This window comes from Muscardinus avellanarius, assembly GCF_963383645.1.
Source record: "Muscardinus avellanarius genome assembly, chromosome: 17".
NCBI classification, from domain to species: domain Eukaryota; kingdom Metazoa; phylum Chordata; class Mammalia; order Rodentia; family Gliridae; genus Muscardinus; species Muscardinus avellanarius.
The window spans coordinates 54,195,532-54,483,889 of NC_137803.1; the positions used below are offsets into that span (position 1 = coordinate 54,195,532).

At 42.3% G+C, this 288,358-nt stretch overlaps 3 protein-coding genes across 4 annotated transcripts; 2 read left to right on the forward strand and 1 right to left on the reverse strand.

Annotated features, from left to right (window-relative positions):
• Positions 1–12,198: 12,198 nt before the first annotated feature.
• Positions 12,199–158,202, forward strand: ROCK1 (Rho associated coiled-coil containing protein kinase 1; the record flags this gene model as incomplete). Its single annotated transcript, XM_080714719.1, has 33 exons — positions 12,199–12,291; positions 50,767–50,848; positions 61,623–61,723; positions 62,182–62,319; positions 64,617–64,792; positions 65,991–66,075; positions 67,751–67,895; positions 69,250–69,388; positions 71,894–71,985; positions 77,868–78,027; positions 82,143–82,203; positions 86,774–86,862; positions 91,909–91,957; positions 95,874–96,009; positions 97,283–97,374; positions 97,469–97,715; positions 101,549–101,655; positions 102,674–102,824; positions 107,750–107,910; positions 109,307–109,491; positions 110,615–110,684; positions 113,372–113,466; positions 118,992–119,157; positions 122,180–122,273; positions 122,485–122,573; positions 124,591–124,779; positions 126,842–127,001; positions 132,182–132,252; positions 132,442–132,530; positions 133,128–133,206; positions 133,370–133,631; positions 134,227–134,434; positions 157,752–158,202. 33 exons carry the CDS (start codon positions 12,199–12,201, stop codon positions 158,200–158,202), a joined length of 4,512 nt encoding a protein of 1,503 aa, XP_080570845.1.
• Positions 158,203–195,521, forward strand: USP14 (ubiquitin specific peptidase 14; the record flags this gene model as incomplete). The annotated part of the gene is given in 17 exon segments (XM_080714284.1): positions 158,203–158,283; positions 158,285–158,366; positions 163,538–163,683; positions 168,458–168,490; positions 170,201–170,305; positions 171,992–172,095; positions 174,952–175,010; positions 177,861–177,991; positions 179,279–179,359; positions 180,693–180,778; positions 182,643–182,757; positions 186,101–186,166; positions 186,312–186,404; positions 188,111–188,239; positions 193,491–193,551; positions 194,269–194,376; positions 195,370–195,521. Coding segments are annotated over 17 exon segments (1,632 nt in total).
• Positions 195,522–198,051: 2,530 nt separating this feature from the next.
• Positions 198,052–238,884, reverse strand: THOC1 (THO complex subunit 1; the record flags this gene model as incomplete). 2 transcript variants are annotated; one of them, XM_080714538.1, is made up of 21 exons in its annotated part: positions 198,052–198,347; positions 198,941–199,016; positions 199,840–199,987; positions 202,468–202,551; positions 206,558–206,623; positions 207,162–207,257; positions 208,215–208,285; positions 208,377–208,427; positions 208,623–208,689; positions 209,924–210,024; positions 221,623–221,754; positions 224,082–224,190; positions 225,733–225,806; positions 227,302–227,384; positions 230,161–230,256; positions 231,578–231,626; positions 232,499–232,617; positions 234,675–234,741; positions 235,694–235,754; positions 235,861–235,934; positions 238,831–238,884. In XM_080714538.1, the coding sequence occupies 21 exons, from the start codon at positions 238,882–238,884 to the stop codon at positions 198,052–198,054; spliced, it is 1,974 nt and encodes a 657-aa protein (XP_080570664.1). The 2 variants fall into 2 exon arrangements, with proteins under 2 accessions (XP_080570664.1, XP_080570665.1); XM_080714539.1 differs by lacking the exon at positions 208,377–208,427.
• Between the last annotated feature and the right edge of the window lie 49,474 nt (positions 238,885–288,358).

Genomic DNA, 288,358 nt, shown 5'->3' on the forward strand with positions numbered 1-288,358 from the left:
GCACAGCAGTACTGGAGACACTGAGATGGGAGGATTGCAGGTTTGAGGCCAGCCTCAGCGACTTCATGAGCCTCTTAGCAACTTAGCAGGACCCTGTTTCAAAATAAAAAATAAAAAGGTCTTGGGGTGGAGCTCAGAGGTAGAATGCCCCTGGGTTCAATCCCCAGTACCATAAACATGTAAGTAAATAAAGTGCATTAACAGAATTGTTTTGCAATTTGCAAAAGTACAGCTAGGTTCTCATCTTATTCAATGTATCAAAATATGCTCCAATTAGAATTGAAAAAAATATGATGTGACAGGAGGGTAGGGGACAAAATATATATCAGGCTTTTGGAAGATGATGAGCTTGATGGTACATGCCTGTAACCCCACCCCAGCTACTTGGGAGGCTGAGGCGTGAGGATTTCAAGTTTGAGGCCAGCCTGCGCAGCTTAGCAAGATCCTGTCTCAAAACAAAAATAAAAAGGGCTGGGGATATAGCTCAATGGCAAAGTACCACTAGGTTCAAGGTTCAATCGCCGTTACTGCAAAAAAAAACAAAACAAAACAAAACAAAACCCAGAACAACAACAAAAACTGGAGGGGCTGGAGGAGATGTTGGAATTTTCTAAACATAAAAATAGCAGAAAATGTAAAAGACTTTAAAAAGTCAGATCTGACAGAAATTTTAAAAGTAATATTTTGTCACACATATATGTACACACACAGAGATTAATAAGAATACTTAAGAACCAAGTGATGGGCTGGGCACAGTGGCACACACCTGTAATCCCAGTGCCTGGAGGCTGAGACAGGAGAGCAGGAGATCGGCAAGTTGGACGCCAGCTTCAGCAATTTAATGACACCATCAGCAAGTCAGTGAGACCTTGTTTCAAAATAAAGAATAAAGTAGAGCCAACCGTGGTGGCATATGCCTGTGATCTCAGTATTTGGGAGGTTGAGACAGGAGGATTTCAGGTTTGAGGACAGTCTTAGCAAGTAGTAAGGCTCTCATTAACCTCCTGAGACCCTGTTTTATAAAAATAAAATAGGGCTGGGGTGTAGCTCAGAGGTAGAATGCCCCTGGGTTCAATCCTCAGTGCCACAAAATAAATAAATAACCAAACAAACAAATAAATAAATAAATAAATAAAAATAGGGCTAAGGGGTATAGCTCAGAAGTAGAATAACCCTGGGTTCAATCCCTAGTACCACACACAAAAAGAATCAATTGATTAATAGGCATAGGCACAGAATATAAGAAAATTAATGCACAGAAAAAGAAAAACAGCCGGGCGTGGTGGCGCACACTTGTAATCCCAGCATTTGGGAGGCTGAGACAGGAGAATCTTGGTTCGAGGACAGCCTCAGCTAATTAGTGAGGTTCTCTGCAACTCAGTGAGACCATGTTTTCAAAATAAAGAATAAAAAATAGGAGCCGGGTGTGGTGGTGCACGCTTGTAATCCCAGCATTCGGGAGGCTGAGACCCGAGGATCACAGTTCGCGGACAGCCTCAGCTATATAGTGAGGCCCTCTGCAACTAGTGAGACCCGGTTTCAAAATAAAGAATAAAAAATTGTGCAGGGGTGTAGCTCAGAGGTCAAATGCCTCTGGGTTCCATCCCCAAACCTGCCAAAAAAAAAAAAAAAGAAATTTACATTTACGGAAAATATACTTGTAAGATTATATAAGATAAAAACTAGTATAAAAAATTATACATATAAAGCCCGGGCAGGGTGACACACACTTGTAATCCCGGTACTTGGGAGGATCACAGGTTTTCGGCCAGCCTCTGCTACTTAGTGAGGCCCTACGAAACTTAGTGAGGCCCTAAGCAACTTAGTGAGACTCTGTTTCAAAATAAAGAATTAAAAAAAAATAGGGCTGGGGGTATAGCTCAGAGGTCAAATACCCGTGTTCAATCCTCAATAACACACACACACACACACACACAGAGTTATACATATAGCATGTAAAACAAATGTTTGTTGAGGGACAAAATTATTAAACCACTTGGGTGTGGTGGTACACTCCTGAAATCCCTGTGCTTGGGAGACTGAGACAGGAGGATTGCAGATTCAAGGCCAGCCTCAGCGAGTGATTAGTGAGACTCTCAACAACCTAGCAAGCCCTGTTTCAAAACAAAAAGGAAAAAGGGCTGGGGGTGCAGTTTGGAGGTCAAATGCCACTGTTCAATCCCAGTACCATATATACACAAAAGAAAAGATTAAATAAAAAACTCTAACAACATCAATAGCGACTGGAATCGGATGGTGAGAAGAAGAATGATTTTGTTCTCTGCTTACGTTTCCATCTTTTTCCAAAAATTTAAAAATAAGCCTGCACTGTTTTTATAAGGAAAAGCAAAACATGATTATTGCTTTTAAAGTTGTAGCCTATGCTCTAGGGGATATGTAAAGCAACAAAGACAAGAACACAGAAAGTCAGGTTACAAATTCAGCAGAGCCTTTAGACTACATGCAAAGAAAGAGAAGTCACGTGCATTAGAAGAATATGTAAACCAGGCGCATGGTGCACGCCTGCAATCCCAGCACTTCGGAGGCTGAGACCGGAGGGTCACAGGTTCAAGGACAGCCTCCAGCAACTTAGAGAGATGCTGTTTCAAAGTAAACACTAAAAAGGTCTTGGGATGTAGCTCAGGGGTAGAGGGGAATAGAATGCCCTGAGTTCATCTCTCAGCGTGCGTGCGCACACACACACACACACCCCTACCATCCTCCCCAAATAAACCCAACCAAGAATATACCAAGTCCACATGGGTAGTGTTTATATACTGACGGTTGGGTTTGTGGAGAGAGTCTTGCAGGTGCGATGATTGTAGGGCAGGTGTTATAATTTTGGAATTACTTGAATGATGGAAGGAAGGGAACAGTGGTAAGATGTGAGAAACAAACATTTTTCTGTTCCTTCATGTTTGGTATGAAGGTCTTAAAGTTGGGATTGAGATGAATGATCAAGTTACGATGAGCCGAGGGTGGGGTGCACACCTGTCCTTGAGAGGCTGAGGAAAGAGGCTTGCAGGTTCAAGGCCAGCCTGTGCAGCTTGGTGAGGCTCTCCACAACTTAGACCCTGTTTCAAATAAAAAATTAAATAGGAGCCAGGCGTGGTGGCGCACGCTTGTGATCCCCACGCTTGGGAGGCTGAGACAGGAGGATCGTGCAGGTTCGAAGCCACCCTCAGCTACTTAGTGAGGCTCTCAGCAACTTAGTGAGACCCTGTTTCCAAATAAAATACAAAAATAGGTCTGGGAGTAATAGCCTGGAGGTAAAAAGCCTCTGGGTTCCACCCCCCAGTACCAACACACACACACACACACACACACAAAAATTAAATAGGGCTGGGGGCGTAGCTTGGAGGTAGAATGCCCCTGCCCCTGGGTTCCAGTACCGCAGAATCCTCAGTACCACACACACACACACACACACACACACACACACACACACACACACGTTATGTTATGGTGAATTAAAAAGGGGAAGTAAATAATGGGCGAAGAGCCTGTCACTGCCCCAAAGGGCCACTCATCAATGGAAGGGCCTTAAAGAGGAAGATGTAAAAAAAATAAAATAAAATAAAAACAAACCTAAAAAGCAATGAATCAGAAAGCACATTGGCCTTAGGACCCAGCAGAGTGGTGCTAGGTAGGAGGAAAAATGTGGCTCAGAGCCCATTGTTAAACCAGAAAGTATAGGCTGCCAGCTATGTCTCTTTATTATTATCGCCTTGACCTGGTATTCTCTCTCTTATTATGGTGACGCATCTATTATCCCGGGGCTCCACCCACATTCCAGCCCCCACCCTGGGAATAAACAGCAGTATCAGCCCTTTGCAAGTGTGGGCTCGGGAGTGTGCTGACAGTAGGGTCCTCAGGAGGGCAATGGCAGAAAGCAGAGGAGTAACTCTGTTATAGAACTCTTTCCCTCTATGGCTCCATTCTATTTCTAGGGTCAATGCAAGTATTTTTGCAGTTGAATGGAATAGCAGCTTCTAAGAAATAAGAACCAGATGTTAGAGGAAGACTTTCCAGGGTGAGTCAGGAGAAGCCTGAAGGGCGCTGAGCTCACAGCCGGCTTCACACTTTCCCCGTGTCCCCAGCTTTTCCCAGGCAGCACCAAGGCCGTAGTAGACCTAAAAATGTCAAAATGCATTCACTCCCGAACTTGAATGTTCTGTGAAAAGAAAAAAAAAAAATCCTTGGCTGATCTCAAGAGAAATGCTCTTAAGAAAAGGAACATATTCTTCCTGATTCACTTCTCAGATCTAGAAAAACATGTAAAAGTAAACTCCTTTTGGGTAAATATTAATCATATAAAACCAACCTCTTGAGACAGAACTGAACCTAAATTCTCACAACCTTCTGTTTACTGAAGTTGTTCAGAATCGAGTGAAATTGTTCGACCTTCAAAAAATTTTAATGCCCTATGGAAAGTTTTATTAACCATAATAAGTATACTTTCTTGGAAATGTTAGCTAAAGTTTCTATAGGAATTTAGCCACATCACATTCTTAACACATTTGTGGTATGCATATTTGGAATAACATGAGATTTATGGCACTGAAGTACAATTGATGTACAATTTATAGTTGGTACCTGTATTTTTATGTGTTTTTGAGACCACATAGAAATGATTATGAACTAAATTGAGGAAACAAATATATATAGATAAAATATATTTTTATGGGAATATGGTAACTTTTTTATGGTGCTGAGGATGAAACCCAGTGACATTCTACCTCTGAGCTACACCCCCAGCCTGATTTTATTATTTGAAACAGGGTCTCACTAAGTTGTGGAGGGCCTCACTAAGTAGCCGAGGCTGGCTGTGAACTAATGATCTTCCTGTCTCAGACCCCCAAGTACTGGGATTGCATGCCCAGCTGATAACTTCTTAATTATTAAAAATAATATGGAATCATTATTTGTTTTAAAAAGCCTTACTTTTTTTTAAATTGAGGGTTTTTTTTTTTTTTTTGGTGGTACTAGGGGTGGAACCCAGAGGCTTTCTACCTGGCTATACTCCCAGACCTATTTTATATTTTATTTGGAAACAGGGTCTAAGTTGCTGAGAGCCTCACTCAGTAGCTGAGGCTGGCTTCGAACCTGTGCGATCCTCCTGTCTCAGCCTCTCATGCGCTGGGATTACAAGAGTGAGCCACCACGCCTGGATGAGGCTCTTTTTTTTTTTTTTAATTAAAAACATTAATAGAAGCTGGGCATGGCGATGTATGCTTGCAATCCCAGCATTTGGGAGGCTGAGACAGGAGGTTCGCACAGGTTCAAAGCCAGCCTCAGCTACTTAGTGAGGCCCTTTGCAACTCAGTGAGACACTGTTTCAAAATAAAGAATAAAAAATAGGGTTCGGTGTGTAGCTCAGAGGTAGAATGCTTCTGAGTTCCATCCCCAGTACTGAAAAAACAAAAACAAAACAAAACACACACACACACACACACACACACACACACACACACACACCTTAACATGAGCTGGCCATGGTGGCACACACCTGTAATCCCAGTTCTTGGGAGGCTGAGAAAGGAGGATCAGAGGTTTGAGACAGCCTCAGCAATTTAGCAAGGCTCTCAACAACCCAAGAAGGGCCGGGGGTGTAGCTCTCACACGTATAAGACACTGCCACGAATGGATTAGTCATTCCCTTACAGCGTGATATTGCCAAAGCTTCCCTTTACAGCGGACAATCGTAAAACAGTGCAAACGGTGTTCCCAATATTTCTCTTTCCATATTGACGTGTGAATGGTTCTCTTTCTGAAATTCAACCGCTTTGTGTCCCATTGCTAAGAAACTACCTCAAAGCTTAGTAGCTCAAAGCAACAACCATTTTATTAGCGCTCGTAATAGAGCTTTGTGGGCAGTGTGGGGAGGGGTCAGCTGTCTCCTATCCCGCGCGCCATCAAAGGCAGGGGCTGCGAAACGGCTCTGCGCCTGGGATACCTCTTCCCAATCTGCTCGGCCTCTCACTTGTCCTCCACGTGATCTCGTCACATGGCTACTTCACTAGGGTTTCTTCAACGATGGTGTTCTCAGTTTCGTCCGATTTTCCAGACTATAAAACTGTAGGTTGCCAGACACCCTCAAAGCTTAGGCCTCACAGGGGCACAGAGCCCCTTCTGCAGGTCACGGGCCTCGCCTAGGTCCAGTGTGGGAGGGAAGTCCACCACCACGGTGTGAATATGGAGCCCTGGTTCCTGGGGGCCCACCTCTGGAAACCAGCTCCCACAGCAGTGTTTATGAAAGAAATTCCATAAACATTAAACGGCGTCTATTTTCTACCAAATAACCAAAGCAAAGGAATGCTCTACTTGTCTTTCGCTATACAAAAGTGTACACCCAGAGCTATTTTTTCCATCATCTCCCCCAAATATGCCTCCTGTCGTCTATTCTTAGGTCCTAGCGTGAGTCCCATCTAAACTAAATGTTTCCAGGTAGCTGAATCCCCAAATCCAGAAAATTTAAAATGTAAATGATTTTTCTATACATTTGCATAAAGTCGCCAACTTTTCAACTTTTTAATTGTCAACTAAGAACATTAAAGACTGTAGCAGGGGCCGGGCGTGGAGGCGCACGCTTGTCATCCCCGCGCTTGGGAGGCGGAGACGGGAGGATCGCGCAGGTTCGAAGCCAGCCGCGCTGGCGTAAGAGACCCTGTTTCAAAAATATAAAAATAGGTCTGGGAGTGTAGCCCGGAGGTAGAAGGGCTTCCAGGAACCCCAGTACCACCAAAACAAAACAAAACAAAAAAACTGTAGCAGGAGCCGGGCGTGGTGGTGCACGCTTGTAATCCCAGTATTTGGGAGGCCGAGACAGGAGGATCACGGTTCACAGCCAGCCTTAGCTACTACTTAGTGAGGCCCTTTGCAACTCAGTGAGACCTTGTTTCAAAATAAAGACTAAGAAATAGGGCTGGGGGTGTAGCTCGGAGGTAGAATGCCCTTGGGTTCCATTTCTAGTACCGCAAAAAAAAAAAAAAAAAGTAGTAAAGAAAACTTTTAAGACTAAAGGATGGTCTTAAATTAGATCAGATTATTTTATGAAAATTTACTGCATCTTTTTGTTGTTGAACAACCACCATGCCTTCTGCAAAACAGAGAACACTTGGTGAATTTGCCTTCCGTACTCGATCCACAGCCACGCTCATCTTTCTGCACCTCTGCGCTGTGGGTTGTATGCGCCACTACAGCAAGCATTCCAAGGCCTTGTTTTTCTCATATACTTGCAGTCATGAAAGTCCCACCAAGGGTTGCCACTGGATTCGGGATCTAGAAATCGCTCAATTCAGTCTTTTTCTTTTTTTTTTTTTTTGGTGGTACTGGGGTTCCTGGGAATGCTTCTACCTCCAGGCTACACTCCCAGACACCTATTTTTTATATTTTTATTTGGAAACAGGGTCTCTTAAGCCAGCAAGGCTGGCTTCGAACCAGTGCGATCCTCCTGTCTCGGCCTCCCAAGCGTGCACCACCACGCCCAGCTTCAATTCAGTGTTATGGAACACTGCCACAGATGTTTTACTCTGAACCTATTAAGATCATTTTACATCTTTTTCTAGGAATTAAAATCATATCGATCACATTGCAAATGCTAGAACTTACTCTTGTTTTTTTACTTAATTTTATTTATTTATTTTGTGGTCCTGAAGATTGAACCCAGGGGCATTCTACCTCCAAGTTATACCCCCAACCCTATTTTTTATTCTTCATTTTGAAACAAGGTCTCACTAGGTTGCAGAGGCCTTCACTACATAACTGTGGTAAGCTGAGAACATGTAATCCTCCTGTCTCAGCCTCCCAAGTACTGGGATTAAAAGTATGTGCCACCATGCCCAGCAAACTCCTTATCTTATTTTTATTTATTTTTTCTTGCAGTACTGGGGATTGAATCCAGGGGCATTCTACCTCTGAGCTACATCCCCAGTCTTAGTTTTCATTTTTTACTTTGAAACAGGGTCTCACTAAATTGCGGAGTGTCTCACTAAGTAGCTGAGCCTGGCTGCGAACCTGCGATCCTCCTGTCTCAGCCTCCCAAGTACTAGGATTACAAGGGTGTGCCACCATGCTCAGCTTTTATTTTTTGTTTTCATACAGGGTCTTGGTAGGTTGCTGGACATCTTGAACCTACGATGTTCCTGTCTCAGTCTCTCAATCCTATGCCTGGGATTATAGGCATATGCTACCATACCCACTAAGTATAAAATATATGTAGTGCCTAGCACATGATAATCATTCAATATGTATAATAATATATTCATATATTAATATAATACAATCTATTATTACCCTCTTGATGATTAAAAAAGAAGTTATATTTAACATTTTTAAAATAATTTTTTGAGGGGCAATACTGGGGAATGGACCCAGGGGCAAACTACCTCTGAGCTACACTCCCAGCCCTATTTTTTATTCTTTATTTTGAAACAGGATCTCACTAAGTTGTGGAGGGCCTCACTAAGTAGCTGAGGCTGACCATGAACCTGCAATTCTCCTGTCTCAGCTTCCCAAGTACTAGGATTACAAGCGTGCACCACCACGCTCAGCTTAACGTGTGTGTGTGTGTGTGTGTGTGTGTGTGTGTGTGTGTGTATGTGTTAATAGGGATGGAACCCAAGGGTCTTCTACCTTTGGGCTATACTTTCAGCCCTGTTTTTATTTCATTTGGAAACAGGGTTTTGCTAAATCCTGAGGCTGGCTTTGAACCTGTGATTCTACTGTCTCATCGTCTAAAGTACTAGAAGCTCAGGTATGCACAAGCAGCCTGGCTTATTATATTTATATTATGTTCCTTTTTTGTGGTACTGGGGATGAAACCCAGGGCATTGTCTTTCCGAGCTACATCCCCAGCCCTATTTTTTATTCTTAATTTTGAAATAAGGTCTCACTAAATTGCAGAGGGCCTCACCAAGTAGCTGAGGCTGGCCGCAAACCCACGCTCTCCTCCCGTCTCAGCCTCCCAAGTACTGGGATTACAAGTGTGTGCCACCATGCCTGGTTCTATATTACTTTTTTTGTGTGTGTGTGGTGCTGGGGATTGAAGTCAAGGCCTCATTCATGATAGGAAAGTGCTTTACACTGAGGTACACCCCCATCCCATAATAATATATTTGTTAATATTAGTAACATAATACCATCAATTATTACTCTTGCTCCTTAAAAGGAAAATAATGTTTAATATTATATTCTTATAATATTTATCCACTAAGAGTAGTGGAGAATATACATGGCAATTGCTCTTTAGGGTCTTAACATACTTTAAGGATGATCTCAAATATCTACAGGGTTTTTTTTGTGTGTGTGTGTGGTACTGGGGGTGGAACCTAGAAACTTTCTACCTCCGGGCTATACTCCCAGACCTTTTTTTTATATATTTTATTTGGAAACAGGGTCTCACTAAGTTGCTGAGAGCCTCACTAAATAGCTGAGGCTGGCTTAGAGCCTGTGCGATCCTCCTGTCTCAGCCTCCCAAGCGCTGGGATTACAAGCGTGCGCCACCACGCCCAGCTAGTTTTTTTTTTTTAATTAGTTACAACTAGACAAAAGCATTTCAAAGAGGAAAGGAACTTTAATGTCCTGTGATTATACCATTATAGGCTAGGACTCTTTGCTTAAAAATAAACGTAGAGGTGGGCATTGTGTCGCATACCTGTAATCCCAGTGCTTGGGAGGCTGAGACAGGAGGATCACCGGTTTAAGGACAGTTTCGGCAACTTAATGAGAACCTGTTTCAAAATACAAAAATAAATAAAAAATGGGCCTGGGAGGTAGCGCAGAGGTAGAATGTCCCTGGGTTTAATTCCCTGTACCCACTCCACACAAATAAATTACTTAAATAAATTTAGCCAGGTGCCCTGGTATACACCTGAAGAGACTGAGAGGAAAGGATAGATTAAGCCCAGGAAGTAGAAGCCAATCCAGGCAACAGTGGGACTCTGGCTCAAAAAACCAAAAATATAAGCATAACTTGGATACAGAGCCCATCTAAGAGTAAAAACCAAGTAGCAGTGCATACAGTGATTAGAATGGGTTGCTCTGCCAGCGGCTTACCTTTATCAATGCCACTCATGCACCAACTTAGCTACCTTTCCCCTGTGTGCCCAAAGGAAAAGCAACACGATGTTCAGTTCTCTGAGAAACAAAATTCCTATGAATACCTAAAAATGGTAATAAAATAAAGGACAAGCAGGGTTTAGGAAATTTATTTGAAGGCAACTGCCAGATTTATTTTAAGCCCTATGCTTAAAAATAAATCTAATTCACATGACTGACTTAAAATACTGGAGCCGGGAAAAGTCACTGCAAAAGCATTTTCACGAGATACCTGATGTCTGTTTCTCGTTTTTGTCTTTGCTATGTTCTTTAATGAAGACTTACTTCTTGATTTATACAGCGGGCTTTATATTTAAGTATTTCTCAGATCTAATAAAATGAAAATAGAAATAAGCATTTTTTGAACATTGTAATATTTTCCTAACCTCTGACTCACATCCTTAACTGGTAGACTGTTGAGATGTTGTATAATGTTTTACATAGAAAAAAAATACTCGGTTCATCGGTAGCATTTTCCAGTATGGGCTACAACATCCACACTTTCTGTTTTTAGCAATCCTTGATTTGGCCTATGAGCAAAAACCCTAGATCGACTAGAAACAAAGGATGGCTTCCTGTGGAAAGCGGCGAACGAGGCTGTCAGCTGGTTGAGTAAGCAGTCGTTCGCCCTCTCCCACCGCAGCCAGTGAGGCAATTGAACTCGGAGGAAATGACCATTATTTTCATGTTCCCCCTGGTTCTGATACAATCACAACTCTAAGGTTCACTCCAAGCTTTGAAGTTGGGCCGGCCGCATCACACACCCGAGAGAGAACTGGCAGGGGGTGTTGATGTGAAAAATCGAATGTGAACGACTCAAAAATACTGGTTTTCTTCTTTGAGATTATTTTGCCCCCCCTTTTTTTTTTAATTAAATGGAGCTTGACTTCTACTGACTGTATCTTCCGGAGTTCAATTTTTAAGGCTCCCCTGACACACCCGCTTGGCTCGGGAGCATCAGTGCCTCCCAGTTTCCCATCGAATCGCAAACAGAACGACCGCGCTGGGGCAAGGGAGGGCCGGCGCTGGGGGCACCCCAAAAAACCCACCCGCCGCTGCAAAACTGAAACGCCCGAACCTGCTGCCCCAAGGGCAGCCTGCCCCAAAGAACGCATCCCCCTAATAACGATAACGGGAATACAAGCACGCTTCCTTTAAGACTCTCCCGACCCGCTGCAGCCCAGAGGGAGCCGAGCCGGGGCCGCGGCCGGGACAGCGCCCCGAAGCTGCGAGACGCCCGCGGCCGCCGGGTCGGAGCCCGCGCCCCGCCCGGCTCCCAGCCCGGGCCGCCGCGCGCGCTCCCGGCCGCCGCGCGCCCCCGCCCCGCCCCGCCCCGCCGCGCGCGCCCCCGCCCCGCCCCGCCCCGCCGCGCGCGCCCCCGCCCCGCCCCGCCCCGCCTCGCCGCGCGCGCGCCCCCGGCCGGCCCCGCCCTGAGAGACGCCGACGTGCGCGCGCGCGCGCCGGCCGGTTCCCCTTCCGAACGCCCGCGTCGCGCATGCGCAGTGCGCGCCGGCCGTCTCCGTTTGTTTGAACAGGAAGGCGGACATATTAGTCCCTCTCGGCCCCCTCGCCCCACCCCCAGCGTCCGCCGCCGCCGCCGCGACTCGCCCTTTTCCCAGCCGGGGCCGCAGCCCCTCCCTGAGCTCCCCTCCAGCCGCCGCCGGGACCCGGCCCTCGTCCTGCTCGCCTCGGCCGCGTCTCCACGGCGCCGACCTCGCCCTGCCCCGCCGGGCCCCGCGCCGCCGCCGGGCAGCGGCCGGACGACATGGGAGAGTGAGCCGGCGCCGACCCGCGCCCGGCCCGAGCGATGCGCCGCTAGAGCCCGGCGTCGCCAGCGGCCGCGGCCCGCGCCCTCCAGGAGCCCGCGCGCCCGACGCCGGCCCGCTAGCCCGCGGGGCGGCGAGCTGCGCCAGGCCGGCGCTGGGATGCGCCCCCGGCCCGGGGTCTGCAGAGCCGAGGCCCGCGCGGCGCCGCGAGGGGCGGCCGGCCGCACCTGGTGACCCCGAGGCCCCGCCGCCCGAGGAAGCCCGTGGCCCGTGCTTTGCGCCGCCGCCGCCGGTACGAGGGTATTGTCGGAGCAGCAGCAGCAGCAGCAGCAACATGTCGACTGGGGACAGTTTTGAGACTCGGTTTGAGAAAATCGACAACCTGCTGCGGGATCCCAAGTCGGAAGTGAACTCGGATTGTTTGCTGGTGAGTGGCACGGTTCCCGCGGGCTCGTCTGGGGGTTGGTGTTGTTTTCATTCTGGTGAGCTGCGAAAGAAAAGGCATGTGTGAGCATCTTGGGAAACGACCAGACGTCTGTTCCCCGAGGAGTTTCGCAGTACCACGACGATCGCGCGGCGCGGCCCTTTTGGCCATTGCACTGGCTCTGAGTTAACTGCAGCGACTGCTGACTGCTCAGAACTTGTAGTTCTGACTCAGTTGTCAGCCCGCAAAGTACACTTGTAAAGTGCTGTTGTTACAGGCACCTCGCTGAAGCTACCAGGTGAGAGTGTGTAGTGTGGAATGGCGATTCAAGAGCATCAGCTTTTCCGACGTGTTTGGCAGTAATTTGGAGAAGACTACGGGTACAGAGATTAAAGTCCTAGGGGTTTAGATTTTAGACTTGGAAGTGACCGTGGAGAATCAATATTGAGGAAGTGATTTTTGAGCTGAAATGTCATTTCAGTCTGAAGAAACTTGGCTGAACTATCAAGTGTAGAAGCGTAGAAGCGCAAGATACCTGGTCATAGGTCGTTACGATGTTACCTTCCTTTACAGTATTGATGATTGCAAAAGTTCCACACGGTGGTGGCGCACTTACCCTTGTCACTTTTAAAATATTCTAAAGAAGCTCTTGTGGCATGAAAAGCCAAAATCCTATTTTAAAAACTGTTTAGTGGTTGATAGCATTCACAGTTTTCTGTAATTGGAGTTTAAGCCTCCTAATTTTTTTTGGCGGTACTTGGGTTTGAACTGAGGGACATTCTACCTCCGAGCTACACACCCAGCCTATTTTTTACGCTTTATTTTGAAACAGAGTCTCATTAAGCTGTGAAGGGCCTCACTAAGTAGCTGAGGCTGGGCCGGAACCGGCTATCCTCCTGTCTCAGCCTCCCAAGTACTGGGATTATAAGCAGGGCGCCACTACTCCCGGCTTTTTTGTGTGTTTGGGGGGGGTAGTGGAGATTGAAACCAGGGGCATTCTAACTCCCAGCAATACCTCCAGCTCTGTTTTGTTCTTTATTTTGAAACGGGGGGTCTCACTAAGTTGCTAAGTTGCGGAGGGCCTAAGTAGCTGAGGTTGGCCATGAACCTGGGATTACTCCTGTCTCAGCCGCCCAAGTACTGGGATTACAAATGTACGCGACTATGCCCAGCTGATCCTCCTAATATTACTAATTGTAAACTCTTTGTGAGTTTTTCCTTTTTCTTTACTAGCATAAGCTATATAATAGTACTATTTTGCTTTATATTTTGTGGTACTGGGGATTGAACCCAGGGGCATTCTACCTCTGAGCTACACCCCAAGCCCTATATTTATTTTTATTTTGAAACAGGGTCTCACTGGGTTGATGAGTCTCACTATTTGGTGAGGCTGTTCTTAACTCCATCCTTCCATTTCAGCCTCCCAAGTACTGGGATTACAGGCATGTGTCACCAGACCCGGTTTCAAGGTACTATTTTAGATCAAAAGAATATATTCCTTGAAAGCTTTATGGAGTATGTATATAGATAGAATTTATGGTGACTGTAGAGAATAAATGTTAGAGATGAACAATTGGAAAGAATAATGCTATTCAGAGAAATGCCATTTAAAAATCTCATTTCGTATAAAAGAGATTATTTGAGATTAACATGCTTCTCAGTTACTCTAAATAACTCTGTGTGATTTCAGTGTGTGAGGTTTCTCCCCAAAGCTTTCACGATGACTCTGAGCATCCTTGACTATGAAGTGAGAGTATTGTGAGTCATGTCTTTGACGTGACCCACCCACATTGTGGAGGCTCTTCATATGGAGAAACAGTAAAGATGGTTGATGCTTCATAAATTCAAAATATTTTATTGAATGAGAGAAATAAAAGGAATTAGGACTCATCCGGACCGTGGTGTACATCTAATTCTTTTAGTATTTATCCAGTTTCTGTGTATTTTAGATTGTTTTGCCTTGCCTCCCCTCCCCCACCCCCAGGGCTGGGGCTTGAACTGGGTCTGGGCCTTGTGCATTCTGGGAGGGAGCGCTGGCACTGCGCTACACCCTCAGCCCTGTGTTGCTTTCTGATCCCCTTGTTCTACGAGGTGGTGTTACAGGGAGGGTTTAGTAGCTTTTCTGTTTTTTCATTAGTTGTCTTTTCTTGTGCTATATCTTCATTTGGTGGGAACTTCAGAGATATTTGAGATGTGGAGGACACAGGTAAAACAAATGTCCCGGACTCTTTGAGAGTCCAGTCTATTTAGAAAAATAAGAATATCATGTGCATACAAAGAAAAAAAACAAGACAGATTGAGAAAATATGTGACAAGTTCCAAGTGACTGTTTAGGTGATATTTACATGCCCTTGGAAATAGAAGGGAAGGAGTCACTGAGTTGGGAGGCAAGGTGTGCTTTGTGATGGGGACAGGATAGAGGTTTTCAAGGGAGCAGAGAGTGACAGAAACAGAGGGTGGAGACGTGACTGGCTGTGGCATGTTTAGAGAAAAAGAAGATAAGATTAGAAGGATAGACTGGGCATAATGGTGAGGCATGAGTGCCAGGCTGAGGAGTTTAGGACCGCTGTGGGATGAATGCAGGAAGGGAATCTGGTAGTTCTGTGTAGAATGGGTTAGTGTGGAGAAGGAAAAAACAAAAACAAAACGTGAGTTTGGGGGAATTTTTAAATGATCACAATCCAGAAATTATTGAAGCATGAAAATGAGGAAGGAGTAACTTAGGGAGACCCTGTTTCAAAATAAAGAATAATAAAAATAGGGCAGGGGGTGTAGCTGGGATGGGTTCCATCACCAGACCCCCAAAAAAAAAAAAAAAAAGAGGAAGGAAAACTTGATGGAATTTGATTGGCGGATTTGAGAAGGAGAAGGGAGAACCAAAGAGAGGCAGTAGTCAGATGGCTCTAAAAGTGTTGCGCCTGGATTATAGGGAGAGTGCTGAAAACAGCAGTCAGGTTTGGAGTTGCTTGGAAAGAACAGCAAGATAGATCATTCAACCTTGGGTGTGTTGGGCGAGGGGATGGCGAGGCAGCCACCAGCAATGCCCTCAGACTGTTAGTGATAAGGAGCCGAGTATGTAGTGAAGATAATTTAGAAATCATTTGCACAAAGGTATGAATTGGAACTGACAGGGTGATAAAGGGAGAAACCTTAGAGAACCAAGAATGAAAGATGAAGGTTGAAAAAAGAGGAGTGAAGGGAGTGAGCAGTGAGGACCTGCCAGGGCACTGGTAGAGCCTGGACTTGTAAGAGAGCAGGGGACAGATCTGACTACTTTTCCTCCCTTGTGATCTTTTTGTTGTTGTTTAGTTTTATAACTTTATTGAAAGCTGTTATTAAAATCTTATTACTAGAATTTGATAAAGATTGGATTTTTTGGAGACAAAATCCTTTCCAGTGTTGTTGTATCTAGCATGAATGTTACTTGCATACTATTTTTGTTTATTGCTGAGCATTCATTCACTTATTTTGCTATTTAGAATGACCTATCAGTCATTTTTTTCAGTGAGTCTGTTTTTGCTCTTCACTACCTGAAATTATCTTGTATTATAGGGATAATCCCCCTTTCACAATGGCTGCTTTCCCTATTATTTTGATTTGTGCTGATTCATTTAACTGATTTTTTCCCCCCCTAGTACTGGGGATGAAACCTAGGGGCATTCTACCTCCAAGCTATACTCCCAGCTCTATGTTTTTATTTGGAAACAGGGTCTAAGTTGCAGAAGTAGCTGAGGCTGTCTGTGAACCGTGATCCTCCTGTCTCAGCCTCCCAAATGTTGGGATTACAAGTGTGTGCCACCACTCCCAGCTTAACTGATGTTTATTGAGTATATATTATGTGCTATGTAGGGTTCTCTAGTTCTTGATTTTTGTGTATGTGCATTTAAAAAAAAAGGTCAAATTATTCGCTCCTAACTAGATCCATTCTTCAGTAATGCAAGTTTCCTAACCATTTGGTTTCAGAACAGTTTGCTGGCAAATGTCGGTTTTCTTTTTTCTTTTTTTTCTTTTTTTTTTTTTTTTTGATACTGGGTATTGAACCATGGACATTCCACCGTCAGCCCCTTTTATTTTTCATGTTGAAACAGAGTCTCACTTAGTTGCTGAGGCCAGCCTTGGACTTGCAATCCTCTTATCTCAGCCTCCCAAGTCCTGGGATTACAGGTGTGCACCACCAGACCCAGGAGAATTCATCCATTCTTACAGCTTCAACTGCCTGTCGTCTGTTTTTGGCAGTCCTAGGACACACATTGGGTTGTTACAAGAGATTTTTGGTAGCATTTGAGATCCTCGATTACTGCTGTCAGCTCTGAATGCCCTGCCAGTCACATTGATCGCATTTGGGATTATTACTCTTCCTATTATTAGTATTACTGTTGGGGGAATGAGAAGACTTGACTTGTTAAATATTTGGCCCTTAAAACTACATCCCACCGTTGTTCATAATTCATGAATTAGTAGATTTTGTCAATGTCGGTTGCACGACTGGTTGGTTTGGACTAGACTTGTTCTCATTATTTTTGTTGTTTTGTTGTTCTTTTTAAGAGGTAGGGTCTTGCTGTAGTGCCCAGGCTGTGACCAGACTTCTGGGCTCACACAGTCCTTTTGCCTTACCCTCCCCAGTAACTGGGACTCCAGGCACGGGCCTGCCCAGTCTAGACTAAGCTATTTTGATGTTAGTGTGTTTCAAGAACATTTAAAAAACAAATTTATTTCCTAATTAATTTATTCTAAATCTTTGTATAGGATCTCAGCTTGGATTCAAATCTAGGCTTTGTCATGTACTTGCTGGAGGAATTTATTTATTTATCTATTTAGTACTGAGGATGGAACCCAGGGGCATTCTACCTCCGAGCTACACGCCCAGCCCTGTTTTTTATTCTTTATTTTGAAACAGGGTCTCACTGAGTTGCAGAGGGCTTCACAGTCCACGAACTGTGATCCTCCTGACTCAGCCTCCGGAATGCTGGGATTACAAGCGTGCCCACCTGGGATTACAAGCGTGCCCACCACGCCCGACTGCTGGAGGATTTTAGATGAATTATTTTAACCTCAAAGCTTGTAATGGGGGCGAGGTTATAGAACTAGGTTGTTGTAAGAATTAAAGAATACAGGCCAAACAGCGCAACATAGGGCATTTGGTGAGCATTTAGTAATTGGTAGCCATTATTATTGTCCTGTTTGGTAGTGTTGCTAGTATATGCCAGTCACTGCACAGAGGTTGGAAACTGATACTGTCTTCTGTAACTACAGAGTGATTTACCTGGCACCTCAAGCAATGCCCCTAAATCCAGACTCCAGCTGTGCTTTATTGAAGTGGCCAATCCAGTTATAATTGAAAATGCAAACATATAGATGGATTCTAGAGAATGGGGAAGAGTTTTTGGAAACTGTTAATTTAGTCATGATTTATAACAGACTGACATTGTACCAAGGGGTTAGATTGATATGAAAGGAAATTGGTGGCTACTTTGTTGAGATTTAGTGGTTCTCCTCTTTGTGTGCCTTTTATACTTTCAGTCTGTGTTCTGTAAATAGGCCTTGCGCTACAAGCATGCTGTGGGTGTGTAGAGAGGTGGCTCACAATAACAGCTGAGATATGAATTGGGTCATTCATTAAGAGAGATGTTTTTAATCTAGAAGAAGGAACCACATATAAGATTTTATAAGGCACAAAAACTTAATCCTCAGTTTAGATTTTGCATAATTTCATGGCTTATTTCATGGTTATTAGTTTCGATGGTATGTATTTATTGTGAAAACTACAGATTATAATATGTTGAATAACAGAATAGTCTCCATATTAGGAAATGCTACATGTGGAGTTCTGTTGCTGAGGTAACCCAGTAGCCTCACTTCTCCACTTCTATCCTTACAAAGCGATATAGCACCACACGCATGTATGTACGAGAAGATGAACAGGGAGTACTGCAGTTCACAATGGGAAATAACTTTTTTTTTTTTTTTTGGTAGTACTGGGGATTGAACCCAGGGGCATTTTACCTCTGAGCTATACCCCTCTAGCCCTATTTTTTTATACTTTATTTTGAAATAAGGTCTTGCTAAGTTGAGAAGGGTCTCACTAAGTAACTGAGGCTGGCTGTGAATCTGTAATCTTCCTGTTTCAGCTTCCTAAGTGCTGGTATTTCAAGCGTCACCACCACATCCGGCTTGGAAATCGTTTATTTATTTATTTATTTATTTATTTATTTTTTTGGTGGTACTGGGGTTCCTGGAAGCCCTTCTACCTCCGGGCTACACTCCCAGACCTATTTTTACATTTTCATTTTGGAAACAGGGTCTCCTAAGCCAGCGCGTGCGGCTGGCTTCGAACCTGCGCGATCCTCCTGTCTCCGCCTCCCAAGCGCGGAGATTACAAGCGTGCGCCACCACGCCCGGCGTGGAAATCGTTTATTTTTTAAAATGTGATTAGCACAGTGTGGTGAAAAGAACATTGGACTGGAAAGTCAAAGCATTGGCGTAGCTTTGTCTTGTTATTAACTTTCTATGCACCCAACTAAATCTTTTTCTTATCTGGACCTCACTTTCCCCATTTGTAGAATGAGGAGTAGATCAGATAGTTACTGATACCTTTTGTGTCTCTAAAAATTCCATAAAAAATTTAAAAAGTTCAACAAATCTCTGTTGATTATACTTTGATAACAAAATTTAAAAATTGTCATTAGTTTATGGTTTAAAAAGTAAAATTGAAGCTGGGCATGTTGGTACATGCTTGTAATCCCAGTACTTGGAAGGTTGAGACAGGAGGATTACAGGTTTGAGGCCAGCATCAGCAACCTTGTGAGGCCCTCTGCAACATAGTGAGACCCTGTTTCAAAATAAAAAAAAATAAAAGTTAAGGGTATAGCCCAGAGGCAGAATGCCTCTGGGTTCAATTCCTAATACAACAACAAAAAAAGAAAAATTAAAAAGTTATATGGTAGCCGGGTGTGGTGGCACATGCTTGTAATCTTAGCATTCGGGAGGCTGAGACCGGAGGATCACGGTTTGGTTCGTGGACAGCCTCAGCTGTTTAGTGAGGACCTCTGTAACTTAGACCCTGTTTCAAAATAAAGAATAAAACCGGGCGCGGTGACGCACACGTAATCCCCGTTTTGGGAGGCGGAGGCAGGAGGATCGCGCTGGTTTGAAGCCAGCCTTGCTGGTTTAAGAAACCCTGTTTCCAAATAAAAATATAGGTCTGGGAGTGTAACCCGGAGGTAGAAGGGTTTCCAGGAACCCCAGTACCACCAAAATAAATAATAAATAAATAAATAAATAAGAATAAAAAATAGGGCGTGGGGTGTAGCTCGGAAGTCGAATGCCCCTAGGTTCCACCCCCATACCCGCAAAAAGAAAAAAAAGTTTTATGATGTTATTTACAGTAGACTACATGATTAGGGAACCATCTTTGATAAGTGCTCTTTTTGGAACTAGTCCCTAAACTAATTGTAATTGTTATATTTGATAGTTATTTTTTGAATTTGTAACTTATATTCATAACCATAGAAAGTGGCAATTAAGACATTAATATATTTATTTATTTATTTACTTTTGGTGGTACTGGGGGTGGAACCCAGAGGCTTTCTACCTCCAGGCTATACTACCAGACCTATTTTCTATTTTATTTGGAAACAGGGTCTCACTAAGTTGCTGAGAGCCTAAGTAGCTGAGGCTGGCTTTGAACCTGTGCGATCCTCCTGTCTCAGCATCCTAAGTGTGGGAATTATAAGCGTGCGCCACCACGCCCGGCTCATTTGTATATTTAAAATGTATGTATGTATGTAGGTTTTTTTTTTGTTGTTGTTGTTGTTTGTTTTTTGTGGTACTGGGAATGGAACCCAGGGGCATTCTATCTCTGAGCTACGCCCCTCCCCCTCCCCCGCCAAGCCCTATTTTTTATAATTTAGTTTGAAGAAAGGTCTCACTAAGTTGCAAGGGCCTCACCAAGTAGCTGAGGCTGGCCACGGGGCTGCAATCCTCCTGTCTCAGCCTCCCAAGTACTGGGATTACAAGTGTACGCCACCACACCCGGCTTGTAGTTTACTTTTCTGATATTCTTGTCCTCCCCATTTAGGTTATGAAATATCGAGTACATTTATATTATACTTCCTAAACAATTAGCAGGAAGCTAGGTATTCAAATTAATGTCTAAAATCCAGTGTCTCAGAGAGGAGAAAGGCAATCTACTTATTATTATTAATTTTTTGTGGCACTGGGGATGGAACCTAGGGGCGTTATACCTCTGAGCTACACCACCAGCCCTATTTCTTATTCTTTGTTTTGAGACAGGGCCTCACGAGTTGCAAAGGGCCTCACTAAGTAGCTGAAGCTGTCTCTGAACCACGATCCTCCTGTCTCAGCCTCCCAAATGCTGGGATTACAAGTGTGTGCCACCATGCCTGGCTTTACTTGTATTATATTTTGAAAGGTAGACCTGCCTTTGCCCCTCTTTATTTATTGTTGTTGTCTTCGTTGTTGTAGTTACTGGGGAATGAACCTAAGGGCATTCTGCCTTGGGGCTACATCCCTCAGCCCCTTTACTTTTTATTCTAAAACAAGGTCTAAGATCCCTAGGGTCTCACTAACTCACTGAGGTCGACTGTGAACCTTCGCTCCTCCTGTCTGAGTGTACCAAGTCCTGGGATACAGGCGTGTGCCACTACTCTTGATGCCCCTCACAATGTATTGATCCATATTGATCAGTCTTTTGGCAAGAAATTGGAATTTCTCTCAGAATGTTGTTGGGAGCTAATTTTAAAACAGTGGACCATATCAACTCTTCTTTTTCCCCTGTGTTGTTATTTACTCATTCAACAAATGTTTAATTGGTATATGCTGTGTACTTGGTATGCTTTTAGGTAAAAGCAAACATAGTAAAAGCAAACCTGGGCAAAATTCCCATAGGAGTTTGTAGTCTGGAGAAAATGATTAATTACGTGTCTATCTCACTAGGGGTGGGATAAGGCTTAAAGAGGAGGTAAAAGATAGGACCATGCCTATCATTTAAAGTTTGGTATTATTTAAAGATTTGTAGTAAAGCAGCCTAAGTGTATACTTTTCAGATATGAGTCTGTACATTGTATCAGATTCAGTTGAGGAATTTTGGGAATCTGAGCCCATCACAGATGAACAAAATCGGAATTTTTTGGTATGAGGACTAGGATTCTGAATGGGATATGAAGTGTGTGTGTGTGTGTGTGTGTGTGTGTGTGTGTGTGTGTGTTATTGGAGACTGAACCCACAGGCATTCTGCCTCCAAGCTCTACTCCTAGCCCAATTTTATTTTTTATTTTGAAACAGGGTTTGCCTAAGTTGGCTAAGGGCCTCGCAGTTACTGAGGCTGGCTTTGAAACCTGGGATCCTTCTGTCTTAGACTCCCAAGTACTGGGATTACAAGCTCGCGCCACAGGCTTTGCTGATAAATGAGTTCTCAGACATACTGAAGTTTGAAGATTGTTATAGTTAAAAGAACATGGATTTGTTTTGTTTGATTTTTTTTTTTTTTTGAGCTGGACATTGACCCCAAGGTCATTCTACCTCTGGAGGTACACCCTGAGCTCTTTTTATTTTGTTTTAGAACAGGGTCTTGTTAGATTGCTGAGGCTGTGATCTTCCTTTCTCAGCCTCCCAAATACTGGGATTGCAGGTGTGTGCTATGCCTGGCTTTGCTTGGTAGTTTGTTTATGTATGTATTTACTTATTTTTGTGGTGCTGGACAAGAGGATCTGCATTTACGGCCAGTCTCAGCTACTTAGTGAGACCCTGTTTCAAAATAAAGAATAAATAAAAAATTGGGTTGGGTGTGTAGCTTGGAGGTAAAATGGTCCTGGGTTCCACCCCCAGCACCACAAGCAAACAAACAAACAAACTAGGATGGGAGTATAGCTTGAAGGTAGGATTGAACCTTGGAATATCCTATCTCTGAGCTGTACCTCCAGCCCTATTTCATTGTTTATTTTGAAATAGGTCTCACTAAGTTGCTGAGGCTGGCTGTGAACCTGTGATTTTTCCTGTCTAAGCCTCCCAAGTACAGGTGTATACCATGCCTGACTGCTTGGTATTTAGGGGTTTTTTTTTGTTTTTTTGCGGTACTGGGGATGGAACCCAGGAGCATTCTACCTCCAAGCTATACCCCCAGCCCTATTTTTTATTCTTTTTTTTTTTTGAAACAGGGTTTCACTGAGTTGTTTAAAGGGCCTAAGTAGCTGAGGCTTGCCCTGAACTGAGATCCTCCTGTCTCAGCCTCAGATGCTGGGATTACAAGCATGTTCCACCATGCCTGGCTGCTTGGTAGTTTTATAATGAAAAAATTCAAACATACACAGAAGTTGAACAGTGAACCTCTTACCAGATTCTGTATTTTTCAAAAAATTTTTTCTTTTTTTTTAGATATTGTCATTTCATCCTTAAATTTTTTCTATAGATATCTCTTTAAAAACAACAATAGAGGCTGGTGTGGTGGTGCACGCTTGTAATCCCCGCGCTTGGGAGGCGGAGACAGGAGGATCGCGCTGGTTCGGAGCCAGCCATGCTGGCTTAAGAGACCCTGTTTCCAAATAAAAAGTTAAAAAATAGGTCTGGGAGTGTAGCCCGTGGGAGTGTATCCCAGAGGTAGAAGGGCTTCCAGGAACCCCAGTACCACCAAAACAACAACAACAACAACAATAGAGCTAGGTGTGGTGGCACATGCTTGTAATCCCAGTACTTGGAAGGCTGAGACAGGAGGATTGTGTAGGTTTGAAGCCAGACCCTGTTGTAAAATATAAAACAGGTTGGGGTGTAGCCTCGAGGTTGAAGGCCCATGGGTTCCATCCCCAGTACCATGCAATACAAAAAAAAGTGGACATTTCCTTATATAACCACAATGGTCATTATGCCCCCCAAAATAAAAACCCCTTGGAATCATTAATTCCTAGTTTATATTTACATTTCCTTGAGTGTCTAAAACAGTGTTTCTTCTTCAGTTACTAATTAAAATCTAATTCTTCCTCCGGGCATGGTGGCGCACACCCGCGCTTGGGAGGCTGAGACAGGAGGATTGCACAGGTTCAAAGCCAGCCTCAGCTACTTAGTGAGGCTCTCAGCAACTTAGTGAGACCCTGTTTCCAAATAAAGTATAAAAAAATAGGTCTGGGAGTATAGCCCGGAGGTAGAAAAGCCCCTGGGTTCCACCCCCAGTACCCCCCCCCAAAAAAAAAAAAAATCTAAGTCTTCACATTCTACGTGTTGCTTTTGCTTGTTGGGCCTTTTTTCTTAAGTCTTCTAAATGTAGACAAGTTTCATTCCCCAGCTTCTCATCTCTTCCCAATGTCTTGTTGAAGAGACCTAGATTAGTGATATTATACCTTGTTTTACTTTCCAAATTTTTCTTTTTGTTTTCTTGATGTAATTTTACTTGTTCCGGTATCTATATTCTCTGTATAAATTGATAGGTCTAAAAACTTAATATTCAAGTTTTTGGTAAAGTACTTCATAGATTGAACCCAGGGGCATTCTACTTGTAAGCTACACCCCCAGCCCTATTTTATTTTTATTTTGAAGCAGGATCTCACTAGTTTATGAGTGTCTCACTACTTGCTGAAACTGTCCTCGAACCTGGGACCCTCCTGTCCCACTCCCAAGTGCTGGGATGCAAACCTTGCCACATGCCTGGCTGGATGTTTTCTTTTGTATCACATCAAGAGGCATGTACTGTCTGGCTGGCCTACCCTTCCTGGTGTCAAGGCTGTAAAATATTTCATTGACATTTCCCCTCATAGTTCTGTCCACTAGTGATTAGTTAAATCAGTTACTTTATTGGGAATAGCAAAATAACGATTTTCTAAATCTGTTATTTCTTTCACATTTATTACCTGTCTTTTTTTTGAAAAAGGAACTTTCACTCACCAACTAGGGCTGTTCAGTTACCTTGAAATCAAATCCTGATACACAGGATGAGTGCTACAGCCTTTCACTAATTGCCTCTTTGCAGAGGAACATACTTTGGAGCCTTGCTGTGATAGGCTTGGCACCGGCCAGCGTGGGTAATTTGAGGGAAGTTTAAGGAAAGGACTACTTACAACGGTATACACAATATTTAAGAAAGCTGGTGGGGATAGTGCAGTACCTCCGGGACTTATAACAGTGGGGAAGAGAGCTGCCACCACCTCTGAGCCTAGAGAGACAAGGGACTGGAGCGGGTGGGGCGTAGGTGTGCGCAAGAGGGCTGACGGGTTTTCAGTAGAAACGGGCGAGTTGGTCTGGCAGTTGGCAGCGAGGAAGCCAGGTGAATGTATCTTCTACTCTGTTCTCAGCCCTGCAGTCTCCTTCGGGGTCTCATTAACTGAAAAACTAGCATGCAAAAGAGCACATACAGCCCATAAGGGATAGCAGACAAGTTATAGCTAGCGTTTATTATTTACTTCCTCCTCTTTGTTATTTTAGGCATCATTATGGAAACATTAAAAATATTTTGGTGTGTTTCAGTCAGTCTTGTCATCATTGCTGGTACTCGTGTGTCCCATCTTTGACTAAGGGCAGCGTCTTCGTGTTAGCTCCCATGTTGTGTGTATATAACCTTAATAATCTTTGATGGGGCTTCCTTGTTCTTGGGACTTAATCTTGCAAGTTTCTTGTTCCAGCTTGGAAATCACCCATTCCTCCAGGAAACTACGCTTCTGGTGGGGCATGATGTCCTGAACACTCATTGCTACGAGGTTCAGATTGCTTCTTGTCCTTGTTCAGTGAATAGAGCTATATTTCATTTTTGAAAAGGGAAAAAAGTACTTTATACAGATTATTTGCCATCAGTTGGGCTATTTAATTTCAGGTTGTTTTCAATATTTAGTAATTGCTTTCCCTTTTTTGGTGGTACTGGGCATTGAACCCAGGGGCATTCTATCTCTGAGCTACATGTTAATTTTTCAATTTGAAACAGCCTCACCAAGTTGCTGAGGGCCTTGCTAAATTGCTGAGGCTGTCCTCCTATCTCAGCATCCCAAATACTAGGATTACAGGTATGGAACCCAGAGGGGCATTGCACCTCCAAGCTACATCCCCAACCGTATTTTTTTTTTTTTTTTTTTTTTTTAGTCTTTTCATTTTTGTACCAGGGTCTTACTGAGCTGCAAAGGGCCTTGCTAAGTAGCTGAGGCTGCCTGCGAACTGTGATCCTCTGGTCTCAGACTCCCGAATGATGGGATTGCAAGCGTGCGCCACCACACCCAGCTCTTTCTTTCCTTTTTAATGTAATTTTGTTTTTGTGTTTGTACAAACACCTACATGGCTTAAAAGTGAAAATTATGGAAAATATTCAATTCTCACTTCCGTCTATGTCTTCTCCATCTTGTTCTTTTCTCTTTCCCATTTTATGCTTTTTTAAAGTAAATGTTCAGTGTTTCTTATAAATAAAAGTAAGCACATGTACGTATATGTATAAGTTCATACTCATATTTCTATGCCTTTCTGACACAAGAAGTAGCATGTCTCGTGCCCTGCCTTTGTACAGAGATGTCCATTCCTTTGGGTGGCTGCGCAGCTGCAGTGTTCCATTCTGTGGCTCTTAACACTGCTCAGTCTCCTATCAGTGGACATTCGTGTTGTTTATAATCTCGGGCTGGTCGGGAGTAATAGTGCACATATGTCAGTTTACATTTTGCCAGGGAATTTTCAGATTCCTATAAGTGAGATTGCAAGGTCAGAGGTGGCACATGCATTTGAGAGTTTGTTCCTTGTTGCAGTATTTGCCATCTTCTAGGAGTCGTTCTATTTCACTTTGTTTTTGTTTTCAGTGTTGGGGATTGAACTCAGGGTCATTCTATCTCTAAGCTACACTCCCAGCCCTATTTTTTAATTCTTTATTTTGAAACAGGGTCTCACTAAGTTGTGGAGTAGCTGGGATTGGCTGGGAACCTGTGGCCCTTCCTGTCTCAGCCTTCCAAGTACTGGAATTACAAGTGTGCCCCACTACGCCCAGTTTAGACATTTGAATGTTAATTGCTGAAAAGTACATTCTCAGTATAATTTTAATTTGTATTTTCTTAAAACAGTAAGCTTTAACATTTTTCATTTGGTTTTTGAACCCCACCTAAGGCCAGCCACTTGTTAGCCTTATGATTTGTGTACAGAAGTTCTTAAGAGTTTTAATATTAAAATAATTTTTTTCAAGATTATACATAGTCTCTCATATGGCTGTTAGGAATACTAAATCCTCTAATGTATGCAAAGTGCCTTTTATAGTTCCTGGTATTCAGTAAATTTTAGCTATCGTTATCACCATCATGTTCATCATTATCTGTTTTCATGATTTTCCTTGGGGAAAGAGGACTTTTGTGTTGACCAAGTGATTATTCCCCCCCCCCCATGCCTCAGGCCAGTTTCTTATTGTGTGATTTTGGAACAAGTTATGTAATTTCTTTGAGCTTGACTTATTTAATCAGCCAAATGAGAATTTCATAGGTTTTAATTATCAGGATTAAATGAAATATTTACTTGTAGTGCCATAGTGACGTGCACTGGTAGTGTGTGAATAGTTACTATCCCCCTGGCTTTTCCTGTACATTATTAGATATAATGAAAGTTCCACTATAGGTAAAGATACTACTGGAAACTTGGGAGGGGAGTAAAATAGGATGTCTTTATTGAATCTGATCTTTGATTTCTATTATTGCTTTTTAAAATCCAAATTTTCAATTTAAAATTATATTATTCAATTTAAAAAATTACATTAAAATATATATAGGTTGTGTGTGGTGTGTGTTTTATTGGGATTGAACTCAGGAGCATTCTACCTCTCGAGCTACACTCCCGGCCCTATTTTTTATTTTGAAATAGGGTCTCACTAAGTTGCTGAGACTGGCTGCCCTAACCTGGGATCTTCCTGTCTCAGTCTTCCAAGTTCTGGATTACAAGTTTGCACCACCACATCTAGGGAAAATCCAAATTTTCAACTTAGCATTCTTGGATTAGTGGGATAGCCTAGCTGTTTCCAATATAACCCATATTCTATCTTCTCTCTCTTTTCTTTCTCTCTTTCTTTCTTTCTCTTTCCTTTATCTCTTTTTTTTTTTTTTTTTTTTTTTTTTTGCGGTACTGGGGATGAAACCCAGGGACATTCTACCTCCAAGCTACACTTCCAGCCCTATTTTTTATTCTTTATTTTGAAACAGGGTCTCAGTGAGTTTCGGGGGGGGGGCCCGCACGAAGTAGCTGAGGCTGCCCTCGAACCTTGATCCTGCCGTCTCAGCCTCCCGAGTGCTGGGCTCACAAGCCTGTGCTTTTTGCCATGAGGACTCGCCTGCCTATTTTCGTAGTCCTAATTCCCACCATTTTCCAAAGCAGACTGTTCTCCAGGTAGATTTTCTTGCTCTCTGAAGTAGCTTACTCTTTCCTACTTTTGCTCTACTATTTCCATAGCCGTCATTCTCCCCTGGAGTTCTCGCCGGTGTTCTGCTTCCTTTTTTCATAGTTGTAGTCTGACATAAAATACAGCTGTGGTACACTGCTATTTCTGTTTTGAAATATTAGTATTTGTAGTCTTAGCTGGGTGTGGTGACACATGCTTGTAATCCCAGCACTTGAGAGGCTGCGGTTCGAGGACAGCCTCAGCTACTACTTAGTGAGGCCCTTTGCAACTCAGTGAGACCCTGTTTCAAAATAAAGAATAAAAAATAGGGCTGGGGGTGTAGCTTGGAGGTAGCATGCCCCTGGGTTCCATCCCTAGTACTGCCCCCCCAAAAAAATAGTATTTGTAATGTTTCATGTAGTTTAGAGCTTAATCATAAGCTGGTTGTGGTGGCACATGCTAGCAGTCTCAGTACATGGGAGGCTGAGACAGGAGGATCACGGGTTCTTGGCCAGCCTCAGCTACTTAGCGAGGCCCTCTGCAGCTTAGTGAGTCCCTTTTTTCAAAATAAAGAATAAAAAATAGTGGCCGGGCGTGTTGGCGCACACTTATAATCCCCGTGCTTGGGAGGCCAAGACAGGAGGATCACGCTGGTTCAAAGCCAGCTGCGTGCTCTGGCTTAAGAGACCCTGTTTTCAAATAAAAAAGTACAAAAATAGGTCTGGGAGTGTAGCCCGGAGGTAGAAGGGTTTCGAGGAACCCCAGTACCACCCCCCCAAAAAAAATAGTGCTAGGGGTGTAGCTTGGAGTTGTACAAAAAAAAAAAAAAAAAAGAAAAGAAAAGAAAAAGAAAAAGAGCCGGGCGTGGTGGCGCAGGCTTGTAATCCCTGGGCTTGGGAGGCTGAGACAGGAGGATCCTGCAGGTTTGAAGCCAGCCTTGGCTGGTTTAAGAGACCCTGTTTCCGGATAAAATATAAAATAGGTCTGGGAGTATAGCCCGGAGGAGGAAGGCCCCTGGGTTTCATCCCTAGTACCAAAAAAAAAAAAAAAAAGAAAAGAAAAAGAATTTAATTATAACTGTTTTGTATGTTAACCACTCTGATTGAAAATTCCTTTAGATCTAGCCATAATTCTGGATGATATTATTCTGTTAATACTTGTTAATTGTTATGATGATTATCTCTCCCATTCTCCCATTCTTTCTTTTTCAATTAGGACTCTTTCAGTTATAAAAAATAAAACTCGCTGGGCGTGGTGGCGCACGCTTGTAATCCCCGCGTTTGGGAGGCAGAGACAGGAGGATCGCGCAGGTTCGAAGCCAGCCGCGTGTGCTGGCTTAGGAGACCCTGTTTCCAAATAAAAATGTAAAAAGAGGTCTGGGAGTGTAGCCCGGAGGTAGAAGGGCTTCCAGGAACCCCAGTACCACCAAATAAATAAATAAATAAATAAATAAATAAATAAATAAATAAAACTCAGCTTGAAATTTGTATGTAAAAAGAATTTATGGATTCAGGGAAACTTGATTCCATTAAAGGTAAAGGTTCAGTTGAATTTAACAAGTACTGGAACTGAAACTTCAAACTTACACAAGCTTTCTTTCTGTATTCTCTAATTCTTTCTTTCCTCCTTTTTCTTCTCTCTCTTTTTTTTTGGTATTGGGATTGAACTCGGGGCATTCTGCTTCCAAGATACACCTCAGCCCTATTTTCTTTCTATTTTTGAAACAGGGCCTTGCCAGGTTGGTGAGTCTCACTACCTGCTGAGGCTGTCCTTGAACCTGTGATTCTCCTGTCTCAGCCTCCCAAGTACTTGGATCACAGGCGTGCCCACATGCCTGCCTTCTCCTATTCTTCTTTATGTTGAGATCATTCTCTCTGGTTGTAGACTGGTGTTATTACATGTGGAGATGTGGCTGCCCCAGCACCAGAGCTGTGTACCTGACAGCTTCAGCTCTGCTCACTCACCGCTCTGTATCCAAGTCTAGACCTCTGCAGGAAGGATCGTTAAGCCGTGGCCGGCCCACTTCTTAACTGAGCACTTGTGCTGGGAGGGTAGTCACACGAGCTATGAGAGCAGGCAGTGTCCAGGAGGATGGGGGCAATGGGGCAGGATACCATAGACAGCCTTTATACTGACGCTTTCTCCTTCCCCCTTTTCTTTGATCTTAAATAAGTCACTTAAACTCTCCCAAACAGCAGTTTCCTCAGTCTATAAAATGAAGTAAAATGAAGTTAACTACTTCATAGGTTGGTGATGACAACAAAATGATACAAGCTCCCCCCCCCTCCTTCTCCCTTGCTCTCTCTCATCTATCTATCTATCTATCTATCTATCTGTCTATCTATCTATTTTTGCGGGTCTGGGGATGGAACCCAGGGCCATTCAACCTCCCAGCTACACCCCCTGCCCTATTTTTTATTCTTTATTTTGAAACAGGGTCTCCCTGAGTTTGCGGAGGGCCTCACTAAGGAGCTGAGGCTGCCTGTCAGCCTCCATCCTCCAGTCTCCGCCTCCTGAATGCTGGGATGACAAGCGTAGACCACCACGCCCGGCTTCTACATTTTTTTCTTATAGCAGTGTTTGAAACTTCACAAAACCAATAGTGAAGTCTGGTTAAGAGTGGCTGCCTTTTGGCCTTGACTCACATCCTGTGTTCACCTGGCTCCGAGGCTCTTCACCTGCAGGAGCTCCTGCCACTCCAGGCGCCAGCTAGCCTCCTGGCATCGCCCGCTTGGTCCCACCCCCACCCAGCATCTGCAGTCTTTTTACGTGGTAGAGGAGGAAGAATCAATGACTTCATATAGCTTTTATAGTTTTAGACCAAGTATCATTATTGTTGTTGTTGTTAAATTATAATTATTATTTGAATAAAAACGGTGGGCTTGTTTTATAATTGTGGCATTCAGCTCTTCTCTCTCTCTCTTTTTTTTGGTGGCACTGGGAATTAAATCTGGAGGGCATTCTACCTCAGCTCTTTTCATTTTTTGTTTTGAAGTAGGGTCTAACTAGGTTACTGAGAGTCTGGACTATGCACTGCTGAGGCTGTCCTCCAACCAGCAGTCCTCCTGCGCAGCCTCCTCAGTCCTGGGGTTACAGGTGTAATCCCATGCCTGGGTTCTCTCTTCCTTATGATAGTTCCAGAGTGACCACAAATCTAGTGAATTGTGGGCTGGGAGTCTATTACAAGCTTCACATCTATGTTAATTAGGAGTCTGGATTATAAGGGATTAAAAGCCCTACTCAAATTGCTTAACCAGTTAAAAAAAAAAAGTTGCCTCTGCATAATTCCTAGCTAGATTCTAGGGTCAGTGGTGTCTTGATTTAGAACTCAAATGATGTGTCTAGAAGCTGAGTTTCCAGATCTGCTTTTTGGTTGTTTCCCTTCTCAGGTAGATAGCTGTGTTTGCATGATGGTTGCCAGTAACTTCTAGGACTTTTTTTTTTTTTTAAGGCACAGCAGAAATAAAAATTCTTTTAAAATATAAAAAGAGTTTCTGATTGACCTAATCAACTCAGATCTTGTACCCATATTTGAGCCAGGCTTAGTGATTTGAAAAATAGTATGCAAATAATTTAAGTCAACTTCAGTCTCAGCACTAGGGAAATTGGAGTTCATTTATCAAAAGAGAAAGAGAAATGAACACAAATAGCATATACCTCTTTAAATGAAGACCCCTCGCCAGGCTTGGTGGCACATGCTTGTTAATCCCAGTTGTTGAGAGGCAGAGACGGGAGGATGCAAGTTCTAGGACAGCCTCAGCCAATAAATAGGTTCTCTTCAACCTAGTGAGACCCTGTTTCAAAAATAAAAATAAAATAGAGATGATGTAGCTCGGAGGTAAAATGTCCCTAGGTTTAATGTCCACACACAAAAAAAGGAAAATTAAATGAAGACTCATCAGTAAGGGAAATCCAAATAGTGAGTTTTTTTTTATTTTTTTGGAAGTGGCTTTAAATAAGTTTATTGTTTTTGTTGTTGTTCTTTTGCAGTACTGAAGGTGGAACCCAGGGGCATTCTACCTCCGAGCTACACCCCTGGTCCTATTTTTTAGTCTATATATTTTTGAAACAGGGTCTCATTGAGTTGTGAAGAGCCTGGTGCACCCGGCTTAAATAAGTTGGTTTTTTTTTTTTTTTTTTTTTTGGTGGTACTGGGGGTGGAACCCAGAGGCTTTCTACCTCGGGGCTACACTCCCAGACCTATTTTATATTTTATTTGGAAACAGGGTCTCACTAAGTTGCTGAGAGCCTCACTCAGTAGCTGAGGCTGGCTTTGAACCTGCGCGATCCTCCTGTCTCAGCCTCTCATGCGCTGGGATTATAAGGGTAACACCACCATGTCCATCTCCTTAAAGACATTAGATTATTGACAGCCAGTTACCAAAGACTGTGAATTTAAGACCACCAACTGAGCCAGGCGTCCTGGGGCATTCTTGTAATCCTAGTACTTGGGAGGCTGAGACAGGAGGATCACAGGTTCAAAGCCAGCCTTGGCAACTTAGATAGGCTCTCAGCAACTTATGGCTCTGTTTTCAAATAAGAAGTAAAATTGGGTGGGGAGTAGCTTGGAGGTGGAAAGCCTCTGGGTTCAATCTTCAGTACTGGGGGCAAAAAAAAAAAAAAAGACCACCAACTGGGATAACATTTGCTTTTTTAAGGGAAGGATGTCTTTTTGCTGCTTTACCTTGGAGATATATATAGTGATTTTTTGATATGTCTGTCGGGTCATATCAGAACCAAATACAGATCCTTTTTTTCTTGGGTGCTGGGAATTGAACCCAGGAGCGTTTTTTCTCTGAGCTGTATCCCAAACCCTTTATAATATTTTTATTTTGAAACGGTCTTGCCCAGTGAGTTGCTGAGGATGTCCCTAAATTGCTGAGGCTGGCCTCAGACTTGTGACCCTCAGCCTTCCAAGTGCTGGGATTGTAGGCGTGCGGTACCATTCCTGGTCAAATGCAGATTCTTGTTCTTTGCGCAGCCTTAACGTAGACACTTGGGAGTGGGAGAGGTCTGCTGGGGTATGTTTTTTAATAGGAGCTGGGTGATCGCATAGCCAGGCTTGGGTAGTTGCCAAGTTGCTAGACATTATGCCTCCTAAGTACCTCTTTGGGGAGCTTCTGTGTGTAAATTGAAGTAGGAGCAGGTGGGAAAAGGCTTGCCTTCCATTTCAGACATTCTTTTCTCTTTTTAAAAGTGTGGTTAAAGGAAACACCATGCTATGTGAAAGAGGATGAACTTCTCACACTTGCTGGGAAAGCTGCCTTTATTTTGTTTGTTCTGATTGTTTTTTAGATGAGGTATCAAATTTGATTTAGAATCCAAATAAGGTGATCCTTACTCGTAGTCATGATTTTAACCTCCCAGTACCTTGTTCCTTTGCCTGCTATATGGAAAGACATTGCTGTTTTGTATAGTAACTTAGGAAGAAATGTTCTAATGTAAAAAAGCTAGAAAAGAATAGTTTATAGACAAACTTTCACAAATTGAAAAGACATTGGAAATTTACTGTTGCTAGGAAATTGAATTTTTTCTACATAAAAACAAATTTTGATTACTAATGGCTGTTAGGTTTCTGAGCTTTAAAATTTTGGGGTTCTGATGCTTTACATGTAAGCTCCATGACGATAGGTATTTGATTGTATTGATTGCTGATGTATCAGTAATTCTTGGGACAGTGCCTGGACCATTGTAAGTTTTCAGTAAACATTAGTTGTCAAGTTACCAGAAATATCTTTTGCTTGTTTGTTTCTGTGACAAAGGTTGTCATGTTAAGAGATAGGGTAAGCCGGGCGTGGTGGCGCACGCTTGTAATCCTGCGCTTGGGAGGCTGAGACAGGAGGATCGCATGGGTTCGAAGCCAGCCTCAGCTACTTAGTGAGGCTCTCAGCAACTTAGTGAGACCCTGTTTCCAAATAAAATATATAAAAGGTCTGGGAGTATAGCCCGGAGGTAGAAAGCCTCTGGGTTCTACCCCTAGTACCACAAAAAAAAAGGTAGAATTGGTAATTTGTTTAAATCTAAACTGTATTTTGGAAGATAAGGTTTTCAGCCTACAAATGTCTAGATGAGATACCTCATAGTTAATACTTCTTGCTATGTCTGTGGACTTAGACTGAGCAACCAGGAGCCAATAATGTCTATTTTTATATTTTTGCATATTTATTATTTAATTTAATCTTTTTTGTGTATGGTACTGGGGATGGATGCTAGGGGCATTCTACCTCCTAGCGGTACCCCCAGCCCTATTTTATTTTTTATTTATTCACTCATTTATTTTTTTGTGGCACTGGTGAGTGAATCCAGGGGCATTTTACTTCCAAGCTTCACCCCCAGTTCTATTTTATTTTTATTTTGCTAGGTTAATGAGAATTTCACTATTTGTTGAGGCTGTCCTTGAACCTGGGATCCTCCTTTCTCAGCCTCCCAAGTACTAGGATTACAAGCTTGTACCACCATATCTAGCTCTTATTCTTTTAAGAAATTTTTATATTTACTTTTTTTGTGGTACTGGAATGGAACTCAGGGGCATTCTACCTCCACACCCGCATTCCTATTTTATTTTTTAGAGTTGCTGAGGCTGGCTGTGAGCTCGTAATCTTCCTGACTTGGCCTCCCAAGTACTGGGATTACAGGCACGTACCAGCAGGCCTGGTTTATTCTTTTTATTTTGAAACAGGGTCTTGCAAAGTTACTGAGAGTCTCACTAAGTTACTGAGGTTGGCTGCTAACTTGCAATCCTCTAGTCTCAGCATCTGAAGTACTGGGATTACAAGGTATGCCACTATGCTAAGCATTTCATTTAATCTTTACAACAACCTCATAGGTCGCATGAGGCAGCTGTTACTGCCACTTTAGAAATGAAATTAAGCCTCAGAAAAGGTAAATGAATCCCCTAAAGGTATATAGCCAGTAAGTGGCAGGCTTGGGAAGAGCATCAAAGTTCAGTATGCCACAAAGAGAAGTGTTTGTGTGTAGGGAGAGCACTTTGTACACAGAATATACTAAACACCTAATTAAATTGCCTGAAAAGTATAGGTGCCAGTAAAGATAGAGTGACAAGATGGGATATATCAAATTGTACAGAAAAATCTCTTTTTTTGTGCTACTGGGGGTTGGACCCAGGACATTCTACCTTTGAGCCACACCCGCCCCCACCCCCAGCCCAGCCTTTTTATTTCTGTGTTTTTTTTTTTTTTTTTTTTTTTGTGGTACTGGGGGTGGAACCCAGAGGCTTTCTACCTCTGGGCTATACTCCCAGACCTTTTTTATATTTTATTTGGAAACAGGGTCTCACTAAGTAGCTGAGGCTGGCCTCGAACCTATGCGATCCTCTTGTCTCAGCCTCCCAAGTGCGGGGATTACAAGCGTGCGCCACCACGCCCGGCTTTTATTTCTGTTTTGAAACAGGGTCTTGCTAGGTTGCTGAGAGCCTCACCAGTTGCTGAGGTTGACCCAGAACTTGTGGTACCCTGTCTCAGCTCTCCAAGTCCTGAGATTACAGGCATGTGCCACCGTGCCTGGCTCAGTATGAATCTTAACAAGGATCTATTGAAGAGGTTGGAGGGGGAAGGTACGTCCTGTGGTACTTTATCTTAGAAGCAGTTGTCTAGAACTTGACAGGGTGAGGTAGGAAAGCCAGCTCTTTGACTTAACCGGTAATGTGTTGTAAAATTAAAATAGCTCCCCCCCAAACCCTGTCTTTGCTGCATTTGACATGTCTGGAAATAAGTGTTGATAGGCCAGCTAAGCTAGTCAGCGTACTGATCTGAAGTACAGTAAGGATGAATAGTTCTGATGGTGGTGATTAATGGCGCCATCATGCAGATCATTAAATAGACAGTAGTCACATTTTACCAAATTGGTGTGAAGTAAAATATGGGGTGGCTTTTGGAAAATGTTAAAAGAATATCTATTTGATGAAGAGTTTATTGTCCCAGGTGAACATTTATCAGGGGCTTGGAATGGGAATTGACCACAAAGAAATATGAGGAAACTTTATAGGGTAATGGAGGTATTAAATTCCTATTTGACGAAGAGATTAATGGTCCTAGAACAGAACTGAAGTTTTTCATTTCTTTTTATTTCCTTCTTTTTTATTTTGTGGTACTGAGAATTGAACTCAAAGGCATTTTTATCTCCCAGCTATACCCCCCGCCTTATTTTGTTTTTTATTTTAAAACAGGGTCTCACCAGTAAGATTGTTGAGAATCTTACTACTCGCCGAGGCCATCCTTGAACCTGCGGTTTTTCTGTCTTTTCCTCCTCAGTACTGGATTACAGGTGTGCGCCACCGCGCCTCGCTCAGCTGAGCGTTTGTTAATATGGCCTTTGAGTGTGAAGAGGTCTATGTGTGGACTCCTCCTGTGGATGTGCCACTTGGGGAGGACCTGTGTTGACTGGGTTTTAAAGGATGATGGCTGGGATTCAACTGGTAATATTTGTAGCAAGTAATAAAATTGGAGCTTTTAGGTAAAAACTAGAATTTTTGAAACCTAGATCTGCCACGATGAGCTCGGCCAGCTTCCTGAGGCTTGAGCACTTCCCTGTGTGTGGTGACGATCAAGGAATCTTCTTGGATCACATGAAGGAATCCATCAGCATTTGAAAGAGCGGCATAACTCAACAGCCAGTATTAAACGGCCAGTATATGATGCTACAAAATCAATTATGAACGAAACATTTAAAGTGCAAGATAGCCGGGCGTGGTGGCGCACGCTTGTAATCCCCGCGCTTGGGAGGCGGAGACAGGAGGATCGCGCAGGTTCGAAGCCAGCCGTGCTGGTGTAAGAGACCCTGTTTCAAAAATATAAAATAGGTCTGGGAGTGTAGCCCGGAGGAAGGAGGGCTTCCAGGAACCCCAGTACCACCAAAAAATAAAAAAATAAAATAAAGTGCAAGATAGACCAGTACATCTTAATGTTGTAAACTGAGTGTGAAAGTTCATTGATAAGGTTTCATACTTTGCTTTGGAACTAACCTTTAGAGCCGGGAGTGGTGGCACGTGCTTGTGATCCCAGTACTTCGGAGACTGAGAGGGGAGGATCGCAGGTTCACGGCCAGCCTCAGCTACTTAGTGAGACCCGCTGCAACTTAGTGGGACCCTGTTTCAAAATAAAGAACAAAAAATGGGGCTGGGGTATAGCTCAGAGGTAGAATGCCCCTGGGTTCAATCCCCAGTACTGCAAAAAAAAAAAAAAAGTTAGTAACATTGTAATGGTAATATAAAAATTCTGGCTTGATCTGTTCATTCTACTATAAGAGAATACCAGAGACTAGTAATTTATAAAGACCAGAATTTTTTTTCACAGTTCTGGAGGCTGGAAAGACCATGGTCAAGGTGCCAGGAGTTTGGTTGTCTGATGAGTGATAGGTTTCAAGTTTTGGTGCCTAGCATGCCACGTCCTACAGGGAGGAACGCTGTGTCCTCACCGTGGCAGAAGGCAGAGCCCTTGTGGCCTAAACACCTGCCACAAGGCCCACTTCCCAACACAGCTGAATTGAGGTAGAGTTCTGAGCACATTAACTGGGCATGGCGACACATGTCTGTGATCCCGTACCTGGGAGGCTGAGACAAGAGGGTCTCAGTTTTGAGGACAGCCTCAGCAGTGAAGTGAGACTCTCAGTAATCTACCCAGACCCTGTTTTAAAACAAAAAATTAGCTGGGCGCGGTGATACACCCTTGTAATACCTGTGCTTGGGAGGCTGAGACAGGAGGATTGCACAGGTTCGAAGCCAGCCTCAGCTACTTAGCAAGGCTCTCAGCAACTTATTGAGACCTTATAGGTGGCTGTCATACTTTTATCTTCATCTCAGAATGTTCTTATTCTTCATTCTTTAAGGATATTTCCAGTAGGCATCAAATCCTGGACTGTCAGTTTGTCCCTTTCAGTGTTTAAAAAAATTGTGTTCCATGGTTTTCAGAAGTTTCACATGATTACTAATGAGAAGTCTGCAATTATTCAGTTGTCTCCCCCACCCCAAGCAATAAATTTCTGTACCACATTTTTCTCTAGGCCTCTGTTTAGAGAGAGTGGGGGAGAAGAGAGAGAGAGGGAGAGGGAGAGGGAGAGTTTTCTCTTTGTTAAGATTGGGTATTTAACGCCCAATGTGGTGGCCCACACTTGTAATCCCTGCGCTTGGGAGGTGGAGACAAGAGGATCGTGCAGGTTCACAGCCAGCCGCGCTGGCTTAAGAGACCCTGTTTTCAAATCAAAATATAAAATATGTCTGGGAGTGTGGCCTGGAAGTAGAAGGGTTTCCAGGAACCCCAGTACCACCAAAAAGAAAAAAAGTTTGGAATTTATATATATATGCTCAAGTATGTACTTCCATGCTGTTAGTTAATCAAATGTGTTTTGTATTTTGTTTATTGTTTTCCTTCTATCTAAATTTTCTACTTGATCTTTCTATTTATTGCTTAGACTGTATTTCCATTTCTTTTAAGAGTGCCTTTTTTGGAACATTTTAATAATAGCTGCTTTAAAATCTCCATCAGAACCAAGTGTGGTGGCCCAAGCTTGTAATCCCAGTACTTGGGAGTCTGAGACAGGAGGATTGCAGGTTTGCAGCCAATTTACCAACGCTCTCCACAGCTTAGACCCTGTTTCAAAATAAAAAAATAAAATAAAATAGGACTGGAGATATAGCTTAGAGGCAGAATGTCCCTGGGTTCAATCCTCAGTACAACAACAACAACAAAAAAAAAAAAAAGAAAAGAAAGAAAAAGAAAAAAAAATCACCATCAGATAATTCCAACTTGTGTCATTTTCACCTTGGCATCTGTTCTTGGTCTGTCTTTTTCAGTTTTTCTTTGGAAGTTGTTCTAGATTCACAGGAAGGTGTAAGCACAGTATAGAGAAGTCCAGGGCACTGTTGATCCAGTCTACCTCAGTGCTTGCATCTTACATAACCGTGGTACAGCACTGAGATCAGAAAATTGCAGCCCATTCAAAGTGTGTGTGTAGTTCTGTGCCAGTTTTTCATGTGTAGTTTCCTGTAACCATCACTAAAACAAAAACATGGAACTATCCCATCACCACAAAGTTCGCCCTGTTTTACTCCTATAGGGTCATATTCCCAGCTTCCACATCCCGACCCCTGGCAACCATTAATCTACTCACATCTCTAAAATTTTATTTGAAGAATGTTACAAAAATAAAACCAGACTGTGGCTTGAAATTTCTCCTTTTCACTCAGCTTAAGACCCCTGAGAGTCGCCCAAGCTGTAGCGTGCGCCGTGGGCTCCTGTTTGCTCCAGAGTGTTATCTCATGGTATGGATGCCCCAGTTTGTTTGGCTATTCGTTACTGATGGTCAGTTCTGCTTTCCCACTTTTGGGCAGTTACAGATAAGGCTTCTGTTAGTGTGCTCGTTTCTCTGGGGTAAATAAATGCTCATGAATGTCGTGCTGGGTTGTGCTTTTCTTGCTGCAGAAGTATTTTCCAGAATGGCCCACTGCTTTATATGCCTGTCTGAGATGTATGAAAGATCGTGTCGCTGTTTTTCATAGTTACTCTAATGGACATGTAATATCTCATAGTGCTTTTAATTTACATTTCTTTAGCAGCTAATGATGTCAAATACCTCTTCATGTATTTATTTGCCATCAGTATGTCCTCTGAAAAATCTGTTCGTGTTTTTTACCCATTTTCTAGGCTGGTTTTATTTTACTGTTAAGTTTGAAAGTTCTTTAACTATTATAGTGAGTGTGATTTGCAAGTACTTTTTCCGTGGTATTTCATCCTCTTAACTGGGTTTATAGCAGGGCAAAAGTTGTTTTGCTGAAGTCCAACTTACTGATGTTTAAAACATATGCTTTTTGTGATAAGTCTAAGAAATCTTCACTGAACTGAGGCTATCAAAAATTTTACCCCCCCCAGCCGGGCGTGGTGGCGCACGCTTGTAATTCCTGCGCTTGGGAGGCAGAGGCAGGAGGATCGAGGCCAGCCGCGCTGGTTTAAGAGACCCTGTTTCAGAAATACAGAAAATAGGTCTGGAAGTGTAGCCCAGAGGTAGAAGGGCTTCTAGGAACCCCAGTACCACAAAAAAAATAAAATAAAAAAATACCCCCCCCCCCTTTTTGGGTGGTACTGGGGTTGGAACCCAGAGGCTTTCTTCCTCTGGGCTATATTCCCAGACTTTTTTTTTATATTTTATTTGGAAACAGGTTCTCACTAAGTTGCTGAGAGCTTCACTAAGTAACTGAGGCTGGCTTCGAACCCGTGTGATCCTCCTGTCTCAGCCTCCCAAGCGCAGGGATTACAAGCGTGCGCCACCACGCCTGGATACCCTATTTTTTTTTTTTTAAGTTTTTTTCTTTTTTTGTGGTACTAGAGATGGAACCCCAGGGTCATTCTACCTCTGAAGCTATACCCCCAGCCCTATATTTTATTCTTTATTTTGAAACAAGGTCTCACTGAGTTGCAGAGGGCCTCACTGAGTAGCTGAGGCTGGCCACGGACCTGCCATCCTCCTGTCTCAATCTCCCAAGTACTGGGATTACAAGCCTGTGCTGGCTGCAGAACCTCCTATCCTCCTGTCTCAGCCTCCTCGGCTTTCCTAAAAATTTTGTGTTTAACATTCAAATCAGCCAGGTGTGGTGGCACACTCTGGACAGAAGGAACACACCAGTTCTCAGCCACTCTCAGCTACTTAGGCCCTCCACAATTTAGTAAGACTTTGTTTTAAAATAAAGAATAAAATTAAGGCTGGGGCTGTAGCTCAGAGGTAGAATGCCCCTGGGTTCAATCCCCAGTGTGGCCAAAAAAAAGCCTCCCCCAAAACAAATTAAATCAATGATCTGTTTTGAGTGTGTTTTGGTATAAGGTGAGGTTTAGGTTGAGATGTGTTCCCTCCACCCCCGCCCTGCGTGAATATCTAATTGGTCCAGAGCCTTTTGTTGGAAAGGCGACCTTTCTCCATAGAATTGCTTTTTTCATTTAGCTAGCCAGGCTTGGTAGCATATGCTTGTAATCTCAGTGCTTGGGAGGTTTGAGACAGGAGGATTGTAGATTTGAGACTAGCCTCAGCACTTTAATGAGACCCCAGCAATTTATTGAGACAATCAGCAACTTATGAAGACCCTGTTTCAAAATAAAGACAAAATAGGGCTTGGGGTATAGCTCAGAAGTAGAGTGACCCTGGTTTCGAACCCAACCACACACAAAATTTTTTTCCACTATACATATGTGTTGGTCTATTTCTGGTTTCTCTATTCTGTTCTGTGTTTCTCCATGAATAGCACACTGTCTTCATTATTATAGCTATATGTCTTAAACTCGGGAAGTTTTCTCCCACATAATTTTTCTTTTTCAAAATTGTTTTTGCTACTTTAGTTTCTGTGCCTTTCCATATGAATTTTAGACTAATCTTGCCCGTATCTACAAAAACTCTTAGTAGAATTTGATATGAATTACACCTGCAGCTCAGTTTTGGGAGTACCGACATCTGTGTTTGTTGTGATTCATGAACACCATATTTATTCATTCTATTTATTTACAAATTGAAAAGTGAATTTTAAATTAATCAGTGCTTTATTTTTTAGCATAAGTCCCATGTATTTTTTTTAGGTTTATACTCAGCTATCTCCTTTTTATTTGAGCAAATGTAATGACGTATTTTAAATGTTCATTTCTTAATATTCATTTTTAATGTTTAGAAGTACAGTTGACTTTGCATATTAATCTTTTATCTTACAATGTTATGATCTTGTGAGTTCACTTGTTCTGGGTGGCTTTTGTTCATTCGTTTTGGGTATTGTTGCTTTGGGATTTTCTGCACAATCATCTGCAAATATGGATGAATTTCTTTCTAATCTGTATGCCTTTTATTTCCTTTAGTTGCTTCACTGAGTTGGCTACAAGTTCCAGTCTAAATTGAGTAAGACTGGTGCCTTGCTTTTTGAGGGAACACATTCAGTCTTTATTGTTAAGTGTGTTAATTGTAGGGTTTTTGTGTTCTTCATCAGCTTGAGAAATTAACTTCTTTCTGATTTTCTAGTTTTTATCATGAATGGGTGTTGGATTTTGCAAATGCATTTTTTTACATCCATCGATATGACCATGTGGGTTTTTTTGTTTGTTTTTGTTTTTGTTTTTTGGTATTGAGGTTTAAATCTGGGTGCATTCTACCACTTAACTATACCCCCAGGTCTTTTTATTTTTATTTTGAAACAGGGTTTTACTAAATTGCTGAAGCTGGCATCCAACCTGCAATCTTCCTGTCTTAACCTTCCAAGTACTGGAATCACAGGCATGTACCATGACACCCAGCTCACTTTAACTGTTTCTCTCTCTCTCTCTCTCTCTCTCTCTCTCTCTCTCTCTCTCTCTCTTTCTCTCTCTCTCTCTTTCTCTCTTTCTCTCTTTCTTGTGGTACTAGGGATGGAACCCTGGGACATTTTATCTTGGAGCTACACCACCAACACTGATTTTTATTCTTTATTTTGGAACAGGGTCTCACTAAGTCCCTGAGGCTGGTTTTAATGCAATCCTCCTGTCTCAGCCTCCCAAGTACTGGGAATACTTTATTTTTAATTATACAACCTAGCAGCATTAAGTATACTTACTGTGTTGTTATTAACCACTATCCATTTCTACATTTTACCATAATTTAAAATGGAAACTCTGTATTCATTAAATACTAACTTTCTACTTCCTATCTCTGTAACCCATGATGTACTTTTATTCTACTTTGTTTCTGTGAATTTGCCATTCCTAGTTTCTGTGTATAAGTGGAAGCAGGTGGTATTTGTTTTTTGGGGGCTGGGCTATTTAATTTTGTATGAAGTTTTCAGGGGCATCTATGTTGTAACAAGCATTAGCATTTCCTTCTTTTTAAGGCTGATTTATCTCTCACTGTGTCTATATACTACCTTTTGTTTCATATTCATTTTTTGATGGATAGTTACATTGTTTCTACTTTTCATTTCTTTTGAATAATGCTACTTGAACAGTGGGATACAGATATCTGTTCCTGTTCAGGCTTCTGCTTTCAGTTCTTCTGAATATATATGCAGAAGTATAATGACTGGATCCTGTAGTAGTTGTTTAAGTTTTTGAGAAATTGATGTATCATTTTCTACAGTGATACATACTGTTTTACATTTCTACCAGCAGTGCACAGGGGCTCTAGTTTTTCCATATTTTCTTTAATACATGTTCATTTCCAATTTCATAATAATAGCTTCCTCATGGGTATGAACTGGGGTTTCATTTTTGTTTTAATTTGCATTTCCCCAATGATTTGTGATGTTGAATATCTTTTCGTGCCATTTTTGGACATTTCTGTGTCTTTTTTGGAGAAATATCTATTCATGTTTTTCTCATTTTAAAATGAATTATTAGCCAGGTGTGGTGGTGCACACTTGTAATCCTCGTACTTAGAAAGCAGAGATAGGAAGATGCCAAGTTCGCAGCCAGCCAGAGCTACTTAGTGAGTGATCTGTAACTTAGTGAGACCTTGTTTCTAAATAAATAAAATTAAAAAATTGAGCCGGGGATGATGTAGCTCAGAGGTAGACTGTCCCTGGGCTCCATCCCCAGAACCCCACCCCTCACAGAATTCTGTATTGTTGAGTTGTAGATACTCCTTTTATATTCTGGTTATTAATCCTTCATTAGATGATTAGTATTATTTTTGTAATACTGGGGATTGAACCCAGGGGAATCCTACCTCCAAACTTTACCCCAGCTCTATTTTTTATTTTGAAACAGTTGCAGAGGCCTCACTAAGTAGTTGAGGATAGCCACAAACCAGCCTTCCCCATGTCTCAGCCTCCCAAATACTGGGATTACAGGCGTGTGCCACCATTCCTGGCTTCTTCATTACATCACTACTGGCAAGTACTTTCTATCATTTTACAGAATGACTTTACTATTAATAGTGTCCTTTGCTTACACCACAAGTTTTACATTGTGCTGAAATCTTGTTGGTTTTTCCTTTTGACCTGTGTTTTTGGTATCATATCAGAGAAATCATTGCCAAATTCAATGTCATGAAGGTTTCCTTTACGTTTTCTTCTGAGCATTTTATAGTTTCAGTTTTTCATTAACTCATTTTAAGTTAAATTTTTAGAACCATGTATATAAGGGTCAACCAACTTTCTTTCTTTCTTTCTTTCTTTCTTTCTTTCTTTCTTTCTTTCTTTCTTTCTTTCTTTCTTTCTTTCTTTCTTTCTGTGGCCCTGGGGTTCCTAGAAACCCTTCTACCTCTGGGCTACACTCCCAGACCATATATATATATTTTTTTTTTATTTTATTTTATTTTATTTTATTTTATTTTATTTGGAAACAGGGTCTCCTAAGCCAGCAAGGCTGGCTTTGAACCCATGCAATCCTCCTGTCGCTGCCTCCCAAGCACGGGGATTACAAGCGTGCGCCACCACACTGGGCTCAACATTTTTTTAAACATGTGGGTATCAAGTTTTCCCAGCACTGTGTGTTGAAAAGATTATCCTTCCATTATCCTTCCCTGGCACCTTTCTTAAAGTCAGTTGATCATATATGTAAGGGCAGATTTGGAGTCTTATTTTTGTTCTACTTGTCTATATATGTGTGTATATCACTACCATGTCATTTGATTACTATATCACTTTGATTACTGTAGTTTTATAGGGAGTTTTGAAATCCAGAAATATGAGTTTTGCAACTTTTTATTTTAAGATTGTTCTGGCTACTTAAGATTCCTTGAGATTTTATATGGAGTTTAGAATGTTGTTTGTTTGTTTGTTTGTTTGTAGTTCTGGGGATGGAACCCAGAGGTTTTCTACCTTCAAGCTGTACTCCCAGACCTATTTTCTATTTTATTTGGAAACAGGGTCTCATCAAGTAGCTGAGGCTGGCTTTGAACCTGCACAGTCCTCCTATCTCAGCCTCCCAAGTACTGGAATTACAAGCATGCACCACCACGCCTGGTTTAGAATGATTTTTTTTTAATTCTGCAGAATTGACCATTAAATTTTTATTTATTTATTTATTTATTTATTTATTTATTTATTTATTTATTTATTATTTGCAGTACTGGGTATGGCCAGGAGCATTCTACCTCTGTGCTATACCCCCCAGCCCCATTTTTTATTCTTTATTTTGAAACAGGATCTCACTGAGTTGCAAAGGGCATCACTAAGTAGATGAGGCTGTCCATGAACCCAGATGCCCCTGTCTCAGCCTCCCAAATGCTTGGATTACAAGCGTGCAACCATTACAATTTATTTTTATTTTTTAATTTTTTTTGGGGGGGTGGTACTGGGGGTGAAACCCAGGGGCTTTTCTACCTCCGGGCTATACTCTCAGACCTATTTTATACTTTATTTGGAAACAGGGTCTCACTAAGTTGCTTAGAGCCTCACTCAGTAGCTGAGGCTGGCTTCGAATCTGTGCGATCCTCCTGTCTCAGCCTCCCAAGCGCGGGGATTACAAGTGTGCGCCGCCATGCCCAGCCAAGACCATTTTTAATGTCTGTTTAGTAAGTCTTATTAATGTCTAGCTTTCTTGGGGGTAGTTTTCTGTCCATTTATTTTATTCCTCTGAGTCTTTTTTTCTTTGTATATCTTGTGGTTTTTAAATAGAAAACTAGCCATTTAACTATAATAGTATGTTAAGGTTGAAAATCAAATTTTCTCTGTTTTCTATAGTGTGTTGGGCGTTTTGTTTTATTGTTGATGCATATAGTAGTCCATTTGTTTTGTAAGTTTTCCGAGTTTTTTTTTGTGAAGACTATTTCTTGGTGATTACTGAAGTCTCCGTTCCTCTAGCTTGGATCCAGCTAATATTTGGATAAAAAATTTCTTCAGTGTCAGATGTGAAAACAAACATCAAAATACAGTACTTGGGAGGTTAAGATAGGAGGATCACAGATTCAAGACCAGCAACTTACGGAGACCGTATTTCCAAATAAAAAATAAAATATAAAATTGGGCTGGGGTGTAGCTCAGAGGTAGATGCCCCTGAGTTCAAGCTCTAATACTACCACCACAACAAAACAAAACAAAACAGTGAGCCAGTTCTCTTAGTGTTTGCAGATTGTGTTGGGTGACCCCTTCACTTAGCTAGGCTTGCTCTGCTTAGGAATGAAGGCTTAGGGTCTTTTCATATATTTTTTTCAACTTGCTTTTTTTTTTTTTTTTGCCTGAGTGTGCAGGTGGCTTTGCAGATTTCCCTGTGTACATGGCTGCTTTTGAATGACTCTCCCAGTCTCACCGCGGCTTCTTTGGACTAGATGGTCTGTGGCGTGTGTTGTTCTGTGGTCCGGCTCCTCCCGCTCCTGTGTTGCCTCAGGCATCAGGGAGTTTGTTTGTAGTGGCCCTGCTTTTAGCTTTTAAGAACAGTAGCTGCTGCTTTCCTGTCTCTCTTGTGCGGCATGAGTCTATTGTAGTCCTTGAGGTATCCCACAGAGGAGTAAAAGTGGATGGACACAGTATACTTTTACTCTGCCCCTTGGTCCAGGCTTGGAGAGTGGGAAGCAGGCAGCTGGCTGCTCAGTGCTGTGACTACCCTTGCCCTATGACAGGTGGGACAAAAGCAAGTAAACCCCCACAACATTTCCCTACCAATTTGTAGATGACTTTACTTGATTGGGCTTCTGCTTGTTGGTTCGGATAGCTTCTGGATTGGTTTGTTGGTCTGCATGTGTTTGTGGGAAAGGAGTCTAGTCCACCAGTATGCTGATATCTGATATTGGTTTAAATATGTATGTAGCAAAGTATACATAACACAAAACCATTTTAACTAATTCTAACAACTGTAGTTTATTGGCACTAAGTCATTGTTGTGTAGCTATCATCAGTGTCATTTTAGTTACAAATGATTTGGCTTCTGCATTCTTCATTCTGTGTGTGTGTGTGTGTGTGTGTGTGTGTGTGTGTGTGTGTGTACACACTGAGGTTTGGACCCAGGGGCATTCTGCCATGGATCTACACCTCTATCCCTATTTTTTTATTCTTTATTTTGAAACAGAGACTCACTAAGTTGCAGAGGGCCTCACCGAGTGGCTGAGGCTGGCCGTGAACTGCTGCAGCCCTCCTGTCTAAGGTCCCAAGTACTAGGATTACAAGCGTGCGCACCTCTTCCAGCCTGCACTCCTCGTCCTGTTCTGCCTGCCTGTTGCATGTGCTGAGGTTCACAGGTGTTTCCGCAGCCTCTGGCGCTCCTGTCTTCCCCTTTCTGTGCTCACTGCGCACTTTGCCCTGTTGACCTCTCAGATGTCGGTGTTCCCCAGAGTTCTAGCCTCCACTTTCTCATCCTCCTTATGTTTGCTCTTGTTGGGCAGCTGCATCTGTTCTCATGGATTAAGTGTACTCTCATGATTCCCAAGTATATATGACAGTCACCGTCTCTCTGTCTAAGTCAAATTCATATTTTCAACTGCATAGTTATCCGTAAAATGATGTCCCTTGGGAATTAAATTTAGTGCATCTAAGCCCAGTGTGGTGGCACGTGCCTGTAACCCCAGTACTTGGGAGGCTGAGACAGGAGGATCACAGGTTTGAGGACAGCCTTAGCAAGCGGTGAGACTCTCATCAACCTAGTGAGACCCTGTTTCAAAATAAAAATGAAGTAGGATTGGGAGTGTAGCTTAGCAGTAGAATGCCCCTGGGTTCCATCCCCAGAACACGCGTAAAAAAATTTAGTATATCTAAAGCACTTATCTTTCCTCCCCAAATTACATTTTTTGCCTTGGTTAATGAAGTAACTGCTCCTATAAACTAGAAGGTACTGAGTAATCATTGTGTATCAGTGTGTGTGTGTGTGTGTGTGTGTGTGTGTGTGTGTGTGTGTGTGTTTTGTGGTGCTGAGGGTTGAACCCAGAGGCATTGTACCTCCAAGTTACACCTTCAGTCCTTTTAGTATTTTTTTAATTTTTTATTTTGAAACAGGGTATCTCTAGGTTGCTAGGGGCCTTCCTAAATTGCTGAGGCTGGCCTTGAACTTGGGATCCTCCTGTCTCAGCTTTCCAAGTACTAGGATTACAAGTGTGCTCCACCAGGCACAGAGTGCTCATATAATCATTTTTAGCCCTTCCTGTCCTTTCAGGTTTTTTATGTTCTTTTGCTTCTAGTGCCCCTGCCTATTTCTCCAATTTAGTTAATTTTTTTTTATCATAACTCTTGCTTAAATTGCCACAATATCCTTCTAATTGCTCCTGTTCGGCCTGTCTTTCTGGATCTAATTTATCAACTTTTTCATAGCCAGACTTTACAAAAATAAAAACAGTCATGTTCTCTTCTTCCTTTCCCCCAAATTCTTCTGGTTCCAGTGACTATCTGAAGATAAATACCCCAATTCTCAGCCTGGTTTGGCACCTCTGACTGTCCCTCGCCGGCTCCCGTGTCTTCTCCTGGCCTTGCTCCTTGTTTGTTACCCTTGTTTGTGTTGTGTTCAGTTCTCTGTCCTGCTCCTGATCGCCTTGCCTCACCAAGTTCTGTTCTTTAAGATGAACCACATGTGGCTCTGATTGATGCTCTGAAGGACGCTGCAGTTCTCTCTGTTTATGTAGCACCTACATATAACGCTTGATAGGCACTCTTCTGCCTACTCTCAACTCCCAGAGGCAGGAAGTGTTTATTTTTTCTGTTTCCCTACAAAGGAGGAGACTGAGTTATAAATAAATAACTGCAGCATAGCACTCAAACACAATGATTCTATCATAGGGAACACAGGAGTTCATTCTGATGTCGTCTCAGGATGTCGGGGAGGCAGCAGAGTGAAGGAAGGCCATTGGAGCAGGCTGAGTGTGAGTGCTCGCTTTCCAGCGGGAGCCTGGGCAGGTGCAGGAGCAGCAGGGCAGGGTGAGCAAGGATGCGGCAGCCCTGCCTGTTGCCGTAGAGAGGAGTGAAGAGCATAGCTGGAGACTGATTAGGAAGGGCCTTGTTTGTTGTTCCAGGTGATTTGAAACACTTTGTTTGTTTGTGTATTTTACTATAATTGCCCTGGGAAGAATTGACCTGAATATAGTAATGTCACACTGGTTAAACATTTTAACTTTATTTAGTATCAAGTTAAGATTCCCTAAAGAAATTGTTTTCATTTTCATATCAGTGCTTAATTTTGAAAACTTCTTATTTCTTATTTATTTATCTGGTGAAAGGATTTATTGAAAACTTTCTACTGTATGTACTAACCATATTTTCTTTAAATGGTATATCCTCTGTCACCAAGGTTTGGTACCTTTTTTTTTTTTTTTTTTTTTTTGCGGTCCTGTTGAGTGGCTGAGGCTGGTTGCTACCTGTGAGCCTCCTGTCTCAGCCTCCAAAGTGTGGCCCAGCAGATATGCTGCACCATGCCTGGCTCGGCAGCCTTCTTTTAGTGCTACTAGTCTGTTTTAGAAGTAATTTGGTTTTCATAAGCCCTGGTTTTGCTGTTATTGTTGTAATCGATATTTGGGGGATAGTCACTCCAAAAAATGTCTGTTAGAAAAAACTGTTAAAACTGTTCTTCAACTATTGAATACTAGTAGCAGAGAATTCAATTATTGAAATTCCTTAGCATTGATTGACTCCTCTCTTATATATATATCTTCTCCAATATCCTCTCCACTACCTTCTTAAATTGATGATTTAGCTAAATTATGAACATGTTGCAAAAGTAGAGCATAGTTTTGCTTCACTCCTAAATCGCAAAATCAAAAAAGGAACAGTAGGATTATATGCGTTGGCTGTCATTCCTTGTGAACTGATCTTATTTGGTGGTACTGGGATGCAACCCAGGTTACACCCCCAGCCCTATTTTTTATTCTTTCTTTTTGAAATGGGGCCTCACACTAAGTAGCTGAGGCTGTCTGTGAACCGCGGTCTTCCTGTCTCAGCCTCCCGGATGCTGGGGTTACAAGGGTGCACCACCACGCTCAGCTTGTCCTGAATCTTTCAGCCCATCATTCTTTTCAACAATGACTCAAAAACAAAACCATTCTCCATAGTACTGTGCAGTAATGCGAACCACATTTACCAGAGTGACACTTGGTGAATAGTTTAGGATTACCCAAATGTTTCTCTTACTCCTGCTGTAAGATGCAGTTTGAATGGCTGCCTTTCCATTCAGCAGTGAGCGGCAGACCTTCACACTACCCAGTGCTTGCTTAGATAATCCTTCAGTAGCCACTTAGAAGCAAAAGCTTCTGTTTATTTTTTTTAACTACTGGTTGCCCTAGAAAGTACTTTAAAGAAAGAGAACTCTGTTAATACCAATACATTTGTCAAATTTAGTATTTATTCAGCTTGCATTTGCGATTAGATACTTTATTTTATAGTAAATCTCATGCTTTATTAGCCATTATTTAGTTGTTATCTTGTAAAGTATTTGCAATCAAAAGTAAAGGTTTTGATGAGTATCTGTAACGAGTATAAATGCAGTAATAAGAAATAAAATGTAAAATTTTATGCCCTTTGAGGAGAAAAGTGTATGGATTGAAACCACTCAGAGCCAATCTGTGGTAATTTTCCTATTCTTGTGCCCAGCAGATTTAGAAGGTGAAGAATTTATATATGAAAAAACTTTAACTTTTTCTTCCTTTCCCAGTGCTCATGTAACCTTGTGAAGGGTATTAATGAATATTAGATACACTGGATAGGGGAAATTAAATGTTAAATATGTTCTCTCTCTCTTTTGGTACTGGGTGTTGAACACAGGGACAGTCTTGTTTGTTGTTGTTTGGTTTTGTTTACAGTACTGAGGATGGAACCCAGGGGCATTCTACCTCCGAGCTACATCCCAGCTCTATTTTTTTTTTTTTTTATTCTGAAACAGGGTTTCACTGAGTTGCAAAGGGCCTCACTGAGTAGCAGAAGCTGGCCACGAAACTGTGATCCTCGTGTTTCAGCCTCTCAGATACTGGGATTGCAATGTCTGCCTCTCAAATGCTAGGGTTCCAAGCCTGTGCCACTGCACCCAGCTGGGACATTGCTTTTTAAAACAGAGGCTCACTGAGTTGCTTGGACTGGTCTTTGACCCGTGATCCTCCTGTCTTAGCCTTCCTTGTATCTGGATTACAGGCATGTATCACCACCTCCAGCTCTGTTCTATTCTTTTTTAAATATGGTTTTATTGGTTTATTGTAATTACACATCATAATTAGGTTCAGAGTCATAGAAATATGCATACAGAGCACTTGGTGTGTTTTCTATTGTCCAAAAAACTAACTGTTGGTTTATTTTTTAGGATGGATTGGATGCTTTGGTATATGATTTGGATTTTCCTGCCTTAAGAAAAAACAAAAATATTGACAACTTCTTAAGCAGATGTAAGTAATTTTTTGTGATGGTTAACAGTAGACTACATCTTAATTTAGATAATCAAGCCTTTCTTTTTTCCCTTATTTCTTTTTGATTATTTCATTAATAATTCCTACATATTAGTAGAAACTGAAAAAAACTTTATTAACCAATTTGAGTGCCTAGAAGAAAAATCTACAAAGTAGTCTTCAGAGAAGGGAATGAAAGAAAAATAGCTAAAACAAACATGTCTTTAAAATGCACGTACAACACGGGCGTGCTGGTGCACACTTGTGATCCCAGCATTCAGGAGGCTGAGACCTGAGGATCACGGTTCACGGACACTCAGCTACTTAGTGAGGCCCTCTGCAACTCTTGAGACCCGGTTTCAAAATAAAGAATAAAAAATTGGGCAGGGAGTGTAGCTCGGAGGTCAAATGCCTCTGGGTTCCATCCCCAGACCCACAAAATAATTAAAATAAAATAAAATGCACATACAAATGTACACATTGAGTTTCAATATATTTGTTTCCTACCTTTAAATTTTTTAAAATTATTTATGTTTTGCAGTACTGGGGATGGAACCCAGGGGCATTCTACCTCATAGCTACACTCCCAGCCCTATTTTTTATTCTTCATTTTGAAACAGGGTCTTGCTGAGTTGCAAAGGGCGTCACTAAGTAGCTGAAGCTGTCTGAGAACCATGATCCTCCTGTCTCAGCCTCCCAAATGGTGGGATTACAAGTGTGCACCACCACACTCGGTCCTACTTTTTTTTTTATATAAGTGAATTAACTATTATATTTGAAAACCCACATGTAAGAATTCATTAAATATGAATAGCCCTCTTAAGGTAAAATAAATTTTGTTCATGAAAGCTATTTTATAAAAGTTCTAAACTACTTTGGATTTTGATAGGATAAAAATGTGGTTGTGCACTAGAAATTTAATATCCAAATGCAGTGGTATTTCTATTTATTAGCAGCAGGCAATCATGAGTTGAAATCATATGGACTATACTACACTTGAGAAAATACTGTGTAAAACCTCATACTGAGAACTATACAGTATTGCAGACAGAAATCAAAGAAGCTAGGTGGTGGTTTCTTGTGACTTTAATCTTAGTCCTTGAGGTTGGGACAGGAGGATCACAGGTTCAAGGCCAGCCCCTGCAACTTAGCAAGACCCTGTTTCAAAATAAATAGAGCTGGGAGTGTAGCTCCCAGGTAGAATGCCCCTCATTCAGTATTGATGTATTGAACAGTTCAGTATGGAAGTGTCAGGAGCACCCACATTCATTAATTTATGGAGTCCTGTATTCTCAGCACCTTAGCAGGCATTTTTGTCTAAAGTGCCCAGCAAATTCATATGGGAGCAGGAAGAGCTTAGGATCACCAGAACAGTCTGAGAAGGAAGCAAAGTTGCAAGACCAAGATTAGATCCAGGTGGAGAAATTAAGCACTTGGGTAAATGAAACAGAAGGAGTCTCCACAGACCCAGAGGTACGTCCAGTTGACTCTTAGCAGATGACGAGGTGATTCCGTGTTCCAGCCTGACTTTGTACCAACTGCAAAAACCTAAGTAAGATTAAAAAAAAAAAGATTTTAGAAGAAAACATGAAAATGTTTGTGACTTTGGGTAAGCCAGAATTCCTTAGATGGATATCAAATATCACAAACTTGTTTTTGTGTGTGTGGTACTATACTGGAGACTGACCCAGGGGCACTCTACCTCCGAGCTGCCCCACCAGCTGGCCCCCCCCCCCCCCCCCGTACTGGAGGTGGAACCCAGGGGCACTCTACCTCTGAGCTATACTCCAGCCCTATTTCTTTTTTCTTTATTTTGAAACAGAGTCTCACTAAGTTGCCAAGGACCTCACTAAGTAGCTGAGGCTGTTCAAGAACCAGTAATCAAGAGAAAACATTGATATAAATTTTCATCGCCTTAGATAAAGTTGTTGTTTCTCCGATACAGTACTAAAAGCAGGAGCAACAAAAGAAAAATAGATAAATGGGACACTGTCAAAAGTAAAAACTTCTGTGCTACAAAGGACACTGTCATATAGAGTGTAAAGACAACCCACAAAATAAGAAAAAATATTAGCAAATCATATACTTGACCAGGGAGGTGTCAAGAACATACAAAGAAGTCTTACAACTCAATAATGAAAAGACAATTTTAAAATGGACAAATAGAGCCAGGTGTGGTGGCACTCTCCTGTAATCCTAGAACTTGGGAAGCTGAGATAGGAGGATCACAGGTTCAAAACTAGGCTCAGCAACTTAACGAGATCATAAAAAAAAGGGCCAGAGATGTAGTTTGGAGGTAGACTGCTAATACTGGGTTCAATCCCCACTCCAAAAAATAAAAAATAGACTTGTTTTCAAAGAATGTACAGAAATGGCCAATAAGCAATGAAAAACTGTCCATTCAACATGGTTAATGAGTAGGAGGTTGCAGTTTATGGCCACAGTAACATGTCATTACACACTTGTTGAGTGACAAAAAATTTTAAAGACTGATAATATCAAATATTTATGAAAAGTTGAAAGTTGGAACTCTGCTGCTTGGCTTGTCAGTGGTAAGGCACTTTGGAAAATAGTTTCTCATAAAGTTATAAGTACTCTTAGCCATATGATCCAGCAGTTCTACTCCTAAGTATTTATTTAAAAGAAACAATATGTCTACATGAAGACATCTTTAAACCACAAAGAATGTTTAAGGGGGCTTTGTTTGTAATTGCTGAAAACTAGAAGCAACTCAAGTGCCCGTCAGCTGGTCACCGAGTGACTCCCTGGTCTAGCCACACAGTAGCCACACTCAGCAACATAAAGAACCAAATCACTGGCATGGACACTGGTCAGTCTCAGAAACATTTTGTTAAGTGAGAAAAGCCAGGCACAGAAGGCTGCCGGGATGCAGCTCTGGTGGGGTGGCTGCCGTGCATGTGTGAGGTGCTGGGTTTAATCCCTCGCGTTGAAGAAAAAAGGAGAAAAACGCTCCTGCCGTATGATTCCACTTACGGAAACCTCAGGAAACATAAAACTTTTGAGATTGAATTTATATGAGAAGTGTCTGATCTAGAGAGGACTCAGAACTGACCAATACTCACATGAAAAACCAGGATATGAAGAAATTTTGGAATTCTTTTAAACTTTGGTGACGATTACACAAGTGTGTGGTGTTCAAAACTTATTGAAATCAACATCTACCAAGGACCATACACTCTCAATTACACATTAATAAACCCAACTTTTAAAGAAACGTGAAGTTTAATGCCTATTTAAGAATAAATTTTAAACCAACATGTTGCTTGAAAAAAATTTTAGGTTAATTTTTTTAAAAAACGACATATGTGGGTACTGTGAAATAATAAGGAAACAGGAACAAAAACAAGGTGAAAAAACACATTGTAAATATAAACACCTTGGGCGCAGTGGCACATGCCCGTAATCCTAGGATTTGGGAGTCTGAGACAGGAGGATCACAGGTTCAAGGCCAGCCTCAGAACTCAGACTCTTTTCAAAATGAATAATAAATAGAGTTGGGTGTATATCTTGGAGGTAGAATGTCCGGAGTTAAGTCCCCTGCACCATGGGGAGAGAGGGCCGTAAGCGCGCATATACACAAACACACACATACACTATATATAGAATCAAACTCATTTTTCAATATACTTATAACATTCTTCAGTTCCTGGCTTTGTGCTTATGTACTATTTCACACCATGTAGTAGATTTTGTAGGATAGTATTTTACATACTGATGAAATCCTTTTTTTTTTTCCCCCCCTCGGTACAGGGGATGAAACCCAGAAGCACTGTATCTCTGAGCTACATCCCCAGCCCTAGTTTTTAGTCTTTTATTTTATTTATTTTTTAAGTTTTTAAAATTTTTTGGTGGTACTGGGGCTGGAACCCTTCTACCTCCGGGCTACACTCCCACACCTATTTTATATTTTTATTTGGAAACAGGGTCTATCAAGGGTCTCTTAAGCCAGCCAGGCTGGCTTCGAACCCGCGCGATCCTCCTGTCTCCACCTCCCAAGCGCAGGGATTACAGGTCCGGCCTCGTCTTTTATTTTTTTTAACAGGATCTCACTGAGTTGCAAAGAGCCTCACTAAGTAGCTGAGGCTGTCAGGGAACCATGATCCCAGTCTCCGCCTCCAGAATGCTGGGATTACAAGCTTGCGCCACCATGCCTGGCTTGTTAAAATCCATTTTGATGGGTCTGTCATTTTCCATCAACGAGTACATCAGAATTATTTGTTAAAGGTCTGTTTTGTTTCTGTTTTTTGCTGACAAGTAGTCGATGTAGTGATCTAAGAGTACACCTGGAATTTGAGATAAAATTGTTCTCTTTAAAATAAAATACCTAGGAATAAAATTAACCCAAAAGATGAAACATCTTCACAATACAAATAATATATCACCTTGGAAGTAAGTGACCTGGGAAAAGATAGAAGACAAGATCATTGGAGGAAAAAGAGGCTGGGTTATTGGAAGCATCATCTATGAGTGTATTAAAACCACTAAGAATTAAATCAGATGCCAGGTGTGGTAGCGCACGCTTGTAATCCCAGTACTTGGGAGGCTGAGACAAGAGGATCATGGATCAACTTAGTGAGACCCTGTTTCAAAATAAAGACTAAACAGTCAGGCTGGAGGTGTAGCTCAGAGGTAGAAGGCCCCTGAGTTCAAACCCCAGTTCTGCTGAATAAATAATTAAAATAAAATATGAGGAGGTCATTGGAGAGTGTCAGTAAACCAGGAACTCAGATTAGCCAACAGTAAGATGTGGTGACCTGAGAGTCAATAGGTTATAGCAGCAACAAGAGCTATAACCTACACAGGGAAAGTCACGGCTCGCAGACTTCGGGGTGACTTGGAGCTGGCCCTGGAGTTCATCTGTTCCTTCTCTGGGTCCAGTAGTCCAGGACACGTGGGAGGGGAAAGTCATCACGAGAGCTTCAGGGGAGCAGTATCTTGAGAGGAGAGCTATTTTCATTCCAGCAGGGTTGGCAGACTGTAAACCCAAGGCCAGATCTCACCTTCCACCTAGTTTGTGTCCATACATACATTTTTAGTGGGCCATTGCCATACTATTTCTGTAATGCATCTTCTCTGGCTGCTTTTGCACTACAATGGCTGGATTGAGTGTTTGCAACAGAGGCCGTACATGGCACTGATTGCACACCGCTACCCACACAGTATAAACCACCGTGATACACTTCAAACCCAGCATTTTGAGTGCAGGGTGTATCACCATACCTTAATGTTGTATTTATTTTTTATTACTAGTGCATACCCATTCTGTCAAAACAAGAAAGTATATTTCAGATGTTCTTTGGAGGCATAGTGAGATGTGGGTTATTTTGTCAAGTTAGATGGCAAAGTATTCTGTTTTTATGCAGTGACATTATAGCTGTGCTAAAAAATAAATACCATGTACAGTGACATGACCAGACTAAGCACTAATAATATTCTCAACTCATGGAGCAACAACAGTTATAAGAAATAGAAAACTTAAAATTGAGTAGCTGTCTCATCGCAGTCGAATTTCTTCACATAGAAAGGAAATGAGTCTACAATCTTATTTACTAGTCACTTTTAGCCAAGCACAGAAATCTATTCACTGATAGTATATGATTATAGAAGCCAAACACAGATAGGAGAGAAAGGCTTGCTGAAGTCCACCAGCCTCGAGGCCAGGCGTATAGCTCAGGTGGAGTGCTTGCCTAGTATGCAGGAGACCATGGTAAGTTTAGTTTTCAGCATGGCTAAAACAACAACAAAATACAGCAAAAGAAGAAGACTTTAGTCTTTGGGAAAGAACAGTTCCTCAACGAATTGAAGACATTAGGAGCAACATCAGTTGTCAGTTAAAAAACAAGACAATTTTGATCATTTTTCTTTGACTTTGTTATTTGAGGAATCAGTGCAGAGTGTGAAGTGATTGAAGAATTAACTTGTGAGTATAGTCTGCCCTTACAGACTCTGGAAAGCTTGCTCTGTTTTCATTATGACACGTAACATATTGTGGAATTGAATTATCTAAATTATTTCTCTTCCCTATAGAATATGATCTCCCTATACCTGGGACCCTATTTGCCCTCTAGTTTTAATATATTGTCTACTATTAATTGGTTCTGAATGAATATCATAAATATGTCATTCTTGGTTTTTATCTCTTCTTCACGTATGCTCAATAAATTTGTCTGTTTTATTTCCAAGATTTTTTTCCTTCAAATTCACCCTCTCCTCTCCATTTTTCTTAGTGCTGCTATGAAATAATCCTGGGGGGGAACATTGTCGCAGTCTTCCAGTCCTTAATATTTTTTTCTTGCTTGATTATTTTTGTTCTTATTTTTTCCCTGGCTTGGTGTTTTGGAACTAGAATTGTAAGAAATTTATGATTTAATTGTAAATCTGAGCCTATGTTGGTTATGAAAAATAAAACAACGAGCAAAATTTGATATCTCAGGATGCCCCGTGCTGGCTCACTATGAATATAAAACTCAGGAGGTTTCTCAGATAAGCTGTGGGCAATTGCTCATAAGGGGCGAGGGAAGAACTGACCAGGCTTGGATTGCCACCAGTCAGTTACGTCTGGAAACAGAATTGAAGTTAGGAAGGCCATGTTCCCAGTGGAGTAAGTGGTACTATGACCAGTGGGTCCTTCCCGCCCACCCTCCCTTCCTTCTTTCTTTTCTTTGTACTGGAGAGTGAACACAGGGACATACTACCTCCTAGCTGTACCCTCAGCCCTATTTTTTTTTTTTTTAATTTTGAAGTAGGGTCTCACTACTTACTGAGGCTGTCCTCCAACCTGTGATCCTCTTATCTCAGCCTCCCAAGTACTAGGATTACAGCTGTTGGCCACATTGCCCAGCCCATTGGATATTTCTTGACTGTCCCAAATTTGTGCTAAAACCCAGCCCAAGTTTCCTTTGTATGGAAAATGGGGATCTGGTTATTTCTAATTATGTAAGATAGGTTTGGTGAGCATCTAGTGTATATAGGTGGTTTTCTGCCTCAAGTGAGCCATCAGCCTATGAAGATAAGGCCATAAATGGTACCACTAGACCCAGGGGTAGGTCTGCTACACGTTACTTTCCAATAAACAGACTTCAGTTTTAAGATCCTGGAATTAGGGAGGATGTGGCTAAAATAATCCTGAGTGTTTGGGAAACTAAAGTCTGTTAGACTTTTCTATTAAATCCTTGATTAGTTCTAGTTGAATCCTTGGTGAGTCGAAGACAGCTAAAATCATCAAGGAGTACTTTCTTTCACTGGCCATTAAATTAGCCTGGATTCGGATAAGCAAAAATGAACGGTAGTAGAAGAGATCTTTTAGCTATCAAGTAACGTGTCTGCAGTCTTAGGACTACAGCCTTTTTATGGCCCTGTCATGCAGCTAGACCCAGGGATCCTACAGGCTGTTCTTTAACACGTTATTTGGGTTCAGGATGTTCTTGTCTTTAGTATTACAGTACTCTTAAAATTCTCCTCACCTCCAGTGTTGCCCCTAGGGTTCATCTTTTACATCTTCCCCAGAGTAGTTTGGCTGTTCTGTGTCCTGGCTCCCCGCACAGTGATGGCTTTTAGATTGTGCTTCTCATTTCCCAGCAAACCCCACAGGATGCTCAAGGACTGCATTATGGGAGACCATGAAGAACATGCAGTTTCAGCCCGACCCAGCACCCCTGACTGCCTAGAGCGCAGCCGTTTCCTTGATCTCCTTATATGTTGAGCTGTTTTAAACTTTAATCTGAGAAAGGCTTTTGATGATTAAATAGTAATTTTGTAACTACTGACCTACAGGTAAAGTTCAAACTCTCTAACCAGAATAGGGCTCACCAACCCTTTTCTGGCCATTACTACCACTTGATACTCCAGCTGCAGAGAGCTTAGGTAGAGTTCCACTGTGCCTTTGGTTGCGTTGCCCATCTGCTCCTAACGGTCCTTCCCGTCGGTCTCTCCCTTGTGGATAACTGCTGCCTTTTAAACAGGCGCCAGGCGTTACCTCAGAAAGCCTCCGAGCCATCTCCTTCCTATGCAGGCTTGAATTAGGTATCTTCTTCAGAACTCTAGAAACTGCTTATAGTGTTGACTACATTTTTTCAATATTTCTGTTTAATTTGCTTGAGCTTAAACTCCTTAAGAGCAGGAACTATGTCTTAAAGTTACCTTTATGTATCTCCAGAAATTAGAGCCTGATAAGTAGTAGACACAGATATTTGTGCAATGAGTTGATGATTGTCTATCTTTTTACTGCATCTTGTGGTAGATTTTTAATCCAGAATTAATTGTACTTGTTATTCCTCTGTGGAAATTTGTTTTCTGTTGTATATGTCTATTGGTCCTAATATAAACAAGTGCTTGAGTTTGAATGTGCATTATTATTTATTTATTTATTTATTTATTTATTTCAGTACTGGGGATGGAACCCAGGGGCATTCGCCCTCCGAGCTATACTCCCTGCCCTACTTTTTATTCTTTATTTTGAAACAGGGCCTCACTGAGTTGCAGAGGGCCTCACTAAGTAGCTGAGGCTGTCCACGAACCGCGATCCTCCAGTCTCAGCCTCCCAAATGCAAGTGTGCGCCACCATGCCCGGCTATTGAGTGTGTATTTTAAAAGAAAGAATAGTATTGCCTCTTTTATTAGAAACTAGAACTTTAGTTTAATAGCTGTCTTTGTATTTTGTGCAACTCTGAAATGTGAAGCTTTTCCATGTAATCTCATGCCAGTGTTGACCCATGTGGATTAAAATAGCCCTATTTTAGTCTATGACCAAATTAGGAATTGAAATATCTGTCCAGTGGGGATTTGTAAATTACTGTAGTTCGTAGCATGACAGGTTTATATAAATAATTGCAGTGATTCCCACTGTGTGTTTTAAGTTAAAATCTAAGTTCAAACACAGAAATGTAATAAGTACCAAAGATTACCATTTGAAAAATGTTTGATTCTTTAGCCTGTATGTCTTTGATATCGTAAGTCTTTTTAAAAGGTGCAACTGACTTAAAAGAATTTTACTTGCCAGGCGTGGTGGCGCACGCTTGTAATCCCCGCGCTTGGGAGGCAGAGACAGGAGGACCGTGCAGGTTCGAAGCCAGCCGCGCGCGCTGGCTTAGGAGACCCTGTTTCCAAATAAAAATGTAAAAATAGGTCTGGGAGTGTAGCCTGGAGGTAGAAGGGCTTCCAGGAACCCCAGTACCACCAAAAATAATAATAATAAAAAAAAGAATTTTACTTAATGAAATTATGTACCCATTTCCATAAATTCAGGTTGATATGTACTTAAAATACCAGGATTAATTAATTATTCTGGTTCTGTTCATAATTTTAATTTTTTAAATTAAAAATAATTTAAATTTTTTTCCAGTGCTGGGGAATTGAACCCAGGGTGCTCTGTCACTGAGCTATACCCTGCCCTTTATATTTCTTATTTTGAGACAGTCTCACTAAGTTGTTTAGGCTGATTTTGAACTTGTGATCTTTCTGGTTTAGCTTCCCAAGTAGCTGGGATTACAGGCATGCACTACCATAAACACTTGGCTTTATTGTGTGTGTGTGTGTATATACACACACACACACACACACACACACACACACACACACTCACACACACACACACTCACACTAACTGGGGATGGAATCCAGGGGCATTCTACCTCTGAGCGACAACCCCAACCTTATTTTTTATTCTTTATTCTTTATTTTGAAACAGGGTCTCATTGAGTTGCAGAAGGCCTCATTAAGTATCTGAGGATGGCCACAGACTGTTATCCTCCTGTTTTAGCCTCCCAAATGCTGGGATTACAGTGTGTGCCATCACACTCGGCTTTTATTGTCAAATTTAATAAAAACTTTTATTTTTTTGTGTGGTACTGGGGATAGAACCCAGGGGTTTCTACCCTCAGTCTACACTCCCATGCCTATTGTATATTTTTTTATTTGGAAACAGGGTTCCACGAAGTTGCTGAGAGCCTCACTAAGTAGCTGAGTCTGGTTTTGAACCTGTGCAATCCTCCTGTCTCAGCCTCCCAAGTGCTGGGATTACAAGCATGCACCACCACGCCTGGCAATAAAAACTTTTAATACTGTAGTGAAGCCATTCCAGAATTTATTTTGAAAAATATTTAGCATGTTGAACTTTTTTTGGTATGTGTGGTAGTTAGGATGAAACCCAGGGGCTTTTCTACCTCTGGGCTATCCTCCCAGACCTATTTTATACTTTATTTCGAAACAGGGTCTCACTATGTCGCTGAGAGCCTCACTAAGCAGTCGAGGCTGGCTTCGAACCCGTGCATTCCTCCTGTCTCAGCCTCCCAAGCCCTGGGATTATAAGCATGCGCCACCATGGCTGGCTTGCATGTTCAACATTTATTTCAAGTTTCACTGTATTGTCAATTTTTTTTCAAAACTGGGGATTGAGCCCAGGGATATTCCACCTCCAAGATATACCCCCAGTCCCATTTTTCATTCTTTATTTTGAAACAGGGTCTCACTAAGTTTCCAAGGGCCTAAGTAGCTTAGGCTGGCTGCAAACCTATGATCCTCCTGTCTCAGCCTCCCAAGTGTTAGGATTACAAGCAAGTAACACTGTCCCAGCTCAGTTGTTCGTTTTTTTAATGGCACTTGGGATTGAACTAGGTGCAGTCTACCTCTGATCTGAACCTCCAGCCCTTTTTTAATTTTCATTGTGAAACAAGGTCTCACTATTTTGCTGAGAGTCAAATGTTTATTAATTATAATGCTTTAGTAACTTAAAATTATAAACTTTTCTTTTATACAGATAAAGACACAATAAATAAAATTCGAGATTTACGAATGAAAGCTGAAGATTATGAAGTAGTGAAGGTGATCGGTAGAGGTGCGTTTGGAGAAGTTCAACTGGTAGGTTGTTGTAATGATGTTCTCTAAAAACTTATAAATTTAAAAAGGCACATAGACTATTTGGGAAAATACTGTTTCTGTAGGATTCTTGGCTTAAATTGTTCTAACCATTCTTGCCCAAATGAAAGCTTTGGGTCAAATCCAATGTTAGTAGGAAATGTTTTCCCTAAGCCTCTTCAGTAGAGAAGAGGTCTTACATATCTGGTAGTAGATTGGCTTCACAAGCAGGAGCCCTACGCATAGCAGATTGGAAGGGGAGCATCTGTAATTTGAGGAATTACGACCTTGATTTAAAGTTAGTGGGGATAATTCAGCAAAAGATATGAAGTCAAAATAGCTAAAATAATAATGCTAAATTACTTATTAAATATTAAAATCATTTAGTAAATTGTTCTGAAAACTTTGAGCTTTAAATATTGACAAAAGGGTCTTTTGTTTGTTTGTTTTCAATTTCAAAGGTAAGGCATAAATCTACCAGGAAGGTATATGCTATGAAGCTTCTCAGCAAATTTGAAATGATTAAGAGATCTGATTCTGCTTTTTTCTGGGAAGAAAGAGACATCATGGCTTTTGCCAATAGTCCTTGGGTTGTTCAGGTATGATTTTGCTATTTTATTATTACCATTCTAGTTTATAATTAAACATATTTGAGAAATTGAGTTTGTTTTTTAGAACAGTAATAATTTATTGGCAGTTACAAACTTGTCTAAAATAATTATTTTTAAATCATGAAAGTTAATTTTGTTAAATCATCTCTAGAAAAACTAAAACAAAATAGTATTGTTTCTGTAGAAATGTATTAAATTATCAGCTTTGAGGAAAGTATACTATACTTTAAATAGATTATTTGAGGGTTTTTTTTGCAAGCGAGAATCTCTCATTTAACTGTTTATATATGTGCCTCTTACCTTGTGGAAAGCAATGAATGGGGGAAATGAAGAGAAAGTGAGAGGGGATTGAGTTAGAGTAGGTCAGTAATAACACTGTGAAGTCAGTAGGTGCAGGTCCTAGCTTTGACTGTCATTGGCTTATGTATTAAGCTATGGTCAAGTTAGTTAATGTCTCTGGGGCATGGTTTCCTTGGACATAAATGATTAAGTTGTCTTTGTTCATCTTAAATTGTGGAGGGAAGTCATGGGGTCAGGCAGGATTTAAGGTAAATTATAATTCTGGGTTTTCTACTCCTGCTTCAACTAGAGCCACTCGTATATCTGCCTTATATGTTGGACTCATTAATGTGAGTTTCATATGTGGGGAGTGAAGTGAGCTAACATGTATTTTGTAATTTATTTACTTGTTGTATATAATGGCGACTATTCTAAATAAGCATACTAGTCATTGAAATGAGATAGAAATGGTGACGATTTACATAATAACACATTTTAAACTTGAAATGGCTACTCTGTTTTTGTCAACTGTAGAAGGGTTTTCAGGCTTAGTACTGTTCACATTTTGAGCCAGATAAGATAATGCATATCCTATGCATTATTTCAATTACAACATCCCTGTCTCCTTGGGAGATACCATTCCACATTTCAATTGTGACAACCAGAATGCGTTCAGATTTGTTGAAGATCCCTCGATGGTAGTGGGTGAGAGGACAGGGAGAGACGTTTTAATTCTGGTTGACAGTCACTGGTAAATGAATGTTTAGGGACTTTCTGTTAGAGTTAAAAGATATGTGACATAATTGTCAAGTTCTAATTTAGCTTTATTTCTCTTAGTACACTGTAAATAGTCTAAGCTGCCATCAGATGAATAATATTTCTTTAGTTATGGGGCCCAAATGACAAGTTATATTATTTATCTGGGATATAGTACATATATTATTTATTCTGGGATAGTCATGAAATTTCACTTAGTTTCTTCTCCAAAAATATGTTTTCAAGCCTAAAATAACGAAGTCTGTAATTAAAAATGATTAGATACTTGAAAATATAAAATAAGAAATAGGTATTCTTTTCTCTAGGGCTTATTTTAGTTTCATCCTAAGCTGCTTGTATTTATGCCTGATACTCTTGCCTATACACACACATATATATATATATGTTGCCAAATATGTGCATTTTTTTTTCTTCCGGTACTGGGGATAGAACCCAGGGGCATTCTGCCTCTGAGCTACATCCCCAGTCCTATTTTTCTAGTCTTTTTATTTTTTGAAACAGGGCCTCACTGAGTTGCAAAGGGCCTCGCTAAATGACTGAGGCTGTCCACGAACCGCGATCCTCTGGTTTCTGCCTCCCGAATGCTGGGATTACGATCGTGTACCACCACGGCTGGCTCTTGCCACTGTTATGAATGGATTACACTATTCCTTTTTTGACTCTAGCTGTTATTACTGCTGCTCCTACTGTTGACTGTCATCTGTTGCATGAAGTGCTTTCTCTATTTAGTAATTTTTTTAAGAATCCATGAAGAGAATTACTATTAGGCACACTCCAAAATTGTAGATTAACTAATTAAACATTTGTTTATGTACTTGCCAAGTGCCAGGCATCCAGATGCAGACTGAGCAGCAGGTATGAAAGTCAAAAAAGGTTTATTTACCTGTTTATAATTTTGTGGAAGGGATAATGGTCATTGAGATTTGGTGAAGTTAAGCAAATTTCTAGAGCCTGATAGCTAATAAGGAATAGCAGAAATTATAGCCCAATTTATTAAAGATTCATTGAGAATTGTGGAAAATACCTCTCTGTAACTCTGTAGAATATCCACTTTATATATTGTTCTTTTGATGTACAAGTGGCTACAAAGCATTATGTTTATCTTTCTTTTTAGACTATACTTGTAGCTGTTCTATAATTTATTTTACTTAAATTTTGCATTAATATTTTGGCCAGTCTTTAAGTGAAACAGTTTTGCTTAATTTTAATAAATTTGCTTTTTTTTATAGCTTTTTTATGCATTCCAAGATGACCGATACCTCTACATGGTGATGGAGTACATGCCTGGTGGAGATCTTGTAAACTTAATGAGCAACTATGATGTGCCAGAAAAATGGGCACGGTTCTACACTGCAGAAGCCGTCCTCGCATTGGATGCAATCCATTCCATGGGCTTTATTCATAGGCAAGGATAAAAATGCTTTTATATGTTTTTGTTTGTTGAAGGAAGTAGCTAAAAAGAATTTAATCTTTACTTGCTAATATTTCTAACTTTAGATGCACATCTTCTTCCATATGTCATGAAGTGACATTTTGGAGTTCTAGTTCTGTCATTTAGTTAATGTTGACATAAACATATTCATCTGACTAAATAGCATGTACGTGTGTGTATGTGTGTGCATGCGCGTTTGACTGAACTCAGGGGCACTCTACTGCTGAGCCACATCCCCAGCCCTTTTGATTTTTGTTTAAGACAGGGTTTCGCTAAGTTATATATAGAAGCCAGCCTCAGACTTGGCAGTCTTCCTGTCTCAGCCTCCCCAGTACTGGAATTAAGGTGTGTGCCAACTTTCTTATCCCAGCATTATTATATAGCTTTTATATAGTATTTTGAAAAAATACTATATAAAAAAAATTAAGATGGCTTTCTAAAGTGTATGCTTACCAGGCGTGGTGGTGCAGGCTTATAATCCCAGTACTTGGGAGGCTAATACATGAAGACCACAGGTGTATGGCCAGCCTCAGCTAGTTAGTGAGGCCTTTTGTAACTTAGTGAGATCCTTTTTCAAAATAAAGAATAAAAATAGGGCTAGGAGTGTAGAATGCCCTTGGATCCAATTCCCCAAAAAATAAAAGAAAAAGGAAAAATAAAATATATGCTTAAGTGTTGCTCACTTTGGTTTTAATCATTTTACATAAAAATTGAGTTTCATTTGACTAGTGAATAGTTTATACTCATTTTAACAGTAATTTCATTTGTTCTTTAGACACTATTTGAATCTCGTGTGAAGTTGCTATGCTGCGTGTCAGAAATCAAAAATGAAAGACTTAGACTCTGTCCCGGAGTTATCTATCTTATATGTTTCAGTTACATTTTATGTCCATGTGTGATATTTTTGATGATTAGTCTTTCAGACTATAGATTTTCTCCAAAAAAAGAGTCAAAACTTTAAGGAAAAGGAAATATATATGTCTTCTTTTGAGACATTAACATAGAAAGGGGTTTCCTTGATGCAGTTGAATTTCTAGGTGTGAGTAGGGAACGCACGAATCAAGGGCGGCCTTGCACGGGCTGAGTGAGGATGCTTACCCGGAAAGAACTGCTTCGTCGTTTTTGTTCGTGTATGATTTGTTTCAGAAATGCTGTCTTCTTCCTCCCTCAGGGATGTGAAGCCTGATAACATGCTGCTGGATAAATCTGGACATTTGAAGTTAGCAGATTTTGGTACTTGTATGAAGATGAATAAGGTTAATTAGATTTTAATTTTATTTTTGCTAATTCAAGATAGGTGCTTCTTCAGACAATGCTTTTAAGAATTGACTAACCATTTCTAGACTTGTCCTGACTTGATGTGACCATATTTGTTGAACTAAATACCATGGTTTCAATGTTGTATTAGTAACTTGTTAGTGATTTATTTTTTCCTTTCTATTTAGGGTAAATGTGGATTGCCAGATTTACTAAATCCTTCATAACAGCTCTATAATATACACTACTGGTAACCAGAAATGGAATTAGCTTAAATGTCACTAAGTACTAACACCACTGTTAAAATTAGACTTTCATAAAAATTAGATATCAGGAATGTGTCTACTTTTTAGTGTTTTATTTGTCTACTAGTAACATGCTGAAATTTTTACTGCTTATTTTAGGAGTCAGTCTTATAAGTTATTTGTGCTCACTCTTTATAAAATAAATTACAGCTGGGTATGGTGCGCATGCTTGTTATCTCAGTACTTGGGAGGCTAAGACAGGAGGATCATAGGTTTAAAGCCAGCCTCCGCAACTTGGTGGGGCTCTCAGCAACCTAGTGAGACCTTGTTTCCCGATAAATATAAGTGGGCTGGTAGTGTAGCTTGGAGGGGGAATGCCTCTGAATTCAATCCCCACAAAATAAATAAATACATAGATAGAAAAATACTTATATATACAGCCAAAAAGTAAATCTGCCATTTTCTTTTCAGTTGAGTTTATATTGTTTTAAATCTACCTTGGGAAGATAATCAGGAAGCTGTGTTTATTATTTTAAAAGGAAATTTACTGGTTAGAAGAAAATAATATGAAATTTTATGTGCACGTTTTGTTATCATTTTTGCATCAACAAAGTGACAACACCATAGTTTTGGTGGTGCTTTCAGATGCGAAGCCCATAGATATTATTTAGCATCCTAACACTGTTGTGCCCTCTTCCCGTACACATGCCATTTTATATCTGTATGGTCAACTTTTATACACTTTCTTCACAGTTTCAAGCATAAACAGCTATTTTAATAAAAAAGGTAAAATTAATATAAGTTACAAGGTACTTCATTTTGTTAGCCTCTCATTCCATTTGTATTGACTTGTTTACTTGTTCTCTACCATTAAGATGCCACCCTTGTGTTGCACAACTCGGGGGATAAGTGGTGGCAGTATGTCTTTGTAGTGTCATTACGTAGAAATTACTGGTATGTGTTTAGATACTATATAGTATATATGGGCATAATAGGAATATATTATATATACAGTATGTATATAATATGGCAAAGCTAGAAACAGGGTCTCACACTTGCTGAGAGCCTCACTAAGTAGCTGAGGCTGACTTCGAACCTATGTAATCCTCCTGTCTCAGCCTCTCAAGCACTAGGATTACAAGCGTGCGCCACCACGCCTGGCTAAGCTATGCATTTTTGTCAGATTTGTATCAGATTTTTTTTGTGTGTATGTGGCACTGGGAATTGAACCCAGGGGCATTCTACCTCCAGGCTATACCCCTAGCTCTATTTTTATTTTTATTTTTTAAATAGGGTCTCCCTAGGTTGATGAGAGTTGATAAAAGATTTTAAGCCCTATGAATAAATTTTATAGTTTACATTAGAAAGAGTCATTTTAAATAATGAGACTCTATTTTCTAATCAGAATGTGGCCTGCCATTCTTTTCAGGAAGGTATGGTGCGATGTGATACAGCAGTTGGAACACCTGATTATATCTCCCCCGAAGTACTGAAATCCCAAGGTGGCGATGGTTATTATGGACGAGAATGTGACTGGTGGTCAGTTGGGGTGTTTTTATATGAAATGCTTGTAGGTGAGTAAAGGAGGGTTTTATGTACCTCTTCTGTATAGTTGTTCATTCCAAAGCTCACACTTGACTTTTTCTAATATCTGTTACATTGAATGTTGATTTTTTTTTGGGGGGGGTCTGGAACCCCAGGACATTGGACCTCTGGCCTACACCCTCTGCCCTATATTTTGAAACTGGGTCTCACTGAGTTGCAGAAGGCATCACTAAGTAGCTGTCCGCGAACCGCGATCCTCCGGTCCAGTCTCCCAAATGCTGGGATTACAAGTGTGCACCACCACGCCCGGCTCTGAGTGTTGATTTTTGTTTGTAAGAAACAAACATGATTCAAATCTGCTTTGTGTTATTTTGTTTTTGGTTTTGATGGTACTGGGGATTGAACCCAGGGGCATTCTACCTCTGAGCTCCACCGCTATTGAATTTGAAGCAGGGCCTTGCCTGATTGATGAGTGTCTTGCTACTCGCTTAGGCTGTCTTCAAACCTGTGATCTTTCGGTCTCAGCCTCCCGAGTACTAGGATTACAAATGTGTCCCACCACTCCCAGCTGCCTTTTTAAGGCAGTTCCATTAAGAGTTTGTTTTTAAACGTTGTTGTTAACCATTCATCCTGTGCAGTGTGCCATGTAGAGTATTTGTCTTAAAATTCAAGTTCACAAGGCTGAGACAGGAAGACAGCAAGTTTGTGGTCAGTCTCAGCTACTTAATGAGGCCCTCTGAAATATAGTGAGACCCTGTTTCCAAATAAAGAATAAAAAATAGGGCTGGGGTATATCTTGAAGGTAGAATGCCTCTGTGTTCAGTCCTCAGTACTGGGAAAAAAATTCAAGGCCACAAAGAAACAAAGTTGAGAGGAAGAAAAAATCATGCCATCAATCATGTCAAGTGCATTGCTTGTCAGGGTGTGTGTGTGTGTGTGTGTGTGTGTGTGTACCTTCTATAAACAGCTTTGTGTGTGTGCATGTATTGGGGATTGAACCCAGAGGCATTTCATCTCCAACCTGCACAGCTGGCCTGATTTTATTTCTTTTTTAGAAACAGAATCTCACTACTTGCTGAGGCTGTCCTCGATCTTGTAATCCTCTTGTCTCAGCCTCCCAAATACTGGGATTACAGGTGTGGGTCAAACACCCAGCAAATAACTTTTTTTGAGAAGGAAATAAAATCAGCTGGACCTTTTAAAAAAAGTTCTTTTTTTAAATTTTGTCTCTATCTGAGAGAAAACATTCAGCTCTTGACTTTCTGAGACTGGCTGATTCAGAAATATAATTCTCAGCATTATATTCTCTTAATTCCATCCACTTTGCGACAATGTCATAGTGTTTTTAACATGTATTTTATTTTTTCCCTGTCAACTTTTCAGGTGATACACCTTTTTATGCAGATTCTCTGGTTGGAACTTATAGTAAGATTATGAACCATAAAAATTCACTTGCCTTTCCTGATGACAATGACATATCAAAAGAAGCAAAAAATCTTATTTGTGCCTTCCTTACTGACAGGTAAATGATCTTATTTGTGCCTTCCTTACTGACAGGTAAACGATCTTAGCATTGAAGTTCTGCTAATTCTGAGGAATTCTCATCTTGTTCAGGGTTTAAGATTCATATCTGAGCTCCTGCATGTAAACTATTAGAATATCAAAGCTAGCATCCCCAAATCCCTACAGTGAAACCCAGCATGATTTTATCATTTTCTTTCCTGGGTCTCAGTTCACTCACTGTGCCCGAGCAGTTGGGATAATTATATCGTCTTGGTTGATGGCTGGAACAGATAATGTGTTGCTGTGAAATTTTTCTTAGTTAATAGAATGCTAAGTATATTCTATTGAGATTTTTTTTTAACATATTAATGTATCATAAATTAGAGTACATCTCATGTTAGTGGTTTATATTAATTTAATTTGGAACATCTCTCCCTCTAGTTATATACAAATGAATATACACCTTCCAATTTATGTCATGTTTATTTGATAATATGTAGTATTGAAATAAAAAGCAGAATATATATTTCCTATCTCCTTTCCTCTAGACATAGTAATTGGTGCTATGTTTTTCAGGTTCTATAAGCATTTGTTTGTTTGTTTATTGTTTTGTGGTACTTTAAATTTAAAAGTGAACCAAATGACTTATTAAAATCACATTTAATGTTGATGACATTGTTAATTAGTAGGGCAGCCTCCTATTTTAAAATATGTTCAAGCCGGGCGTGGTGGCACATGCTTGTAATCCCAGCATTTGGGAGGCTGAGACAGGAGGATCTGGGTACATGGCCAGCCTCAGCTGCTTAGTGAGGCCCTTTGCAACTCAGTGAGACGCTGTTTCAAATAAAGAATAAAAAAATAGGGCTGGGGATATAGCTCAGAGGTAGAATGCCCTGGGTTCCACTCCCAGTACTGCAAAAAAAATTTTTTTAAATCATATATTGTTAATTTAAATAGTAGGGAGGCCTGGTACCTTTAAATATGTTACAATTTGAGATTCACTTTAATTAAAATTATCTTTTTTCAGTATGTCTTTCAGAGCTTTAAAAGAGGTAGAATTTGCTTAAGAGACCCTGTTTCCAAATAAGTATAAAAAAATAGGTCTGGGAGTGTAGCCTGGAAGTAGAAGGGCTTCTAGGAACCCCAGTACTACCAAAAAAAATAAATAAAAGAGGTAGAATTTGCTGGGCATGGTGGCGCACGCTTGTAATCCCCACGCTTGGGAGGCTGAGACAGGAGGATGGTGCAGGTTTGAAGCCAGCCTCAGCTACTTAGTGAGGCTCTCAGCAACTTAGTGAGACCCTGTTTCCAAATAAAATAGGTCTGGGAGTATAGCCTGGAGGTAGAAAGCCTCTGGGTTTCACCCCCAGTACCACCAAAAAAAGAAAAAAGGTAGAATTTTAAATTTTTACATATACTGTGTGTTAGGGGCTCAGTGTGTAGAAGTGAGCAAAACTCCGAGCATTTCTCTTCTAGTCATATGAGGGGAAATGAACACGTCCAGCGTGTATGATACAGAAAGAAAATTATAATGAAAGAAGAACTGCATGTCAGAGGATGAGAGGGAGGTTCTCCAATCCAGTCTCAGAGAAAGTATCATGCGTTAAAAATATTTTATCTTTTCACTCGTGAAAAAAGTTGGAATTTAGAGTATTCTCATTATTTACAGTCACTCTATTAGCAAATAAATGGTGTTGTTGAGTTCCTCTTTCCAGTTCAGCTAAAGGCACTTTTTAAAAAATTTTATGCTTACCAACAAAAGGCCGGTGATTAGTAACTTGTTTAGTTAAAGCTCTCAACTTTATAGTAATGTCAAGAATTAGTTGTCCTTGGTTTTTGATTGGTCAGAAATAATGAATACCTTATAAAATGGAAACTTAAATTTTAAAATATGTTTCCAAGGCTTATGGTAGTATCTGGTATGAAGTAAGGTTGCACAAAAAATGTGTGGCTTCACCACTATAAAAAAAGGTCAAGAAGCCGGGCGTGGTGGCGCACGCTTGTAATCCCAGCATTCGGGAGGCTGAGACAGGAGGATCGCGGTTTGTGAACAGTCTCGGCTAGTGAGGCCCTTTGCAACTCAGTGCCACCGTTTCAAAATAAAGAAAAAAAATAGGGCTGGGGGTGTAGATCGGAGGCATAATGCCCTTGAGTTCCATCCCCAACCCCGGAAAATAAAAAATAAAATAGAAATTAAAAAGGTCAAGAAAATGCATTGGCTCTTCCTCATGACGCTGATGAAGCCGGCGATGGTTCATCTGGACGCTCGTCAGTAGAAAGCCATGGACGTTCACAAATCTGATTTTGTGTGTTTTTTCTAAGTTTTCTTTTATGCCTCCCCCTTTTCCTTTAAGTACTTTCTTGAATGCTCTCAGTCTTCAGATTATTCATATTTGAGATGAAGATTTTACTAGCAGTAGAACTTGAAGGTGATGTAGACTCACTGGCCTACTGTCTGCCTACACACAAACCAAGAGGCCGGAGTGAGAGCTCAGTGATGAGTTACTTTTCTCTCTCTCTCCAGAGAAGTGAGATTAGGACGGAACGGTGTAGACGAAATCAAAAGACATCTCTTCTTCAAAAACGACCAGTGGGCTTGGGAAACACTCCGAGACAGTAAGTTGATTTTTCTTGCACATTACAGTGTGCCTATTTGAAAGTGATTACGGTAAATGATCAGTTGAAACTGCTTTGCATAAATGTTTGTGTACATGTAATGAAAAGAAGTTCGTGAATTTGTGTGGGAATTGTGCTGCCCTACTTAGTGAGAGTATCTGACAGCATTGGGGAAATGGACAGCCATCCCTCTCGTGTTCCTATCAAGGCACCGGGATGAAATCTCATGCAGATGCAGGGATTTGGGCTCCACGGTCATAATGATCTTAGTCCTATAGATGTTTTCCATATGGAAAAGTTAATAAGGAATAATGAAATTAAAATGTTTTCTTGTGGAAAGACAAGTATGGTCTTATTTCTTAAAACATAAGGAAATTTAAAAAGCTAGCATCGTTTAAAATTTCACATTGCTTGCTTGCATATACAAGTAAGGAGTATTGTGGAGGAACAATTCCTCTAAGAGGGTTACTTTTTTAATTTTAGTTTTAGAAATCTAGGCCTAGCCTGTAAAGAACAAAAAGGTGGTTTTAAAATACTGTTTGTGGAATGTATTTAAAGAATTGATTCTAGAATGTTTGTATATTTGATAGTATGTCTTTTTTTTTTTTTTTTTTTTTTGGTGATACTGGGGTGTGGAACCCAGGGGCTTTCTACCTGCAGGCTACACCCCAGCTCTATTTTATACTTTATTTGGAAACAGGGTCTTACTGAGTTGCTGAGAGCCTCACTCAGTAGCTGAGGCTGGCTTCGAACCTGTGTGATCCTCCTGTCTCAGCCTCCCAAGTGCGGAGATTAAAAGCGTGCGCCACCACGCCTGGCTATATTTGATAGTATTTCTTTCATTCCTTTACTGTTTTCAGTTAATGTTCTGCTCTGTAATCATTTATATGCACATTTCTTTAATTTTTGTTAAGAGTTTTCTAGATGTATAGTTTAAACAACAAAAAGCATTGAGAACTGTAGGAGTAGTTTGCAGTTTAGCAAAGAGGAAAGCTGTGGGATTAAACCTTGTATTTTCTAATAGAAGCTTCTAAAAAGGTATTTTTACATGTTCATTTTTAACAAATATTGTGTATAACCTTTAAACTTAATGCTTGGATCAAAACAAGACCCAGCTCATTTTCTGCTTGCTGTAAATTAAGCAAACATGCTCTAAGAGCTGGGCGTGGTGGCACAGGCTTGTAATCCCAGTACTCGGGAGGCTGAGATGGGAGGTCTGGATTCATAGCCAGCCTCAGCTACTTAGTGAGGCCCTCTGCAACTTAGTGAGACCCTGTTTCAAAATAAAAAATAAAAATCGGGCTGAGGTATAGCTCGGAGGTGGAAGTCCTCTGGGTTCAATCCCCAGCACCACCTCTCCCCTAAAAAAATGCTATAACAAAAACAAAATAAAGGGAAAAGAAAGTAAGGAAGTTTATTATTATCTAGTGCCAAAATTTAATTTCAATTATGAGGATATTAGAAATTCTTGTCTACTTGATTCTGTCAGAGTTTTGCAGCTTGCAGTTGAGAAATGAAGATATGTAAGAAATTAATCTTCAATCTAGAACTTTTCCTTACTGTTTTGGTTCTTTCTTGTGTGGCACTAGGAATAAAACCCAGGGGCTTTCTACCCCCAAACTACATCCCCAGTCCTTTTTTTTTATTTTGAAACTGAGTCTTGATGAAAGTCTATTTGCTGAGGCTGTCCTTGAACCTGCGGTCCTCCTATCCCAGCTTACTAAGTACTGGGATTACAAATATGCACCATCACACCCAGTTTTAAGGTGATTGCTAGAAAACTTTATATAAAGTAGCTGAATCAAAATTATTATATAACGGCACCTAAAGTGTTCCCATCATCTTTATGGATTTGGAAGGACAAGATCATTTTTCCTGCTGAGGTCTCAAGAATTTTTTTCCTTTTTATTTATCAGAAAAAGGGTAACACGGCCAGGCATGGTGGCACTCACTTGTATTCCTAGTAATTGGGAGCCTGAGAGAAGATGATTGCAGGTTAGAGGCCAGCCTCAGCAATATAGCAAGACTCTGTCTCAAAATTAAAAATCAGCCGGGCATGGTGGTGCACACTTGTAATCCCAGTATTTTGGAGGCTGAGACAGAAGGATCACAGATTCAAAGCCAGCTTCAGCTACTTAGTGAGGACCTCCGCAACTTAGTGAGACCCAGTTTCAAGATAAACAAATAGGGCTGGAGATGCGGTAAGAGCATCTTGACATTGGGAGAATTTATTAATGGTTGCACCCTGAGAAATAAGGGACTTCCTCCTCCTTGTAAATAAATTTGACGTGATTATTGCTTTCAGGCTACAAGAGCAGTGGTTGAAAGACAAAGATGAACAGGGAATGAAATAAATGGCTACATTGAAAAGCTTTGTTTTTACGTATTATGCTCTTAGTAAATTTTAAGAAGGCTCAAAATATACAAGTATAATTATAAATCTGAAAATAATTTAAAAGGGGACTGAATTAAACTATCTTTTGAATTGTTTTAAATTCCTTTAAAATGTATAAATAAGCTGGGCGTGGTAGTGCACGCTTGTAATCCCAGCATTCGGGAGGCTGAGACTGGAGGATCGCGGTTCGCAGACAGCCCCAGCTATTTAGTGAGGCCCTCTGCAACTCAGTGAGACCTGGTTTCAAAATAAAGAAAAATAGGGCAGGGGGTGTAGCTCGGAGGTAGAATGCCCCTGGATTCCATCCCCAGACCCACCAAAAAATGAATAAATAAATAAATAAATAAATAAATAAATGTATAAATAACTATAGAATGACTAATATACAACAAATCCCTCTGGAAAGCAGGAAGGATATAGATTGAAAAGTCGGGTATTGGCGAGGGGAGGAGGTAATCGAGCAGCAGCCTGTTGAACGCCTGTTACTTGCAGAGCACTATTCTATTTCCAGCACTGGGAAAGCGGCACTGATCAAAGCAGCAGCACTGTTTTCCTTGGGAGCGCATAGGCTTGTGGAATTGAGGAGCCCCAATTACTGGCATTTTGTTATCTTGCTGTAGTATGTCCTTTATTTGACTGATTTCATTTCTGGGAGAAAAAGTGAATTACTTCATTGATTTAAGTCAAGTGAACTTTGAAGAGTCTGAATGATTATTCTTATGTAATGTATTAGTACTTTTGCTATTTCTTTGTTTTTTTAAAGATCTACATTATTATTATGGCTTTGATATAGCATAGTTAGATTTAGCAGACTTATATTTTGATCTCTTTTCCAATCCTAATATGTCCTATTTTGTTGTTATTGAAGAAAAGAATGACAAACTGAAGTCTATAGAACTTATTGTTCTTTTCTTCACTTTCCCACTTCCTTCCCCGTCTTCACTTCCCACCCTGAAAATACCAGGAATACTTCTATTCCAACTGACCTCACTGACCTGCTGAGTTTTTAAAAATTATATAATAGTTATAATTTTTTAAATTCTTTGTAATCTCCAGTTTTATTTGGCAAAATCACTATGTTTTACAACGGATAGTTATTTTGGTAGTTTTGCCACTTATATGTCTCCAAGTTACATGGGCAATTAATCTTCTTCACCTTGTGTTCTGCGGTTGTGTGGGAGCTCAGTACAAAACAGCTTGATTTTTGGCAGGCTTTCTCTGAGTTCTCTGATCACATTCACTCTTAATATAGAGGAACAAAGTATTATGATTGTAGAATTATTTTCCCACTTATTTGAGGTAGAACTGACGAATAAAATTAAAGATAGAAGACAAAAAGAGTGAAAAGACCCAGATAACTTAGTCATTGCCAGCACACTGAGCGAAGGGCAGTGCTGGGCCCCAGGAGTCACTGCCTCCTAGTGTTGGGGCCAGTGCTTTCATGAGCAGTAGTGCACAGATGCCTACATTCCATATCATGATGGATATTTTCTCTCCATGTGAAATTTCTATGGATACTTCAAGAAATATCTCTGTTTTCCATTGATTTGAGTATATACCTCGAAGTAGGATTGCTGGGTCATTTGATAATTTTGTGTTTAATTTTTTGAGAAATCACTGTACTGTTAACCACAGGAGCTGCAACATTGTACAGTCCCATCTGAGCAGAGTACAGAGGTCCAGTTTCTCCACACCTTCACCACTTGTATTTTGGGTTTTGTTGTTGTTTAATAAAGCCATCCTAATGGGAGTGTTGTAGTATCTCATTGTGGGTTTGGTGTGCATTTTCCTAATGTCTAGGGCTTTTGAACATCTTGTCATGTCCTAAATATTTTTCATTGGCATATCTTCTTTTGAGAAATTTCTATTCAAAATTTTTGCCCATTTTTTACTTGAGTTATTGTTTTGTGGTATTGAAAATTGAATCCACAGACATTCTACCTCTGAGTCATACCAATATCCCTATTTTATTTATTTTGAAACAATGTCTTGCTAAATTGCTGCTCCCTGGCCTCAAACCTGTGGGATTACAGGCATGAGCCACCAAGCCTGGCTTCATTCTTGTTGAGTTGTAGGGATTCTTTTATATATTCTGGATATTAATCCCTTATCAGACACGTGGTCTGTAAATATTTTCTCCCATTCTCTGGGTTGCCTTTTTAGTCTCTTGATAGTGCCCACTGACATAAGAAGATCATTCTCTTGTTTTTTGAGACAGAGTTTCACTGTGTTGGCCAGGTTGGCCAGGTGATATTCCCGTCTTAGCCTCCCACATTCTAGGACTATATGCATGCACTATTGTGCCTGGCTGGTACATAGAAATCTTTAATTTGTGTGAATGAAGTACAATTTGTCAATTTTTCTTTTTGTTGACTTTGCTTTTGGTATCATGTTTAAGGCATTATTGACAAATCCATTTTTACGAAGCTTTCCTCTTCTATTTCCTTCCATGAATGGTATGGTTTTAGCTGTAAGTATATAGGTTTAGGTCTTTGATTCATTATGATTTGATTTTTGTACATGGTATATGATAAGGGTTTAACTTACTGTTTTTCGTGTGATTGGCTGGCCTGCCTATTCTCCCTCCCTCCTTTTTTTGTGGTACTAGGAATCTAACCCAGGGGCATTCTACCTCTGAGCTATACCCCCAACCCGTCTTATTTTTTTGTTGCGAAACAGTCTGAATTGCTGAGGCTGGCCCATGACTTGTGATCCTCCTGTCTCAGCCTCCCAAGTACCAGAATTACAGGCATGTACCACCACACCGAGCTTGCTTTTTTATTTCAACACCAGAATTTCTATTTGTTTTTTTTTTCTCTTTCTTGATATTCTGTTTAAGACATCATTCTCTTGGTTCCTGAATAGTTTGTCTGTAGCTTCCTTTAGCTTTTTGTGCACATTTAAGAAAGTTTAAGTTTTATTTGGTGAATCCAATATTTGAGTAAAACTTAGAGTATAGCCGGGCGTGGTGGCGCACGCTTGTAATCCCCGCCCTTGGGAGGCGGAGACAGGAGGATCGTGTAGGTTTGAAGCCAGCCACTCTGGCTTAAGAGACACTGTTTCCAAAAATAAAATAGGTCTGGGAGTGTAGCATGAAGGTAGAAGGGCTTCCAGGAACCCCAGTACCACCAAAAAAAAAGAAAAAAAAAAAAAACTTGGAGTATAGGTGATAATTATAGGTGACTGGGAAGAAAATTTCATAAAATTACATGTTGATAAATCTTAGTATAACATCTCTCTCTCTTCTTCTCTCTCTCTCTTTTATTTTATTTTTATTTTTATTTATTTATTTTTTTTGAGAGGAGATCTCACTGTGTTGCTCAGGCTGGCCCCAGACTCCTGGGATCAAATGATCCTCCTACCTCAGCCTCCTAAGTAGCTGGGACTAATGTCATGTGATATCATGCTGGGCTGGTATGGAATCTTCGTGTCACTTTATTTGTATATTAAATTTGAAATTAACGACTGATTTTCTTTCTGTTACTAGCTGTAGCACCAGTTGTACCTGATTTAAGCAGTGACATTGATACTAGTAATTTTGATGACTTAGAAGAAGATAAAGGAGATGAAGAAACTTTCCCTATTCCTAAAGCTTTTGTTGGCAATCAACTACCTTTTGTAGGATTTACATATTACAGTAATCGTAGGTAAGTAAGCTAAATAGTAATCTGAGGAGTAGGTGCTGATTTTATTACTTAGGGCTATCTAAAGATCAATTTAAAGTATATTATTATGATAAAACATTTATACCAGCTTTCATTGGTTCATGATATTTCTAATATCTCAGAGTTTATTTTTCTGGACTCATTCATGTTCAGAATATTGTTTTTCAGAGCTCTTTATGACAAAGTTGTTTGTCCCCAAGTGGTGACAGTTGGAAGATGTTAATACTGACACCAGTCAGTATTGTGTTTTGTGATTTATAATAACACTTTAGAACAGTAATAGACATTCCTAGCATTATCATTTCTACATTATTGTTATCCAAGACCCATGATTTTTAGCTCTTCAAAAATTATTCCTCCCCAAAACCATTGATTGTTTTCACCAGATAAAGGTGAAGTAAATGGAAACCTAGTAAAGCACCTCCAGCAGGGCCTTGTATGCAGTAGACATGCAGTGCTGGCATTCCCTTTGGTATCTGGTGTTGGTTTTAGTCTTTCAAATGGACTTAATATAAAGTTAATATTATTTCAGTGTGTTGATATTCATTCATTCAACAGATATGTTTAATAACTTACTGCTTGTGAGATATATATTTAATGCCAAGATGCAGGGAGAAGAATGAATAAGATCTGCCTTCTTTTAGGATGCTTACACTAGATAAATACTACTTAACGGAATCTATCCAAAGAGCGGTAGAGTGAACTGTATGGCAGCGCTGGGCTTGTTCAATCTTACTGTTATTTCCTTTACTGCACAGATATGTACATCTAGCCAGGCATGGTGGAACATGCCTGTAATCCCAGCACGTGAGAGGCTGAGACGGGAGGATCGCAGGTTTGAGGACAGCCTTAGGCATCTACTGAGACTCTCAGTAACCTAGCAAGACCCTGTTTTAAATACAGATATAAAAAGGGCTGGGGTGTACCTCAGGTAGAATGCCCCTAGGTGTGATCCCCAGTACCCCTCCCAGAAAAGCCAAAGTATGTCTAATCAAATTATACTGCATTAGAGTCCTTTAGATATTTTATTTCCTTGGAATAATTGTTAAATTAGAATTATTATTGCTAACTATAAGAGGAATTCCGGTCTAGTTTAGAAAACATAACAAATATCGCTTCTCATCCTTCTGGCTAACGTCAAGTGTAGAAAACGTACCAAATACAGCTGGGCGTGGTGGCACACGCTTGTAATCCCTGCGCTTGGGAGGCTGAGACAGGAGGATTGCACAGGTTCGAAGCCAGCCTCAGCTACTTAGTGAGGCTCTCAGCAACCTAGTGAGACCCTGTTTCCAAATAAAATATAAAATAGGTCTGGGAGTATAGCCCGGAGGTAGAAAGCCTCTGGGTTCCACCCTCTGTACCACCAAAAAAAAAAAAGAAAATATACCAAATTCTTTTGTTGCAATAGGTAGCTAGCACTTGAGTTTTTGACCCATAGGATAGCATAATTTAATTTTTTCCCTCAGCACCCATGTACATACTATTGTAGCTATTTTATATCGACATACCTACACAGGAGGGTTCCGAGTTTTGCTGCAGTAGCCTTTTGTATTTTGTGCTTTTTATCAGTTTTTCTTTGGCTTAGTTTCTGAAACACTCAAGATGTTGATGAAAAAACAAACCCCAGGCTTTTTTAATTTTTTGTAATAGAGTCCAGCAGTTAATTACTTTATTTAGGTTTCACTATACTACACAAGTAATCATTAAATAAACATTAAATTATTTGTACTTTATTATCACACACTTTATTATCTTCCCTGCTTTTCTTTAGTATTCATGTTTCATATTCCAAAGTAATTTTTACACTTTTTTTTTGTGTGTGTGTGGTACTGGGGGTTGAACCCAGAGGCTTTCTACCTCCAAGCTATACTCCCAGACCTATTTTTTATACTTTATTTGGAAACAGGGTCTCACTAAGTTGCTGAGAGCCTCACTAAGTAGCTGAGGCTGGCTTCGAACCCATGCGATCTTCCTGTCTCAGCCTCTCAAGCGCGGGGATTACAAGCGTGCGCTACCACGCCCAGCTGTTTTTACTCTTTTTTAAAGTAGAAATTTTACTGTGCTCCATTCCTGAGTGTCATGGCCTAGCCTTATTGATTAATGTAGTTTTTTGTTTCAGTACTGGGAATGGAACTTAGGGGCATTCTACCTCTGAGCTACACCTTAATTTTATTTTTTATTTTTTATTCTTTATTTTAAAACAGGGTCTCACTGAGTTGCAAAGGGCCTCACTAAGCAGCTGAGGCTGTCCGCAAACCGCGATCCTCCTGTCTCAGCCTTCCAAGTACTAGGATTACAAGCGTGAGCCACCATCCCTGGCTTTAATATAGTATTTTAAAGTGATTGTTAAGCTGGGCATAGTGGCGCACGCTTGTAATTCCAGCATTTGGGAAGCTGAGACCAGAGGATTGTGATTTGCAGACAGCCTCAGCTACTTAAAAGTGATTGTTACACAAATGGCTAAAAGTATGGTAACTCTAATAAAATGTTACTAAAGTATTAATGAGCCTTACTAGAATATGTATAATTTTAATATACTGGTATGAAATAGTAAAACATCTGAATTGTTACTCCTGACTCCTGAAGTTCAAACATACCTTTTCTTGTCAGAGGCAGAGGTCTTTATTGTAAAAATATATCTGTTATTTATTATTGACAATACCTGTGTGTTAACAACTGCCCTATAATAGCAGGAAGTTCTACTGTCGCTGGTTGATCTCTTTTTGCGAGAGCCCTGCTGGTTAATCCAAGTGCTGACTGTCGTGACCATGGTGGCAGTAGTCATAGTATAGTAATAATACAGTAGTGTATCCTAATAGAGGTAGTGGTAGCAGCACTATCTTTTTTTTTTTCTTTTTTCTTTTTTTTCTTTGTGTGTGTGTGTGTGTGTGTGTGTGTGTGTGTGTGTGTGTGTGTGTGTGTGTGTTGGTACTGGGGGTGGACCTAGGGGCTTTCTACCTCCAGGCTATACTCCCAGACCTACTTTATACTTTATTTGGAAATAGGGTCTCAACTAAGTTGCTGAGAGCCTAAGTAGCAGAGACTGGCTTTTAACCTGTGTGATCCTTCTCAGTCTCCCAAACACTGGGATTACAAGCGTGCGCCACCATGCCCAGCAGCACTGTCTTTTAAAATAACATTTGGTAGTGTAAAAAATTTTTTACTTATTCAATCTATATGAATCTCTGATAATGTTATAAAACATCTAGAGATCATTAAGGCTCATTAAGCACTTGTATTTTTATATAATACTCTATAAGGCTTCAAGTGTCAAAAATTAGTAGGACGTCACTCAAAGTTTGGTTCTTTTATTTCAACTACTTAGGCAATTCTCTCTCTCTCTCTCTCTCTCTCTCTCTCTCTCTCTCTCTCTCTCTCTCTCTCTCTCTCTCTTTTTTAAATGCAGAAAAGCAATAACATGTTTTACTAAACTGTAGTTAAGGGCAGGGAAGGTCGGTTTTTGCACATATCTTTAGAGGTCAATAGCTCCTTATTCCCAGTTCTTTTTTTTTTTTTTTTCTTTTTGGTGGTACTGGGGTTCCTGGAAGCCCTTCCACCTCCGGGCTACACTCCCAGACCTATTTTTACATTTTTATTTGGAAACAGGGTCTCCTAAGCCAGCGCGCGCAGCTGGCTTCGAACCTGCGCGATCCTCCTGTCTCTGCCTCCCAAGCACGGGGATTACAAGCGTGTGCCACCATGCCCGGCTTATCCCCAGTTCTTAAATTTTAAAAACTAAAAATTGAAAATTGAATGGCTTTGTTATTTGTTTGGAGGCAAACTTGTTACTTACTCCATTCACTCAATTCCATGCTGAACTAATTTGAGACTTTATATGCTTTTTATCCTATTCATGTTCTACTGCAGGAATATTGAGTTGTATAATTCATTATAGGGTGCTGCTTCTGACTTAACTGGAATTTATTTAATGTATGCATTATTCCTGAATTTGTTTTTAAAATAAAAATTATGAACTTAATTTTTTAACATAACTAGTATAATACTGAACATAATACACACATACGGTATTTTTTTACTGGTCATTATTGTCTATCAAAGATTTATTGTTTTGTGTTTAAACCTTCCTTCTCTCTCAGATACTTATCTCCTGCAAATCCTAATGATAACAGAACTAGCTCCAATGTGGATAAAAGCTTGGTAGGTATTTTCTTATTGTTATGGGTAATATATTTTTGTGCATGATAGTAAGTTTATGCATTGCTTATGAACATGCAGTTATTGCACATGGATTCCTGTGGCTGTGTGTGTGTGTGTGTGTGTTTTGCTGGGGACAGAACCCGTGGGCTTCTATCGCTGGGCTACACCCCCAGACCTATTTTACTTTTTATTTGGAAACAAAGTCTCACTAAGTTGCTGAGGCTGGCTTTGAACCTGCCATCCTCCTGTCTCAGCCTTACAAATACTGGGATTGCAAGTATGCACTACCATGCCTGGGTCTGTGGCACAAAATTTACCATCTCCTTTTCAGTCTGATTTCTTGCCTTGAATGTCAAATGAAATAATATATGTAGAAACAGTATACTAAATTGCCACGGTTGTATTTAATCTTTGGGAATAAAAATATACGAAATCTATTTTTATCACCAAGGTTCCTGGTAGGAAAACAGTTGACGTTTTCCTACCAGGAAAAAAAAAGAAGGCGTTCTTTTTTGGTATCAGTAATATATCCATAACATGAAATTTGCCATTTTAACGATGTTTAAGTGTTTACAGTTCAGTGGCATTAGAACTTGTACACAGTTGTGCAACCATCCCTATCCATCTATAGAACATTTCCCTCATTCCAAACTAAAAATCTGTATCCCTAGTAACCACTGTTCTGCTTTCTGTCTCAGTGAATTTGGCCATTCTGCCTAGCTCATGGAATCAGACATTTGTCCATGATTGTCATTTTTTAGTTAGCATACTCTCTTCAGGTAGTACATATCGGAAGTTACTTCTTCCTTTATGTTTCATTAAACTGGAGAGTTTTAATGAAGTGACTGTTAGGCGGTGACCATCAGCATTAGTTAACTAGTGTGGATCCACTTGTTCCTACACTAGAAGGTTAGGAGAGAAAACAGCAGCTCAGAGAAAGCCTCACATCATAGAAGAGGAACATAGAACGTAGAACATAGAACACTTCAGAACCACGTACGCCAGGACGGCGCGCGGGGAGTAGTACTTCCCTTTTTCACACTCTGACTTCTACTTCGTCTCTCTTGTGGTTTGAAACCAACCTGGACATCATAGGACAGCAGAGCCCAGGTGATGCAATTTATAGATTTTTAAGGCAAAGAAGAGTAGTTGGTAGACCTTTAAGATTAGAAGAAAGTTGGGGAAATAGAGAATAATTAGTATAGTCAGCATCATTTAATTTGTCCCCTGAATTAAGAACTCTAGGAAGTCGTGAGCTTTAACTATTGCTTATATGGCTCATGTTCATGAGACAGGTATATATTTTAAAAGTCTTGTTTGGAGTTGTGTGTGATGGCGCACGCTTGTAATCCCAGCATTTGGGAGGCTGAGACAGGAGGATCACAGGTTTTCGGCCAGCACCAACTACTTAGTGAGGTCCTCCAAAACATAGTGAGAGTGTTTCAAAATAAAGATTAAAAAATAGGAGCCGGGCGTGGTGGCACAGGTTTGTAATCCCAGTACTTGAGAGGCTGAGACAGGAGGATTGTGCAGGTTCTAAGCCAACCTCAGCTACTTAGTGAGGCTCTCAGCAACTTAGACCGTGCTTTCAAATAAAATATAAAAAAAAACAGGTCTGGGAGTGTATGCCGAAAGTAGGCCCTAGGTTCCATCCCTAGTACCACATAAATATATATATATATATGGCTAGGGGTATAGCTTAAAGGTAGAATGCTGCTGGCTTCAATCCCCATTGCCACCAAAAAAAAAAAGTCTTATTTGCTTACATTTCTGAAGATCCTCTTGAGTTAACTAGGACTTTTCCAGAGGTGGAGGGAAGTCAGGAATAATTAGGTGGCCATCCTTAGAGTGTTCTTTGAATACTCTTTTGTATGATAGTTAACATACTTTAATGGAGGAGCAGAGGAGTAGCAACTATTTTATTTTTTTATTTTTGTTGTTGTGGGTGGTGGTGGTGGTGGTACTGAGGGTGGAACCCAGAGGCTTCCTACCTCCTGGGCTACACTCCCAGACCTGTCTTATATTTTATTTGGAAACAGGACCTCACTAAGTAGCCGAGGCTGGCTTTGAACCTTTGCGATCCTTGATCCTCCTGTCTCAGCCTCCCAAGCAGGAGGATTACAAGGGTGCCCACCACGCCCGGCTTAGCAACTATTTTAAAAACTGATGATTCTTTTCTTTCTCTTTGGTATGTTTGCTCTTAAATATAAGACAACATTAATAACAAAAGAAAGTGAAAACAAAAAAAGAGGAAAGAGCAGTGTGAGTACCTGTTAGTTGCTGTGGTCATCTTTCTCTTTGAAATATTTATCCCAAATAGCTGTTTAGCGCTTTATAAAGCTAACAGATCTTCAAGGCTCAAAAATCATCAAAATAAAAGTACTTTTGACCTAAGGAAGGTAACATTAAGGCAACGCTATAACCCAGCTCTCGTGTATTGTCAGCAGAATTAAAGGCACACTGAGCCGGGCGTGGTAGTGCACACACAGCATTTGGGAGACTGAGACAGGAGGACAGAGGTTCGCAGCCAGCCTCAGCTACTTAGCGAGGCCCTTTGCAGCTCAGTGAGACCCTGTTTGAAAATAAAGTATAAAAAATAGGGCTGTGGGTGTAGCCCGGAGGTAGAATGCCCCTGGGTTTCATCCCCAGTACCACAGGAAAACAAACAAACAAAAAAAGAATTAAAGGTACATTAAGACTTCAGAATATTCAGAATTTCATATTTTGTTTGAACCGAGTTTGTTCAGCAGTGACCACTATTTCTGTCATTTCTCTTGTTAGCACATAGGAGAAAAATAAAATAGTATTTCTATTAACCTTGAACTCAGTATTTAGTTTTCCACTCTCTTTTGGAAGTCTTTTAGCTAAGAAGCTAGCGAACAGCTTTGCAAATGCCGAGTGTAATGAATAAATTTCTTGGCTGCACTTGATGCTGGCGCCTTCCGTATTTTTTTTCTTTGCTGTACCTGACACTGACTACTGCTTCATCGTTGGAACTTTACGCTTTTATAGCTCTTTTTTGTTCTTATTCTTTTCTTTCTGCATCTTTGGACTTTGTTTTCAGTCCTCTGTTCACTTAGTGTGAGATGCTCCCCACAGTTGAGACCTGGTCCCTGCTTCGTGCGGCGTCCGGCTTGCTCCTCGGCTGCGCCTGACCCGCTCCCTCCCCAGAGAGCCTCGGGCTCTTCCGGCCAGGCTGAAGCCAAGCTTCCTCTCTGCCCTCCCCGCAGCAGATTTGTGTTTGCCTTTCATAGTTATACTATATTTGTTCTTTCTTATTTTTAATCAGTTTCTAGGTCATAAATTTACTTTTTGATTTCTCGTCTTTTTGACAAATGTGACCATTTCCCCGGTTGTTTGTTTGTTTGTTTGTTTTTGTGGGTTTTTTTTGGTGGGTCTGGGGTTGGAACCCAGGGGCATTCATCCTCCAAGCTACACCCTTTGCCCTACTTTTTTTATTCTTTATTTTGAAACAGGGTTTCACTAAGTTGCGGGGGGGGGCCTCACCAAGTAGCTGAGGCTGTCTGCAAACCAGGATCCTCTGGTCTTAGCCTCCTGAATGCTGGGATTACAAGCGTGGGCCACCACACTCAGCTTCCATATCCTTTTATTTGAATTGTTTTAATAGCCTTTTAACTGAAAGTTCCTCCTAGAATTGCACTGCCATTGAATGTCTTCCTCTTATTGGAGTTTGGTTTCTAGAATGTCAATATTATGTCATAAAATTGCTTATAAGTTCCCAACTTTTATTTTTATATACAAGGATCATGGTCCCACTTACCTTTTCAAGTTGGGTGAGAGTTATTTCCCCAATTATACTGTATATTCTGCTATATTTGATTTCTTCTGACTTCTAAAATATATTTTGTTCTGCCTCTACTTGTGAATTATATTCATTCTGGCTAAAATGCCTTCTTTTAAACTATTTTCTCTGCTTAGTAAATTTTTACTCATTCATTCATTCATTCATTCATTCATTCATTCAGTTCTAAGGGGCATTCTACCACTGAGCTATAACTCTAGCCCTTTTTATTTTGAAACAATGTCTCGCTAGTTTACCATGCACTGGTCTCAAACTTGAGATCTTCCTATCTCGCCTCCCAGGTACTGGGATTGCAGCTGCTTCTCATCCTTTAGGTCTTACTTCAAGCGTTGCCTCATCGTCACTTACTATGCTAAGATGTTTTGGATCATTGTAAGTTTTTAATTGATCCATGAAAAAGGAAAGGTTGTTCGTTTTAATAGATACCATGTAATAGTTCAGTACATATATACATTATATAGTGTTTAAATCACCTTCCATTTGTTTATGCACCACTGTTTAAGTATTAGCTTCGTGAGATCAGAGAACAAACCTTATTGGTTTTTGTATTACTAATGCCTAGCAGAGTACTTTGAAATAGTAGTAAATGTTGAGAAAATACTTTTTAAATTAATACTTAGTAGGAAAAGGAATAAAATTAAAGTAATTATTTCCTGAGTAGGTAAAAATAGCATAAACTTGTTATTTTTAATTTCCCTATGGATAGTATTTGTAGAATGATGTGGAGTTTTTTTCTTTCCATTAAAGCAGGAAAATTTGCAGAAAACAATTTACAAACTGGAAGAGCAGCTTCATAATGAGATGCAGCTAAAAGACGAAATGGAGCAGAAGTGCAGGTGAGACCGCCAGTTACGATGCCCTTCTACTTGAGTTGTAGACGGCGGTGCTTGTGTTGCGGCTCGTGCGCTGAGCACCTGAAAGGAGACAGAGAAGATGGGGCTGCGAAGGTGGCCACTGACACACGTCCCCGAAGACTTAGCTAGAATGGAAAAGTAGCATTTATGATAGCATTAGTTATACAGGTCTTTTCTTCAGACCATTTAAAATGCATTTGTTCCTGGCATCTTTTTGTTTGTTTTGGTTTTTTGTGGTTGCTTTTTTGACAGTACTTGAGATTGAACCTAGGGGCATTCTACCTCTGAGCTGCATATCCCAGCCCCCCCCCCTTTTTTTTTTAAGGTGGCACTAAGGATTGAACCCAGGGGCTTTCTACCTCTGAGCTACACCTCCAGCCCTACTTTTATTCTTTATTTTTAAGCAGAGCTTCACTAAGTAGCTGGGGCTAGCTGTGAACTTGCGATCCTCTCGTCTCAGCCTCCCAAGTACTGGGGTTACAAGCTTGCGCCACCACGCCTGGTTTTCTCATTTTTATTAGCTACCTGAAAGAGCAAATAATTAATATTAAATAAGATGCTTTCTGAAATGTAAAATTATATTGGTTATTAAAACTCATTAATTTGCCAGGCGTGGTGCACACGCTTGTAATCCCAGTAGTTGGGATGCTGAGATAGGTCACAGGTTCTCAGCTCGCTGCAGCAGTTAACGAGGCCCGCTGCCACATAGTGAGACCCTGTTCTAATGTAAAAGAAAAAATAAGGTTGGGGTATAGCTGTTAAAGTTATTTTTAAAATAAACTAGCATGATGCTATTACGTGCTTTTAGTGAATGTAGTGAATAAGTGAACTGTAAAGGTAACATGGAGACTAAGTACTCAGCACATGAAATCAGGAAGTCTGCCAATTTTGTGCCAGGACAGGTTTGAGGGTGTAGGAAATAGGCAAAATTCCTGGTAGATTATACAGCTGAGTGTATAATACAAAGTTGAAACAAAAGCACTTGACTATAAGCAAAAAGTTAACTGATCCCAGATTTGAAAGGAGTTTCTAAGTGTACAGTAGAGAAAGTGGGTAGAAACATTGTATAAATACAGATGTTTTTACATCCAAAAAATATTTTAAGTAAAATTAAAGACAAAGGCTGACCAATTATAGTGGGAAATAGTTTGAGGAGGAAATAAGAATGGCCAGAGTGGCTGGTAATCATGTAAAAAAGTGTACCTTCAAGGAAATGGAATTTAAATGAGATGAGGACTCTTTTGGAGGAAGGGGTGGCACTGGAGATTGAACCCAGGAGCATTCTACCTCTGAGCTGTATCCCCAGCCCTGTTGTTTTATTCCTTTTTTGTTTTTGTTTTTGTTTTGGGGGGGTGTGGTACTGGGGTTCCTGGAAGCCCTTCTACCTCCAGGCTACACTCCCAGACCCATTTTTACATCTTTTTTTATTTGGAAGCAGGGTCTCTTAAGCCAGCACGGCTGGCTTCGAACCTGCGCGATCCTCCTGTCTCCGCCTCCCAACCGCGGGGATTACAAGCATGCGCCACCATGCCTGGCATTTTATTCCTTATTTTGAAACAGGATCTCACTAAGATGCAGAAAGCTTCACTAAGTAGCCGAGGCTGTCCATGAACCTGCGATCCTAGTGTCTCAGCCTCCCAAGTATTGGGATTACAAGTATGTGTCACCATGCCTGGCTTTTATATTTTGAAGCAAGGTCTAGCTAAGTTGCCAAGGTTAGCCTCAATTTGGCCTCCCAATTTGCTGGGATTACATGTGTGTGCCACTACACTTAGATAGTTTTTTAAAGTACTAGGGGTTGTAGACTTGCATTTATTTTCTCCTGAGAGATTTTTTTGTTTTTTATTTTGTTTTTGTTTTGTTTTTTTCGGTACTGGGGGTGGAACTCAGAGACATTCTACCTCCAAGCTACACCTCCATCCCTATTTTTTTTAATCCTTTACTTTGAAACAGGGTCTCACTTAGTTGCAAAAGGCCTCACTAAGTAGCTGAGACTGTCTGCGAATCAAGATCCTTCTGTCTTAACCTTCCCAAATGCAGTTGTGAGCCCCATGCCCGGCTTCTTCTGAGAGATTAAATATTTCATATTGTTTATCTTTTATGAAAGGTCTATCTCAAATATCTACTAGAGCTTTGGACCCTTTTTCCCACAAAATTCCTGCTATTTTTTAGATTGTATTTTCCTCTCCTACCTTTAGCCTCTTCCCCACACTGGAACTAGAAGAATTTGATTCATGTAAGTGGGAAAGCTAGGAAGAAATTCTACCTAGAAATTCACTATTACTGCCATATGTAGATTGACACAGGACTGATTCTAGTCTAATTCTCTGCATTCAAACAAGTTTAGTTATATTCATATCAGTTAAGTTACATTCATTCTTCAACAAAAATTTCATTTGTAAAAGCCAGGCATGGTGGTGCATGCTTGTAATCCCAGCATTCGGGAGGCTGAGACCAGAGGATCGTGGTTCGCGGACAGCCTCAGCTACTAAGTGAGGCCCTTTGCAACTCAGTGAGACCCGGTTTCAAATAAAAAAATAAAAAATAGGTCAGGGGGTGTAGCTCTGAGGTCGAATGCCCCTGGGTTCCATCCTAAGACACACACACACACACAAAAAAAAAAATCACTTGTGTAAGATAATGTGCTTGCCAGCAATATAATGCTGAATAAAACAAGAAATAGTCCCTAATTAGATGGAGTTTGTAATTACCAGTGAAGACTAATAATTATAAGAACCTGTGGGCCAGACCTGGCGGCACATGCTTGTAATATCAGTGCTTGGAAGGCTGAGAATGGTGCAGGTTCATAGCCAGCCTCAGCAACTTAGTGAGGCCCTATTTCAAAATTTTAAAAAATGAGGCGGGGGCTGGGGTATAGCTGAGTAGAATATCCCTGGGTTCAATCCCCAGTACCACCACAAATGAAGAAGAAGAAAATGTGGTTTGTGGTAAGGTGGAAAGAGAATAAAATGACACAGGAATATGTGCAGAGGTACTTGTACTATTTTTTGGAAATTACAGAAAGCTAGTAGAAAGCTAGAACCAGAAGGGTCAGTGAGAAGCTCGGGGTGGGGCAGGGCAGGGAGTGGCAGGGCAGGAGTGTACTTACAGAGGCCTTGAGGCCGCAAGTCATTCCCCCAATTCTATACTGAGGCAGCATTCCAGCTAGCAAGCTTTAACTGTGAGTTTTTGCTGTGTTGTTTACCCATAGAAATCACAGATATCTTCCTCTATTTTAGTTTTTATAGTTATCTCTAAATATCATTTATGCTTTATCACTACTTTGAAATTACTGCCACTAGATCTTGCAATTTAATATATTAATGAAGAAGCACAAATACATGGTTTTTAGAATGTATAATTGTATTTCAGTATAATGGGCCTTTTTTTCTTTTGCTTACTTTCCCACTTTATTTTTTATTTTTTTATATTCCAATAAAGCTTTATTTATAGATATTTGAAATTAAGGCTTTCTGTAATTTTCACATACAATGAAATACAATTGTTTTAATTTCTTTTTTTTCTTCTCCGTTCTGGGGATTCAACCCAGGGGGTACCCTCCACTGAGTGAGTGCCCTGGGTTCAATTTATTTTGAAACAGGGTTTTTTAAAAATATATTTTTATTGGTGCATTATAGTCAAACACCTCAGTGGAATACAAGATTTATGAGGATATACAAGCACACATCACCCAATTAGCCTTTATCCAATCCCCATCCCATTCCCTCCCCCTCCCTTGATCCCATGCTTGATTCAGTGATTGACTTTGATATATTTAAGTACATCATGTGCTTTAAAGAGATTCCCTCTTCCCCTCTCCTGTCCCCTCTGATAGGTCACCTTAATTGCTCCTCCATAGGGCCCTTTCTTCAACTAGATTTCCTCCTATTACCCATTTCTTCCTAGTTTTTGCATATTGGGGGAAGCATCTGATTTTTTATTTTCTGTGATATTTCCCAGTGGATGCCACATTGCAAGCTCTGATCCCACTCTCGAATGCCCCGGCACCGGCCTCGCCTCATGGCCAACTCCGATCCCAGCCTCACTGGCCTCTCCGCCTGGCAGGCTCCGGTACCAGCCTCACCACATGGCAGGCTCCAATCCTGTTTTTCGAAGGCCCGAACACTGGCCTTGCCTCATGGCAGGCTCTGATCCCGGCCTCGGAGGCCATAATGGGCTTTTTTAAATCCTATGTATTTGTGTGTGTGCGCACGCAAAGAGCACTCACTATCTGGGAATTGGGCATAGTGGCACATAGTGGCACATACCTGTAATCCCAGTACTTTGAAGGCTGAGACAGGAGGACTGCAGGTTCGAGGACAGCCTCAGCAACTTAGCAAGGCCATTGCAACTTAGACCCTGTTTCAAAATAAAATAGGGCTAGATTTTTGGCTCAGAGGTAGATTTTTGCCCTTAAGTTCTATCCTCAGGAAAACACACACACACACACACACACACACACACACACACACACACTCTGTCTCTCTCTTTTTCTCAGCATGGTGGTATATTGCAGGTTCAAGACCAGCCTCAGTAATTTAGAGATATTATCAGCAACCTAGTGAGACCCTGTTTCCAAACAAAAAATATAAGGGGATAAGGGCATAGCTTGGAGGTAGAATATCTCTGGGTTCAGTCCTTAGTACAAATATATATACTCTTTTGGGGGAGGCGGTACTGGGGATAGAACCCAGGGGCATTCTAACTTCGGGCTACACCCACCAGCCCTATTTTTTTATTCTTAATTTTGAAACAGGGTCTCACCAAGTTGCAAAGAACCTCACTAAGTAGCTGAGGCTGGCTGCAAACTGTGATCCTCCTCTCTCAGCCTTCCAGATGCTGGGATTACAAGTGTGCACCACCGTGCCCAGCATATGTATTTTTTGTGTGTGCCATTGATCCTTTTGGCAATCCACTGAATCCTGTTGGCACACAAAAGAAACTAGTTAAATGAAAAAAATGTAGATGTTCAAACTGGGCAGTAAAAAATAAACATACTTCTAATCTGTATTGTTTTTGTTTTTACAGAACGTCAAATATAAAACTAGACAAGATAATGAAAGAATTGGATGAAGAGGTACTGTTTTGTTTCCTAAGCATTTTTTGAGAATTTTTACCCTTTCAGATAGTTTTACTTCCTGAGATAATTGCAGTTGAATTTTCTAGTTGAAACACACAACAACCAGAGACTTGAAGTGAAAGCCTTGTGCTGGAGCTTTTGGGTTACGTGGCGCAGATTATACTTTAGTTTCCTTTGAACAGTTTATTCTTTGACCATGGGGAAATTTTAGTACATAAATTTCTGTTCAGTGAGTCTTGATAGTTGAAAAATTAAGAAATCAGAAATTGAATCTGGAACTTATCAGAAAGAGAAAAATAGGAAAGAGGGAGGAATACAATTCAAATTATTTAAAAATAATTGATATTAACAATCTCATGTAATCAAATGGGAACTATATTGATTTTAGAATTCATGTTTTCTATGATCACCTACTAAAAATGTTTTTATTATTTAAGAAAGATAGCATACATTTCTCAATATGATGATTCCAGTGTTTATAAATATGTAATAACTTTTCATTCCTCTTAGTTACTTTGTATATATAAAATATATAAAATATAGATAAATGATACAAAATAAAACCAACCAAAAATTATAATAACTAGCCCGTGTGGTGGTGGCAGCGCATGCTTGTAATCCCAGCATTCCGGAGGCTGAGACCTGAGGGTCGGAGTTTGCAGACAGCCTTAGCTACTTAGCCCCTCCGCAATTTAGTGAAACCCGGTTTCAAAATAAAGAATAAAAAATAGGGCAGGGGGCTTCAAAATAAAGAATAAAAAATAGGGCTTGTAGGTTGAATGCCCCTGGGTTCCATCCCCAGACCCACAAAAAAAAAATTATAATAACTGAGATGGTCTCAGCAGAAGAGTGAAAATGCCGAGGTAAGAACCAGGGAACTCAGTGGTAGAACAGGAGGAATTACCAGGGCAAGCAGCTGCAAAATAGTGGGAAAAGAAGTAAGGGCTTAGAGAATAAAATTCCAATAATTTGTGTCATTGGAATTGCTGAAAGATAGGTGAAAGGAGGAGCCGGATGTGGTCACGCATGCTTGTTATCCCAGAGCTTGGGAGGCTGAGACGGAGGATCCCACGGGTTTGAAGCCAGCCTCAGCTAGTTAGGCTCTCAGCAACTTAGTGAGACCCTGTTAGTATAAAATAGGTCTGGGAGTATAGCCTGGAGGTAGAAAGCCCCTGGGTTCCACCCCCAGTACCATCAAAAAAAAAAAGAAGAAGAAAAGTATTTATAGTCTAAGCTTCTGATTCAAGAGACTACAAAAAGAAGTCACCCCAAAACAGAAGAAAGGCAAAGTAGGATAAGAGCTGTGTATCTCACAGAGGACTTTGTTATCTAGAATGTTTAAAGAACTCTCAAACCTTATCAGTAAATAGATAATGTGATTTGAAAATTGGTAAAGATATGAACATATATTTCACAAACAGATAATGTGAATGACAGTTTAACATGAAAATAAGTACATGAACTATCGCTATAACCATTAGAACAAGTGAAACTTAAAATTGTCTCTATACAGCCGGGCGTGGTGGCGCACGCTTGTAATCCCCACGCTTGGGAGGCAGAGACAGGAGGATCGCGCAGGTTCGAAGCCAGCCGCCCGCGCTGGCTTAGGAGACCCTGTTTCCAAATAAAAAAATGTAAAAAATAGGTCTGGGAGTGTAGCCCGGAGGTAGAAGGGCTTCCAGGAACCCCAGTACCACCAAAAAAAAAAAAAAAAAAAAATTGTCTCTATACCAAAAGGAGCAGAATGTGAAGAAACGGGGACATGAATACCTGTAAAGGGGCACATAAATCCTGCAGACATTCTGGAAAGCCACCTGGCTGTTTCCTAAGAACTAAATATGCCTCTACCGTGTACACACCAGTTGTACTTTTGGACGCTATTCCCAGAAAAATGGAAACTTATATTCTCACAAAACCTACATCCTGTTGTTCATAATAGCTTCACTTATAATAGCCCCAAAGTGAAAACTAACCACAATGTCTATAGTAGGTGAACAGTGAAATGCTTTGGTATGTCTGTACCGTGGATACTGTTCAGGAAAAGAATGAGTAACGTGCTGATACCATTCAAATGGATCTAAAGTTACAATGTTAGAATTGAAAGATCTTAGAGGTCACATTTACACATCTTTTGACAACTTCTCACTTTAAAAGGTAATTTTTTACTGGGCGTGGTGGCGCACGCTTGTAATCCCTGCTCTTGGGAAGCGGAGACAGGAGGATCGCGCAGGTTCGAAGCCAGCCGCACTGGCTTAAGAGACCCTGTTTCCAAATAAAATATAAAAAAATAGGTCTGGGAGTGTAACCTGGAGGCAGAAGTCCCCTGGGTTACATCCCCAGTACCACCAAAAAATAAAAAATAAAAAAGATAATTTTTCCTTAAAGTGGGAACGCCCAAGAAAACATTGTAGAACAGTTTTTTCTGATGTAGAGTCTTAAGATAAAAGTGAACTATCAAAAACAAGACAATGCTGGAGCCAGGCAAGGTGGCGCACACTTGTAATCCAGTGTGTGGGAGGCTGAGACGGGAGGATCTTAGGCTGGAGGATCCTCGCAACTTGTGAGGCTCTCTGCAACTTAGTGAGACACTGTGTCACAATGAAAAATAAAATAGGGCTGAGCGTATAGCTCAATGGTAGAATGTCCCTGAGTACAAACCCAGTACCAAAAAAAGAAAAAATGAACCAAGATAATGCTAGAAGTGGCAATTCAGAAACAGAAGGTAAATTTTAAGCTGTCAAAATTTGGGAATTTTTACTTGAGCCCTTCCTTCTCTCGTTCTTTTTCTAAAGTATCTCCTTTATATTTATTTATTTATTTATTTATTTATTTATGGCAGTACTAACAGCCATAAACATAGAACATCTTAGAAAAGATAAGCAAAATATTGTTGGGAAAGGGAGGAGTCATAGATGGACTGGTGAACTCTTGGAACCACTGGGAACAATTTCAGCTTTGCAGTGATTGTTAGAGATGTAATTACTATTTGACCCGTACATGTATTAAATTGAGGATTGTAAATTTAAAAATTAGTGATATAATACAATGTGATTGTCTTAAATTAATACAACAACTTTTCTGTTTGAGAAGGTAAGATATATAGGGCTGTATTTTAAGTTCATGAATTCGAAAGACTCAAAATTGTACACATCTAGCTCAAACTAAAGACACTGTTATTACAAGGCGAGCTTCATCCATTAGTAGCAGCTCATCTTACAGGAGGTGCTGTCTGATTTTGAACCATAAGAAATCCATCTTAGCCGGGCGTGGTGGCGCACGCTTGTAATCCCCTGCTTGGGAGGCGGAGACAGGAGGATCGCGCAGGTTCGAAGCCAGCCGTAAGAGACCCTGTTTCAAAAATATAAAAATAGGTCTGGGAGTGTAGCCTGGAGGAAGAAGGGCTTCCAGGAACCCCAGTACCACCAAAAAAAAAAAAAAAAAAAAAAAAATCCACCTTAAGATTTTGTCTTATTTTGTGTGTGTGTGTGTGTGTAGTATTGGGGGTGGAACCCAGGGGCTTTTCTACTTCCAGGCTACACTCCCAGACCTATTTTATACTCTATTTGAAAACAGGGTCTCACTAAGTTTTAAGAGCCTCACTAAGTAGCTGAGGCTGGCTTTGAACCTGTGCCATCCTCTTGTCTCAGCCTCCCTAGCGCTGGGATTACAAGCATGCGCCACCATGCCCGGCACTTGTCTTTCAGTTTTTAAAGAATAATGTATTCCTAGCTGGGCATGGTGGCGCACGCTTGTAATCCCAGTACATGGAAGTCTGAGACAGGAGGATCGCAGGTTTGCAGCCAGGCTCAGCTACTTAGTGAGGCCTCTGCAACTTAGTGAATAAAAATGTATTCCTTCAAATAAATGGCAAAAAGTGTTAATGAAAATGGTACTTTTGTCATTATAATTTCAGGGGACTCAAAGAAGAACTCTAGAGTCTACAGTGTCTCAAATTGAGAAGGAGAAAATGTTGTTACAGCATAGAATTAATGAGTACCAAAGAAAAGCTGAGCAAGAAAATGAGAAAAGGAGGAATGTAGAAAATGAAGGTAAGTTGTAAATTGGTTTGAAAAATGCTGGACTTTCTAGGCAAGCAGCGTGCTGCTGAGGCACACCTCTAGCCCTGGGATTGCCCTCACTATCCTCTATGCCTTTTTCATGAGGTTACCTTACATTTAATGCCCATAATTTTCCCAAGGCACCCAGATCTCTGGTTAGATGTATAACATATTAAAGGTACGTAGTGTATAACTAGTGACTTTTACCGTTGTATGCATACTGGAACTTTCCAGGAAACTTGAAGGAGTGCTGACGCCCAGCCACAGTGGTTCTAGTTTTACGGCCACAGAATGTGGCCTGAGCATCGATATTTTCTCTAAGCACCCCAGGCATTTCTGACAGCCACTTGAGAACTACTAAGCTGGAGTCTCATATTTTAATGCCAGTGTCACAGACACATTTAAAATCGTTTTCTATACCCTTTGATTAAGTGATTTTACTTCTACTTTCTCTTACATATATGCATGTCTGCATGCAGTCTAATAATATGCATAAAATTTTGTAGCATTGCTTACAATGATAAAACATATAAACAATATAAATGAGCCAGGTGTGGTGGCGCAGGCTTGTAATCCCAGCATTTGGGAGGGTGAGACCGGAGGATCGCAGTTCGCAGACAGCCTCAGCTACTTAGTGAGGCCCTCTGCAACTCAGTGAGACCCAGTCTCAAAATAAAGAATTAAAAAAAATAGGGCAGGGGGTGTAGCTTGGAGGTTGAATGCCCCTGGGTTCCATCCCCAGACCCGCAAAAAAAAAAAAGTAAATGTAATTAGTAATATAATACATTTTTGTATGAAATAATTTGAATTATTACCACAATGGAAAGAAATCCGTTTTTGCACTCTATATTTCAAAATGATTATCTACTTTTTGATGATTTTAAGTGCAAGTACTTTAAGATAGAATTTGGTTTGGGGAGTGGGAATAGACCTAATTTAGGTAACTATTATGTTTCAGAGTAAATGTCATTTATAAAAAAGAACTTATGCCAGGCGTGGTGGCGTGCTCTTGTATTCCCAGTACTTGGGAGGCTGAGACAGGAGGATCACACAAGTTCAACAGCCTCAGCTACCGAGTGAGGCTCTCAGCAACTTAGTGAGACCCTGTTTCCAAATAAAGTATAAAATAGGTCTGGGAGTATAGCCTGGAGGCAGAAAAGCCCCTGGGCTCCACCCTCAGTACCACAAAAAAAAAAAGTAAAAAAGAACTTATATTTTCCTCTAATAAAAATTTGTAACTTGTACCTGTTTTGTCATTGACTAGTTTCTACATTAAAGGATCAGCTGGAAGACTTAAAGAAAGTAAGTCAGAATTCACAGCTTGCTAATGAAAAGCTGGCACAGTTACAAAAACAGGTAAGTTTCAGGTGGGTTTCTTTTTTGAAATTATAATTAAAATAAGTTTGATTGCATTTTGGTCAAAATTCTGCTTTCTTGCTTTTTTAAATAGCTAGAGGAAGCCAATGACTTACTTAGGACAGAATCAGACACAGCTGTAAGACTAAGGAAGAGTCACACAGAGATGAGCAGATCCGTGAGTCAGCTCGAGTCCCTCAACAGAGAACTGCAGGAGAGAAACAGAGTCCTGGAGAGCGCCAAGTCACAGACGGACAAGGATTACTACCAGCTGCAAGCTGCGTTGGAAGCTGAGCGAAGAGATAGAGGCCATGACTCTGAAATGATTGGAGACCTTCAAGGTAATCGTTTCTCTTAATGTGGTGAAATAAATACAGCATAACATTTACCATTTTTAACCACCTTTCTAGGTGCAGCTCAGTGGTATTAAATATACTCACATTTTGTTCAACCATCACCACTGTCCATCTCTAGGACTTTTTTAATCATTCTAGACTACAATTCTACCTTTTGTTTTTGGTGCTGGGAGTAGAACTCAGGAGCATTCTACCTCTGAGCTATACCCCCAGCCTTATTTTATTTTTAATTTGAGACGGTCTTGCCATGTTACTGAGCTTCTCACTGCTTGCTGAGTCTGTCCTTGAACCTGTGATCCTCCTATCTCAGCCTCCCTGCAGGGATTATTACAGACTCCTGGCTTCAACTCTACCTACATAACAGTATGTCTTACCTAACCCCTCCCCCCAGACCTGAGTAATCACTATTCTACTTTTGTGTTTATGAACTTGATTACTTGAGGCTCCTCATATTAGTGGAATTACACAGTGTTTGTCCTTTCTTTTTAATTGTGTTAAAACACACACACACACACACACACACACACACACACACACACACACACACACACAGCTGAGAATGGTGGCACATGCCTATAATCCCAGTACTTAGGAGCCTGAGACAGAAGGATCACAGGTGTGATGCCAGTATGGTATATCCTTTATCAAAATAAAAATAATAAAGAGCCAGGAGTAGAATACCCCTGGATTCAGTCTCTAGTACCATCGAAAAAACAAAACACATTACATATAACAAAATTACCATTTTAGCCATTTTTAAATATAAGTAACTTTTTTTAAAATTTTTTTATTTTATTTATTTTATTTTTTTTTTTTTTTTGGTGGTACTGGGGTTCCTGGAAGCCCTCCTTCCTCCGGGCTACACTCCCAGACCTATTTTATATTTTTGAAACAGGGTCTCTTATGCCAGCATGGCTGGCTTCGAACCTGCGCGATCCTCCTGTCTCCGCCTCCCAAGCGCAGGGATTACAAGCGTGCGCCACCACGCCCGGCTATAAGTAACTTTTTTATCATTATGTTCTCATATAGAAAATGACTTTGGTAGCCGGGTATGGTGGCACACGCTTGTAATCCCAGCATTCGGAAGGCTTAGACCAGAGGATTGCAGTTTGCGGACAGCCTCAGCTACTACTTAGTGAGGCCCTCTGCAACTCAGTGATACCTGGCTTCAAAATAAAGAATAAAAAATAGGGCAGGGGGTGTAGCTCGGAGGTCGAATGCCTCTGGGTTCCATTCCCTAACCAGCAAAAAGGAAGGAAGGAAGGAAGGAAGGAAGGAAGGAAGGAAGGAAGGAAGGAGAAAGAAGGAAGAAAGAAAAAAAATGACTTTGGTGAACTCAGAAGTGGTTAGCATTCTTCTTTCTCTATGAGGATAATGCCTAAATCTGTAGCACATTGTAATTTCTGCACTTTCCCAAGCATTTTTGTGAGGCAGATAATGATGATATCTTCTGGTTTTTACATCCAGATTAACAGAAAACCTAATTGAAAAACTTGCCTAATTTATAAAGGTTTAATTCAAAGTGAAACTAATCTAGACAGAACAGATTATCACTGTTAAATCCTGGGAATTTCTCATGCATTTTTGATAGAAATAGAAACTCATTTGCAGATACAGAGTCCCATTACAAACAAAAAGAATTAGGTACTTGGTAAGTTTAGGACTTTAGAGATAGCAGCAGTCTTTGTGAAACTAAGAATGCAAGATTAGCTGGGTGTGGTAGCTCATGACTGTAATCCCAGTACTTGGGAGGCTGAGACTAGGGGGTTGCACATTTGAGGCCAGTCTCAGCAATTTGGCAAGATTCTGTTTCAAGATAAAAATAAAATAAGGCTGGGGTGTAACTCAGAGGTAGAATGCCAATGGGTAGATTCCTAGTACCAAAAAGTAAAAATAAAAAACTAAAGTTGAGCCGGGCATGGTGGCACAAGTTTATGATCCTGGAATTTGGGAGGCTGAAACAGGAGAATCATAGGTTTGCAGCCAGCCTCAGCTACTTAGGCCCTCTGCAACTTAGTGAGACCCTCTTTCAAAATAAAAAATAGGAGCTGGGCAAGGTGACGCACACTTGTAATCCCAGTACTTGGGAGGCTAAGACAGTAGGATCGTGCAGGTTCGAAGTCAGCCTCAACTACTTAGGCCCTCTACAACTTAGACCCTGTTTTCCAAATAAAATATAAAATAGGTCAGGGGTATAGCCCGGAGGTAGAAGGCACCAGGGTTCCATCCCATCACCACAAAAATAAATAAATAAAAATAAATAAATAAATAAATATTAAAAGTGGAAGACTGAGTACAATAGTAAAGGAACACTTATAAAATGATAAATAGCATTTCTTTGATTTCAAAAGATATCTATCTTAATCTACTTCTCAAATATTTTTTCTATTTTCTATTTCTATTAATGGCAGTATCCATACTGTCTAATCAAAACAGGCACACATGGAAGTTGCTAGCCCTCTCAGGAAGAGTTTGGCCAGTGGGAGAGTCTGCTAGCCTTAGCCACAGATGGGAACATAGTTTGGATCTCCTGGGATTTGATGATTAGCTATAATTCTGTGCAGAGAGGTCAAGGTCAGGTTTGGTGACTATGGAAACAGAAATTGGAATCTTCCATTGGTTCAGGGCTGAGGAGTGTTGTGCAATCCTTCTTCTCAGGCACCAGGCTTAAAATAGACCTGAATATAACCAAAAAAGTAGCCTCTTTGTATGTATTAGGAACGCCTCATACTTCTTAAGTCACATTTTCTAGTCCCTTTAATATAGCATGTTAGCCATGTAAAAGTCTTACCTCCTTTCTGTTTCTGTAATCAAGGGAATTAGAATGGAAATCTTTTCAGTTCTAAAGCTCTTTTAGGGTTTTTGTTTGTTTGTTTTTTTGGCACGACACCCCTAGCCCTATTTTTTATTCTTTGAAACTTAGTTTTCAGGCCAGGCATGGTGGTGCACTCTTGTAATCCCAGCGCTTGGGAGGCTGAGACAGGAGGATCTTGCAGGTTAGCAGCCAGCCTCAGCTACTGATTGAGGCTCTCAGCAATGTAGTGAGACCCTGTTTTCAAATAAAACACAAAATAGGTCTGGGAGTATAGCCCAAAAGGTAGAAAGCCCCTAGGTTTCACTCCTAGTACCACCAAAAAAAAAAAAAAGAAAATTAAAAATAAATAAAACCTAGTTTTCTATAAAAATGGAGTTTGGCTCCATTAAGCTAAGATCAGTTTTACTAAACTCTTGGCAGAGTATCAGACACATTCACGGCACTTAAGGAATACTTGCTTTAATTAACTGAAGGTGTCGCCTTTAATGTGTGAGAAGAGAGCGCTCGGCAAGAATTCGGCTCTCATTTTTGTCCCATACTCAGGCTGCATCTCTTGGCCACTTAGAAAATAAATGTGCAGTAGATAATATCCAGTTACACTGATTTGTTTTTTGGTGCATTCTAGTCATACATCTTAATGGGATACATTGATATTTTTATTACTGTTTACTATGTGTACTACCAGAAAAACTCTTAATAAATTGTATCTGAGCTGAGTGTGGTGCCGCAATCTTGTAATCCCAGTACTGAAAAGGCTGAGGCAGGAGGATCCCAGGTCTGAAGCCAGCCTCAGCAGCTTAGTGAGACCCTGTTTCCAAATAAGAAATAAAATCAGCCAGGGGATATAACTTGGAGGTAGAATGTCTCTGGTTCAATCCCCAATACTACTAAATAACTAACTAAATAGTATCTGAACAGGAAATTTTTAATCTCAATAATCATTCTGAACAGAGAGACTTCTTTCAGTGATAAACAGACTTGGGCTTTTTCCCCCACTTGATAGCTCGAATTGCATCTCTACAAGAAGAAGTGAAACATCTCAAACACAACCTTGAGAAAGTGGAGGAAGAAAGGAAAGAGGCTCAAGACATGCTCAATCATTCAGAAAAGGTGAGAGGCATGGTATCTCTCAGTCATCAGGCAGTCTTCAGTAGTTGTCAAGGTTTGCTCCTAATATTTATATAGACATATTTCTAGATGTTTTTGTGTTTGCTTGCTTCATTGGTGTGTGGGGATGTGTGTCTTATTTAGGGTCTTGTTACTATGTTTGTACTCTTGAGAACATTTTCTTTCTTTTTTATTTTGTGGTACTGGGGATTGAACCTTTCTACCTCCAGGTTACACCCTCAGTACTATTTCTTTTTTGGAACCGGTGGCTCGGTAGGTTGCTAAGAGCCTCTCTAAATTGCCAAGGCTAGCTTTGAACCTGTGATCCTCCTGTCTTAACCTCCCAAGTACTAGGATTACAAGCACGCACCTCCACACCTGCCTGGGAATGTTTAATATTCAGTGCTAAGAGACCATCACAAATTGCTTTGGTTTGTAAACAACTCACTAAGTTACCAGGCACTAGCCTTGAAAACAGCAGTCCTGTCCTGGCTTCCCAAGTACTGGGATTATAGGCATGTGCCATTGTGCCTAGCTGGAAAATTACATTCATTTATTTGTTTATTTGTTTGTTTGTTTGTTTGTTTTTGGCGGTACTGGGGATGGAACCTAGGGGTCTTCTACCTCTGGGCTACACTCCCAGACCTATTTTATATTTTATTTGGAAACAGAGTCTCTTAAGCCAGCTAAGCCTGGCTTTGAACCTGCGCGATCCTCCTGTCTTAGCCTCCCAAGCGCGGGGATTACAAGCGTGCACCACCATGCCTGGCAATTTTATTTTGTTTTGTTTCTGGGAATTGAATCCAGGGGCATTTTACCTCTGAGCTAGACCCCCAACCCTATTTTTTTTTTTTAAACAGGTCTCACTAAGTTTCTGAAGTCCTCGCTAGGTTGCTGAGTCTAGTCTGAAACCTGATTATAAAAGTAATTTATTTCTGTCTTAAGGGATGTTAAATAATGTAAGATTTAATCTTGTGTCTGCTGAGTCATTTATTACATGACTTTCATTCTAATTTTACAGGAAAAGAATAATTTAGAGATAGATTTAAACTACAAGCTTAAATCATTGCAACAAAGGTTAGAACAAGAGATAAATGAACACAAGGTAACCAAGGCTCGTTTGACTGACAAGCATCAGTCCATTGAGGAGGCAAAGTCGGCAGCAATGTGTGGTAAGTGCTAGTTGTAATATTTTCTATAAAGTTAATTTTAAATAATCTATTTAAACATTGTGTGTGGGGTGGTGGGGGGTACTGGGGATGAGAACCAGGAGCCCTTCTACCTCCAGGCTACACTCCCAGAACTATTTTTATGTTTTATTTGGAAAAAGGATCTCACTAGATTGCAGAGAGCCTCACTCAGTAGCTGAGGCTGGCTGCAAACCTGTGCGATCCTCCTGTCTCAGCCTCCCAAGTACTGGGATTACAAACGTGCGCCACCACGCCCGGCTAAACATTCTATGTTTTAAAAAAAAAAACAAAAAAACGAGGAAATGGGTCTGTGCCTTAGAAAGTATCAAGTAAATAGTAAATATTACCATAGTCTGTAGATGATGGTCTTACTCAACATCCAGGATCTCAAATCAGAAACTTGGAAACCATTCAAGAATTCTACTTCCAACTGATATACCTATATAGAATTGAGTGCTGCTTATGATTCAGTTTCCTTTCAGTTCATGATGACGTCTTTGTTCAACTTAATCTGCTGTAGTAGACTTAGTTTTGTTGTTGTTGTTGTTGTTGTTGTTATTGTTTTGTGTGTGTGTGTGTGTGTGGTACTGAGGGTGGAACCCAGGAGTCCTGGAAACAGGGTCTCACTAAGTTGCTGAGAGCCTCACTAAGTAGCTGAGGCTGGCTTCGAACCTGTGCCATCCTCCTGCCTCAGCCTCCCAAGCGTGAGGATTACAAGCGTGCGCCACCACGCCCAGCTTTGACTTAGTTTTGACTCTACCAAAAATTGTTCTACTAGTTAGTTCATTTTCTTCACTTAAGTAATAGTGATGATTTGTTGTTGTTGTTTTTAACTCAGATCTTACTATGCTAGTCTTCCTAAAATTTTTTATAGTGCCTTTTTATTGTTTACAAGGTATATATACTTTTTTTGAGGTACTGGGGATCGAACCCATGGGCATTTGACCTCCAAACTACACACCCAGCCCAAGATTTTATTGCTGTTGTTATTATTGTTGTTGTTGTTGTTGTTATTATTATTATTATCATTATCATCATCATCATCATCATTTGTGTGTGTGTGTGGTACTGGGAGTGGAACCCAGAGGCTTTCTACCTCCGGGCTATATTTTATTTCGGAACAGGGTCTCACTAAGTTGCTGAGAGCCTCACTAAGTAGCTGAGGCTGGCTTCGAACCTGTGTGATCCTCGATCCTCCTGTCTTAGCCTCCCCAGCACGAGGTGCAGCCCAATTTTTTATTCTTTATTTTGAAACAAAGTCTCACTAAGTTAAGGAAGGCCTCACCAAGTAGCTGAGGCTGGCGGGGAACCTGGTTTCTCCTGTCTCAACAAGCGTGCCTCACCACGCCCAGCTCTACAAGGTATATTTTAAACTCCTTATGATATATTGAGTGTTTGAATTGGCACCCACCTGTTTTTATAAACTTAATGTTGTGCACTTTCTTTTGTGTACCCTGTCCTTCAGCAGTATTAAGCTGCTTTTATTTCTTTCACACATGTTAAGTACTGACTGCTCACCACAGGTGGTGATAGCAGAAAATGAGACTGACAGAAAGCCTTTCTTTAGAGATTACAGTAAGATGGTGATGATAGACAAAAAGCAAATAAATACATGAATGAAAATAGTTGTAGGAGCAGGGCGTGGTGGCGCATGTGTGTAATCCCAGCATTTGGGAGGCTGAGAGAGGATTGCAGTTCATGCACAGCCTCAGCTACTTAATGGGGCCCTTTGTAACTCAGTGAGACCCTGTTTCAAAATAAAGAATAAAAAAAAAATAGGGCTGGGGTGTAGCTCGGAGGTAGAATGCCTCTGGGTTTCATTCCCAGTACTGCAAAAAAGAAAAAAAAAATAGATATACCTGTAAACAGTATATATACGCACACACACATATAAATACACACACGTATGTATGTATACACACACGCCAGTGTAATTGTTTCAGAGTGGCACAACCTTAGGTGAAGTACTGAGGAAAGGGCTCTCTCCCTGAGCTAGTAACATTTGAAGAAAGAAACTGAAAGTCAAAAGTGAACCAGCTGGCGGAGCGTGGTACGCACACTTGTAATCCCAGCATTTGGGAGCCTGAGACAGGAGGATCCGGGTTCACAGCCAGTCTCAGCTACTTAGTGAGACCTTTGCAACTCAGTGAGATCCTGTTTCAAAATAAAGAATAAGAAATAGGGCTAAGAGTTTAGCTTGGAGGTAGAATGCCCTTGGGTTCCATCCCCAGTATCGCAGGGGATAAAAACGTGAAACAGCTGTTAAAAGAGCTAGAGCAAAACAAAAATAAAAGTAGAGCTGGGTGTAGCCCAGAGATAGAATGCCTTAGCATTCAACCCCTAGTACCACCAAAAAAAAAAAAAAAGAGTTTGAAGAGCCGGATATATAAGCCTGTAATCCCAGTACTGAGAGGAGGCTGAGACGAGGAGGAACAGAAGTTCGAGGCCAGCCTCAGCAATTAAAAATAGGGCGGGTAAGCTGGGCATTGTGGCGTACACCTGTAAAACTAGTACTTAGGAGGCTGAGACAGGAGGATTGCAGGTTCCTGGCCAGTCTCAGATACTTAGTAAGACCCTGTTTCAGAATAAAGAATAAAAAATAGGCCTGGGGGTTGAGCTTGATGGCAGAATGCCCCTGGATTCAATCCTCAGTACCGAAAAAACAAAAAAAACAGGACTGGTGGTGTAACTCAGAGGTAGAATGCCCCATGATTTAATCCTTAGTAACACACACACACACACACACACACACACACACACACACACAAACACACACACACACACGGGAAGTATATTTCAAGCAGAGCAGACAGTAAGTTTCAATATCGTAAGAATAGTAGGAAGCTGTTGGAATATTTAATCTGCCCTGGGATATGTGATTTGTGTGTGTGTGGTACTGGGGATTGAACTCAGATCATTTCCTGAGCTACATCCCCCGCCCTTTTTTTTTTTTTTTTTTTATGGTACTAGGGATTGAATCCAGGGGTATTTTACCTCTGAGCTACATCCCAAGCCCTATTTTTTATTCTTTATTTTGAAACAGGGTCTCTCAGTAGCCAAGGTTGGCCACGAATCTGTGATCCTCTGTCTCAGCCTCCCAAGTACTGGGATTACAAGCTTGTACCACCACGCCCAGCTTCCAGCCCGATTTTTATTCTTTATTTGGAAACAAGGTCTTGCTGTGCTGCAGAGGACCTCAATAAGTTGCTGAGGCTGGCCGCAAACCTGTGATCCTCCTTTCTCAGCCTCCCAAGTACTGAGATTACAAGTGTGCAGCACCATGCCCGGCTCCTATATTTTGTTTTTGAAAGACTGTTCTTGATGGTGTTTGGTGAATGCTTTGAAGAGAGACAGTGGTGCAAAGAGAAGCCGGGCATTCGGGAGTCTGAGACTGGAGGATTACGGTTTGCAGACAGCCTCAGCTTAGTGAGGCCCTCTGCAACTTAGACCTTGTTTCAAAATAAATAATAAAAAAATAGGGCAGGGGATGTAGCTAGGAGGTCGAATGCCCCTGCGTTCCATCCCCAGACCCACACACAAAGTGAAAAGAGAGAGAGGACTTAGCATGCCGTAGGCTGTGCTCTGTTGGTAGTAGGGATGGAAAGATTGGAGATAGAGGACAAGAGTGGTGGTGAGTCAGATGGAAAGAAGCAAAAAGAGGAATCCGGGCTTAGGCCGCTGAGTGGCTGGTCATCTCAGACTGAGGTTGAGGTGAGTGGGTGGGAGCAGCTGGGGGGCGAGAGGGAGGCAGGGGCACCTGTTGAGACATGCTAAGTTTGAGGGTGGGGCTGATGAGGCTCGATAGTAGAACACATGTTTAGTATGCATGGGCTCTGGGTTCAGTCCCTAGCAGGCCACCCACCCCACCCCTCCACACAGGATATATTAACTTTGACAAGTTTACCAGGTATCTATGTGGAGATACTGAACACTCCGTTAGAGCTCAAGGGAGGTGTATCAGGAGTCAGGACATGAGGCAGTGGGCGTGTGATGGTTAGAAGGGAATTACGTGGTGATGATTGTATTGGTGCAGCTACGCTCACAAGTCTGTGGGCCAGGCGAGGAAGGTCCATGCTGAGGGGTTCTGTTCCGTCACCTAGAGGGCAGCCTCAGAGTGAAAGCAGACTCACCAAGCTGGAATCCTATGGTACAGAGCCCTAGGTGTAGCCATGAGAAAGTTCATTTCTCAGAACCTTATTTACCATATCTCAAAAAAGGCACCTCAGTGTACACCAGTACTTCTGGTGGTATACTGTCATGAACATGGAGTTCCTATCATAGTCTCAAACCTCTTGCAACTTTTCCAAGACAATGCAAGGTGTAGGTTAATAACCACAGCCATATTCTGTGCTTACTGGCTCGACCTCCAGTTTTCTCTTTGTTACTCTGCTGTCTTCCCATCTATAACCTTTCTCTTCTGGTCTGAAAATGATGTTGAATAATCTTATATCATTGGGCAGGGGCTAGATTTAAAAGCTATTATTTTTATTACTTTATTGTATTTTGCAACTTTTTCATTAGAGAAATCTCACCATACATATAATTCAGATAACATTAAAACTTCTATAATTAATAGCTCTGAGTCCCAGAATTAAAACAAAAGGATGTTTAAAACCAATTTACAAGCCAGGCCTGGTGGCACATGCTTGTAATCTCAGCATTTCAGAGGCTGAGACAGGAGGATCATAGGTTCGAGGACAGCCTGAGCTACTTAGTGAGGCCCTCCGCAATTAGTGAGATCCTGTTTCAAAACAAATAATAAAAAAATAGGGATGGGGATGTAGCTCAGAGGTAGAATGCCTCTAGGTTCAATCCCCAATGCCACACACAAAAAATTAGAGACCATGTAAAGTGAAAAATACTAAGATACTCTTTAAGTGTATGTTTGTAACTGTTTCCTGTCACAGAGATGGAAAAAAAGCTGAAGGAAGAGAGAGACGCCCGCGAGAAGGCAGAAAATAGAGCTGTTCAGGTGGAGAAACAGTGCTCCATGCTGGACGTCGACCTGAAGCAGTCTCAGCAGAAGCTGGAGCATTTGGTGGAAAACAAAGAAAGGATGGAGGATGAAGTAAGGAAATGCTTCTGGTTTTAGTTTCTTAAAGAGAAACTATCCTAAGTTAGTATTGAACAATTATCTGTAATTTAAACTCCATAGGGAAGATTTGAGTGAAATACCCATGTGCGTATATGATCCATATGGTATGATCACTCTAGCACCTAGAATTTTAAATTCAAATCCTTCCTTGACCAGAGAAAACAGGTTGAGAGTCATGTGAAAACTTTGGGGCCAAAGTATTGACGCTCATTAAAATTTGTATAGGAGCTCTAGGGGAAAACATTCGGGGACAACTCGATGCTAGCGTATAGAATTAACAAGAGAGATCGGAGATGCCCGTCAGAGCTAGCACACAGGAGGAATGTGTATTGAAACTTCCAGTCGCCGGGCGTGGTGGCGCACACCTGTAATCCCCATGCTTGGGAGGCTGAGACAGGGGGATCCGGTTTCAAAGCCAGCCTCAGCTACTTAGGCTCTCAGCATCTTAGTGAGACCCTGTTTCCAAATAAAGTATAAAATAGCTCTGGAAGTATAGCCTGGAGGTAGAAAAGCCCCTGGGTTCCACTCCCAGTACCACACACACACGCAAAAAAATATTAATAATAGTTTTCAGTCATTTTAAAAACATAATTTCTTTTTTTTTGCACGGGTCTGGGGGTGGGACCCAGGGGCATTTGACCTCTGAGCTACACCCCCTACCCCATTTTTTATTCTTTATTTTGAAACGGTCTCACTAAGTTACAGATGTGAATTTTATCAATTAGGTTTCCGTGTGTTTTAGTCTGCAGCCCTCCAGAGGAGGGGAAGACAACAGGAGGAGCCCAGTGGAAGGCTGGGGTGAGGAGCTCGGGGCTTGGAGGTCTGGACAGCGCCATCATGTTGTGCAGAATGGCCAGAGATAGGACAGGACAGGGCGAGAGCCAGTGACCCACCATAGGGTTTAAATAAGAATCACAGCCGCTGTAAGGATTTTCAGTTAATGGACCCAACACCTAATAAGAACTTTATAAATATTTATTGAATTGAATATTTAATTTGTCTTGTAAGCTTTGGAGGATTGTAGACTGGAACACATAAATATTCATGAACGAATAGGTAAATTTAAACACCCTTTTGGGAATGTGCCCCTAAAGCAGCTTTTAGAATCACTTTGTATATTAATATTTCCATGTTGGTTGCAAAAGAAAGGAACTAGATTTTTTTTCCTATAGGATCTAATGTCTGAAACTTGAGAATTGATTTGACTTAATGGTAAATCTACAGTGATAAGTACAAAGAACAGTGGTGACTCCTTAGAATACTAACATTCTTTATTTGTATAAAGAATTATAATCTTGAGATTTGAATAGTGTTCTTTCAAATATATTATAAAAAATTTAATATGCCAATTATTTTTTCTCATTCTTAGGTTAAGAATCTAACCCTCCAGCTGGAGCAGGAATCAAGCAAGCGACTGTTGTTACAAAGTGAACTGAAGACTCATGCGTTTGAGGCAGATAACTTAAAAGGCTTAGGAAAGCAGATGAAACAGGAAATAAATACTTTATTAGAAGCAAAGAGATTATTAGAATTTGAGTTAGCTCAGCTTACAAAGTAAGTCGGAAATACCATTGTGATTTCTTTCTTAGGTTCAACTGGCTTGTGTGTTTGATATTTTATGTCTGTTCAGATTATGTACTCAGATTTTGTGAAAGACAAAAAGTATAAAGAAGTTTGTCGCAAAGGAGGTTTGCAAGAGAGTAAAAGTAGGCAGCAGACTTTATAACGAGTCTGTTTATGATGGAAAATCCTCAATATCCATAAAGACATCACATTTCTTCAGACCAGTTATAAAAATCAGGGGTAATTTTTTTCTTACTAAGCTTTCTTTATTTTGGAAACTAGAATTAGACTTGATAGTTCTTTGAGGTTTTTCATATTAGAGTACAGTGTCTTTTACACACCCAGACCTATTTTATATTTTATTTGGAAACAAGGTCTCACTGAGTTACTCAGAGCCTCACTAAGTAGCTGATCACAGCCTTTGAACCTGTGATCCTCCTGTCACAGCCTCCTAAGTACTGGGATTAGAAGAGTGTGCCACCACTCCTGGCTTATTTTTTTATTTTGGAATGGTCTCAATTTAGCTGTTGAGACTATCTTCAAATCAGTGATCCTTCTGTCTCAGCCTCCCAAGATGCTTTCTGAAAATTTTTCTTTTTGTAGTTTGGATAAACCTACAATTAATGACCTCCTGAAAGTGGCCTTCATTAGAAAACAGTTCCCTCTATTTTACAAAGCATTGTTTTATTTTACTTTATTTTTTGTGGTACTGAGAATTGAACCCAGGGGCATTCTTATTCCAGGATACACCCTCTGCTCTTTTTTTTTATTCTCTGTTTTTGAAACAAGGTCTCACCAAGTTGCGGAGGGCCTCACTAAGTAGCGGAGGTTGTCCTCGAACTATGATCCTCCTGTCTCAACCTTCCAAGAATTGGAATTACAGGTGTGTGGCACCATGCCCAGTTTGCACAGCACCATTTTATAAGGAGCAAGATGAAACTAGACAATTTGGCCTGACCAAACTAATCAGTAATGCAACACTGTATGCTGAAGTGTAGTTTTAAAAAGAAAGGTTATTGTACTAAACCTTTCTGTGTTACCAACTTTAACAAAGATAATATGAAGTCTAGTATAAACAGCAGCATTTGTTTACTGTTTTTCCTTTTGTCTAAAGACAATACAGAGGAAACGAAGGGCAGATGCGAGAGCTACAGGACCAGCTGGAGGCTGAGCAGTATTTCTCGGTAAGTGGGAAGCATCCTGAACATGGGGACTGCTCGAATCTGACCTGAAACAGGGCATTTCGATACTTTATGCAAACTGATTGTTTTGTAAATGGCTGTAAAGAGTATTCTCTCTTTCCATCTCCGTGTCTAAATTTTATACCAGAATCTAAATTCATGGTGTAAGGTAAAGAAATGAACATTTGGGGGCAAATATTTCCAGAGCCCCATCAAATTAGAGCTGTGAGTAACACTCCAACAAAGCAAATTCATTTGCTTTAAAATACCAATTATACTATATGGCTAAAAATACACATTAAAGTGGTCTTGGAGCTGGGCACGGTGTTGCGACGGGACAATTACAAGATGCACGGTCAGCCTCACGTACTCAAGCCTCCGCATCTTAGACCATGTTTCAGAATGAAGAAGAAAAATAGGACTGAAGGGGTAGCTTGAAGATAGAATGCCCCTGGGCCACAAAAAGAAAAATAAAAGGTGGTCTTTGAGTTGTAGATATAACTAATATTGGAGAACTTTTTCCCGTATGTACCTTACGTGAATTTGTTTGACTTTCTCGCCATACATATCATTTTAATTCTTAATATTTCTGTAGGCCAAGGTTTTTTTTCCTTGTTTTTTTCTTTTCTTTTTTTCTTTTCTTTTCTTTCTTTTTTTTTTTTTTTTTGTTCTTTTTCTTTTATTTTTGACACTGGGGATTGAACCCAGGGGCATCCTGCCCAAGCTACACCCCATCCCCATTTTTCTTCTTTATTTTGAAACAAGGTCTCACTGAGTTGCAAAGGGCCTCACTAAGTAGCTGAGGCTGTCTGTGAACCGTGATCCTCTTGTCTCAGCCTCCCAAATGCTGGGATTACAAGTGTGTGCCACCACACTTGGCTCCTACTTTGTGTGTGTGTGTGTGTGTGTGTGTGTGTGTGTGTGTGTGTGTGTGTGTGTGTGTTACTGGGGGTGGAACCCAGGGGCTTTTCTACCTCCAGGCTATACTCCCAGACCTATTTTATGCTTTTTATTTGGAAACAGGGTCTCATGAAGTTGCTGAGAGCCTCATTAAGTAGCTGAGGCTGGCTTCGAACCTGTGTGATCCTCCTGTCTCAGCCTCCCAAGTACTAGGATTACAAGCATGCGCCACCATGCCCAGATCGGCTCCTACTTATTATTTTGAAACAGTCTCACTAAGTTATGGAGATCCCTTACTACATTACTACAGCTGGCTGCAAACCTGCAATCCTCCTGTCTCAGCCTCCCACGCTCTGGGATTATAAACTTATGCTACCATGCCTAGCCAAGAACTAAACCCTTTTTTTTTTCTCTTTTCTTACAGTAAAGGGGATTGAACCCAGGGACATTCTACCTCTGAGCCAAGCCCCCAGCCCTATTTTTTATTCCTTATTTTGAAACAAGGTCTCACTAAATTGTGGAGGGCCTCATTAAATAGCTAAGGCTAGCCACAAAACCTGTGGTCCTCCTGTCTCAGCCTCCTAAGCAAAGCACGCACCACCACACCCAGCTTAGAACTAAACTTTTACACAAGTAGTACTGAACCAGGTGCGGTGGTGCACTCTTGTAATCCCAGCATTTGGGAGGCTGAGACAGGAGGATCACAGTTCTCAGCCTCAGCTACTTAGTGAGGCCTTTTGCAACTCAGATCCTGTTTCAAAATAAAGAATAAAAAGTAGGGCTGGGGGTGTCGCTCAGAGGTAGAATGCCCCTGGGTTCCATTCCTAGTATTGCAAAAAAAAATTAAAAAATAAAAGTTAAATGAGTAGTACTTCCTAGATTTCTTCAGTGTTTTCTTAAAAAAAAACTATAACTTAGCTGGGCGTGGTGGCACTCACTTGTAATCCCAGCATTCGGGAGGCTGAGACTGGAGGAACGCGGTTCATGGACAGCCTCAGCTACTTAGTGAGGCCCTCTGCAACTCAGACGCGATTTCAAAATAAAGAATAAAAATAGGGCAGGGGCTGTAGCTCGGAGGTCAAATGCCCCTGGGTTTCATCCCCAGACCCGCAAAAAAAAAAAAAAAAAAATATATATATATATATATATATATATACACACATATATATACACATACATATACATATATATACATATATACATATATATACATATATACATATATATACATATATACATATATACATATGTATGTGTATATATACACACACACACTATAGCTTGTATAATTTCTGTGTAATGTACCCTTTCTGAGTATATGCTCATGTAAATACCACAGAATCAACATTTCTAGGAATTTCTTCACCACAGAAGTCTGTGTCCCTTTTGCAGTCTTTCCCCACACACCTCTTTCTGATAACTGATTTCTGTCCACTGGTTTTTCCCCTATTCTAGAATTTTGTGTATTTGAAATTAAACAGCATGCACTCTCTGGCCTCAAGTTTATTTCACTCTGTTGTTTTATGTTGTATATCAGTAGTTGATTCTTTTTTATGCTGCATAGTGTGGGTGCGCCAGTTTTTTAAGCCCATGTACTGACGGCCATTTGACTTGCTCCAGTTTGGAGATGCTGTGCATGCATAAGGCGCTAGGGAAAAGTTCAGGAGTAAGACTGCCGTGGGTTAAGTCGGGAATGGGATTGTTGGGTCATATTGCTTATTTAATTCTGTAAGAACCTGCTGAACGTTTGTAATCCATCGTGAAGACATTTCTTATCACTTGTTTTGCAGACACTTTATAAGACCCAGGTAAAGGAACTTAAAGAAGAAATTGAGGAAAAAAACAGAGAAAATTTAAAGAAGATACAAGAACTACAAAATGAAAAGTATGTCCATTTGGTTTAGAACAAGAATTGCTACTAGAGCAAAGCATTAACTTTAATTTTAAAGATAGTAACTAGGCATGGTAGTGCACACCTGTGATCCCTGTGCTTGGGAGGCTGAGACAGGAGGATTGCAGGTTCAAAACCAGCCTCAGCAGCTTAGTGAGGCTCTCGGCAACTTAGTGAGACCATTTCCAAATAAAAAATAGACCTGGTGGTGTAGCTTGGATGTAGAATGCCCCTGGTTTCAATCCTTAGTACCAAAAATTTTTAAATAAATAGATAAAGATAGTGAGTGTGCCATTATTTTGAAGAGTGTTGCACATTTTATTGGGTTATTTGAGAACAGATCATATTAGGTTGAAATTTACCTTTAGGGCAAAGAAACAGTGTAATAAGCTAATTATATAGCAGCTGCATAGAAATTTACTGTTTCAAATTGTCACCATAAATTTTTGGATAAGTTTTTTTCAAGGGCTCTCAATCTTAGGCATTTATTATTTTTTAAATTTTTATTTATTTATTTTTGGTGGTGCTGGGGATGGAACCCAGGGGCCTTCTACCTCCGGGCTACACTACCAGGCCTTTTTTATATTTTATTTGGAAACAGGGTCTCTTAAGCCAGTGTGGCTGGCTTCGAACCTGCGCGATCCTCCTGTCTCCGCCTCCCAAGCACGGGGATTACAAGCGTGCGCCACCATGCCCGGCTCAGGCATTTATGTATAAATAATTTATTCTGTATTCACAGATCGTCAGTTTAAGGTAGGTTAAGTATTTATGGTCTTCTTAGTCTTAGGATGCTTAAGAACACATGGGCTATAGATAGCTCTTGCCAAGCATGCTCACAGCCCTGGGTTCATTGCCTTCGTACCACTCAGTAAATACAGAAACAAGTAAACCTTATAAAGTTGTGTGAGGTTGTGTTGCGCTGACCGGCTCCCAAAATGGTGACTCATCCAGCTGGCCTCTCATAGCTCTCAAAGTAGTTGACTGACATTGGTATATTCTCTGTCATTTAACCTCCTTTCAAAGAAATTTTAACTATTTTAGTTACTTTATTGTTAAAGCAAAACAATATTAGATCCTTATTGTAAAATAAAGATATTTCACTTTTATAATTCTACATTTCTTGTTGGGATACAGAGCATTATGGGGGAAGGGGTGCTGGGGATTGAACCCAGGGCCATGTGTATGCTGAGCACATGTTCTGCTACTGAGGTACAGTGTAACTCAGATATTTCTATCACAATTTCATGCCAATCAGTAACCCTAAATAAGAACATGTTATATTTCTAAAGCCGTATATTGGCAGTATTCCGTCTTTTTCTAATGTATTAACTCTTCTACTCTTTTTTTGAGGGGGGTGGTACTAGTTATTAAAGCCAGGGACATTCTACCTCTGAGCTACAACCCCATTCTTTTTTTATTTTGAAACAGTGTCGCTAAGTTCCTCAGGGTCTAGCTAAATTGCTGAAACTGGCCTCAAACCTGCAGTCCTCCTTTCTTGGCCCCCCAGGTATGAGGATTACAGGCATGTGCCACCACCCACCGGCTTGTATAACTACTAATTAGTATTTTTTTCTTTCTCCTCAAATCTCCAGTTCCTCCTCATTGTCATAGTCAGCTAACAGGCTTGTTTCCTAGAAGTCCGAAGAGAACATCTGTCCTTTTCATTATCGTATCTGCTAACATATCTGTCTGTACCTATAGACCATGTCTTCCTTCCAATGATGTAAATGGACGGAATGTGCTCTTAGCAAAGGCCAGCCCTTCTGCTCCTTTTGCCTACTCATTCTCTCATCATTTCTACATATTTTTTCCTTTTCTTAGTTATTCACATTGTTATATAAACATACAGTTAAATTTCTCTTTAAAAAATAGCCTTCTTGCTGGGTAAACACCTATAATCCTAGTACTTGGAGAGGTTGAGACAGGAGTTTCAAAGCCAGCCTCAGCAACTTAGCAAGGCCCTGTTTCCAAATACATACATATACATACACACACACACACAAACACAAACACACACATGTATGTATGTATGTATGTATGTATGTATGTATGTAAGAGTATAGCTCAGAAGTAGAATGCCTCTGGTTTCTGGGTTCAATCTTTGCACCAAAAAAAAAAAAAAAAGCCCTCTTTAACTGCATAGCTACTACCAACTACTATTCTGTTTTTCTGCTTTTTGTAGGAAACTTACTTGAAGTCACATGCCAGCTCTTTTTTTTCCATTCTCTTGAGCTAACTCGTCAGAATTTTGCATTCATTATTCAAACAACCCCTCTCAAGGTCATTGTTGTCTTTCTAAAGTTAAAGACAATAGTAAAAACTCGTTCCTCGCCTTCTTAGCAGCTTCTGACATAGCTGATGGCTCTGAGGACAGTCTCTGTTCCTGTGGCTGCTCACTGCTTTCCTCTTACTAAGTCACTGCTTGTTCTCACTTCTAAGATCTCTTGAGTTCTGGTGACGCAGGGAGTCAGTCGCTCCTGCTTGCTCTCATCCAGCCCCTGAATTCCGCACTCGTATATCCGGCTGTCTATGTGACATCTCAGGTGTGTAATCAGCAGCCCAACCTAATGTGTCCAAAGAACTTGCTGATTCACTTGCCCTGCCAACTCGCTCCTCTCTGTCGTCATTTCATAATTGACAGTTCTTTTATTTCCAATTGTTTAAGTAAAAAATTTAGAAGTCAGAGCCGGCATGGTGGCACACTCTTGTAATCCCAGTACTTGGAAGGCTGAGACAGGAGGATCGCAGGTTCACAGCCAGCCTCCGCTACTTAGTGAGGCCCTCTGCAACTTACACCCTGTTTCAAAATAAAGAATAAAAAATAGGGCTAGGGCAGGGAGTATAGCTGGGAGGTAAAATAGCCCTGGGTTCTATCCCCAGTACCACAGAAAAATTTTGAAGTCATCCTAGGCTCTTTTCTTTTTCTTACACTCTTCAAGCAGGCATTAACAAATTCTCCCAGTTGTAACTAAAATGAATATTTGTAAATAATATATGTAATTATATATATACAGTACATATATGTCTTGCATGTGTGGGGGTACTGAGGATTAAACCCAGGAACATTCTACCTTCAGTTTTACACTGCCAGCCCTATTTTATTTTATTTCATATTTTTACTTTGCTGAGGGCCTCACAAAGTTTTTAACGCTGGCCTCAAACCTACGATCTTTCTATCTAGCCCCCCAAGTACTGTATTACAGGCGTGTACCACCACACCTGGCCAAAAATTACATGTGGAATCTGATCACTTCTCACCACACATGCCCATTACAGACCCTGGTCCAAACCATCGTTTCCCGTCTTGATTATCTCAGTAGCCTCTTAACTGGCTTCTGCTTCTGTCATTGTCCTACTGTCTGGTCTTAGTAGAGCAGCCTGAATGATCTTTTTACTTTTTGTATTGTATTTTTACAATTTATTTGTGTGTGTGTGTGTGTGTGTGTGTGTGTGTGTGTGTGTGTGTGTGTGTTTTGTACTGGCGATTGAACACAGAGGCATTCTACCTCCAAGCTAAACACCCAGACCTTTTTATTTTTGAAATGGTCTCTCTAGAGCTAGGCATGATGGCACAGGCTTGAAATCCCAGCATTGAAGAGGTGGAGACTAGAGGATGGTGGTTTGCGGACAGCCTCATCTACTTAGCACGGCCCTTCGCAACTCAGTGAGAGTCTGTTTCAAAAATAAAAAGACTAAAAAATAGGGCTGAAGTGTTAGCTCAGAAGTAGAATGACCTCGGGTTCTATCCCTGGTAACGAGGAAAAAAAGGGTCTCTAGGATGATGAGAGTCTTACTACGTGCTGAGGCTGTCTTCAAACATGCAGTCCTGTCTCAGCCTCCTGAGTTCTGGGACTACAGGAGTGCACCACCACACCCGGCTCCAAATGATATTTTTCAAACATCAGCATACAGAAGAAAAGCCAAAGTCTCCTTATTTTCTTAGAATGTCTTATAACATCCATTTTTCCCCTAACTTGTCTGACTACAGTCTTTATGCGTACCAGTTTCTTTCAGGCCGCCTTGGGCTTTTTTTTTTAGTGCTTCCTCTGCCTGTACTTTAGGCAGAGGAGAATAAATTCCTAGCTGTCCTGCATTTTGTATTCCTTTACTTCATTCATATCTCCAATGTTAGTACCCTATAATAAAATTATGACCACATTCATGCTTTTTTCTGCCTTCCATCTTTTAATTCTCTGTATGACTCTACTAATATATGTTCCGTGAAGGTAGAAAACTCTGTTAGTGCTGTGTATACCTTAATTCTAGAGGAGTATTTGGGACATAGTAAACATCCAAATCAATAGTTTTTGGGAGAATTAATAGTGTGTGTGTGTGTGTGTGTATTATATATCTCCCTTCTAAGGTGATATAATGGTGACCAAAATTGCTTATCGAAGAGAAAACTCTGTTAGTGCTGTGTATACCTTAATTCTAGAGGAGTATTTGGGACATAGTAAACATCCAAATCAATAGTTTTTGGGAGAATTAATAGTATTGTGTGTGTGTGTGTGTGTGTGTGTGTGTGTGTGTGTGTGTGTGTGTTATATCTCCCTTCTAAGGTGATATAATGGTGACCAAAATTGCTTATCGAAGAGAAGCTCTTTGGAAGGAGCAGATAAACTAGAGCAATCCTGGCCTGGCCTGAATGTCAGTTCTGAAATGCGTTAAAGTATAATTTCCAAGCAGCATTTCCAGGTAGTTTATAGTGGCTCACAAATCTGTATGTCTTTATAACCTCATTGAACTACAGAATTAAAAGGGATGGCACAAGCCCGGCGTGGTGGCACACGCTTGTAATCCCAGCATTTGGGGAGGGTGACACCTGAGGATCGTGGTTCATGGACAGCCTCAGCTACTTAGTGAGGCCCTCTGCAACTCAGTGAGACCGTTTCAAAATAAAGAATTAAAAAAAATAGGGCAGGGGTGTAGCTCGGAGGTCGAATCCCCCTGGGTTCCATCCCCAGACCTACACACACACAAAAGGGATGGCACAAGTAATTTATTTTATCCCTCTCATTTTGCTGGTTTTATTAAAATGAGCCCCAGGAAGTAAGGAACATGCCCAGTGTCCTTTCACGCAGTTCATCATAAGCGTAAGGGTCCAGGTATGGCTCTGGATGTGCCAGCCAGTGACTTTTCCACTCTGCCTTGTGTCCTCCATTCCAGATCTACAAACTCCCTATTCAAAAACAGATGGCTTGAGAAGTTAAATTCATTCCTTCTATAGAAAGTTTACAAAGTATCTGAGAGGCTGAGTCTGGAGGATTGCAAATTTGAAACCAGCCTTGGCAGTTTAGCAAGGCTCTCAGCAACTTAGCAAGACCTTGTTTCTAAGCAAAAAATAAAACAGGGCTGTTGGTCTAACTTGCAGGTAGAAACCCCCTGGATTCAATCCCTAGCAACACACACACACACACACACACACACACAGTGTTTTTAAGCTATTATAATTAATTTGGGAGAATGAATTGAATTTGTGTGTGTGTGTATTATTATTCTTTTTAACAAATCTCTTGCAGAGAAACTCTTTCTACTCAGTTGGATCTAGCAGAAACAAAAGCTGAGTCTGAGCAGTTGGCTCGAGGACTCCTAGAAGAACAGTATTTTGAACTGACCCAAGAAAGTAAGAAAGCTGCTTCCAGAAACAGACAAGAGATTACAGATAAGGATCACACTGTTAGTCGGGTAAGTATGAGGGTCAGGTAAATTACGTAACGATCCAGCTATACTACTTCTGGGTTCCTTGCCAAAGGGACTGAAATCAGAAATCATAGCAATCTCTGCATACCTATGTTCTTAGCAGCACAATTCACAATAGCCAAATTATGGAGCCAACCTAGGTGTCCATCAAGAGATAATGGATTACAAAATTATGGGGTATCCACACAGTGCAGTTCTACTCAGCACTCAAGAAGAAAATAATGTCATCTTCGGGAAAATGGATAGCTCTGGAGAACATTATGCTAAGTGAGACTAGCCAGTCACAGGAAGGGAAGGTTCTCATGCTTTCTCTCATATGGAAGCTAGGAAGGAATCAGGATAGATTCCTCTTTTTAGGGTTCTGAGGATTGAATGGAGGGGGCATCCTACTGAGTCACACCACCAGCCCAGTAGCGTGTTTGTTTTGAAACAGGGTCTCACTGGGATGCTGAGTGTCTCGCTACGTTGCTGAGGCTGGCCTCGAAATGGATTCCTCCTCCTCACAGAAGTGTGCCACCACACCCAGCTGCCCTCGTTTTTTTTTTTTTTTTTTAAGGTGGTGGTGGTACTGGGGATTGAACCCAGGGGTATTCTACCTCCAAGCTACACTTCCAAGCCCATTCTATTTCTTATTTTTTATTCTTGAGACAGGGTTTCACTAGGTTGCAGAGAGCTTCACGAGGTAGCTGCGGCTGGCGCTAACCGTGCTGGGATTGCAGGAGTGCACCACCACACCTGGCTAGTACCTTTTCTATGTGTCTGCTGGACTGGGGATGGAACCCAGGGACATTCTTCCTCCGAGCTACACCCCCAGCCCTATATTTTTTACTTTATTTTGAAACAGGGTCTCACTGAGTTGCAGAGGGCATAAGTAGCTGAGGCTGTCCACGAACTTGTGATCCTCATGTCTCAGCCTCCCAAGTACTGGGATTACAAGTGTGCACCACCACGCCCGCCCGGCCTAGTACTTTATTTTTTATTTTTACTTTTATTTTCCTTTTTTTGTGTGTGTGGTACTAGGGATGGAACCCAGGGGCATTGTACCTCAGAGCTACACCCACAGCCCTATATTTTTAGTCTTTTTGTTTTTGAAACAGGGTCTCCCTGAGTTGCAAAGGGCCTCGCTAAGTACTTATCTGAGGCTGTCCATGAACCACGATCCTCCAGTTTCCACCTCCTGAATGCTGGGATTACAAGCGTGACCACCACGCCTGGCCTGGCACTTTAATATGTGACCTACACAAGCCAGTACTTGGAAGGCTAAGACAGAAGGATTGCAGGTTTCAGCACAGCTTCTTCAGCTTAGACTCTCAGCAACCTAGTGAGACCTTTTTCAAAATAAAAAATAAAGCAGGGTGTGATGTTGCACTCTTGTAATCCCAGTACTCGGGAGGCTGACACAGGAGGATCACAGGTCCTTGGCCAGCCTCAGCTACTTAGTGAGGCCCTCTGCAACTCAGTGAGACTCTGTTTCAGGTAGAATGCCCCAGGGTTCAATCTCCAGTACTGCAAAAAAAAAAGGAACAGGGTGTGTGCACATGCATTTTAGTTACGCTTGTGATCCTTCTCTACTTGTATTGAATTGCTTTTTAATCCAAAACATTTGTCAGTTATTGAAATTCTTATTCTATATGCTGGGGTTTTTCCTATCTTATTTGTTATATTTTATGTGAAGAAATGTGTAGCTAAAATTTATTGTTCTCTTACAACACTTAAACTGATTTTGTGAACCAGAATTCTTTAAAATTTTGAGAAACAATTTCGGAATGAAAAAAAATTCTTTGAATAGTCTACAAATCCATTTTGAGACAACTGATAGTACAAACAGTTACCTACTACTCAGACTTATATATAGTTTGTATAGAATTATGAGTGGGAGTTAGATCTCAACTCTGCCCCTAAGAAGTCACGTAATCTTGGCAGATTGCTTTAATTCCTTTAAGCCTCCAATTTCTCATGTATAAAACAGACCAAATAATGTGTGTGCATGTATGAAGGTATCATGCCAGCCTCACCAGCACATATAGAGATGGAGCAGGGGTAGCGGGACAGGCCTGGAGGGAAGCAAGCCAAGTGATGTGTGTGTGTTTATGAACCCATCACTTTGAGTGTCGCTGCAGTGTGTAATTACATTGTACCAATAAAACTCTTAAAAATAGAAATAACATTCCAAATGATCGTGATTAAGATAATCTGCATAGAATAGCCAAAAAATACATTAGTAAAAGTAGTCAGTAAATATCTTTACTGTCATTTGTATAATTTTGGGGTTTTTTTTTGCGGGTTTGAGGATGGAACCCAGGGACATTTGACCTCCGAACTACACCCCCTGCCCTATTTTTTATTCTTTATTTTGGAACCAGGTCTCACTGAGTTGCAGAGGGCCTCACTAAGTAGCTGAGGCTGTCCGCGAACCGCGATCCTCTGGTCTCAGCCTCCCGCGAATGCTGGGATGACAAGCTGGGATGACAAGCGTGCGCCACCACGCCCGGCTCATTTGTATAATTATTCCTTTGAAGAAACGGAGGTCTAGAAAGGTGGTGCCCTGCCCAGAATCACACAGTGGACGATAGGCGTAGAACTGAATAGAAAGGTGGTGCCTGCCCAGAATCACACAGTGGGCAATAGGCGTAGTGCCAAAGGTGGAGTTCCAGACTCTAGCCCACTTCTGCCCACTGCAGAGTCTCACGAAGCTGCTGAGGCCTCCTCGAGCCGGCGGTCCTCCCGCCTCGACCTTCTGAGTGCCAGGACTGCAAGTGTGCACCGCCGTGCCCAGCTTTCCTTTTATTTACACACACACACAGCCAGCCCCCTTCCTCCCTCTCCCTCCCTCTTCCTCTCTGAAGTGATTTTTGGAAGCTATTCGTTATTTCTAAATGTTCACTTGTCTTAAGCTGTAATGAGGTGTTTTCTGTAGTTAGGTGGTGTCTAACCTCTTCTCATCTGTGGAAAATGTGAAGCATTATTTTTAAGAGCTTATATTTAAATCTGTGTGTGCTTTGTTTAGCTTGAAGAAACAAACAGCATGCTAACCAAAGACGTTGAATTACTAAGAAAAGAAAATGAAGAGCTTACCGATAAAATGAGGAAGGCAGAGGAAGGTATGTAGGGTTTTCTTAATCATGTTAAATCCAGTGATTAATCTTCAGCTATTTATGTTGTACATTAAATTATTAAATAACTTCTGTAGACTTTTGAAGTCACGAAAAGTTACTATGTCGTGTACAGTAATTTGAATTGAGAACAGTGTTAGTTTGAAATGCAGAAATTATTTAATGCTCTACAGTAACATATTATGCAATTTGTTGGCAGAATATAAATTGCAGAAGGAGGAGGAGATCAATAATCTTAAGGCTGCCTTTGAAAAGAATATCAGCACAGAACGAACTCTTAAAACACAGGTAAGCTGGGCGTGGTGGCGCCCACTTGTAATGCCAGCATTCAGGAGGCCGAGACAGGAGGATCACGGTTCACCGACAGCCTCACCTACTTACTGAGGGCCCTTGTAGCTCAGTGAGACCCTGTTTCAAAATAAAGAATAAAAAAAATAGGGCTGGGGATATCACTCAGCGGTAGAACGCCCCTGGGTTCCATCCCTAATAACACACACACACACACACACACACACACACACACACTCTCTCTCTCTCTCTCTCTCTCTCTCTCTCTCTCCCTCCCTCTCCCTCTCCCTCTCCCTCTCCCTCTCCCTCTCCCTCTCCCTCTCCCTCTCCCTCTCTCTCTCTCTCCCCTCTCCCCTCTCCCCTCTCCCCTCTCCCCTCTCCCCTCTCCATGGATTTGTATTTGCATATCAGATATTTGGAAAGGTAATACTGTTTGTACTGTCCCCTAAAACCAAGGTAGTAAGGTTTGACTCTTTCATTTGAACAAATCATGTAAGTTATTGACACCTTGAAATAGAAGACCTAAATAGGAAGCAGAGTGCGGCTGCTCCACGAGGCTCACGCAGCATTTGTTGGTCAGAACATGGCTGAGACGCTGAGACCTGAGGTTGATGGTGGGAGAGAGTGAGAGAGAGAGATGGGCTGAGAAGCGATAGGGGGAAGGATCGTTGTGCCTTGTATGTGGTGATGTATCTAGATCAGATTTTGTCCACTAAAACTTGATATCTAGCCATTCTGCCAAGTTATCTAATAATTCAAAATTTCTATAGCCTAATTAGTATTTCAACTAATTTATGACAAGAAATTCTATTTTATATTTACTAATTGTATCTCCCATATAATCAAATTATTTGTTGTTTCCTTAACACTAATCTGCTCTCTCCTCAGTCCTTCATGTTGCAACTCAGGCAAATTTTCACAAATGCACTTAGTAGATTCTAGAAATACTTCAAACGATTTTTTATTTATTTTGAAACAGACTCTCACTGAGTTGCAAAGGACCTCACTATGTACCTGAGGCTGTCTGTGAACCAAGATCCTCCTGTGTCAGCCTCTCGAATGCTGGGATTACAAGTGTGCACCACCACACCTAGCTTGATTATCTTACTATTAAAAGTCTAGTCTAACCGGGCGTGGTGGCACACGCTTGTAATCCCCACACTTGGGAGGCAGAGACAGGAGGATCTCACAGGTTCTAAGCCAGCTTTGCTGGCTTAAGAGACCCTATTTCCAAATAAAAATATAAAATAGGTTTGGGAGTGTAGCCCGGAGTTAGAAGGGTTCCATCCCCAGTACCACCAAAAAAAAAAAAAAAAAGCCAGACATGGTGGCGCACGCTTGTAATCCCAGCATTTGGAAGGCTGAGACTGGAGGATCACGGTTTGAGGACAGCCTCAGCTACTTAGTGAGGCCCTCTGCAACTTAGTGAGACCCTGTTTCAAAAATAGAGAATAAAAAATAGGGCAGGGGGTGTAGCTCAGAGGTAGAATGCCCCTGGGTTCCATCCCCAGACCCGCAAAAAAACAAAAAAAAGTCAAGTCTATTGTGGTGGAGCATGCCTTTAATCCTAGCACTTGGGAGGCTGAGCCAGGAAGATTGCAGGTTCAAAGCCAGCCCCAGCAATTTAGCAAGACTCTCAGCAACTTAGCAAGACCCTGTTTCAAAATAAAAAGTAAAATAGATCTGAGGATATAGCTTAGAGGTAAAATACATCTTGGTTTAATCCTCAGCCCCACAAAACAAACGAAAGTCTACCAGACTATGACACTGTTAAAACATAACTGTACCTGCCTTTCTCCCTCCTGCCTAGCTGAGCGCCTGCCTACAGTGTGAGTGCTAAATAGTTGTTGAACAATCGATGGGTTTTTGCAAGCGTATCTGGCTCTTACACTGGAATAGTTAGACACATCTGTATTAGTTATTTGTGCCACAGGTTATCGTAGCCAGCCTTCATTACATTGTCCTACTTTTCATACCTCTGATAGATCACTATTAATAACATTTTATTATTTAATAGGCTGTTAACAAGTTGGCGGAAATAATGAATCGCAAAGATTTTAAAATTGATAGAAAGAAAGCTAATACACAAGATTTGAGAAAGAAGGAAAAGGAAAATCGAAAGCTACAACTGGAACTCAACCAAGAGAGAGAGAAGTTCAACCAGATGGTGGTGAAGCATCAGAAGGAGCTGAACGACATGCAGGCGGTGAGGCGCGGGCGCGTTGTCTTGTGTCGTCAGCACCGCAGCGTTGTCTGTGCTTGGAGGGATCTTCATGTGTCAAGTACCTGTTTGGGTTTGGTCATTACTATTCTCAGTAAGCATTTATCTTGAAAGACTAAAAGGATGTTCTATTGCCTGTCAGTTAACTATAGCTTAATTTTCACCAGTTAGCATCTGCTCAATTAGAGGCCTTACTTTGTGAGACAGTGTTTTGTTTCTTTGACTTTACACTAAAATTGCAGTATGGCTGTTAGAGTATTGACTGTAGTTGGGATAGAGGTTTTGAGTTATGGGAGCTTTATTTCTCTAATCAAGACTTATTTTTCGCCGGGCGTGGTGGCACACGCTTGTAATCCCTGCGCTTGGGAAGCTGAGACAGGAGGATCGCACAGGTTCGAAGCCAGACTCAGCTACTGAGTGAGGCTCTCAGCAACTTAGTGGAACCCTGTTTCCAAATAAAAAAATATACAATAGGCATGGGAGTGTAGACTGAGGTTAGAAAGCCTCTTGGGTTCCACCCCCAGTACCACACACACAAAAAAAAAAGACTTATTTTTCCAAAATCTAAATATCAAGCTTAGCCGGGCGTGGTGGCACACGCTTGTAATCCCCACGCTTGGGAGGCTGAGACAGAGGATCACGCTGGTTTGGAGCCAGCCTCGCTTGCTTAAGATAGCCTGTTTCCAAATAAAAAAAGTATAAAATAGGTCTGGGAGTGTAGCCCAGACCACCAAAAAATAAAATAAACAAATAAAAATAAATAAATATCAAGCTTAATTTTTATACATCTGACATGCTACATAAAGTTGAGAATGTGATCTCACATATAAGACAGCATTGACTCCCATTGTTTTGGTTTTACCATCTTGAAAAGTTTTGTTTATTCATTATTTTTAATTTTATTTTTAATTTTTGTGGCACTGGGAGTAGAACCCAGGGGCTTTCTACCTTTGGGCTATACTCCCAGACCTGTTTTATTAATTGGAAACAGGGTCTCACTAAGTTGCTGAGAGCCTCACTCAGTAGCTGGGGCTGGCTCTGAACCTGCAAGGTCCTCAAGTACTGGGGTTACAAGCGTGCGCCACCACGCCCGGCTTGCTTGCTTGCTTATTTATTTTTGTGGTACTAGGGAGTGAACTCAGGCATTCTACCTCCAAGCTTCACCCCTATCCCTATTTTTTAAACTAAATCATAGGAAGCTAGAAAAATATTTACTGTTTTAAGTTTTTTTATAACTGTTTAAGAAAAATTCTTCTAAAAGCAGGGAGAAGAGCAGTTTATCTTAGCATTGCGTTGATAAGAAAGAACTTACCTTCCTACTGTGCGTCGGAATCTGTGGTTGTAGCCAGTGCAGTGGCGTGCACCTGTAGTTCCAGCTTCTTGGAAGGCTGAGGCAGGAGGATTGCTTGAGCCCAGAGGTCACAGCCAGCCTGAGCAATATAGTGAGACTTGTCTCAAAAATGATTAAATAAGCCGGGCGTGGTGGCGCATGCTTATAATCCCAGCATTCAGGAGGCTGAGACCAGGGGATCACGGTTCACGGACAGCCTCAGCTACTACTTAGTGAGGCCCTCTGCAACTTAGTGAGACCCTGTTTCAAAATAAAGAATAAAAAAAAATAAGTAGGGCAGGGGGTGTAGCGTGGAGGTCAAATGCCCCTGGGTTCCATCCCCAGGCCCGCCAAAAAAAAAAAAAAAAAAAAAGATTAAATAACTGGACATACTGGCACACACTTGTAATCCCAGTACTTGAGAGGCTGAGACGGGAGGGTCGCAGGTTCAGAACCAGCCTCAGCAACTTAGTAAAACTCTCAGCAACTTAGCGAGACTGAGTTTCAAAACAAAAAATAAAATAGGTCTGGGAGTGTAGCCCAGAGGTAGAAGGCCCATGAGTTCTATTCCCAGTACCAATAAATAAATAATCTATCTATGGTTCTGAGCATTCATGGTTTACAGTATTTTAGGTTAGTTGTTTATATTTCAGTTACTTATTAATGTTGGAAATTATTTGAGCTTGATTATATTATCTTGATGTTTTTCAAAAATAGCAATTGGTAGAAGAGTGCACGCACAGGAATGAGCTTCAGATGCAGTTGGCTAGCAAGGAGAGTGATATTGAGCAACTGCGCGCTAAACTTTTGGACCTTTCGGATTCCACTAGTGTTGCTAGTTTTCCTAGTGCGGATGAAACTGATGGAAACCTGCCAGGTAAGAATAATTTTCTTCTGTCATTCAAGCTTGCTTAAATGTCATGGAAATTTTTTTTTTTTTTAAATTTGTTTTCTCCTACCTTGTCATTTTGTCCATGGAGATTTAAAAAGGATTTTTTTTTTTTTTTAAGGGGCTGGGAATGGAACCCAGGGGCATTCTACCTCCAAGCTACACCCCCCCTGCCCGCCCTATTTTTTTATTCTTTATTTTGGAACAAGGTCTCATTAAGTTGCGGAGGGCCTCACTAAGTAGCTGAGGCTGTCCGCAAACCGCGATCCTCCAGTCTCAGCCTCCCGAATGCTGGGATTACAAGTGTGCACCACCACGCCTGGTTCCCAGACCAGTTTTTATTTCTTATTTGGAAACAGGGTCTCACTAGGTTTGTGAAAGCCTCACTAAATTCCTGAGGCTGGTTTTGAAGCTATAATCCTCCTGTTTTAGCCTCCCAAGGACTGGGATTACAGGTGTATGCCACCACCCCAGCTGTTTTTGGTTTTTTTTTTAAACAGGGTTTCACTAGGTGGATGAGAGTCTCAGTACTTGCTGAGACTGTCCTCAAACCTGTGATCTTCCTGTCTCAGCCTCCCAGGTACTGGGATTACAAGAGTATACTCCCATGCCTGCTCTGTTATTTGTTTGTTTTGTTTATAAAGTCTTGGTAGGTTGATGAGAATCTCACAACTTGCTGAGGCTGTCCTTGAACCTGCAACCTTCCTTTCTCATAGAGCCTCCCCAGGTGTGAGGTTACGAGCAGGCAGCACCATGCCTGTCATATGCACCCATTCTGAGCATTCTGATCTTATGACTAACATCCAACTGTTCATATTTTATTTATTATTTTGCTAAAACTATGAACTGTGCTTTAACTCAAAACCATAGTAGCTATGTATAGAAGCCTCCCTAATGTAGCAATGATAAAATTCAACAAGGTCTGGCTTAAATTAAAATTTGGAAAAACAGATAAAAAGGATTGGGCAGTACAGTAAGGGGATAGGAAACCAAATAAAGGTAGGAGGCTAGTATTTCAAACTTTTTCTCTGTCTTCTTTTTCCTAATGGAGAGTTAATTTAAAAATAACCACAACCTCATTCTTGGCTTAATAGTAGTAGAAATGAGCTCGATATGGTGGCACACACTTGTAATCCCAGCATTTGGGAGGCTAAGACAACGAGGATCGCGGTTGGCAGGCAGCCTCAGCTACTACTTAGTGAGGCACTTTGCAACTCAGTGAGAACCTGTTTCCAAATAAAAATATAAAAAAATAGGTGTCTGGGAGTGTAGCCTAGAGGTAGAAGGGTTTCCAGGAACCCCAGTACCACACACACACACACACACAAAAAAAAAAAAAAAAAAAAAAAAACACACAAACTCCCTGAAAATACACTAATATTCTAAGTAATAAACTCAGAAGAGAGTCAGTAGGCTGGGTATGGTGGCACACGCTTATATCCCAGCATTCAGGAGGCTGAGACCAGAGGATCACGGTTTATGGGCAGCCTCAGCTACTTAGGCCCTCTGCAACTCAGTGAGACCCGGTTTCAAAATAAAGAATTAAAAATAGGGCAGAGGCTGTAGCTCAGAGGTCTCATGCCCCTGAGTTCCATCCCCAAACCTGGGAGATATATATATATATATATATATATATATATATATATATATATATATATATATATGGCTGGAGGTATAGCTCAGAGATAGAATGCCCTGGATTTCATCCCCAGTACCACCAAAAAAAAAAAAAAAAAAAAAAAAAAAATCCATTTAGGAGTCAGATATCAAAGAGATAGTAAATCTTCTTCTTCTTCTTCTTCTTCTTCTTCTTCTTCTTCTTCTTCTTCTTCTTCTTCCTCTTCTTCCTCTTCTTCCTCTTCTTCCTCTTCCTCTTCTTCCTCTTCTTCCTCTTCATCTCCTCCTCCTCCTCCTCCTCCTCCTCCTCCTTCTTCTTCTTTTTTTCAGAACTAGGGATGGAACCCAGGGGCATTCTACCCCCAAAGCCACACCCCCAGCTCTATTTCTTATTTTATTTTTTGAAACAGTCTCACTGAGTTGCAAAGGGCCTCATAGCCTCCCAAATGCTGGGATTATAAGTGTGTGCCACCACACCCCGCATACTGACTCTCTTCTGAGTTTACTACTTAGAATATTAGTGTAGCCGGGCGTGGTGGTGCACACTTGTAATCCCAGCATTTGGGAGGCTGAGACCTGAGGATCGCGGTTCACGGACGGCCTCAGTTACTTAGTGAAGCCCTCTGCAACTCAGTGAGACCTAGTTTCAAAATAAAGAATAAAAAAATAGGGCAGGGGGTATAGCTTGGAGGTTGAATGCCCCTGGGTTCCAATCCCAGACCCACCAAAAAAAAAAAAAGAATATTAGTGTATTGTTATTTATTTATTTATTTATTTATTTATTTATTTATTTATTTATTTATTTTGTGGTACTGGAGTTCCTGGAAACCCTTCTACTTCCGGGCTACACTCCCAGAAACCTATTTTTTATAATTTTATTTGGAAACAGGGTCTCTTAAACCAGCGAGGCTGGCTTCAAACCTGCACGATCCTCCTGTCTCTGCCTCCCAAGCACAGGGATTACAAGCGTGCGCCACCACGCCCGGCTGTGTTTAAGATTTTTAAACTCCAAAACGAAGTGCTGGTAGCCATTCTCTATTGTTACAAAATGAGATCCATTCAGTGTCTATTTTCCCCTCACTGTGTTGTTAGTATTGAAGTGTTACGAAGACCTCAACAGTGCTAAACCTTGACCTTCATCTTAGAATTCGATCAGTGGATAATTCCTATCTCTGTGTCTGATGCTTTACTTGTAAACTTAAAAGTCTATATAAAATCCAACCTTTTACTAGATGCTTAAAAACAGTTCTTGACAAATGAAGGAAAGATTTTACAGTCACATCTAAAAGAAATAATTTTGGGGGTAGAGAGAATTATTGAAGATTGAACCTAGCAGCATTCTACCTCCAAGCTACACCATCAGCCCTTTAAGAGTGACGTATTGTTTAAATATCAGAAAGAAAGCCAGGCGTCATGGCTCAGGCTTGTAATCCCAGCACTTGGGAAAGCAAAACAGGAGGATCTCAGGTTCGTGGGGGTGTAGCTCAGCTCAGAGGTAGAGTACCCCTGGCTTCCATCCTCAGCACTGGGGGTGGGGGGGTCTGCCTGTTTGATTTTTGAACCGTAACCTTTACTACAGAGGATGACATAAATTGACTTTTTAGAAAAAAGCAGAAAAGCAAAATAATCAACAAATATTTATCAAACTCCTCCTCTGTGTGTCAGATGCCATGGGGTATGTAAAACAAGTGTGAGAGCCAGGCGCACACTTGTAATCCCAGTACTTGGGAGGCTGAGACAGGACGAGCACAGGCTCCTGGCCATTCTCAGCAGCCCCCTGAGGCCCTCAGCAGCTTAGCGAGACACTGTTTCAAAATGAAAAAATAAAATAGGGCTGGGGGTGTAGCTCAGAGGTTGAATGCCCCTGGTTTTAGTCCCTAGTGCCACAAGAAAACCCACCAGTGAACAAGTTAGGATTCCTGCTCTCACAAAACCTACCAGGAGCTAACTAAGGAAAAAAAGGAATTAATGATAAATAAATAGCAACAATTAAGGAAAAAGTTGGGAGAGCAGAGAGCTTACATTTTTTTTTAATTTATCTTATTATATATTCTACTTTTAACAACCACAATTTATGTAAAGGAAAATGACACAAAAGTTTGGAGACATGGAGTACGCTGTGGGGCTTGGCACGGTGGCACACCTGTAACCCCAGTACTTGAGAGGCTGAAACAAGAGGGGCACAAGTTTGAAGCCAACGTAAGATAATTTAGTGAGACCCAGTTTAAAAATAAAAAGCGCTGGGAGTATAGTTCTGAGGTAGAGTGTCCTTGGGTTCAATCCCCAGTACTACAGAAAGAAAAAAAGTGCAAGGCGGAAGTGGAACAAGCACGTGGGGAGCGGCCGCCCTGCGGCTCAGCCTCCAGCCTTGAGGTTTCTGGTAGAGCAGAGGAGACATTCTGTGTCTCCTCTGCCTCAGAATATAATATCCTATATTCATGGGACCATACAAAGGTTAAATATGTTTCTTATATATAGCACTTGATAACTAATAAATATTTATTGTCGTCTGTTACTGTAAGACTCAGATTCACAGCTTTTAAGTTATATGGGCAGGGATTATATATATAATACATATATATTTTTAGAATCATGATTTGAGCCATAGTATAATCTGTCACATCATAGCATCATACTTTAAAATTGATAACTTTATTTTTTTAAGATTTTGAAAGTACTTAATTGGATTTTCATATTGCCAACATGATGCGATAATTTCTAAAGGAATCATCTTTATCCCCCAGACATTTCTGATAAACATTAATTATATTTGAACAGCAGTGATAATTATTGTAAAAGACCTTGATAAAAACAGGGAATTTGTAGAATGCATAAATATTAGCGGTTAGCCTATTGAATTTTGTGTTCTTTTTTAATTTATTATCACACACTTAAAAGGTTTCACACTTCTTCAATTTGAAAAGAATTATGACTGTACTTCTCTGTAAGTGTCTTCCCAACCAAATTTGTACAAATGTATTGGGATTGTTCTGAGCAGTTTGCCAAAAAGTTTGGCAGTGTTGTACAAGAAGACAAACGAAGCGCTCTCTCTCGTTCTTTGTACCTAGTTGGTTCTGCCTGCATTCCTTACTTACTGTCTTCTGTTCTTGCCTTCTGTGAGTAGCAGGACACTTCTGTACTTTGCTTGCTCTTGTGTAAATCATGGCTCTGGTTTGTTCCTCTCGCTGCATAGTTTCTTTTTTCTTTTTCTTTTTGCTAAGTGTTTTTATATGTTTTAAGTGGTTTAAAGTCTTCTGTATCATATCCCATTTAAGCTGCAGTCCATTCCAGCTTTGCCTGGCTCTTACAGATACTGTTACGTCCTGCTGAGTGTTCATTTGATGGGAAGAGCTTGGGCCTTTTTTCTGCAGTATTTGTTTGGCCGTCCAGTTGGTTTGTGTGACTGAAGCATGAAGAGCAGATTATGGAGCTCATTCATTCAGCTGTTTCCAATTGCCTGTTGCTGCATGCTGTCGGGCAGTTTTTAATAGCGTTTCCTTTCGTGACAATTTCAGACTCACTGCTGTATATTCTTTTTTTTTTTTTCCTAGAGTCAAGAATTGAAGGTTGGCTATCTGTACCAAATAGAGGAAATATCAAAAGATATGGCTGGAAGAAGCAGGTACTCTATGCCTACTTTCTGATTTTGTTATATGTTTTACTTTGAAGCATAGAACTTGTATTAACTGCTCTAATATTGACACTGATTTTATATGGATGCGGTATAATCTAGGCATAGATGACAATACGCTTAACACTTTAAACCAGGTCAGTAGTGCTGCTTTAACTCTTCTTCACCTTCTCTTTTCAGTATGTTGTGGTAAGCAGCAAAAAAATTTTGTTCTATAATGATGAACAAGATAAGGAGCAATCCAATCCATCTATGGTGTTGGACATAGAGTAAGTGCCCTTTGATTTCAGTTAAATCACTTCAGTGTTAACGTGCGGTAGTGAGTTATTTTTAGACTAGAATTATTTTTTATTTTGTGCTCTTCAAAAAATGTTAATCTACTTTTATGTTTTTCTTGACAAGTACTACCTTTATTTTTGTTGTTTTGGTTTGGGTTTGGGTACTGGGATTTGAACCCAGGGGCACTCTGCCTCTGAGATACACCCACAGCCCTATTTTATTTTTGTTTGGAAATAGCATCTTGCTAGGTTGATGAGAGTCTCACTACTTGCTAAGGCTTTCCTCGAACCTGTGGTCCTCGTGTCTCAGCCTCACACGTTCTGGGATGACAAGCGTGCGCCACCACGCCCCGTTGCCATACTCTAGATCTGCGACCTCACCAGCATTTACTGTTCTACTGTGTTTACGCTTTTGATAGACATGTAGTGATACTCACTGTGGTTTTAAGTTATATCTCCTGATGACTGATGATGTCGAGCATCTTTTAATTTTCCCATCTGTCACCTTTGTCCTCTTCGGTCTAGAATATGTCTTTTGCTATAAATGACTTTTTATAGTCGCCCATAGGATATTTATTTTCATTTCAGTAAACTCTTTCATGTTCGACCTGTCACTCAAGGAGATGTGTACAGAGCTGAAACCGAAGAAATTCCTAAAATATTTCAGGTAAAAATCTGAAGTTATATTTGAAAAGATTCTTTTACCTTAAGTAGTACTAAGTGGTTTTCGAAGTAAATATAAGACATGCCAACGTTTTCTGTGTGTTTGGACCTTTTATTCACTGACTAAGGTCACGTGAGCTCTTCTCCTCTCACCATCCTTGGTATAGATTCTGTACGCAAATGAAGGTGAATGTAGAAAAGAGGTAGAGATGGAACCAGTGCAGCAAGCCGAGAAGACGAATTTCCAGAATCACAAAGGCCACGAGTTCATCCCCACGCTCTACCACTTCCCTGCCAACTGTGAGGCCTGTGCCAAGCCGCTCTGGCATGTTTTTAAGCCACCCCCTGCCCTAGAGTGCCGAAGGTGCCACGTGAAGTGCCACAGAGACCACCTCGATAAGAAAGAAGACTTGATTTCTCCGTGTAAAGGTGAGGCATGACAGTTATTTTAAGTCCCAACAAAATTAGTTCTTCAACGTGTAACAACCTCAGCAGGCATGATGGTGCACGATGGTAATCTCTGAGACTGTAATCTGAGAGGTAGAATGTCCCTGGGTTCAATCCCCAGTACCGCAAATAAATAAATAGGATAGGGCTAGAGGTGTAGCCCTGTGGTTCAATTAGCATAAAAAGTAAGTGAATAAATGAGAGAGGGGGAAGAGAGAGAGAGAGAGAGAGAGAGAGAGTGAGTGTGTGTGTGTGTGTGTGTGTGTGTGTGTGTGTGTGTGTGTGTGTTTACTGGGAATTGAACCCATGAGCATTCTACCTCCAAGCTACACCTCCAGCCCTGTTTTGTTTTTATTTTTAAACAGTCTCACTAGTTTGATGAGAGTCTCACTGCTTGTTGAGGCTGTCCTCGAACCTGTGATCTTCCTGTCTCAGCCTCCTAAGTACTGGGATTACAAGCATGTGCCACCATGCCCAGATTAAATAAATCTTAAAGAACATGAAAAACTATGCATATGGTAGGTTTGGTTTCTTTAATATTATATATGGTTTAATTGTGCTATGTCTTTTAATGCAGTGAGTTATGATGTAACATCAGCAAGAGATATGCTGCTGCTAGCATGTTCTCAGGATGAACAAAAGAAATGGGTAACTCATTTAGTTAAGAAGATCCCTAAAAACCCACCATCGGGTTTTGTTCGTGCCTCGCCTCGAACACTTTCTACAAGATCCACTGCAAATCAGTCTTTCAGAAAAGTGGTCAAAAATACGTCTGGAAAAACCAGGTAAGGATTGAAATGTTAACCTTTTCAACAAAGTAAGTGTGCTTGAATAACATTTGCTAAAATCAATCTTATTCTACCTAGAAATAAAATTCTTTTCACTTTAGAAGGTTCTTTATAGTTAGGGTGTGTGTGTGTTTCAGTTATTTTATAGACTGGTTTACCTGATTTCTGTTAGAAATTAATAATATTAACAAATGTGATATATAGTTCCTTGTCAGATTTTATTGTCATAGGTTGGTATACAGGGGGCACATATTTAGCCCTTAATGTTTTAACCAACTGGTAGTTTAATTTTTATTTTATTGTATTTATTTTTTGTGTGTGCGTGGTACTGGTGGTGGAACCCAGGGGCATTCTAACTCCAAGATACACCCCCAGCCCAATTTTTTTATTTTTTATTTGGAAACAATCTCACTGAGTTGCAAAGGGCCTCACTAAATAGCTGAGGCTGTCTGCGAACCGCAATCCTTCTGTCTCAGTCTCCCAAGTACTGGGATTACAAACGTGTGCAACCATGCCTGGATTTTTTTTTTTTTCTTCCTTTTTGAAACAAGGTTTCACTAAATTGCTGAGGCTGGCGTTGAACCTGCAATCCTCCTGTCTTAGCCTCCCAAGTACTGGGATTACAGGTGTGTACCACCACACTTGGCTGCCTGTGTGTTTTCCAAAATGGACGAAGAGGAAGAGTTACTGGGGGTGGAACCCAGGGGCTTTTCTACCTCCGGGCTATACTCCCAGACCTATTTGGAAACAGGGTCTCACTAAGAAGTTCCTGAGAGCCTCACTACGTAGCTGAGGCTGGCTTTGAACCTGTGTGATCCTCCTGTCTCAGCCTCCCAAGCGCTGGGATTAAAGTATATGCCCCACACCCAGCTTTAGCTTACATCTTTTTAAATGCAAATAGGAGCCTGACCAGGAGGCTGAGGCAGGGGGATCCAGGTTTGAAGACAGCTTCAGCTACTACTTTGCAGCTCAGTGAGACCCTGTTTCAAATAAAGAATAAAAAATAGACTGGGGGTATAGCTCGGAGGTAGAATGCCCCTCGGTTCCCGCTCCGGTACCTTTAAAAATAAAAAAAGGAAGCTGGGCATGGTGGCACGCGCTTGTAATCCCAGCATTCAAGAGGCTGAGATAGGAGGATTACGGTTCGAGGACAGCCTCAGCTACTTAGTGAAGCCCTTTGCAACTCAGTGAGACCCTGTTTCAAAATAAAAATAATAAAAAGTAGGGTTGGGGATGTAGGTCATTTTATGTAATTATTTTGTGTGACGATGATCATATATTCCCTCTCCACCACCCTTTGTTGGCAGTGCTGGAGATTGAACCTGTGGCCTTGTGTTTGCGAGGACAGGTGCCTAGGGAGCCAGCTCTCCTCCTAGTTTCTGATGTGTTTGAACCAAGTGCATTTCAGGGGGTGGGGAACTAAGTTGCCGAGAGCCTCACTAAGTAGCTGAGGCTGGCTTCGAACCTGTGCTATCCTCCTGTCTCAGCCTCCCAAATGCTGGAATCACAAGCGTGCGCCACCACGCCCGGCTCCGAGTGCATTTCTTAAGTAACAGCTCTTCACTTCCCCCCACAGCTAACTGCGTGACCTACTGCCTTTTGGAGTCGTGTGGGATGCTACCTGACGAACCAGGCTTCCTTAACCATGCAGAGCAGACAGGCTGTTTCTTTGACACGAATATCACAGGCTTCAGGGTTAAGATTGCTGTTTATTCTGTCCTTGCTTTGGCACAAAAGCACACTGAGGGTTTTTGTTTTTTTTGTATTGCGGGTTTGCCTACAGGTAGATTAGATTAATTATTACTATGTAATGCAAATATAATTGGGGGGAAAGCTTAGCTAGATATATATTTTTTAAAAAGGTGCTGCCTTTTTGAATTTCTAAGAAAACGCCTGTCAGTCGTGATAGAACCCAGTTTTCCTCGTGTGAGTGAGAGGAAGGAGCTTTCACTTTCGAGTGGAATGGCCGTCACATGGAGATCAGCTCATGGAAGGAGTAAAGAAAATATCTCAAAATGAGACAAACTGAAGTTTTGTGTGTGTGTTTTTTTAATGACTTAAGTTTTTGTGCTCTTGCAAGACTATACAAAATTACTTTAAGAAAACAGTGGCATCACTTGGAACTTGAGTGCCCTCACTGTAGAATTTAAAGGTCTTACTTTTGATTGCCCATGGTGGACTTGATTGAGAAATTAAATATCTTACATTATGCTTTACAAAATACTGTATATGTTTCAGCAAGTTTGTAGATTGGGGAATGGGAGAAGACAAAAAAATACATTTAATCTATGCATTTTTGCCAAGCCATATCGAGTTGTTATACTAGAGACAGTAGGAACTGACTGTACAAAAGAACCAGGTGTAGAAGCGCTCGGCTTCATCACTTCTGTCATTGTATAATGTGTTTCTTTGTGGTTTTAAGTGATAAAGACATTAAGTTAACAAACATAAGTGTATGCACTGTTTGAAATGTAAATTATTCTTGGAACACTTTCAGTGGAATTTGCATTACCCTTTTAGTGCCTTAATTTGAGAATTATTTTACTGCCACGAATAAGTATAGAAATTTGAAAAAATTGATTTTCAAAAAATTATGTGTCAATGGGTTTTTCCTTGATAATTGGTTTAATTTAAAATATATAGAGGTTTGTTAGATTTTCATAAATTGAGTACAATCTTTTCCTCAACTACCTGCTACAGTAATGAATGACTTTATAAAACTATCTAGAAAAAATGTAAGGTTGCACCAGTGTAAAAAGAAAATCATGGCAATACATCCATGATGTTTTCCAGTTAACATAGGAATTACCAGATAAATATTGTTAAACTCTTGTCCAGTTACAAGAGTTGACTTATATGGGCAGTATGATTTATTGTTTATTTTTTTAACCAAATACCTCCTCAGTAATTTATAACGGCTTTGCAGTAATGTGTGTCCGTAAAAGAAGCACTGGAAAACGATCGTCTCTAGGATGATACGCGTGTTTCAAGTGGTGTTGAAAGCCGCACTGATGGATATGTAATAATAAACATATCTGTTAATAATATGCTAATGACTCTGTGCTCATTTAATGAGAAATAAAAGTAATTTATGGATGGATACTTTTAATAATGACTGCTATGGTCTTTTCTTGTGGCTGAAATGAATAGAAATCACACTACAAATGAGTCCCTGGTTGTAAATATTAAATTCCATGGCTAGATTAATATGCACTGTTAAAAGGTAAGCCTTGTTCAGACTCTTTTAAAAGAGAGTGGCTATAATTCAAACGAGAAATTGGCTGATGACTGTTGGGAAATGGTTCAGCCTAGGTCCCTTGTATTTCTGTGCCTCTGTGGGCAGAGGTTCTGACAGCCTTTGGTCTGGACTGCTGTTTCCATGGAGTGCTTGCAGCAAACAGCCTAGAATGTCTTCATCCAGAGGAAGGCAGGTTCACTTACTGTCCTGTATAATAAAGATAATGTCTTGCCAGGCATGATCCCACATACCTGTAATACCAGCACGTGGGAGGCTGAGACAGAATCACAAGTTTAAGGACAGCCTCAGTAATTTAGCGAGAAAAATTAAGTAAAAAAATAAATAAAAAATTAAAAGTAAAGAGGTTAGCTGGGGTGTAGCTCAGAGGTCAAATGCTCTTGGGTTCAATCCCCAGTACCACAAGATAATGTCTCCCTTCATGGTTAAAGTCAGGCGGGTTGCTGGAGCTCATTATAAAAGATTCGGGTTCCAGCCAGGTGTGGTAGCACAGGTGTAAGTCCCAGGACTTGGGAGGCACAAACAGGCGGATCACAGGCTCCAGGAGAGCTTCAGCAACTTAGACCCACTTCAAAATAAAATAGTGTGGAGGTGCAGCTTGGAGGTAGAAAACCCTGAATTCAAACCCTAACACCATAAATAAAAATAAAAAACAGTTTGGGTTCCATAAACTCCAAGATCCTTTCCTATGATGCAAAACTGTAGGCAGTCACCTGGGCCACTGTGCATTGCATACTTGTAATCACAGCACGGGAAGCTGAGACAGGTCACGGGCTTGAGGACGGCCTCAACAACTAGCAGGACTCAGCGACTTAGCAAGACCCTGTTTCAAAACAAAAACAAGAACGGGGCTGTGGGGGACACAGGCAGAGCGGTGCACACTTGTAATCCCAGTACTTGGGAGACTGAGACCCAGGATCACAGATTCAAGGACAGCCTCAGCAACATAGTGAGGTCCTCTAAAACAGACACTGTTTCAAAATAAAAATAAGGCTGAGGATGTAGCTCAGAGGTAGAATGCCCCTGGGTTCAATCCCCAGTAAAAAAAAAAAAAAGAAAACACCAGCCACTGTCAGCTGTACAACACCGAGGAGAGAGCCCTGGCCAGGAAGCCACACGGTGCAGTACTGCGCAAGCCTGCTACAGTCCCAGCCCATGCTGCACGCCATTCTTCCTTCCACTCATGAGCCACGTGTGCACACGCTGGGATCTGTGTCCACACTGCCTCAGAAAAACCACTCCTGGGCCAGGCGTGGTGGTACACACTTGGAATTCCAGCAGTCCGGAGGCTGAGACAGGAGGATCATGGTTTGAGGACAGCCTCAGCTACTTAGTGAGGCTCCTTGCAACTCAGTGAGACCCTGGTTCAAAAAGAATAAGCCGGACGTGGTGGCGCACGCTTGTAATCCCAGTTTGGGAGGCTGAGACGTGAAGATTGCAGTTCGCAGACAGCCTCAGCTACTTAGGCCCTCCACAACTAAATGAGATCCTGTTTTAAAATAAAGAATAAAAAACAGGAGGGGGCGTATCTTGGAGGTCGAATGGCCCTGGGTTTCATCCCTAGACCCACAAAAAAAGAATAAGAAACAGAGCTGGGGGTGTAGCTCAGAGGTAGAATGCCCCTGGTCCCTGGGTTCTATGCCCAGTACTGCAAGATGATGATGATGATGATGATGATGATGATGATGATGATGATGAAGATGATGATGATGGAGGAGAGAAGAACAACAACTAGCCAGGCATGCTTGTAATCCCTGCGCTTGGGAGGTGGGAGGATCGCGCAGGTTCAAACCCTGTTTTCCAAATAAAAATATAGAAAATAGGTCTGGGAGTGTAGCCCGGAGGTAGAAGGGTTTCCAGGAACCCCAATACCACCACAGAAAATAAAAAATAGGACTGGGGGGTGTAGCTCAGAGATAGAATGCCCCTGAGTTCAATCCCCAGTTCCGCAAAAAAGATAAAATAGGCCTAGGTGTGTAACTCAAGAGGTATAATCCCCCTGGGTTCCATCCCCAGTAACACACACACACACACACACACACACACACACACACACACACACACACAGCTGGAGGTGTATCCTGGAAGTAGAATGCCCCTAGGTTCAATCCTCAATGTCTGTCTCTCTCTCTCTCTCTCTCTCTCTCTCTCTCTCTCTCTCTCTCTCACACACACACACACACACACACACACACACACACACACGTGAAATCATTTACCTCTCAAGCAGCATCTGCAGACGGCCGTTGCTGACGAACTATTCTCTATTATCTGGAACTCCCATGATCTTAGCCCATGTCTTGTTGATTCTGTAATATTCTTAGTTTCTGCAGTTAGAAACATTTTGCCATATAGGAGTGTTATGAAAAAACACCATTACTGTGAAAACCACTATATAAGAGCTGGGTTCAAGGTATCCTGAGACTAAAGAAAGAGGCTGGCAGGTCAGGATCGCAGGGTGCAATTTAGTGGGGGCCTAGAAAGAGAAGTACAGGTGGGTCCCTGCAATATAGGTTGGAGGAAGGGACCATGTAGTGTTGTGGACAAAAGAGCCTTCATCCAGCGGTGGCGCACGCTTGTCATCCCAGCATTTGGGAGGCAGAGACCCGAGGATCTTTGTTCATGGACAGCCTCAGCTACTTAGGCCCTCCTTAACTTAGTGAGACTCTGTTTCAAAATAAAGAATACAAAATAGGGCAGGGGATGTAGCTCAGAGGTAGAATGCCCCTGGGTTCCATCCCCAGACCCACAAAAAATAAAAGACTAAAGATAGGGCTGGGGGTGTAGCTCGAAGGTAGAATGCCCCTGGGTTCCATCTCCAGTACTGCAAAAAAAAAAAAAAAAAAAAAAAAAACCTTCCAGAATATACTTGATTAATCTGAAGCTAAACTCTAAGACATCAGGCACCTTCCTGGACCTGGACCTGGTCGTAAAGCTCCGGCTCCTGTTTTAATAGTTTTGTTTATTTGAGGATGCTGGGGAAACTGGCCATGGTTACTCAGGGCCAGTTATGGATGTTATGACCTGAGACAGCTGCAGGCAGGTCAAGCTGGATCCCTACACATGGCACAGCTGAAGGAAACAAGAGGGCAAAAGGATAAACAAAAGGGGAAGGGAAGGCTATTGATACTAAGGTCCTCGTCTAACATAGTTGCAGTGTTTGCTCGTCAAACAAGAGATGGAGGTTTAAGCATGTTAAAAATTTCAAAGCTGGCCATGGTGGTGCATGCTTGTGATCACGGTACTTGGGAGACTGAGACAGGATGATCATAGATTCAAGGCCAGCCTGAGCAAGTAAGTGAGACTCGCATCAACCTAGCGAGGCCTTGTTTCCAAATAAAATTGGGCTAGGGAAATAACAGAGGAATAACCCTGGCCCTGGATTCTATCTTCAGTACAAAAAAAAAAAATTAATTTAGGCTGGGGATGGTGGCACATACCTGTAATTCTAGTACTTGGGAGACTGAGCCAGGAGGATCACAGGTTTGAGGCCAGCAGCCCACAGTAACATAGTGAGACCCTGTTTCAAAATGAAAAATAAAAGCCGGGCGCAGTGGTGCACACTTGTAATCTCAGCATTTGGGAGGCTAAGACAGAAGGATCACAGGTTTGTGGTTTGTGACCAGCCGCAGCTACTACTTAATGAGGCCCTTTGCCTCGGTGTAGCTCGGAGATAGAAAGCCCCTGGGTTCGTTTCCTATTAATCACTCCCCACCTACACACACACTCAACTGAACTAATAAAACATGGTAATTACAAAAATAGGAAGAAAGGCCAGGTGTGGTGGTACATGCCTGTAATCTTAGTACTAGGGAGGCTGAGATGGGGAGATCACAGTTTTGAGGCCAGCCTCAGCAACTTATCAAGGTCTTTAGCAACTTAGGGAAACCCTGTTTGTTTCAAAATTAAAAATGAGCCAGGCATGGTGGCGCACGCTTGTAATCTCAGCATTCGGGAGGCTGAACCCAGAGGATCTCAGATCACAGACAGCCTCAGCTACTTAGGCCCTCTGCAACTCAGTGAGACCTGGTTTCAAAATAAAGAATAAAAAACTAGGGCAGGAGGCCATATGCCCCAGGGTTCCATCCCCAGACACGCTAAAATAAATAAATAAATAAATAAATAAATAATAAAAAGGGGCTGGAGGGGGGAGGAATGTGGCTCTGATGTAAAATGCCCCTGAGTTCAATCCCCAGTACCAAAAAAAAAAAAAAAAGAAAAGAAAAAAGGAAAAGAAGGAAGAAAGAAAAGAAAAGAATGAAAGGAAGGAAGGGTAAGGTTAGTTGCCTGTGATAAGTAGGATTAAGAGCTGAGAGGAGATGAGAGATCTATTTCTCTTTTGAGGGTGCTGGGGGTACTGAGGATTGAACCCAGAGGCATTCTATTTCTGAGCTACTCTCTCAGTCCTATTTTTTATTAAATTCCAAGGGGCCTCACTAAATTGGAAAGGGCCTCACGAAGTAGTTGAGGCTGGCTGTGAACTTGCAGTCCTCCTGTCTCAGCCTCCCACGTACTGAGATTGCAAGTGTGTGCCCCCATGCCAGAATGGCATGGGGAGAGGGTGGTCCGAGCCAATTCACCACCCCCCTTTCTTTCTCTTTAAATGTTTTCCTGTTATTACTTAAATTTGTTTTTTCGGGTCTGGGGATGGAACCCAGAGGCATTTGACCTCTGACCTACACCCCCAGACCTATTTTATACTTTTTATTTGGAAACAGGGTCTCTTAAACCAGCGCAGCTGGCTTCGAACCTGCGCGATTCTCCTGTCTCCGCCTCCCAAGCGCGGGGATTACAAGCGTGTGCCACCACGCCCGGCCCCTACCCAATTTTTTATTCTTTATTTTGAAACAGGGTCTCACTGAGTTGCAGAGGGCCTCACTAAGTAGCTGAGGCTGCCCAAGAACCGCGTTCCTCAGGTCTCAGCCTCCCGAATGCTGGGATTACAAGCGTGGGCCATCATGCCCGGCTCTATTACTTGAATTTTAAATCTTGTACAAGTATTGCTTCCCTAATTTTAAAAGTAGATAACTTTAAAGTACCCTTTCTATTTGGGTGAAGTGGTGCACACCTGTAAGTCCAGTACTAGAGAGGTTAAGGCAGAAGGATTGCAAGTTTGAGACCCACCTCAGTGACTTAGCAAGACTCTGTCTCAAATTAAAAAGTAAGAGGGGCTGGGAGTGTAACTCAGTGGTGGAGTGCCCCCAGGTTGATCCCCAGGACCATACACAAAAAAAGAATTCTCAGCATAGGCATGTATGAATGTGTTGCTTCGAATCTCATACCACACTGTGTAATTACAATGCACCAATAAAGTATAAAGAAAAATAAGTGATAAAATCAAAATAAAAAAAAGAATTGTTGACATAGGTTAGCTACTCACTGTGCACTGAGAGATCACCTGGAAAAGCGCAGCATGTGGAAACATCAGTATTACTCTTCTTTTAAGTGTGATGAACAGTGACTTTAAAAACACTGCCGGGCGTGGTGGTGCACGCTTGTAATCCCCGCGCTTGGGAGGCGGAGGCGGGAGGATCGCGCAGGTTTGAAGCCAGCTGCACTGGCTTAAAAGGCCCTGTTTCCAAAAATAAAAAAGCGAGCCGGGCGTGGTGGCGCACGCTTGTAATCCCAGCATTTGGGAGGCTGAGACCAGAGGTTGGGGTTCACAGACAGTCTCAGCTACTTAGTGAGGCCCTCCGCAACTCAGTGAGACCCTGTTTCAAAAAAAAAAAAAAAAAAAATTGGGCAGGGAGTGTAGCTCGGAGGTTGAATGCCCCTGGGTTCCATCCCCAGACCCGCAAAAATAAAATAAAATAAATAAAAAAGCATAAAATAGGTCTGGGAGTGTAGCCCAGAGGTAGAAGGGCTTCCAGGAACCCCAGTACCAAAACACACACACACACACACACACACACACACACACACACACACACACACACACACACACACACGGAGCAAGCTGGGTGTGGTGGCGCACGCTTGTAATCCCAGCACTTGGGAGGCTGAGACAGGAGGATCGCACAGGTCCGAAGCCAACCTCAGCTACTTAATGAGGCTCTCAGCAACTTAGTGAGACCCTGTTTCCAAATAAAGTATAAAATAGGACTGGGAGTATAGCCCAGAGGTAGAAAAACCTCTGGATTCCACTCCCAGTATCACACAAAAATATAAAAATAAACACAAAGAGCAGCTGGGCCTGGTGGCGCACGCTTGCAATCCCAGTATTTTGGGAGGTTTGAGGCCAGCCTAAGCAATTTAGTAAGAGCCTGTTTCAGAATGAAATTTGTTTTTGTTTTTGGCGGTACTCCAAGCTACACTCCCAGCCCTATTTTTTCTTTATTTTGAAGCAGGATCTCACTGAGTTGCAAAGGACCTCACTAAGTACCTGAGGCTGGTCTCAAACAGGGATCCTCCTGTTTCACCCTCCCAAATGCTGGGATTGCAAGCGTGCACCACCTCGCCTGGCTCAGAATAGAAATTTAAAGGGATTGTAGCTCAGAGATAAACTGCCCTTGGTTCAATCCTCAGCATGAAGGAGAAGGAGAAAGAGGAGAAGGAGAAGACAGCAAGGAGCTCACTTAATAGAGGCTGACCTCCTTATCCCGCGGCCTCGCTCTCACAGCCCACATGGCCCGCCCCTATCTTCGCCTGCAGTTCTCAGGTCCTCTGCCCCGCCCTGTCGCCTTCTCTCCTCTACCCTCCAGATGGAGTGCTATCTTAATATTTTTTCTACATTTTCTGACTCTGAGCTCCTTAAAGGCAGAGTTCATGAATACATTAACAAATACTTGTTGAATTAATGAATTTGGCTGCTTCCTGTGTTTCTGTAGAACCCTCCTACCCCAACTGCCTCGCCCCACCTATAGGTGTCTTTCTCCTCTAATCATTTCTAACACCGTCATCTATTCATGCGGCAAATTCCCAGAATGCCCACTCCGTGCGGGGTCCGAGCCGGGCCCACGGGCCACAGAGATGAACATACGTGCACGTCACTGTCCAGCTATGGAGCAATGATTATGATATAATCATTACTATAGTGATTAATTAATGACTAATTAATTAAGTATAGTGCTTCAGAGCATGACATGATCCTGAATTCTCTAACTGAATGAACTGTCAAATTTTTCTGAAGGAAAGTGAGCGCACGCATGTAATCACAGCACTTGGGAGGCTGAGACAGGAGGATTGTGGTTCCCGGCCAGCCTCAGCTGCTTAGTGAGCCCTTTTGCAATTCAGTGAGACCCTGTTTCAAAAACAAAGAATAAAAAATAGGGCTGGGGGTGTAGCTTGGAGGTAGAATCCCCTGGGTTCTATCCCCAGTAACACACACACACACACACACACACACACACACACACACACAATAGGACTGGAGGTGTAATTCAGAGGTGGAAAGCCCCTGAGTTCAATTTCCAGTACCCCCCCCAAAAAAATTGTAGTCTCTGGTTAGCTGAATATGTACATGTGAAATCTGTGAATACAGAGAACTAGCTGGATGATCATACATCACTGATTTTTTTTTTTTTTGTACTAGAGATGGAACCTAGGGGCATTCTACCTCTGAACTACACTTCCAGCCCAATTTTTTTATTCCTTATTTTGTTTCTTTTTTTCTTTTTCTTTTTTGTTTGTTTGTTTTGTGGGTCTGAGGATGGAATCAGGGGATTCAACCTCCAAGCTACAACCCCTGCCATATTTTTTATTCTTTATTTTGAAACAGGGTCTCACTAATTTGCAGAGGGCCTCACTATGTAGCTGAGGCTGTCTGTGAACCGCGATCCTCCGGTCTCAGCCTCCCGAATGCTGGGATGACAAGTGTGCGCCACCACGCCCGGCTAAGACTGTTGATTTTCTATCAAAGGAACGCTGCCCTCCTTGCGTGCTAGTCGGGTTTAGGGTTGTGTACCTGTGCCCTAGTAGACACTCTGTTTCCCAGGCTCCCATGCAGCTAGGTGTGGCCATGTAACTGTTTTCATGAGTGAAATGTGAATGGAAAAGACCTGTAAACGCTTTTGTTCTTTTTGCTTAAAAGGGAAGTGTTAGTTGGGCGCCGTGGTGCACGCTTATAATCCCTGGGTTTGGGAGGCTGAAACAGGAGGATCACAGGTTTTTGGGGTGTGTTTTTTTGTGGTGGTACTGGGGGTGGAACCCAGAGGCTTTCTACCTCCAAGCTATACTCCCAGACCCATTTATATTTTATTTTGGAAACAGGGTCTCACTAAGTTGCTGAGAGCCTCACTAAGTAGCTGAGGCTGGCTTCGAACCTGTGTGATCCTCCTGTCTCAGCCTCCCAAGCACGGGGATTACAAGCGTGCACCACCATGCCCGGCTTGTGTGTGTGTGTGTGTGTGTGTGTGTGTGTGTGTGTGTGTGTGTGTTTGCTGCACTGGGGATGGAATCCTGGGGTGTTCTACCTCTGAGTTATACCCCCAGCCCTATTTTTTATTCTTTATTTTGAAACAGGGTCTCACTGAGTTGCAAAGGATCCCACTAAGTAGAAGCTGAGGCTGTCTGTGAACCACAACCCTCCCATCTCAGCCTCCCAAATGCTGGGATTACAAGCATGTGCCACCATGCCCAGCTAGGATCACAGGTTTGATACCAACCTCAGCAATTTAGCAACTTGAACCCAGGGACATTCTACCTTTGAGCAACGGCCCCAGCCGATTTTATTTCTTAGTTTGAAAAAGGGTTTCACTAGGTTGATGAGAGTCTCACTACTTGCTGAGGCTGTCCCAGAACCTGCAATCCTCCTGTCTCAGCCTCCCAAGTACTGGATTATTGGTGGAAGCCACCATGCCTGACTTGGGACTCTGTTTTTTTTTTTTTTTTTTTTTTTTTTTGGTGGTGGTGTTACTGGGGATGGAACCCAGGAGCCTTCTACCTCCAGGCTACACTCCCAGACCTATTTTATATTTTTATAGTATTTAGTAGAAAAACAGGAACATTCAAATGGTACGTGCTATTGTTCCGGTCACTGTGACCAGGACTAAGAAAGACTGCTCATCTGGGTTGCTGGTGACAGCATGTCCTGTGGTGGCGGCCGGGCCAGCCCTCACTGCCGGCTCTCGTGACATAAGGAAATAAGACTCGGATCTAACCGTGAAGGTCCAGGGGCGGCAGTGTCTGTTTCCAGCGCCCCACCTTGCTCCGCTCCAGGGTACAGTTCTTTTTTTCTCTTTGCAATAAATTCCACGCTAGCAGCACATCCAAGGGTTTTGGCTCTTTATTTTTATACAGAGGTAAGAAAAGGATCCATGGTAAATCTCAAATTGCAACACTATAAGAAAGTGTAGCAGCTTGTAATCCCAGTACTTGGGAGGCTGAGACAGGAGGATCTCAGTTCGTGGACAGCCTCAGCTACTTAGTGAGGCCCTCCACAACTTAGTGAGACCCTCTTTCAAAATAATTAATAAAAATTAGGGCTTGTGGTATAGCTTGGAGGTAGAATGCCCCTCGGTTCCATCCCAAGTACCACACACACACACACACACAAACTGTGGATATTAGCTATTTTCTTGTGTGTGTGTGTGTGTGTGTGTGTGTGTGTGTGTGTGTATGTGTTGATAGGGATTGAACTGAGGGGCATTATACCTCTAAACTACATCCCCAGCCTTACTTTTTTATTTATTTATTTATTTATTTATTTATTTATTTATTTATTTATTTATATTTGCGGTACTGGGGATGGAACCCAGGGGTATTCTACCTCTGAGCTACACTTGCAACCCAATTTTTTTTATTCTTTATTTTGAAACCGGGTCTCACTGAGTTGCAAAGGGCCTCACTAAGTAGCTGAGGTCGTCCACGATCCTCTGGTCTCAGCCTGCCAAATGCTGGGATTACAAGCGTGCGCCACCACGTCTGGCCTATTTTTACTTTGAAACAAATAGGTTTATCGAGAGCCTCACTACTTGTAGAGGCTGTCCTTGAACCTGCCTCCTGTCTCAGCCTCTCAAGTGCGGGGATTATAGATATATGCCACCATACCCGGCTTATATTAGCTATTTTTTGTGGTACTGGGGATAGAACCTGGGGGCATTCGACTTCCGAGCTACACCCCTTGCTCTATTTTTTATTCTTTATTTTGAAACAGAGTCTCACTAAGTTGCAGAGGGCCTCACTAAGTAGCTGAGGCTGTCCACAAACTGCCACTCTCCAGTCTCAGCCTCCCGAATGCTGGGATTACGAGCATGTACCACCATGCCTGGCTTTATTAGCTATTTTTCATTTCACTTTTTTTGCAGTCTTTGCTAGAATAATGCTTCTGAAAATACCGCTATGTCTTAATTTCCTGAACCCATGAGTATGTTGCCTCCCAAGAGGAACTCGCTGATGTGATTAAGTTACGGAATTTAAGGTGAGGAGATTGTCCTGGGTCATCCAGGTGGGGCTATGTAATCCCCAGGAACCCGGTTAAAGAAGAGGCTGCAGCCAGAGAGGCGATTGATTTCTCAGTTGCAGCGGTGCCGTCTCAGGGATGGAGCCAGGGGACACGGGATGCAGATGGCCGTAGAGTTGGGACAGGTGCGACACAGATAGTCCTCCGGAACCTCCTCAAGAGGGATGTGGTCCCACCAACACTCAAGGCTAAGGCCGATCTTGGGTTTCTGACCACCGGAGATGTAGAATAATGAATTTGTATTGTTCTTTAGTCATTATGTTTGTGGTAACTGGTTATGGCAGCCATGGGCAACTAATATATCTTTTTTTTTTTCTTTCTGTCCATTTGGGGCAGCCCAGGTGCCATTCCTCAGAGCGTCTGGGTGGGAGGCTGAGCCAGACATTTCCTTCCTCATCCCTGGCTCGGAGAGTGCGGGCACCTCAGCCAACTGTGTATTCTTTGTGTGTGCAGTGCTGGAGATTGAATCCAAGTACATTCTGTGCCTGAGCCCCACCCCAGCTTGCTTGTTTGCTGGCTTTTTTTCTTTGTGGTACTGAGGGTTGAACCCAGAGGAATTCTTCTTTGAGCTACACCCTCAACTCCCCCCACCTTTTTTTTTTTTTTTTTTTTTTGCGGTACTGGGCATGAGACCCAGGGGTATTCAACCTCTGAGCTATATCCCCAGCCCTGATTTTTATTCTTTATTTTGAAACAGAGTCCCACTGAGTTGCAGAGGGCCTCACTAAGTAGCTGAGGCTGTCTGCGAACCTGGATCCTCTTTTCTCAGTCTCCCAAATACTGGGGTTACAAGTGTGTGTCAACACGCCCAGTTTCCTCAACCTTTTTTTTTTTTTTTTTTTTGGTGGTGGTCCTGGGGTTCCTAGAAGCCCTTCTACCTCTAGGATACACTCCCATGGGCTAAACTCCCAGACCTATTTTTTAACTTTTTTATGTGGAAACAGGGTCTCTTAAGCCAGCGAGGCTGGCTCTGAACCAGCGCCATCCTCCTGTTTCCACCTCCCAAGTGTGGGGATTACAAGCGTGTGTCACCACGCTCAGCCAAACCTTTTCTTTAAAAAAAATATATATTTATTTATTTATAGCACTTGAGGTTGAAGCCAGAGAGGCATTCTATCTCCAGACTCTCTGTCTATCTGTCTGTCTTTCTCTCTCTCTCTCTCTCTCTCTCTTTTGTACTGGGAATTGGGGGATTGAACACAGGGGCATTCTACCTCTGAACTATACCCCATCCCTATTTTATTTTTTTATTTTCTGTAGTACTGGAAATTGAATACAGGTGCATTTTACCTCTGAGTTACACCCCCAACTTTCTATTTTTTATTTTATTTTTGTTTTTGGTGGGTCTGGGGATGGAACGCAGGGGCATTCGATCTCTGAGCTACACCCTCTGACCTGTTTTTTATTCTTTATTTTGAAACTGGGTCTCACTGAGTTGCAGAGGGCCTCACTAAGCAGCTGAGGCTGTCCGTGAACCGCGATCCTCCGGTCTCAGCCTCCCAAATGCTGGGATTACAAGCATGTGCTATACCATGCCCAGCTTTATGTTTTATTTTAAAACAGGATCTCTCTCACTAGGTTGGGAGTCTAAGTTGCTGAGGCTGGTCCTGAACCTGTGATCCTCCTGTCTCAGCCTCCCACATATGGGAATTACAGGCATGTGCCATCACACCTGGCTCCTTTTTATTTTTATCACAAGCCAGGCATGGTAGCACATGCTTGTAATCCCAGTACTTGGGAGGCTGAGACAGGAGGATCGCAGGTTTACAGCCAGCCTCAGCTACTTAGGGACGCCCTCTGCAATTTAGTGAGACCTTGTTTCAAAATAAAGAATAAAAATTAGGGCTCAGGTATAGCTTGGAGGTAGAATAGCCTTGGGTTCCATCCCCAGTACTGCAAAAGGAAAAAAAAAAAAAAGAAAAAAAAAAGAAAAACAAACAGGGCCTAGCTGACTTACTGCATACCGGCCTTGAAGCTGTAGTCCTCTCGTACTACACTCCCCATCACGCCCCAGTAAAGAGGCCATGGAGGCAATGCGTGCATGCTTCAGTAATCCTGCTCAGTCTTATTACAGCAGGAGTTAAGAAATTTAACAAACATATCAAAGTTAATCACTAAGCCAAATATGAGGAGGGAGGGGAAAGGGTGGGAATTGGGGAAGGGCTAACTGGGTGATGAGTGTGCCTCTACCATCTTGTGCTCCTTTAAGATGTACGACTACAATGCACCAATAAAAAATTTAAAAATTAGCCAGGTGTGGTGGCGCACACTTGTAATCCCAGCATTTGGGAGATTGAGACAGGAGGATCGTGGTTTCGAGATACCTTGGCTACTACTTAGTGAGGCCCTTTGCAACTCAGTGAGACCCTGTTTCAAAATAAAGAATAAAAGAATAGGGCAGTGCAGGGCAGGGCATGTAGTTTGGAGATAAAATGCTTTTGGGTTCATTTCCAGTACCACAATTTTTTTTTTTTTTTTTTTTTTTTTTTTTTTTGGTACTGGGGATGGAACCCTTCTACCTCCAGGCTATACTCCCAGACCTATTTTATATTTTTATTTTGAAACAGGGTCTCTTAAGCCAGCAAGGCTGGCTTTGAACCTGCATGATCCTCCTTTCTCAGCCTCCCAAGTGCGGGGATTATAAGCTTGAGCCACCACGTCTGGCCAAAAAACATTTTGAAAGTTATTTTTCCAGTTAAGGCTGGTGTTGGGGGCTCAGAAGCCAGGATCGGAGCCTGCCGAAGGGTGAGACCGATGCTAGGGCCAGCAAGGCCAGGATTGGAGCCTGCTGAGGGGTAAGGCCAGTGCTGAGGCTAGTAAGACCGGAATCAGGGCCTATTGTGAGGCAAGGCTGGTGCTGGGGTCTCTGAAACCAGGATTGGAGCCTGTCGAGGGGTGAGTCTGGAGCCAGGGCTAGCGTGGCCGGGATCAGAGCCTGCTGTGAGGCAAGGCTGGTGCTGGGGCCTCCGAGCCAGGATTGGAGCCTGCCAAAGGATTAGGCCGTTGCCGGGGTCAGTGAGACCGGGACCAGAGCCTGCCATGAGGCAAGGCCAGTGCTGGGGCTTCTGAGGCCAGGATCGAAGCCTGCTGAGGGGTGAGGCCGGTGCCAGGGCCAGCAAGGCTGGGATCGGAGCCTGCCATGAGGCAAGGCTGGGATCAGAGCCTGCCGTGAGGCAAGGCCAGTGCTGGGGCCTCCAAAACTGGGATTGGAGCTTGCCAAGGAGTTAGGTTGGTGCTGGGGTCAGCAAGACTGGGACTGGAGCCTGCTGTGAGGCAAGGCCAGTGCGGGGGCCTCCGAGGCCGGGATTGGAGCCTGCCGAGGGGTTAGGCTGGTGCCGGGGTTAGCGGGACTGGGATTGGAGCCTGCTGTGAGGCAAGGCCGGTTCTGGGGCCTCCAAGGCAAGGATTGGAGCCTGCCGAGGGGTGAGGCCAGTGCCGGGGCCAGTGAGACCAGGATCAGAGCCTGCCATGAGGCAAGGCCAGTGCGGGGGGCCTCCGAGGCCGGGATCGGAGCCTGCCAAGGGGTTAGGCTGGTACCAGGGCCAGCAAAGTCGGGATCGAAGCCTGCCATGAGGCAAGGCTGGTGCTGGGACCTTTGAGGTTGGGACTGGAGCCTGCTGAGGGGTTAGGCCAGAGATGAGGCCAGCAAGGCCGGGACCGGAGCCTGCCGTGAGGCAAGGCTGGTGCTGGGGCCTCTGAAGTCGGGATCAGAGCCTGCCAAGGGGTGAGGCTGGAGCTGGAGTCAGTGAGGCTGGGATTGAGGCCTGCCATGAAGCAAGGCCGGTGCTTGAGCCAGTGAGGCTGGGATCAGAGTCTGCAGGGGCCTCATGCCGGTGCCAGGGCCTTCAGGAGCAGGATCCAAACTTGCAACATACATAGAGAAACATACAGAAAATAGAAAATCAGATGCTTTCCCTAATATGCAAAAACTAGAAAGAAATGGGTAATGGGAGGAGATCTAGTTGAAGAAAGGGCCCAATGGAGGAGCAATTAAGGTGACCAGTCAGAGGGATAGGATGGGGGAAGATGGAATTTCTTCAAAACTCATGATATACATAAACAAATGAATCAATGTTAATCACCAAATCAAGCATGGGATCAAGGAAGGGGGAGGGAATGGGATGGGGAGGGGATAGGGGCTAACTGGATGATGTGTTCCTGTATACCCTCACAAGTCATGATTCTATTGTGATGTTTGACTACAATGCACCAATAAAATATATATATATATACACACACACACATATATATACATATATATACATATATATACATATATACACATATACATATACATATATATAGTTATTTTTCCAGCATTTGGGAGGCTGAGACAGAAGGATAGCAGGTTCCTTTGTAACTCAGTGAAACCCTGTTTCAAAATAAAAAATAAAAGCTGGATGTGATGGTGCACACTTGCAATCCCAGCATTTGGGAGGCTGAGACGGGAGGATCTCGGTTCGTGGCCAGCCTCAGCTACTTAGGCCCTCTGCAACTTAGTGAGACCCTGTTTCAAAATAAAGAATGCAGCCAGGCGTGGTGGCGCACGCTTGTAATCCCCGTGCTTGGGAGGCAGAGACAGGAGGATTGCGCAGGTTCGAAGCCAGCCGCGTGCGATGGCTTAGGAGACCCTGTTTCCAAATAAAAATGTAAAAATAGGTCTGGGAGTGTAGCCCGGAGGTAGAAGGGCTTCCAGGAACCCCAGTACCACCATAAAATAAAATAAAATAAAAATAGGTGTCTGGGAGGGTAGCCCGGAGGTAGAAGGGCTTCCAGGAACCCCAGTACCACCAAAACAAACAAACAAACAAACAAACAAATAAATAAATAAATAAATAAAAATAAAGAATGCAAAATAGGGCTGGAGGTGTAGCTCGGAGGTCTAATGCCCCTGGGTTCCATCTCCAGACCCCCCCCTCAATAAAAGACAAAGAATAAAAAGTAGGGCTGGGGGCAGTTCAGATGTAGAATGCCCCTGGGTTCCATCCCCAGTACCACACACACAAAAAATTATATATATTTTGCTACTGGGGATGGAACCCAGGGGCATTCTGCCTCTGAGCTAAACCCTCAGCCCTATTTTATTTATTTTGAATCAGGATATTGCTAAGGTGCGGAGGTGCTCACAAGATTGCTAAGGCTGGCCACAAACCTGAGATCTCTCCTGTCTCAGCCTCCCAAATACTGGGATTACAAGCGTGGGCCACCAAGCCTGGCTAGGGCAGGACCTTTGATTCCTTTTGTATCCACAGTGTCTATATTGAGTATCCTGGACTAACAATGTACTAGCTGAATAAAATGAAAAAAAACCATACAATGTGCTGTTACTTAATAGGAAGGGGTGGGTCTAGGAGTAGGCGTTCTGGCTATCTGAAGGAATTAGCCTTAAATGGAGACTTGAAAGTTGGATAGGAGTTCTGTTGGCCAGATGAGGAGGGGACATTCTTAGCAATAGGCAGTTCACAGTTAATCACTAACAACCCTTTTGACATTTGGCCATATTTTCAGGTCTTATTTATTTATTTATTTTCCCCTTAGTTTGGTGACTTTTTTTTTTTTTTTTGTGGTACTGGGGATGGAACCCTTCTACCTCTGGACTATACTCCCAGACCTATTTTATATTTTTTATTTGGAAACAGGGTCTCTTAAGCCCGTGAGGCTAGCTTCAAACCTGTGCGATCCTCCTGTCTCCACCTCCCAAGCGCCGGGATTACAAGCACGCGCCACCACACCCGGCCTACAGGTCTTATTTATTAACACGCAGGTTGAGCTCTTGCCAATACACTCATTATTAAAGAAGTTCACCTTAAGCCGGGTGTGGTGGTGAACGCTGGTAATCCCAGCATTCAGGAGGGTGAGACTGGAGGATCGCGGTTCCCGGACAGCCTCAGCTACTCAGTGAGGCCCTCTGCAACTCAAGTGAGACCGGTTTCAAAATAAAGAATAAAAAGCAGGGCAGGGGGTGTAGCTCAGAAGTCGAATGCCCCTGGGTTCCATCCTCAGACCCGCAAAAAAAAAAAAAAAAAAAAAAAAAAAAGTTCACCTTAAGTAGAAGATTCTAATCATTAAACGCACGCAGCGAGGCCGGGCTCGTTGCTCTAGCCGCCGCTCTCCCTGACGTGTAGAGGGGCAGCGCTGCACATTTCCCCGCATGCGCCCTTGGTTGTTAGCGTGGTTCCATGGCCTCACTGGGCTCCCGTGTGTTTTATATTTAGGTCGGCAGGTCCCCAGAGGCTGGGAAGTTAGCTGTGCAGAGGAAGAGGACGTGGGGTGGTGAAGACAAACTCCATCTAGAGGCCCTCGGTCATGGATAGGATGAGTAAGCTTAAAGCTTATGTTGTTTTACACTTCTCATAGCATCAAATGATGCTTGAGTACTGACTAGTCCTGCTTACACACACACACACACACACACACACACACACACACACACACACACAGGAAAGGAATATACATGTGATTATTATTATTATTATTACACGGGATTAGTTATTAAAGGCACCACACTGGCACCACCAGCACAGTTTCTCCGCCTGTTAACTGCAGAAAGGGGCAGCAAAGATTTTCTCCCCCCCCACACAGATAATCTGTGCCCCACCACCCAAAAAAGAGCCAGGCGTGGTGGCACACGCCTGTAATCCCAGCACTTGGGAGGCTGAGGCAGGAGGATCGCGGTTCTCGGCCAGCCTCAGCTACTACTTAGTGAGGCCCTCTGCAACTCAGTGAGACCCTATTTCAAAATAAAGAATAAAAAATAGGGCAGGGGGTGTAGCTCAGAGGTAGAATGCCCTGGGTTCCATTCCTGGTACTGAAAAACAAAAAAAAGTTCCCCTGTCCTGGGGGTTGAATCCAGGGGTCTATCACTGAGCTACATCTCCAGTGCTGTTTTTTCTTCTTTCCTGAAGTACTGGGATGGAACCCAGGGGTGTTTTACCTTAGAACTATACTCCCCTGCCCTATTTTTTATTCTTATTTTGAAACAAGGTCTCACTAAGTAGCCGAGGCTGTCTGCAAACTGTGATCTTCCTGTCTCAGCCTCCCAAGTACTGTGATTACAAACGTGTGCCACCACGCCCAGCCCAGTGCTTTATTTTTTATGTTTTATTTTGAGACAGGTCTCACCAAGCTGCCTAGGCCAGCCTCAGATTTGCAATATTCCTGCTTTAGCCTACCAAGGAGAGTCACGGGCCACCATGCCAGGCCTATGCAGTATATGCTGTTTATTTACTTTGGGTACTGGAGATTGAATCCAGTGCTGCTTTACCTCTGAGCTACGCCCCCATCCCTTATTTTTATTTATTATTTTGGTAGTACTGGGGTTCCTGGAAACTGGAAATCCTTCTACCTCCGGGCTACACTGCACTCCCAGACACCTATTTTTTATATTTTTATTTGGAAACAGGGTCTCTTAAGCCAGCTCGGCTGGCTTTGAACCTGCATGATCCTCCTGTCTTTGCCTCCCAAACCGGGGAATAAAAGCATGCTCCACCACGCTCGGCTCCTTTTTATTTTGAAACAGTCTCCCTAAGTTGATGAGGTTCTTGTTAAATTGCTAAGTATAGCCTCCAATCTGCAATCTTCCTGTTTCAGCCTCCCAGGTACAGGGGAATAAAGGCATGCTCCACCACACCTGCCCTATGAAATATGGTTTTTTTTTTTTTTTTGTGGTACTGGAGGTTGAGCCTAGAGGCATTCTACCTCTGATCTACATCCCCAGCCCAACTTTATATTTATTTTAAAACAGGATCTCACTAGGTTGATGAGAATCTCACTGCTTGCTGAGGCTGTCCTTGAATTTGCAATCCTCCTGTCTCATCCTCCAAGTACTGGGATTACAAGTGTGTGCCATCACCCTCTGGCTGCAATATTTTTTTTGCAGTACTGGGAGTTGAACCCAGGGGCATTCTACCTCTGAGTTACCCCCCCCTCCGCCCCCAGCCCTATTTTTTTTTCTTTATTTTGAAACAGGGTCTCACTGAGTTGCAAAGGGCCTCACTAATTAGCTGAGGCTGCCGCAAACTGTGATCCTCCTGTTTCAGTCTCCCAAATGTTGGTATTACAAGTGAGTGCCATCATGCCCGGCCCTCCTATTCATCCCCCACCTCTCTCTTTCTGTACTGGCGATGGAACCCAGGGGCATTTTACCTCTGACCTACACCCCCAACCCTATTTTTTATTCTTTATTTGGGAATAGGGGCTCGCTAAGTTGTGGAAGGTCTCACGAAGTAGCTGAGGCTAGCTGCTAATCTCGATCCTTCCATCTCAGCCTCCCAAGTACTGGGATTACATGTGTGCGCCACCACGCCCGGCTTGCGATGTTTTAAAAAATGTAGTTTATAGAAAAACATGACCAGACAATTGGAAAACAGGCAATAAAACTATCCAGAGATTGTTATTCTAATCACACCACATATAATCTCTTTTAACTCTTTACTGTGGAATAAATGTAAAAAGTTATGTGTTACATACTATGTGCAATGCACTCTTCTAAAGATATTCTTTACATAACCTAACCTAATCTACAAAACAACCTTGCAACATATCTCCATTTTATCGATAAACCAAGGCTCCGTGGTCATTCAGTCGGGATTCAGTACCGGTTTGATTATGTATTCGCAACCACAGTACTCAGTAGTCTCAGTCCCCTCCGGAAGTAGGGCAGAGAGCAAGGCCTCTCAGCTCCCTGCTGGGTATATTAACAGTAAGGAAAAAACAAAAATAAACAACAAAAAGCCGGTCGGAGTGGTGGCGCACACTTGTAATCCCAGTACTTGGGAGGCTGAGCCCCAGGATCGCTGATTCAAGGACATTCCCAGCCATATAACGAACTTTCAGTAACCTAGCGACCCTGAACAAGAAATAAAAAGGGTTAGGGGTGTAGTTCAGAAGTGGAATGCCCCTGGATTCAATTCCCCAATACAAAACAAAAAACAAAACAAAATAAACCCTGGTTTCATTGATCCACTGTTTATTTTTTGCAGTACTGAGGATGGAACCCAGGGGCATTCTAACATTCTACCTCTGAGCTACACTCCCAGCCCTATTTTATTTATTTATTTATTTATTTATTTTTGCGGTACTGGGGATGGAACCCAGGGGCACTTCAGAGCGACACCCCCGGCCCTGTTTTTTATTCTTTATTTTGAAACAGCATCTGAGTTGTGAAGGGCCTAAGTAGCTGAGGCTGCCTTCTAACCATGATCCTCGTTTCAGCCTCCCGAATGCTGGCATTACAAGCGTTTGTAATCCCATACCCGGCTAGAGCAAAAGAAGACGGAAAAATCACTTTAAAAAAGTCAGCTAGCAGCCGGGCGTGGTGGCGCACGCTTGTAATCCCAGCATTCGGGAGGCTGAGACCGAGGACCGCGATTCACGGCCAGCCTCAGCTATTTAGCGAGGCCCTCTGCAACTCAGTGAGAACCGGTTTCAAAACAAAGAATAAAAAATAGGGCAGGGGGTGTAGCTCGGAGGTCGAATGGCCCTGGGTTCCATCCCCAGACCCGCAAAAAAAAAGAAAAAAAAAAAAAAGGCCAGCTAGCGGGAAGGTAGGTCCCCACTCCAAGCGCCAACAGACTCGGGAGCGGGTCACTAGCACGAGGCCAACAGCGGCGGCCCGCGGGGTGGGGCGGCCATTGCGCACGCGCCGCTCCTCCGGCCAGCCCTCGCCCCGCCCTCGCCGCGCACCAGGCCCCGCCTCGCGCCCCGCCCACCACCAGGCCCCGCCCCCGCCGCGCGCCAGACCTCGCCCCCGCCGCGCGCCAGACCTCGCCCCCGCCGCGCGCCAGGCCCCGCCTCGCGCCCCGCCCACCACCAGCCCCCGCCCCCGCCGCGCGCCAGACCTCGCCCCCGCCGCGCGCCAGGCCCCGCCTCGCGCCCCGCCCCACCACCAGGCCCCGCCCCCGCCGCGCGCCAGACCTCGCCCCCGCCGCGCGCCAGGCCCCGCCCTCGCCCCGCCCCACCACCAGGTCCCGCCCCCGCCGCGCGCCAGGCCCCGCCTCTCGCCCCGCCCCGCCGTCAGGCCCCGCCCCGCCCTCCGCGCCGCGCGTCCTCCCTGCAGTCGGTCTGTGGGCGAACTGCGTGCTGCTGCGTCATCGCCAGTGGCCGATTTGAATGAGACTCGTCGCACCGGAGCCGCCACCGCCGTCGCACCTCCGCCTCGGCCGCCGCCGCCGCCACCGCCGGCTTCTCGCGGTCCTTTTCCCTTCGCCGCCCTTGCCAGGCCCATCCTCCCGCGCCGCCAGCTCCTCGGCCCCGCGCCATGCCGCTGTACTCCGGTGAGCCCCCGAGCCTGCGCGGGCGCCGCGGCGCTAGGCCTCCGCCTGGGCCTGGCCCGCAGAGGCGGCGCCGGCGCGGGGAGGGCCCGCGTGGGGAGCCGCGCCGCCGCCCGCGCCCTCCTCGGCCCTCCGCCCGCAGCCCGGCGCTCCCGGGGCCCGGCGGGTGGGGTGGGAGCGGGGTGCGGCGGGGAGGCAGCTGGAGTCGTGACTCTGCAGAACAGGTCCTGTCCCTGTCCCAGTGTCCGGGGAGAGGTGAGGTGCGCCCCGGGGCGCCGCGGCCTCGCGGGCGAGGTGCTGCCGAGCCCCCGGGCGTCTTGATGGCCGCGTGGGAGGAAGTGGGCGAGGAGGGGGGCCGGGGCCGGCTCTCAGCTCCGACCTCGGCCTGCCGGGCCTCGCCGCTGCTGTCGCCGGCCACGCTGCTGCCTTGGGCCCCGCCGCCCGCTTCCTACCGATTTCAGTTCTGTCCCGAGGCAGATTGCACGCCTGACTTTTTGCCGCCTCGTTTTCATTTTATCACACATCGAATTCTCGAATGCTTCTGAATCTGAAGCATACTGTTAACTTTGAGGGAGACGAATTATCAGCTGGCCTTTGGAAATTTTTGCGGTACTGGGGGCATTCTACCTCCGAGCTACACCCTCAGCCCAATTTTTTTATTCTTTATCTTTGAAACTGGGCCGCGATCCTCCTGTCTCAGCCTCCCAAATGCTGGGACTACAACCGTGCGCCACCGCCCGGCTCAGCTGGCCTTTTTGATTGGCCTTTGACAGGGATCATTTGCTTGATAACTGTCCAAGTTATCGGGCAGGGATCACTTTTTCACCTAGTTAAGGGAGCTAGTTATTTTCCATTCTTATTCAAAATGGCACCTAAAATGTAAACAGTGGCCCCCAGTTGACTATTACAGATTCTACTCTGTCACAATTCCTTTAAACATTCACATTTTTAAAGAATGTAGGGATCAAGCGTAATATTAATCTCAAGGTAAATTCTGTGTGTGTGTGTGTGTGTGTGTGTGTGTGTGTGTGTGTATGGTGCCTGGGATTGAGCTAAGGGGTATTCTACCTCTGATCTACACTCCCAGCCCTATTTTATTTTATTTTTATTTTTGAATTTTTTTCTTCAGTACTGGGGATGGAACCCAGGGGCATTCTACTCCGAGCTACACCACCCGTCCTATTTTTTAGTCTTTTTATTATTTATTTATTTATTTATTTATTTATTTTTGCGGCACTGGGGATGGAACCCAGGGGCATTCTACCTCTGAGCTACACCCCTAGCCCTATTTTTTTATTCTTTATTTTGAAACCGGGTCTCACTGAGTTGCAAAGGGCCTCACTAAGTAGCTGAGGCTGTCTGTGAACCGAGATCCTCCCATCTCAGCCTCCCAAATGCTGGTATTACAAGCATGGGCTTAGTCTTTTTATTTTTGAAACAGGGTCTCACTGAGTTGCAAAGGGCCTTGCTAAGTAGCTGAGGCTGTCCAGGAACCTCCATCATCTGGTCGCCGCTTCCTGAATGCTGGGATGACAAGTGTGACACCATACCCGGCTTATTTTTAGTTTTGAAATAGAATTTTTTTCAAGTTGCTGAGTCTGGCCTCGAATCACAGTCCTCTTGTCTTAGGCTCCAAAGTATTGATATTACAGACATGTGTCACTTTGCCCTGCTTCAAGGTGAGTTTTTTTTTTTTTAGTACTGTGGATTGAACCCAGGGGTTTTCTACCTCTGAGCTACTCCCCTAGCCCTATTTATTTTTATTTTAAAATATGATCTAACTAGTTGCTGAGGCTGGCCTGGAACCTGTGATCCTTCTTTCTTAGTCTTCCAAGTACTGGGATTTTAAACATGTGCCAGTATGCCCAGCTAAAGTGAATTTATGATGGTCTAGAACCTTGAATCCCATGTTTTAATAATGATCACCCAGCCAAGTTCAGAAGCCCAGAAACTAGCAGTAGAATGATTCTTGTTTTTTTCTCTTTTTTTTCTTTCTGATAGAGGAATTCTACCTTTTAGCTACACCCCTAGCCCTAATTTAACTATTATTTTGAAATGGTCTTGCTAAATTGCTGAGGCTGTCCTTAAACTTAACCCTCCTGTTTCAATCTCCTGAGTATTGGGATTACAAGGATACACAATCAAACCCAGCTGGTTCTTCGTGTGTGTGTGTGTGTGTGTGTGTGTGTGTGTGTGTGTATGCCAGCCCTAATTTTTTTTTTTGTGTGTGGTACTGGGATTGGACTCAGCATCATTCTAAGTCCCCCAGCCCTGTTTTATTTTCAGTTTTGAAACAGTCTCTTAAGTTGCTGAGGCTGGCCTTGAATTCCAACTCTTCTGTCTCAGCCTTCAAAGTACTGGGATTATAGGTATGTGCCATCACACTGGCTTCAAGGTGAATTTTTTTTTCCCCTTTGAGTACTGATGATTGAACATACGGGCTTTCTGTGGAGGGCCTCACTGAGTGGCTGAGATTGGCTGAGAACCTGTGATTCTCCTGTCTCACCTCCCAGGTACTTGGATTCCAAGTGTGGGTCACCATACATGGCTCAACAGGCCCTCTGCAACTCAGTGAGACCTTGTTTCAAGATAAAGAATAAAAAATAGGGCTGGGGGTGTAGCTTGGAGGTAGAATGCCCCTGGGTTTCATCCTTAGTACCCTCCCCCCCGAAAAGTAGCTGAGGCTGGCCACGAACCTGTGATCCTCCTGTCTCAGCCTCCCAAGTACTGGGATTACAAGCCTGCACCATCATGTCTGGCCTGCCCCTAGCCCTATTTTATTTTTAATTCATTTTTAATTAAAAAATTTTTTTTGGTGGTACTGGGGATAGAACCCAGGGCTCTTCTACCTCTGGGCTATACTCCCAGACCTATTTTATATTTTATTTGGAAACAGGGTCTGCGCGATCCTCCTGTCTCAGCCTCCCAAGTGCGGGGATTACAAGAGTGCGCCACCACGCCCGGCTTATTTTTAATTTTGAAACAGGGTCTCACTAAGTTGCTGAGGCTGGCCATCTCTTGTCTCAGCCTCCTAAGTTCTGGGACTACAAGTGTGTGCCACCATGTCCAGCTGAATGACTCTTGAAACACATCATGAAGGTCATTTATGAAGGCCACAGACCTAACTATTCTGGGAAATAGTTCCATGTGGGAAGAGGGTCACTTCAATTTGCTGAGATTGTTGGAGTAGAATTTCGAAGATGGATACTTTTGTTGCTGTTGTTGTGAAACTAAGGGGTGCTCTACCACTGGGCTACATCCCTAGCCTCTATTTTTTATTTTTTTGGGGGGTACTGGGGGTGAACTCAGGGGCATTCTACTTCCGAGCTATACCCCAGCCCTATTTTTTATTCTTTCTTACTTTTTACTTTTATTTATTTTTGAAACAGGGTCTCACTGAGTTGCAGAGGGCCTCACTGAATAGCTGAGGCTGTCCTTGAACCACTATCCTCCTGTCTCAGCCTCCCAAATGCTGGGATTACAAGCATGTGCCCCCATGCTCGGCTTTCTTTTTTATTTTTGAAATGGTCTCACTAAGTTGCAAAGGGCTTCACTGAGTAGCTGAGGCCATTGCAAACTGCATTCCTCCTTTCTCAGCCTCTCAAATGTTGGGATTACAAGCATGCACCACCACATCCAGCTTCCAGCCCTATATTTTATTCTTTATTTTGAAACAGGGTCTCACTAAGTTGTGGAGGGCCTCACTAAGTAGAGGAGGCTGGCGGCAGACCTGTGATCCTTCTGTCTCAGCCTCCCAAGTACTGGGATTACAAGCGTGCTCCACCACACTCGGCCCCTCATTATTTTTATTTATCTCTTTTTGTGTGTGGTACTGGAGATGGAACCCAGAGGCATTCTACCTCCGAGCTGCATCTCAGGCCCTATTTTTTAGTATTTATTTTGAAACTGGGTCTCACTGAGTTGCAGAGGGCCTCACTAAGTAGCTGAGGTTGTTTGTGAACCGTGATCCTCCAGTCTCAGCCTCCCGATCCTCCAGTCTCAGCCTCCCGAATGCTGGGATTACAAGTGTGCGCCACAATGCTCGGCTTTTATTTATCTTTTTTTGCAGTACTGGGGATTGAACCCAGGGGCAGTCTACCTCCAAGCGACACCCCAGCCCTATTTTTTGTTTATTTTGAAACAGGGTCTCACGAAGTTGCAGAGGGCCTCACTAAGTAGCGGAGTCTGTCTGCAAACCGCCATCTTCCTGTCTCAAGCCTCCCAAATGCTGGGATTACAAGTGTGTGCCACCACACCTGGCATTTCTTTCTTTTTTTTTTTTTATCTTTTTTTTGCAGGGATTGGACGCAGGACATTCTACCTCCAAGCTACACTGGAGCCCTATTGTTTGTTTTGAAAAAGGGCCTTGTTTAGTTGCTGAGGGCCTCACTAAGTAGCTGAGGCTAGACACGAACTGCAGTCCTTCTGTTTCAGCCTCCCAACTATTGTGATTGCAAGCGTGTGCCACCACATCTGGCCTGGCTCCTTATTTTTAATTTTAAGACTAGGTCTTGCTAAGTTGTTCAGACTGGCCTTAAACTTGTGATCCTCCTGCCTCAGCCTCCCATATTTCTGGGATTACAGATGTATGCCAAGTGCTTGGCAAGACAGTTTTGTGACACTATCAAATCAGTCCATATAAGTCTCAGTTTCATTATTTGTATAATGAAAAGTTGGATTAAAACCAGTAAAATTTAATTTAGGACCTACTGCATACGTGTGTGTGTGTGTGTGTGTGTGTGTGTGTGTGTGTGTGTATGTGTGTGTGTATGTTTATTTTGGGATTGAATTTGGGATATTCTACCAGGAGCTACAGTGAGCCATTTTATTTTTTATCTTTAAACAGTTATCTTTTGAACTTGCCAAGGCTCTCCTTGAACCTTTGATCCTCCTTATCAGCCTTCCAAGTACTGGGATTACAGGAGTGTGCCACCAAACTCTTTATCATTGATTAGATATAAAAAAAATAAGGGCACAAATCAACTTTGGGAAACTAGCCTAGCTGGTCAAGGTGGTGCATACCTGTAATCCTAGCGCCTGGGAGGCTGAGACAGGAGAATCAACAGTTTGAGGGTTTAATCTCTAGTACCACAAAACTAACACTAGCCTGCTAAGTGAGCTTTAAGGGATTTCAAATCTGAGATCTAATAAAGGAAAGAAAATGTTTTTTGCAGTTACTGTAAAATGGGGAAAGGAGAAGTTCGAACGCATTGAACTGAATACGGACGAGCCGCCGGTGTTGTTCAAGGCGCAGCTTTTTGCACTGACTGGAGTCCAGCCGGCCAGACAGAAAGTCATGGTGAAAGGAGGAACATTGAAGGTAATCTCGGCCCACACTGTCATTACATACTAACATTGTGTAATTAGTGAAGATAACTAACCGGGAGTCATGTTCAGTCATAATACAGCCTTTGCAGTACTGATTGGTCTCTGCCTAGAGTAAGTTGTCTATGGGGTGAAATCTCTCTTACTCATATATGGGAGGAACATTGTACCTATTTCAAAACACAGTATTATAAAAGTATCATTTAAAATTTTATTTTATTATTTCTTTATTATTTTTTTATTTATTTTGCGGTACTGGGGATGGAACCCAGGGGCATTCTACCTCCGAGCTACACCCCCCAGCTCTAATTTTTATTCTTTATTTTGGAACAGGGTCTCGCTGAGTTGCAGAGGGCCTCACTAAGTAGCTGAGGCTGTCCATGAACTGCGATCCTCCTGTCTCAGCCTCCCAAATGTTGGGATTACAAGCGTGTGCCACCTCGCCCGGCTAAAATTTTATTTATATACATTTCTTTTATATATTGTGGTACTGGCCTGGCCCAAAATTTTTTCTTTATTCTTTTTTTCTTTGTTGGGGCTGGGGAGGAATCGAGCCCAGGGGCATTTTACCTCTGAGCTGTACCATCAGCCCTATTTTTTAATTCTTTTTTTTGCTGTACTGGGGATGGAACCCAGGGGCATTCTACCTCGAGGTATATATACTTCCAGCCCAGTTTTTTATTCTTTATTTTGAAACAGGGTCTCACTGAATTGCAAAGAGCCTTACTAAGTAGCTGAGACTGTCCACAAACCTCAGTCCTCCTGTCTCAGCCTCCCAAATGCTGGGATTCCAAGAGTGTGCCACCATGCTTGGCCAGGTTTATTCTTTACTTTGAAACAGGGTCTTACTAAGTTGTGGAGGGTCTCAACTAAGTAGCTGAGGCTGGCCGCGAACCGTGATCTTCTAGTCTCAGCTTCCCGAGTGCTGAGATTACAAGCGTGTGCCACCACACTTGACTCCCAGCTCTTTTTATTTAAAAAAAATTTTTTTTAACTAAACCCTCAGCCTTTTATACTTTTTTGTTTTGAAACAGGGTCTCACTAAATTTCCAAGGACCTCAATAAATTGCTGAGACTGATTGCGGACCTGTGACCCTCCTGTCTCAGTCTCCCAAGTACTTGGATTACAAGCATGTGGCACTAGTCCCGGCTTATTTTTTGTTTTGAAATGGTCTTGCTAGGGTGCTGCGATTTTTGCTACTTTCTGAGGTTGTCATTGAACCTGCAGTCTTTCTGTCTCAGCCTCCCAAGTATTGGGATTAGAGGTGTGTGCAACCATACCTCAAGATTTGATTTTTAAAATTAGAGAATGAAGCTGGTTGTGGTGCACACCCTTGTAATCCATTACCTGGAAGGCTGAAACAGGATCTCAGGTTCTCGGCCAGCCTCAGCTATTTAGTGAGGCCCTCTGTAACTTTGTGAGACCCTGTTTAAAAAAAAAAAAAAAAAAAAAAGAATAAAAATTAAAAAGGGCTAGGGGTGTAGCTTGGAGGTAGAATGTTCTTGGAAATAGAATGTTCCTAGTACCACAGCAAACCCTCCAAAAACTACAGAATGTATTATTGTGCTATGTAGTGGTGGTATACTGTTGACAGTTACAGAAAATGCTGATCAAATGAAACTAACTACTAATAAATCTTTTTTTTTTTTTTTTGTGGTACTGGGATGGAACCCAGAGGCTTTCTACCTCCAGGCTACACTCCAAGCCCTATTTTATACTTTATTTGGAAACAGGGTCTCACTAAGTTGCTGAGAGCCTCACTCAGTAGCTGAGGCTGGCTTCGAACCTGTGCGATCCTCCTGTCTCAGCCTCCCAAGTGCGGGGATTACAAGCGTGCGCCACCACGCCCGGCTTCATATACTTTCAACTATATATATTATTCATCTTTTATAAGTTAGTAAACAGCATCAGAGGCATAAGTAACATGCAATAAAGCACCAAAAAGTATGCTGTTTACAAATGAAGCATATCTGGGCTCACTTACAGGTTTGGTGTGACCGTCTTGTGATGAGCAGTAATAGCCTTTAACCTGAGGGGGCTTTTAGGGAGTTACTGCACCTTCTTAAGTCAGAATGGCCAAAGAGACATGGCACCAACGAAGGGGAGACGAGCATACTGAGTACCTGGTACCTTCTGTCAATAGAGTGGTCTGGGGGCTTGGTAGAGTGTTTGCTTGGCATATGTGAGGCCCTGTGTCTGATTTCCAGCACTAAAAATAAAAGACAAAAGGAATAAAATAGAATTCAACTTTATCCTATGAAGGAAAGACCTTAGCTGCAGTAGGTTAAAATATCTCTGGACCAGTGATGGCATTAAGGAAAAAAGGTCTTAGCCAGGTGTGGTGGCACGCGTTTGTAATCCTAGCATTTGGGAGGTTGAGACCGGAGGATCGTGGTTCGTGGACAGCCTCAGCTACTTAGTGAGGCCTCTGCAACTTAGTGAGACCCTGTTTCAAAGTAAAGAATAAAATATAGGGCAGGGGGTGTAGCTTGGAGGTTGAATACCCCTGGGTTCCATCCCTAGTACCACAAAAAAAAAAAAGAAAAAGAAAAAAGATCTTTTTTTAACATATTGAAGTCAAATTACTTGGTAATTGCTTCACAGATGTGACATTTAGGGTTCCAGAAGCATTTGTGGACGTGCAGATATTGTTGAGGAACACTTTGCTTTAGCCAGTCACATTCACTCTCCTGGTGATTTTTAGTTCTTTTTCCCCCTTGTAATGGGGACCGAACCCAGGACCTTTGCATACCAGGCCAGAATGCTATCACTGAGCTATACCCTAGCTTCCTCCTAGTATCTTTTATTTAAACATTTTTATATTATTAGTACTTTTGTGCTGCTAGGAATTATACCCAGAACTTTGCACATGCTAGGCAAGTGCTCTACCACTGAACTACATCCCGACCTCTTTTAATTTTCTGTTTTGAGACAAGTCTTATTAAGTTGCCCAGGCTGGCTTCAGACTTCTGGTCCTACCAGGTATGGTGGTGCACAGCTATGATTTCAGAGATAGGAGGATCACAGGTTCGAGGGCAGCCTTAAAAACATAGTAAGACTCTCAACAACCTACTGAGACTCTGCTTCAAAATAAAAAAAATCTGGTTGGGGGGTGTACCTTGAAGGTAGAATACCCTTAGATTCAATCCCAAGCACCACAAAACAAAAAATAAAAACCTAAAACATGTGATCCTACTTCCTCAGCCTTCTGAGTAGCTAGCATTACTGGCATGTGATACCACACCTGGCCTGGTCTAATTTTTTTTGTGTGTGTGTGGTACTGGTATTTAACCCAGGGACATTCTGCCTCCAAGTGACGCCCCAAGCCCCTATTTTTTATTCTTTATTTTGAGACAGGGTCTCATTAAGTTGGAAGGGCCTCACTAAGTAGCTGAGGCAGTCCACAAACCTGCAGCCTTCCTGTCTCAGCCTCCCAAGTACTAAAATTACAAGCATGCACTGCCACACTTGGCTAGAACTTGAATTCTTTTTTTTTTGTGTGTGTGTGTGTGTGTGGTACTGGGGGTGGAACCCAGGGGTTTTTCTACCTCCGGGCTACACTCCCAGACCTATTTTGTACTTTATTTGCAAACAGGGTCTCACTAAGTTGCTGAGAACCTCACTTGGTAGCTGAGGCTGGCTTTGAACCTGTGCGATCCTCCTGTCTCAGCCTCCCAAGTACTGGGATTACAGGCGTGCCCGCCACACCTGGTGCTTAGAACTTAAATTCTTAAGAATCACCTTAGTTGAAGTTACACAGTCACCATAGTTACTTAACCTTATTTTATAAACTGTTTTTCACTCCTGTCATATAAGCTGGTTACTGATTAGCTCTACTGGTTTCATACTTGGAAAAATTAGGATCTGTCACTTGTCAAAATTCAAGCATTTAGTAATTGCTAAATGTGTTTTATATATTTAAATATGTTTTTAGGACATAAGTATGATTTAGATTGTGTTACCTTATGCAGTTTAAGCAATTGTTAGACTTCCTGGCTTTCAGAAGGCATTTTTTTTTTTTTTTTTTTTTTTTTTTGGTGGTACTGGGGTTCCTGGAAGCCCTTCTACCTCTGGGCTACACTCCTAGACCTATTTTTTATTTATTTTTGGAAACAGGGTCTCTTAAGCCAGCACATCTGGCTTTGAACCTGCGCGATCCTCCTGTCTTTGCCTCCCAAGCGTGGGGATTACAAGCGTGCGCCACCATGCCCGGCAGAAGGCATGTGTTTTAAAAGCAAATATGTTTCAATTGTAGTAATTTTTTTTTTTTTGGTGGTACTGGGGTTCCTGGAGGCCCTTCCACCTCCGGGCTACACTCCCAGACCTATTTTTACATTTTCATTTTGGAAACAGGGTCTCCTAAGCCAGCGCGATCCTCCTGTCTCCGCCTCCGAAGCGCGGGGATTACAAGCGTGCGCCACCACGCCTGGCGTAATTTTTTTTTTTTTTTTTTTTTCTTTTTTTGCGGGTCTGGAGATGGAACCCAGGGGCCTCCGAGCTACACCCCCTGCCCAAGTTTTTATTCTTTATTTTGAAACAGCATCTCACTGAGTTGCAGAGAGCTTCACTAAGTAGCTGAGGCTGTCCACGAACTGCGATCCTCCGGTCTCAGCCTCCCAAATGCTGGGATTACAAGCGTGCGCCACCATACCCGGCCAATTGTAGTAATTTTGAATAATACACATATGAAGTAAATTTTATGCTGAAGTAGCTTAAAACTTAGTACTTATGCAGAGGTGTTTAATTTTTTTTTTCCTCCTTGAAACAGGATGATGATTGGGGAAACATCAAAATAAAAAATGTAAGTATTAACACTTTTTTGTGATACTGGGGGTGGAACCCAGGGGCTTTTCTACTTCTGGTCTACACTCCCAGACCTTTTTTTTTTTTTTTTTTTTGGTGGTACTGGGGTTCCTGGAAACCCTTCTACCTCCGGGCTACACTTCCAGACCCATTTTTTTATATTTTTATTTGGAAACGAGGTATCTTAAGCCAGCACAGCTGACTTTGAACATGCGTGATGCTCCTGTCTCTGCCTCCTAAGCCGTGGGGATTACAAGCGTGCATCACCATGCCCGGCTTCTCCCAGACCTATTTTATATTTTATTTGGAAACAGGGTCTCGCTAAGTTGCTGAGAGCCTCACTAAGTAGGTGAGGCTGGCTTCGAACCTGCGAGATTTTCCTGTCTCAGCCTCCCAAGCGCTGGGATTATAAGCAAGAGCCACCATGTCCAGCTCTTTTTTTGTGTGTGTGTGTGGTGCTGGGGATTGAACTTAGGGTCATTCTACCTCCATTCTATACCCGCCAGCCCAATTTTTTATTCTTTATTTTGAAACAGGGTCTTGCTAAGTTGCAGAAGGCTTCACTAAGTTGCTGAGGCTGGCTGTGAACTCGGATCCTCCTGTCTCAGCCTCCCAAGAACTGGGATTACAAGTGTGGCCACCATGCCGACTGCATGTCCATCTTTTTATTTATTCTTTTTATTTTGAAACATGGTTTCATTAAGTTGCTGAGGCTGACACTGAACCTGTGATTCTCCTGTATCAGCCTCTCAGATATTGGGATTATAGGTATATGCCACTACACCTGGCTCAAACTTTAATGTTTCTTTGCTGTTGAAAACATTTTTAGCCAGGCTTGTTGGCATAAGCTTGTAACCTCAATACTTGGGAGGCTGAGACAGGAGGATTGCGAGTTTGTGGCAAGCTTCAGCTATTTAGTGAGGCCTTTTTTCAAAATAAAGAATAAAAAATAGTGCTGGGGGTTTAGCTTTGAGGTAGAATGCCTTTGTTTTTCTGTTTTTTGATTTGTTTTTTTGTTTTGTTTTGTGGTACTGTGGATGGAACTCAGGGGCATAGGGGCATTCTACCTCTGAGCTATACCTCTAGTCCAACTGTTTCTCTATTTTTGGTGGTACTGGGGGTGGAACCCAGAGGCTTTCTACCTCCGGGCTATACTCCCAGACCTTTTGTATATTTTATTTGGAAACAGGGTCTCACTAAGTTGCTGAAAGCCTCACTACGTAGTTGAGGCTGGCTTCGAACCCGTGTGATCCTCCTGTCTCAGCTTCCCAAGCGCGGGGGTTACAAGTGTGTGCCACCACGCCTGGCTTTTTTTTTCCTCTTTATTTTGAAACAGGATTTCACTGAGTTTCAAAGGGCCTCACTAAGTAGCTGAGGCTGTCCGCAAACCCAGATCCTCCTGTCTCAGCCTCCCAAGTGCTGGGATTACAAGCCTGTGCCACCATGCCTGGCTTTGCCTTTGGGTTTAAATCCCCAGTATTGCAAAAAAACCAAGAAAACAATATTTTATTATTTTATTATTATTTGTGTTGCTGGACATCATTTTGAAACAGGATCTCACTAAGTTGCAGAGGGACTACGAAGCTGAGGCTGGCCGAGAACTTGGGATTTTCCTGTCTCAGCCTCCCAAGCACTGGGATTACAATCCTGTACCAGTGTGCCCTGCTCATTATCAAGGGTTTTCATGAGATCAATATTCTTACAACAGGGAATGACGCTGCTCATGATGGGGTCATCAGACGCTCTTCCGGAAGCGCCCTCGGCTAAGACTGTCTTCGTGGAAGACATGACAGAAGAGCAGTTGGCATCTGCTGTAAGACTCCATGGTTCATGGTGGTTGCTGCTTCTGAAGGACAGTTACTCTGCTGCCTTGCACAAAGCCACATTAAATGTTCCCATTAAATCATTTATATCAGGATATGCTTTCAGCAATAACTAAGAATGCTATCTCTTTGAAAATTAGCTTAAGGGAATACTTTAGGCAGTCATAAATTTTTTTTTTTGGTGGTACTGGGGATGGAACCATTCTGCCTCCGGGCTACATACACTCCCAGACCTATTTTATATTTTATTTGGAAACAGGGTCTCTTAAGCCAGCAGGGCTGGCTTCGAACCTGTGCCATCTTCCTGTCTTCATTTTCCAAGCACAGGGATTACAAGCATGCGCCACCATGACCAGCTCTAAAATTTTTTTTTTCCTTTTGCGGGTCTGGGGATGAAACCCAGGGGCATTTGACCTCCGAACTATATCCCCTGCCCTATTTTTTGTTCTTTATTTTGAAACCGGGTCTCACTGATTTGCAGAGGGCCTCACTAAGTAGCAAGGCTGTCCGCGATCCTCCGGTCTCAGCCTCCTGAATGCTGGGATTACAAGTGTGCGCCACCAGGCCCGGCTTAAAATTTGTTTCTTTATTGTACACTTCTACTATTGCTTTTTTAACTTGCAAATGAATCTGTTTAGGCTTTGCTTATATGTAACATTACCAATTCATTACAAGTTCACAAGTTAGAGCTTGTGCTTTTCAGCCTGAAAACTATGAGGTGGTAAGGGATGTAGCTTTATTTTACAGAGGAGGGTTGTAAGATGCACACAGATAAACTAGATTATTAACTGTAATGTCTGGCAGATCGCACTACTTAAATGTTTATGAGTAAACAAGATCAAAGAGTAGCTTAAATATTGTGGTATTTAAATTCTTAAGACCCCCAGATTAAGTACATACAGTTAATCCTGAGTTTGTGTATGTATGTGTGTGTGTATGTACACACAGGGGAGATATATGTGTATACACACACGTACAACCATATACATATGTGTACACACACACACACACACACACACACATATTTATAAATAGATTTTGTGGTTCTGTATCAATCCCAGGGCTTTGCTTACACTTTGTGTGTGCACTACACAGCCCAGCTCCCATCCTGTATGTGTCACATCAGTTTAGAAACTGGCCAGAGCTGGCACACACTTGTAATCCCAGCATTTGGGAGGCTGAGAAAGGATTGTGGTTTGCAGACAGCCTCAGCTACTTAGTGAGGCCCTTTGCAACTCAGTGAGACCCTGTTTCAAAGTAAAGAATAAAAAAAATCAGGCTGGGTGTATAGCTTGGAGGTAGAATGCCCCTGGGTTCCATCCCCAGTATTGTAAAAAGAAAAAGAAAAGAAACTGGCCAATGCATACACGTCAATTTTTTTTTAATGTGGTTTTGAAGTATTCCTCTGTATATTTGCTTCCCTGTTCTCTTGATAAGCCTGCAGAGGAGACAGGATTGATACAGTTGTTTTCTTATTCTCAAGAAGGGAACTAAAATAGCATTAATGCCAGTGTGCTAGATGTAAAGACTTTGTTGGGAAAAAATGAAACATTACTGTGGGCGAAGGTGGACTATAATGGTAGAGGTTGCTAAATGGTACTTTATTTGAAGTATGAATTTTAGTAATTTTTTATGCTATGTCACTTCATAAATGTGAGTTGATTTTTCTTAATCAGATGGAATTACCATGTGGATTGACGAACCTCGGTAACACTTGTTATATGAATGCTACCGTTCAGTGTATTCGTTCTGTGCCTGAACTCAAAGATGCCCTTAAAAGGTAAGACTGAAGAAATGGCTCATATCTTCCTGGTAGTCAGGCGTGGTGGCTTCTGTCTGTCTTTCTGGTACTTTGGAGGCTGAGCTAGGACCACAGGTTCAAGGAAGTCTCAGCAGCTTAGCAAGGTTTTTAGCAACTTAGCGAGACCCTGTTTCAAAATAAAAAATAAAAGGATGAGGGGTATAGCTCAGAGGTAGAATGACCCTGGGCTCCATCTCTAGTACCACAAGAAAATAAAAGACTGTCAAGGAGGCAGGTATTTTCAGAACTACTTTGATAGGAAATGGAGGTAGAGACCCTAAGTTAAGGGGTGTCTAGGAAGAATATGGGGAAGACTTCTTTTCTTGAGGAACTGGGGAAGAGAATTTGAGCATGGCTGGAGATGGCAGCATACAGTGCATGGAGAAGGGTGGGCTAGACGTAGTGAAAGGGAGAGACGGGCAGAATGGAGGAGAGACGGGCAGATGGACAGGGCCCAGCCGGCAGTGCGGAGTCAAGCTTGAGTGTGGCCTTGGGAAGTAGACAAATGGGAGCAATTGAAAGATTTTAAACAGAGTGTTGACACTCAAATTACCCTCTGAATTTTGAGTAGCTAATGTCATATTATTGTTGTTATTATTATTAATTATTTTGTGTTTGGTTTTTTTTTGCAGTACTGGGAGTTGAACCCAGGGGCATTCTACCACTGAGCTACACACCCCCAGTCCTCTTTTTATTCTTTATTTTAAAACAAGGTCTAAGTTGCTGAGAGGCTCACTAAATAGCTGAGGCGGGCTGTGAACCTCTGATCCTCCTGTCTCAGCCTCCCAAGTACTGGGATTACAAGCGTGTGCTGCCACGCCTGGCTATGGAGTTTTCTTTTTAAAAATTGAGGCATAATGTATGTCTAGTGAAATATACTGTTTGATCAGTTATTTGTTCCTTATTGGGTTTGATCGGATTGCAGTAATCTGTTTTCCTATAACTCCTATAATCTCCTTTTTCTATCAAGGTATAGGACATTTTTATCATTTCAGGAAGTTTCCTATCATACAGGAAATATTTTTTTTGTTTGTTTGTTTGGCTTGTTTAACTTAGCAAAAGTGAGCTACACCCCAGCTCTCTTTTTAATTCTGTATTTTGAAACAGGGCCTTAGTTGCGGAGGGCCTCACTAGTAGCTGAGGCTGGCCACGAGTACTTGATCCTCCTGCCTCAGCTTCCCCGGTACTAGGATTACAAGCGTGCGCCAGCGTGCTCGCAGCATGGCGTTTTCGAAGTGTTATTGCATGCAGTAGTAACTCTGGCTGTACTTCTTGGTGTTAGGTGGTTATCCTTCTTCTTCCTCTTGCTCACTTTCATGGAGTGTAGCACATCAGCACAGTTTCCATTACATGTAGGTTCTTCTCCTTCAGTGCTGGTAACTTATGAATTATGAATGATGATTTCTGATCTTTTATCATAAGATACTATGTGAGAAGCTGGGCGTGGTGGCACACGTTTGTAATCCCAGCATTTGGGGGGCCAGCCTCAGATACTTAGGCCCTTTACAACTCAGTGAGACTCTGGTTCAGAATAAAGAATTAAGAAAATTAGGGCTGGGGGTGTTGCTGGGAGGTAGAATGCCCCTGGGTTCCATTCCCAGTATCAAAAAAAATACTTTGTGAGTAATTACTGGCCTATTTCCTCTGGATGGCTAGTCCTTTGTACTATAGTAAATAACTGAGCTTCATAAATCTGAAAGTAAATCTGGGCATGGTGGCGCACCCCTGAGATCCCATTACCTGGGAGGCTAAGACAGGAAGATCTCAGGTTCAAAGCCAGTCTTGACAGCTCCATGAGGCCCTATTTTCGAATAAGAAAATTGAGTTGAGAATAAAGCTCAAAGGTAGACTGTTTCTTGTTTCAACCGCCAGTACCACAAAAATAAATAAATAAATCTGTTTTTTTTTTTTTTTTTTTTTTTTTGGTGGAACCCAGAGGCCTTCTACCTCTGGGCTATACTCCCAGACCTATTCAGGCTGTCACTAAGTTGCTGAGAGCCTCACTAAGTAGCTGAGGCTGGCTTCGAACCTGTGCGATTCTCCTGTCTCAGCCTCCCAAGTGTGGGGATTACAAGCGTGTGCCACCACGCCCGGTTTATAAATATAAATCTGAAAATGAGTTTAGAAATCCTATAATACAAACCTTTCACTTTATAGATGAGCAAACTGACTTGAAACGTAAGTGTATGATTTTTGGTTCTTGTAGTCTTTTTTTAAAAATCCATATAATGTTTAAATGAGCGAGACAAGAGGAAAAATAACTGAGAAACTTGGAGTTGAGGTTGTAATGACAAGTTTTTTGTTTGTTTTATTTTGCGGCTCTGGGATGGAATCCAGGGACATTCGACCTCCAGGCTACACCCCCTGCCCTATTATTTATTTATTTATTTATTTATTTATTTATTTATTTATTTTTCGGGTCTGGGGATGGAACCCAGGGGCATCCGACCTCCGAGCTACACCCCCTGCCCTATTTTTTTATTCTTTATTTTGAAACCAGGTCTCACTGAGTTGCAGAGGGCCTCACTAAGTAGCTGAGGCTGTCCGCGATCCTCCAGTCTCAGCCTCCTGAATGCTGGGATTACAAGCATGCGCCACCACACCCGGCTTATTCTTTATTTTGAGACAGGGTCTCACTGAGTTGCGAAGGGCCTCGCTAAGTAGCTGAGGCTGGCTGCGAACTGTGATCCTCCAGTCCCAGCCTCCCAAATGCTCGGATTACAAGTGTGCACCACCACACCCGGCTATGACTTACGTTCTTTTAATTGACTTTATTCCGGTTTGAGTTTCAGAAAGATTTTAGTCCTGTATTTATTTCTGCCTTAACATTTTTAGGTATGCAGGTGCCTTGAGAGCTTCGGGGGAAATGGCTTCAGCGCAGTATATTACTGCAGGTCAGTGTGCTACATGGCTGACTTCTGGAGAGGGATGTAATACTCAATAATTGTTATTTTACACATAATCTTTTTAGTACCCTTTCAGTTAAATTTTCTTTTTTTTGCTGGTACTTTTTTGGTACTGGGGATTGAATGTAGGGACATTCTACCTCCGACCTACACTCCCAGCTCTGCTTTTTTATTCTTTTTGAAACAGGGTCTCACCAAGTTGCAGAGGGCCTCACTAAATGGCTGCGGCTGTCTGAGAACCTGAGATCCTCCTGTCTCAGCCTCTCAGGTACTGGGATTACAACGTGTGCCACTACACCATGCCGGTAAAAAAATGTTTTTTTATATATCACCTCATTAAGATTTGAAATACTTTAGCTGGGTGTGGTTACACACACTTGTAATCCCAATACTCGGGAGGCTGAGGCAGGAGGATCCTAGGTTCAAGGCAAACCTCAGCAACTTTACGAGACCCTCAGCAACGTGGGGAGATGTTTTTAAAATAAAACACAAAAAGGGCTGGAGGTGGAGCTCAGAGGTAGAATGTCCCTGAGTTCAATTCCCAGTACCAAAAAAAAAAAAAAAATAGATTTGGAGAATTTCATACTTACATTAAGTAACTTCGAATTTACTTTATTATAAACCAGTGATGGGCACTATTTTTTCAAAGATAACCTTTGGATTTTTTTTGTTAAATTGCAGTTTGGCTTCATGTTCTATTGGATAGATACATCTTTGAGAATGACTTTGGGGATAGCTAGAAATAGATTCCATTATGGATGATGTGATCATTATAAAAATCTTAGTGGTGGTTGGTATAAAGTATGTGAGGAAAAATAGAGATTCTGTTATTGTCATTGGTGGTGGTGTTGGGTGTAGTACCCAGAGCCTTTTCTGTTACGTATCCACACTCAACAACTGGGCTACATTCCCAGTTGTAGAATTTTTTTTTTTTTTTTTTTGGTGGTTCTGGGGGTGGAACCCAGGGGCCGTCTACCAATGAGCTATATCCCCAGCCTTATTTTATCTTTAGTTTGAAATAGGGTCTCACTAAGTTGCTGAGTGCCTTGCTAAGTTGCTGAGGCTGTCCTTGAATTTGCAAGCCTCATTTCTCAGCCTCCCAAGTACTAGGGTTACAAGCATTGGCCACCATGCCTGGTTGTTGATGGTATTTAATGATAAATACTAAAGTATTTTTAAAGAGTTTCTACTTTAAAATATTACTAAAATTTAGGCTTGTATTTATTTCTTAATTTTTTTCTTGTGGCACTGGGGATGAAACCTAGGGGCATTCTACCTCTGAGCTATACTCTCAGCCTGATTTTATTCTTCAATTTTGAAACAGCCTCACTAAGTTGCTGAGTCTGGCCCCGTCCCTATGATCCTCCTTTCTCAGCCTTCCAAATACTAAAATTACAAGCATCCACCACCATGCCTGGTTTAAGCTTTTTTTTTTTTCTTTTGTGGGTCTGGGGGTGGAACCTGGGAGCATTCAACCTCCGAGCTACACCCCCTGCCCTATTTTTTATTTTGAAACAGGGTCTCACTAAGTTGTGGAAGGCCTCACTAAGTAGCTGAGGCTGTCTGCAAACCCCAGTCCTCTGATTTCCGCCTCCCAAATGCTGGGATTACAAGTGTGTGCCACCACGCCCGGCTGTAGTTTAAGCTTTTTTAAAAAACATAATTAGTTTGGTAGAGATTCATGGATTTCAGTCTTTTCTCAAAATACTTTTTAGGAACATTTGAGCCCCCTGCTTGGTTCTGAGATTTTGTATTTGCTGCAGTGTGTATAATCATGATAGATGACATTACATCTTGAATAATAACAAGATAGTAACAGAGCTTTGCCGTGTAGGAAGCCAAGGCGAGGTGTGATGTAGTCACGTGACCAAAGGCACTCTGATGCACAGTGGACACCAAGACTGCGAGGCTTCATGCTGGCAGGAGGGGAGAACGGGCAGATCTTGAAGAAGGCAAAGTTGTTCTGGTTCTAAAGCATTTGGTGGAGTTAGGAAGTGTCTTGATAGGCTGGGCCTGGTGATCCCAGTACTTGAGGGCGCTAAGATAGGAGGATCACAGGATTGAAGATATCCTCAGCAAGTAGTGAGACTCTCATCAACCTAGTGAGACCTTGTTTCTAAGTAAAGATAAAGTAGGGCTGGGAATGTAACTCAGGTAGAATGCCCGAGTTCAATCCACAGCACCACCACCAAAAAAAAGTGTGTCTAGAGCCTGGTGTGGTAGCACATACTTGTAATCTTACTACTTGGGATGCTGAGACAAGAGGATTGCAGGTTCGCGGCCTCAGGAACTTAGGTCCGCTGCAACTTTGTGAGACCCTGCTTCTGAATAAAAAATAAAATCAGGCTGGGGCTGTAGTTGAGAGGCAGAATACCCCTGGGTTCAGTTTCTAATACCACAAAAGAAAAAGGAAGTGTGTTTTGGAAACCAGATTTCATTGTATCCAGGCATTTCGTAAATGGGAGCCGTCTGGGTTTGAAGGAGGTGAGTTGGCAGTGTGACCTTGTGGCTCCATCATGCAGAGTGGCGGAACAGTGATGGTGTGCCTCTGGTCCCTGGCGGGCGGTTATGTGTTCTCTGCATTGGATTAATATTCCCTGCTTTGCTTTGAAAGACAAAGGCTGGCAAGGGGAAAGAGGGAGCTGCATTGCCTAGAATTATTTATAGCTAGTGATTGCACTGTAAGCACATTGGTGAGTTCTTGAATATTTAAAAGTGAATATTATTACTTCAGTGATTGTGAAAGGATGGATACCCTTAAATGTAGTTAAACGGACTTTTTAAGAATTAAGAATTCACAGCCTGGTTTTCTAAAGTGGCATTTCCTTTCTTTTTAAGCCCTTAGAGATTTGTTTGACTCCATGGATAAAACTTCTTCTAGTATTCCACCCATTATCCTTCTGCAGTTTTTACACATGGCCTTCCCACAGTTTGCGGAGAAGGGTGAACAAGGACAATACCTTCAGCAGGTAATCAGGGCGAGGTCTTTTCATGTTGTAAATAAGAACTTGGGTTTCCTGGTTTTGATAAGTGCAGGAAACCTTGTGCTCTTGTTCACACCCTGTCTGTTGACTCATCTTGGTTGTGTTTTTCTTCTTGCCAGTATTTTCTTTTTCTTTTTTTGCTGTACTGGGGATTGAACCCAGGGGCATTATACCTTCCAGCAACATCACCAGCCCATTTTTTATTTTGAAACAGAATCTTGCTAAGTTGCAGAGGGCCTCAGTAAGTAGCTGAGGCTGGCCTTGAGCCTGGGATTCTCCTGGCTTAGCCTCCCAAGTACCGGGATTACAAGTGTGTGCCGCCATGTCGGCTTCTTGCCAGTGCTTTCTCACAAGGCACCCAGTGTCCTTGTACAGATGTAGGAGGGTGTTGAGCCGAGTGGCGTGTGTGCAGAACACAGTGAGGCCCTGGGTTCTGTCTCCAGCAGCTCCCCACCCTAGTACCTGCAGTGTTCTTTTTTTTCCCCCAGTCTTAAAATTCCCCAGCTCCTGGCTTCCTCTCTGACTTTACCAGTACTATTCCCCTCTCCTCCATCTCTCCAGCCCTGTGGCTTCGCTGTTCTTTAAACCCTCAAGTGCCTCTTCCCTGCAGCTCTGTTCCCCAGGCTCTCAGAGTGGGGCCTGGCCGGCTCCTGGCTTCCCTGTGCCAGAGCACCTCCTGCCTCCTTTCCCTTCCCTTCCTTCCTCCGCTCCCCTCCCTTTCCTTTCTTCTCCTCCCTCGCTTCCCCTCCCCTTCCTGGTCACTTTCTGCTCCCATGCTTTTGTTCTTTCCCTTCACAGCCCTGAATTTATATTTTTGTGTGTCTGTCATGGGGCAGCTTGTGATTTTTTTCACTGTTTCCAGAAACCTAGAACAGTGTAGCACGAGTGGGAGCTCAGTAAGCATCTGTCGAATGAATGAATATAACTTCAGGAATCCTTTTTTTTGTGCGTGTGTGGTCCTGGGGATGGAACCCAGGGGCATTCTACCTCCGAACCTGATGTTTTATTCTTTATTTTGAAACAGGGTCTCACTGAGTTGCAGAGAGCCTCACTAAGTAGCTGAGGCTGTCCGCAAACCGCAGTCCTCCTGTCTCAGCCTCCCAAATGCTGGGATGACAAGTGCGCCACCACCCCCGGCTTCCTTTGTTTTCTTGAATGTTTTCTACTATCAAACTTGGTTGAGTGTTTTTAATCTACTGGTAATTATTTGGGAGGGTTTTGTGGGGAGTCTGTTGTCACTGCTGGGATTACTTTGTATTCTTTAAATTGTAGGATGCTAATGAATGCTGGATTCAAATGATGAGAGTCTTGCAGCAGAAATTAGAAGCCATAGAGGACGATTCTGTTAAAGAGGTAATGGGAATGTGTTCGTGATTTTATCCTGCATTATTCCATTTGTTGTTGGTTTTTGTTTTATCTTCCTAAAGGCTTGAAATTCGTTTTTGTTTTTTATTTTATGGTACTGGGGATGGAACCCAGGGGCATTCTACCTCAGAGCTACACCCCCAGCCCCCCCCCCCTTTTTTTTTAATTTGAAACAGTCTCGCTAAATTGCTGAGGATGTCCTTGAACTGCTTCAGCCTCCCGACTTGTGGGGTTACAGATGTCTGCCACTCTGCCCAACTAAACTCATCTTAGTTGCTGGAGATATGTTTGAATACTTAAGATGCCCAACCTGAAGTTGGAATTTTTTTTTTTTTTTGCGGGTCTGGGGATTGAACCCAGGGGCATTTGACCTCTGAGCTACACCCCCTGCCTTATTTTTTATTCTTTATTTTGAAACAGGGTTTCACTAAGTTGCAGAGAGCCTCACTAAGTAGCTGAGGAGGTCCACGAGCCACGATCCTCCAAACTCAGTCTCCTGAATGCTGAGATTACAAACATGTGTCACTCACCACTCCAGGCTTACTTTTTTTTTTTTTTTTTTTTTTTGTGGTATTGAGGGTAGAACCCAGGGGATTTTCTACTTCCAGGCTATACTTCCAGACCTATTTTATACTTTATTTGGAAACAGGATCTCACTAAGTTGCTGAGAGCCTCACTAAGTAGCTGAGGCTGGCTTCGAACCTGTGCGATCCTCCTGTCTCAGCCTCCCAAGCAGGGGGATTACAAGCATCTGCCAGCATGCCTGGCTGGGACTACATTTTTTTTTTTCTTCTGGTGGTACTGGGGTTCCAGGAAGCCCTTCTACCTCTGGGCTATACTCCCAGACCTATTTTTACATTTTTATTTGGAAACAGGGTCTCCTAAGCCAGCACGCGCGGCTGGCTTTGAACCTGCGCAATCCTCCTGTCTCTGCCTCCCGAGCGCGGGGATTACAAGCGTGTGCCACCACGCCCGGCTGGGACTACATTTTAAAAATCTTAATTTTGGCCGGGCGTGGTGGAGCACTTGTAATCCCAGCACTTGGGAGGGTGAGACAGGAGGATGGCGCAGGTCAAAGCCAATCTCAGCTACTTACTGAGGCTCACAGCAACTTAGACCCTGTTTCCAAATAAAATATAAAAAAGTAAATTGGTCTGGGAGTGTAGCCTAGAGGTAGAAAGCCCGTGGGTTCCATGCCCAGTACCACACACACAAAAAAGTCTTAATTTTGTTTTACTAAATTGGAATGTGTAGAAGTGAATATACATTAATACCTATGCATAGTAAAATGGGAATTTTAATTTCATTTTAATTTTTGCAGACAGAGTCTTCATCTGCATCAGCAGTGACACCTTCCAAAAAGAAAAGTTTAATTGATCAGTTTTTTGGTGTTGAATTTGAAACTACGTATCCTTATGAGACAAGATTTGTATAGACTGTCTTCCTAACTTATAAGAAGTAAATTTGCATAACTATTAAAAGTGGCTGATTGGCATGGGGTAGGGTAGAAGAATGCAGGTGTTATTATGCCTAAAAACATAATGATGGAAATAGGGATTAGTAAAAATATAGACATTGGAGTGATCTTTAAGTTTAGATAAATGTGTATGCCTTCATGATATTATTTCTAATATTTCTTTTTTTTTTTTTTGCGGTACTGGGGATAGAACCCACAGCCATTGTACTTCAGAGCTACACCCCTAGCCTTATTTTTTAGGCTATTTTTATATTTATTTATTTATCTATCTTTGCGGTACTGGGAATGGAACCTAGGGGCATTCTACTTTTGAGCTACACCTCCAGCCCTATTTTTTATTCCTTATTTTGAAACAGGGTCTCACTGAGTTCCAAAGGGCCTCACTAAGTAGTAGCTGAGGCTGTCCTCGAACCATGATCCTCTGGTCTCAGCCTCCCAAATGCTGGGATTACAAGCGTGCCCCACCACACCTGGCTTTAATTATTATTTCAAAGAATATCGGTGTTGACTTTATTAATTTATCTCATGGAGAATTTGTAATTGTATTAAGTAAAACTTATCAAATTAAATAAATGAGATTGATCTGGCTCATAAATTCAAGGATGTATTTTTTAGGTTATGGATAGAAATTTAGAAGATTTATTTTTATTTATTTTTGGGCTATTAAGACCATTTTAAGATCATACCAACTTCTATTTGTTTAGTATTTATTGTGGTTTAGCACATTCATTATTCATTGTGTATGGTAATTGGTAGGTAAATGAGTATTCTTTTTTTGTGATAAGGGGATAGAACCCAGGGGCATTCTATATCTGAGCTATATTTCTAGCTCTTTTATTTTTTATTTTTTAATTTTTTTATTTTTTTGGCGGTACTGGAGTTCCTGGAAGCCCTTCTATCTCCGGGCTACACTTCCAGACCTATTTTATATTTTTTATTTGGAAACAGGGTCTCTTAAGCCAGCAAGGCTGGCTCTGAACCAGGGATCCTCCTGTCACCGCCTCCCAAGCACGGGGATTACAAGCGTGCGCCACCACGCCTGTCCTTAGCTCTTTTATTTTTGAAATAGGATCTTGCTAAATTATCACATCCTGTCCTTGAACCTGTGATTCTCAAAATGTCTCAGCCTACTGAGTACTGGGATTATAGGTGTGCACCACCATGCCTTGCTCAAATGAGCATTTTAAGTATGCTAAAGTTAATCAATCTATTGAGACATCAGTGATTTCTTGTGTGATATTGGGGATTGAACCCAGGAGTGTCTACCTTCGCAATTCAGTGAGACCCTGTTTCAAAAATAAAGAATAAAAAATAGGGCTGGGGGTGTAGTTCGGAAGTTGAATGCCCCTTTCCATCATCCCTAGTATGGCAAATAAATAAATAAAAATAGGGCTGGGAGTGTAGCTCAGAAGTTGAATGCCCCTTTCCATCCCTAGTATGGCAAATAAATAAATAAAAATAGGGCTGGGGGTGTAGCTCAGAAGTTGAATGCCCCTTTCTATCCCTAGTATGGCAAATAAATAAAAATAGGGCTGGAAGTGTAGCTCAGAAGTTGAATGCCCCTTCCTATCCCTAGTATGGCAATAAATAAATAAATAAATAAATAAATAAATAAAATGGGCTGGGTGTGGGGCTCAAAGGTTGAATGCCCCTGGGTTCCATCCCTACTATCAAAAATAAATGAACAAATAGGTACCAATGAATGAATAATTGAAATAGTGTCAGGGTAACTTATTATATGTAAGGCTGTAGCGGTTGAGTACCTGTTGGCATTCCTTATCCTACTTTGCAAAGCATGAAATGCACAGAGTCTGAAGAGGAAGAAGTCACCAAAGGAAGGGAGAGCCAGCTCCAGCTCAGCTGCTTTATCAATCAGGAGGTCAAGTATCTCTCTACAGGCCTTAAGTTGGTAAGAACGGGCAAGGCTGGTTCTCATTCTTTGTTTTCTCTTTGTGAACAAACACATCTGCCATTTATTTGTAATCAAAGACAATACTCACTGTGTCCTATTCTGGTACTGGGGATTGAACCCAGGGGCATTCTATCTCCAACCTACATTCTCAGCCCTTGTTTTTATTTTGAGACAGGATCTCGCCAGGTTGCTCAGAGTGTCACAACTTGCTGAGGCTGTCCTTGAACTGCGATCCTCCTGTCTCAGCCTCCTAATTGTTGGATTACAGACGTGTGCTACCATACCCGGCTCTCACTGTGCTTTAATAAAGGCCATTTGCAGACCTGGTACAGAACAGCACAGATTTTGAGTGCCTGGCACATGCTGTCTCAGCTGAGGTCAAATAAGACATAGAAAGAAACTGTAAAAAATTATTACAAGTCTAAGATGCATGCACACAGTAAATTGTTTTAATTCAGTTTCTTTTTTTTTCTTTTTTGGTGGTACTGGCGACTCAAACCCAGATGCATTCTACTACTAAGTTATACTCCAACCTTTTTTTTTTTTTATTGCTTTTTGTGGTACTGGGGATGGAACCCAGGGGCATTCTACATCCGAGCTACATCCCCAGCCTTATTTTTTATTCTTTATTTTGAAACAGGGTCTCACTGAGTTGCAAAGGGCCTCACTAAGTAGCTGAGGCTGTCCGCGAACCACGATCCTCTAGTCTCAGCCTCCCGAATGTTGGGATTACAAATGTGCGCCACCACGCCCGGCTTAATTTTTCTAATTTTGAAATAATATCATGCTAAGTTGTTGTGCACTGGCCTTAAACCTGAGCTCTTCTGTATCAGCCTGACAAATACTGGGATTATAGGCATGAACCATCACACCTGCCGTAGTTTTTTTTTATGGTATTGGAAATGGAACCCAGGGGCTTTCTACATCTGGGCTATGCTCCCAGGCCCATTTTATTTTTTATTTGGAAACAGGGTCTCACTATGTTGTTGAGAATCTCCATTACTAAGTAGCTGAGGCTGGTTCGAACCTGCGCGATCCTCCTGTCTCAACCTCCCAAGTACTGGGATTACAAGCCTGCACCACCATGCCCAGCTAAATTTTATTTTATTATTATTATTATTATTATTATTATTATTATTATTATTATTGTTATTGTTATTGGTACTGGGGTTCCTGGAAGCCCTTCTACCTCCGGGCTACACTTCCAGACCTATTTTTTATTTTTGGAAACAGGGTCTCTTAAGCCAGTGGGGCTGGCTTCGAACCTGCGCGATCCTCCTATCTCCGCCTCCCAAGCGCGGGGATTACAAGCGTGCGCCACCACGCCCGGCGCTAGATTTTATATTTAATAAAAAAATAAAGAGACATGCATTGTAACTGGTGTTGACTGCACACCCATGGCCAAAAGGTTTACAATGCTTTTAACTTGTATATTTAGAGAACTAATCTATCTTTACCCAAACCTTAGTTCTCCCAGAATGTCCCTTTTTTTTTTTTTTTTGCTGTACTGGGGATGGAACCCAGGCGCATTCTACCTCCGAGTGACACCCCAGCCCTATTTTTTATTTTTTATTTTGAAACAGGGTCGCACTGAGTTACATAGGACCTCACTGAGTAGTAGCTGAGGCTGTCCGTGAACCCTGATCCTCCTGTCTCAGGCTCCTAAATGCTGGGATTACAAGCGTTGTGCCACCACGCATGCCTGGCCCTGCCTTAGATTTTTTTTTTTAATTTTTATTATAAGTTAGTGATGCTAAACGATTTATGTATATAATATTAGAAATAGTAGTGAATATTTACTGAATATAGAGTGTATGCAAATAGTTTTTCAGGTTTTCTACAGGTACTAAGTTGTGGACTTCCAATAGCACTGTAATGTAGACTCTCATCATTTTTAACAAATGATGCACAAATGGGATAAAAATTTTGCCCAGTGTTACACAGGCTGTCAGAAGTTAGCATGATCAGAGAAGCCGGGTATGTTGTCCTCACCTTTAATTGCAGTACTTGATAGCTGATACATCAGGTTCAAGGCCAGCCTCAGCAAGTAATAAGACTCCCAGCAACCTAGCAAGACCCTGTTTTAGAATAATAAAATAGGGCTGAGGGTGGGTCTTGGAGGTAGAATGCCCCTGGATTCAATCCCCAGTGTGTACACACACACACACACACACACACACACACACACACACACACACACACACACTATGATAGTTAAGATAGACACAGTGGGAAAAGGCTTCCTCATAGCCATTAGATTAATTCTTTGTTATGGCTTCTCATATTTAAAAATACCTGATTGGTGCTGGCAGGCTTTTATACATAAAAGAACAAAGGTTTTCTATATTCTCAATTTTTTTATTCCTGAGTTTTCTAGAAAGAATGACAGACGGTTTTGTTACATAAATACAATATAAATTATCTGAATCTGAGCAGTATTTGAGTCATAATCTAAAAATTTCAAACATTTATACGCAGAGGAGTTTACAGGATTATTTGATGCTTTAGAAGGATTATTGGTATCTAAAAGCTGGGCGCGGTGGCGCACATTTGTAATCCCAGTGCTTGGGAGGCTGAGACAGGAGGATTGAGCAGGTTCGAAGCCAGCCTCAGCTATTTAGTGAGGCTCTCAGCAACTTAGTGAGACCCTGTTTCCAAATAAAGTATAAAATAGGTCTGGGAGTATAGCTCGGAGGTAGAAAAGCCCCTGGGTTCCACCCCCAGTAACACACACACACACACACACACACACACACACACACACACACACACACAGTATCTAAAAGCTTTATATATTTCCTTATCAAACTTTCTCAATAGTAAGTCCATTGATGTAGTATATGTTGTCTATTAAGTAATGTTTTTTTTATGGTATTAAGAATTGAACCCAGTAGCATTCTATCACTGAGCTACATCTTAGCCCTTTTTATTTTTTATGTTGAAACAAGGTCGTGCTGATTTCTGAGCCTGGTCTTGAAGCTATGATCCTCCTGTCTCTCCCTCCCAAGTTCTGAGGTTATAGGCATGTTTCATCCCACAGTGTCGTAATGCTATTTTATAAAAACAATCAGAGAGCCAGGCGTGGTGGTGTGCACTTTTAATGCCAGTACTTGGGAGGTTTATGGCCAGCCTCAGTTACTTAGTGAGGTTCTCCAACACTTACTGAGACCCTATTTCAGAATAAAGAATAAAAATGGGGCATAGGTATACCTTGGAGGTGAAATGCCCCTGGATTCAATCCCAATACCACCAAAAGTAAATGAAAATAGAGGCGTGATTCTGTGTTGCAGAATAAAGTCTTTTTAAAACTCCTGTTTGTTATCTGTTACATCCTTTTTAGCGACTTCAGGAAGAAATCACGAAACAGTCTCCAACACTGCAAAGAAATGCTTTGTATATCAAATCTGTAAGTTGTACATTTTCTTTTGAAACTGAATTTCATTGAAAAGTTTCCATTTAATTTATTTTACACATTGTTTTTACCACTAGGCAATTAAAAAATCATGCAGTGTTTGGTTTTAAGGAATTTCTTCCCATTTTTTTCTCTTCAGTCCAAGATCAGCCGGCTACCTGCTTACTTAACTATTCAGATGGTTCGATTTTTTTATAAAGAGAAAGAATCTGTAAATGCGAAAGTTCTTAAGGTCAGTAATGAACTCAACTGTGTCTGTTAGGATTTTGACATGAAATGTCCCCTAGCAAAGCTCACGTGGTAGATGTGCAGACTGGCCTAGAGGTGGGTGTGGCTGGGGAGGCGTGCTGGGCGTGGCATTAGGTCTGGCTCTGTCCTGGCGCCCAAGAGGTGAGACCAACCTTTCCTTCTCTGACGTGCCCTCTCACTGAGCTCTTGCTGTCTTGGAGCCAGCCAACTATGGATGGAAATCTGTGAAACGTCTAAAACTGAGCCAAGCCGGGTGCAGTGATGCATGCCTATAATCTCAGTACTTGGGTGGCTGAGACAGGAGGATCACTGGTTTGAGGTCAGCCTCAACAACTTAGTGAGGCCCTGTTTCAACCTAAAGAATATAATTGTGCTGATGGTGTAGCTCAGAGATAGAACATCGCTGGGTTCAATCCCTAGCACCACGAACAAGCAGCCCCAAACAAAACTGCGAGCTGGTGAACTGTTCTTCCTCTCAGTTCTGCTTGCCAGGTGTTTTGGTCACAGCAATGAAAAAGCTGACTACAACAAGTTTAAAACAGTTGTTGGGAAGGCAATTCCAAACAGGGGTTCTTTATTCCTTTATGGATAGGTAAGCTTTTGAAAAAATATTTAGAGGAATCATTATCATTAGACATAGTGGTTATAAACCAAGAATGTTTTTGGAATTGTCTGCTGTACTTATAAATGCCTGGCTTCTCCCGCTAGCCCCAAACATCTGATTAAGTCTTAGGTCAGGCCTAGAGTCAGATTTGTCAGATTTGCAGATAATTCTGAAGATGTCCTGCACTCTCCGGAAGCAGCCCTCAACCACACTCTTCAGGTCCTGAGTCAGTAGGTTTGGGCTGGAGTAAGACAAGAGGCCAGAAGTGCACCGCCCTGCCCCGTGGTCCTTCCCGCCCAGCTGGGGAGAGTCCAGGCGCTAGTGCAGGAGCGTGTGAAGGCCGGGCTCTGGCTTTAGAGCCAGCCTAAAGCAGGACTTAACCCTGAGCTGTAATCTGTGATCCTTGGTTTGTTTTCTAATAGACTTAGTTTTATAAGAGGTTAAATGCAGTTTAAGTGTTTATTAGCATAAGTTATTAAACTATTAATATTGTTTCAATGTAGAATTGTGTTTCAAATAAAAATTGTAAGTAACTGCTGGTGTTGAGAATCTACTATTTTCCTAGCAGTTAGTCTAGTATATCTGAATTGCTGCTTCTATCTTAGACATTTTGGTACCTCCTCTGTGGTCAGGGTTAGTTTCACGAGCTAGAAAATACGGAAAAATATGGTGGAAAAGCTTTAAAGTCAGAACCAGATGATTCTTTTTTTTTTTTTTTTTTTTGGTGGGGGATGGTACTGGGGTTCCTGGAAACCCTTCTACCTCGGGCTACTTCCAGACCTATTTTATATTTTTTATTTGGAAACAGGGTCTCTTAAGCCAGCAAGGCTGGCTTCGAACCTGCGTGATCCTCCTGTCTCCGCCTCCCAAGTGCGGGGATTACAAGTGTGCGCCACCACGCCCGGGAGAACCAGATGATTCTTGAGAGAGCTCTTAAGATTTTTCTGGTAGTCTTCTGCATGATTTTCAGATTTTATTTCAACTTTATCTGAATTATGAAAGCATTACTTTGAAAATGTGATAGATGATTTAAAATAACAATTGATGTGTCTTTTTACCCATTTTTTCCATTTGGCTGTATGTAGGATGTGAAATTTCCACTTATGTTGGATGTATACGAACTGTGTACACCAGAACTTCAAGAAAAAATGGTCTCTTTCCGATTGAAATTTAAGGATCTAGAAGACAAAAAAGTGAATCAACAGCCAAACGCAGTGAGTGCTTATTGCTGATTTTCTTATGTTAAGATTTTAATTGGGTCAATTCTCAGCAGTTACTCTGAGCCTGCATTCCAATTAGGAGTTACACACATTCTACATGCACTGATCAGAGTCCTTAGAGTGGTTTTGTGTGTGTGTGTTTGGTACTGGAGGTTGAATCCAGGGACATTCTGTCTCCGAGCTATACCCCAGCCCTACCTATTTTTATTGTTTATTTTGAAACAGAGTCTCACTAAGTTGCGGGGGCCTCTCTCATTAGTAGCTGAGGCCGGCTGTCAACCGCGATCCCCTTGTCTTAGTCTTCCAAGTAGTGGGATTACAAGTGTGTGCCACCATGCCTGGCCCTTAAAAGTTTTAAATTTAAGACTAACGGCATAAGAAACCTACCTATGGCAAAGCAGTCCTTTATGGTAGAGTAGCTTAGTATTTTCTTCCCTTCTGTAATGTGTAGTTCTTTTATCCCTTTATATATGTATCTCCTCAAAACACTTTACATAAAGTTTTGCTTAGAATTTCAGTGTGTATTACTATTTTTCTTTGAAAGTATAGGAAAAAATTCCCAGTTTTAAATGGAATTGAACTGCAAAATATTGGTTCTTGAGTGTGGACTCTAATAACTGTGTCCTCTTTCTTTTTTTGGTGCTGGGGATTGACCCACGGGCATTTTAGCTCCAAGCTATAACCCCAGCCCTATGTTACTGTTTATTTTTATTTTTATTTTTTTTTTGTGTGGGTCTTGGGATGGAACCCAGTGGCATTCGACCTCCGAGCTACACCCCCTACCCTACTTTTTATTCTTTATTTTGAAACAGGGTCTCACTAAGTTGCAGAGGGCCTCACTAAGTAGCTGAGGCTGTCCGCAAACTGCGATCCTCCAGTCTCAGCCTCCCAAATGCTGGGATTAGAAGCGTGCGCCACCTTGCCCAGCTTAAAAGCACTTCATAAACAAATTAAACTTTAGTTAGGCATGGTTGCATATGTTTATAATCCCCATACTTGGAGGCTGAAACAGGATCATAGGTTTAAGCCAGCCCCAGCAACTTAGCAAAACCCTGATAGGGCTGCGGGTGCACTCAGAAGTAAAATATTCCTGTGTTCCATCCCCAGTACCAAAAAACCCAACAACAACAAAAATCATGGTGGCACCTGACTAGAATCCCAGTACTTGGGAGGCTGAGACATAAGAACTACAGGTTCAAGGACAGCCTCAGCAACATAGGAAGAGTCTCTGCAACCTTGCAAGACCCTATTTCAAAACATATTCTAAAAATGGCTGGGATATAGCTCAGAGGTACAATATTCTTGGGTTCAATCCATAATACCACAAAACAAAACAAAAAACAAAAGCTTTTTGAGATCATTATAGAATTACATGTAGTTATAAGAAATAGCACAGAATCTGGGGTGGCCCCCATCCCAGCAGGTTGTTGACATGGACGTAGCATGTGTCCATCGCCATGCACAGCCCTCCAGGTGCCTCCGTAGCCACAGGCTCGCCTAGGGTCTGCCTTACTCCTTGTTCCGAGCAACCACTAACCTGTCTCTCTACTTTTCTAATTTTGTCATGTTAAGAAAGTTATATAAATGAAATAAGTACTTCATTCTTTTAATGTGGCTTTTGGAATTGACTTCTCATTCAGCACAATTCTCTGGAGATTCATCTCTACTGGTGTATATGTATATCAGTGGATCTTTCCTTTTCGTGGCTGAGTGTGATCATACCATAGTTCGCTTACCCATTCACCTGTTGAAGGGTGTCTGGGTTGCTTCCAGTTTTTATTATGAAGAAAGCTCATACGAACATTCTCATACAGATTTCAGAGTGAACATCAGTTTCATTTCCCCGGATTGAATGCTCAGGATTGCAATTGCTAGATTGCACGATAACTGTGTATGAGGTTTTCAAGAAATTGTAGATGTTATATATATGTGTACATATATATATATATATACACACACACATTTATTTATTTATTTATTTATTTATTTATTTATTTATTTATTTATTTATTTATTTAACGGTACTGGAGATTGAACTGAGGGGCATTCTACCTTTGAGCTACATCCCCAGCCTGATTTTTTTTTTTTTTTTGGTGGTACTGGGGTTCCTGGAAGCCCTTCTTCCTCCGGGCTACACTCCCAGACCTATTTTATATTTTTGAAACAGGGTCTCTTACGCCAGCATGGCTGGCTTCGAACCTGCGCGATCCTCCTGTCTCCGCCTCCCAAGCGCGGGGATTACAAGCGTGCGCCACCACGCCCGGCTTTTTTTATCATTTGGAAATGGTCTCTCACTAGGTTGATGAGAATCTCACTACTTGCTGAGGCTATCTTTGAACCTGTAGTCCTCCTGTATCAGTCTCCCAAATACAGGGATTGCAGACATGCACCATCACATTTGGTACCTGCCAGATGTTTTTTTTTTTTTAATTGCGGTACTGAGAATTGAACCCAGGGGCATTCTACCTCCAAACTACATCCTCAGCTGTGTGTGTGTGTGTGTGTTTGTGGTACTGGGGTTCCTGGAAGAAGCCCTTTTACCTCCGAGCTACACTCCCAGACATATTTTATATTTTTATTTGGAAACAGGGTCTCCTAAGCCAGCGCTGCTGGCTTTGAACCTGCGCAATCCTCCTGTCTCCGCCTCCCAAGCATGGGGATTACAAACGTACACCACCACGTCCAGCATTTTTTTTTTTTTGATAAAGGGTCTCACTAAGTTGCTGAGAGCCTCACTAAATAGCTGAGGCTGGCTGCGAACCTGTGATCCTCCTGTCTCAGCCTCCCAAGTATAGGGATGACAAGCGTGCGCCTCCATGTTTTCTAGAGGGGCAGGGCTGGCGGTTTTCAGACGCACGCTCGGGTGGTGCTAGCTGTGGTACTGGGCGTAGCTTCCTATGGGCCAATTTGCTCTCTATCCTCTTTTTATACTTCATTTGGAAACAGGGTCTCACGGCGTCGCTGAGCGCCTCCATCACTAAGCAGTTGAGGCTGGCTCCTCCTGTGCGATCCTCCTGTCTCAGCCTCCCAAGCGTGGGGAGTACAAGCGTGCGCCACCATGCCTGGCTAATGAAAAATAAAATTTTAACAAAGAAGTGCAAAACTTGTACAATGAAAACTATAAAACAATATTGAAAAATTAAAGACCTAAATACATAGCCATTATCAGGTTTATGGAGACTTAATCTATTAGGATGACACTATTCCAAATTGATCCACAGAATTCATTTAATCCTTATAAAATCCAAAATGCTTCTTCTGAAGAAGCATAGTGATCCTCAGATCCATGTGGAATACGTGTGTATTTCCTAGGGATTCAGAATAGCTAAAACAGTGTTCAAAAAGAACGGAACATTTGGAGGGTTCACACTGCACAGTTCCCATCCTGAAGAACCTGCGGTAGTGAAGACATGTGGCATTAAGGACAGACGTACAGACCAACGGAATAAAATAAGAGTCCAGAAACGCACTCGTTACGTCTGCGGCCAGCCTCCTCTCTAGCAAGGTATCAGCATCATTCAACAGCAGACACTAGTCTATGAAGAAAAGGGCTGAGATGACTGAATACTCGCTTGCAAAAGAATGACACCACATCAAAAATTAACCCAAATATGTAAATGTACCTATGTAAATGCCAGAACTAAAATGGCAAAACCCTGAAACACAGGCGTAAATCTTCATGGCCGTGGAAAGGCACCACAATGAAAGAACAGATTAGAATTCACCAGAATTAAAATGTTTGCAGGCCAGGCGCGGTGGCACAGGTGTGTAATCCCAGCATTTGGGAGGCTCGCGGTTCGCGGACAGCCTTAGCTACTTAGTGAGGCCCTCTGCGACTCAGACCCAGTTTCAAAATAAAGTATAAAAAATAGGGCAGGGGTGTAGCTTGGAGGTTTAAATGCCCCTGGGTTCCATCCCCAGACCCGCAAAAATAAATAAATAAATAAAACAAACTGTTTGCTCCGCAAAGATCCCTACATTAAGATGATGAACAGACAAGCTACAGACTGAGGAAAAAGAGGAAAAAATAGCTGCAATCCACAGATCCAGCAAAGAACTAGTATCTAGAAGAGAAAACTCTCAAAACTCAGTAGTAAAAATACAGGCTAATTAGAAAACAAGCAAGTGACAAGAGACATGGCAGTAAAGAGGATGACGTGTTAATTTGGTACAATTGGGATCTGCTCTGGAGACTTGAGTTTCAGTTTATCAGTTACAGATTTAATTTCCTTCATACTATACTGTTCTTCAAGTGATCTGTGGAGGGCCTCACTAACTAGCTAAGGCTGGCCTTGAACCCGCATCCTTCTGTCTCAGCCTCCTGAATGCTGGGATTACAAGTGTGCGCCGCCACGCCCTCTCCCTCTCCTCTCTCCTCTTTCCTCTTTTTTCTCTCTCCTGTCCTCTCTCTCCTCTTTTCCTTCCTTTCCTCTTCCCTCTCCTCTCTCTTCCCTCTCCTCTCCCTTCTCTCTCCTCTTTCTTCTCTCTCCCCTCCCCTCCTTTCTTCCTCTCCTCTCTCTCCTCTCTCCTCTCCCCTCTCCCCGCTCTCCTCTCTCTCTCCAGAAAGAGCCCGGATGCAGCTCTCAGCAGAGCGCCCTTGCGTCCGGCCCTGAATGCCATTCCTGGCTGAGGCCTTGACTTGTTGCCACCCAGCGGAAGTCGCCGCGCGTCTTCATTGCCATTAGCATCCTCGCGAGCCTTGTCTCCTGGGCCTGGATAAGCCCTTTTTTCACATTACATTCAGATGAGTTGAGTCTGTGCGTTCCTACCTCAGGCCTGTCTCAAGCCAGTCGTGCCTCTTTTATTATTTCATTTGCTCAGTAACTGTTTAAGTTCATTTGAGCCAGAGTGAACGGTGGCCCTTGCTTGGTAGATTTCATATAAACGCCAGCCATTTGACCTTGCCTATATTTCCAGGCGACCCCTCCCGCAATTTGGTGAGGTCATGTTTTGGTAAAAGGAGGGGCTCGGCCGTCCATTCCCCCCGGGCACCGTCGCACGTCCGCTTGTTGTAGCTCCAGTGCGCCAGCCTGCCGAGCGTCCAGTCTTCAGTGCACCTAGCAGAGGCTGCGCTGAGGAGCGGGCCCTGGCGTGGTATGGTAGTGCACATAGTTACTGCATATTGTAAGCTATACCATTGTCTTGTGTCAGTGCTCTGTAAATAACATCTGTGAGGTTGAATATTCAAGAATACAAGTTTTATTGACAATATCATGATTTCTAATTGAACATTTTTTTATTTCAGAATGACAAGAAGAGTAGTCCCCAGAAAGAAGTTAAGTATGAACCCTTTTCATTTGCTGATGGTAAGTGAAATTTTCATTTCAATTATGTGTGTGGTGTTTGTATTTGTTTTAAGGTTATTAAGTATGCTTTTTAAAAAAGTGAGGTTTATTGAAGAATACTTATTATAATTATTACATATGTGCATGCATTGCATATATTCAGGGTTTTTGGTTTGACTTTTTTTCTCTTTTGGTCTTTTCTCTGTCTTTTTTGGGACTGGGGATTGGACCCAGGTGTTGCGCTTGCAGGGTAAGCGCTTTGCCACTGAGCTCCATCCCAGCCCTAAATTGCATATATTCTTGAATATCATTTTATGGATTTCAGGAAAAATCACTCTTTTTTGTGTACGTTTGTGTGTGGTATATTTCTTAAAACATCATTTATGAAATTTTAATTCTGGACACTTAACATTTTACTGGATTCTAATAAAGTAGCACTTCTCTTTTTGGTACTAGGGATTGAACTCTGGCATTCTACCTCTGAGCTACACCCCCAGCCCTTTTTTGTTTTGTTTTGAAACAAAGCCTTGCTAGTTTGTTGAGAGTCTCACTGTTGCTGAGGCTGTCCTCAAACTTCTGTCCTCCTGTCTCAGCCTCCCAAGTACTGGGATTACAGGCGTGCACCACCATTCCCGGCTGAAGTAGCCCTTCTCTAATCTGAAGTTGTATTCCTCTCTTACCTTGCTTGAGGACCCTGTTTATTCACTGCTTAATACAAATGGGTTCCCATCTCTTTAGATATTGGCTCCAATAACTGTGGGTACTATGACCTCCAAGCAGTGCTCACACACCAGGGCCGGTCGAGTTCCTCCGGTCACTACGTATCGTGGGTGAAAAGGAAACCAGGTGAGAGCTGAAGCCTTCGCCCGAGCTGGGTGCGCAGTGACCGGGTGCACCGCGGCACCGCGGGCGTCCGTGTCTTAGAACTACGGGCTCTGGAGCGTTTGCTTCTGAGTTTTATATCCTAATCTGTCCAACCTTAGCAATTAAGGCTGGAAAACTAACTTAAAATGAACAGGAATAAGCTCATATCATATTAGTATATATAATCCCCCCCCCCTTCCCCGGTATTAAACCTCCAAGCGGCACCCCTAGCTTGATTTTCTTATTTGGAAATAGGGTCTTCACTAGGTTGCTGAGAGCCTCTCTTAGTTGAGGCTGGCTTCGATACCTGTGTTCCTCCTGTCTCTGCCTCCAAAGTACTGGGATCAGAAGTGTGTGTCACTGTGCCTGGCTTAAGGAACATTTTAAAGACAACATTTTCCCAAATAAAAAATTAGTGAGAAGTGGTACTGATTGACATTTTTTTTTTTTTTTGGTGATACTGGGGATGGAACCCAGGGGCATTCTACCTCCAAGCTACACCACCAGCCCTATTTTGTATTCTTTATTTTAAACATGGTCTCACTGACTTGCAAGGGCCTAAGTAGCTGAGGCTGTCCTCGAACTGTGATCCTCCTCTCTCAGCCTCCTAAATGCTGGGATTACAAGTGTGTGCCACCACTCCCGGCTTCTGAATTACGTTTATGAGCCCGTCTTTCTGGCTTAATAGAAGACAGCTGGGCTCAGGTTTTGTGTAGTCAGTCTGTTGTACTGCCATGTTGCATGTGGCTCTGGGACACTCCAGAGTGCACTTGAGGGAGAGAGGGTAGAAAGGCAGATCCCGCTCAGCGGCGCACTGAGCCCCCGACGGAGCCTGCGCCTGCCGCGGGCCCTGGGCCTCCCTCCTGGAGCCGTGCGGGTGGGGGCGGGCTGCTGCGCTGCGTTGCTCAGCACTTGTTTTGCAGTGCTATCTCAGAAGAATTGGGTGTAATACTCTTTTATTTCCTTGTTATTTAGATGAATGGATTAAATTTGACGATGATAAGGTCAGCATCGTGACGCCAGAAGACATCCTGCGGCTCTCTGGGGGTGGAGACTGGCATATTGCTTATGTTCTGCTCTATGGGCCTCGCAGAGCTGAAATGATGGAAGAGGAAAGTGAACAGTAATCCTGAGCTCGGCTTTATGCCTAGGTGTGGAGTAACTGTTATTTGTTGATCACTTCTGTAATCCAGAGCTTTAGAGGATAAGACATTAGGTGGTTTGACCTGTTTCCCCTCGTGGAGCAAGAGGGCAGAAGCAGACCACTTGTGCACCCACTTAAAAATTATAGCAAAGAAAATTACCTTTGGATTGTGCTGCCCTGTGTAAAGGTAGCTGGAAGACATTCTTTAAAAGCTTATTTCTCGCGTTAACTTTAAGAAAGTCTAAGTTTGAAATGCCTTCACACCGTTACCTTCTTGCTCATCTCCCTCCTGCCTTTCAGCCCAGAGCTCAGCAGTGTCCTTGCACCGTCACCACCGTTTGTTCTTGCATGGTTCGTACTGCCACTCAGTAGCTGCCCGTCCTTGGCCTTCCTAACATTTTCCAGAAAGTGGAGGAGGAAGCGTTGCTCGTGTGTAACTCAGTGCTGCTGTCCGTCCCCAGGGAGCGCGGGTGCAATCAAGTGTGTGTCCAGCCTGACTGCTGCTGGCTTTCATGACTTTAAAATAAATTGTGATCAGTAATAGTACAGTTGATTATACATTTATTATTGTCTCTCTCTCTGATGTACTCTGGTTTGTACATATAACTTTACGATGGTTTTGTAGTAATCAACCTTTGAGAAATGTTGACAAGCTCTGGTTGCTTATTTTTAGAAGATGAGGATATTTAATAAAAAAAAGAGGGATTAACAGCTTTTGACCTCAAGTCTTTTGTCTTCTGAGTGTTGGAGCTTGGCTGAAGATTCAGATGTGTCTAACACTCTAATTTCTGCAGGTGGTTAATATTACTGTGCTGTTAAAGCATCCACTCAGAATACCTGCCTCCGCTGCCTGTGTTCCACTTAGAAAGAAACGCAGTAAATGGGTGGTGTTGGATGCCAAGCGCTTCGATGTCACCAGACTCTTCCCTTGGTGCACTTGGTGTTGGCTTCTGCTCTCAATTGTCATGACCACCTCAGAATTGATCACGATGGTAGAAAACACCAAGAGAATGGGGTTTGATCAGCTAATTACATTTTAACATTCTAATTAAGTTACTCGCCTTTGTTTCAGGAGCCTTGGTGGACAGCCAAGGAGAGAATGGTGGGTGCTGTTAGCGCACTTGTCTGATTTTGAGTCAGGTATTTGTATAGTTGGGGTGATCATGACATCTCTGCTGTTGAAAGGCGCTGTAGAACCACAGTACCGCTATAATGGCCGTTTTACTCAGATCTTAGCAGTGTGATAAGACCCAGCACGTAGGGGACGCAGCAGGCATTTCAGGGTGTTCCTCCCTAGACTCGTGGCTGTCGGCAGTCAACACGTACCTTGGGGGTGAGACCCTGAAGTTGCAGTGATTGCTTTGTGTGATGCTGGCTTTGTGGTCTCTTCTCGTCTCGTGGTTGGACAGTTGGTCAGTTTGGAGTTAGAGTTGAGTTGCGCCTCTGTGGGACGCTAACGCTAGCAGATGAAGCAAGGTAGGTTTAAACGAAGTACGTTAAAGCCCTGTGTAGGGTGCTAGGAGTTTAAAATTGTCACCCTAAAAAGCCTGACTTCGTTTTTTATCTAAAAAGCATTAATCCAAAGATATTCTTAAAGTAGAAATTGGATTTATACGTTTTAAATTAATAAGGCTATCTTAGAATTCAACCTTGCATGTAGTCTTTTGAGAAGGGAATGTATGCACAATATATACACACGCACATACGTAGATTCCCGAATGTGCCTTAATTGTGAGCCACTCAGGCCGTTCAGCGTCAGAGCCGCGGCAGGCCACTGCTGGACCAGCTAAGGGACGTCCAGCAGCACACTGACAGCAGTCTGCGCTCAGTCTCCCTTCAGGGTCAAGTGCTGACCTGGTCGCAGGGCCCTGGACGGGTGCTGATGCGGGAACAGAGGTAGATGGCACTGTCTCCAGCTGCCACTGCAGAGGGCTTCGCTGTTGGAGGGTGCTTCTACAGACATCGCGTTTGAAATTCACAGTAATACTTGGGTCAGACTCGAAAGGCCAGAGGATTTTTGTAAGGCCGAGTGAGGAGTTGGGAGCTGGCAAACATTTTCTGAGAGGTAAGGCAGTAGGTGTTTGAGGCTTTGCAGACATAGCTGTCTACTGCACCTCCTTTGTTGAGTGTGACGGGCTGGACCCCAGCTGCGAGCAGACCACGCTTTGCCGAGCGGCCATGAGGCTTCAGAAAGCATTGTTTGGGATTTCCGAATAGCTAAGTGTTCTAACTACTCCTAGCACGCAGGAGGCAGTGCTAACTAACTCAACAGTGCTCTCACTTCCTCAGCTCACCTAACAGTGCAGCGTGGGACTGAGCTCTCCCAGCCCACACACCCCGTTCGCCCCGAGGCTTGAGCCAAGGTGTGTTCCGTTGATCTTGGAGCACAAGCAACTGTACAACAACTGTTATCAAAATGTTTATTGTTTACCAAAACCAGTGGACCTCTTATCAAATGCTGCTTGGTAACAAAATCTTATCACAGTTTTAATAAAAAAAAACAAAGAAAGAAGTTAACTATTTGTCTCATTGTCATTAGTTAGACTGTCTGCAAGGTCGCTTAATCCGGACTTGTTGAGCGCGCTGATGAGGTTGTCCGGCGTGGCGTGCGCGCCCTCTTGGTCTTGCCAGGCGACCAGGAGCTGCTTGGCCCTCATCTTCACGTCTTCACTGTCACACTCGATCTGCCTAATTTCTGAGTCTTTCATTTCCAAGTAGGGAGCCAGAATCTTCCACTGCTCACCCAGCTTATTTGCAAACACCTCTATTTGTTCCCCTGTTACAGGTTTATCTCTTCGAACATCAGGACCTAGAAAACAATATGAACGGTGTACAAAGTGCAGAGATGCCCTCTTACTTAACAACTGGAGCGTTAATGGCCACCGAGTTACTCATCACCTTTAGTAAGCTTTCCTTTGAAACCATTCTTTATGATCATGTGATCAAAGCTAAAACTGTTACTTCTAACTATGAAGACTCCGAAATGACTTGCTCCCCTCTAATTGCCAGTAATCAACAGAAGTAATTGCTTTAAAATGCAAGTTTCCTTCCTTCCCTTAGAAAATACCATCACTTCCAACACTGCACAAAATATAACTTTGTTTTGGTGCTGGGGATTCAGCCCAGCATTATACCTCCATCCCTTTTTATTTTGAAACAGTCTCATTAGACTGCTGAGGCTGGCCTTGAATCTGTGATCTCCCTGTATTGGAAATGACAGGCTTGGCCATCACGCCTAGCTAAATGTTAACGCTAAGCTCCGTTTTTAACTCAGCTACGTCAGACTCAGTGTTAGGATGAAACGGTAGAAGCTGAGGAGAGCACACTGGGTCACGTGCCGCTCAACCAAGAGCCCCAACCCCTCCCACTTTTGTAAAATGGCCAAGGGGATGCAACTCTTACTTTCATTTTCCTTTAGTAAAGCATCATTTTCTTCTTCATCTTCATCCTCGCCTGTTTTTATTTCTTCAGAAGGAGGCTAAAAGAGAATGCAGAACGTCAACTTCTGAAGTCAGGTCCCTGGAGGTGCTTCTGCTTGGTTGGTGGGGCGGGGACAGAGCACTGGGCCGCAGGGCGGGCGCGGCTGGAGTCAGCCAGGCCCGGGGCTGTTCTGACCTGCACGAGGAGCGGGGACCAGGGGACCAGGGCAGATGGGGAGCGAGAAGTCGGGAAACCGGTGTGCAAAACCTAGGGCACAGCTGAGAGGTGTAGAGGAAGATGGGGCGCCACTGTCATCGCCACCATGTGCAATAGTACACTAAGATGGTACAGGAAGAGCGGTAGGAAGACAGGGCATGCTCTGAGGAAGGGTAATGGGGAATTCATTTCTGAGTTACCGGTGGATAGTTTATCCAAAATATTGTGAACCTGGTTTATATTATGTGCTATACAGAAAATTATCACAATCTGCTCATGCATTTTCCTTTTTTTTTTTTTTTTTGCGGGTCTGAGGATGGAACCCAGAGGCATTTGACCTCCGAGCTATACTCCCTGTCCAATTTTTTTATTCTTTATTTTGAAACAGGGTCTCACTGAGTTGCAGAGGGCCTCACTAAGTAGCTGAGGCTGTCCGCGAACTGTGATCCTCCGGTCTCAGCCTCCCGAATGCTGGGATGACGAGCGTGCCCCCCACGCCCGGCCCTGCTCATACGTTTTCTACAAGTGTGTATACTCATGTATTTTTTCCTTCTAAATAAAACAGTGACTGGATCACCTTTTCATACAATAAATCCAGCTCTGATCAAATAGTGGGCAGTATTAAAGAAGAAGATGTCAACTAAGGGGAAAGGAAAACAACTTACCGGCAATTCCTTGGCTAGCTTTATTACCATGTTTTCGAGATACTCTGGCAAACTTTTAAACTGCTGGTTGGTTGGCTGGAAGAAGTGAGGGCTTCTCCGTGCCAACAGTCTCAGGGCTCTCCAGCCATAATTTGAATTGTTCACAGCTCTATGAAAAGAAATGTTAGTCGTTTAATACAGTCTGTTACTTCCACACTCCCCTCTACTCAGTACAATTCTGCCACTGAAGTTTTGTATCCTTAGGTAACTAAGTGCTCAAAGTATGTTCTCGTTCTAATCCCGTTCCTGAAGGACCTCAGTACCGTCACTGTACAGATACAGAAACAGTGACCGCAAGGGGCGGGCGCAGGTGCAGCTGACGCGGGAAGTTCACACACATTTTTAACTTCGACAAGGCAGCTACACGCTACAGTAGGACAGGAATGGATATCTAGTTATTTGGTCAGAAATTCATAATTGGTACTTGTGTTCAAGGAGACAGCATCTGTATTTACTTACAGATGTGAATTTAATTTACAAACTCAGCATCGAGTTTTATTTATTTTTTGGTACTGGGGATTGAACCCAGAGGCATTGTAACTCCGAGCTACACCCCCAGCCCTCTTTTATTTTTTATTTGGAAACAAGGTCTAACTAGGCTGATAAGTCTCATGTGATACTGCTAACCTAATTCTTAAGCCAGCCCTTGAGAACTACCACTTTAAGAATACATCTAGCCAGGGGAGGTGGTGCACATCTGGAATCCCAGTTCTTGGGAGGCTGAAACAGGAGGACTGAAGGCTCAGACCAGCCCCTAACTTAGCAAGGATTTACAAAGGGCTGGGGGAGGAGGGGTGTAGCTTGGGAGGTGGAATGCCCTGCTCAACCCCAGTAACCGTCCCCCCAGTACTTTGTCCTATGTAAAAGGATAAACTTTTCAGTCAAGTCCTTACTGAGCAGACAGATGGGAGTTGAGACGGTGCACCATGTGCACCCGACAGCAAAGTGGCTGTGGAGAAGACGACTGGACACCAGAACGAGACTCCTGGCCTGGCTATTCACCAGGTGAGAACTTTGGTGAAACGGCACTCCAGCACCTTGGTTTCCTTAATTACAAAATGGTCTATGGTAGGTACTTAGCGAGAACCGGACACAGTAATGTGCAATTCACGGCGCCACATTACTGATAAACACGGCGCAAGGCAATTCAGACAGTAAAAAGGATGAGAAGCGAGTGGCAGTGCTGGGCAGTGGAGGGAGGGCCACGGGGAGGCAGAGGCCTGGGCAGCCTCCGCAGGTGGGCGGAGTGTGCGAAGGTCCCTGGGAAAGGCCTCTGCGGTGGGGCAGACCCAGACCAGAGAGAGGAACAGGTGACAGCCCAGGAAGCGAAGGAAGGGGAGGCTGTCGCCAAGACTTTCTCTTTTGTGGTATCTGGGATTGAACCCAGGGGGACGCTACCTCTGAGCTACCCCCAGCCCTGTTTTATTCCTTATTTTGAAAGAAGGTCTTGCTAGGCCGGGCGTCATGGCGCACACTTGTAATCCCCGTGCTTGGGAGGCGGAGAGAGGTGGATCGTGCAGGTTCGAAGCCAGCTGTTTCCAAATTTTAAAAAAGTATAAAATTGGTCTGGGAGCGCAGCCTGGAGGTAGAAGGGCTTCCAGGAACCCCAGTACCCCCCCCCCCCACACACACACAAAGGAAAAAAAAAAAAAAAAAAAGAAGGTCTTGCTAAGATGCTGAGAGCCTCACTAAGCACCTGAGGCGGGCCAGGAACCTCTGGTCCTCCTGTCTCCTAAGTACTGGGATTAGAAGCGTGCGCCACCACACCTGGCTTGTCACTAAGATTTTAAGCATGAAACTGGACTTGTGCATTTATTTTAAAAGCGACTGAGCTGAGCAGTTAAGAGGTCACAGTAACGTAACACCACACGGCCACACTAGCCACGAATGGTGAACGCTACGTGCCCCGCATAGTTCAAAGTACTTAGCCAACAGAGAAAGGCGTTAGGGCCACTGACAGAGCTAACTGCTTACTGTAAGTAGTCGAGGAGACGGGAGCCCGCACTCTGAGACGAGCGCCTTCGCCCTGGAATCCAGACCTAAAGCCTATGGAAGCCTACGCGTGGCACCACCTGGACACTAGATGAAAGGGCTGAGACTAAAGTTCTAGGAGTTGGCAGTGGACGGAGAGCCGGCCAAGGGGACTGAGGTGGACGCCCTGACTGAGGGGACGCCGCCAGGCCAGCGAGCAGAGGGCGGCGACGCAGACAGGAGCAAGCGGGTTCGGGGCCCGACAGGAAAGACAGCTCGGTGCTGCGGGGTGGCAAGTCCTGTCCGCGGGCTGTGCCTGGGAGCAGCGGGAGACGGCTGGCGATGTGCGCGGTGTTGGGGGACTTTGCTCATTTTTTGGAACAAGCGTGATCTCGAGCCGTGCTTGAGAGTCAATGGAATAATCACAGGCTGGGCTCCATCCAGCACTGGGCGGGGCTAGCCCTCGTAAATGGTGTGCAGTACTGTGTGAGCCTGAGCCATGACCAAAAGGAAAAGTACTGCTCTACTGAATACTCGCTGAATAAGCTTCTAGTGCACATACAATTTCCTAAAAAAATTACAAGAAATTAAAATTGGCTGTTGAGAAACATTACTTACTTATATTCACTTTCAACCATGTTTTCAGGGTCTGCTTGTTCAATGGCTTCTTCAAAAAACTCCTCCAAAGTCGGCATGTACTCCCTGAGCAATGGAAAGGCACAGGGAAGGTCGCCCGTCAGTAACAGGTACAACAGCCGCAAGTGTCCAGGAGCACCTGCGTGCTGCTACGGTTAGGAGCTAAACTTAGCCACTCAGAGTTTTACTTTTTAGTTATTTACTTTTTTGTGGTACTGAGAATGGAACCCAGGGATATTCTACTTCCAAGCTACATCCCCAGCCCTATTTTTTATTCTTCTTCTTTTTTTTTTTTTTGGTGGTACTGGGGTTCCTGGAAGCCCTTCTACCTCTGGGCTACACTCCCAGACCTATTTTATATTTTTATTTAGAAACAGGGTCTCCTAAGCCAGTGCGCGCGGCTGATTTCGAACCTGCGTGATCCTCCTGTCTCCGCCTCCCAAGCGCGGGGATTACAAGCGTGCGCCACCACGCCCAGCCTCCTATTTTTTATTCTTTATTTTGAAACAGGGTCTCAATGAGCTGCAAAGGGCCTAAGTAGCTGAGGCTGTCCTTTGAACCATGATCCTCCTGTCTCAGCCCCCCAAATGCTGGGATTATAAGCGTGTGCCACCATGCCCAGCAAGTTTTTTCTTTAAAAAAGAATAAACCAAAACTAATAACCAGATCACTATGAGATTCAAGAGTTTAACTTTTAGCTCCACAATAGTGTGGCTGGTTCTTAACTGAATCTTTTTTTTCTCTCAGTACTGGGTCCATGCTGGAACCCAGGGGTATTCTACCTTTGAGCTACACCTTCAGCCCTATTTTTTATTCTGTATTTTGAAACAGGTTCTCACTAAGTGGCAGAGAGCCTCACTAAGTAGCTGAGGCTGGCCGCAAACCTTCGATCCTCCTGCCTCAGCCTCCCAAATGCAGCTAGCCTCAGCAACTTAGGCCTTGCAGCGCAGCAAGGCCCTGCGGTCCTCCCGTCTCAGCCACCCCATGCTGGGGTTCCACGTGTGCGCCAGCACGCCTGGCTTATTTTTTATTTTTAAACTGAGTCTTACCACCACATCACTCTTTTCTTTCACATGTGACACCAGACAAGACCGAGGCTCCACAATGCTACTTACTGGAGTTGACGGTCATTCACAAATTATTTGAAACCACTTGCAAGTTTTATAATCATAATATATTACATAATATATTATAGGGTTAATGTAGCAAACATCTGTGTCCAGGAGCCAGGGCCCTGGCTGTATCTACTTCAGATTTGTAAGACACTATAGATACAACTGAGCTCCTGTCCTCCCGACAGTCTTACTCCAGAGGCAGGCACTACTCAGAATTTGATGTAATCAGTTTTGTGCCTTTAAAAACAAAAAGAAAGCGGCCGGGCATGGTGGCGCAGTCAGTAATCCCAGCATTTGGGAGGCTGAGACCAGAGACAGCCTCAGCTACTTAGTAAGGCCTCTGTAACTTAGTAAGACCGTTTCAAAATAAAGAGTAAGAATTAGGGCAGGGAGTGTGGCTCGGAGGTACAATGCCCCTGAGCTCCACCACCAGACCCGGAAAAAAAATGAGGAGAAAAAAAAAACAAACACAACCCCCCCCCAAAAAAAACAGAAAGCCAGGTGTGGCGGCACACATGTAATCCCAGTACTTGGGAGGCTGAGATGGGAGGATCATAGGCTCGCGGCCAGTCCAGCTACTTAGGTCCTCTGCAACTTAATGAGATCCTGTTTCAAAATAAAGAATAAAAATAGGGCTGAAGGTGTGGCTTGGAGAATGCCTGTAGGCTCAATCCATAGTACAATAAAAAACAAAATCCTTATTTATAAATTGACTCTTTTCAAACTTGATTTTTTTCAAGTGTGCCTGAGTGGATACAGTAGTTCTCATCCATTAACTTTCTGACGCTATCAGTATTACATTTTATGAACATGCCACAAGTTACCTGTATGCTACTGACAAATATTTAGGTTTTTTTCTTTTTCTTCTGAAAAAAAATTTTGTGGTACTAGAGATGGAACCCAGGGCATTCTACCTCCGAGCTACACCCCCAGCCCTATTTTGCAGTCTCTTTTTATATTTTGAGTCTCAGAGTTGCAGAGGGTCCCGCCAAGTGGCTGAGGCTGTCTGCGACCGATCCTCAGGTCTCTGCCTCCCGCATGCTGGGTGCAAGCGTGCGCCACCACACCGTCCTCCTGACGATTCTACGTGAACATCTTTCCTGTCTCTTCATGTGGAGGAGCTGATTTCTTTAGGCAGCACAACAGCTGCAACCGGGAGCACATACATGTGAGCAGGTGTACTGCATGAGTGAAGCCTGGTTTCACCAAAGTGTATTCTTTATTTCACCAAACACATGCCGAGTAAAGTCACTAGGTTACATCCGAGTCACTGGTGATTCTCAGCCTCAAGTCTTGAAAACACTAGTGGACTTAGGAGCAGAGAGGCCGTCTTAGGCGTCCACTTCCTTAACTTTCAGATACTGCCAACTGTCTTTCCAAGTGGCTGTACCACCCAACACCCAATCAGCAGCGATGGAAAATTAATTTTATCTATAATTCTTGGAAAATATCAATCTCTTGGCTATCATGGCCTTCTGTGTTTTTTTTTTTTTTTTCCCAGTATTGGGGAGAGAACCCAGGGACATTTTACGTCTGAGCTACACCCCCAGTCTTATTTTTTATTGTTTATTTTTAAATTTTTTTTGCGGGTCTGGGGTTGGAACCCAGGGGCATTCGACCTCCGGGCTACACCCCCTGCCCTATTTTTTATTCTTTATTTTGAAACCAGGTCTCACTGAGTTGCAGAGGCCTCAGTAAGTAGCTGAGGCTGTCTGTGAACCGCGATCCTCTGGTCTCAGCCTCCTGAATGCTGGGATGACAAGTGTGCGCCACCATGCTCAGCTTTGTTTCTTTAAAGTGGACTTCTAATTACTAGTGAACTGGGGCATTTCAGAGATTTAGTAAGGTTGCCACTTCTGAAACTATTTCTTTGTCTGTTTTTTTGTACTGGGTTTATTTACTCTCATAGATTTGTTAAGAATCTAATATTATTTACCAATCTTGTTAGACTTTTTTTATTCAAGTCTTAAAAAAAGTTTCTTTTGGAGCTGGGCATGGTGGTGCATGCTTATAATCCCGGCATTATAAACTGAGGCAGGCGGATTGCAGGTTCAAGGACAGCCTCAGCAAATAATGAGACTTTCATTAACCAAGTGAGACTGTTCCAAAAATATAAAATAGGGCTGGGGGAACAGCATGTAGGTGGAATGACCTGGATTCAATCCCCAGTACCACATACACAGAAAAAACATTCTTTTGGTTTTGTTGATCTTTAGTTATTCTCATTTATTGGTTCCTAATCCTCTACTTTGAATCTGCTCTGTTCTTCTGACTCAGTGATGCCGAGTGTGTGTGTGAGTGTGTGTGTGTGTGAGTGTGTGTGAGTGTGTGTGTGTGTGTGTGGGGGGCACTGGGGACTGAACCGAGAGGCTGTGAACCTGCGATCCTCCCGTCTCAGCCTCCCGAATGCTGGGATTACAGGTGCGGCACCACGCCCGGCTACCGTTAGACTTTCTCTGGGATCTTGTGTGGACTGGTTTGCGGGTTTTTCGCCTCCAGCCTGGGCTTCCTGGCTCGCTGTCGTTCACCATACTTTCTCAGGGGCGCCTCTCCTTTCACCTACACCTGGTAGGTCAGACGGGCGCGCTGTTTCTGTGCCAGTGGGCGCGTTTCTGCCCGTACTCTCCCGTCTTTTCTGGGCGGCACAGCACCTCAGTTTCAGCTGTCCTCGCGTGTCTGCGCACCCAAGGCCTTCCCTCCTGACCTTGCTGACCATGGACACGCACGCTCCCTGCCCCCTGGAGGCTCCCGCGTGGCCTCCACACTTCCACGGTGGAGGCTGTGCCATGGTGTCCCAGTTCCTTGTGAACCTTCTCTCTCCTGAGTCCCTAGTGTTACGTGACCAGTGTTCTCGATGTTTTACGGCAGGAAGTCATGCTCTGATCACAGCTGAGGAAAGGCTCCATTACCCTGACCCAACATCTGAGATTGTGACACTGGAGAAATTTTAAACTTACCTGGTCTCTGATTTACAGGCTTCCATATTATCAGGGCAGAGATTCCAAAGCCTTGTTAACTCGTCACTACAAAACAGACACACATCTTATTACAGGCACCCTTCTCATTTGCCTTAAACTGAACAGGAAAATAAATACAAACATAAACTAGAGTTCTCAATGGTGATAGTGTGAGTTTTAGTTCTCTTCAAAATTTTTGGTATTTAACATATATCCATACTTATCTATTTTTTTCTGAAAATATTTAGGCACAATGAAAAGCAAGGAATAGTTAACTGAGAGCTAACAGAACTCAAGGACCAGAGTACTTTGTAATAATTAGGAGCAAACTGCACTAATCTAAACAATTCTACTGTTGGTAACACACAAAATACGGCCTAGCCTAGAGACAAGATTTTTGGAGGTTGGAAACAAAACGGAAAGTATGTCCAGCTGTGTGAAGCCACACAGCCAACTCTGAGCGACAGGCTGCGGTCTGCTTCAGTAACCATCTGTGCGCCAAGCACAAGTGCACATCACATGTAAGAAACCAGAGATAATAGTAACACTTTCAAAATATAAAAACAACCAAGAACGTCCAATATACGAAGACAAATTAACCTACTTTCCCATCAAAATTTTCCTGCTGGGCCCTTTTCCTAAAAAATCCTCTGGGGCTGTTCTCTTCCGCATGATTCTTGCCGGCTTGGTGTCTGATGTTCTGTGGTGAACAAAACATATGCTATTTTTAGAATTACAAATGGATACAAGAAACGAAAGTCACTTCCTTCTTTTATTGTGGTATTGGAGATTGAGTCCAGAGGTATTCTGCCTCTAAGCTACATCCCAGCCCTATTTTAGTCTTTATTTTGAAACAGGGTCTAAGTTGTGAAACACCTCGCTAAATTGCTCAGGCTGGCCTTGAACCTGTGATCCTCCTGTCTATGACTCCCAAGTACTGGGATTATAAGCATGCACCACTATGGTGAGAGGAATGGAGGTCTTTAAAAAAATACTTAAGGCCCCGAGGGGTGTAGCTCAGCGGTAGAACACTCTCCTAGCACGCGTGAGGCCCTGAGTTCAACCCCCAACACCACCAAAACGAACAAAACAAAGCTGGTGTGGGAGGACATGCTGTCTACAATCCCAGTACTGGGGCAGAGGCAGAGACAGGAGAATCACAGGTGACAGGCTGGCCTCAGCAACCTAACAAGACTCTTTTAATCACACAGAAGATAAAAATGCCACTATAATAAAAGAAATTACAAGTAGATAAACAGCGTATTTTCAGTACACAGATCAATTTGCACTAAGAATTATAAGAAATGCGAAAAGCTGGGCATGGTGGCGCATGCTTGTAATACCAGCATTTGGGAGGCTAAGACAGGATTGCAGGTTTGAAGAAAGCCTCAGCTACTCAGTAAGGCCCGCTGCAACTTAGTGAAATCCTGTTTCAAAATAAAGAATAAAAAAATCAGGCTGGGGGTATAGCTCAGAAGTAGAATGCCCCTGGGTTCAATCCCCAGCACCACACATATACATACAAAAGAAGAAATGTGAGGTTAAAAAGTAGAAACAGAAGTAAAACAAAGTGGTTGTACTCTTACAAAGCCACTGATATACCAAATTATATTTTAGGATGTCTTTTTCATATTTCACGTGATGAGTACATATTTACCTTTCTTTAACAAAACTTGGGCAACCTTCATTTTTCCAAGAGTTCCAATTTTCCTCAGTGTTTAATATATGCTAGGAAAAAGAAACACATTACATTTGCATAATGGAATCCTTTGAAATTATATTTAGTGCTAAGAAAACTATATAAATATGAAACACATACCTCTACCATCTTTGAAAATCTTTCTCCATCGGGGGGGTTTTCAGATAGCAGCTGTGATTAGAAAGAATATACTAAGCTTTCGGCAACTTTCTGCATCATAGGAGTGGTTTGTAGGCAGAGAACCGAGAAGTGTTTGTGGTCTTGTACCTGAGCTTAACTTTATCCTTATTTTCCTATTTGGGGTGAAACAAAAAAATCCTAAATTTCCATTTTTTCCACTCATGGGTTTGCCGCACGTTGACTTACTTGGTAGACTGACTTTGTAGTGTCTTCAATCCAGAGCGATTGCTCATCAGTTAAAACATAGTTTGAACTAGGAAACAAAGCGACAACATGCGCTTGAGTCAGACAATTTATTCAACTTTAGGATTTTTCATGGTCTTGAACAAAATATAAGGCATATAACTCATATGTTAGCCATATTGTAAGCAGTGTCAAAACTGACCAAGATAAGAACAGTCAAAAATGAGACAGTGGTTCAAGGCCAGAGCACTACAGCTGAAGACAAGGGCTGTCGGGGGATGACACAGTGAGCGGGTCATGAACGGAGTAATAAGCGTTTCCTATGTTAATGTGAGATGAAAACTTCAGACAGCGTCACTGTACTCCTGTGCACAATGCACAGATAGGCAAGCTATATTTCTTTAAAACTTATTCAAAATAAGATGAATAAGAAACCTAGAAAATGCTGCGGGCAAGCTGAGATTGCTCCTGGCTGCCATACTGAGTTCTCCCTGTGCACTGGATACTCTACAGCCATCCCGCAGATACCGGGAGGACACCCGTGGGTCACTGTTAACAGACTACGGTGGCTCAACGATCTGCACAAGGCCATAGAGCTCGCTGAATTCCACCAAGGCCTAAGCCCAAACCTCTGAAATGGAAAGATAACATTGAGTATTACCACGTCCAACCGTGAAATGCGCATTCTGGAAGAGCGGCAGTAAAGCCAGGGAGTGATGACACTGGACTCAGACCAGCGGCAGGGAAGCCAGCTCTTTGTGCGGCCAACACGGCACTGTTCTGTGAACTTAACATGAGAGGCGTCAAGGGCGGCTGCTGCACTTAGGCAAGAGGAAATGGTCGCCCAGGTGGGACACTTGGACGGGTATCTTGATGAGGTTCTGTGAAACCCCAACTAAACTGGAACTCCTCTTGGCTTCACGATTTTCTACGTTCCTTTTGGTTCTCATGTCCTAAGACGCTCACAGCCTGCGAGGGGAGTACTACTGGCCTAGTGTGCAAATCAGCCTGGAAGGGAGCGTGAGCAGGGGAGAAGGGACTGAGGAGTCTGGAGCCGAGCCTTCCAACCCCGGGGGAGCCCGGGGCTCAGCAGGAAAGTGCACAGAAGACACTTATCACCCTCCGCTCCACACAATTTTTAGATGCTACCTCTAAAAGCTCCCAGTGGCTGGCTGTCTGCTGCGATGGAAGTGTTTAAGGGATGAAGCCCTTAAGCCAAGATGGCGGACACCTAAGGACAACACTGTAATCCCGACCTTCCTATGCTGCTAGTGAAAAACCTTTTACTACCCTTATGAACTTACCTTTTGAATTTGACCTGTCCCTTGAGATACTGGAATAGAATGAGATACTGCAACAGGATGTGTCGACGAAAGTTACTGTCACTCAGCTGTAAATCCATCAACTACTCAAAAGCAAGCACACACAGGACAACAGGTTAGAATCAAGTGCCGCCTCAAGTATAGGTCATGCAACCACAGAAACGGAAGATTCCAATTCAATTAAAAAATACGTGCTGTAAGCTCAGCTCAGGTCTGAGTTTCTGCATGAGCTCAAGGACAGAGCAGCAAGGGCTTCACTGAGATTTCTTGACCGTTTTATGACGTGAGGCATTGATGTTGGTGATAACAATATTCTATCTGCTGTCCTGACATCAGGATAAAATAAAGCAGAAATATAAAAAAGTAAACCCGGGTGTGGTGGCATACACTTGTAATCCCAGTACTCAGGAGGCCAAGTAAGAGACCAGCTGATTGGAGGAAGCTAAGTAGTCAGTGGTCTGCAGTGAAGACATAAATCCTGGCTTGAAGAGATGAACCAAAGCAGTGCGCACTGTTCACCAAGACTTCACCTCTGTCTTAACTTTTTTCACATTTACCTTTTATGTTGGAAGGTAATTTTTCTTGATGGAAACAATGGATTAGAAATACCCAACAAGACACTGGGTCAGAGTTAAGAAGGGACTGCTTTCTATTTTACTTAAGAAAACCAAACCTGAAGATAAAATTACCCATATAAATGTATACAGCTAGTGATAAACTAAAACCGCCAATGCTGGATTGCTTACTTTTCTCTTCTTTCTGCAGATTGAGCCCAGGGCATCCTATCTCCGAGCTACAATCTCAGCCCTTTTTATTTTTTATTTTGAAACAGGGTCTTGCTAAATTGCTGAGCGTGTCTCTAAAGTGCTGAGGCTCCCTCTAACCTGGGCTTCTCCTGACTCCGCCTCCCAAGTGCTGGGATTACAGGCGTGTGCTACCAACCCAGCCGTACTCTTTCTAATATTATTTCCTAGTTCTACTTTTCTTCGGTTTTCTTTTAAGTCACATCATTGATACCACGTCATGGATCAAATATTTCTTTGTAAACATTTTTTCTTGACCCAAAAGCCTTTTATTTTCCTTGGCTTTTATTACACATATTATTAGCTCATGCCCTAGCCTTTCTGATATTATTCTAAACTTAAAAAGGACTATATTATTATTTTTGGTCACTGTTATTCTATCAATCAATTTTACATGTAAACAATATTTAAGATAAAGTAAAACTAACGCAAGCATGAAATCTTCCATTTCTTTTTTTTTTTTTGAAGATTTAAAGAAGTTTATTAAAAGATAGAAATACAGATAGGTATAGCTCCATACCAGACCAGCATGGAGGGGTGACTAGACTGAATACACCCGAAATCTTCCATTTCCAACAATTTAATACAAAATACTTAAATATATGCTAGAAAAATATTCGGAGCACTTTATTAATATTTGTTATCATGAGGGCAAAATACATTTAAAAATTATAAAATATTTCAAATGTTCAAAAAAGGGACAATTAACATTATTCAACATTTATGTTTAACTATCCAGTTAGAGATCAAATCCTAACATTTTACTTATACTATCTTTGTTAAAGAAATATATTACAGAAACTGGTGGAGCTCGGACCTCCCTCAATCCTATTTCCCTTCCTACCTCCCTCTCTACTATGGCAACCACTACCATTATGTATTTGGCAGTTGAGTTTCCTATGCATATTTTATACTATTAATACATATGCAGGCATTTATAACCTACATATATACATATATATAAATAACCTGTTTTATATATTGTAACATATATATACATATATAACCTATTTTGTACTACAGTCATTATTCTAAATTTTTTTTGTGTGTGTATGTGGTACTGGGGATGAAACCCAGGGGCATTCTAACCCCAAGCTACACTCCCAGCCCTATTTTTTATTCTTTACTTTGAAACAGGTCTCACTGAGTTGCAAAGGGCCAAAGTAGCTGAAGCTGAGAACTATGATCCTCCTGTCTCAGCCGCCCAAATGCTGGGATTACAAGCGTGTGCCGCCACACCCAGCTGGACTTACTATTTTCACAACACTAAGTTTTTTTTTTTTTTTTTTGGTACTGGGAGTGAACTCAGGGGCATTTGATCTCTGGACTACATCCCCAGCTAAATTTTATTTTTTATTTTGAAACAGTCTCACTAGGTGGATGAGAGCCTCACTACTAGCTAAGGCTGTCCTTGAACCTGCGATCCTCTTGTCTCAGTACTGGGATTACAGACATGTGCCATAGGTTTGAAATTTACCAGGTCAATAAATACAGTTCTAGTTTAGGGGCTGGTAAGTTGGTAAATATTTTAGGCTCTGTGGACTGTATGATCTCTATCACAACCAATAATTTCTGCAAAGGCAGAGACAAGATGTAAACAAGTTTAGCCATGTTCCAATAAACTCTTTACAAATAAGCCACACTGGCTAACCATTGCTGTAGTTCATTTTCAGTGTTGTGAAATTGTATAAATTTATCATACAGTGTCCTAATAATCACTGAGGTTGTTCCCAAGCTTTCACTTGTGAACACATCATTTACCTGCAATGGTACAGTAATTCTTAGTATTTCCTTGTGCATGTGTGACATACTAGGGGCCATAACCAGGAACAAAAACTTAATTCCCCTAGTTATTTTGATTTTTTTTTTTTTTTTGCAGTACCAGGGATGGAACCCAGAGGCACTGTACCCCGACCTACACCCCCAGTCCTATTTATTTTTTTAGTATTTTTACTTTTTGAAACAGGGTCTCACTGAGTTGCGGAGGGCCTCGCTAAGTAGCTGAGGTTGTCCACGACCTGTGATCCTCTGGCTCCGCCTCCCGAATGCTGGGATGACGAGCGTGCGCCACACGCCCGGCCCCGTGTATGAAAGCTCTCATTCTCCACACTTTTGTCAGTATCACTTATTAGCCTTTGTTTTTACCCATTTGATATGCTTGCAATGGTCATGTCATTTCCTCTCCACTAGGGAAGCTTCACGTCTCTCAAGCTACCAACCACTTGAGATGTGCGCGTCACGTGTTGGCGTCAGCATCACGGGTCCCACCGGGCTCTCAGGTGTCCCAGTTCACTGCCCGGAACACAAACCTCCTCGGCTCCTCGCGGCCGAGCTCGGCCCTGCTCTGTGGCTTGTCTTTTCACTTTGTGGAATCGTACCTTTACTATTCAGAGCGTTTACCTCTTAATATTCTGAATATTAACTTGATCTCTTCCTTCATCATTTGTGCTTTTTGTGGCTCAGGAAATATTTCTCTAGTTTTATATCTTTCATATTTTCTTCTAAATATTTAAAGCTTAATTTTTTTCATTTGGACTTCCAATTAATCTGGAATTGATCTTTAAGCATGTAGTGAGGTATGGGCTGAGTTTTTCCTTATGGATAAGTTGTCCAGTAACATTCTTAAATATAATTCATCCTTTCGTTATTCATTTATAATGCAAGTATTTTTGAGTCTCAAGCTTTTCTGTGATTCAGCTTTCTACTGCTATTTTCTCTTTTTATCTGTATGAATAATTACTTTACTACCTTAATTACCATAGATAGCTTTACAAGACTTACTCTCTGACAGAGCAAGTGTCCCCCCCCTTTTCAGCCTTTTCCTACTCTTAGATCTTTGCTTTTCCACGAAAGCTTTAAGATAGCCTTCTGGGTTCCCTTGAAAACCCCAACTGAACAATGATCCAAACCACAGTGAAGGCGTGGACAGCGTGGGGAGGTGGCTGGCCTTCCTACCTACAGCGGCAGTCTCTGCTCATGCCACGACTGCTCTTAGGTGTGAGCTGTCATTCTGAACATGACTGATGTTTCTCTTGCAACCTTCCTGAAGCCTCATTACTCCTAATGGTTTATTGGTTTTCTTGAAATTTTCTTTGTAGACAATTATACTGTCTTCAAATGGGAACAGTACGGTCTTTTCTTTCCAATACTTAACAACTCTGATTTCTTTCTTGTTTTTACTCTACTGAAATGGTTAGGTCTTCCAGTATAGTGCTGTGCAGAAATATAATTATCAGATACCCATGTCTTCCTCTTGAGTTTAATGGGAACACTTTAAATTTTGACATTTTGTTGTATGATGTGAGGTATTAATCTTTCTAATGCTTACCTACACATACATTTCCAGGATAAATCTTCTGCAGTTTCTAATAAAATAAAAACAGCTACTTCATTTGATTTATAAGTTTAAAAAATGTTCTTCAACCCTATGATATTGATACATACACTTTTCTTATTCTGTCCTGAGATTTTGCTTAAAAGTTATAATCTGCCGGGCGTGGTGACACACGCTTGTAATCTCAACATTTGGGAGGCTGAGACAGGAGGACCTGGGTTCACAGACAGCCTCAGTTACTTAGTGAGGCCCTTTGCAACTCAGTGAGACTCTGTTTCAAAAATAAAGAGTAAAAAATAGGGGTGGGGATAGCTCGGAGGTAGAATGCCCCTGGGTTCCATCCCCAGTACAGGGGGAAAAAAAAAAATTACAATCTTTCCCAAGATTTAGGCTTTGAAATGCTACTAACAAGTGCCTAAAGACTTCTGGACCTGATGTCATCCAAAAGGTGTCCTTTGTACTGATATTTCATTAGAAGTTATTCATTTATTCTGGTTTTCTAGTTGACTTTCATGGTATGTCCTGCAGGATTTGTTCTACTCATTAACTTCGGCTGTTACTACTTCTGCTCTGAGTGAGGTTTCTTCTGTACTTCCTCTGGGTTTCTGAGTTGAATGCTTGATTGTTACTCTTTCCTGCTATAATTATCCTTTGCATTTCATCTTGTTTGTGACATATACCTTTCCATGCTTAAAATTCTGATATACATTTATAACAAATTTGGGATTCCTATTATGATTTCCTCTTTAATTTCTAGGACATAATTTTTGTTTCAATTATTGCCTCTTTCAAAACTACTTTTGCAATTATGATTTTTTTAAATTCTTGGTAATGGAGATTGAACCTAGGAGTGTTCTACCTCTGAGGTATGCCCCCAGCACTTATTTTGAAACAAAGTCTTGCTATGTTGCTGGGACTGGCCTCAAACATGTGATCCTCCTATCTCAACCTCCCAAGTACTGGGTTTACAGACAGGCGTGTATTAATGCCTGGCTTGCAATTCTGATTTTATAGTTCTAATTACACTGTATCCAGAGAATGTGTTTTGCATATGTGTTCTTTAAAATTTGTTGAGGCTCCCTTAATGACCTAATATGCAGTCAAATTTTCTGAACTGTTACACATATACACAGAAACAGTGTTACCTGTTTTCTATCGATTTCCTCATATACATCAAGATTACTTTTATTGTTTAAATCTTCCACAGATTTCACTATTCTTTAGTATCCTTGATCCATCAGTTTTGGATTGAAGCCCTTAAAAATATCCCTTTAAGCCGGGCGTGGTGGCGCACGCTTGTAATCCCCGTGCTTGGGAGGTGGAGACAGGAGGATCACGCAGGTTCGAAGCCAGCTGCTCTGGGTTAAGAGACCGTTTCCAAATAAAAATATATATATAAAAAAATAGGTCTGGGAGTGTAGCCCGGAGGTGGAAGGGCTTCCAGGAACCCCAGTACCACAAAAAAAAAAAAAAAAAAAAAAAAAAATCCCTTTAAATCGGTACATTAGTCTCACATCACAGAGTAGATGATGTTAACAAGGGCACACATGCACACGGTACTTGGTGCCCTCTCGCCTCATTTCTGTCCCTCCCAATACCAAGTACCCAGACTGACGATGGAATGTTCACATGTATACACATAGTCGCAGGTAGTATTCCATTAATGGACCTCAGTCTTCCTCCTCCTCTTCCCTTCCTCCTTGGCGCCACTGACAATCTCCTCGATTATCTGGAGTCTCTCTGTGATCCCAAATACTCCCTAGCTGGGGCATATTAGAGAAAACATATGTCCCTTCTAAAATATCCCATCAACTTCTCATAATTTTACAAGGTTTTACTTAATATACTTTGAGGACAAAGTTTTTTTTGGGGGTGTGTGTGTGTGTGTGGTGCTGGGGATTGAACCCAAGGACATTCTATCACTGGGCTACACCCTCAGAGCCTGATTTTTTATTTTTTATTTTGAAACAGGGTCTTAATAATTTGCAAAGAGCCTAAGTATCTGAGGCTGGCTGTGAACCTGGATCCTCCAGTCTCAGCCTCCCATGTACTGGGATACAAGTGTGCACCACCACGCCCGATGAGGACAAAGTCTTAAGTGCATAAAGTTTGTTGTATCTTACTGGTGGTTTATTCCTTTATGATACAGTTTTAAAATTCCCATTTGTTTTTCCATTAAATTCTTTGTTATGGTAATATATGGATTTTCTTTTTTTCCCTTTGCAGTACTAGAGATGGAATCGAGGGGCATTCTACCTCCAAGCTACACTTCCAGCCCTATTTTTTATTCTTTATTTTGAAACAGGGCCTAAATAGCTGAGTTGCAAAGGGCCTAAGTAGCTGAGGCTGTCCATGAACTGTGATCCTGCTGTCTCAACCTCCCAGACGTTGGGATTACAAGTATGCACTACCACACCTAGCTTTGTAGCTCCACCCCCCCAGTACTGGAGATGGAACCTAGGGGCATTTTACCTCCAAGCTACATCCCAGCCCTATTATTTATTCTTTATTTTGAAACAAGTTCTCACTGAGTTGCAAAGGGCCTCACTAAGTAGCTGAGGCTGTCCACGAACTGTGATGCTCCTGTCTTAGCCTCCCAAATGCTGGGATTACAAGTGTGCACCGCCACACCTGGCTAGCAGATTTCTTCTTAATGTGCTTTTATTGGTGCATTACAATCTCACATTATAAGGTAGATTTATTTTTAATTGGCATTAGCTTGATATTTCTTTATCCATGTCAATATTTCAAACTCTGAATAATTTTTAAGATATATATATATATAATTTTTTTTGTTGGGGGGGGGTCTGGGGATGGAACCCAGGCGCATTTGACCTCCAAGCTACACCTCCTGCCCTATTTTTTTATTCTTTATTTTGAAACAGGGTCTCACTAAGTTGTGGAGGACCTAAGTAGCTGAGGCTGTCTGCGAACCGCCATCCTCCGGTCTCAGCCTCCCAAATGCTGGGATTACAAGCGTGAGCCACCACGCCCGGCTAAGGTATATATTTTTTTTGTGGACGCATGTTCCATACTCTACTTATTAGGTTTTTGTGTTTTATCCCCCCATACTATTTACAGGTTCACAGGTGTGCTCATCTTCCTTCTTAGTGCAAGCCAACTGCAGAGCCTTTTTATGCAGGTGCAGCAAGGGAAACAGAAAGAACAACACTCTAAAATGTAAAACCCACTGCCGGGCGTGGTGGCGCATGCTTGTAATCCCTGCGCTTGGGACGTGGAGACAGGAGATCACACAGGTTCGAAGAACATTAAACAGTGGAAAATTAAAATGCCACTTTGTTTTGAGGTGAAACTGCTATCTTTATTTATTTTTGTGTTACTGGGGGTGAAACCCAGGGGCTTTTCTATCTCCGGGCTATACTCCGAGACCTATTTTTTATACTTTATTTGGAAACAGGGTCTAAGTTGCTGAAAGCCTCACTCAGTAGTGAAGCTGGCTTCGAACCTGTACGATCTTCCTGTCAACCTCCCAAGTGCTGGGAGTACAAGTGTGCGCCACCACGCCCAGCTGAAACTGCTCTAAAAAGGAGATATGAGAATTTACAAAGTATCTTTTTTTTTTTTTTTTGGCGGTACTAGGGATGGAACCCAGGGGCTACACCCCTAGTCCTAATTTTTAGTCTTTTCTTATTTTTTTTGAAACAGGGTCTCACTGAGTTGCGAAGGGCCTAAGTAGCTGAGGCTGTCCAGCAACCTCGATCCTCTGGTCTCCGCCTCCTGAATGCTGGGATTACAAGCGTGCATCACCAAGCCCGGCTACAAATCATCTATTTTATTTGAGAACCTACTCCTAGTTGCCATGTTTGGCCTGTCTCTAACTATAAAGGTTATATTTTTTTCTCATCCTTGGCATACAACATCTCCTGACTCTCCCAACAAAAAGTATGACCACAGCCGGGCGTGGTGGCGCACGCTTGTCATCCCTGCACTTGGGAGGCGGAGACAGGAGGATCGCGCAGGTTCAAAGCCAGCCACGCTGGCATAAGAGACCCTGTTTCCAAAAATAAAAATAGGTCTGGGAGTGTAGCCCGGAAGGAAAAGGGCTTCCAGGAACCCCAGTACCACCCCCCCCCCCAAAAAAAAAATAAATAGTATGACCACATTCATGTAAGCAAAACACTCGGAGGTGGAATGCCCCTGTACCACACACACAAAAAGACTATACATTTCTAAGGCTTTGGGTAAAATGACGCCAACATGAAGAAAGTACAAGTTCTACAGTGAAATGTTGCTGCTACTGGGCAGCAGAGACAGCACGGAGGTGCCCAGCCCTGCAAGCCTCCACCTCCTTCCCAGAGCTGGCTGTCCTTCCTTCTGTTCATGCTGCAAGCTACAAGCTCCTCAAAGCCGTGACCCTCCCGCATGGCACTCACCACCCCATGGAATCGGGGCGACCTCCGAGCCCTCGTGCTTTCCTAGTGGCTGGTGAAAGCAAGCCTCACAAGGCTTTTGAAAAAGAGGCACCATTAGAAAGCCAGGCCTCAAAGTGAGCGGAGATTGACTGAAAAGCATCACTCTTACACTCCAAATGTGGAGACGTCTCGGAATGTTCCACCCTGCTGCTATTAAAATGTCCTTAGAAATGTTATTTGCAACAACAAAACCTTTCATGACATTCTCAGTTGAGTTGGCTGCCACGTCCTGAGAAACGTACTCTAACTCCTGAAAGTGTACACTTTTTTTTTCGGTGCTGGGGATTGAACCCTGGGCATTCTACCTCCAAGCTACACCCCCAGCCCTATTTATTACGCCTTTTGGAAACAGGGTCTTGCTAGGTTTCTGAGGGCCTCGCTAGGTTGCTGAGGCTGGCCTTAAACCTGTGATCTTCCTGTCTCAGCCTCCCAAGGACTTGGATTACAAGTGTGTGTGTTGCTGGGAAGCAAACTCAGGGCCTCTCCACTCAACTATGCTCCCAGTCTGCTAGCTCAGCTTTTTAATGGTGCCTATCTTTGAGAAGGTTCTCTATTAAGCAAAGAGAGCTTTAGCATTTTCTTTTCCTCTTCTACACAGAATAAAATAAGTTTTCAATTCTGGATTCAACTCAAGAGTTTATAGGTTTGTTTCACTTAATGAACAGTGCTTAAGTTTTAAAACTCCTACGTGATTATCCTATTAGAAAACCAAATCAATGTGCACTTATGGTTATGTTTGGACCCATTTCTACCCTGGTTTCTGCTCCGTCCTCCCTTCCTGCCGTCTGCTGGCTGTATCAGGGGGTCTAGATTCGTCCCTGTCCTTTTGATCTCTTTGCTGTCTGAGAACCACAGGCTCCCTTCCACCTTCTGGTGGTTACCCTTTTACTGAGTCTCCAGTTACGCCATGTTCTCTCCCTCCTCTGAAGACCACAAGGATTTTAGTGAGTTTAACTTACTCACTGAACACCCCTGCTTGCCCTTCCACACTGCAGTCGTCTAGTTAAGTTCACATAACTTTTACACATTACTTAGGATTCCTTGTTGTATAAAGCCAATAGTCATGTGTCACACTTTTCAATTTTTGTGCTCACCATTGCTTTCCGTATCCCACTCCTTTCTTTTGGGTCCAGTTTCCTTCTTCCTGAAGAAAATCTTTTAGTAGTTTTTTTTTTTTTTTTTTTTCAAAATGAGGGTCTCTGAGTCACAAAGTTTTACCAGTCGTTTAATAAAAATGTCTTCAGTCCATTCCTGAGTGCATTAGGCTGGGTGAAATTCTAGGATCCAAGCTGTTTTTCTCCAGTCTTTTGGTATTGACGGATGATAAAAATGATAAATCTCCTGGAGTCAAATGGCTGCTCCTTCCTGGTCTATCTCCCTGCCCCCCACCCCTCTGATGGCCTTTAAAGGTTTTCTCTGTGACCCAGCAGTGACAGCATGGTATACAGAAGTGTGTAATTAGCTTTCTTAATTCTGCTTGGCAGCTGAAGCACACTTTTGACCTGAGCACTTGGTATTTCCATCAGTTCACTCCAGCAATTCCTATGGCACTCCCTTCACTTTGTGTTTTGGAATCTTCTTAGACGGTGCTGGGACTTCTCGATCCCATGGCTTCTGACTGCTCTTCCACTTAGAAATCTCTGTGCTGCACTCTGGATGAAATTTTCGTCACGATCTTCAATCCACCAGTCCTTCCATCTCTGAACATCTAGAGTTTAATCTGTGTGCTACACCTTGATTCAATGATCACATTTTCACTCCCAAGACTCCCAATCACTTGTCATTCACTCACCCTACTGCATTTCTGCCTGTTTCTTTTTCCTGATTTCTTGCTCTTTTACAATGACCAAGAAAATCAATGATCTCGTAGTATCCAAAGTCTTGGTAGGGCTGTGTATTTCATCTGGAATATATGAGCCTCTAACTTCCTGTAAAACTGGGAACCTCAGCAGAAGATTGATAATATTTATCTTAGTTCCTTTTAAAAAGTGGATAATATATATAAATATATATGTATTCCAAGAGCTGACTTTACTGATGTCTTTACAGATCTTGGAATCACCCGTTTTCAATGGGAAAGTGCTTCCTTCCCCTCCTTCCCTCTGTGCATACCCTACTCTGTCCAGCGGCTTTGCATGTGCATCCAGCAGGGCCCCACTGCTGAAGTCTGGTAAATTTCTCATGCCTTTTTTGAGCAGGTATTTCACGAGATTAAAAGGGATATCATATTTCAGTCACTGAGCACGCAGATGGATACAAAGCTGCATCTTTGTTATTCTAGGCCTAACATGTCCTGTAAGACCAAGAAACTCAGCAGAAGATAGGCAATATTTTTCTTAGTTTCTTTTCAAAAGTGGATAAAGTCTACCCAGTCCCCAGCTTCCCTCAGTGAAGGTGGCTCTGGCTTCTGGCCCCACGTGTAGCACATCTGGTCTCTGTTACTTGCAGCCAAACTCCTGGTGCGTCACCTGCTTTGGATAGAGTCCAACAGGCCAAGTTTCAGTCTCGCTTACTGTTTTGCATTTCTGGTCCATGAAGGTATTTATCTGGTTTCTGGAAGCCCAGCTGTGTCTTTTGGTATTCTCTTTTTATATTTAACCTGCCACTGCTATGTGTTTGGAGCAAAGGGAGTGAGTCGAAACATAAACTCAATGAGCCATTTGACTAGAAAAGTTATACAATCTCTTAGCACTATATTTGAATAAAATTTACTTTTTAAAATGTACAAATAAAATAGGGAACTTTTAAACCCCTTATCTGTACCCAAATTACAAACCAATTTCAAAATATCATTTTCCAAAATGTAAATTAAATCCTAACTTAAGATTCAAAATGCATACACTGAAAGCAATTAAGCTGCATTTATTCTAAAATAAGACTATAAAATAGATTTAATGTGGAACAACCTCTTTCACCTTTGAAATCAAATTACTCCTACTTGTCCAAGGCAGAAATGGGACATTCAAACTACCATTTATGAGCTTTAACCAAAAGTCAAGAAACATTTCTAATGAACTTAATATATCAGCGAATATAACAACAAAGAAAAAACTTGGATAAAAGCAAAGAAAATATTTCTAATTATGTTTAGTGGAAAAGAAAGATTTATACCTTTTCACTTGTTAAAAATTTTGCAAAATATACATGTTCTCCTCCTGTTTTCAATTCTTCCATCTTTTTCCTGGAGGCCTGAGTATCATCTAATTTATAACTCTTGAAAACAGCTAAAACTTCTTCTGAATACTGCAAAATAAAAGTTTTATTTGAAATTGTTACTAAAATTTTGCTTAATGCTTTTCTGCATCATATTTATAATTTACTCTCAAACATATAAGAATAATGTAAGGCATATTAAACAAGAAAATTAGGAGAGCAAAGGGGGGGTTAAGAACAATTTTGTACAAGATTTTGTTGTATTGTAAAAGTAGGAACAAATTTCTCCTAAAGAAATACAATTTCTCATAAAGTTTGTGTAAGGGGCAAACAGAAAGAAATGCTCTGAGAAAATACCTGTCCCTTGGTATCCATGGGGATTGGTTTGAGGATCTCACCCTCATACTGGAAACAAAATCTAAGAATGCTTAACTCTGTGACATAAAATGATGTACTATTTGCATATAACCTATGCATATTCTCCTGTATACTTTAAATCCTGTCTAGATTATTTATAGTACCTAGTATAATATAAATGCTATGAAGTTATTATACAATAGTTTTAAGGGAACAATGACAAGAAAAAAGTCTTATATGTTCAGTACAAATGCATTCTCCCAAATATTTTGGTTTCGGTACTAGAGACACCCTTACTACTACGCTAGCTACACCCTTAGACCTTTTCAATTTTTTTTTTAAATTTAGAAACAGGGTCTTGCTAAGCTGCTGAGGCTGACCTTGAATCTGTGATCCTACTGTCTTAGCATTTCAAGTACTGGTATTACAGGCCCAGAGCCATGTCTGGCTTTTCCCAAATATTTTTATTTTCATTCTGAGTTGGTTGAACCCATAGATTTGAAATGTACTAATATAAAGAGCTGACTGTATAAGGAAATTTACTGCCAAGCATGGTGGCACATACTTGTAATCCCAATACTTGGGAGGCCGAGACAGGAGGATTTCAGGTTCACAGCCAGCAGTAAGCTAATTTGGCCCAAGGCCACAATTTCAAGACATGTTTAAATAGATAAAGTAATTTTGTGCAAAGTAAAGACAAAATTTATTTGTGTGTGTGGTTTTGGTGGTACTGGTGTTCCTGGAAACCCTCTACCTCTGGGATATACTCCCAGATCTATTTTTTACATTTTTTTTTATTTGGAAAAAATGGTCTCCTAAGCAAGCTAGGCTGGCTTCGAACCTGCACAACCCTCCTGTCTCCACCTCCCAAGCGTGGGGATTACAAGCATGCGCCACCACGCCTAGCACAAAATTTGTTTTTAAAGAAATTGCCAATGTAGCCGGGTGTGATGCATGCTTGGAATCCCAGTGCATGGGAAGCTAAGACAGGAGGATCGCACAGGTTCAAAGCCAGCCTCAGCTACTTAGTGAGGCTCTCAGCAAAGAAGTAAGACCCTGTTTCCAAATAAAGTATAAAATAAGTCTGGGAGTATATCCTGGAGGTAGAAAAGCCCCTGGGTTCCCCACCAGTACCACAAAAAGAGGGGGCTAACAAAAAGAAAAGAAAAGAAAGAAATTGCCAATTTCTTTGGGTGTGGTATCACATACTTATAATCCCAGTACTTGGGAATTTGAGACAGCAGGATTATAGGTTTATGGCCAGCCCCAACAACTTGGCAAGAGACCCTGTTTCAAAATAAAAAATAAAAAGGGCTATTGGTGTAGCCTGCAGTTAAAACTCTTGGTTGTTAAATCCCTAGTAACACACACACACACACACACACACACACACACACACACACACACTCATCAATTTAGCTGGGCATGGGGTCAAACACCTGTAATCTCAGTACTTTGGAGGCTGAGAGTATCATCACAGGTTCAAGGACAGCTCCAGCAACTTAGCAAAACCCTATTCAAAATAAAAATAAAAAGGTCTGGGGATATAGTTCAGAGGTAGAACACCCCTGGGTTCAATCCTCAGTAGCAAAAAAAAAAAAAAAAAAAAAAAAAAAAAAAAATCAATTTATATTGACAATAATCACTACTATATTACAAAACACAGGGCTTGCATTACTTTTAAATTCAATAACTTTTAAACCACTCCACAAAATCAATGGTTTAAATATTAGTTTACAATTTAGCTCTTGTACATTATAAAAGAGATATAGAACATTGGAGGCAGAACCCTATAACCAAGTATGCTGGAGCAGGCAGTGTGAGTGTGCAGACCTGTAGTCCCAGGACTTGGGAGGCTGGGACAGGAGGACTGCAGGTTGGTGGTTAGCAAGGCCCTGCCTCAAATAAAGGCTGAGGATGTACCCAGAGACAAAATGCCCCTCAAGGTTAATTCCCAGTACACAAAGAAGAAAACAAAAGTATGTTGTATAAGAGGAAGTTTTAGCTCTGCCACTGGCTGTAAAGTATCGGGCTTTTAGTAGTCTGCGACTGCAACTCACCTTGAGAAAAGTTTTCCATGAAATCTTCTCATAACATTGCACTGGGTTTCTGAAGTAATCCTGAAGCGACCAGAACTTTCTATACAAGTTGTAATCAATTGGAATGGAGCTAATAAAAGAAATATTACATTAAATGATTAAACTATTAGACAAATATGTAAATATTCTTAATTTTCCTTGGGTCACAAACCCTTTTCTGAAGCTCATGAAGGCCATGGCCTCTTTCTTCCCTAGAAAAATGCACATTCTTTTATTTTGACACAGGGTCTAAGTTGCAGGTGACCTCACTAAGTTGTCAAGGCTGGCGCGAACCTGTGATCCTTCCGTGTCAGCTTCCCAAGCACTAGGATTACAAGCGCATGGCACCATGCTCAGCTGTTTGATAGATGTTGAAGTTGAGTTGTAAGCAGGGTAACTTACTTACTTAAGGTCACATGACCAAGAAGTGCCAAGCTTGGAACCACTCTTTCTAGGTGTTGCTGTTCTTTTCCTTTTCTATCCGTTCTCCCATCCTAGTGTCACACCTCTTCCTCCCACACCTGGGGTTTAAACGTGGGCGTTTTCCCTCTGAGCTACGTCTTGAGCTCTATTTTTTATTCTTTATTTTGAAACAGGGTCTCAGCAAGTTGCGGAGGGCCTCAATAAGTAGCTGAGGTTGGCTGTGAACCTGCAATCCTGTCTCAGCCTCCCAAGTACTGGGATTACAAGTGTACACCACCATGCCCACCTCCTTTTTATTTTTGTTTTGAAACAGGATCTCATTAGGCTGCTGAGAGTCTAAGCTGCTGAGGCTGTCCTTCAACCTGAGACCCTCTTGTCTCAGCCTCCCAAGTATTGGAAATTACAGGAGTGCACCACCATGCCTGGCTTCTAGATGCTTCTTTCATTTATATTTTTGTGATACTGGGGATTGAATTCAGGGGTACTCTACCTCCAAGTTACACCTCCAGCCTTTTTTTATAGTTTTTGTTTTGAAACAGGATCATACTAGGTTGCTAAGAATCTGGGGCTGTCTGTGAACTTGCAATCTTCTTGTCTTAGCCTCCCACATACTGGGATCACAGGTATGTGCCACCACACACAGCTGTAGATGTATTTTATGGGGACTTGTGTTTGAACTGGAAATCTGGGATGCCAGGAATACACTTCCCTGTGCAGATAAAATAATTCTCCCTTTCATCAATTTTAAGGATGATAACTTCACTAGTTTAGACACCTGGAAAAGTGCCTAACATTTTGAGTTTTCCTTCTTGTCTTTCTTTTCTTCCTCACCGCTAACTAGCACCATGAAGAAATTACTCAGAAAGAAGGCTTAGGGTTGCAGAGGACAGAAAAGACAGAGTGGTAAGAATAAGAAGTGAAAAGAGAGAAAAGGCTTCTTGTTTCTTCCATTTCGTTAAGAGTCAGCCCAACAACACCCACAGGCACCAGGCCCACAAGTTTAATGGAAGGGAGCAGGGAAGGAACTCCAAAGGTTGCTTGTAGTTTGTGATTTAGGATTCATTATTTTGAGCCATATACATGAAAGTTACATATGAGAGAAACTGATAAGCGTGATTTCCTTAGTTCTCTCTCTCTTCTTCACTCCAGTACTTGGTAGGTCATTAAGGGATCATCTCTGTAAATCAAGAACTCTTAACCACACACTCACCAAGTTGTGGGGGCTTCATCATCCCCCATTTCTCCTTCTTCTACATCCATCCCTTCTTCTCTATCCTCAGTGTGCTAAATTTATGAGAGCAGCAGCCCATCATGAAATGGTTATTAGGTAGAAGATAAATGCAAGAATAATAGATCATTTACATACTTCTAGACGACGCTATTAGTCTAGTTATAGTAATATCCAGAAATGAAATCTTTAAGGCAATGGGAACTGTACGTGACAGGGACCTAAGACCTCTGCGCCTATGACCATGACGTAAGACAGTGATGAAGACACACTGGAAAGCTCTAAGCCACTTCTCAAAGCAGGTCAGTAGATTATCTGCGAGCAAAGGGTTTATGGCTAATTTTTTTTGGAAATATATACAATAAAAAAGACAATTATGTAAAATGGGCAAGTGTCATGAAGGGGCTATTCACAGAGGAAAACTAAACTCCAATTCAACATATGCTAAGTTCTCAACACCAACAACAATCAAGGGCAAGTAAAGACTTATTTTTCAAGTATTTTGTCAATTAAGCAAAGATTTAAAAAAATGAAAATTTCCAGTGTTGGAGGGAGGCTGTGGGAAAGTAGGCGGGGCTTCTGCACCTGCCACCTGTGCAGTACAAATGAGCAAACCTTCTGAGAAAGAACTGGGCAAAATCTCAAACATGCACGTTTCTGACCCTGCAATTCTACTTGAGGAGACACTTGCAGAATTTAGCATTTATAACACCATGTTATTCACTGTGTAATGCTGTTAACACTTTTTACAACATTCGAGTTATCTAAGTGTCTGTTAACATGAGACTATGATATATCCATTTAAAGACTTATAAACCATTAAAAAATGGAGACGAATGTAAATGTAGTGATGCATAAATACATTAGAAAAAGAAAATAAATTTAGAATCAGTATTTAGGCCTTATTTGGGGAAAAATCAAGATGTGCTTGTACAAATACACAAAAAGTCTTGTGAAGTTAGATAAAAAACATTATGACTGATTATAGAAATAATATATACTTATGGAAATAATATATCCTGTGCAAAAAAATCCAAGTAATGTTTAAAATATAAAGTACAGCTACTCCATAATCTTACTATTAGATACTTAGTTACTGTCAATCTATTCCAATAGAAGACAATAATTCTATAATCTACTTTGGATTATAGATTAGCTATACTTTATTTTAATTATTATTTAAACTTTTTACACAGAATATGTACTCTTTATTCTATAAATTAGAAATGAAATTAAAGGTTTTCAAATTTTTGATGACTTGGTGGCACATTTATTTATTTATTTATTTATTTATTTATTTATTTATTGGTACTGGGGATTGAACCCAAAGGCATTCTACCTCCAAGCTACAACCCAGCCCTATTTTTATTTTGAATAATTTTTGTTTTGAAACAGGATCTCACGGGGTTGACAAGAATATCACTATTTGCCGAGGCTGTCCTTGAACCTTCCAAGTAGTGGGATTATAAGTGTGTGCCACCACACCCAGGCATATGAATTACTTCAACAAAATTATAGGTATGTCCTGAGAAGATTTCATGTTGGTCTCACCTTCTGACCCAGAGTGCTTTCTTGCTCATTGGTATTGAAAACAGTGACATTTTCCAGATTAAATTGACTCTGCAAGTTTAGACCTATATTAAAAAAAAGAAAAAGATTTTAAAAGTAAATCCATTGATACCTACTCTTTTTTTTTTTTTTTTTTTTTTTTTGATGGTACTGGGGATGGAACCCAGGGGCATTCTACTTCCGAGCTATACCCCCAGCCCTATTTTTTATTCCTTATTTTGAAACTAGGTCTCACTGAATTGCAAAGGGCCTAAGTAGTGGCTGAGGCTGTCTTTGAACCAATATCCTCTTGTCTCAGCTTCCCAAATGCTGGGATTACAAGCGTGCACTACCACGCCCAGCTTTTATTGTTTATTTTGAATCAGGGTCTCACCGAGTTGCAAAGGGCCTCAGTAGGTAGTAGCTGAGGCTGTCTGCGAACTGTGATCCTCCTGTCTCAGCCTCCCAAATGCTGGGATTACAAGCATGTGCCACCAAGCCTGGCTCCCAGCCCTATTTTTTATTCTTTACTTTGAAACAGGGTCTCACTAAGTTGTGGAGGGCCTAAGTAGCTGAGGCTGGCTGCAAACCTTGATTCTCCTGTCTCAGCCTCCCAAGTACTAGGATTATAAGCATGCACCACCACACACGCCCAGCTATTTTATCATTCACTCATTCATTCATTTATTGGTACTGGGGGTGGAAGCCAGGGGCTTTTCTGCCTCTGGGCTATACTCCCAGACCTATTTTATACTTTATTTGGAAACAGGGTCTCACTAAGTTGCTGAGAGCCTCACTAAGTAGCTGAGGCTGGCTTCGAACCTGTGCAATCCTCCTGTCTCAGCCGCTCAAGTGCTGGGATTATAAGCGTGCATCACCATGCCCGGCGATACCTACTTGTGTGTGAGAATATAACTCAAGGGTGTTATACATATCTGTAGTCCCTATACTTGGGAAGCTGAAACAGGTTCAAAGCCAGTGCATACTAATGTAGATACTATTTCAATATAAAAAATAAAAAGGGTTAGGTTTAGTCAGTGGTAGAACACCTCTGGGTCAAATTCCTAGTACAAAAGAAAAGTGTAACTCATGTCAAAAAGTCAAAATATATAAAAGGCTAGATCCTAATTAAGCAGAATGGAGTGACAGGTGACACCACACTCAGAGTGTGTGTAAACACACTCTGACTTCTCTGTTTTTGAGAGGAGCCTTACTCTTACTGCCCAGGCTGATCTTGAACTCCTGGGCTCAGATGCTCCTCTTGTTTTAGCTTGAAACTACAGACATGTGCTTCCATGCCTGGCTGCCTAAAATTCACTTCTTACAGTTACTCTATGGGCCACAAAAGGCTATATAAATTATGATTAGCAAATAATTGAACCTTCTTATCCATGATTATTCAGGAATAATTCCACAGACTACAATACAGAGTATATTTTTGCTGGAACATAAATGGAAATTACATCAATCAGCGAGGGTGTGTAATAAGAAAATACATGTTAATTACTGAGAGCCAGATTTCTTACTGTCAGAGAAAGTGGTTAAAAATAAAGTCTATTGGTTCTGGGTTCAACTCAAAGGACCTAATAATCTCATGGTTCTTGTTGCTATTCATTTTTATTTTTATTTTTGCGGGTCTGGGGATGGAACCCAGGGGCATTTGACCTCCAAGCTACATCCCCTGCCCTATTTTTTCTTCTTTATTTTTAAAACGAATCACTAAGTTGCGGGAGGCCTTGCTAAGTAGCTGAGGCTGTCCGCAAACCACGATCCTCCAGTCTTAGGCTCCTGAATGCTGTGATTACGAGCATGCGCCACCATGCCCAGCTTCATTTTAAATATATATACAGCCACAGTAATAAATAGAGGTGTATGTACACATGGGTTAATATATACACATAGCCTTCCTGATATGATATACTGAGCTGAAAGGACCTAGAAGCAGTAATACTCCCCTAGGAGCCAGATCTTGATGTTAACTACCAAGCACGGGGTTACAAGTATGCGCTAACAACGCCTGGCTTCTTTTTTAAAAATTAAAAAAAACTTTTAAAAAAATCTTGGTTGTGCCATTTTTTGGAATGTCTTACTTAGTGAATAGTAAACATCTAATAAGCACTGAAGGAAAAAAAAGCCAGTGTGAAGGTGCATTCTTATAATTCCAGTACTTGGGAGGCTGAGACAGGAGGACTGGAGGTTCAAGACAACCTGCAGCAACTTAGTGAGATGTGTTTCAGAAAAGGGCCACGGGTGGTGTCCAATCCCCAGTACCACACAGAAAAAAAAAAAAAAAAAAAAAAAAAAAAAAGATACTGTTAGATCCCAATATGTCGAACCAGTTTGTATTTAGGTGTTAGGTTTATGAAAGGTTCATCCCCACCCCTCTTTTTTTTTTTTTTTTTTTTTGGTGGTACTGGGGATGAAACCCAGGGGTATTCTACCTCCGGGCTATACTCCCAGACCTATTTTATATTTTATTTGAAAACAGGTTCTCACTAAGTTGCTGAGAGCCTAAGTAGCTGAGGCTGGTGACAGCTCACTCACAGAGTGTGTGCTATCCTCCTGTCACAGCCTTCCAAATACTGGGATTACAAGCCTGCGCTACCATGCCCAGGTGGCACATGCTTGTAATCCCAGCACTTGGGAGGCTGAGATGGGAGAAGCGTGGTTTGCAGACAGCCTTAGCTACTTAGTGAGGCCCTCAGCAACTCAGTGAGACCCTGTTTCAAAATAAATAAAAAACATGGCTGGGGTGTAGCTCAGGTACCCCTGGGTTCCATCCCTAGCACCACCAAACAAAACAACAACAAAAATAACCTGAAAATTTTCTGCAAAGAATTTATTTAATGTATAAAAACTTACCTGATTTCTCAGATAGAGGAAAAAGTCTAGCCAAAAAGAGCTGAATTCGCCCACAGAAGACTGTATTCTGGGATTTAGATAATCTTCTTAGGAGGTCTAACAAAATACAGAAATAAGTGTTAAACAGCAAAGATCATCCTACACTTATACAACCGTGTCTAGTTTCTTAACCAAATGGTTACAAGTGTTTTTCAAAAGCAATAGCTCTCAAAATGGAGGTAGAAATACCTGCCACAAAAAAAGTACTAAAAGGAACAAAACAAGTCCAACATAGACAAGATAAACTTTACTGTATTTTTCTGACTTTCATTAAGTTTGCACCTAAAAACAGGACTGCTTAAAGTGAATGATTAGTTTTAGGGCTGGAATGTAGCTCAGTGGCAAAGCGCTTGCCTGGCAAGTGTACCACCCTGGGTTTGATTCCCAGTCCAAAAAGACATAAAAAAAGGAGAAAATAAAGAGAAGACTCCCTTTAAAGTGAATGATTAGTTTTAATAAATCAGACTATTACTTGAAAATGAAGATAAAAATCAACGTGTGTGTGTGTGTGTGTGTGTGTGTGTGTGTGTGTGTGTGTGTTACTGGGGTTCCTGGAAGCCCTTCTTATCTCTGGGCTACACTCCCAGACCTTTAAAAAAAAAAAAAAAAAAAAAACAGGTTCTCTTAAGCCAGCGTGGCTGGCTTCGAATCTGTGCGATCCTCCTGTCTCCGCCTCCCAAACGTGGGGATTACAAGCGTGCACCACCATGCCCGGCACAAAAAATCAATCTTTAAAATGTTATTACTGGAGGCTGGGCGTGGTGGCACACACTTGTTATCCCCGCGCTTGGGAGGTGGAGACAGGGGGATCCCACAGGTTCAAAGCCAGCCTCAGCTACTTAGTGAGGCTCTCAGCAATTTAGTGAGACCCTCTTTCCAAATAAAATATAAAATTGGTCTGAGAATATAGCCCGGAGGTAGAAAGCCTCTGGGTTCCACCACCATTACCACACACACAAAAAAAAATAAAAATAAAAATAAAATAAAAATAAAATGTTATTACTGATATTTAATTTAACCCATTTCTGTTCTGGTCACACTTAATTCGACCTCTGAGCTATAGCCCCTGCCCTATTTTTTATTCTTTATTTTGAAACCGGGTCTCACTGAGTTGCAGAGGGCCTCACTAAGTAGCTGAGGCTGTCTGCGAACCGCGATCCTCCGGTCTCCTCCCGAATGCTGGATTACAAGCGTGTGCCACTACACCCGGCTTTTTTTTTTTTTTTTTGTCATCCTGGGGATGGAACCCAAGGGCATTGGACCTCTGAGCTACACCACCAGCCCTATTTTTTGCCCCCCCCCCCAACAGGGTCTCACCATGCTGGCTCTGGTCACACTTACATTTTTAAGAACAATCATTTATCATTGAATTACTCACCATTGCACATACGTAGCAAATAATTTTTCCCAGCAGAATAGAATGTACTCTGGAATTAAGACAAATTATTATTATTACCGAGAAATTGTCACACCCTTTCAGTAATAAGTCACTGGGTGTTAAACACTGAAGAACACTGTCAGGCACTGAGAATCTCCTATGCTGCTTCCACTTTCTTAAGCTAGTAACACTTTCAATGAAATACAAATGTTTCAGAGTAACTGCTGTAAACATTAACAGTATATTTTTTTATTTTTTTTTCCAGGTCTGGGGATGGATCCCAGGGGTATTAGACCTCTGAGTACCTCCCCTGCCCTATTTTTTATTCTTTGAGACAGGGTCTCACTAAGTTGCGGAGGGTCTCACTAAGTAGCTGAGGCTGTCCGCAAACAGCGATCCTCTGGTCTCAGCCTCCCGAATGCTGGGATTACAAGCGTGTGCCACCCGCCCGGCAACATTAATAGTATATTTTCAAGTTAATTTTACTACTCAACTAAGTTTTGGACTTCAAATTTTTCTCCATATATGAATCTTATTTGACTTCCCCAAGAGAATACAGTGTATTATTCTTTCATATGGACAAATTTTTTGGCAATCGGCTATATTAGAAATAGAGCCGGGTGTGGTGGCGCACGCTTGTAATCCTGCGCTCGGGAGGCTGAGACAGGAGGATCGCACGGGTTCGAGGCCAGCCTCGGATACTTTAGTGAGGTTTTCGGCAAATTAGTGAGACCCTGTTTCCAAATACAATATAAAAAAAGGTCTGGGAGTATAGCCCGGAGGTAGAAAGCCTCTGGGTTCCACCTCCAATACCACGAGAGAAAAAAAAAAAAAAAAAAAAAGAAATAGAAGCAAGCCACAAAATGAAACAAAACTATTCTCTGAACTGTGATCTTTAGGAAAAGAAGCTAAGGCACTTACTGATTTCCAGGTGGCGACATTTTTTTCCACAAAAGTGAATATTGTGTCGCACTGGTCCAAAGGCAGGCAATCCAGAACGTCTCCCAGCAGCACGAACGGCGTGGATGCGGTGCAAATACCTTCAGGTGGAGCACAAGCCAGTGTAAGTTAACAAGACTGCAGTGAAACCGCAGGGAAGAGCATCTGAAGCATATCCTCTTCACTTCTCTTTTTTGTGGTGCTGGGGATGGAGCCGGCAGTCTACCTCCGAGCTACATCACCATACACCAACTCACGGAACTGTGTGACACTAGGAGGTAGATCATCCCACCTTCAGTTTACAGAATAAGACCGAAACACAAATGTCACATAACTTGCTTAAGGTGATGTAGCCGGGAAGCGGCAGGACCCAAAACTGTATGTATGTTATGATTACAAAATCGTTTTTAAAGACTAGATTTAACTAAAACCATGAGTGAACTAAGCACACAGTACAGACTACTAAGAACCAGGAAAGGAACATCGCATTGTGAAACTCCTTTAAGCACGCCTGACGAATATGATTAGGCATGGGCGTAAAAGTTCAATAGTCAGAACTCATGGACTTCAGTGCACAAAGCAGCTTGCTGTAACACTAGGAGACTTGTGTGTGGGGCTGCGGACTGAATTCAGAGGTGCTCTACCTCTGAGCTACACTCCTATAGCCCTGTTTTATTTATTTCTTTGCAATACTGGGGATGGTACCCAGGGGCACTGTACCTCTGAGCCACACCCCCAGCTCTAGTTTTTAGTCTTTATTTCTGGAAACAGGGTCTCACTGAGTTGCAAAGGGCCTTGCTAAGTAGCTAAGACGGTCTGTGAACCGTGATCCAACAATCTGTGCTTCCCGAATGCTGGGATTACAAGCATGCACCACCACACCCGGACCATAGCCCTATTTCATTTTTTATTTTGAAACAGGGTCTAAGTTGCTGAGAGCCCAAGTTGCTGAGGCCAGCCTGGTCTCTGCAATCCTCCTGTCTGAGCCTCCTAAATACTGGGATTATGGGTGTGAGCCACCACGTCCAGATGGAAGACTACTTTTATCTTACATTCTAGTTTTTGCAGGAATAGGTATCAAAATAATACATACATGATGTGAATAATGCCTTATAGATTAAAAGACTGTTCTTACATATATATATATATTTGTGTGTGTGGGGGGGTACTGGTGTGGAACCCAGGGGCTTTCTACCTCCAGGATACACTCCCAGACCTATTTTATACTTAATTAGGAAACAGGGTCTAATTTGCTAAGGCTGGCTTCGAACTTGTGTGATCTTCCTGTCTCAGCCTTCCAAGCGCTGGGATCACAAGCGTGTGCCACCATGCCCAGCTTGTTCTTACATATGTTATCTGAAGTAATCAAATGAGCATTTTACCAAGTTGGTTACAGAATGCTAACGAGTTATTTTTCATTTCTTTCTGGAAATACCTGCTGAGCTCCTGTGCTGTGCTAGGCATTATGTACTTTCTAGTGTCTTGTTTGGGTAGTTTCTTTGAACTATCCTGCCCCAGCACTGCCCCATCTTAATGCTCCTCTGCCTAGCTTCCTGCCAGCGGCCTCTCACCATCTGACTACTCCCACACGGCTGCTCTCTAGAGCAGGGCACACAGAGCTCTGGACCCAGGGCCCTAAGCCCCCTCCTGCTTCTGCCCACACCCCCGCTCTAGTTTTCCACGTTGAACTTGGCTTTTGTATAACTACTCCCTTCTTAGTTTCTGGCTCTCTTGTTACTTTCCTTCCTAAAACCTTTTCAAATTCCTCTAGAAGCTGAAACTTGGAGTCACTTTTACTGTATTTCCTTCAAGCACACTTGCTTTCCACCCCACCAGAGTCCTGGTTCACGGTTCCCTCCGTCACTCAATAGATCCAGAGGCAGGGAACGCGCATACTCACCCCTGAGCCCAAGTCCCACCTTAGCATCGGGCATACAGCAGATGTTTGATAAGTATTTACCAAATGAACAAGCAGAGAGCAACGGAAGAGCCCAAATATGCACTGAACAACAGAAGTGAGCAAAGAGCGTGGTTTCAACTGATTGGGACAAATTCTTGGCAAAGGTGCGAGTCAGGCAGAACTTGAAGAAGCATGAACCAATCAGGAGAAGTTTTAAATATAACATGTCTAAGAAAATTAAATAATAAAACAACTTACCTTCAGTCACTCCCCCAATAGCGAGAGAAATAATAGCTAAAACGTTCTCACACGATGAATGATTTATCTATCAACAGAGGAATAACAATTCAGGGACAAGAGTTCAGACTCATTTGGCAACAAAAAAACGTGTCTTTTGACAGGAAGTTGATCGTCACATATACGGAATACAGTATTTCTTATAGAATGCTAAGTTATTTTCTAGGATGAAAATACAAAAATTGAGCAGTAAGATACAGAATGAACAATTCTAAAAGAAAGCTGAGTAAGCAGCAGATGACTCGCTCCAAATGTGACGGTTTAATAAAACAGCGGCTCAGCCGTAAGACTGTGCTGACCAAGCACAGAATTGGCACGGCCAGAACTCAGTCGATGACACAGAGCCAAGGTGGGCCAGCGGACTACTAACGTGTGCACCAGTGAGTCTGAGGAGGGCTCTACAGAGGCAGTGCGCAGGTGCTGCTGAGCCGGAGCAACCACACTGAATACCTGCTAGAAGAGAATCTAGCTCTTGAGAACTCAACCTTTGCTTGATTAAGCATAAACTTTTGGAAATTTTCCTTTCATTTGGGAACCCCATTAATGTCAAATAAATTCAGATCCTTCATGGTTAGATTAAATTTCTCCACTGAGGTTGGAGAGGCTTTATTTACATACGCTTACTGAAAAGGATATCAGGAAAAAGGAGGGCATGGAATCCTAGCTCCTAAGGTGAGCATCCTTGGACAAGATCTTCTCTGCCACTACAGAACCTGTCACTGTTTGCACAGCAAAATGAGAGAATCTACCTACAGTCACTCCAGTTCTTGCTAAGACAGCACATCAACTTCTCGGATCTACAAACCATTAAATCAAAATCTTTTACTATGATATAATTATCATCAGCCTTTACAGGGCAGTACGCCCACACTAGGAGAAAACAGTCATGCTTAAGTATTCATTCTAAGAACAAAGACAACTTTCTTATAACATGGTTTATAGCAAAATATAAACAATGAATAAAGGAGAAACATACTTACAATTTCTTCCTCTAAAACACCTCTGAAAGCTTGGTCCAGGGTACATTTTTTTTCATTTTCACTATTAAAAACAAACAAACAAACAAAAAAAACCCTTCATTTCTTAAGTGGCTCCGGGTAAGAATAAATATTCAGGTAGGTATTTTTCATGGACGGTAACACCTTACCTGCCAGGTAACTGGCTGAAGGTACACAACAATGGCTTGATATTTTTGTTGTTCAAGGCTTCTCTAGTAGACTTCTAGAAAGACAGAAATGGCAAATAACTAGGAGTTTGCTTATTGTTCACTGAAAAACATATCATTCATCAACTGTCTTTATAATTATGAACTTTTTTTTACCTTGGAAAAAGTTCCTACCACTCATTTTCTCAGTAATCCTTTTAACAATTGCCACTTAATCATACAGGCTCCTTATCATTTTAATTCTGGCAAAAGTGTCTAGCTAGGCCTTTTCTCTCTGGGGTTTCCTTCTTACTACTTTTTCTGAGACAGGGTCTTGTTATGTTGCCCAGAATGGTCTAGAACATGTGGCTCCAGTGATCCTGACTACAGAGTGTGTGCTACGACAGCTTCCCTCCTACTAGCTCTTTAGATAAAACACTTGTGAAAGTATGCTTTTTTTTTTTCTTCTTTTGGTAGTACTGGGGTTGAACTAAGGGGCATTCTACCTTTAAGATATACCCCCAGCCTTGTTTTATTTTTATTTTGAAACAGGGTCTCACTTAGGTGCTGAGGCTGGCCTTGAACCTGCAATCCTCCTGTCTCAGCCTCCTCCATACTGGAATTACTCATGTACCACCATACCTGGATGAAAGTATGCCCTTTTTTTTGGGGGGGGGGCTTCTAATGGCTCCTTACAGGTTTGGTTTTAAAGTTCCACCACTGCCTCTGCTGGGCGTGGTGGCGCACACTTGTAATCCCTGCCTTGGAGGCTGAGACAGGAGGATAGCACAGTTTCAAAGCCAGCCTCAGCTACTTAGTGAGGCTTTCAGCAACTTAGTGAGACCCTGTTTCCAAATAAAATATAAAATAGGTCTGGGAGTATAGCCCGGAGGTAGAAACCCCCTGGGTTCAACCCTCAGTACCACCAAAACAAACAAACAAACAAACAAATAAATAAATAAATAAAATAAAAATAAAGTTTCACAGCTGCCTCAAGATTCTGATAAGGGTATCACATTCAATCTACCCAACCTTATTTTCCATGACTCTATCACATACCCTCCACTAAAATCTGGCCATGTCCCATCACTTCCTATCAAGTCCATTCTCACGTGGCCTCACATTTAAGCTGTTTTTCCCATTTGTTCACCCAAATCCTACCCACCCTTCCAAACCCACCTCAAGCCCCACCTCCTCCACGTAACTTGCTCAACAGAGTCTGACACAGGAAACAATAAATGCCTGCTGATTGTCTTTAAGTGGTCAAAATTTAAAAAAAAATTGCAAAGTCATTCATTCTATGAAAATTCGCACATTTTTGGAAAGTCACCGTATTACCTCATAAAGGGGTGGATCTACAGTGTAAACGCCCATTCCTGACTCGGCCACTAACAGGATGAGTAATTTGGGCAAATTCCTTTGTCTCCTTGTGCTTCCTCCCCTCACCAGTTAAATAAGAGGGCTGCTGCAGACCCTTACCACCATCAGTTGCAGTGACATCACTTGGGAACTCGGCCCCCTCACCTTACTCAATCAGAATCAATTTAGTGAGATCTCCTCATGAATAACATCGAACACTGCAGCCAAGGAGAAGCCCTGGACTAAGTGTTCTCCAATTAAACAATCCCTTTCAGGGCTAATATGTGATCCAAGAAAACAATTTTAATGACACAAGATATAATTAATCAATATATAGTGACATGGAAAAAATACAAACAAGGAAACTACAGGTGACAAGAAATCTTTTTTTCTTTTGCAGAATTGTCAGTATGGGCAGGTTATGGTCATGTATGCCTGTAATACCATTACATGGGGGGGGGGGTTGAGAAGAGGACCCAAGTTCCAGGACAGCTCCAGTACTTTGTAGAGATCGTTTTAAAAAGGAAAAATTTAAAGGGCAGCTTATTTGTAATCCCAGTACTTGGGAGGCTGAGATAGTAGGACTGTAGGTTAGAGGCCTGCCTCAGCAACTTAGCAAAACTCTATAAAAATAAAATAGGTCTGGGGGTGTAGCTCTAGGGTAAAATGTTCCTGGGTTCAGCATCCAGTAGCAAAAAAGGGTGGGGCTTAACTCAGTGGTATAGCACCCCTGGGTTTTAGTAACACACACACACACACACACACACACACACACACACACACACACACACACTATGGTACCACTATAACTACTGAAACATAGTTAAATATGAATTGGCTCATGCCTCGAAATATTGGTGCAAATAGTAGGGACGAATGTAGCCAAATGATTTAGAACAGTCATATATACGTTGCTTCGGTGGGCAACAGAATTGAACAGTTGGTCTGAGGTCAGAAAAACTAGCAGCCACTTTTTTAGGATCCCAGTTTTTATATCATGCACCAGGTATAGCAAACTTAGCCCAATAGATTGTCATTCTGATAGTGTAATGAATTAACACGAAATACCCTGAATTTCCCAAAGCTCAACTTCAGCAGCTGATATGCTAACCTTTCCCACGGTGATGTTTGTCTTTTCCCGCTTAGGAGCTAGCTCCTTATGGATCTTTTAGGATGAGAAACCTCAGGATCTCTTAGGATGGGGGTTAAAGGGCGGCTAACTCGCAGCTGGAACGACGCCCGGGCCACCTGGGCAGCGGCGCGGGAACCCGGTCTCAGGGCAGAAACCCAGCCGCCTTCCCCCTCCGGCACCTGCCCGGCTAAGCGAGCAGGGGAGCTGGACCTGCCCGGGGCGGAGCGCAGGGGACTCTCCACCCCTGGACGTGCAAGGCGTCCAGCACGCGGCCCAGGGAGGCGCGGGCGGGAGAGGCGGCAGCCAGGGCTGGCGGAGAGGAAGGCAGCGCGTCTCCCTGCCTCGTGCCCCGGAGCGGGCCGGGAGCCGACGCCGTGGCGGTCACCCTTCAGCACGCTGCACCCGGGGAAAATGCAAGTAATCTCAGGGAGAGGGAGGGAAGGGCGGCGCCCGGCCGGGGCCGCAGCCCGACCGCAGCTCACCGTAAACCGCGTCCGAGCCTCGGACAAACTGAAGAGCGGCGGTGTCGGAGACATCTTCCCGGCCGCGGGTGCCCGCCCCTGCGCGGTGGCGCCAGGTGATGACGTCGGCGGAGCAGCGAGAGCAGCGTGCGCGCCGGATAGAGCGGCCCGCGTGGGGCGGGGCCTTGTTGGGGGCGGGGCGAGGGCGGGGCGAGGGCGGGGAGGAGGCGGGGCGAGGGCGGGGCGGGGCAGTGGCGCTCCTGAGGCCCCAGGCCTGATGCGGCTCCAGGGAAGGGCGCCGCCCATGGTCCATTAATGTAGGATGTTGTTCGCCTTCCTCTCAATCTTGAGTAGAGACCTACTTGGCCTAGCAAATTTCATTGATCCCAGCTAAAGAGAATAATAATAAACACTGCTTATATTGCCCTACATTCCACGCTCTAGTCACTATTTCATTATTTTCAGTTGCCCTGTGAAATCCTTTAAAAGATGAGGATACTGAAGAAGAGGAGCAGCTTAAGAAAACTGCTGCTCGGTTCCAGAGGAATGAGTTAGGGCTTATCCAGATATTACAGGGACTCTGAAGCCCAATTTTTGTATAAAACAATTACAAGTAGCCGTAGAGACTTTAAACGTTTAGATCAGATAGCTCCTTCAAATAGTGCAAAAGGACCTCGACAATATTCTCCTATTATCAGCAATACGAACCTTCAAAATCCTCCCACTGTAGCATTTGCTAAACAAAGCACTGAAAAACGCCGACCTTCATCTTTAATATCCCCGCTTCAAGCGGCTATAAATCGGGCTGGAGAAAACGGAGAAGATACTAGAGGATTCAGAGTTTTCCCGGTTACTGAAGACCCTGATGGTCGAGGAGGTGTTATTAGAGGACATAGACACTTTCCTTTCAAACAATTAAAAGAATTAAAAATGGCTTTTGCTCAATATGGGCCAACAGCGCCTTTTACTCAAGCCATGTGAGAATCTCTCTCCCTGGAGGCTTTGTGTCCTTCTGATTGGAAACAGATAGCCCGAGCCTGTTTATCAGGGGTGATTTTTTATTATGGAAGTCTGAATTTGCAGAACAATGCCAATCCACAGCAGATTTGAACGTAGCTCAGGGAATACCCATAAATTTTGATATGTTAGCAGGAGAAGGGCAGTTTAGGGAGACTGCTCAGCAATTGGAATTTAGTCCAGCTTCTTATGCTCAGACAAATGTTGCTGCACGTCGAGCATGGAACAAGTTGACTTCTTCAGGAAAACAAACAGGAGATCTTTCAAAAATATGACAAGGACCAGATGAGCCATATCAGGAGTTTGTAGCCAGGTTATTACAGGTCGATTGATAGGCGACAGTGAAGCAGGGCTGTTGCTCGTAAAGCAATTAGCCTTTGAGAATGCTAAAACTGTTTGTCAAGCAGCCTTATGCCCTTTTTGAAAGAAAGGAAATCTGTCTGATTATATTTGGTTATGTTCCGATATAGGATCTGCATATATACAGGGATTAGCTATGGCTGAGGCATTACAAGGAAAAACTGTACAAGAAATCCTTTTCCAACAACATAAAAAATCGGGACATAAGAATCATATGGTTAAATGCTATGGGTGTGAACAAAATGGTCATTTAGTTAAGGACTGTCCACAGAGGCAGAGTGCTAGTAATAAACGAGAGCCAGGCTCATGTCCTCGATGTAAAAGAGGGAAGCATTGGGCTTAAGGAATGTAAGTCAAGGACATTGATGAGCAAGGGAATCAGCTCCTGTCGGGAAACGGGAGGAGGGGCCGCCTCAGGCCCTGCAGCAACAATGTTATGGGGCACTCCAGACATTTGTACCACAGCAGGACAACCCTCAACAAAACAATCCATTCAGGACTTCTTCAGAGCAACCCCAGGCAGCACAGGATTGGACCTCTGTGCCTCCACCTATACAGTATTAACTCCTGAAATGGGAATGCAGGCCCTTCCTACTGGTGTTTATGGTCCATTACCTAAAGGGACAGTGGGATTGTTGTTAGGACGGAGTAGTGTCACCATGAAGGGAATTATAGTAGCCCCTGGCATAGTTGATTCTTTTTTTTTTTTTTTTTTTTGGTGGTACTGGGGTTCCTGGAAGCCCTTCTACCTCCAGGCTACACTCCCAGACCTATTTTATTTATTTTTTTTAAATTTGGAAACAGGGTCTCTTAAGCCAGTGAAGCTGGCTCTGAACCAGCGCGATCCTCCTGTCTTCACCTCCCAAGCGCAGGGATTACAAGCGTGTGCCACCATGCCCGGCGGCGTAGTTGATTCTGACTATGAAGGAGAAATAAAAATTATGACACATTCTCCTCAAGGTATAGCTGTTATTAATGCAGGTCAATGACTGGCACAATTAGTATTGCTACCTCAGGTGCAAATGAATAATAGTGCTCAGAGACCTAAACGAGGAAAAAGGGGATTTGGCTCATCAGATGCTTTTTGGGTCCAAGCGATTGGAACCTAAAGACCAAAATTAAAATTGTTTATTAATGGGAAAGAATTTTCAGGGTTATTAGACATGGGAGCAGATGTTTCAGTCATAACAGCTGATTTATGGCCTAACACATGGCCTAAGCATTCCTCCCTCACTCACCTTAAAGGCATAGGACAGATGCAAAACCCTGAACAACGCAGTGATTGGCTTACTTGGAGAGATGAGGAGGGCCATACTGGAGTTTTTCAACCCTATATTGTTCTAGGACTTCCTGTTAACTTATGGGGCCGAGATGTTATGCAGAACATGGGGGTATATCTTTATAGTCCCAGTCCTATAGTGACACAACAGATGTTTGATCAAGGACTTTTACCAGAGAATGGTCTAGGGATAAATAATCAGGGTGTTATAGAACCTTTACAGCCTCAATTACAACACCCTCGAGCAGGTCTAGGGTATTTTTAGAAGGGGCTGTTGATCGGCCTGTACTCCACGCCGATCCTATTACTTGGAAAAACGAGGAACCGGTCTGGATTGATCAATGGCCCCTAACATTAGAAAAAATAAAAGCCGCAGAGCAGTTAGTACAGGAACAGCTTGTCTGTGGCCATATACAAAATTCTAACTCCTCTTGGAATTCACCCATATTTGTCATTAAGAAAAAATCTGGTAAGTGGAGACTGTTAAAGTATTTAAGTCAAGTTAATAAAACTATGGAATTAATGGGAGCTTTACAGCCTGGAATACCCAATCCATCAGCTATCCCCAAAGACACTTATAAAATAATTTTAGATTTAAAAGACTGCTTTTATATGATACCTTTAGCACGATAAGATTGTAAGAGATTTGCCTTTAGTGTTCCATCTACAAATTATAGAGCTCCCGTGCAAAGGTATCAGTGGAAAGTGCTACCTCAGGGAATGGCCAATAGTCCAACACTGTGTCAAAAATTTGTTGCGAAGGCTATAGCTACTGTCAGAAGATCCTATAAATCTGTATATATGATACATTATATGGATGATATTTTATTAGTACATACAGATGAAGCAATTTTGTTGTCAGCTTATACTAGCTTACAAACTGCATTACAAAGTTATGTTTTGATTATAGCTCCAGAAAAAGTACAAAGAGAACCACCACATACTTACTTGGGAAACATTCTTTATCCCAAGACTATTAAGCCACAAAAAATTCAATTATGTAAAGATAATTTAAAAACCTTAAATGATTTTCAAAAACTTTTAGAAGCTATTAATTGGCTAAGACCATCTTTAAATATTAATACTGGAGAATTAAAACCTTTATTTGATTTTTCTTTTCTTTTCTTTTTTTTTTTGGTGGTACTAGGGGTGGAACCCAGAGGCTTTCTACCTTTGGGCTATACTCCCAGACCTTTCTTATATTTTATTTGGAAACGGGGTCTCACTAAGTAGCTGAGGCTGGCTTCAAACCTGTGCTATCCTCCTGTCTCAGCCTCTCAAGTGCAGGGATTACAAGCGTTCACCACCACGCCCGGCTTTTATTTGATATTTTAAAAGGTGACTCAGACCCAACTTCCTCTCGGATCTGAACAGAGGAAGGATGTGCTGCTCTTAAAAAAAGTGGAATTGGCTATTGAATGTCAAAGAAAACAGTACATTGACTATGCTAAAGAATGGGCTGCTTATATATTAACATCGGCACATACGCCCACTGCTCTTTTGTGGCAAGATGGACCATTAATGTGGATACATTTACCCACTACTCCAAGCAGAGTTTTATTTTTTTATTTTTTATTTTGGTGGTACTGGGGGTGGAGCCCAGGGGCTTTTTACGTCCGGGCTATACTCCCAGACCTATTTTATATTTTATTTGGAAACAGGGTCTCACTAAGTAGCTGAGAGCCTCACTAAGTAGCTGAGGCTGGCTTTGAACCTGTGTGATCCTCCTGTCTCAGCCTCCCAAGCACAGGGATTACAAGCATGCGCCACCACGCCCGGCTCAAGCAGAGTTTTAATGCCATACTGGGAATTAGTTGCCTGCTTGGTGTGTTCTGTCAGATCAGAATCTATAAAATATTTGGGTAAAGAGCCTTCACTTATTAGTTTTCCTTTTACTAAACAACAAGTACAATGGCTTTTTCAGAATGCTGATTCATGGGCTATTGCTTTTGCATCTTTTATTGGAGAAATTGATAATCATTTACCTCATGATAAATTATTACAGTTTATTAATAAACATGCTCTTATATTTCCTAAGATAATTCACGCTACTCCCATATCTCAAGTGGTCTTGGTATTTACTGATGGCTCCTCAAATGGTAAGGCATCTTATGTAATTAATAAACATAGTACTATAACTCAAACATCTTTTACATCTGCTCAAGTTGTAGAATTGCATGCAGTAGCGGCTGTTTTTCAACATCTGTCTGATATGCCTTTTAATTTATATACTGATAGTTTATATATAGCTAATGCCCTTCAAAGATTAGAAACTGTACCATATATTGATATGCATAATAAATTGATAGGTAATTTATTTCTTCAAATTCAAACTCAGATCTTATCACGCCAACATCCTTGTTTTATTGGACACATAAGAGCACATTCTGCCCTACCTGGTCCTTTGGCAGAAGGTAATCAGATTGCTGACGATGCTACAAAATTTGCCCCTCTCAGTTGGAACAAGCTCAACGATCACATTCTTTACATCATCAAAATACTGCTGGTCTGTGCAAACAGTTTCAAATTACTTGAAAAGCGGCATGACAAATTGTTAAACAATGTCCTGTATGTCCAGAATATTTACCTGTTCCTCATTTAGGTGTAAATCCACGGGGATTGATTCCCAATAATTTATGGCAAATGGATGTTACGCACGTTTCTGCCTTTGGTAAACAAAAGTATGTTCATGTGTCTATTGACACTTTTTTCAGGATTTATTATGGCTACAGCCCAAACTGGGGAGGCCGCTAAACATGTGTTTTCCCATTGTTTGAAATGTTTTGCTTTCTCAGGCCTTCCTACCTACATTAAAACTGATAATGGTTCAGGATATACAAGTATGGCTTTTAAACGATTTTGCAATACATACAATATTCAGCATATTACAGGTATACCCTATAATCTTCAAGGACAGGGTATTGTAGAACGTGCCCACAATTCTTTAAAAACAACACTTTTGAAAATAAATAAAAAGGGGGAGTTATATCCCCATTGACCACAGAACTCTTTAAATCATGCTCTTTTCATTCTTAATTTCTTGAATGCTGACAAAACTAGTTGCACAGCAGCAGATAGATATTGGCATCCATCCTTCAAAAACAATTTTTCTTTAGTGAAATGGAAAGATCCTTGCACAGGAATTTGGAAAGGTCCCGACCCTGTACTAATATGGGGAAGAGGGCATGTTTGTGTTTTCTCACAGGATGAAGATAATGCACGGTGGATACCTGAGCGGCTGGTGCGACATGTGGATCAAGCAAAAATGGAAGGTTCTCAGATCAATGCTGATGATGCTCCCAGCTTCAATGATGAATGAAACACGGACTTATGTTCCAGAGCATCCCATATTCATCCAGCTCTTTGGGAACAACGGAAGAGCACTGTCTTCAGTGACAACTCACGATTGCTGGGACTTCTTGCTTTGAACTTTATACCCATTACAGAAACTTTTAATTATTTTAGACAAAGAATTGGTGCTTTTGGTTATTTTGGACAAAGAACTGGTACACTCTTATGTTTTCCTAAAAATGTCAAAAAGATGGGATGTCTGCAGTTGATGCCCGTGGTATTGCAGGCCAGTACAAAGACTGAGAGTAATTGTGCTATTAAAGGTGTGGTCTTGTGGGACCCTGGTTACACAGGGAAAGAAGATAAAAATGTTAGCCCACCAATAACTTGTATACCCTGTTAAACTGATTTAACTTGTGGAAATCCTAATGTTAATTGGAAGAAATGCCTTACTGAAATACCCATTTTTCATGACATACCCAATACCTTGTTTATTAGAGGCTTGGGACAAAGTGTGTCCTCGGACAAAGTGAGAACATTTTTATTCAGCAGAAGTACACAATCTACATCTAAAAAGTACCCCTGTTTAAGAGGCTGGTAGTCAATGACGGGTAAGATTTCCTTGAGACAAGGAAACCTAAGACAGGATATAGGGCTTATAGCTTTGTATTGTACAAAGATGGGTAATCCTTGATACCTGAAGGAAACAACCTAAGACAGGCACAGTCTTCTTTTGAATATAATAAGAAAGAGGGAACTGTGGGGAGCCATTATGGTTTTCCCCTTTAAGAACACTTCTGACTGTCCTTTGCCCAGAGCCAATAAGGTTTGGAAAGTTCAAGGTCTGAGAGAAGCTCAGGTGGGATTGATTGACCTGACCGTTACGCGCACAGGTGGTGACGGCAGGAGGGTTGATTGATAAAGCCTGGATCAGTCAGTAGAGATATTGACCTGGGAGTGTACTGGCGATCCTTCCATGATAGAATTAAATATTCTTTGAATCAAATTCTTAGAATTGAATTCTTTTCATCCTCACTCCTCTCTTCGGAACCCGTACATTTGCCGGCTGGCTCCGGCAGTGCTGAAGCCTGTGACATTCCTCACCACAGCACTGATTCTTGTGCCCCACAAGCTGGCCCCTTCTAATCCTTTCCTCTTGATCTGAGGGATAGGGAAGTTGAGTTATATCCTGGCTCAAGATACTCAAGGACTCAGTCCTGGGTCTACGTGGTCGTCAGCCCCTAGGTCTTTGCTGAAAAGACTGTGCTTGGCAGAGTGGACACAGGCTTCCTGATCTTGTCTCAGAAGCTGGATGGGGCATCACAGCACTCCCTGGAGTTCTCCTCTGGAGGGTGAAGGGTACCAGAGGTCTGGAAAGGGGTGACTGAAGTGTTAGTTTTTTTTTTTTTAACCACTGTGCAATGTCTCCTAGCCTATCAGGTCAGGTGCGCTGATATTAAATTCATGGTAATTAAGAATGATACATAGCCAGGCATGGTGGCATATGCTTATAATCCTAGTACTTGGTAGGCTTAGGCAGGTTTGAGGCCAGCCTAAACAACTTACAATGAGGCCCTCCACAGTTTAGTGAGACTCTGTTTCAAAATTAAAATAAAATAGGGCTGGGGTATAGTTCAATCCCTAGTACCAAAAAGAAAAAAAATCAAATGTTATGAGCTCATTAACTAGGTACTTGGTAAGCGGAACCAAGTTAGGAGGATAAACCGGAGTGAAAGGTGATAACATTACAAGGTCTTAAGGCCAAATAAATACAGGTCTCCAGGTATATTCACCCAAAAAGATCATGGTGAATCATTACTGTGAAGGGGTTGAGAGAGTTGGTTTTCTTTGATGGTCAGTCTCTGTCAAATTATCATAGCTATTGTATCTGGCAGTACAAATTGTATTTCTCTTCAAAACATAATTTGAACTTTAATAAAAAAGTCTTATTTCCTTTTATTAGTCATCCTCCAGGCGATGTAGCTGAGCTCTTGAGACCTCAGAGAAGCTTTCTCTAAAAATGAGACGTGTGAGCCTCCATGAAGAGGCATCCACAGTTCTCTTTGCTAGCTGCTACTTGGCCACACTGGGTATGGGGGTGTATACCTGTCATCCCAGTACTTGGGGGCTGAGACAGGAGGATCACAGGTTGAAGGACAGATTGTGTAATGTAGCAAGACTTTCAGCAACCTAGTTAGACCCTGTTTCAAGGTTAAAAACAGTAAAAAGCCTGGGGATATAGTTCAGAAGTAGAATACCACTGGATTCAACCTTTAGTAACACACACATAGCACACACACACACACACACACACACACACACACACACACCTATTAAAGAAGAAAAAGGAGGTAAAGAAGGAGGAGGAGTAGGAAGAAGAGGAGAAGAAGAGAAGGTGGAGAAGGAGAAGGAAAAGGAGGAAGAGGAGGAGGAGGAAGAGAAGGAAAACAAGGAAGAGGAGGAAAAGAAGAAGAAAAACAGAAAAGGAAGAGGAGGAGGAAGAGGAGGAGAAGTAGAAGGAGCAGGAGGAGGAAGAGGAGGAGAATGTGTCCTTCCTCTTTTACTTGAATTCTTAGAATTCTGAAGAGCAAAGGACAAGGAGAGGTTTTGTGCCCCAGAGCAGACACCTCTGCCCCTGCCTGTGCAGTGTTTTGTCTTGGGAACACCTTAACTTTGGCTACACTTTAATGCTCAACTTTTTTTCTGTTTGCAGGCTAAGGTCTCAGGCTTGAAAGTTTGAAGTCACCATTTTACAGCCACTTGGGAGAAGGCCAACACAATTTCAGTGGCATAGAGACCCTGACATCTCCCAGTGGCTGGGAAACCCTGAGGCTGCTCCTACAGGCTGCTTTTCAAGCCAGGAGCTAAAATTCCCTACTATCCAGATTGTTGGTGGGCATTCTCCTAACCACAGTAACCCCATATGCAACTCTTGACAAACACACACGTGTGTCTAGTTAGAATCTGACTCCTGCCAGTGGTTTGTACCTTGAGGCTCATGTGTCTTGAGGTTAAAAGTGGGTATGAGCAAAGGACAGAGTTGCAAATATTTCTGTCCTCAGATAGAGCTGTTTTTCTTGTTATAATGAGAAGGATTGAAAAAGGACTGAGTTTGTAATCCCAGTACCTGGGAGGCTGAGACAGGAGTATTGCAAGTTTCTGGCCAGCCTCAGCAGTTTAGTGAGACTCTCAGTAACTTAGTTAGACCTGTCTCCAAATAAAAAAGTAAACAAAAAATAGGGCTAGAGGTGTTGCTCAGAGATAGAATGTCCCTGGGTTCAATCCTCAGTACCAAAAAGAAAAAAAGAAAAAGAAAAAGACTATAAATTGGGTAAAGTCTTCTCTTGTATCTGTGCCATGATATCCCCTCCAGATCACTGGAGTTCACACCCCACACCCGCATCTGGAGTCCATTGGGCAAACACTGACATCACACATAGTACATAGAATTGATGTCTTATCCTTTTTTTAAAAAAAATTTTAAATTAAAATTAGAAAGGGAAATATATGAAAGAGCATGGCCCCGTCTGCTTTGAGCTCCCTTGAGGGCCCGTCCTTCTGTTTCCAGAAATGGGTTACAGAGGTGTCAGTCTCTCTGGCCTGGAATGCCCCCCCCTCCCAGTGTATCAGGACCCCAGGCAATGAGCTCCCTTCGGCATTTTCCAGTGAAAGGTAACGGCACTTGGAGACTGGTCAACACACTTGAATCTTCCTGTTGTGTATCAAGGATCATTCCCTACTGCCAGTGAGCGCCGGGACCCCAGCAAAGCCACCGCGTTGAGAGAGTTTAGGTTCTGAGCTTTGATAATGATTGGCTAGGAACAGCTGCCTTTTTTTCTAGATTTTGCTTCTAGAAAGAGATGTGGCAGAGGGTGATGGCACCCCCCCCGCGCCGCGTGTACACGTGTGTGTGTGTGTGTGTGTGTGTGTGTGTGTGTTACCAAGGATTGAACCCAGGGGCATTGTACCTCTGAGCTACAACCCCAACCCTATTTAGGTTTTTATTTTATTTATTTATTTATTTATTTATTTATTTATTTATTTATTTATGGTACTGCAGTTCCTGAAAGCCCTTCTACCTCTGGGCTACACTCCCAGACCTATTTTTATACTTTTTAAAATTTGGAAAGAGGGTCTCTTAAGCCAGAGCAGCTGGCTTTGAACCTGCGCAATCCTCCTGTCTCCGCCTCCTAAGCACGGGGATTATAAGCGTGAGCCACCACGCCTGGCTGTAGGTTTTTATTTTAAAACAGTCTCTCACAAAGTTGCTGAGTGATCTCAATAAATTGCTGTGACTAGCTTCTGACCTGTGATCCCCCTGGCTCAGTCTCCCAAGTACTGGGACGACAGCGTCACCATGCTCAGTGACTGCCCCTCCGTCCGATGGAGGATCTCCCTGGGCTAGACAAGGAACCATGAGGGCGCAGTTTTCAGACTAGGTTTTGGCATTTATTTTGACTTTTTTACTGTTGTCCATAAGTACCTGCCGCAGCAAATACCCGTATTTGGGTTGAGATTGGACTGGCAGGTTGAGAGCTTCAGAACTGGCGATTTCTGGGCTCTCAGCATCCCACTCCAGATCCCTGAGGGTTTCTGCATCTGTGAATGTACCACACACAGAATTCAAAGAGGCACACATATTGGAGATGAAACCCATCCTAAAAGGGAATTGCCGGGGACCGGAGGCCCCTATCATTTATTGAGTGCATGGTAGAATTGTGCACAAGCCTGCAATATTTGTTCTGCAGCTGCCACGTGACTGGCAAAATGAAGAGAAATGCCAGGGGAACGCTGGGCAGACTTCCTCTTATTTCTTCTGTCTTCTTATATTGCTGGGAGGGACCTGCCAGGGCAGGGCTAGAAATGAACCTGGCTTTCGCTTATGGGGAGCAAACACAAGGATATGAAATAGACAACAATCACTCTATAGATGAGTCGAATGTGTTTAACTCCACCAGCAAGACATTCCATCTGCATGAAATAATAATCTGGTCCATTAATGCAAATGGGAGAAGATGTGTGTGCTGAGCTAAATGGAAGAGGATGGGTGGACCAGATGTCCAGATCCCTGGGTCTGTGCAATTTAACCATCGGAGACATCTCTGTGGCTACTGGCAAGTTGGCACGGGTTAACAAACCTGCAAGACCGTTTCAACGTCCCCCCGTTCATTTCTAAAGGAGCCTGCAATTTCACTTATGTGACAAGACCAGAATGCTGGCCAACCACCCTTAATGTCTGCCTTGGGGCAAATTGGAAGGTAGTTTGCGGATCATTAAAAGTACAACCGAGCCGGGCGTGGTGGCGCACGCTTGTAATCCCCGTGCTTGGGAGGCGGAGACAGGAGGGTCACACTGGTTCGGAGCCAGCCTCGCTGGCTTACGAGACCCTGTTTCCACATAAAAAAAAGTTAAAAAATAGGTCTGGGAGTGTAGCCTGTGGGAGTGTATCCCAGAGGTAGAAGGGCTTCCAGGAACCCCAGTACCACACACACAAAAAAAAGGTACAACCGATAATGTTTCTCTCCCCCAATGCACAGTAGCTCTTAAGAGGGGGCATCTGGGACTGAGCCCTCTCACATCTGTCTAACAACATTTATTCAAATGTGATGGGCCCAGTGGGCCTGTGGAACTGGCCACATGTCAACAGGGGTCGACATTAAATCAGAATTTCACCCAAGAGAGAGATGGGGAGGAACATAGACGTAGATAATTTGACTCGAATAGCCTAGTCTGTGTCTAGAAGTCACAGAGAGTAGAAATTGGAGCTTGTAAATTAAGGAAAACCCGTTAAATGTTCACTTTTAAATGGACCCCACTCACGCAGAGAGCCCTTCCAGTGTTCGGGGCAGTTGTGTTCACGTCTTCATTCATTAGACACTTCCCAGCGTGTCTAGCAGCCCTCAGAGTCTGAGCTGCTCCATCAGCATGTTTTTTTAAATATAGCTTTATTGGGGCATTGTAGTCTTCCATCATAGTATAGTTCAGAGCAATAGGGACATACGTATGTGCACACCGCACTTGACAGCTTCTCCCCGGCTCCCTTTCCTTACCCACACGTGATGCTGAGATTGGTGTTGATAATCTCACATGTATGGAACTTGAGTGGAAGTGCTTCTCCCATTCATTCTCTTTCTGCACCACCACCTCTAACCCCCTACCACTCTACTGGGACTTCTTTCCCATTACATATAGTCCACCTGGCATTTCAATTACTCCCAAGCTTCCACATAGAGAAATAACACAGGACCCTTCACTCTCTGTGACTGGTTAACCTCATGTAACCTAATATTCTCCGAGCAAGTCCACCATTTTCCTGCAAATGACACAACTCTGTTCCTTACCGCTGAGCAGAATTCCATTGTGTGTGTGTATCACACAATTTTATAATCCATTCATCTGTTGTGCTCAACAGGATTTTTTTTTTTTCAGGGACTGCTTGAGTATAAGAAGGTAAAATCAAATATATTTTCCTGGGAAATATGATAGAGGTTCTCATAGTTAAGGAATGTTAAAAAAATAACTTCTCATGTTTTGACTTTCTGGCCCCATTTTAGAGTAGGTTTTTTTCTTCTTTTGCAACTATATACCAAATTGTTTCTTAACGAGGATGCAGATAGAAGATGCTGCCACCTTGCAAAGCCAGACCTGTTTAACCGGAAAAACTGGTTCAACTGGATGAACCGGGTCAACAGGCTAGACCTGTTTAACCGGAAAAACTGGTTCAACTGGATGAACCGGGTCAACAGGCCAGACCTGTTTAACCGGAAAAACCGGTTCAACTGGATGAACCGGGTCAACAGGCTAGACCTGTTCAACCAGATAAACCGGTTTAGCTGGGTAAACTGGAAAAACCAGATCAACCAGTCTAGCTGGAAAAAGCGGTTCAACCAGTTTAGCCGGATAAACCGGTTCAATAGGAAAAACCGGTTCAGCCAGAAAAAAACGGCTCAGCCAGAAAAACTGGCTCAGCCAGCTAAACTGGAAAGTTTTTCCGGTTCAACCGATTTAGTGGGATAAACTTGTTCAGCCGGAAAAACCGGCTCAGCCAGCTAAACGAGAAAAACCGGTTCAACCGAAAAAATTGGAAAAACCGGTCCAACGAATTTAGCCAGATTAGCCGGTTAAACAAGAAAAACCGGCTCAGCCTGCTAAACAGAAAAAATTGGTTCAACCGGTTTAGCCAGATAAACTGGTTCAACTGGAAAAACCGGCTCAGCCAGCTAAATCGGAAAAACCAGTTCAACCGGAAAAACCGATTCAACCAGAAAAACCAGAAAAACTGGTCCAATCAGAAAAACCGTTCAACCAGAAAAACCAGAAAAACCAATTCAACCGGTCTAGCAGGAAAAACTGATTCAACCGGCTCAACCAGCAAAACCATAAAAGACTGGTTCAACCAGAAAAACCAGGAAAACCGGTTCAGCCGGTTCAACCAGAAAAACCCGATCAGCCAGCTAAACCGGAAAAAATGGTTCAACCGGAAAAACTGATCCAACCAGAAAAACAAGAAAAACTGGTTCACCCTGAAAAAGCCGGTTCAACTGGAAAAAACGGATAAACCGGGAAAACCAGTTCAACCGGAAAAATCAGTTCAACCAGAAAACCTGGTTCAACCGGAAAAACTGGCTCAGCCGGAAAAACCGGTTCAACCGGATAAACTGGCCCTGAAAGGCTCCATTTAGAAGAAAAAAATCATAAGCCCCTAGCAGCCAGCTAATAGTTAAAAAGAAAAGTATATTTTACTGCAGCTTACAGCTTAGGAATGTAAAATATGCAATAAGCCCACCCCATCTTATCTATACTGTCTGGGTCAGAGCGCCTTGACCCGGGAGCTTACTGACTACACCTGGTATTTTATCTAACACTTGACTACAGAATGTACTTTCCAAATGATTCTGTAATTTTCTGTAAACGCATGCAATCTAGCCCAAACCCCCCTAACTAGTGGTCTTTTCTCTATAAATACCCCCAGTTTCAGTGGCTCGGGGCCGAACTCCTATACGAGTCGGCCCCAGTGCACTGGCTCCTTAATAAACTTTTACCTTTTGCTTTTGCATCAAGGAGATTAAAGTTTCTCGTGTGTTCTTGCTGTCGTCACTTATCCTGAGGCTGATTGAGGGTTTCCCCTCTGCGGGGGTCTTACAGCCCAACATAAATCGGAAAAACCAGTTCAGCTGGAAAAATCGGTTCAACCGGAAAAACCAGTTCAATTGGTCTAGCCGGAAAACCCAGTTCAACCAGGAAAACTGGTTCAATGGGAAAAACCGGTTCAACCAGTCTAGCCAAATAAACTGGCTCGACCGGAAAAACTGGCTCAACCAGCAAAACCGGAAAAACCTGATCGGCCAGCTAAACCAGAAAAACCGGTTTGACTGGAAAAACTGGTCCAACCGGAAAAACAGGAAAAACCGGTCCAACCAGAAAAACAGGAAAAACCGGTTCAACCAGAAAACAGGATGAGCTGGAAAACCCAGAAAAACCAGTTCAACTGGTCTAGCTGGAAAAAGCGGTTCAAAAAAACACCCGGAAAACCGGAAAAAACAGGTTGAGCCGGATAAGCCAGTTTAACCGGAAAAACCGGCTCAGCCAGCTAAACCGGAAAGACGGGTCCAACCGGAAAAACTGGAAAGACCGGTCCAAACAGGAAAGGCCGGCCCAGCAGGAAGAACCAGTTCAGCCGGAAAAACCGGTTCAACCGGAAAACCAGGTCCAACCGGAAAAACCAGTTCAACCGGTCTAGCCGGAAAATCTGGCTCAACCAGCAAAACTGGAAAAACAGGTCCAACTGGAAAAACCGGCTCGACTGGAAAAACCGGTCCAATAGGAAAAGCCAGAAAAACCGGTTTAGCGGGATAGACCAGCTCAACCGGAAACCCAGCTCAGCCAGCTAAACCAGAAAAACCATTTCAACCGGTCTAGCTGAATAAACCGATTCAACCAGCTCAACTGGAAAGCCGGAAAAACCGGTTCAACCGAAAAAACTGGCTCAGCCAGGTAAGCAGGAAAAACCTGTTCAACCCAAAAACCGGTTTAACCACAAAAACTGGCTCAGCCAGCTAAACTGGGCTCTTCAGACTCTCTGGAGCTACTTCTACAACCTACAAGAAACCATACCCCATTTCCCACAAGTCTGGTGACACTTAGAAGAACAAAGATAGATTACTGAAAAATGCAAAGAGCAATTATAGAGGAATAGATCATTAAACTCTAATAAAATAAAATAAAATATTCTCAGCCCTATGGTTCTGCTAAGTAAATATATTTGAAAGAAAAAATTTTACAACTATATGCAAACCTGGTCTCACCTACAAAAGCAACTCAGACCCATGAAATTGTCAAATCCCTCCCCTAAGTAATATTAAATCTTACTTAGGTTGGGAGGCTGAGACGGGAGGATCGCACAGGTTCGAAGCCAGCCTCAGCTATTTAGTGAGGCTCTCAGCAACTTAGTGAGACCCTGTTTCCAAATAAAATATAAAAAAGGTCTGGGAGTACAGCCCGGAGGTAGAAAAGCCCCTGGGTTCCACCCCCAGTACCATACACACACACACACACACACACACACACACACACACACACACACAATCTTACTTAGGTTTGTTGATTGCCTGTTGAAGGTTCTGAGCCTTAAAACCTGCTCTCTTTTTGTTAAAGATTTTTAGTAAAAGAGAGGTACTATAGATGTAGTGCTAGAGCCAAATGGGATTTCTCCTTGTAGTCATAGGAGGCATGAAAGAAAACAGGACAAAATTACCTAATGAGTCATTTTAAAAAGTTATGGGCTGGCCAGGTTAAGTGGTGCAGGCTTGTAATCCCAGGACTTGAGAAGCTGAGACAGGAGGATCACAGGCTCTAGCTCTAGGCCAGACTCAGCAGCTTGGTGCGCTCCTCAGCAAGACCCTGTTTCCAAATAAAAAATAGAGAGGGCTGGGATGTAGCTCAGAGGAGGACGACCCTGAGTCGCATCCCTGGTGCCGCAGGACCAGGACCACGTGCTTGGGCCTGAGGGAGGTCTCAAGGTCACAAACCATGAGGAGCTGTGATTCTCAGTCCAACAACCCATGAGAAACTGAATTCACCTCCGCAAGACCACTGTATATGCTGAATTAGTGACCTTTGGAAAGCAAATGTTTCCTGTTCTTTATTTTTATTTTTATTTGTACGCTGTTGTCACACACCTTAATGGGTACAAGATGTTAGAGACATACATACATGCACCAATCACTCATTGGGTCCTTCCGCAATAAAGCTGTGTAGAATGGTGCATGCCTGTAATTCTAGTACTTGAGAGGCTGAGACAGGAGGATCCCAGGTTTGCAGCCAACTTCAGCAACTCTCTCAGCCCTTTTTTTAATGAAGAAAAAAAAAAAAAGATCTGGGGATGTAGCAGGATGTAGTATGCCCTGGGTTTAATATCCAGCACTGCACACATACACAAATGTTTGCTATGTTAAGCTGCTAAAACTAACCAAGGAAAAGCAACAATTACTACGCCAAAAAGCATTGTCTTTATATATCCTGAATACAGGCAGCTCATGTTAGATCTGACCTGTGGAGTTCTACTCTTTTTTAAGGCAGAGGTTTTAATTCAAGTAAAGTATAGATGCCCGTTCAGGGCAAACAAAAAGCGTGAGAGTCATGTACGGAGCAAGGACAAGAGTCCCCCAAATGGTCTCTTTCTCCTAAAATGAGGGCTCGCTATAAGAAAAGAAGTGATTTCCGGGAATCCTGACATGAGCCTCCTTGTAGTGTATCTGGCACCTCACTGACTCCCAACAACACGCAGTGCAGCTGTGACCTCATTCACACCTTTTGTCTCTTCATGTCGCTGCTTCAACTTGGCAATTTATCACTGGGAAAAATATGCTTTTAAATCACTTAGATTTCTTATAAAACGCAGTCAGTACTGTTCGTTGGAATCTCATTCCTTTCCATTCATGGACCAATTTGTCTCTTTCTCTTCTTGCTTATCTTCCCCTGGTGGAATCGTGAGCGTAATCGCTGGACACTTTAGTTAATGGAAGTCTAAGGCGTTTTTTTAAATGGCACTTTTCTAAGTTTCTCCTGGCAAAATAGCAGCGATACCTATAACCACTTTTTAGTATTTGTTGAAGAGTTCAGAAGGTTTCTTTGGGGAATACTCTTTTCTGTGTTATAGCAGGAATTGATGGTGGGGAGAGGCGGAGGCAGTAGTTGGGAGGCAGAGCGTTTACCTAGCACGCAAGGGGCCCTGGGTTCAGTCCGCAGAAAAATAAAAGTTGATAATGGGATGAATTTCATACTTTTCTCCTTAAAATTATGGTATTAGGGACTACACTTGGAGCAGTCCACTTTTCAGTCATATCTCCAGCCCTATTTTATTTTCTATTGTGAAACAAGATCTCACTAAGTTGCTGAGGCTCCCCTAAATTGCTAAGGCTGGCCTTGAACCTGTGATCCTCCTGTCTCAGCCTCCCAAGTACTGAATAGTCTTCTTCTTGGAAAAGAATCTCCTACTTCCCTAATTTAGTTTTTTTTTTTTTTGGTGGTACGGGGGGTGGAACCCAGAGGTTTTCTACCTCCGGGTTATACTCCCAGACCCATTTTATAGTTTATTTGGAAACAGGGTCTCACTAAGTTGCTGAGAGCCTCACTAAGTAAGTGAGGCTAGCTTCGAACCTGCACGATCCTCTTGTCTCAGCCTCCCAAGCGCGGGGATTACAAGTGTGCGCCACCATGCCCAGCTCCTAATTTAGCATTTTGATCATCACCCATCAGGCTTTCTAATCCCTGTATCTCTTTATTTTGAGGGATGACATAACAGGAATTGAGACCAAAAGGTACTGGCTCTGCAAACTACACTTCCAGCCCATTCTTCTATTCTATCCATTCCATTCCATTCCATTCCATTCCATCCTGTTCTATTATTATTTATTTTTGGAACAGGATCATGCTAGATTGCAAAGGGCCTCACTGAGTTTCTAAGGCTGGCCTTGAACCTGTGTCCTTCTGTCTCAGTCTCAAAAGTACTAGGTTTACATGCATGCATCACTACACCCAGCTACTTCACTTCTTTATTAGCTAAGCATCTTCCTCCTCTCAGACACAAGCTCCATGGAGGTGAGGGTTTTCTTTAGCCCAGCCCTTGATGCCTGTATCCTTAGAAGTACGCCCCCCATACAAAGTTCAGGAAAAGGGTTTTGGCAACACTGTGAACTTACAGAGCCTCACTCACTGCTGACCCTGAAGGTGGCCTGTCACTATGGTGAGACTTTGCTTTAAAAGCGCTGTCTTGGTCAGCATTCTCACCGCCACAATCCCAAGCAACCGATCACACAGCTCAGAGGAATAGATTTCTGTTCAGCCCATGTGAGGCCAGGTCTGTGGAGCTCAGAGCATGGCGGTGGGAAGCAATAAAAGAGCGCAAGGGCTCCGTTCTCACATCATGGGGGCCGGAAGCAAGAGAGGGCCGACAAGCCAAGGGATTTAAAGACAGAGCACAGTCTCGAAGGCCACAACCCCAGGACCCCACCTTCTCCAGCTACACCCCGCCTGTCTAGGTGACCCCCCAGTAAATCCATTACAATGGATTTCTACACTGATGAATTACATCCCTCATGACTTAATTATATCAACTCTGAATATTAATACATGAGCTCTTCAGGAGACATCCTACATGTAACCATAATAGTTACTTCTTCCGGACAAAGGCATATGTTTCAACCAAGAATTTCTTTCTGACTCCTAGCCAAAGATCCCGGCTACCACTGCTCACCATTTTGCTACATCCAGCAACCTGCAAATGACCATCTTAACCACCGACTATTAATTCTACTGTCCACTTTATGGAGCTGTTTGGGGGGGGGGAATGCCTCTGGCAGCAAGATTTTTTAACCTTTAGAATTGCAGGATCCCAGTTAACTCCAATGGCAAATTTATGACATGCAGCCTGGTGAATATTACATTTATTTTCAGGAAGCAAGGTGGTGGCGATAAGTCCCAATTGTAATCAACACTAAATGTGCTGAAGGCAAGAGGAGGACTTCTTGGATAAGAGATGTCTTGGTCCCTGTGGGACAGATGATGTAGAGGGTGCTATTATCCGTTTTGTACCCCCTAGAGAGGGAAGGGCAGGTTAGCTGGAAGGAGGCTGAGGCTGGGATGTGAAGGGGTCCCTCGTGATCTTCTCCGGGAGCTAGGGGAGGGAAAAGGGTAGAACCGGCCCCAGAACCTCCTGCCCCCACCACCCTGGCTCCTTTCTTCTCTGTACGTAGCCACCTTCTCTGCATCCAGACCCTGCCATGTGGAGACAGAGCAAGGCTGGAGGATGCAGCCCATGACGCTGGCCTCTCAGAGATGTGCCGGTGCTGGGGAAAGTGGTGCTTAGAGGAATCCTCCACCATTACTGGTCATGGCTTCCTTACACTCTTGACAACTGGCCAGGTTAAAAAAGCCATGGAAACTCGTGCTCTGTGTCTAATGCGCAGACAAGTTGGAAGTGCATGCACAGCAATTCTCTGCATTTCCCAAAGGTCCTCATATATGTATGAAGATACCCAGAAAGGGTCAGGGATGATTCATACTGTACTAAGAGCAAAGGCTACCTCTGAGTCAGCACGTGAAATTGCTGGGGAGAGATGGGTTGGGCTGAAGGGCAGGGTTCGTGTGTCAGGGGACTTCAGAATTTTGAAAGCTCACACACATCTATCTATTTATTTATTTATCTATCATATATCTATCTGTCTATATATCTAATCTATCATATATCCACCCATCCACCATCTATTATTTATCCATCATCTATCTATATATTGTCTATTGCATATGGCGATGTTTGTGTGTGTTTGTGTGTATGTGTGTGGGTCTGTGTGTGTTTGTGTGTGGGGGTCCATGTGTGTGTGTGTGTGTGTGTGTGTGCGTGTGCTAGTTCATTTTTTTGGTAATACCATGTAGTTAAAATTTAATCGCAACAGATTTAAAATAAACACAGCGGGATATTTTCTCCCTAAGAACAGCCCTGCAAATGTCCTAATCTTGCTCCTGTCCAGCTTGGATCACCAGTTCTCATTAGGATGCAAATCCAATTAACTGCCATTATGCGGAATCATTATTCACGTGGAGTTTTTAATCAGTTAATATGATCTAGGGTCAGTGTAACTCTGCCAAGTGTCAGATGGAAGGATTTGTGGAGCCGAGAAATGAAGCCTATGAATGACAGCCTAATTGAAGATAATAAGCCCTTGGGGAAAACTGATACATTGGCACACAAGTGATAATAATAATAATAATAATAATAATAATAATAATAATAAGCCAGTATGTAGCTCAGTGGCAAAGTGCCTGCTTTGCAGGTATGACGCTCTGGGTTCGATCCCCAGTTTAAAAAAAAAACAAAAAACCCTTTAAAAATAATAATTAATAATTAATAATAATAATAATAAATAAATAAATAAATAATAGCAGCAGCACAGTGGCACATGCCTATAATCCCAGTACTTGGGAATCTGAGACAGGAGAATTGTAGGTTTGAGGACAATCTCAGCAACTTAGTGAGACCCTATTTCAAAATAAAAATAAAACAGGACTTGAATTACAGCTCAGAGGTCAAATACTTTTAGGTTCAACCCCAAATATCTCCCCCAATAATAAAAATGGTTATAGTATTGAATTCTATAGAAAAGCCTCAGCAGGTGTTGGGGTCTCCTCAACTGCCTGACAAAACTTCCGATGAATCGGCAACATGTAGCGCCGAGCGGACATGGAGGGCGTCACTACCCCCCTTGACCCGCTGGCCCAATTTGGTAATGTTGAGCCTTATAGGCTCATATAATGCTTCCGTGCTCGTGAACCCCTCATGCACTGGATAATGATTGGCTGCAAGTTATGTGCTCTGCGCATGCAAGAGTGACCTTTAGCATGATAGGTTAGAATAGTTTCCTGTTGGAAATCCCCCTTGCGGTTATTTGCTTTAAATTGGGTTGCCTGAAAGAAATAAACGAGTTCCTGCTTGACGCGGCTCCTGGCTCCGTGTGCTTCTGTTCGGGGCCATCGGCACTCACCATCCTCTCGGCCCCACCGCTGTGGGGCTGGACCCAACAAGCAGGTCTTCTCTGAACTTGGACATTGTTATGTGTGGACTTCAATCCCGACTTTTACCTCTCTCAATTGTACTTTTGATTATATTGGCCCAAGTTTAAAAATCTCTCTGGGGAGGAGAGAATACTGGACAGAAGTCTTAGCTTCAGCCAAATGGGGCCTCTAGAAATGTCTAATTATCCCCACATAGTGATTTCCTGTCTTTTCTTTCTTTTTTTTTTCTTTTGGTACTGGGTTAAACCCAGGGATAAGCTACCTCTGAGCTACATCCCCAGTCCTATTTTTATTCTTTATTTTGGGACAGAGTCTAAGTTGCACAGGGCCTCACTAAGTAGCTGAAACTGGCCATGGACCTGCAATCCTCCTATCTCAGCTTCCTGAGTGCTAAGATCACAAACATGCACCAACATGCCTGGCCCTTTAATCTTTATGTATGCAATTACATTTAAGTCCTTGGAAGTTAATTTATAACTTAGATGCAGACTGTCACAAACTACTCAGAAAAAAATGTTTAGTATGAAAAGGTATTCTGTGACTATTAGATATTATTATAATCACAAGCATGCCTTAAGAAATAGGCACTTTTGGTAATGAAGTAGAACTCATCTTTTCCCTGAAATTTCTGTTGGTTATTCACTGGTTACAGAATTCACTGAACTGCGAAGCATGCTTTGCAGAAACAATTTAGACCCATCACTCAACTTGCCTCCCTCAGTTGGGAGTCTTGGGAGCTAGTAGCAATAAAGATGTTTCCAAGGGTAAACGACGAGCTCACATCTCCTAAAATACCATTATGGCCAGATGTGGTGATGCACACCTGTCATTCCAGTACTTGGAAGGCTGAGGCAGGAGGATAGTAGGTTTAAGGCCAGCATAAGCAACTCAGAGACCCTTAGCAACTTAGGGAAGCCCTGTTTGAAAAAAATAAAACAAAACAGGGCTGGAGATTTAGCTTGGAGGTAGAATGCCTCTGAGTTCAATCTCCAATGTAAAAAAAAAAAAAAAAAGAAAAGAAAAAAGAAGAGAACCCCATTATATTATCTAACCTGTTTCTTATGTTGACTTCAAAATAATGATGCCTCCTCTTCAGTATTTATATTCTGTTATTTCCAAATGCACTACCTTCTTCAAGAAGCATAGCATGTTTGAGTTTGTTCCTAGTGGAGAAGTCTCCCCAGCTGTGACGTCCAGCAGTCTCTGCCCTTCCCAGTCTCACATATCTCCTGGGCAGGATTCAGAGCCCACTTCATGGCATCCGCCAGTTTCAAGATCTCTGCCCTGTAGCCCAAAGCTGCCTCTTCATTCGTCAAAAAAACAAGGGCAGGGTACCCCACACCCTACCTCCAAACTGAGTTGACCATGTTCTTTCCAAGAAAGCTGTTTGGGCTTGCTTCTCTTGACCATTCTGTGTTACGGGAAAGGGTGGATAGTGTTGAGCACACTAGAACTAGCGATCATGGATTTTGCCTGAATGTCTGCATTGTGATTTGATGCCTCCTTTTGGAATGTTTGATTTAGCCTCTTGCCTTGCATAGCACAATAGAAATACCAGGTTCAAAACTCAACCCCTGCGATGTGGTGCCTGAGATGTCTTTAATCCTCACCAAAAAGTATCAAGGATAAGAGCTAAGGTGGACAGTAGGATTAAGTGAAAGCAACCCTGAAGTTAAAAAGGAAGCCCTGAAACTAACATATTTCCTTCCTCCCTCCCTTCCTTCTTTCCTTCTTCCCTCCCTTCCTCCATCCCTCCCTTCCTTCCTTCCTTCCTTCTTTCCTCCGTCCTTCCCTCCTTTCCTTTCTTCTTCCTCCTCTCTTCCTTCTTCCCTCTCTCCCTCTCTCCCTCTCTCCTTCCTGTCCTCCCTCAATTCTTCCTTCTTTCTATTTTTTCTGCTACTAGGGAATGAACCCAGGGAGAGTCTACCTCTGAGCTAGCACCCTTAACCCATTTATGTTTTATTTGGAAACAGAGTCTCACTAAGTTGCTGAGGCTATCCTTGAACTTACAAATCGCCTGCCTCAGCCTCCCAAGTACTGGGATTATAGGTGGGCAGCATCACACCTGGCTGGAACTTTTCCATCACATCTGTTCATCGCTGAGGACTGGGAAGCTCCTTAGGAGCATGATAATTTCAATGTCCTAGAGCTCTCTTGTTAATGTTCAGTGCAGCTCAGTGTCTCTCTACAAGGGGCATAGTTATTACTTTAAAGTATTCTATACACAAATTCATGCAGAATTGTGTAATTTATAGTTGACTTAAAAGATTTTCAAGGGTACTTTTGACCAGAATTAATTTTACTCTTGCTTGCTGACTATGGGAAATGAAATTATATGCATAATATAGGATTCCATTTTGCCAGAATGCACAAAAACTTCTGTGAAAGTATTATGGAATAAATGAGATGCTATCCTAGCACTCTGATGCATTTTAGTCTGATGGATGGAGACAGAAACTCCACAAATGTCTGATGATTCAAAGCATTATGACTGTTTTAACAGCAAATGCCAATCAAGATCCAATAATATATCAATTTCCTAATTCCTTTATGCACATTGGCTCATTTGGTCTTTATAACATTAGGATGCAAGTACTAGTGTGCTCTTTATTTTTGAAGACAAGGAGACTGGCCTGGAGAAGTGAGCCCTTTGCTCAAAGTCACAGGAATGAGAGACTTAGAGGTAGCCGGGTATGGTGGCGCACACTTGTCATCCCAGCATTTTGGGAGGCGAAGACTGGAGGATCACAGTTTGTGGACAGCCTCAGCTACTTAGTGAGGCCTTTTGCAACTCCATGAGACCCTGTTTCAAAATAAAGAATAAAAATGAGGGCTGGGGTATAGCTCAGAGGTAGAATGTCACTGGGTTTCACCCACAGTACTAAAAACAAAACAAAACAAAACAAAACAACCCCCCAAAAAACATAACCACAGAAAATAATTCAAATAAGCCTGATCTATAATCAGATGCTGGTCACAAAAGTGCTCACAGGATTCAACCTACTTTGGGGGACCAGAGGAACTAGCTAATCGGGATCCTGGCTCTCTATAGGAAACAGAGTCCATACAAGAAGATGCCCTGCAAAGGGACCAGCAGGAGGTCAGGGAAGAAGAAAAGGTGGGTGTAGAGGTGGACAGGAGCCAGCGGAAAGCCTGAGTCAGGCCGTGCCCCAGGCTTTCACGGGACACTTAGTGGACATCCTGGGCAGCGTTTTAGGGTCAGGTCTCAGGAAATTACAGAGCCCCCTTCTCTTCAGGAAGCTGCACTCTAGTTGGGGAGATGAAAGGTCCACAAACAAATAGGTGATTTCAAGAAGCAAGGAGCGTTTGGAGAACATGAAACAGAAAGACTGGAGACCACAATGGGCAACACAGTTCTGCAGGGTGTTGCAGCCACTCCGGGACCTTTGCACCTGCTGTCTATAGTGCCGGCAAAATATTTGCCCTGTCACTGCAGGGCTAGTTTGTCCTTAGGCAGTTATCTTTTGGCAAAACTGTCACCTTCTTGGGGAAGTCTGGTCTGCTGGCCCTGACTAAAGGTTTTCTGTTGGGTGGGCAGAGAGAAAGCTAGCGTGGCTGGAGGAGTGACCAGAGGGTAGAGGGTTCAAGATAAGAAGGGCATCAGTAGCTGTTCTCTTGAGGCCTCATCTGCCCCCAAATGGAAGATTTTAGCACAAGACTCATAGGATTTGATTTATGCTTCAAATTAACCTCTATACTGCACTGTCAAGAATATACTGTGGGGAAATCTCTACAGATATATATATATATATATATATATATATATATATATATATATATATATATATATTGATACCTCTGTCTGGAAATAGAAATGTTTGTGGGTTGACGTGTACACAGCAGGGAAGGACATGTTAGAGGTGTGGCCTAGATTCAAGTGACTGTGGACATTTCCTTTTATTTTTTATTTTTTTGGCTGTCCTAAATTGTTTACTAGGTATGAATTTTACAAACATTACTCATATACAAGATGGAAGAGGCATGCACGCACACGTCACTCATTGGCTCTTCCCCATTCCCTCCCCTCCCCCTCCTCCTCCCCTCCTCATGTTTGGCTTGCTAATTGACTTTGATATGTTTGTGAATGTATGTCATGAGCATTAAAATTTAGCTTCTCTGGCCTTATGAGACAGTTTATATATAAAATATGTGTGTGTCTGTGTGGGAATGCAGATACAGAAGATAGATGATAGAGTTTTGGATATTAAAATGATATATATTTTATATATTTATATATCTATATATAAGCTATATATACAAAAAGACATATAGATATATACTAAGTATAGATATGCAATATAAATTTGGAAATAGATATAGAAGATGGATGATGAAAGGATGCATGGATGGATATATAGATAGGAAGGTGATAGAGAGATATGTTGTATAGAATGATAGATGTGAGAGTTGTAGATCTAAATACAGAACAGATGCATAAATAAATAATAAGTATAAATATACAATGTGAATTTGGGTATCGGTATAGGATAGAAGATGATGGATAGATATAAATAGATAAGTGGTATAGAATGGGTAGAAATGTATACATACAAGTGATATGGTTTTATTGCTTATTGGCCCCGCCATGAATCTGCTCCAGTACCTGAAATGATTCTGAAAATAAACTAGGAAAAACTAGGAAAATGTGAAATTCTCAGCTGCAATTACCAATTGGAAAAAAAAACTAGAAAGAAAAGGAAATAGAAAAAGAGAGAGAGAGAAAGACGCTGGGTGTGGCTTTAAGTGAGCTATCTAAATTAGCCTAAAAGATTAAGAAACTTTCCAGGCCAGTATGGGGGAGAGAACTCCACAGGGAACTTCGGTTGTTGTCTGGGCTCCAGTTATTGCCCTGGACCAGGAATTGGTTTCTAGTCTCCGGAGCTGTTTCTCTACTGGGAGAGCCTTTTCACATTAATTCACCCTGCTACTTATAGAGAATTCTTTCTCTGGCACGTGAGTACCATGATCTCTGTCTTTCAGAGAGAGAGAGAGAGAGGCCTGCAGCCCAACACAAAATGTACTATTTGTGTGTTTCTGGCAGCATTCTCCATTGAATTATCTTGCAAACACTTTCCTGTATATGTTCTAGATGTGGGATGTCTCCTGTTCAGGCAGCTAAAATTGTACCAGAAAAAAACATGTGTATTTCTAACAGGTACCCGCATGTCATGCCTGCAGACAAATGGATTAGTGTCTGAAAATATGTACTCGGGAGGCACAATTGTGCTTAGTACACATCTGTGGCTTGCTGGAAAAAAAAACCAACAACATAATTTGCCGTTCCTCTAAATTTATCTTGAGGAAATATTCACCCTGTGACTACAGAAGGTTCTGAAGGCAGCAATTAGGCAAATAGTTTGCCAGACGACCTTGGATTAGGTGAATATGCAATAACTGTAAAGAAGAAAGTGAAAAAAAAGAAAAAAGAAAGAAAAAAAGAAGAGAAGAAAGTGCTATTTGAAGTGATGAAGGAAGTGGATGCCAGTTTTCTATTTTTTTTTTTTTTGAGGCTGAGTAAGAGGCTACAGGATGTGGCCAAGGATGGAATAATCATTTGAAAGATTTATTAATATTCACCGCAGATAACATTGAGATACTGATATGTTGTTTTGCTTTTTTTTTACAATTGATTTAATATAATTATGAAGAACATCATAGATTTTATATTATTATTATCATTATTACTATCAGTTTTGTTTCCCCTTTGCTGATAATGGATACCGAGGCTTAAAAAAAAGGACCTTTCTCACAATGACACAGATACTAAGATATAGAGAAAAAAAATCTCACCCTGATGGTTGATGTCCTGGGCTTCCTCCCGTGGATGACACCTGCTCGTTATTCAGCATGTCTAATTCTTTGTGTGTCTACATTGAAGGTGGATCCTGATCCTGGTCCTTCAGGAAAAGTAACAGATTCAGAAAACATCAGATTCCCACACAGGGCTTTTGTGGTAAACCACAAGAATGTTCTGACTCTCAAGACTCTAGGAAACTACTAATCATAAGCAGAAATAAATGTGTCTAAAATTAGCTGCTCTCCCCGAAAGCTCAGGAATACTTCATAATGTTTTTGCTATATCTCTCAGTGAAAATTAATCCACGTCTCTTTAAGGACTCAGGAGCAAGTGAAGTATTGAGTTTGAAACAATACAGTGTGGTTGCAAGTTACTATCTGTTATGAACCAACACGAATTCTTTGTTACTTAAATTCACATTTCAAATAGCCAACGAATTCTAAACTACTAGAATCTTTTTATTGTATTCCTAGAATATGGTTTTTGCTGCTTCCTGAAGATATTTTTACTTCTTTAGTTTAACTGCATTACCCTGGCCATTTATCAGATCTAACAAGTTATTTTATGTGTCTTGTATCTGTGGGTGCTTAGTAAATATCTGATGAAGACATTTATTCAGCAAATACTTGTTGTATGTCCTCTCCGTACTGAGCAATCATATATTTGGCACTACGGAGTGAACCCAGGGGCACTCTGCATCCGATCAATACCCCTAGCGGATTTATTTATTTATTTTGTTGTTGTTTCTGAAGCAGCGTCTCACTAGTACACAGGAGAGTCTCGATGCATTGCTGAGGCTGTCCTCACACCTGCTGTTCTCCTGTCTCAGCCTCCCAGGTATAAACATCGGGGATGCAGAAACAATAACACAAACCACATCAACAAAACGCAACAAAGTTTCTGGAGCTGATACTAAGGTGGAAGGAGAAGTAAGATAAACACGTTTGCATGTTAATACCGGCATCGCAGGTTGCAATGGTTGGTATGATGAATAAAGAACAAGACATTGAGACCAGAGCAAGAAGAGCTTGCTCTGTGTTTGTGTATGCTCAGAAAGCTTCTCCCAGGAGGTGGCGTTTGAACAGAGGCCCGAAGGTCCTGAAGGACAGCTCCGTGGTTATGGAGCAGGTGGTGGAAGTAATTTTCTGCAGAGGGAATAGCAAGTGGGAAATTCCCAGGTAGGAACATGCTTGGTATGTTTGAGGAACAGCGAGGAGTCCAGGAAAGAAAGGAAGGAGGGAGGGAGGAAAGGAGGGAGGGAAAAAGGAAAAAAGGAAAGAAAGAAAAAAGGGAGAAGAAAGGAAAAAGGGAGGGAGAAAAGGAAGGAGGGAGGAAGATGTCTGAATACAGTCTTGGGGATTTGTGGTTACTCTGCCGTGTTCTTGGAAGCCTCTCTTTAGGAGAAGGGAGAGTGATTGGTAAAGTGATCCAAGATTACATGCCAATGGATGGTCATCTCAGTGATGATTTTTTTGTATGTTCATATGATAAAATATAATGAAAAATTAAATTAATGTTGTAGGAAACAATTCTTAATGACATGGGAATATTTTATTTTATTTTATTTTTGGTGGTACTGGGGGTGGAACCCGGAGGCTTTCTACCTCTGGGCTATACTCCCAGACCTTTTTTTATATTTTATTTGGAAACAGGGTCTCACTAAGTTGCTGAGAGCCTCACTAAGTAGCTGAGGCTGGCTTCAAACCCATGCGATCCTCCGGTCTCAGCCTCCCTAGCGTGGGGATTACAAGCGTGTGCCACCAAGCCCGGCGACATGGGAATATTTTAATAGAATGTTAAATATTTAAAAGCCAGGGCACAATGAAGCTTGGGTTGTATTATTTAAAAGAATATTCTTATAAAGATTATAAAGAGTTCTGTGTGATGGTGCATGCCTGCTATCCTAGTACTTTGGAAGCTGAGACAGGTGGATCACAGATTTGAGGCCAGCTGCAGCAATGCAGTGAGACTCTCTCTCAAAGATAAAAGGGCCGAGGGTGTAGCTCAGATGTAGATGCCCCTGGGTTTGATCCCTAGCACAAAAAATAGTTGTATGCAAAAATGTAATATCAGTGGGGGCGGATTTCAAGTGATTTTTATTATTTCCAATAATGAGATCACATTGTTTGTATTCAGAAAAAGTACATAATTTTTGTTGTTCTTAAAGAATGTCTTTGGAATCTGTACATACTGTGTCTTAATGATCTAGATCAAGCATTAGTAAACAACTGCTTTTCAAATTTATATTTCTCACATTTTATGAAATAAATCCTGTTCCCTATACTAATTTACTCAAGAGAAATATTCAAAATTTCTGCCCATGGTAATTATGCTCCTATTTTATTATAGCTGCGGGTAAAAAATAATTTCAATTTAACCAATATTTAACTAAGAAGATGAAATACAATTAGATTCGTTTATCATCATGGTTATAAGTCCTTGCAAAGTGTGATGCTTTGAAAGTGATAGTTTTATGTCTAAGAGGAGAAAAATAAATTAGGTGGTGGATTGTGAAAGAACTTTTAAAAATAACTTGAGAATACTTGTCTTTGAAACCAGGTACCAAAATGAATCCATTGTACCTGCTCATAGCCGGTTTAATCCCAAAAGATAGTTAAAAGTTGAAATAAAAGCAAGAAAAATAATATACATATATTATACATATAGTTTTCACCAATGAAAACATGCACTTCACTGTATGTAAGATTGTGCTTTTCAACGAGGTATTTGAAATCAATTGCTTTAAGGCCTAGAATAAGATGAAATAGCACAATGGATCCATCTATCTACCAGTGTCACTTTTTAGGGATCCTGTGTTTGATGTGCTTTATTACATTCAAACTCAAGCTATTAAATCACTGCTCTGGGGCTCCCACTGCCCATGGAAACAGCTTGTGACACATCCTCTCCTGGGGTTTCTCTCTGTTATCCTGCGTCCTTGTGTCGCTCATTTTTTTTTTTTCTGAAGTCTGGGAACTCAGCAGAGGTCTCTGGAGGAAGGACTCTGAGGCTGGACTCATGATTCCCAGTGGCTTTGACAGCCAGGCCGGAGCTAAAAGACTTGTCATGTCACATCCTAAAACTTCCACCATGAGAAGATGAAGGAGAAAACCCCAGACAGAGGTTCTACATTTTCTAGCTTTTTCTGTAGACTTCAACTGAGCTTTTTTGTTTTGTTTTGTTTTATATAAAGGTAGTTGATCATTCCTGCTACTGTAACATTCATGGTTAGAAGGTGATGTCACCAATATAAACGGGAAAGAATCTCAGATTGGATTACATCTATACATCATCGTCATTCAGGTTCACAGATGTGAGGGAGAGGAAACTGGAAGTTTGTGCCCCCCACAAACAGAGCTCTGAACTCCTTCCTCGATAGTCTTTATGTTAGTTGATTAGGGGAAATTAAATATATGTTCATTTCATATGTTGATTCTTTGCCTATAACATGGAGTCAAAATGACTTTCGTTTCCTTCAGTCTGAGTAGGTTTTGTGTTGAGTGAGGGAAAGTCCTTCAAAGACTTGGCGACATCTGTCTTTAGACTCCCCGTGAGGTGGAAAGCCAGCTGGCTTTCTTACAAGCAGTCATACAGAAATCTAAAAATGGACACACCAAACAATTCACTTATCTCTCTTGGCCCAGCAAAAATAAGTTGTTCTGCACATTTATATTTTTGAAACAATAAAAAGTTGAGTGATACAGGGCACTGTCCGTGGTGCTGAAGGGTGTATGCATGGACCTTAACCTGAGGATGCAAATTCATTTCAGGTTTCCTGCTATGACATATCCTTGCTTATGTCTAGTCTGCCTCTCCTTTTGGTGAGAATGAAAATACACAGCACCATGTCTACTGTAGTTGCTGAGCAAATGTGAGGCTTTGATGCTATCCTGTGTCTACAATAAAGTGCTAGACTGGGCACAGTGGTGCATGCCTGTAGTCCCAGTACTTGGGAGGCTGAGGCAGGAGGATCACAGATTTTCAGCCAGCCTCAGTAGCTTACTGGGGCCCTTTTCAAGTTAATTAGACCTTGTTTCAAATAAAAACAAAATTAAAAATAGTGCTGGTGGTACAGCTCAGAGGTAGAATGCCCTGAATTTAATCCCAGTACCACAATAAATAAATTAATTCAGTGCCAGGGTATTACTTTGGGGGCTGGTGGCCTAATCCTCAACTCCAGCCCTGTAGGCCCTGCCTCCTCCTGCACCTGCCTCTTATGTAGTGTGTGAGTCTGTACAAGATCAGAATGTTCAACCCTAGAATCTAAACTCCAGAGACCTGAGACCTGACCATGGAGCGCTATAGCCTCCAGGAAGGAACCTTACATTGTCTCTCCATGGAGATACCACGTCTGAGCCCCACATTCTTTCGGTAGGTATTGGCTGGGCTACTCTGCTGGCCAGGACCTGGGCCTAAACATGGGGCATGCAGGGTTCAGTGTGTTCCATGCCTGAACACCTTAGGGGAAGAGACTTGGAGATGTGGCGCTATACAGTGGACAGGAATGGGAAGGAGGGAGTGGGACACGATGGAGAGTGGGCCCAGAAGAGAGGGACACCTGGAGAGAGAGCAGAGTCTTGCAGAGGATGGGGTAGCCGGAGATCTCAGGCCCAGGTGGGTCAAAATTCACCCCACTGTGGACTTAAAATGGAGTCTATGTAAATTGCACTGGCTAATGCTGACCAAAAAATGTCATGTTTTGGCTTTGGTCTGGTCTGTCCCCAAAAGGTCATGGCTGAAGGCTTCAGTTTCTGCTATGACACTTATGGGAGCTGGGGAAACCTTTAGGAGATGGGATCTAGTTGGAGAAGGCAGCTCTCTGGGATGTGCCCTTGAGCCCCTTCCTCTTACTCTTTTGGCTTCCTGACCACCAGGAGCTAAGCAGATTTTCTCTGCCTTGCACATCTGCTATTATAACCGGGGCCATCGTAGTTTCAAAAGCAACTGGGTTGAGTGACCATGGACTAAAACCTCTGACACTGGAAGCTAAACATAAAATTAAAATAAATAAATAAATAGAACAGTAATTCTTTTTTCTTATAAGTTGGTTAACTCAGGTGTTTTATCACAGCAACGGGAAGCTAACGTATGGGAAAATACCAAGAGAATATTTTCTTGGCCAGTAGTAAATGAAACACACCTCAAGTTATAAAAAACATCTTCTCTACACCAGGAAACATTCTTTACCAGCCTCATCAAATGCTGAAGATGTTTCTCTTAACCATCACTTTGTTAGTTGAAAACTCTGACATTTTCCCCAAAGATCTATAGCTATATATAGAAAATCAGTCACTGACTTTAGAAAGTACCAGCTGCTTCCAGTTATCCTTGGAGATGCTTATTATTTACTTCATATCCAGTCTGTCAACATCCAGAAAAAATAGAGATCATCTTTCTTTAAGTTCCTTGCAACAAAAAGGAGGAGGAAGGAAAAATCAATACATGTGATCATCCTTCTCCATAGCAGTAAATAGGGTGACGAGGGTCATTATTCATCTCTGCTGGTGGAAATTGGATTGTAATTTGGGAGAGCCAAAAGCAAATTGTGAGACCAACCTATGTTCCTCACTTCCTGGCTGAAAAGCCTGTTGAAGGAGTTTTAATTTTAAGATATGCAACTTTTAAGATAGGCAACACCTTTCTAAGCTCAGCCCCTAGGTCTGTAGTTTCTAGGATTTTATTCTCACCTTTCAATCAGTTATTACTAAGATAGAGCTTGAGAATGGTGGCACGTGCCTATAATCCCAATAATTAGTAGGCTGAGACAGGAGAATTGCAGGTTCGATGGAAGCCTCAGCAAATTAGCGAGACTTTCAGCAACCTAGTGAGATCCTCTTTCTAATTAATCAATTCAATCAATTCATTAATATAAAGGGTCGAGAGTATAACTTGGAGGTATAATGCCTCTGGATTCAATCCCTAATAACACACACACACACACACACAAACACACATGCACAAATTTTAGTATATCATCTTTCCTATGTAAAGTGTTTTAAAACTTTAGAGTTTTGAAGAGGAGGAGGAAGAATTATGCAAGAAAGGCATATTTTCTGATGTAGCTGTTTTGCTCTTTAAAAATGCAAAGTGGCCGGGCGTGGTGGCGCACGCTTGTCATCCCCGCGCTTGGGAGGCGGAGACAGGAGGATCGCGCAGGTTCGAAGCCAGCCACGCTGGCTTAAGAGACCCTGTTTCAAAAATATAAAATAGGTCTTGGAGTGTAGCCCGGAGGTAGAAGGGCTTCCAGGAACCCCAGTACCACCAAAAAAAAAAAAAATTAATAATGCAAAGTGTCCCCAAGGTCATGTGTGGATTTGCCCAGTTCCCTAAGCCTTTTCAACCCTCTGTCCACAAAAGACCTAATCCTGCAGCACTCCTAACAAAATAAGCAATGTTTAACTGGGCTCAGATGCAAGACTACAGGATTAAAACTAGGTCATGGATGAGGGGTATCAGCATGAAGGACACACGTGGGTGACCTCAGCTTAAACCACATAGCATTCGAAATATAATTAGTGTGTTGCTTTTTAATAAAATAAGAAAAACTCAAAAGGTGCTTGTTACCATTTAGAAAGCCCTCTGCTTGGGCAGCACCTACACTCTTAAGCAACTACACTCACATTCTTCCTTCTTCTCCATTTAAGTTAATAGCATAATTCATGAACCAGGAATGGTGGTGCTCATCTGAAACCCCAGTAATTGAGAGGCTGAGACAGGAGGATTTCAAGTTCAAGGACAGCGTTGACAATGGGGTGATCCTATTTACAAACAAGAGAATGAACAGATAAAATAAGAAAGAAGAAAGGGAAGGAAGGAAGGAAGGAAGGAAAAAGGAAGGAAAGAAAGAAGAAAAAAAGGAAAGGGAGATAAATCATTCATGGCAGCTTTTCCTTAGTCATGATCTCTAGTTAAATTGTGAACACATATTATCAGGACCCAATTTCCTTTTTTTAAACTAAATTTTTCTTTTTTAGACTTTTATTGGTGCATCGTAATTATACAACATAATGAGATTCAGAGTAATCCAAACATACTTGCACCGAGCACTTCATTGTGTTTCCCTCTGGATCCTATTCTGATCTCCCCTCCTGGTAGATATTAGTGAGATTGGCAGTGATCCTTCATATGTAAACAAATTATTATATAAACTGTTTCTTCCATCAGTTCCTTTCCCCCTCCCCTCTTCCTTTCCCCAATCCTCTTCCACGGTTCTGCTAGTCACTCTCCTCATTTAAGTGAAGTCCCTTTTGTTATATATTTTCTCTCCAGCTTCCACAAAGGAGAGAAAACACATGACCCGACATTGTAGGACTGGCTAATCTCACTTAGCGTCCTGTTTTTTAGTTACTTCTATTTTTCTGTGACATCATTTTTTTTCTTTTTTATGGCTTAGTAAAAATCCATTGGGTATGTGTAAACCACCTTTTCTTTATCCATCCATCTGTTGATGGACACTTAGGCTGGCTCCATTATTTGGCTATTATAAATCATGCTGCTATAAACATAAACCTGCATGTGTCACTATAGCATTCTGACTTCAGTGTTTTTTTTTTTTTAAGATACCAAGGAGTGGTATACCTGGGTCATCAGGTGGTTACATTCCCAGTTTTTTGAGGAATCTCCATACTGATTTCCATACTGTTTGCCATAATTTACAATTCTACCAGCAGTGTACAAGAATTCCTTTTCCCCCCATCCTCCTCAACATATATTTTTATTTGTATCTGTGATGATTGTCATCCTAACTGGGGTTATACGGAACCTCGGTGTAGTTTTGATTTGCATCTCTCAGGACCTAATTTCTGCTTTCCTCTTTCACTGGTTAGCAAGGAACTTGATTTAATAGAGGACTTAGAGCCACACCATCGTGGGGTAGACTGAGAGCAGGGAGCAAGACAGAGCAAGACCCTGCCATAAAAAGCAAGCTGGCTGGCAGAAGGCTAATAAAAGTACAATTCTGTAAGGTTTTAATTAGAACCAGGATTCAATTTCTACAGGCTCGAATCCCATCCTATTATAGAATGTCCTGTGCACTACTGGGGACTGTCACCCACATAACCAGGACAAATTCCTCTGCAGTGGGATTCCCGCTGGAGAGAGGGAACAAGTATTCATAACCTGACTGTTCAGAATTGAATCAAGTCCACAACAACCTATTTGCCTTCAGGGACTGTGATGCTATTTTTTATGTGAATGTAGCATTCAATCCACTGTGTCCTAATTTCAAAACAACCAACTGCTATTCCTGAACAGTAGAGACCTTCTGATTTCCTGGGGTCACTCCACTTAACATTGCAATGGCCATTCACAGCATAAGCAGCCGAAAGCTACATGCGCATGCCATGCTAGGGAAGATTGCACCCTGGTGAGTGGTAAAAGGAGCCTTCGTGCTGCCTGCGGTGATGCATGCCTGTAATCTCAGGACGTGGGAGGCTGAAATGGGAGGAGTACAGGTTGGAGACTAGCCTCTGAAATTGAGTGAGATTCTGAGCAACCTTGCTTTAAAATTAAAAAAAAAATAAATGAGATGAAAAGGGCTGGGGGTATACCTCAGAGATAGAAGGCCCCTGGGTTTAATCCCCAGCACAGGGAAAAGGAGGAGAAGGAGGAGGAGGAGGAGGAGGAGGAGGAGGAGGAAGAGGAGGAGGAGGAGGAGAGGAGGAGGAGGAGGAGACCCTTCATGGAGGAACAGGTGTGTCACTTGTTACTAGCAATGTCTCCTGGGAAAATGAGATGCTGAACATAGTACAGGCCATCCACACCTTTCAAAGGTGTGGTCTCCCTTGTTAGAATACATGGCTCTAACTGTGATGGATCCCCAAGTCTCTACTCCCAGGATCAAGGAGAAATAAGGGATCACAGAGCTCCAGTTGCAAAGACTGTGTATTAAAAGGGGAAGGACATCTCGGCGTGGTGGTACATGCTTGTAATCTCAGTACTTGGAAGCCCAAGACACGAGGGTCACAGGTTCAAGGCTAGCCCAAGCAATTCAGCAAGACCCTCAGCTTCTTAGGAAATAAAGGAGAAGGGACACAGAGTGGCGTTCCCGCTAGCCCTTTCTACCCACAGTGCAAGGTAGCTGCTGGCTTGTGGGGTCTTACATATAATGCTCCTGTTTCCGTCTCACAGTCAAGGGTTTGAGGAAACTCCCACCACACTCTCTGCTGACCACTAAAACATCCCGCAAGGGAGGCTGAACTTGCTGGTGACTGTTGTCACACCCAGGGCTTTGGTGGTTCCCAGGACTTCAGCAAGCGGAACTAGACTGAGACTCATCTCCAGAAGAAATGACCCATTTGGGGTGCTGTTGTATTTCTACATACAGCATATTTCATTCATTAAAGTTTAGTCATATTCTGAGTGGGGAACCACACGCATTACCAGCAGATAAACTTCGGGGAATTGATGTGCACAGTCCTTGGTGACAAGGGCCATTCAAAGACTGAGAACAATTATACTGTGGGGCACACCTCGGACGGGAATTCAGGCGTGTGGGATGCTGGCAGACTTGGAGCAGCTCACTGTGATGTATGCATGTCTGCCCCCACCCTCTTGCCCTCCATTAAGATGTATGACTACAATGCGCCAATAAAGAATTTAAAAAGAAATAGAAATTAAAAAGATGTACAACTGCAAAGCACCAATTAAATTGAAAATAATAAAGACATATATATATATAAATTTTAAAAAACAGTTTAGTGCTGACTACTGAACCACAGAGGGGGCTCAGAGACCAGATATAAATTTTATTTATTTATTTAGCAGTACTGGGGATGGAACCCGGAAGCATTCTACTTCTGAGCTATGCCTCCAGCCCTACTTTTAGTCTTTATTTTGAAACAGGGTCTCACTGGATTGCAGAGGGGCCTCACTAAGTAGTAGCTGAGGCTGTCTGCGAACCTGGATCCTCCTGTCTCAGCCTCCCAAATGCTGGGATTACAAGCGTGTGCCACCACTCCTAGCTCAGATATGAATTTAAATACAAAGCTGTGCTTCTTAAACAGATTATAGCCAGGTGTGGGGGTGGTGCATGCCTGGAATCCCAGTACTTGGGAGACTGAGACAGGAGGATCACAGTTTTGAGACAAGATTCTGCAACTTAATAAGAAACTATTAAAAAAAAAAAGATGGCTGGGAATGTAGCTTGGAGGTAGAATGCCCTTGGGGTTCAATCTCTGGTACCACACACACACAAAAACAAGAATAAAAGACTATAATTATTTTTTTGGCGCTTGATTTCTTACAATCGGAGAGAGCTCACTTTGTGTCATTATTTTTATGGACCTTATTCCTCTTGTTACCTTGACATCCACCAACAAGACTTGAACTTTTTCTGTCTGATTTATAAAATGTTTTCTTTCTTTTATTTATTATTTATTTATTTATTTATTTATTTATTTATTTATGCGGGTCTGGGGTTGCAACCAGAGGCATTTGACCTCCGAGCTACACCCCTTGCCCTATTTTTTTATTCTTTATTTTGAAACTGGGTCTCACTGAGTTGCAGAGGGCCTCACTAAGTAGCTGAGGCTGTCCTCGAAACAGGATCCTCCAGGTCTCAGCCTCCCGAATGCTGGGATGACAAGCGTGCGCCACCATGCACGGCTTTAAAATGTTTTCTATATTATAAGTGCTCTTCTTCAGAAATCAAGAGTAAAGTTTCCTTACACTTTCCCCACATTTTGTCCTGCCCTGAAGAATCAAATTCTTGAAGGCACTGATTTTAGATTTGCCTTGTGCCTTGTTCACTATGAGGCACTAATCGGGCTTGGAATCGCTCTGCAGGCCACTCATGTTTATTCATAAACTCGTTCATTCATTCATTATGATGCCCATGAGGAGCCTGGCCTCATCCTAACCGCTGGGAGTAAGGAGCCACTAAGTGAAAGTGGCCACTGAGTTCTCAGGCTGCTCACACCACAATTCAGGGATTCTGAGGTTGAAGAAAACACAACGCACTACTTCTGTGTGTGATGAAAGCCCACGGGGAAGGAAGGGTCATGAGCAAGTGAATGATGGAGAGAGTCTAGGATGGGCTGGCCAGGCTACCCATCCTTGGGCAAGGCTAGGATGGGCTGGCCAGGCTACCCATCCTTGGGCAAGGCTAGGATGGGCTGGCCAGGCTACCCATCCTTGGGCAAGGCTAGGATGGGCTGGCCAGGCTACCCATCCTTGGGCAAGGCTAGGATGGGCTGGCCAGGCTACCCATCCTTGGGCAAGGCTAGGATGGGCTGGCCAGGCTACCCATCCTTGGGCAAGGCTTCTAGGAGGTGCTCTGTGGAATCTCTTGTCTAAGCAGAAAGAATGAATGGAGAAAGGGCCAGACCATCGGCTGAGAGATGAGATCAGCAGAGCCCAGCGTCCCAAGACGGGACGCTGCATGTGCGGGTTCAGACGTGGAAGGAAGCCGGGCGTGGTGGCGCACGCTTGTCATCCCCGCGCTTGGGAGGCAGAGACAGGAGGATCGCGCAGGTTCGAAGCCAGCCGCGCGCGCTGGCTTAGGAGACCCTGCTTCCAAATTTTTAAAAAAATGTAAAAATAGTTCTGGGAGTGGAGCCCGGAGGTAGAAGGGCTTCCAGGAACCCCAGTACCACACACACACACACACACACACACACACACACACACACACACACACACACAAAAGAAGTGGAAGGAACAGTGGAAAGAATAGTGACTTCCTACCATCTGCTCAGGTATCAGATAGCTACCTTTGATTTTTTTTGTACTGGGGATTAAACCCAGGGGTAGTCTACCTCCAAGCTACACCCCAGACCTATTTCCTTTTTTTTTTTTTTTTTTTGAAACAGGGTCTTGCTAAGTTGCTGAGTATTATCTCAAACCTGTGATCTTCCTGTCTCAGCCTCTCAAGTCTGGGATTTCCAACATCTTTACAGACAGGAGGCACCATGCCCAGCTTAAATAGCTGCTTATTGATAAGGCAATACTTAAGAAAACTTTATTTCTCTCTTTTATTTTTCATGGTACTGGAGACTGAACCCAAGGGTGTCTGACCTATACCCCTAGTCCTATTTTTTATTGCTTATTTATTTTAGACTGGTTCATTATTTAATTTGAAACAGGGTCTCACTAAATTGCAGAGGGCATCATGCTGCTGAGGCTGGCCATGACCCTGCATTTCTCCTGTCTTAGCTTCCCGAGTGCTTGGCTTACAAGTGTGCACCACCACACCTGGCTTAAAAATAACCTAATTTTAGCCGGGCGTGGTGACGCACGCTTGTAATCCCAGCATTTGGGAGGCTGAGACTGGAGGATCGCGGTTCACGGACAGCCTCAGCTACTTAATGAGGCCCTCTGCAACTCAGTGAGACCCAGTTTCAAAATAAAGAATAAAAAAATAGGGCAGGGGATGTAGCTCGGAGGTCGAATGCCCCTGGGTTCCATCCCCAGACCTACAAAAAATATAAATAAATAAATAAAAATAAAAATAATGTAATTTCAATGCCGCAAAATCACATGCGAAGGCAATAGGAGGTACTGATTCTTTTATTTTTCTTCCCCAGTAGTCCACATCTGGATTGTTAAAGGACTGTATGATTGTTCTCCAAAGTTGCTAGCCTTGGCCCAAACAGAGTGGACTCTGGCTTTAAACCATTTTATTTTTCTGCCAAGAACTGCCCATATGCAAACTATTCACATGGTGATAGCCATAACAGAGAAGACATGGAATTATCCTATGATAGATATGAGCCATTTACAATTTTAAAGATAACTATTTGTTTTCTATTACTATCTGAGGTAATCAGACAAAAATCAAGTGCAGCCTTACCCAGGTAATTCCACAAACTGGGAAGATACTGATGTCCCTCTCCTCTCCTCTCCTCCCCTCCCCTCCCTTCCCTTCCCTTCCCCTCCCCTCCCCTCCCCTCCCCTCCCCTCCCCCCCCTCCCCTCCCCTTCTCTCTCTCTCTCTCTCTCTCTCTCTCTCTCTCTCTCTCTCTCTCTCTCTCTCTCTCTCTGTGGTTGTGTCTCCTAACTTTGTTACCGTTCGTGCCCGCTTTCATTTCATCAAAAGCCAAAGCCAATTTTATTTCTTCCAGGCAAATGCCTTCATTTTCCACCAAGCTGCTAACATATTCAGCCTTTAAAGCAAGCTAATCCTGATTTTGTCCAGACAATTGAGTTAACGTAGCTTGTGTCCTGCAACAAAATAGGCTTTGTAAGAAAAGGCAGGTGCAGAAAACCAGGCAGAAAAGCAACGCTAATGGGATTTTCCGAGGACAGTGGGACTGAAGTGGAGGCAAGGTCTGACATGCTTATCTGTGAGAAAAATCATGTCCACTTATGATAGCTTGATGGCTCTGACACAGGGTGCAGTACTTGGTAGAGTCTCAGCAAATTGCTGAAGAGATGGTGATATAAAAAACATTGTTTATTGTAGGTGTAAAAATAATATTGTTGTTATTTTATATACCTCTATTGGTGCCGTGTAGTCTCATCACAATGCACCTCAGAGTGGTCGGGACATACATGCACACAGCACGTGGAGGGCTCTCCCTTGGCTTCTCACTGTCTCCCCTTCTCCGTACATGATATTGAGATTGAGATATTGCTGATTTCACATGGGTACACAACATTAGTGGAAGTGCTTTCTTCATTAATTCTCCCTCCCTTTCCATGCATCCCTCTTCTAGACCCCTCCATTGCCCCACTGGGGTTTCTCCCCCTTTATCTAAGGTCCCTCCTGCATTCCGATTACTCCCTAGTTTTTCCATAGAAGGGAAAGAAAAAAAAAATGACCCTTCACTTTCTGTGACTGGCTATCTTGCTTAACATAATATTCTCCAGGTCCCCTTATTTTCCTTCACTTGTTATTTAGAAGTTGTTCAAAGATACACATTAAATATCTGTGGAGCCGAGCATGGTGGGGCATACCTGTAATTGCAGTGCTTGGGAAGCTGAGACAGGAGGATTTTGGGTTCGAAACCAATCTCAACAACCCTTTGTAACTTAGACTCTGTTTCAAAATAAAATGGGACTGGGAGGACTGGCCAAGAGATAGAATGTCCCTGGGTTCATTCCCCACATAAACAAAAACAAACAAACAAATAAATACATACATAAATTATTTAATTTGTGGATGAAGGCTGAATGTGCAGCTCAGTGGTACAATGTCTACTCTGCATGCATGGGGCTTTGAGTTTGATCCCCAGCACACACAAAAAATGTGAATGATATAGAAAATAACAGATAAATCAGAATGGATTTTCAGCTTGAAAAAAAATTCTTCTGGTCATAGTTTGTTTCTAATACATTTTTCCTCCTAAGGATAGTAAAGTGACTGTGATAATATTTGGAACTCAAATTATTTGTGTTACCAGGAGGTAGTAAGTGTGTGTGTGTGTGTGTGTGTGTGTGTGTGTGTGTGTGCGCGCGCGCACGCTAGTATTGAGCCCAGGGACATTCTATCTCCTAGTTAAACTCCTGGACCTTTTTTCTTTTTCTTTTGAGACAGGGTTTTGTTAAGTTGCAGAGGGCCTTGCTGAGATGCTGGTGCTGTCCTCCAGCTGGGATTAGAGGTGTGCGCCACATGCCCACCTGTGTGGCCTTTTAAGCCTTTGCCTCTCTGCTCTTCAGGAGGCTGTAAGCCTGACTTCACAGCTTTGTGTGTGAATGTAGAATGGGGAATCCCTTCACAGCCAGTTCTAATTCCCACTAGGATAGGTGTCTTGAAGCACTTTATTTTTTCTCTTGCCCTAGTGAGACATTCTTAATGAAAATTTTTCTGCATGGGCTGATTGAATCAATGTAATTTCAAGAGTTTGTGCCTTGTCAAACCTTAGCACCGATGGTGTAATTTACATGTATTTACAGCAGAGTAACTCATTAGATGTCCAATTTCCATCCATCTCATTAAACACATCTATCATTCTGATAGAAGATCACATGGGTTAGTGGCAGCCCCACTAAAGAAAAACGATTGGCCGTGTAGACCCATGAAGACACCAGGCTTGGAAACATCTTAAGCCAGGATACAAGCACACAAGTACAATCAAGAGCGTGTTAGCAGTTAGTTAGAAAGAGCCAATGTCTTGCTAACATGGGGAACTAAATAGTAATAGAAACCCTTCTTGATGTCCTCGCTCTATGACCCTGTCTGTCTTCTCTGTGAGCATTAAGTTGAGAAGAAATTTTGGCCAGGCTAGGAGAAGACTGAGCCAGAGAGAATTAGAGAAAGAATATTTCTTTATTAAAAAAAGACACCATAGGCCCCCTGCGCTTGGGAGGCGGAGACAGGAGGATTGCGCAGGTTCGAAGCCAGCCTCGCTGGCTTAAAAAACCCTGTTTCCAAATTAAAAAAAATATATAAAATAGGTCTGGGAGTGTAGCCTGGAGGTAGAAGGGCTTCCAGGAACCCCAGTACCACCAAAAAAAGAGAAAAGTTCTTCATATTATTTTGAAGCACCCATTCTCCTAAAACCCACTATTTCTCTATTTGTGGATTCCTGGTTCTTATTCATTTTTTGGCTCTAAAGTTTTTCTTTCTTCTTTATAGGCACATTGTAATGATGTATCAGGATGCGGTTCTGGGTGATAGAGACATACCTGCGTATGGCATTCGGTGTGTGTTTCCCTCCAAGCCCCACTCTATCTCCTCGCCTTCTCTGAACGTGACACTTAAGTTGGCATCGAGGACCGCGCAATGTGCATCTTCTGTCTTCAGCTGTCCAGGAGTAGAGAGTAGAGGCATCGTAATTGGCTGTCTTCCCTGGGCCACAATATCAACTACGAGTATGCCTCCCACTTCTTAGACTAACAGATTTCTTTCTGACTTCTCCACACGTGGAGAAATGAATGCCCTTCCCAACATCTTGTATTCTGAAGGAACATATGTTTCTTCAAATACTGGTATAAATATGGATCTAACAAAATTAAAATGTGTGGAAGAAAGGAAACCATTTAAGCAAAAAAAAAAAAAAATGCCTGGAGTATACTGGCCTATGCTTTTACTGGTTTGTTAATTTTTTTGGAAAAATTTTAATTGCATTTATACATGGAAAATAACAAGGTCTACAGATTAAGGTTTTTTTTTAAATTGAAACAATATTTCATACTTACTAAAGTGATTATTTCTTTCTATATTTAGTTATAATTGTGTTCTGCATATTTTGTTATTCAAAACTTAGTGTATAGTAACACCAATACATTTTTGTCTAATTTTAGCATTACTTTTGCTTATCCATGAGTATGTAAGGTTGTTTGATGCATTGATTCAATACCAATCACCATTATTCGTGGATTCTACCACTGGGAATTCACATACTTGCTAAACTTTGTCCATAACCACAAATTCATATTCGGTCAACTTTCAGGAACATTCAAAGGATACACGTGTAGGCCAGAAATAGTCGTGCATGCCTGTAATCCCAGTACTTGGGAGGCTGATACAGGAGGATCACAACAGGTTTGAGGCCAGCCTCACATACTTAGCAAGACGTCTTCCTCAGCAATTTAGTGAAACCATGTTTCAAAACAAAAACAAACAAAAATCAAATAAAATGGGCTGTGAGTGTAGCTCAAAGGTACAATGCCCCAGAGTTCATTCCCCAGTGCCAACAAAAAAGGCATATGTGGGGTGGCAAAAAAACTGAAGTTGCCGAGCAAACAAATTCCAGTTGAGGTCAAAGAAAGCGACCCTCTGTCCTACTGCCCACTCTCAAACTCTAAGCCAGTTTCTGTTTCACGGTCTACTGAGTGAAATGCATTACAGGGGTGTGTGGCTTTTGTTGTTGATTTTGCTGCAGAAAAGGGCCTCCAAGAACAGCACTGAAGTGTTGTCTGGAGTCCCTAAGCACAGAAGGCTTTTGTGTGCTTTGAGGATCAAGGACAGGTGGTCAGTAAGATCACAGACTGCTCAGGCATGAATTGCAGGGCCGCCAAGTGTGAGCCCAATGTTAATTAAACACTATATCTTAAATAAGATATCTTAAACAGGAACACACATAAAACACGACTGTGTATTGATGTATTGGAAAAAGTAACAGGAGATCCTTGAAAACCTGCTCCTCTCTTTCCCCCAGGGGTGATGGTTTGGTATTTGCTAATACAGTGTTGAGGAAAACTCCATAGAACATAACTACTGCAAACAATGAGGAACTATACTTCCCATGCCATTCCTACCCATCAAGTTCCATTTCCCAACAATTGTCTCACCTGTCTGTGTTTCTTCCCTCTTTCTTCTTTGATTGAATGATGGTCTTCATTTACTTGTAGAGGTGTTCACTGATTCATGCACCAACATCCCTCCCCCAAGCCCTTCTTCTGGTGTTGGCTTCTTGACTGTTCTTGGAGGAACTGTCTTTGTATATATGTAGAACATTTCATTGATTCATGGACCAACATCCCTCCCCCAAGCCCTCCTTCTGCTGGTATGGCTTCTAGATTGTGCCTGGAGGAATGCCCCTAGGTGTATAAGATAAAATTACTAGGACCGTCTATCCATTATCATGATTCCTGGTGTACCATGGACAGAGCAGGGGAGAGTGCTGGGGTCTGAACTAACCCAGGCTATCTGTCCTATGCATTTCAAGTTATACAGATTGAGCAGTTCGCCAGGGTCATGGGCCATGTGGATCCTGAATTTGCAGCCTGGAGCTGTTATTTAGGTTTCTGTTCTTTCAAAGGCTTTTCCTGTGAATGCTGATATGATGACAAATTTTCATGATTCATAAACACACTTTTTGTTCTGTTGGCCTATTGGTCTTTCTTGTTTTCTACTAGTCTCAGCTGAGCCTCTTCCAAGAACTTTTTCTACCACCCGCCTCCTTTCATTGATATACCTTTCCCTTCCTTCCTTCCTTTTTTTCTTTTATTTTATGATACTGGAGATACTGTACCTCTGAGCTATACCCTCAGATATATTTTATTTTGAAACAGTGTTTCACTTAGTTTTGAGTGCCCTCCCTAAATTGCTGAGGCTAACTTCAAACCTGAGTCCTTCTTTCTCAGCCTTCCAAATACTGGGATTACAGTCATGCGTCACTGCACCCTGGACACCTGTCTCTTTCAGGAACATATAACACTTCACTGCCAACTCTTGCTTACAAATTTACATCTTAATAAGCCCATGGTGTGGGAAGAGACAAAGAATGCTTAGAAATGAGGCAGGGCTGGCTGGCACACACGTGTCATCTTAGTGCTTGGGAGGCTGAGATAAAAGAATCACAGATTTGCAGCCAGCCTCAGCAACTCTGTGAGGCTCTCCACAATTCAGTGAAACCCTGTTTCCAAATTAAAAAAAAAAAATAGGTCAGGGGGTGTAGCTCAGAGGTAGATTGACCCTGGGTTCAATTCTCAGTACCAAGCAACCAAGAAACCAACCAACCGAGTTGGTCTGGGAGACAGCGAGTTAGGAGGAGTGGGAAGGATGAATGGCAGCCTATCTAGATGGACCCACCATATTCTACACCTTGTCCTCCACAAGTACCAAGACATCCACAGATGGAGAATCAAAGGGGAATGTATAGGTGCATGGAAACCTACAGGGTGAGTCTGAAGGTCTGAATGAATTTTCATCCCTCTGTGCAGTCTAGAAGCATCACATAAAAGAACTGAAAAAAACCTGAAGAACGGCATCTGCGTAGAAATCAAGTCGTCAACCTCTCGGCACAGTCTGGGGCTTGGAAGAACCATGTTAAAAGGCCACCATCAATAAAGTTGGGGCTTTCTACACCAGCAAAAAGATCTTTCCACAAGTGTCAGATGAAATGCAACATTTAATCCAGTTGGATAAAGCATCATGACAAGAAGGAGAGAGAGAGAGAGAGAGAGAGAGAGAGAGAGAGAGAGAGAGAGAGAGAGAGAGAGAGAGGCAGAGAATCCACATCCCTTTCAAGGCTGAGCTCTGGACATCTACTTCTTCTCATTACATTAGACTCCACCTTCTAAATGTTCCCAACTCCCAATGGTGCCCCATGCTGGGGACAAAGCCTTCAGCGCATGGCCTCTGGGTGGTACCCAGCATCCAAACCATCTCAGGAGAAGATGCTGGGATACACCTCTCAGAGCAGCAATGCGTGTCTTGGAGCGAGGGGAGGTCTTGTACTTACTACATGTTACTGGAAGGGGAAGAGGGAGAGGAGGGATGGTGTGGGGAAGAGCTCATTGTTAGCATCTCTGTACCTGGAAGACAGTTTTAGATTCTTACCATAAGTTTCTCTGTGTATTTTTGGTAAGTACTTGTGTTCATTGTGCATAAAGTTCCTATTTCTGTCCTAACACCTTAACTTCACAGATGTCCCAGAGTGACAGTGTATCACAATAAGTAGAGCTTGATGAATTAGCCAACCTGTAAATACCTTTTTGTTACAATTGTTAAGAAGGTGCACCTTGGGCATGGAATCGTCACACCTCTGGGCGGTGAGTGTCAGGGCTTGTTCATCCCGCTGGCAGCAGAGGGGCAGAATGAAGTGCACAGAGGTGGAGCAAGTGTTTCTCCGATTTACATTCTGATTTCGATGCGAGCCATTGGTGTGTGTGCATCTTCTGTGCTGTCCCAGAGTAACACCTTAATTCACTGGGAACATACTTTCAAGTTAATATTTTAGTAGTAAAAATCTGATAACTCTTAGAAACATGCTGGTATACTCTTGCTTTATATCTACTTTTTTTGGTGGTACTGGGGTTCCTGGAAACCCTTCTACCTCCGGGCTACACTCCCAGACCTATTTTATATACTTTTTTATTTGAAAACAGGGTCTCTTAAGCCAGCACAGCTGGCTTTGAACCTGCGCGATCCTCCTGTCTCCGCCTCCCAAGTGCAGGGATTACAAACGTGCACCACCACGCCCGGCAGTATATCTACTTTTAAATCGAGCATTGAGGGAATGCAGTATTTTACTCAACTCTGCCAGTATGTCTATCCAATGGCCTGCTGCTCTATCTTCAGAAAAGTTTTAGTCCCAAGAAAGGCAGGATTGTAATTTTTTTAAACAGGTTGAGGTGGTGTACTATATCCTTGGTTATTGAAAATACTCTTGTAACTTTGAGATTCTGAGTTGAATATTGATGTGCGGAAAAGCATGATACATACTATGATCTTGATCACACAAATGGCATGTCGTGTTTGTGTGCACAGGAGTGGAAGGCCACAGCCAACCAAGCTGCTCGTGACTGGATGACTTTGTTCTTTGTTTCTTGTATTTTTGTTTCCTGTAGTGCATATATTAACTTTAAAAAATAAAGGTTATTTTATAAACCTTAAAATGAATAAATAAATAAACAAATAAACAAAACAGGGTCTCACTGAATTGCAAAGGACCTCACTAACTAGCAGAGGCTGGCTGTGAAATGGAATCCTCTTTGCATTTGGGAGACTGAAACAGGAGGATTGGAAATTCAAAGCCATCCTTGACAAGATAGAAAGGCCCGGAGCTGCGTCCCGGCTCGGAGCCCGCGAAGAGGACGGCGAGGGAGGCGCCGTAGTGCTCCCCAGCGCCGTCTCCCGCCCGCAGCCTGGCGCTCGGAGCTACATAATTCACCATGGCCAAACTATGAAACCAACCAAGATGTCCATCAACAGATGAATAGGGACTTCCGGGAAGATGGCGACCGAGAAAAGCGGGGCTTAAGAGCCCCGCTAACAACAAATATCCATTACCACAAAATCAGCGCCTTTCAAAGCCAGAAAACAACATCACCAGAGAAACAAAAAAAATCACCAGGCTCCAGAGAGAAAGCGGACTGAGAACAGAGCCACAGAGGAGATCCTCACGCCCAAGGATGCGGCAGACGCGGCAGCAGCACCATACTGCCGGCGGCACCGGCGAATTCACAGGACGGCCACAGCAAGCCGAGGGGAGCCGCTGCGGAACAGCCAGGCGGGATTTCTCGGCGCAGAGGACATCTAAAGCTCCCAGTGTCTGAGCTCAGCACACGCTGCAGGGATTCAGAGTGGAAATCAAAACCAAGGGAAAAAAAAAAAAAAACGCCAGCCCAACAGCCGAGGGCGTAGCAGCGGCGCCATATTGCCACCGGCGGCAGCAGCACCGAATTCACTACAGCTACATCTGCGTGCTCAAGAACAGTGAGTCAAATTGCGGGCCACAGCGGAGAAATCCCAGTACTGTACTCACTGGGACTTGACCCAGTGGGGGAGGGGCGGTGGCAGTGATATCACACCATAGGAGAACTTGCAACCTGGCACCCCCACACAGTCTAAAGCAGCCTCTATCGACTCTCTGGGTCGGAGACTCTGTGATACAACCCAGTAAAGGAGTAGTGGGGTCTGAGATACTACTGACTCGAGATCCAGAACACCTTAAGTGAAGTCATAGTGACTCAAGGGAAGAACCCAGAGAAGGCACAAACTTCCGAAATCATGGGAAAGAGGAATAATACTGGAGCAATGAATGCTCACAACCCCACAACATCAGAACCCGATAAAACAGAAAATCAGAGATTTCTAGAAGATCAAATCAGGAAAATAACTGTAGAAATAATAGAGGTGCTTCGAAAAGAACTCAGAGAGAGCCAAAAAGAGATAAAGGATGCAATTAATGAAGTAAAGGCCTCAATTCAAAGCACAAACAACCGATTAGAACACATGGAGAACAGAATCTCGCTCTTAGAAGATGATCATTCCAAAAATGAACGCATAGTTTCTAATCTAGGAAAAAATAACCGACAGCAGGAATCTGATATTGAAGAAATATGGGCCCATTTTAAGAGAGCTAACCTAAGAATAATTGAAATAGAGGAGGGAAAAGAAAGTGAAACCAAAGGGATCAACAATCTCTTCAAGGAAGTAATAGCAGAAAATTTTCCAGACATAGAGCAAGAGGTCGATATGCAGGTCCAGGAAACTTATAGAACTCCCTTTAGACAGGATCGAAGAAGAGGATCCCCACGCCACATAATTGTCAAAATGACCAATGTGGAAGCCAAGCAGAGAATCTTAAAGGCAACAAAAGCAAAGGGCCAAGTGACATTCAGAGGCAAACCAATTAGAATCACTCCAGACTTCCCAAACCAAGTCATGAGAGCCAGAAGGGCTTGGAGTAACATATTCCAAACTCTGAAAGAAAACAACTTCCAGCCAAAAATTTCCTACCCAGCAAAACTTTCTATCAAATTAGATGGAGAAATAAGAAGCTTCCATGACAAACAGAAACTGAAGGAATTTATGTCTTCAAAACCAGCACTAGAGAAAATACTCAAAGAGATTAACTACAAAGAAGAAATAGGTAACACACATCAGAACTAGAGAAACAAGATTTTCCATCCAACAGACAACTAAGATTGGTTATCTGTGGAGACTCATTATTTATGTTAGTCTGTTACCTATCTCTAAAGGGTATTGTTTGCCTTTATTGTTGTTAATTTTTAGGATTTCTAGTTGGAATATTAATATACCTTCAGATATAGCATTTGGAAATATTTTATCCCATTCTATTAGTAACTTTAACTCTGTTTACATTGTCTTTGGATATACAATATGTTTTTTATTTTTTAGGGAGTTTGTATACTCTTCTGTTGCGTGTGCCATTGAAATCATAACCAAGAAATCACTGCCAATTTCAATGCTGTGAGGTTTTATGACCCAGATTTTCTCCTAAAAGTTTATAGTCTTAAGATTTATATTTAGGTCTTTTATCTATTTTGAGTTAATATTTGTATATGGGATTAGGTAAGGGTCCAATTTTATTCTTTTCCATGTAATTATTATTTTTCAACAATATTTAGTTAAAAGATTAT